Raw genomic sequence first — 231,811 nt, forward strand, 5'->3', positions numbered from 1 at the left:
TGACCGGCGGGGGGGGGGGGAGGGCGAGCGAGGAGCGCGCGCCAGGGCCCGGCGGCGGCGGGGGGGGGGGAGGGCGGGGGGGGGGGGGGGTTGGGGTGGGCGCGAGACGGCGGCGGCGGCGGCCACGTGACCGGGGAGCCCGCGGGCGGGGCGGGGCGCGCGGCGCCGAGCGCGCGCCGGCGGCGGGCGGTGGCCGGCGGGGTCACGTGGGCGGGGAGCGCGCGCGCGCGGCGCGGCGGGGGGAGGGAGGCGCGGCCCGGGTCACGTGGTGCGGGCGGCCCCCCCCCCTCCCGGCCCCCCCCCCCCTCCCCTGTGAGGGGAGGGAGGGCAAAGATGGCGGCTGTGAGTTAGAAAGCGGCGGGCGGCGGGGCCGGCGGCGGAGACTTCCAGGAGCCCGCGGGTGGACCGAGTGCGACAGAGAGTAAGTCCCGCGCTGTTCTTTTGCCTGGCGCCGCGCCTATTTGGCCGCCTCTGGCCTCTCCCCGCGTTGTGGGGCCGCCCCGGGGGTTTCTTCCCCTCAGCTCCTCACCGGGGCCCGCGGCGGCGGCGCGGGGGTGTCCGAGGAGGACCCGTTGTGCTGGGAGCGGCTCCGCGTCTCCCTCGGTCCCTCAGCCCCGCAAGGCTGCGCGGCCGCCCCCGCAGGGGTCCCGGTGGGCCGGGGGCGGCGCGGCGGGCGGGGTAGGCGCCGCCGCCGCCGCCCCGGCGGAGCCCCGGTTGTCCCGCGAACTTCGTGCCCGGGGGCGTGCGGGGGCGGGCGGCGGGGCCCCCCGGTTCTGGGGGGGAACGCTTCTCTAGCGGGGGCGGGCTCGGCGGTGGGTTTAGCCGCTTCCCCCCGCCGCATCCCTGCGCGGGCAGAGCCCCCGGCCCGGCCCGCGCCTTTGTGCGCTCTTTCCGCGGCTGGTGATTGTTGAGGTTTGAAATGGAGAAACGAGGCGGGGGGGGATGGGGGTGTTTGATTTATGGTGCCGGAGCGGCTCCGAAAGCCGCCGTGAGACGGAGCCCTCCCGCCCTTCCCCGGGCTCGCGGTGCTGTTGGAGGGATCTTTAAAGAGGTGAAGGTCTGGAAACAAAAAGTCGCGCATGGGACAGGATTACGCAGCCGATTCTGGCCCAACCCGGAAGTTTATGTCGGGAACACGTGCTGGTGGGAAGGCGGCGGGGCAGGAGCCGCCGACCCCCGTCTCTCCCGTCGCCTCCCCCGGGGGCTTCCCCGCCCTGCCGAGCCTGCTGGGGCCCCGCTGCTCCCGGGGAGTTGAACCGCGGCGACAGACACGGCCTCAAAGTCCAGGGACTCTTAACGAGCGCACCTCAAACAGAGGTTGCTAGGGTGAGTAATAGTTTAACGTAGAAATGCCCCTACAGTCTGATGGGGAAGAGGCCTTTTGGGTTTTTCTTCTGGGTTTTCTTTGGGGTCGTTTCTTTTATTATTTTTAGCTGACCAGGTTCCGCAGTGCATTTGAGAGTATAAATTAGAATTCTTGTGCTTTCTTTCAGGTACTCAAACACGTAGGCTGGTTCTACGTGTTTGATACCTGTTAAAGATGAGGCAGATTTTGTAAATGCTTAAAAATAAAACCCTTGAATTGATCTGTTAGGTAATTCCAGAGTGAGTAAAAAAAATTTTAGTGTGATCAAACGGCACAGTGTGAAGTTGGGAATTAACTCTGTGGTAGACTATTCGGCTTTAGACTACCAAGGTTGTGTCTGGATTAAAATTATTTTAAAACATACATTAATGTTTTGTAAGCTGCCCTCCCCCAAAATGAAAATCTGTAGTTGATGTTGTAAAGCAAGAATTGAAATTGTGTAACAGCGTGACATTTGAATTGGTATTCTGTATCTCCCTCACTGCCATGAGGTGTTACATTTGTATGCAATCTTAATATTTAGAAATAAAATGTGGGCAGTTTGTCTTTTTGTCCAGACTACTTCTTCGGTTTCAAAACTGGCTGAGAACTACTCTAAAAGCCAATGAAGCAGGTCATGGATATGGGTAATGGTGCTTTGAGACACCCCTGGAGCTGCCTCCCAGGCTAAAACTAAGGATCCTGGTGCTCACTTGTTCTTATTTCTTTGAGTTTTTACTTCTTAAAAACTTTCACTGCTGGCCAAATTACTAGATCTAGCTTTTTAGTATGAGAGCTGATTTTATGCCAAATCATTGCATTGTTAAGTCTTTTAATATTTTCAGAACTTCTGAATTTCACATTTGCAGACTGTGTAACATGGCAGTTGTAAATTCTGTAGAACAGTCATTAAAAAGCATTGAGGCAGAGTTGAAGCCCACAGTGCCCTGAAGTGTCCCTTGTGTCCTTGAAAGCTTTGAGGTTTGAGTGGTAACCAGCCTTGGAATAGTGGGATTTTTCCAGGATTGGAGTTAACTTACGGTTTTTGTGAGAACACCTTTGTACGTGTGAATGCAAAATTAACTGCTAGTCTTGAGGTTAAGGCATGGAAGGATGAGTGAGTTCATTAATTAGGGTTTTGCTCTTTGATTGGATAGTGACTTGGAGAGGACCAGAAGGGGTTGGGTTGGTTGAGGTGTTTTTTTTTTTTTTTTTTTTTACTGTTACCCAGGTTGCCTTCTGGAGACAAAAGCTGTGAAATGAGCAGAAACCACGTGGCTATCCAGAGAATCCTGTTGGGTGGGATGGGGCTCGGCAGCCCTTACACCTCTGCTCTGGGAGGCTGCAAAGGGAGATGTGAAGTTTTCAGGTCAATAATAACTCATGGTTTAGACAGGCAGAGAATTTGCAGGGCAAAGCTGTCTTGTCTCTACAACTCCAGTATTTGTGTGATATTATAAATGGTTTCCAGTACAGTTCAGGTGAGAGGTATTCCCCAAAAGGCAGTGGGAAACCTTTCCAGTAAAAGAAGAGAAGTTGCTGAATGCTGTTTGTGTCCCAGCCAGGCACTGACACCCAGGCCTGCAGCTGGGTGCACCACAGAGCCCAGGTGTCTGAAGGGCTTGGGAATAGCAGTGCCTGCTTGATTGTGATGTTTGGTTTGGACCAGCTTATGATACTGTAATTGATTATGGTTTTTAAATAAGCGTTTCAGGCATTTGGTGTTATAATGTGTAACTCCCAGACCTGAAAATCAAAAGGCTTTTCATTGTTTGGGATTCTACCATTATGTTTCTCAGGGGAAACAGAGCAGGTTGCTCGACATGTGTTTTAGAATTTTTGTTTCTTTTTTTTTTTGTTTTGTTTCTTTGTACCAAAGCTAAAATGGAAGGAGAGAGAGCCAGGTTGGCATGGATACATGACATGATATTAAACATGGCATTCTGGTTTTGTATCTTTAAATCAGGAATTATTTACATAATGTGCAGTGATCACATAACTGCCTCTTTATCAAAGTTTTAGCTATGTTCTTCATCAGGAGAGCACCTTACAGAAATGCTTGGTGTGTTTTGGTAGCCCTTCTTGAAATAGCAGCAGTTTGGTGTTTCTTAATACAAAGAAAGTAATTAAGATTACTACCATTGAAATTTCATAAATACATTTTTTGGTTTTATTTAATAGGCTGATTCTTGCTCAGTGACATTGGACTACCTCACTAAACATAGACAATGTTATCTGCAAGATTCTACATGCTCAAAACAGTTCTTTGAGTGATGAAATGCTCAGAGAACAGCTTGTAATATTCACAACTTTTTAATAAGTATTTTCTTTCGGAGATTTTGAAGATGTGGCAAACAGGTCCTTATATAGTATTGCCAAGGCTGAGCTGCAGAGCTTGATAAAGTCACTTTGACTTGTGTTAGCTGTGGAGCCTCCTACCTTGCAAGATTATGGAGCTGGTTCAGCCTGATAATGTTTTAAGCTTAACCAGCATGTGCTATAGAAAATAAAGTAAGTTATCACAATGCAGCTTATCCTGTGTTTTTTTCTTCTTCATATAATTTCCTTGCTAAATTAAAATGAGGAGGGTGGGCAGCATTGGTGCTTGGAAGTTGCACAAAGCCTAAAATTGGTGCGAAGTATTCAGTGGCTTCTAATGTAAAAATTCTAGAAGTTCAGAATTCCTTTTGTTCCAAACAATGCAGCTTTGTTCCTACTGTACAGAAACAAAATAAGTGAAACTAGTCAAACTTTCATTGTCCAAACTGACAGACAAACAATTGCTGTTGTTTTACTGAGCTTTTTGCTGGGTCGTGAGCAACCATGAATTTTTAAGACTTAAAATTTGGGATATCAGGAGAGAGGTGCAGCTGGGGGATTTCTTACATGAAAACAGCCTCACTAGAAAGAGTTGTTTCTAAACTGGAGATATTTACTCTGAAATTGTAGGAATTGCTTTGCTAGTTTCTATCACCAGTCATTTACTGAAACTTTGAAATAAGCAACTGCTATGAATAGTTTTTTTTCTGAACTCTGAAACTTACTTATTTAAAAAACATCATGTTTTTAAAGGTTAAACATATAGAGGTCAGTGGCATCGTGGAAATGTTAAACTGGACTTGAAACAGATGGAATGGGTTGTGACACCTTTGTAGGGTGGCTGGGGAAGATGTGTTTTTGTGGTGTTGGTGTGGGTTTTTCTTCTAGCTTTGGTTTTGCTTTGAGTCTCAACTTCATAGAAAGGCCTTTCATTCCTATAATGTGAGAGCAGACTAAGAGTTCTTCAGTCTTTTCATTTTCTCTTAGTTCTGTTAAGTGAAAATCCCCAAGCTTCTGCCTTTTTGTGCCTCTATTTAGTCCAGTCCCGTAGCTCTCAACCAAGTTTTAGTCATATCTTCATTAAGCAGTGGGGTGATCACAACTCCATACAGACTAAAGAATGACTTAACTGATGGTTTTTTAGTTGTACTTTTGAACATTTTAGTTTGTCCTTTGAGCAGAGGTGTTGCCCTGTGTGGAAGGGTGCTCATGCCTCTTTCCCAAATGGATATTGTGAAGTTATGATTTTAAAGTGATTTTGGAGCTGTTTTGATGGGGTGACCTGTGTTAATTCCCCTTCTGTAGAGAAATTCATCTTCAGTAGCTGCTCTCAAGTTCTGAACACCAAAAGTACTGATAAGCAAAAATTTAATCTGCAGACTTAAACCTTCCTCCCCTCACCTGTTTCTGGTTAGTAAACAATGCTGCAAGCTTCTAAGCTTGGATGTGATTGATGGTCCCTGTTAAGATTTTAGTCTGAAAATTTAGGATTTATCCTACCTGATTAATGTGTATATATAGTCTCCTTTTTTGAGAGAGGAAGCACAATCTTTCTGGATTTAAAGGTGAAACTAAAAACCAGGTCTTACCACTTTTGTTGACCCGTTCAGGATTCTGGGAGACGGGCTAGTGGGTGGTGACATCCTTTGAATGGTGCTGCCATTTCAATTAAATCTGCTAGATGTCTTAATACTTCTTGATATTTTCTGTACCTCATAGCAACAAACAAGACCATTCTGCCAATTTATTTGGTCACCTCAGATACCTTTAAGAAAGAGGAGTCTGGTTCTGACAAGCAAGTGGTGTTTGATGGGGCTGGGTGTAGTCAGCAGCAGTCCCACCAATTGTTTGTTGCTTTGATATTGTTTGGAGAATCTTTAAGTCTTTGATGCATTAAAATGTCTCTTCCCCTTGTGCCAGTACCTGGCACTTGTGGTGCCGCCATCTCAGTATGGATCCACAACCAAAAGGTTTCTCCCTGCTATTGCACAGACTAAAACTGGGAAGAGTAAGAACTAAGTGCCTGAGGCTTAGCTTATTACAAGAATTACCTGTTCTGCTAAATGTGCTGAGGAATATGTGTGACCAGGCAGCTGGATGTGGCTTAGCCGTGCATGTAGAAGGGATAAGCAAGGGAATGCTGTTTTGGAGTCTTGTGAATGAACATCTAAAATGCCAACAAATAATTTTGTCCTCTTACCTGCTTTAGAGTAGGTGTTTGGCTGCATTGGCTTTTGAGGTTTTAATTCCCAGTGGGTGTTAAGGGGTGTGGAGGGTGAGTGAAATTAAGGTCTGCTTGAGGTGTATTTCAGACTGTATAGGCAACAGCTCAAGTTCTGTGAAATAATTTAATTTTTTCTTAATACTAAGGCAGATGGGTTTCCTTCTTAAGCAAGTGAAATGTGTTATCTTCTCTCTTCATCTTTAAATATGGAGTATTTGGCTTTTTAATAAGTTTTTATGCTGTCTAGAATAGCTTTTTGAAATTAGTTTTGGTTGTCCTACACATAAAGGAGTCCGTGACCTGATGTTAGTGTCCTATTTAATAAGCAGTTACATATTTCAATAGTGGCACATATGTTCTCTCCACTATGCAAAACAAAATTTCTCCAGTGAATGAATGTGACCTAATGTAAGGGCAAGCAAGAAATTCAAGCTTTCCTTATAAGCTCTTTATCACTAACTTGTTACAAGATAAAGTAAATGAGTTTTAATTGTGCTTCCCTCGTGCAGTTGCTTCACCAACGAAGATGGATCATTAGCATAACATGGTCTCACCTTTTCTGCTCTTGGTATTTCTTGTAATGCTTGAAAGCGTAGTGCCTCAAAGACTAGAAAAGGTGTCTTAAGTTTATGGGTATGATAGCATTTTGTGTAGTAAACTCTTTAATTCTCTCTGCTTTTAAATGTGGTGGATATGTTGAAAAGCCTACAAATAAACAAAAGAACCAGAGCACATCTAGAAAGTGAAACTGTGTGTACAAGAGACTGCACTGTGAATGCCCTTAAATCCAGGAAATGAAGTTGTGTGTGGGCAAAAAATAAATCAGAATTCAATATACTTGTATTTACAGTTTCTTCTTTTTTTTTTTTTGTTTTGTTTTGTTTTGTTTTGTTTAGAGATGGTGGAGCCAGGACAAGATCTGTTGCTTGCTGCTTTGAGTGAGAGTGGAATCAGTCCAAATGATCTCTTTGATATTGACTCTCCAGACGTGGTTCTTGCAAATCCAGCACCAACTCCAGCTGTTCAGCAGGTTAAAACAAGAACATAGGGATTTGTTAGAGCTTGGGTTTGCTGGGATGGAGGGGTTAAAGGGAATAGTGTGCATGGCAAGTGGTTGAAGCATGTGGAGTTTTCTTAAGTTTCTTGCTTCATAGTACTGAGATTGGAAAATGGCTTGTGAATTAATTTTAAACTTCCATACAAAAAAATCAATGTTAAACACTTGAGATCTGTACAGACAGAAATATGCTTAATTCTGGACATGACATGGGGACATAATGTCAGGTATCCATGGAGAGCTCTCATGTCATTGGGGTCTAGCTGCTCTGCAATAAAATGCACAAAAACTGTAATGAAATACCATGTTTAAGCTCCCTGATGGCCTTCACTCTGCCAGAGTGTAGCCACTTCAGGCACAGACTGGGAACAAAAGCCTTAAGGTTTTATTCCTGCTGACTTGTTTGCTTTCTTCCCTCTGCAGTCAGTACCACTCAGTGCATTAGAGCTGGGCCTGGAGACTGAGGCTGCAGCTGCTGTGAAACAAGAACCAGAGACTGTCTCCACTCCAGCCTTATTAAATGTTCGGGTAAGAACTGAACTGCTGCTCCAGGATTTGGATGGGGAGGGGGCTTAACTTGGGCTGGGCACCAGGTGCCCACAAAGCTGCTCTGTCACTCCTCACCTCAGTTGCACAAAGGCTAAAAAGCCATGGTGAAAGGCTCATGGGTTGAGATGAGGACAGGGAGAGATCAGCAATTTGTCATGGGCAAACTAGACTCAACTCGAGGAAATTGATTCATTGCCAGTTAACAATGGAGGAGGAAAATGAGAAATAAGAACAAATCTAAAAATACCTTCTCCCCACTCCTTCCTTTGTCCTGGGCTCAACTTCACTCCTGGCATCCATGGTCCTCCAAGGGCTGCAGGGAAGTCCCTGCTCCAGCACCTGGGGCAACTCCTCCCTTTCCTTCACTGACCTTGGTGTCTGCAGGGGTTTCTCACATATTCTCACTCCTCCATCCCAGCTGCTGATGGTGTAACAGTTTTTGACTGTTGTTAAACAAATACCTTCTCACTGGCACTGCCAGTGACACTGACTGGCTGAGCTTTGGCCAGCAGTGGGTTGGACTGGCTTTATCAGATATGGGGGAAACTGTAGTGGACATATCTTGTACCTAGGTGATGAATTTTTAATTTTTTTTCTTTTCCTTACCTTAAAATAAAATCTAAAAAAACCCCTTCTGAAATATGTGCAGTCTATTGAGAGATACTTTTTGCTCAAACTGTTGCAGCACAAGATAATTACTCTGGCACCTTCAGCATGTTATTTAAACACATTTCTTACTTCAAGTGTCTTCCAAAAACTGGTGTATCCTGTGTGCTAACTGAAGTCTAATAGAGTTTGTTCTTTTTTTGACTGTTTTCTGAAAATTTCCCTGCTGCTTTGTTGCCAGCAACCACCATCCACCACAACCTTTGTGCTGAATCAAATAAATCAGCTTCCAACTCTGGGGACGACAATAGTGGTGACAAAAACGACGCCTGTCACGACCTCGAGGCAGACGATCACTGTAGCAAAGATCATCCAGACCAGCACAACCACTCGGCCCTCGGTGGCAGCACCAGCAGTTCGCAATGCCTTGACCACTGCACCTTCCAAGGACCAGATTCAGCTGAAAGATCTGCTCAAGAACAATAGTCTTAATGAACTCATGAAACTGAAGCCACCTCCTAATATTGCCCAACCAGTAGCAACAGCAGCGAGTGAGTTTTCTTTCTTTGTAATTACAGTATTTATTTAAATAGTGAAATAAAATGGATTTTCATTGATTAGTGTAATATCCTGGTAAAATGAAGTGGTTCAGGAAACCTGAAAAATTTCATTCTAACTGTAGTAGTGTTAGAATTCAGGGTGCAGTAGTATGAAATAACAGTTTAAAAATTAAACTCTTGATTTATGGCAAGGAATGAGGAAAATGACAGATTGCAGCTGGAAAACTGGTAAAATTATTTTGTGAACATTACTGAAGTCTATTAGCTATGTTACTGGAGTCTCCACCAGCTCCTGTTCTAGTGTATACTTGGAACTACAACAAACTAGTACAATTTTCTATTCAGCATCTTCCAAACTAGATTTGTAGCACATAAGGTGTTTGTGTGAATTGTCTCCTACAAAAGGAAAATCTGTCCCTTTGTTTCATTGGAGGCATCAGATCTATTGTTTAAGAAATTAAATCTTAAAAACTTGCTCTTTATTTTCATGTTACTGCTGAAATGCTGCAGTAAGTTAAATGCCACAAGTTCTTAGTTATCGCGCTTCAAATCTTCATTTTGTGATTCCTTCCTTGATATTTCCTTGTATGTTATTTCTAACATGTGGTCAACTTGTATAAGGAAAAAGTGTGTGAAATTAACTCAAGTTGTTCTGATTTTAGCATGAGGTTAAGAGACTAGTTCAGTTTGAAAATATCTTCAGTGCTGCTTTTTTTTTTTTTTTTAAGATATACAAGCATTTTCTGGATTTCTGTTATTTTCATTGTCTCTGAAACAAGCTTTGCTGATCTTATAGGTGTGGTTGGCATAACCTATTTTTCTGTATGCAGAGAGAGTGCAGTGCAGGAGCTGTCTGTTAGAACTGAAACAAAAAGCAGAATGTCCCTCCTGTGTCATTGCTTTCTCTTAGGGAGTGGTTGCCAAAACCCAAGTTGGGACATGAACTGAAGTTGGGGTAGGGAGTAAAGGAAGTGAGGGGGAGGGGAGAAAGCAGAAGGGGATAAGTCAGTCCTATTAAATCAAGTGAAAAGTCAGAGAAGCACTGAATAGGTGACACCAACACACAGTAACTGTTAGAGTGGCACAGCTGCAGAAAACAGTGCAATCTGTAGCTTCTGTGTAAAGTGAAAAGGAGACCTGCAACTTCTAGAACTGCATTCCTAATCTTCTTTGTGTTCCTGTGTCTCTGGATCTTTCTTTGTGTTTATTTTAAAAAATGACAAATAGTTGTAGAAAAGAGAAGCTCCTGAAAGGAAAATGGTCTTTTCATATAATTTAGGCAGCAGGAGTTCTAGATGGGAAAATATTAAGAAGTTAAATTATGCAATGCCTTTGAGGAAAACATGTATTTGTGCAAGTGCCCTAATTGTTTTTAGGGACAATTATGCTAAGTTTATTACATGCATTGATATGATGGAAGCTTGACAGCTGCTTTCAGTATTTTGCATCCATCCTTATGCAAATTATTTTAGTTGTGTACTGAGCCTTATTCCTAGTTCCTTGCAAATGTGACTGAAGACAGGAAGGTTAATAAATGGTCTTCTTAAAGGATCCTGTTACAAATTTGATCTTGAAGCATCATTGTGCTCCTGGATACTTTAAACTTCTGTTCCAGCTCGTTAATAGGGCAGCATGTTAATCTGAGTTGATGTTTGGAGGGAATTCTGTAAACCACAGCTTTTCTTTTGCAGCTGACCTAAGCAATGGTGCAGTGAAGAAGGAGGCTTCCACAAAAGAGGTAGCAAGAATATGGATAAATGACATTAAAATGAGAAGTTTTTCACCAACTGTGGTAAGTGGCACAAGCGATTCATTTGCCAAACCAATGTGTTGCTGGCCATAAACAGTTGTGACCAGTTCCAGAGTTACTCATACTTGTCTTGTGTGTGGTGGAACTGTCAAGTGCATCTGTTGTTCAAAAGGTCAGTTGCTCCACAAGATGAAACTTGGTTAGATGAGTGAAGTTAACAGCTGTGCTGAGCTTAGATAGTAAATGACAATTTCAAGAAATTACTGTCCTTCGCAGAAGCTGGTGTGGGCCAAGAAGGGTGTGGCTCTGATTAAAGGTGATAAGCATAGCATTTCCTCTGGGTTAAAACATTTTCTTTTAAAATCACTAGCAGTGAGGAAACTGAAAGACTTCCCCCTAGCATGGCTGTGCTTCTGGGCAGTTAAATGGAAGATCTAAATTGAATATCATTCAATTTTCTAAAGGTAATAAAATTACACTCTGATGCTGTAAACATTTGAGTTTTGGCATTTTCACTGATAGCTAGACTCAGGCAGATGCTTGGGAATAACTGTGCTCCTCAGTGACTGCCATACAGAAGGGGGTTTTCAGATCACTTCTTTTGTATTAAACATTAGTAGCTGTGGAAGATGTTTGATTTTTCATCTGTTGAGTGCTTTACAAATACTTACATATTTACATTGGTCAGGGTCCCAGTAAATGGGTAACTGTCAGGTTTCAGAGAATACTGGACAGAACTGACAATGATAAAGTTGTGAAATGGTGTCGTGAATACACAACTGCAGGAGACTCCAGGGGGGTACTTGAACATTGGGGCTGTCGTGTTTTCAAGGCAATTTTCTTTAAGTCATAGTCTGATTTTAATATGCAGTAAGAAGAATTTCTTTTTAATTCTGCTTATGTGAGTTTGGAGTGCTTGATCTCCTTGCAAAGAAGAGGAAGTTCCCTGACTTAGTGTCTTTAGAGGGTTGTTCAGAGTGTAAGCAATCTACATTTGTGTGTAGTTTCCCAGCAATTCACTGGTTTGTTCCCTACATGTGTTAAAACATTGAAGTGCAAGTTTGTCCTCATTTCCTTTCTCATGTTAATTTCCAGGAGATGGATTATTAGCAATGTGCTGTTTGACTAACACAAGTATTTCTCAATTCTAGAAAGTGCCAGCAGTAAAAGAAGAGGAGGAACCCGAAGAAGAAGATGAAGAAGAAATGGGCCATGCAGAGACCTATGCTGAATACATGCCAATAAAATGTATGACCTCATCTTCTGTTACATCCAAAGGCTGAATGTTTTGAGTTAATTTATTTACTCTTGTGTAGTTACTAACACAGAAAACAGATACTGTCTGGAGTTAACGGGACCTGAATACGTTGTGGGTTTTCCTAGGAAATCTATCTTCTGTAACACTTAGATTTGGAAGATAAGTGGATTTTTAAAAGAGGAATTCTTCAGTATCATTGAGCAGTATTTGTTTCACAGATATTACTGATGAACCAAAATCAGGCACTTTTTTACCTCTGTTAAAGATGCCTTGTGCCTCCGCAGAGGAAATTTTGTAAAGGAATTCAGTGCTCACTGCTACACTTAGGAATCTAGTTTGAGTCTTTTGGTGTGAAATCACCCTAAGTACATTCTTCCTGCATTGTTCCTGGCTGACTACTTAGAGCTGACTCTTGGTTGTTTTTGAGTGAATCTTTTACTGCTGTTAATTGCCATCTCCTCTCTTTTCTCTTTTCTTTGTTGTACCCATTGACAACAAGCTGTTACCTTGTTTGCTAAATACAGTGATCTACTGTAAAAGCAAGGCAAAATTTTGCAGGGAGTTTGTAGCTAAATGGTTAATTTTTATTGTTACTGATGAGATCTGTCAGCAATTAAATCATGTCTGTTCTAAATTTTTTCTCCTCTCATTCTGCTTAAAAATGGCACTATATAAATAGTGAGAAGAATATTGCTTTTGTGATTCTGGCATCCTGAGGCTGCTTTTGACCTTTTTGGGAAGACAAGTTTCAGACTGGTTTTTCTCAAACAAGTCAAGTACACAAATACTTTAATTTTCTGTAAAGTGAATTTTATCTAATCTCATAAAAATTGTAGGAAGGTGGTGAGAAGAGAAAGTTAAGATTGCAGTTATAAATTCAGATTAATGTCTTCCTTCATATGCAATGCAGTTTAACACTTGACAGATTGTTGCCATGAAACATACTCATTGTTGAGTTCAGCCTTTGCAATCACAATTGTAAGTTGTTTGGGCAAATATAATAACTTGTTCTGGAGCAGCAGAACTCTGTATTTTGTTTTCATCTTCTGCCTTTCTTCCCCTTCTTTTTCCACCAGTAAAAATTGGTCTACGTCATCCTGACCCAGTAGTGGAAACCAGCTCGTTATCCAGCGTGACTCCTCCTGATGTGTGGTACCAGACATCAATATCAGAGGAGACAATTGACAGTGGCTGGTTGTCAGCTTTGCAGCTCGAAGCAATCACTTATGCAGCCCAGGTATGCCAGACATCAGCACAGCTTAAAAGCTAACAGAGAATTTAAGAAGAAAAACTAAAATCTGACAAGTGCAGCTATGTCAGTTTTACAAGGAGATAAAATAATAAGAGCTTAAAGGTTTGAGTTGCATTAGAAGATGGCAGGTGAGCTTCAGCTCAGATAAATGTGAGGTAATACACCTAGGAAAATTTCCTCTAAACCACTTCCATGATGGTGATCTTTTAACTGTCTTAGAAGATGTTAGTCATTTTTATTTCTCTGAAGTAATTTAATGGCTGCAGTAGCAGCAGGCTGAGAAAGCCAGCCCTCTTTGACATCCTTGGGAGGGGAATACAGAACAGCACTGGGTGTTATTTTTGCTGCTGGGTTAAACTTCAGTGTGCCCATCCCAGATGTGTGTGCAGGCCTCTGTGTGCTGGGGAAGGAGGCAGTGGAGCTACAGGACAACTAAAATGGTCACAGGAGGGAAAAGTTACCTCATGAAAAGAGACTGACACAGCTGGGACACCTGGGGCTGGAGGGGAGAGAAAGCAATGGGAACGAAATCAGGGTTAAGATAATTAAGAAGTGAGTGATATCACGCAAAAGCAAAGCAGAGCTTGGTGACACTGACAGGAGATGAATTTTAAATGGGTAGATTCAGAATACTGCATTCCACAGGCTGTGGATGTCTGGGTCTTGCTGCTGCAAAAGGCTGTACAGGTGCCTATCAGTGGATTAGGAAAAGGCACAACATACTGGACAGATGTTTAGAGCAGTTCTGGGTGCTGAGGGAAGAAAGGGGAGAATGGATCACACAATGCAGTTAGGGTGCTGTGCTCTCCCTAAATAAAATTCCCTCTTCCTGCTTCCAGGAGTTTGCTTGGACCACTGGTCTCCTCCAATAGGATGTTTCTTATGTTTGCTCTTTTCTGACAATCCCCTGTGATGTGTTCTGGAGAATGAGTACAAGTTTTTTGTTCTTTCTCCTACAGCAACATGAAACATTCCTGCCCAATGGAGACAGAGCTGGATTCTTGATAGGTGATGGTGCTGGTGTAGGAAAAGGAAGGACCATAGCTGGAATAATCTATGAAAATTACTTGTTAGGCAGAAAAAGAGCAGTCTGGTAAGTGTGTCAGGATTTGTTAGAGCAGACACTCCAGTGACTCTATGACAAATTCAGGGTCCTCTGTCTTCTGACAAATGTTCTAGTAACTAACTGCCTTTTGACCTGCTGTAACTTAAAGAATGTGCTTTGTTTTGTATCTTCAGGTTTAGCGTGTCAAATGATCTGAAATACGATGCTGAAAGAGATTTGAGAGATATTGGAGCAAAAAACATATTGGTGCATTCATTAAACAAGGTGTGGAAACTTTTTACTATGTACAGTTGAGGCAAACCTTTAGGTACGCTTGTGTGACAAGTCGTGCATGTTGACTGTTTTAAGAGCAAGAATGTACTAATTTCAATAAATTTGCTGTCTAGGTCTTGCTTGACAGGCCTAAATCTTACAAAGAACCACACAGAGCCTTAAGTTAATCATGTAAATAGGCCCCTTGTAGGATTAAGTCTCGGCATGTGTGCTTTTTAAAAAAAAATTACACTTCAAGTCACTACTGACACTACTAGTAAAGTATTTTCTAGAAGTTGAAATATTCTTTAAATCTTTAAGGCTTTGTAGCATTTAAATTTTTTCCTTTCTCAGTGCACATTTTATATGTAATGCATTTTATGTGTAATACTTGAATAATGGACTTGCTCAGTGATTTATTAAAGCAGCAGTGGTCTGTGCAGTTATTTTTGGAGACACTGCCTCTGCTCTGGATTAGCTGCTTAAACTGTAAAGTGTGATTACTGGTTGAATTCACTGAACTTAAAAGTTTGGTTTAAGTTGGTATTTTTGCTTTGTGAATTCTTAATTTCCAAAACAAGGCTTTAGAAATCTTCATTTATGATAGCAGCTGTAAATACACTTGAGGTATTGGCTCTTAAAGAGATACATTGAAACTAAAGTCTCAATTGTATTTAAACTAAGGGAACCATGTAGCCAAAGAATGTGGCTGCTAAGCTTTTGAAACCTCAGATTTAGTCTTCCTTAAGTCTGTGTTTAAGTAAGGCCCTGTATAACCCCTTAGCACATTGCCATCAGCTGTGCCCTGATCATCGTGTGGGGTTATGGGTGGCTCCAAGTGTTCACAGCATCCCTTCATCATCTGGTAGGTGGGATTGAGGAGGAGTCTGTCTTGATTAATTTCTGTAATTTCTATTTATTGCAGTTCAAGTATGGGAAAATTTCATCCAAACATAATGGAAGTGTGAAGAAAGGTGTCATCTTTGCTACCTATTCTTCTCTTATTGGGGAAAGTCAGTCCGGTGGTAAATACAAAACCAGATTAAAGCAGCTTCTTCACTGGTGTGGTGAAGACTTTGATGGAGTTGTATCCTTTTTCTGGAATTAATTTGATTATAATGAAATTCCAATTTAAACTAGTATCTTTAAAGATTTTTAGGCATTCTTTATTTGTAATGGCAGTCAGTTGTGTGCATGGACTGACATTACACTTGCAGTTTTACAGACTTTGTGCCAAACATTGCCATCAACATGTTGCCACACAACTCTGGTACAAGAGTGAAGTTTCTGTTTTTTTCTATATAAAACCTATAAAATTAAACTATTATCCTTAAGAATGCTAAGTTTACACTGATATTTTTAATAGACATATTTAAATATATATTCGGAGTATCACCAGCATTTTCAAGAACTCAAGTGTGGCAATTTGCTGTCTAAATATTTTTCCAAGGTTTTTAGTTAAAATGACTAATGTCTTGAGTTTACAATTTCCACCTGTCCCCTATTGTAAGTAGTAGATTTTCTTGCCTTCTGTTCTAGCTCCTCATTCTGTACATTAATGGGACAAAGCTTTTCCTTAATTACGGTTCAGATCGTATTTGATGAATGTCATAAAGCAAAGAATCTGTGTCCTGTTGGTTCATCAAAACCAACAAAAACAGGTCTGGCTGTATTGGAACTTCAAAATAAACTTCCAAAAGCCAGGGTTGTTTATGCCAGTGCCACAGGTATGTACTGCTGGGTTTGTATTAAATGTTTCTGGATGGTTTTGCTGGCACTGGTACAGATTTATGTTTCTCTTTTTAGGTGCATCTGAGCCAAGAAACATGGCATATATGAACCGTCTTGGAATATGGGGTGAAGGAACTCCATTTAGGGAATTCAGTGATTTTATTCAGGCTGTTGAAAGAAGGTAAAATTTCAAAGACCTACAGCAGAATGCACAGGGTTGTAGCTGACTGTACTCCCCAGTTCCTTTTCTTTGCTCTCTAGTCCTTTGCAAGCATGTCCTGTCACACTAAGAACTCTGGCTTCTAAATCTAGCAAAAGTGTAATTTATCATGAGTGGTGAAAAATAAGATGTTTCCTTTGTTCACAGAAAATTTTGAGAGCTTTAAAAGCTTTTTGGGAAAAGAGGCCTCTCAAAAATGTGGGTGTTAGGAAAGCAAAATACTTTGCTGCTCCCCATGAAAACACCCTGTATTGTAGTGAGTATGCTCAGTGTAGTTAATGGCTCATTATTTGTAGAAGGCCTCTAATGTTTATGCATTCATCTTAGGCAATTTAACAGGAGGAAATCTTTTGCTTATTGGCATAAGAACCCAGTTCAGGGAAATTCTTTGTGCTGTAGCAAGGTACTTGGTGTTTCAGAACATACTAATAATACTAAATGTGAGAGGTCAGTAGAAAAGGCCGCTGCCACATTCTGTGGTGGGTGAGCATCTTGCTTTGCCTACTCAAAAAGAATTTTGTACACTTCACAATGCCACAATAGGGTTTAGAATGCATCTTGTTTACACACATGATGTGTGTAAAAAAACCACACGTGATGTGTGGTTTTTCTGGACTCTGCAAGTGTAGCCTCTCTTCATTACTGGGTGCATATCAAATAAGCAATAATGAAGTTACAGCCCCAAGCCTGTGAGTAGCAGGCAGCTGTTTTGCAGGTGACTTCTGTGCTCTCAAGGTGTGTTGCTGTTGAAGAGAATTGAAGTTACTTACTAATTAAATAATTTTCATATCAGCATAAATCTAAATAACTTAAAATGGTTTGTATTATTTCAAATCATCAGCAGTTTATAAAATTAGAATGCAAGAATTTGCTGATATTTGGACCAACTTTGTTATCCAGTTCAAATTTATAAGTTACTGTCTCCTAATCCATCTTAGGTCATTTGGGGAAAAAAGTAACTTGAATTTTATGTATACAAGGCGGGGATACAATTTTATGTAAAGACTAAATTTCAAATTATTTCGAAAACATATTCTTTCATATTTATAAGCTGTTTTTTTTCTAAAGTCCTCGGGGTTGTATTTTGAGGCATTTTTTTAACAGATCCTTGCTCTTGAAAATTCTAATATGGATTTAAATTGTTCCTTTATTTTAGAGGCGTTGGTGCCATGGAAATAGTTGCTATGGATATGAAGCTGAGAGGAATGTACATAGCCAGACAGTTGAGTTTTTCAGGTGTAACTTTCAAAATCGACGAAGTTCTGCTCTCACAGGAATATGTCAAAATGTACAATAAATCTGTGAAACTGGTAAGAATCCCTTTTGAAATTTGCTTTCTCTGTTAAGTTCCGAGAGGTTGAAGTTGGTTGAAATTTGAATGCTCCTTTTCTTGTTTAGTGGGTCAGTGCTCGAGAGAGGTTTCAGCAAGCGGCCGATCTCATCGATGCAGAGCAGCGCATGAAGAAGTCCATGTGGGGTCAGTTCTGGTCAGCTCACCAGAGGTTTTTCAAGTACCTTTGCATAGCCTCAAAGGTGAAGAGGGTGGTGCAGCTGGCTCGGGAAGAAATCAAGAATGGCAAAGTAAGTTGTTCAAGACTGATTTTTAAACATTTATTTAAATGTAAAGCTATTAGACTAATTCTTTTCGTATATAATACAAATATTTTCAGGCACAGTAGGAGCGTGCTTTTGTACTTCATGCTATCTAATGAGCAGAAATTGAGGTAAAATAAACCTACAGCTCAGTCATAGTGACAGTGTCTGGTATTCATTTGTCCTTCAGTGCGTTGTCATTGGCCTGCAGTCAACAGGAGAAGCAAGAACATTGGAAGCTTTGGAGGAAGGTGGTGGGGAACTGAATGACTTTGTTTCTACAGCAAAGTAAGACTGAATTTTGAAACTGTTCTTTACAAAACTAACTTTCATCCAGCTTAGTGTATGTATGTAGTCATTTGTCCTTCTGTGTGTCAAATGTGCATCAGTGCACAGAAGGTTGGGAATCCTTTAGTAGTGATGTTCTTTACTGAAGCTGCCTGTACCTAAAATCTGGCATCCCTGCTCAGGTGAGGCAGTGGCTATCTCCTGGTTCTCATGGCATTCCAAACTGATGTTTTCAGGTGTGAACAGCTCGTACTGATCTCTCAGTACTTCAAACTTGGGAGGACGGGGAGACCTGCCAAGTGTGTGCTGCATTTATACCAGAGCAAGTTACAGACCATGACTTCCCTCTTTGATCAGAGGGACCAGAGCCAATCCCAAGGCTGCCTTGCTGAAGATCTAAATCAATTAACTTAATTTTTTGACTTAAATTGAGCAATAAAAAAATGGCAGTAGCAATGCCACTTGTTACTGAAAACAAATTTAACAAGTTGTAACAGTGCTGTAAAAGAGATGTGTCCTACTTTTAAGAAGGTGACAAATAATAGAGAGTGCCCAACTGCACTCACAAGGAGTCATTCTTCAGGGAAGTCAAGCAAGCTGTTCAATGTTACAGGTTTGTACTTTAAATAAATGCAAATTCCACTGAGCAACCCTTTTTTCTTAAACAGAGGAGTATTCCAGTCTCTTATTGAGAAGCACTTTCCAGCTCCTGACAGGAAGAAGCTGTTCAGCTTGTTGGGAATTGACCTGACTGCTCAAAGTAATAACAACTCACCCCGAGACAGCCCTTGCAAGGAGAACAAAGTAAAGAAACGAAAAGGTAATGCTCAAGTTCCTACACAAATGGCAACTTCAGAGCTGCCTGAAAGTGAACTTTGTGTGGAGAAAAATGGGAATATCTGTACCATCATCCATGAAAGAGAATGTATTACAGATCTCTTAAGGCTGTTGTTAGAGGTTGCCATTAATAGATGTTATATTGCTGATAAGCAAAATATAAGCTGTAAATTTTAGTTACTTTTGCTCAAAATTGGGTTGATCTGCTATGGAACCATATCCCAAAATGTTTTGTCAGTGTCAGATCACTTCCTGATGTAGTCGCTCAAGTAACTTTTTTTATCTTGAGGCTCAATGAAGGGAAGCCTAATACCACCCCCTTCCCAAACTGATTATCTTAAAAGTAGGTGATCTTAAAAAGCTTGGGAAAGAGGTCTTGCTTAATACTTAGATTCTTTAAAATAGTTCTGTTTTCAAAAATTGCATGTTTTTCTAGTTTGTATGGTAAAACAGATCTCAACATGTGTAGACTTACAAGGTTAAACTAATTTCTCTCTCTTCTGGGATGATGGAATTAGGTGAAGAAATAAGCAGAGAAGCCAAAAAAGCCCGTAAAACAGGTGGCCTTGCAGGGAGCAGCTCTGATGAGAGTGAAAGTGAGTCTGATGCTTCAGACAATGAAGAAAGTGACAATGAGAGCTCCAAATTTTTGAGTTCTGGAGACGATGATGACTTCAACCCGTTCAGAGATGAATCCAGTGAAGATGATGAAGATGGTAAGACAGTCTAAGTGTTTCATCAAGAAAGTAGCTGTATTTGCAGAGTAAGCAGAAAATCTTCCCAAACATTCCAGGAGAGAAGTGTTTACTAAGCAGGTAGTTTAGTTCCAGTGAGACTACAATTAGTAGAATGTGAAACTTCAATTAGATTTTTGTACACTGGAATTCAGACTTTTGTAAGTCACTTTATGCAATGAGAATGTATTTGTTTCAAAGGGATGGATGGCTGCTTAGTAAATGTTTGAAAACTTTTATTTAACTTCAGATCCCTGGTTGATTAGAAAAGAGCATAAAAAAAATAAAGAAAAGAAAAAGAAGAAAAGCATAGACCCAGATTCTATTCAAAGTGCCTTACTAGCCTCTGGTCTGGGATCCAAACGACCCAGCTGCTTCACTTCCACTGTTGGAACCACCACTTCTAGTACCAACACGTCTGGTAAGAGCAACTTTCTTTGATGTTGATTCATTTCCTAGCAGTTAGGCAATAAAATTCTAAATCTCAAAGAGTCTTTCTTAACTTTCAGCAAACAGTAACACAAACAGCAGCTTTGTAACGAGTCAGGATGCTGTTGAAAGGGCCCAACAAATGAAAAAAGAACTGCTGGATAAACTGGAAAAGCTGGCTGAAGATCTTCCACCTAATACACTGGATGAGCTTATAGATGAACTGGGTGGTCCTGAAAACGTTGCAGAGGTAGGCTGGTGTTCACATATAGAAAAAAGTATGTTTTTGAAGAGGTCGTTTATCAGCTTTAGACAGTGATCTCGGGAATGAGAGCAGAGGTTACTCTGCCTCTGAATGAAAGAGGAATTTGAAGATTGTGTTAGAATACAGAAGGAGATCTGAGTGGGTGAACACATTATTTCTGAGGTTTGATAGTTTCTGGTTGGGTAAATCACACCAGTTTGTCTTTTGTTTTACTGTGGTCTGTTTCTCTGGCTGCAGTCAATTTGCTGCTGATGTGTATTAAACAGACAGGAGCTTTAGTTCATCCTCCAAGGCAGTGGAGATTAAGAACCTTTATGTATTGATGAAAAGACTGATAAATTAATCTCTCAATAACTGTCTCTATCAAGTAGCAGCATCAGTGTGATTTAAAAGACCCTGTTAAAATCAGTGGTAGCCTAAGCTGTCTGTTTAGCTTATTTTCTTAGTGCTGCTGGTAAATCCCTTATGAACAGTAGAATAATACAACGTCATTTCTACATAGATTTGCTCTGTCATATTCCACATAGCAGCTAGTAGTAGTTTTGCACTGAGAGTAAATACTGAGCATTTTAATGTGGGTACATGGATAAATAAATAATACTGCTTGGAGCTTTTGGTGCTGGGGTGGTTTTGGTATTGCCACCCTGAGCTTGTGTTCCCTTCCAAAGATGACAGGCCGCAAAGGCAGAGTGGTGAGCAATGACGATGGCAGCATCTCGTACGAGTCAAGGTCTGAACTCGATGTGCCCGTTGAAATCCTGAACATCACAGAAAAGCAGAGGTTCATGGATGGAGATAAGGTAATCTTTGAAGAGAGAGACTGTAGACAAATGTGCCAGATGCCATAGTAACTCTAAGCTTTTCACCAGTGACTGGCAGGTAGTGGAAGTACTAGGTAAGAAGTACTTTCACTTCAGTGCTGTTTTGTTTTTCAAATCAGTGTGTTTAAAGGTCAAGCTGTAGTTTGGGTGACCTCAGAGGCCTGTGTTTGGTGTGCACCCATGTGCCAAACTGAAAGCTGGCACCTTTAAGCTGGTTTTGTAAAACAGTATGTGTTTAAAAGGCAGATTTGTGATTCATATCTTTTGATTCATTGATCTGGGTCACTGTGCACCTCCTCTTCCAAGAGGAAATAATTAAATTGGGGAATGGGGAAGACCACTATATGAAAGCTTACAGTGAGGGGTGAAGGGAAAAGGTGGGACCTGTTAACCTTAACAAGGATTGAGAAGTCACACTAGGAGGAGTGGTGGCTTCTGCCCTTTATGTTGCACTCTGAAAGAAAATCCTGAGCTGAATAATGGTAGAATTGCATCTGATAAAAGTGGGGTGAGAAAGCCCTTCCCAGTGGTTCACTTGGGCCGTGCTGCCACAAGAGGGCAAATGGAGTAAATGTCACTGTGCATGGAACTTGTGTGGTCCCTTGTGACACTTGAAGGTAAAAACTCAGGTTCCTGTAAGTGATTTGTGCACAGTACAAACATTTACATTCTTTTAAGGCAAATGCAATCAGGCACTGGAATGGCTGGATCCTCTTCCTTGTACAGCATTAGCAGCAGCAGTTTGTCTTTTCTGTGGTTTGCTATTGGAGCAAGCCTGTGTCCCTCCCCTTTCCTTCTGAAGTACAGGCCAGTGTCAGGGAGACCTGCCCTCTGGGATGGTGAGTCTTTGTTTGCTCAGGGAATTGTTGTTGAAAAGTAAAGCAAAACCCCCTCCTTTCACTCAGAAAAGTTCATTAGCATTTCTAACTCTGATACAGAAAGCCACACCTTTGTTGCCCTCCCTCTGCCTGGTGAGTAACAGTGAAACCATTCTAGACCCATGTTTGGTAATAGTTGTAAAAGGAGAATTTTTGGTTTTGGAAAGTGAAGCTTGATCTTGGATTTATTGCTAACTGAGAGTTCTTTTGTCAATCATAGAACATTGCCATCATCTCAGAGGCTGCCAGCTCTGGTATCTCACTGCAAGCAGACCGCAGGGCCAAGAACCAGAGGCGGAGGGTTCACATGACCCTGGAGCTGCCGTGGAGCGCGGACAGAGCAATCCAGCAGTTTGGTAAATCACTCACTGTGTCCTTAGCCAGCAGACTCAGCAATAAGAACTGAACTTACTGCTAACGTGGAAAACCAGATGGAGTAGGCAACCTCCTAAGGACCCCTCCAGTCTCTGGTACCCATGAACAGAATCAGCTTTATCTGAGGTCATAGCTAATGCTCTTGAAAGCTTTGAAAGTAACCTTTTGGAGTTTCAGTCACATATGAAGTGTCTTTATAGAAGTTGCCACAATTTTTAGAGTATCTCTGTGTTACCTTCTGTTTGCTCTATTACAGCAGAAACTAATTTTAAGCAGGTTTAAGTTCTGCCCTTTTTCCTTGCTCTTCACAGTTTGTATTTTATTAAATTCTATTTCACTGAATATTTCTATCTAATATATGTGCTTCTACTTAATTATCCAGGAAGAACTCATAGATCCAACCAAGTGACTGCTCCAGAGTATGTGTTCCTCATTTCTGAACTGGCAGGAGAGCAAAGATTTGCATCTATAGTTGCAAAAAGACTGGAGAGTTTGGTAAGATGTTTCAAGAGGTCTGATCCTTCCTTTGAGAAAATGCAACTTAGATTTCTTCTTCTCAAAAGTTGTATTTAATGACAATGATGTGTCTTAACAGGGAGCCCTCACCCACGGGGACAGACGGGCCACAGAAACTCGAGACCTCAGCAGATTCAATTTTGACAACAAGGTGACAATTCTATTTCTGTTGGAGAACTCATGCTGTGGCACTTATTCCACAGATGACCTGTTGAGGAAGGTTCCTCTCCATCCCTTACCTTTAAGTGTATCACTTAATGATGGAAGGCCTCTTTCTGTAACCCATAATTCTGTTTGTGAAGCCATGTGGAACACATGTGTGTAAATCACTTTTCTGCTCTTGCAAACAATCAAAGTTTTAAGTAAATGGTGTGTGCTCTTTAAGCCACAATGAAAGATTAATTTGGCAGTTCTAATTAAAAATGAAGATTGGGCTGTTTTCAGTTATAAACTACACTACATAAAGGTGATAAACAATTCCCTTCACTGTCGCACAGAAAAGCTTTTCATTGTGAATTATAAATCCATGTGAAGCCATATGTGCCTGGGGCTGAGGCACAAACACTGGATGGCATTGACAGAGCAACTTTTTTTCTTACACAGTATGGCAGAAATGCTCTGGAGATTGTTATGAAATCCATTGTGAACTTGGATTCCCCAATGGTCTCACCTCCTCCTGATTTTCCTGGAGACTTCTTCAAAGGTAAGATAATTCAGTAGCTGTGATAGCTACCTTTTGATCCTTCTCCAGTACAAAGAAAATCAAAATACTATTAGAGCTGTAAAACATTGTTACAACTTAAAATAATCAGCTGAGACAGAGTAAATGCCCAGTGAGAGTCTGTGCACATTGCTTGAATGTTGAAGTTCACACATGAAACCAGATCTGTGAACTCTGTGTGAGGAATGTTCTGTATCTGCTTGGCCAGTGTGTTATAAAGATTTTTATCCTCATTTTCCCATTACCTGTTGGAACTGTTCTCATGCATGGTGCCATTGGTGCTTTCCCCTGCCTGGGCTTCCTGCGGGGACAGAAGGCAAAGCTGTGTCTTGCTTATTGATGTATTAGGCAGAAACTGCAAGTAATGAGAAGCGAGGGGTGTCAGAGGCTTTGGAATCGGATCCTATGGCTAAACAAGTGTTACTTCACTGGGTTATTTTTAGATGGCAAAGCAGCTATGATTTAACTTCTTTCTCTTTCCTAGATGTTCGTCAGGGATTGATTGGTGTAGGCTTGATAAATGTAGAAGACAGATCTGGAATCCTGACGCTTGACAAAGGTACTTGGGTGTTCAGAGTGTCTGTAGAATGTCCCTGGGAACATCTTATGTCATGACAGTGGATTCCCAGCAGCAGAACTGAACTTGTAGCTATCTAAAAAGTGACCTTTTTTGAAGAACTTCTGCATTTCTGAAAGAATGTATTTAAATAGTGTTTGTAAGAGTCTTTGAATACTGATTGAGGGCTTGTGGTTATCAGACTTCCTTAATACTTGTATTTCTTACTCTTTTTTAAGATTACAACAACATAGGGAAATTTCTGAATCGAATTCTTGGTATGGAAGTCCATCAGCAGAATGCTTTGTTCCAGTACTTCTCTGACACATTAAATGCAGTTATTCAAAATGCTAAAAAGAATGGAAGATATGACATGGGCATCTTAGGTGAGTAGATCATTTCACAGTGCTCTTGAACTTCAGTGAGAACAGAGCAACAGAATAAAACTGCTTTCCTTTTCAGATCTGGGCTCTGGGGATGAGAAAGTGAGGAAGGCAGATGTTAAGAAGTTTCTAACTCCTGGATATTCTACCTCTGGACATGTTGAGCTGTACACAGTAAGTTAATCCTCTGTCATCTCTGTAGGAACTAATGACATTTGTCAGTAAGTTTTTACAATGTGTTCAGTCCCCTCGTGTGTAACTGTTCTAAAATCTGTTCCCACTCAAATACCCCTGCACTGCTCTCTTGTAGATCAGTGTGGAGAGAGGAATGTCTTGGGATGAAGCAACAAAGATGTGGGCAGAACAGACAGGTCCAGATGATGGATTTTATTTATCACTACAGGTAAGATTCTTCTGTCTCTTGGATTATGTTCAGACGTTTTGGGGGCTAAACTGAAAAACTTGTTCAGTTTTGCAAAATACATTGAGTCTTACATTAAAAATCAAGGTTTTTTTAACACTGAGTATGAAATTCTTCCTTTTATCTCTTCAGGATATATTCTGATAGGAATAGGAGCCCAAATTAATAGCTCTTATTTAAACCTCCATCAGGAAATTGTGGTTTCACTGTGAGGTTAATGTGGATTACTGTGTTCTTGAGGTGTATTACTGTCCTTGGTTGTACTATTACACAATCCTATTACTCTGTAAAGAACACAGTATGGAAACACTTAAGCAGATACTTCCATCATGTATTAATTCATCAAGTTTTTGGTTTGTCTTTTGTTTTCCAGATAAGAAATAACAAGAAAACAGCAATTCTAGTAAAAGAAGTGAATCCTAAAAAGAGGCTTTTTTTGATATACAGACCAAATACTGGGAAACAACTCAAACTAGAAACATGTGCAGACCTGAAAAAGAAATATAAGAAGGTAACCATTAAAGTTATGGTTTTTAACTTAGAAAAGTTTGAAAATAATTATAAGGGCTTTATTTTTTTTTATATTTATGTATAATTTTGACAAGTCAAAAAGTAGGCTTCTTTCTCCAGAGCAGACTTATTTGGGTCTTTTTAAACAGGTCTACATGACTTTGGCATTCCTATATCCATTTCTGAATTTCTTTCTGAATATAAATTATCTGTGGTGTGGTAATAAAAAATGAGGTTCCTTCTGGTCTAGCAAGTGTTGAATTTGCAAGAACTTAAGGAAACTCTCATCAGGTGGATTATTGAAAAAGCTCTGAGGTTCTGCTGTGTTTAAGCATTTTGCTCGTCCTTTGGGATGGATAATTTGAAATTACTATAATGTAGGATGCTGTACCTCTCTACAGGATCCTGATGTTGGTGTTCCCTCCTTTCTCATGATAATGACCAAATTAGTTTTATTCTGTGTAAGTTTTGATGTGTTTTACGTCATTCCCACTTTGGATGACTCTTCCAGGTACCTTCTGAGGATGCTCTGCCACACTGGCTGGAGCAGTACAACTCCTCTGCAGACACCTGCACCCACGCCTACTGGTCAGTGTTTGTGCTTTAACTTCTGCTGTTTCACTTTGGACTGCTCTATCACTGCTTCTGTTCTTCTGTCCCTCCTGTAAAGTCTTGTGTTTCCTGTGTAAGGGAAATTCCCCCATGACCAGTCAAGTGACCCAACTTGTGAGTGACAACACTGAGCTTTGCACTTGCCCTAAAGTCCCAATACATGAGATGAATGTTGATGTATAAATTACACTCAGAGTGACTCAGGAGTAGCTTGTGCTTGAAGTGTCTTCCATCTGTTCTGTTTTTGTAGTCTGATAGTTCAAATGTTATTGGGGGGGAAATGTTTAGAGATGAGATGGATGTCACAAACAGCTGTTCCTCTGCTGCCTCCTGTGTGTCTGAACTCAGCTGATGGCTGAATTCCTGAGGAACTGCATAACTGGTAGAAGTTTCAGATTAATACTGGAGCTTCTGAAGTACCCTGATCAGATACCAGTGTCCTGTAACATACTCCAGCTCTCAGGTGACCTCAGTGATGGTATCTTTGACTCAGAGCTCTGTGTATTTTGTAGATGGGGGCTTAACTAGGCCAACATTTCCAAAGCTTTATCATTAAGGGAAGGACACTCTGTGCACAGGTATTGTGTGTGCAGCCCTTGCTCGACTCTGAGTGCACATTAAATAACGAGTCTCATTTTTAATGAAATTAGATACTTCAGTTTGCAGAATGGCTTTGAAAGCTTTCCTCTCTGCCTGCAGGAGAGGCAATTGCAAGAAGGCAGGCCTGGGGCTGGTCTGTGAGGTGGGGCTGCGCTGCAGAACCTACTACGTGCTGTGTGGCTCCGTGCTGAGCGTGTGGACAAAGGTGGAAGGAGTCCTGGCCTCCGTCAGTGGCACAAACGTCAAAATGCAAATCGTTCGCCTGAGGACAGAGGACGGGCAGAGGATCGTAGGTGGGTGCATGGGCTGCTCCTCTGCTGCACCTTGGAGCAGGGAGGGCTCTAACTGCTGAGTGGCTCTGTGTTGGCAGCCACGTGGCTGAGTTTGGATAGAGGTGTTTAAAAGAGAACAGGCTTGTCTGCTGTGGAGGGGCATAAGTGCAGCAATACAATATATTGAGGAGGTTAATGAAGGTAGGTTTATTTTTCAGCCAGGTTTTGGAACACTTAATCTCAGTTCTTTGGATTTACTGCAGCAAAAACATCATGCACAGCATGCTTCAGCTGAGGTTCTCTGACATCATAAAGGCTCTACTTTTTCCCCCACTTTTGGCAATGAATAATAGGCCTTTGAAATAATTTTCATGGTTTTAGAGCTACTGAAAGTGTGTGGAATGACTTGAAGATGATTGTTTCTTCACTAAACCTCATAGTGAAGTCTTCAAAACAGGGACCTCAGAAACCAAACTCTCCAAATGTTTTCTTAAATGTGGACTTCCTATGGATGTGCCAATATCATGGCAGCTCCTCTAGTACCAGTTTTCTAGGATGTTGGAAGTAGGTTTTTCAGTGTTTAAACTTCCATGGTGATGTAATGTCTAGGAGACTAGAAAAGCAAAAATAGCTGACTTCTCATGACAGCAGGTAACATGAGAATAAATTTTGTTGTCAGGCAAAATGAGAACTTCTTTCCTTTGCTTCACAACCTAAAGGATGTGAGGGACTGAGGAGCAGGACTTGTGGCTGTGCTGATTAGACCTGACATCAGAACAGTCATTATTGAATGTTGCATAAATTAAAGGGTGGAATCACCAGCCTGAGGTCTTAATGAACACAACTGATGGTGTTTTTATGAAACCATTGATGTGCTGCTGTTCTCAGGTTTGATCATTCCTGCAAATTGTGTGTCGCCCCTCGTGAACCTCCTGTCGACGTCCGACCAGTCGCAGCAGCTCGCAGTGCAGCAGCAGCAGATCTGGCAGCAGCACCACCCCCAGAGCATCACCAACCTCAACAACGCATAAGAGGACAAGCTACAGGTGTTGACTTTGGTGTTTGAGGAAAAGGCTGTAAAAGCATATCACTTGCATAAAAATCAGGGACAGATTCCAAAGAAATATAACTTTTTCAGTTCAGTTGTGTCTCAAATACTTTGGGAATAAAGAGATCTAAAAAGGTTGGTAGAACTGAAAGCCAGCAGCTGTTTATGGTGGTGCATCTGTCTTTCCTTATGCTCTCTGTAGTGCTTCCTGTTTGCTTTTACTTTTGGCCTTTTAAGCTACAAACCACAATTTGTTTGAAAATGCTTGAAAATCCCCAAGCAGGCTTTATTTTTATCTTGTCATACAGTGCTCAGGGTTTAACGCAGTGCATCGATGCCATTGCTGTGGGAGATCTCGAATGCATGTATTGAGTATATATATAGAAAATATATATTGGGTTTTTCTCTTCAATTTGAGTTTATAAAAGCATGAAACCTAGAGGTTGCACATCATGCATTCAGGTTCCTTCCCAGTTTCTGTTTGACAGTGCATGTCTTTGGAAACGGGCATGGACAGCATAAACACACGAGACAGGAATTCAGAGAGAAACACAATCTTAGTTGTACAGCATTGGTTATTGCATTTTTATAGTGTTTATACCCAGGTGTTGCATTTTTTTCTGGTTCTCTCCTGGGAGTTATATATTTGAGTCTACAACATGTTCTTTTTTGTGATAAACATCTTAAATTAAAATTAGTTCATTTTTAATGTATTAATGGTATTCCTAATGTGTACTGCAAAGATGGCTGGATGCCTGTTTTCCTTAAATTGAAGCATTTCCTTAATCTGAGGTGGTTATGGAAACTTAAGTGCAAATTCACTTCCATCTTGCATACAATCTTATATTTTTTACTTCATTAACATAATTTAATTTGTCACTTTTAAGATGAAACCTTACTTGAGCTGTAAATTAGAGAATGGGAAACACTTGAGGGTTCCGCTGTATGTGCTGTTTCTGTTATGTTTAATATGTTGTAAGACATTGTAGAGTTTATCTGGAGCTGTTTAAAAGAAATTGTAATGTACAAATGTGAATAGTCACTTATCTATAATATGGGTAAGTTTTGTTTTGCCTATAATAGTAGATGTTTATAAGAAAGTGAAGGACAATGTTTGTCATTTCTTGCTTGCACAGGTTGCACTATTGAAAAATTGAGATTGTATAAACCTGTCCAAAAAACTACAAGATAATGATCTTGTAGATGTCAAATAAAAGTTATTGTACTAACAAGAAGTGGAGTCTTGTTTAGGCAATCACCATATTCCAAAAAAACTAACAAGTCTGTACAATTGGAATTCGACAGGACTTGGCATGTTCCAGGCTGCTCTAACCAGGCTTCTGTCTTGCAGCCCAAATCTCGGCTGAACTCGCTAATGAGGCAAGAACTAAACTCTGTCTAAACCTCCGTGTGTATTTTAAGGAAGGCTCAGTTCCAGAGCAGGATGGCTGCAGGTGTGGCAACTCTGAAGCACTTGGTGAGCCACTCAAGGGTCAGAAAGAGTGGGGCTGAAGAAGGGGGTTCCCTTATGGAATTATTGCTCCTGAGGCTCAGTTAATGCTCCCTGTGCCAGTAGCTCAGTGTGGTCACAGAGCAAAGGACGTTTGCCCAATTCCCTCAGCCCCAGCCTGAAGTGGTCAGGAGGGATGAATCCCCTGCTCATGCTTGGGATAACTGGAAATGCAGATCTGGAATAAATCCTGCTGCACCTCTGTAAATACCTGGGATGCAGGTGCTCGGTGTTGGGGGACCTTCAGTCTGCTGGGAGCGAGGGAGGGGAGCTGAGCACTGTCACAGCACTGGGAGCTGATGATGCCCTGCCAAACTCTAGAGCACAGCGTGTGGGGGAGGCTGTTCCTGTGTTCTGTACCCACCAGGGGATGTATTTGGCACCCATTCCAGGAGCAGGGCTGGGATTTTGAGGAGTGTGTTGACAGATTACTACTGCAGCAGACAGCGAACCAAACTGCCAGGCTGTGTGTGGCTCTTGCTTAATTGTTACTTGCTGTAGAAACTTCTGCCATCTGAGATGATGACATAACATTTTAGGTCTTGATCCTCAGTAAAATAGTTCTGGAAGTGGTAGATTCACAATTAGTGATTTTTTTTTTTAATATAATTATTTAAATACACTCAGTTCCTAAGTGCTCTTCTCAGCCTGGTGTGCTCACTTTGATTGTTGGGATGAGCAAATCTGATATTCCCTGTATTGATGAGCAAACAGTGCTATTTTGCTTCAACCTTTTAAACTTCCCATGGACTTGTGTTCCCTGGAGGGGAAAAAAGCTGACAGTACTTCCAAGATCCATAAGAACTGTTCCTGTTCCAGAAACCCATTCTTCTACTTGCTCTTCTTTGCCTGCTCCCTGCTCCTTGCAGCATCACTGCCTTGGCTTTGCCAACCACTTACTAACACAGCTGCAACCACGGCTCTGGACTGTTGTAACATCTTGAAAATTAACATTAAAAAAAGAAAAAAAAAGAAAAGAAAACTGCATTCAAGCCACAGCAGTATTTTCTCTCTTGAAAATTCCTACTTGGTGCTTGGGGTGTGGATTTTGGCATTTGTTCCCTGCATGAGCTGCTGATAAAGCTTGGGGAGAAAGGGAATATAAATTACCCTGGATGGGGTAAGAACAGTGAGTGGTGTCCCTTTGCAGCACTGCCTGTGAGACTGACATCCTCCTGAGGAGGAAAAAAAGACCAATTATTAAATCATAAATTACCAGGCCAGGCAAGGGTGGTCTCTGTATTTTCCTGCTTGTGGGATATTGATCTGCTGTGTGCAAAATGAAATACAAAATGCTTTGTACATCTGAAATGGATATAAAACCTATGAAGGACAGAGGGCTCTGGTAAAAGGGACAATGCCACGTGCAAAATGGCAGCATCTTCTGTACTGTGTGGATTTTGGAATTGTGCTGCAGAAGGGGAAGGTACATATTTGAGTTGATTTGGGAACTGAAAACCCAAATTTTTGGTCCTTTTTTTTCTAACTGTCCCTTGACAGCAACTAAGTTGTGACTTGTTAACTAGTTTCACAATTAAGATATGTCTGGCATGATAAATGCAATTGTAACCCCCTCAAAACCTCCTTGCACTGCAAGTATTCCACTTTTTCCAGTGGCTGTGTGGTTCATTGGGAGCACGCTCCTCTTGTAAGGACTTAAAAGTTCCCCAAAGATGCAAGTTCTCTGTTCCATGTGTAGTATTTTCTTTGTAAATGGAGAAATCTCTGCAACCTGTAAACGCTTGTTCAAGTGAATTATCAAGGGGTTTTGTATTTTTCTTCTGTGTTTGGAATAACTTCACTCGGCTCCCAGCGCAGTCTGTACATAAATAGAGCCTGTTTGTATATAGAGGTGTTAAAGGCTACTGAACTATTGAATGTAAATAACTCTCGTTTTCCTCTGTGGTTTTTTCCTTCTTGACCTTCCCAAGATGTATTCCTATTTTCTCAGCCTGCCACATGGGCAGCTTGTGTGTACTTTGAAATATATATAGAGCATATATAAACCTTCCAGGGTGTGTGTGTGCATTGTAGATGTTGTGTTGTCATCTCTTTTTTTTTTTTTTTCAAAACTTTGTTGTCTGTCTCCCATGATCCTTTTGATGCTCTGTGGGTTTATTCTACATTTTCAGTGTAAAATGCAAAAATGCATTATTCCCTTAAGAGAAATGGACCCAATGTCTTTCAGTGATGCACGTTCACTTTGTAGTGCCTGCATCACAGAAAAAAATATTTGAGTTTTCATGCAGATTGTTTCCTTCAGTCTTTTCAGTATTTCAGAACTTGAATTTTAATCTTAGAAAAGTTTATATTTTCTTCCACCTATTGGTATCCCCAGGTGTGCATTCAGTGAACTCCAAAAATCAGAGTTCTAGAATTAAGTTCTAACATATCAAAGTCTATTACTGCCTTTCTATGAAATGTTAACTGTCTTTAAAGTGCTCTAGAATGGCAGTGATTGAGAGCAGAAAAGATGTGTCTATTGTAGCATTTTCCTGGGAGAATTTTGAGCTTCCTGTCATGTCTAAATGTGCAAAATGAACATAACAAAACTTTCTTACCTTGGGAAAAAAACAGTGCAGGTTTTTAACTGCCAGGTAAAAATAATATATTTCTATCGAAGTTGGAGATGAATAAGAAATCCCATTAATTGTTTGTCTCTTACTTATCTCTTGAGCTTCCAGCAGCTGTCCCGTGGGTTTGGCCCTTCCCCAGCTGCAGGGAAGGACTGTGGCCGTGCAGTTGTTCCCTGAATTCAGTGGTTTGCCAAGTCTGAGCCAGGGCGAGAAGTGTGCAGCTGCAAATAGCAACAAAACACTTCTGGTAGTTCCTGTGGTCCCCGTGAGCTTTAAACGGGGAACGCTGAGGACTGAAGGGGGGTGGTGATGCCCGTGCCGGCAGCTGCAGCCTCTGGTTCCGCGGCGGGGCTGGAGAGGGACGGCGCTGGCAGGAGGAACAAAGTAACGCAAGCACAGCCGAGCCGAGCCCGGCGAGAGCTGGGGAACCTCGGGGCTGCCGCTTCCCGGGGAGCAGCGTCGGCCCCAGGTGCTGCTTCGGTTGTGGAATGAGTTTGAAAAGCAGCAACTCCCTTCTTGAGGAGAAAAACAGGGAAGAAAAGGCTGTGAGGTGCTGTTTCTCTGCCCCACTTACAACAGCTGCAGGCAGGTTGCCCCTAAAAGCTTCTGCTGAATAGAGCGAGATGTGAAAACCTGCAGAGAACTTCCTGGATCTGATGTGCTTCGCTGTTTCTTTATTGGCCCAAAATAATTTTTGAGTGAAAGGGATTTGAGGCACCTCTAAGATTCAAGAATAGGAACTGGACAGGGTTAAGCTGAGGCCAAAACTCGTGGAAGAAATGCCTGCTGTGTCCTGAACCAATATCCAGGATTCTGTGAACCTGGCACCCTGTGTGTGAAGGATGCTGAGATGTCTGGGTGGAAGCTCAAAGTAAAGCATTTGGTGCACTTAAAACAGGCAGCTGGACCAAAATACAGGAGTATGTTCAGATTTAAGTGATGTCCTGCAGTGTCAATACCTGAACCAGCGTGGGTTACACTTTATTTTGTAAGACCTGACTTTGGTTGGTGTCTCTGAACTTAGCTGTGCTTAGGGCATCACTTCAGTGACAGGGGCCTCTGTGGAGGAGTAGTTTTCCTACACTTAATTTGCACTGGAAAGGATAAAGAGACATTTCTGCTGCCATTTCTGATGCCAGATATATATTTATGTCTCTTCTTTCTGTCTTGGAGAAGATAACCAGGAAAATGCCAGCTTCCTTGCAGTCACAGAATTGCATTTTTATTTGCCAAGTAATTTGATTTATTTTTCAGTCATTGACATATTGAGTTTTGTTGGAGGTAGGTGTTCACTGCCTCGGCACCCCAGCCCTGCAGTAACTCACTGCACAAAGGATACACTGATTTTTTTGAGTAGGGCTTTGCTATTAGTGCTTGTTCAGTCTCCACCTTTAATGGTCCAAGGTGACAGAACCCCAAAGCCACGTAGGATTTCAGCTGAGCTGTGTGAGGTGTTTTTATTGCCTGCCCTAATGGGAACCTTTGCCAAGCTGAAAGCCTCCATCCTGCAGCCTGGGCTTGTGCTGTGTCCCAAATGTCCCCAGAGCAGCAGGACTTGGAGTGCCTGGCAGTAAAACATCAGCAGCATTTAGAAAGATTTATACCCCCAAAGATGACATGATGGACTCTGTACTCAGTTCTTTCTTTTTTGGTGAAAAAAAAAAAAAAGTTAAATAAACTGATTGCTACTTCGGGATTTTTTTTCTTTTAATTTTCTGTTCTGGAGCTTGCCCACAGAGATGCGGGAACGCCTTTCAGCAACACATCTACATCCATTAAACACACTCATTGTCACACCATTTTAGGACCCCTCAGACTAGCAGAAGTCATGTTCTAGTGATCCAAGCAGCTTTTCTTTCAATCCACTCGAATCCTGGCACTTAACCTGGTTAATGTCACTGGTAAATCAAACTGGTTTTATTGGTAGTTAAGAGCAGACTCACAATGTTCTCAAAGTGCTAATTGTGTTAGGCTTAAAAAAGAGAGGAGGGTTTATAAAAACTATATCAAGATTGGAAAATATCAATTTCATATTTTATGCATATTTTATGCAAAGTATGAAAATAGTTTTCCTTTATCTAAAGAGTTAGTCTGGGGTAAACAGACTAATCTTAGTTTTGTACATCATTTAACATTGACTTTTATTCTCATTTTCCCCAAATATGGAAAAATGATGATGCCAAGATCTCAGCAATAAATGAAGATGCCCAAACCTCAGAATTTAATTATTCATTTTCACAAAGCAGTAGACTTTGTTCTGTACATAAGGGAGAAATTTCTTAAGAGAGGTTTTGGTTGGCTCCTTTCCAGCATGTAAATAATACACCTTAAAAATGCCAGCGAGGCAGCTCGGGAGCTGACAGTCTCTTCCTTTGGAAGTCCAGATCTGGCTTGTGTGTTCCTTCCACGTTTATAAAGTGGGAGAACCGACTTTGCCTGCTAAATGCACAGTGAATTGCAGGGCATGAAGCAGAGCTCTGTACTGGCTTAGCCAGAGTGAGTTAAATCATAAACCAGAGTGCAAGTGATTGAATCCCTCCTGGGTAAGGTCTCCCCTGAAGTTACCTGGAGGGAATACAAACGTGGAGCAATGGAACGATTGTGACGATCTGAGCCTGCACAATTCCCAGCGTCGCCTCTCCGTGTGGGAATCCTGGGCTTTGGGACAGGGCAGAGCTGCTCCGTGCAGGCAGCCCTTGGGATCGGGACCTTCCTGGTGACAGCTCCTGCCTGCTTTAGTGAGGGCCCCCCAGTTCTGCTGCCCCCAGCTCAGGCTGCTGAGCCACACGCATCCCCCCGGCCCTTTGCTGCTCCCCGGGGTGGGCTGGAGCACAGCCCTGGTTTCCTCCCCTCCCTCTGTCAAGAGAAAAGCCCACGAGCTCCTGGAGAGGATGCCAGGGCTTGGCCTGGCCTCCTGCAGCCCCTCTGGGGCCTCGGGCTCTGCCTTGGGCCCGTGGCTCCGCCGCGGTGTTTGATCGCTGGCAGGGCTCGGCCTCGCACTGCACTGTTTAAATTCCCGACCGAGCCATCGCCCGTCACCGGCGTCTGCCAGGGCTGTAAATCCTTCACATCCGGGATTGTCGCTCCCTTTCTGTGCGCACAGAGCACGGGGGACAGCGAGGCGGCTGCCAGGCTGCAGCATCTGCTGGGGCAGCTGCCTCGGCTCCGTGGGGAGCACCCTCAGCGTGTGCCCTCCAAAAGGTCTGGGGAGGACCCCATGGCCTCCCCTTTTTGCTTTTGTAGAGGGAAGAAGGGCTTTTCAGGCAGTGTGCCAGGGCAGGAGGCTGCTGTGGCTCTTCAGGTAGATGTTCAGGCAGAGTTTGATCGTTTGGCTCGCTAAAAATACTTTGTGTTTAGCATCATCCTGTCCCACTGCCTCCGCCGGGAGAGGGGATTTGCACTGCACGACTCTGCACCCACATTCTCACAGGGCTGGGCACACAGGCTTCACACCACTGGTCCTCACACACAGACACCAGTTTGGCAAGAGATTTCAGGGCTCTCCCTTCTGCTCTGAGCAGCGTCCTGGGGCAGGAGCTCAGCACACGTGTTAGACTCATCCTGGCAAAAGCTGTGTCTGGGCCGTGGGCTGGTGAGGGAAGGAAGTGCTGTGCCCGGCAGTGCCAGCCGAGGGCTGTGTGGCACCGCGGGGCCGCCCGTGCCACACGCGGCACTCAGACTGGGCTGTCCTGTCACCGTGATTCACCTCCTGCTTTTCCTCCTTCCCCCTTCACCCTGCTCTTGTCTCCCCCGCCAACTCTGAGTTGTTGTGAAGCTCCACATTCCTTTCCTCACAGTCATTTCCATTTTCCAACCCTGGGCTTTGCTTTCACTCTCTCCTCCACTTCCTCTGCTCAAATGACCAGTAACAAAACAATTAGGGATGCTCCCATCAGGCTGCACAGTTGGTGCTACAAGGAGGCTCTGAGGGACAGAGGTGTTTGTGCTTTTGATTGTCTGTTTCAGGCATATGACACTGGTCAGGTGATGCTTGCTTTGCACTCAGGAGGTTTTCTGTGGGGCTTAACCCCATTGCGTCCCTTCAAACTGTGATTTGACCCTGCAGCTCTCACAGGTGCCACGTGGATGATTATTTCACCTGGACAGGGTGTGTGACACCAGCCTGCCTCCAGGAATCACTCCAGGCGAGCCAACACTCAGCTTTGCTGCTGTGGATTCCGGCGCTGCCAGACGCAGAGCAGGTTCAGGAGCTTTCCCAGACAGGGCTGGGATGAAAGCAAGTCTCGGAGCCTCCTCTGCCCCAGCCAAAGGGTGGGGTATTCCCTGCCCCGGGCCCACAGCAGCGCGGGGAGGGAGACAGAGGCAGGGCCGAGCCGCAGCCCGGCAGTGCCAGCTCACTCCTTGGCACAGCCTTCAAGGGCTCAGGAGTGGGAGGGAAGCGGGAGTCCAGCCCACAGGGCAAGAAGGGAGAGTCCTTCCAGGCAAACTGAAGGAATCGAGCAGGGTGGAGCACTCGTTTGTCTGGAAAGATGATGCAGAGAAGCTCTGTAATGTGGGGATAAAGTGATATTCCATCCCTGCAAGCAACAGCAAGGAAGGAGGAGCCCCTTGGCCCAAGCCCCACCATCAGCCCGGTTGCCTGTGCCCTGTGCCCAGCAGGGCAGGGAGAGCTCTCTCCTCTCCTCTCCTCTCCTCTCCTCTCCTCTCCTCTCCTCTCCTCTCCTCTCCTCTCCTCTCCTCTCCTCTCCTCTCCTCTCCTCTCCTCTCCTCTCCTCTCCTCTCCTCTCCTCTCCTCTCCTCTCCTCTCCTCTCCTCTCCTCTCCTCTCCTCTCCTCTCCTCTCCTCTCCTCTCCTCTCCTCTCCTCTCCTCTCCTCTCCTCTCCTCTCCTCTCCTCTCCTCTCCTCTCGCTGAGGGGGCTCTGTAGTTTTATTTGCCAGTACTTACCAAGCAAAACGAAGCAGTTTCATTTCTACTCTAATACTTCTTTGCTGGTTTTCATTGGAATCTGGGCTGGTTTTGATATTGGTGCCTGGTGCTTGTTTGCCTGGCAAACTGCAAAGAGGAAAACTTTCATTAGAGAGATTCCAGGCCTGTGCTTTTGTGGCTGCGGGCTTGGAAACTTCTCATTCCTCCTCCGTGGTCCTCCAGGGAGACCTCCAGCCAGAGCAGGAGAGAGCAGGCTCTCTACTCCCGCTGTCTCAGAGGTAAACCCAGAGCACCATCAAGGCCTCTTTATCTTAAACATTTCCAGCCCCTTCCGACAGCTTTACAGGTGCTATTTGCCTTTTCTCCTGCTGGTACCCGACACCTCGGAGGCAGAGCGTCCCCCTCGGAGATGGAACGGGCCTGGAATCGGCTCCGCAGCCCATAGGGGCAGCACCCGTGCGGCGATGCGGAGCAGCTGTCTGCCTGGCAGGGCTGCTCCGCTTGGCAGCCAGACAAAGGACTCAGGAGTAGGAGGAAAACAAGGCTGGGAGGGAAAGTCGCTCCAGATAATACGGCATCTGGCCCTGGGAGGAACCATCTCGAAGTGGGGAGCAGGGCTAGACTGGGAAGAAGTTTGCCAGGGAGGATTTAAGGGGGAAAGCCTGTCCGGAATAGGAATCCACCTGAAATTGGGTTTCCACCTGAAATGGTTGCAAGGATTTCCTGGGGCCTGGCTCTGGCTGCTGCTGCAGCACTCCAGCGTTGGACACTGCACCACAGCCCGCCTTGCAGACAGTCTCAGAGGGCTCTTTCCCCCGGAGGGGAGCAATGCAGAGCTTCCAGGGGGATTTTGAGGTGTAAGAAGGCAACAGGGTGGAGCTGGGGAACGTGTATTTTTATTCAGGATTAGGTTGGTTTTGTGCATTTTGGTGAGGATGGGGCCGCAGGCAGCAAATATCAGCCAGAAAAGGCAGATCACAGAGGAGGGACACCAAGGGCTGTCAGCTTTCTCTTGGGAACAAAAAAAGCACGAGGGAAACTTCGTAGCATCAGCAGGAAGCAGTTGTGGGGAACAGAGACAGGAATGGAAGGAGCTGTAGCAAAGTGATAAGAAAGGAACAACATTGATGCCAAAAAAAGCATAAAATGCACAATTTTCCCTCTGTGCCAAGGTCCCAGACTGCCCCAGGGGCGCGCTGGGTGTCCTGGGGAAGGAAGGGTTCTGCACCAGGAGCTGCTGGCTCATTACAACCCCAGTGAGAAAGGTACTCAGCTCTGCAAAGCATCTTTGAAAATGCTGTTTGTTAAAGCTGACACTCACTTGCCTCTATCACTCTGCTTTCCACAGAGGTTCAACCTTGCTTTCACTCAAGACTTAAAAAGCTTAATTTTCAGTCTAGGCTTACCAGAGGCTTTTCATTTTGGTTGATCATGTTAGCTGTAGCACCAGATCAGTTTGGAGACTCAAAGATTAAATTGGTGCTCAACAACTTGAAGGTGCATCTGTGGTTATCTTATGTACGAAGCTGGATCACCAGAAATGTGGGGATAAGCATTTGATTATAAACTCCCTCTAGGAAAAGGAACAAACTTCCCACTTCTTTCCCCTTGCTGCTACATGGGGCTCTGTGGTGGGTAAAGGACAGTTAGAATATCCCCAAGTCACTCAATTCGTTAAGCCTGACAACAATTAATTACATTAAAATTAATGCGCAAATGTAATGTTTTACACAGGTCAAAGACATGCCAGGCAAAAAGAGGGTCTTACTGTGCCACCTTTAATTATTCTCATTGTTGATTTAACCCAAGGTGATAAGGAACAAGCCTCGTTTGTGCTCCTCATTTGCAGGTCGCCATGAGTGTTACAGCATAGCTCTGTGATGACTATTTCGTTTTGTTTCCAGATAAAAGGGGACAAACAAGTTTGTTCCACAGCATGGCCCAAGGCCCCTGGCTCTGTGGCAGAGCTGCCAGCACCTTCCAGCATCCCACTTTGCATGTGTATTCCTTACACCCTCGCCGAGGGCCATGGCACCGACCCACAGAGCTTTGGAAAGGCAAAACCTCCTTCAAATCAGTCACAGCTCTGGCTAAGCAGGGGCTGGAGGCAAACTCTGTGGAAACATTGGCTGCTCAGTATTCCCAGTGGTTTGGGAGGAGCAGAGGTGAGGAAGTCAAAGCAGGAGAGGGAACAGAGAAAATACCAAGAGAAGAAAGGGGAGGGGGACAGAGTGAATGTTGCAGATATTACACAACTCAGAAGAGGCAGCTGTACCTGGAAAATACATCATCAGTGCTTCTTGTAGTGACTGAAGAGACACACAGTCCTGTCCATCCTCCCTTGCTGGAAAACAGCAGTTCACACTTTATTTTTAAGTTACATCGTAGCGTGCAGAAAGCTTGCAAATGTCACCTGTGTGACAAAATGGCTCTGCTGTGTTTCCTGCTCTGTGACTTGGCCACTTGGTGATGAAGAGCTGCTTTTGCTGTCAGTGAACACGGCCGAGCCATCAGGCTGCAGAGCAGGGACCTGCAGCTTGCTGCACACAGCCTGGGAGCTGGAGCTGCCACACTCGAGGCACTGCTTGCATGTGCAGAGCACAACTCCGGCGGTGCAGCCCAGCTTGGGACATCAAACAAGGTGAAACCGCAGGCAGCCCCTCCAAGGGAGCTCGACTCTGTGGTCACCCCGCTGAACAGCCAGCCCAGGGCCCGAGCACAACGGTGGTTTTGTTCTTGTGGCCACACCTGGTTCAGAACAACTGCAGTGAACCCTCAGAGCACACGGCAGATGGGAAGAACTTGCAGGTACTTCCTACCCTGCAGTGAATGCCAAAAAAGAAATGAGTAAAGTAATATTAAATAGAGTCTGAGGCCAAGCAGTAAGTTCGTCCTTTATCAGGGTCTCGTGTCTTGTGCCACCACTGCTACCTGTGCCCAGGAAACTGCAGAGCAAACATCAGATACCCAGATCTGACACTGCTGGGCTGCTGCTTGCAGGACAAACGATGCTGTCCTACAAGCCTGACCATCTCATCAAGCCTGGCCCTCACACCTTGCTCCAAAGCTCACAGTGCCTTGCGCTGAAGGAAGAATAATCTTTACAGGACTTTTTCCATATCCCCTGCCTCCCCCTTGGAATATTGCATATTTTGAAGCTGTCTTTATAAAACTCAGGCAAAACACAGGGGATCTTGTTCTTCACGGTGCTGCTCTGAGCACAGTTTTGTAGAGTTGGTGCAAAGCCGTGAAAAACACGGCAAGCTCGGAGTGCTCCCATTTCTCACTCACTTGGTGTGACTGTAAACAACCACACGATGGAAAATCCCGGAGCGGTGTGCAGGACTTTGCTGGCCTTCCAGGATTCAACAGAAAGGCTGTTATTTACAAATCTGGAAGAGAAGCTTTAGGTTTGCAGAGTTCTCAGTCACACGGTGAGGGTTTACCAGCGCAGTCTTTCAGGGCTCTAAGAAGAATTACACAGTTGTAATCACAAGCACCAGTGTGAAACTACTGTCACTGAGTGTGTAATTCTGTGCCTGGGGCTCTCAGGGCCCCTCTCTAATAGACCAGAGCATGGATCAGTTGTAAGGACAGTCAGTGTCGGTCTGGAATTTGCCAGGATCGCTGGAGTCCAGCACTTGGTCTGGAAATAAAAAACAATGGTGTTTCATCTGGTACCAGTCAGAATTTTCAGATGTTTCTTTCGTGCAGTGCACAGTCAGAAGGGCGTGAGCCGGGGGCTCAAAGGCTGCTCCTCTTTTCCCATTCTCCCTCAATTCTCCTTTATGCAGAGGAAATCATCTGATTGCTCCGTGACTGTTTCCGTGTCTCCGTGATGGAGGTGTTACCTGCTTCCCTCTGCAGGGCCGTCCACTCTGGGCCTGAGTCAGAGTCACTGACAAGGAATGTGCCCCCGATTTCCAAAAAGCACCATCAGGCTCTCCGTGTTTGCTGTCACTGGCATTAAGAGCAGTATGAAGCCATGGATAGATAGTAAGTAGCACATGCAATAAAACTATCAGATCTCAGAGTGGCTGCTGGTAAAATATACACGGGGGTCTGATGTGGGGGGTCTCAGGCTGAGCTGTGCACCTAAGGAGAGATTGTCCAGATCCCAAGCAGTTTCGTTGGGATAAATCTGTAGTAATTGAACAATTTTTTGAGTGTATTTGATATTAATTGACAGAAGGAGCAAACCCGAATATCTTGTAGTGAAAAGGATGAGTTCTGATGGCAGACGCTTGCTGGAAAGCTTCATCGTTTAACCTGATTATTTTTAAAATTTTGGTGGGGAAGTTTTACTGCTGCTTGCAAGCAGAAAATGTGCCAATTGTCAACGAGATCCATGTTTTTTTTAGTCCCTCAGAAGCTGCAATCCACATTAACCTTCCACCTTCAAGCAGAGAGAACTAGTGGTTTGGGAAAAAAAAAAAAAAAAAGGGAATAAAAAAGGGCAGTTTTTTTCTTGGCGGCATCTAGGGGGGTGGGTGAGAGGGGAAAAAAAAAAAATCTTTTATTTTAAAATTATCAACAGGTATTTTCCGTCGAGGTTGGCGGGGGGATGAGCGCGGGGTGAACGCCCGGTCTGAGGTGAGGGGGAGGCGGGAAGGCGGCGGCGCGCGGGCCGCCCTGAGGGACGCCCGGGGCTGACAGGGGCCGCCGCCCGCCGCGGGCACAGCCCCGGCCAAACCCGCAACTTGTGCCAAAACTTTCCGAAGTTAATTAAAACAGCCCCCCCCACCCCACCCCTCGTCGCCGCGCCACCGCCGGGCTCCGCGCCGCCGCCGCCCGCCCGCCCCGCTCCCTGCCGGCGGTCCCTGAGGGGAGCTCCATTGTCTGTGAGGGGATGGCCGCGCACCCCCGCCGCGCCCCCGCCCGCCGCGCCCCCGCCCTCCGCGCCGCCGTGCGCGGGGCGCCGGGCGGCCGCGGCGGGTGGCTGCCGGCTCTCCCCCAAAGTTTTTGGATCCGCGTCTCCTCATGATGTATGGATGATATATTGCATTGTGGGTGTCAATATAACTGACGGCCATATTTGCCGGTGCTGCTACTGCTGTAAACAACCCAAAGTGTCTGGGAGACGCGGAGACGCTTCGCTGAATTTCAGGACGCTTCTCCTCCTCCCGCTGGCCATGTCTCTGGGAATGTCTTACAAGCCCAACTTGAACGCCCACATCCCCGGGACTCCCCTCAACCCGGGTAAGTCCGAGGCGGCAACTGGGTGGCAAGTTTGGGAGGCGAGCGGCGGGTGCCGCACCGGCACCTGGGGGAAGCCCCGGACTCGAGTTTGTGCCCAGTCCGGTATGGCGGGGCAGCGGCTCCGCGCCGCCATTACCCGCGCCCGCCCGCCCGCCCGCCGGCCGGCGCCGCCAGCCCCGCTCCGCGCCGCCCCCGCGCCGGGCACCGCGCCCGCCCGGCCCCGCGCCGCCGCCGCCGCCGCTCCGGGGCTCCGGCCGCCGGGTTTCCTCCATGCTCGGCTCCCCGGGGCGGCTGATTGATCTGGATCAGGAATATTCCGGCGGCGCCTCAGCGAGGACCGCTGCTGGCGGGACGCCGCAAGTGCGGCCGCTCGCCCCGCGCCTCGCCTCGCCTCACGCCTCCTCCGGCGGCGGGGCCGCCCCGGGCCGCGCTCCGCGGGCCGGAGGGGAGCCCCGGAGCCCGGACCTCCGCCGGCGGAGGCACCGCCGGCGCCTCGGGGCGACCCTCGGTCAGCGCTCCCCCGTCGGAGTCTCCCCCGCATCCCGAGCGGAGGAGCCCTCTCCGCTCGCTGGAGACTTTTTGGGGATGGGGGGGGAGGCACACAGGGATTGCACTATTTCTTAAAAAAACTCCTGTTTAAAAATCACTCCTCGGCCTTAGATTTGTACAGGAGTCCTTCCAACTTTCCTCTTTAAAAAGTTTCCTTGACAGCGTTAACTTTTTGCCTTTTTTTTTTTTCTTCTTTCTTAAACTACGTTCCCCCGTTTTTCTCTTCCCGGTTTCCGAAGGCATCAGCCGGCGGGTTTTTGCCGGTGCTGTGGTGCTGCTGTACATCGGCTCTCCGTGTGTGAATCGGTGCAGCCTGAACAAAGCCGCAGCAGCAATTGCTTCGCTGTGGGATATTTGGAGGGGATCTCGCTAATCTGTGCTCGTCGGCTCCTATTAAACCGCACCAAAATGGAGAAGTTGGTTCTGACTTAAAAAAATCCTATTCGTCTCCCATGCCCGCAGCCCAGCCTGCAGGACTGGCATCAGATAGCCACAAATCAGGCTGATTATTTTTTTTTTTTTCCCTGAGAAAAAGTTTTGGAGTTGGGTTTAGGAGGGAGGGAAATGTGCCTGGGTGATTTTTACAGCACCGTTAGTGGTTGTGATCTTGGGAAGCTGAGGAGCCAAAGGGATCTCCGGGATGCATCTCTATTCTAGCTACCAGGAGAGCAGCAATCGTATTTTACTGCAAGGACTCGTCACCAGCTGGTGGATGAGCCGAGGTGGCTGTGCCACCTCGATCCTGCATGGAGCTGAGCTCGGTGGGGCTGCGAGGGTGCAAAGGCTCGGGGAGCCGGGGTCGTGTGTGGGGAGCACCGTGGGGCTCGAGTGCTGCTCTGCGGAAGGGTCAGGGAGCAGGGGATGTGCCGAGGATTTCTGACAAAAAGCAGAAGTGTCACCGGAGGGGGAAAAAAAAAAAATTAAAAAAGAAACAAAGCAAAGCCCAGCAAGGGAAACCGTTCTCCTGCCGGCTCCCACGAGAACCTGTGCCTTGCTCTCCGGAACAGCCGTAAAATTGCAGGGAAAACAAAGGTGGTATTTTGCGATGGTGGGTGAGGGGTGGGGATTAGGTCATGCAGTGGAGGGGATCCGAGTCTGGCTGCTCTGCGAGCAGGGACTGCAGAATCCCGGCTCAGACATGCCGCGCACAATGCGAGCCGAGCGGTGAAGTTTCTGTCTCCAGCCCTCTCGCTGCCGTGTCTGTGCTTTCCAACGCTCCGGCTGCGATCAGGGCTTCGGATTCTTTCATGCAGTTTTATCTTCCCCTTCTCTCCCACCCTCCTTTTCCCCTTGTATCGGCAAGTTAGCAGCAGTTTGCTGTCATGCTGGAACTATTCTTGTCTAAGTTGTCCTCTCTTCTGAGTTCGGATCATCCTCAACACCCCCAGAATCTTTTCAATGAAAGAACGTCCTCCTCTGAATCCAAAATGGGCTCTCTCTTCCCTCCCTGTCTTCTGCCATTATCCTCACGCACCAGCTCTTCCTCTAGCTAGTGGTATTGCCAGCACCGTGGCCTAAGGCCAAGGGACTTAGACAAAGCAGTCCTTGCAGTTGCACATATCGCATTCACAGTGATATGACTGCAAATGGCCCCCTCCTTTCTGGAGCTTAATTCTGATTTGGAGGAGATTGCTTCTCTATTGTGCCTAAATTAAATGCCCCCCAGCCAAGAGGATAAATCCTAGGTTTTCTTCCAAAACTGGGGTGAAGGACCCCCCCCCCCCCCCCGCCCCCGTCCTGCAGAGGAGAGGAAAACAGGAAATCTGTCCCTTTTGGCCTGAAATCAGCCCTGCAGAAACCTCTCTATATGAATGCTGAATATTTTGGTCTCGGCCGACGGAGGGCTCTGGGCAGCTGTGGATCTCACAGGGATTTTCCTCTGGGAGGTAATGCTGCTTCCCTGCAGTGCAGGGCTTCTGGTGCAGGAGTATTTGGGAAGGCAGTGTCGACTCAGCTCTTGGAGCCGCGTCCTTGCTGCAGAGCAAACTCCTCTCAAGTTGAGGCTGAGAGTAGCCACTCTGCAAAATTATACTTAAACTGCACATCAGTGAGATGAAGCAGTTGTGGTTGGTGGGTGCCTGGGCTCTGTTCTTGCATGGGAGCATGTTTTGGGAATCCAATCCTGGACTGAAGTCCAGAGGGAGAGGAGCTGGATGTGGGGGAGGAAATACAGGGAGGAAACCTCCGTGGGTTGTCGGCAGATCTGGGGATAACTGTGGGTGAGGAAAATGCAGCTGCTCCACAAGTGACTCAGGATGCTGGAAGCATCTGGGTGCTGACTCCTCTGCCTTACACCAGGCTGAGGGAAGGAGAATGTGTTGTCACAGCAGAATTCAGTGCCTGTTCCTCTTCCCCGTTGCCCAGGTCAGTGCTGACACTTGGCCCAGGGTGGCTGCAATCAGGCTTGCAGTGTTTTGTCCAAATTTTGTCCAAAGTCACCTTCCTGTGAGTGCCTGTGCTCAGGGAATTGGGTTCCTGCATGGACTACCCCAGGCTTTCAATTCCAAGCTGCCTGTGCTTGGGGAGCCCCATTTAATCTCCTGCACCAGCACCTTCCCTGCCCGGGCTGTAAATGAGCTCTATTAGGGACCTGCAGTGGCTCTACCTTCCCAGCCTCACCTGACCCTGCAGTGTCCCAGGGGAACCTCTGTTACCTTTTCTAACAACCTTGTTTTGATTTGTTTGTCTTCTCTTGCTTATCCTACTGATTCCTGGGAAGCACTGTTTCCTCCTCATCTGTCTTGTGTTTCATCTTGTTTGACTGTGTCTCCGTAAGGGACCAGCTGCTGAGCTGAGGTGAAGTAGAGCATCTCCATTGACTTAAGCCGAACTTGACACTTGCACCAGCTGTGAATGGGTCTGTAGTTTGTTTTTCACCATGTTTCCATGTGTTTTTCTGGCTCAGTGGATATTCACCATCATTCCTATTTTGTTTAGACTAAGCACAGGTCAGAGAAAATGTGTTTCAAGATACAGAAGCTAGCAGAAACAGTTTGGGATTTTCCTTTACTTTCATTCTCATTCTTGCGGAAATGTCAGGTTTTGAGACGAAGTCCTGTTCATGTAACAAAGCTTAAAAACTGTCATCTGTAGGGTCTGGAAACACCAATTCCAGATGACAGTGACAAGGGAAGGAGCTGTGTCTTGGCTCCATGTGAACAAGTGGTGGCCTGTACAACAAGTGCTGCTGTAGCTGAGGACCAAAGGTGCACTCAGTGCACCTGCCACACCTCGCAGCAACCACAAGTTTCTTGTGAAAAGTGCAAATTCTCACTGGGAGGTGAAATGAAAACCATTTCCCTCTCTGGGGCTGTAGCTGGCAGCTGGAGAGACCAGTTCCATTCAGCCCTGAGAAACGATACCAGCACACGAGGCTGGCCCTTATGTTCTCAGCACTGCAGTGCAGACTTGCTCGAGCACATGGCTTGCTTGTCGCCCTTTACAGAGACAGCTTCTGTTTGATATTGTTGACCATATTGAGAGGTTGTTTTTGGAGTGGGAGTACTGAAAAGAATACTCTTTGTAGGCAGAACAGAGGGCAAAGTGTTTGTGCCTTAGCAGGGGGGATAATTTCTAGGAAACATGCTCCCCTCTCCAATTCAGACTGAAATTTGCGGGATCCCTGATCTCTTGAAGTCCATGTGAAGTTAAGTACGATGCAAAAAGAAGCTCTCTAGACATGTTTCAGAATTAGCAGTTTTCAAGTGGACTTGTTTGGGCATTTAGAAAACGGGCATTTTTGGCTTTGCCTACCTGAGGGTTTTGCTTGAGAGCAGTTTTCACAATGTGGTTTTCACAGTCAGCGAATCTCCATGGTCCCCACCCAGCACCTTGGTTTTGCTGCAGAGTGGTTTGGGTTCATGCTAACTGGATTCCTGTTGGATAAAAGTGGCCCAAAAGCTCTTCTCCAGTTGTGCAACACGGGTGCTCCATCCCTTGCAATGGGAACACAGGGATCCAAACCAAAGATGGCACAGCTTTGAACTATACTCTCCTAGTCTGGGGGACCAGATTAAAATCTAACCTTAAGTCATACCCCCTCAGGCCAACTACATGTGGTGTACACATACCAAATGCTTTAATCTCTTGCTCTGTTCCTTGTGGTGCCAAATAACTTGCTAGTGTAGGAATAGCTTAAGCAAGAAAAGAAGAATGGTGGGGAGTCAAGGGACTGGCTTTAGTTTTTCTGATAAAGAAAGAGACAGGAGGGCAGGAAGAGGAGACATAAACCATGACCGTTATCCACGTGGAAAGATTAAATAGCACAAGAGTACTAGAGGAAAGGCCCAGAGTGTGACAGATCAAAAGAGCAAGGCCTCTGGCTGTTACAATAAAGAATGTCCTAGTTCTTGAGAACATATTTATGTGTCTGTGCACTGCGTTTTTTTTTTTTTAAAGGAAATAGTTTTATTCAAAGAAAGGTCTGTTCCTTCCACAAGGGCTGTTCAAGGGAGAAATAGTGGGTGAAAATACAATTTTCACAGCCAGTGCTATAAGGAATGGTTTGTGCAAATGAGAACAGGGTCCATTATTTTAAATTTAAAAAATTATGGGAAGGTTGGGGGGAGTGGGGGCTCTGTTTGAGCTCTGGGTTGGCAACTGCTGTTAGAATTCAGTGTGTGGCTTGGCTGTGCCGTGGATCTACTCGTGTAGACATGCATGTGGTGTCCCATGGATGGCAAGGAGTTCTTACTGGACTCAAACCAAAGTGTGTAGAGGGCTAAGGAATAAAATATTCTTGTAGTCAGCCAAAACACTACAGCTGTGTTCAGCTACTTGCTGCAGAAATAGCTGTGCTGGGTGAAGCTGTTACCTCTCCCCTGGTGCTCGAGGATGCCTCATGGTGAGTGTTGTCAAAGCAGCTTCAGGAGCATTTCTCATGTTGCCTAATTTAGGACAGAAGAATTTATATCCTCTCAGTACCAGCCTCGTTGTCTGGTACCCCATATGGTCAGGACTCCATGAGGAGGTCCTGCAGGGTGTGGCAGAGGCAGTAACCTCCAGCAGTGGGCTCTGGAGAGGTGGTGACCACGAGCCACTGAAATGGCAACAGCCTTGATGCTTCCAGCAGCCTCGGCTTGAAGGGTCTGTGAAACAGAGGGAGAACTGTTGAGATTCCACAGACTGCACCACGTACCTTGGATAAAGTCCAGGCTACAGGTACCTCCTCTTACACGCTCCTGTGTTCATATGTGGAAAGAGTCTGTAAAATTGGCTTTATAGGACCTTACAAAGTACAGGGCAGAAGAGAAACACACATCCAGTGGGTTTGGGAAGCACACATCCAGTGGGTTTGGGAAGCACACATCCAGTGGGATTGGGAAGCACACATCCAGTGGGTTTGGGAAGCACACATCCAGTGGGATTGGGAAGCACACATCCAGTGGCATTGGGAAGCACACATCCAGTGGGATTGGCCCTTGGCTTGTCTAAGTCAGTTCTACACGAGTAACTCATTGAGTTGTGTGACTGTTCCTGGTTTTCCTTTGCTGCCTGTGGAATAGGGAGTAGCTGAGCTGTGTAGATGCCTTGGAATCTGCCAAAGTGGATCAGGTGAGTGTACCCAAGTGTTCCTGCTCCTGCTGCTTCCTTCAGGGTGCTCAGCAAGCTGCCTTCCCTGTTATTTTTCCAGCAAGCAGCAGTAATAGAATTAAGAATTAAAACTTGAAGTAGCAAATTGGTCATCATTGCTCAGCCTTGGAGCTGAAGGGATCCCTACAAACCTATCAGGAATTAATGAGAACGTTCCTGGTCAGCAGGAGTTTAGGCAAACAAAGATTGATTTGAGATCCTTTGTCTCTCAGGGTGTTAATTTGGGCTGAGAGAGACTGCTGGAAGGAAGAGATTTTGATACCAAAATCTCATTTCTGTTTGCTGTAACCCCCCCCCCCCCCAATTAATAAAGATTAATATTAATTAACAAGGAAATCACTATATTTTTGTGAGGAAAAATGCTTGTGGCAGTCTTTTGCTGGAATACAGAAATAAAAGACATTGTTTGCATTAGAATAAGTGGGGATCTACAAGGTTTTGTGTACTTTTAATTGGGAAAGTGAAGGGAGGAAAGTGCGTGTATTAATTTAGGTTTTAAACAGCAGCAAGCATTAAGACAATTTGGGATGTGATACAGGGTGCCACTGAAATTCAGTACCAAGCACACTCCCTTTTCGATTCTGTCAGTTCTTAACTGTCTCCATTGTCATTTTAACGTTGGAGAGAGCAAGCCTCAATTTAGATCCCCCCTCCTTTTTTCTCTCTAGTGAATACCTAATCATCACACCGATTTTTGACTGGGTATTGACTGTGAGACTTCCTGGCCTAATTTCTAACTATAATAGCAATATCTGGTGGTTTTTTTTTTTTTTTTAATCCAAGATACACAGACTGTTCAGACATGCAGATGAATTTTGGGTTAATTGAGTAATAGTCATGCAAGACCCAGGGCTTCTCCCTGAGATTAACATATAAAGTGATAGGTCAAAAAGCTTGTTGCCCTGTGAGATACTAATACCCCCCCCACTCCCCCAGTTAATTTCATTTTCACGATCGCATCTTTTAAAATTGAGGTGAAGCCAAGGATTTTTCTTTTTTTCCCCCCCTCCAGCTGAGTTTGACTGGCACAACTTCTGACATGGATGTATGGAGGCTGGTACCGCGGCCAAGCCAAATCCCTTCCTTTGTTCTCCGGGCCTGCTGCTGCTGCTGATAAAGTGGTCGGCGCATGGCATTATGTCTTATTACATTTTTGATGCAGACTGCAAAGAAACGGGTAAACTCACCATGGTTACCACGCTCTGTCACTTGGCAGGGCCCGGCGCACTCAGCGATGGCCTCTAGTGTCTGCAGCGCGGCTCTGCAGCGCCCCGGCCGCGCTGCTCCGCGCATCCCGCCCGCCTCTCCGCCTCCTCCAGCTCCCTGCTCGCTTTTGTCCCTCCGTGTTGCCGAGTCGCAGCTGGGGTCAAGCTCCCGTGGCTGTTTCCGCGCCTGTGAAACTTTTCTTGGTCGGCGGATGCGGATCCAACTCTCTGCTTTGTCTCGGAGAGTTTGTCTCTCCTATCTAGGCGTACCCCGCTGTGTTATCTCCTGCAGACCGAGTGCATGTCATTGCTTAAATCAACAGAATGTGAAACAATCACTGAATTGTCTGTGCTGTGATATATCACAGAATATGCTGAGTTGGAAGGGACCCATCAGAACCATCGTGTCCAACACCCAGGACTTCCTGAGACTCACAGCATGTCCCTGAGAGCATTATCCAAACACTTCCCAAACCCAGGCTTAGTGCTGTGACCTATTCCTTGGGGAGCCTGTTCCAATGCCCACCATCTCCTGATATCCCTAACCAATATGTTTTCATCAATCCATACGGGATCAATAAGTTGCTCTAGGTTTTGGATGGGCTGCAGCTCAGTTTTGCTCAGGTGGAGCAGGATTCTCGAGCCTGGTCGTGGGAATCCCTGCCTTATTCACATCCAGTTTGGAGCTCCCAGCTCTTGGATGTGACTGCTTGCAACAACAGTTGTTCAGAGACAAGTCCTTGCAGGATGGGTCTTTTGTTTTATTGTACATGAGGAAAAATCACTTAAGCCTTTCTCTGCTTAATTGAGGTAATTAAACCTTCTTACCTTGCAGCACAAGGGGCTCATTAATGTTTTTGAAGCATTTTGAAGTCCTTGGAAAAAAGATGCGGTTTGCTGTTGTGTCATGTTTAATAATTGTTGAAATTCAGTCATCTAGACTTGAAGTACTGAATTTCACATGGAGAAATCTTACACTTGTGTGTGTATTTTGAGCTGATAATGTGAAGAACTAATTGAGGGAATAGCTGACAACTGTGCTGTTCCTACAGTGCCCTACGGGTGTGTTGTTTTTTTTGGGGGGGGTTTAGTAGGCTTAAGCAAAAACCTCAGTGATGAAACTGCAGGTTGTAAAGACATAAAATTTAGCAGCTTTGTTAAAGACAAAGAGAAACCTTGCTTTTTTAAGGTGACCCAGTGACCAGCCCAATTTTGGGATTTCACATCTGGTTAACTAGTGAAAATTAAGAACATGCTCTCTTCTCGTAATGAATGATATCCTGTGATAACTCTGAAGTGGAAAGAGACTTCCCATCTGAGGACAAGAATCTGCCCCACTATGTTCAGCAGAGCTTTTTACAGAGTAACTGCTGGCCCTTTCTTTTTGTAGAGAGGGGAAAATAGGAATGAAGTAATTTGCAACTTTAAAACAAAGCTAGAGATTTACATAGTTCTGAGCCCTAGTGACTTTTAGCATCAGTTTAATTTAGATTTAAATGAAGGCTGGTAAATGAGATCTGTTCCTCATATGAAAGACGGTTGGGAATTTTCAGCAAAGGAGTTTGTAAGGGGGGAGATATTTCCAGACAGCAGGCAGTCTGTGTCTGTGCCTACAGGCAAAGACAGCAGCATCCATGGATGCAAGGGCACTTGAGTGAAGAAGTTCAGTGGTGTGATGCTCCCTGGCTCCCAAGTGCATAGCCAGCAGGTTTTTTAGCACACTTGTGAAGTAGGCAGTATAATTAAGCCCCTTAAAAAAAATCGAACTGTTGTTTCTCAAACCTAAATTCTTACCATTGTGGGACAAGGAGGAGAGAGTGTTTTGATTGCTCGTTTCTGGAGCAGTTTGTCAGTGATGACATTAGAGTCTGTTTCTGGAGCTTGTAACTGACTCAAAACTCATTAGATGTGAATATAATCTTTTATAACTTTAGAAAAAGTAACCATAACACAAAGTGATGTTGTTTTCCCTTTGATCTACTTATACAGCACAATTTGACTGGCTAAAAATGTTTGATATCACACAAAGAGGAATAATGGTAGCACTCCTCGCCTCCCATGTCACACAATGAGCAGCAGATCTGATATACCTCAACTGACTGTTCCCTAGGAATAGTTTTGGCATTGGCTGAAAATAGTACTGAGGGTAACTTGCTTTGACCATGTGATGACACTTTGAGTTGCAAAATTACTTTCAGATAACTTGCACTGAAAAAGTAAAAATAGCATGGCACATTAGACTCATCTGTGTGGAATGTATATATGCAAAAATAGGGCTCCTTAATACTTACAGTTTGTCTAGGCAGCACAACCTGTCATGCTACACACTGCTTCACTTTTAGGCAAACAATTTGCACTGGTAATGCTGCAGGCTGTGCTATTTCCAAGTGTTCATCAAACATGAGAGAAGCATTAATTCAGCCATTCTCTTCCTAGCAGTGACGCTCAGAAATGTCATTAGTGACCTTAGACAAAGGTGAGAGGTCACAGCTTTAGGAACAAGTGATTAAAATGTGTCCCAATGTAACAGACTAATTAATCTTTAGGCAATAACAGGTTTTTTTCTCTCCCTTTTCTCTCTGCAGCTGGGGGTGTTCACTCTCCCTCCACAAGTATGGCAACATCGGCACAATACAGACAGCTCATAAACGACTACGGCCCCCCATCTCTAGGCTATACACAAGGGATGCAGGTACAGCTCTGCTTCTTTTCCTTTAATCAGATCACTGACCCTACATTTGCATAGTAGCAGGGATTGTGGCCTGTAATCTGAGGTGTTCCTCCCTCCCACCAAGGTCTGAAATCAAACCCAAATGGCAGACTGCTTCCTCGCACATGTCTGGGGATCAAATTAGGCTAAGCTGAGTGCTGAGTGAGGTTGGTTCCTAATTAACTGCTAGTCCTGTCCTGTCTGAGTCAGAGAAATGTCTTGAATTATGTTCTGTAAGAGCACTTACATATTTTAAAGTTATTTGTTAAAAGCCCAATATTTTTATTCAGTTTTATCTTCTCAGTCTCCCTGCCTGGTGAACTTCTCCATAAAATATACACTGAAACACTGAAAAACCAGATACAGGGTTAAGTAAGCAGTTCCAGGTTTGCTGGTTTTGCAGGACTGTTTTAACTTTGCTTCACCCAAAGTCCAAGGCTTGCAGCTGCATCCTCACAATTGATCCCAGTTTTTGAAGGACATGTAGCATTGTGTAAAACTGTAGCAGCAATTAAAAAAAATCATGTTTATGTAATAATAATGAAATTTTGTTCTTTTAAAAAGTGACTTACAGGGCTGTCTCTAGTCTTCTATAAACATCCACTTGCTGTTTCTTGTAATTGTTTTGTTTTTGCAGTATTTGACTGAGATTAATCTACTTTCACCTATAGGGCACCAGCAGCAGTCAAGTACCACAGAGCAAATATGCAGAACTTCTAGCTATCATAGAAGAATTAGGAAAAGAGATTAGACCTACATATGCTGGGAGTAAGAGTGCGATGGAGAGGCTAAAAAGAGGTAACTTTAAAACTTATTTAAAAAAAAAAAATCATTTCCCATCCACTTTGTGCACTGACTACTTGTATACACTTAATGACAACTGTTTCCTTTGAAAAGAGACAACTTGAGCTCCTCCTGAAAGTGGGAGTATTAACCAACAACTGAAACCTTGGGATGCTCTGTCTGAGCAGTATTTGATAGATAAACAGTGACAAAAGTGTCTCATGTGCATATGGGGAGTTTCAGTTAACAATTCAAATTAAAATAATTCTTATTGTACAACCTTTCATGGATACATTCTTTCAGCCTCCTGGTGATTTTCTTGCCCTTTCAATTCCCTTTTCTCCCCACTCCCCAAAATCCACAGCCAAGCATTGTTTGCATCTCATACACATCACCCATCTACTTGGCCCAGGAATCTTCATTGAAGTGCACTTTGACTAAAGAAATACAACACTGTTTTAGTTCTCACTGAAGCTGGTGGAGAAAAGAGCTACAAAAAAAAAAACAAACCAAAAAACAAAAAGGTGTTAGGGAAGGCTGTTCAGGCTGAGATGTCAAACATGAACACAACTCTGTGCAGAGGAGAGTGGGGCTGCTTAGGCTCTGTTACCTCCTGTCAAGTGCATGTCATTAAAAGTCCACTAGAAAGGGACAGAGCAGCTTTTAGGGCTGGCTGATGAGTGTCTCCAGCTTTGCTTTGTCAGCTAAAAGGGGTAATAAAGCCCTTTCCTTGCAGTGTAAAAGAAACCCCTGCATGTCCCACTGCTGACATCAGCCTGACATTGTCCTCTGCAGGGGACGTGCAGGGATATTTCTGAAGGAGCAGTGGGACATTCCACTGCTCCAGCTCCTGAAATGACCCTGAAAGGCCACAGACAACAGTTGTGCTGGCAGTTCTCTCCTTCTCTAGCATGACATGCTTACTTTTTCCTCCTTTCCTGTGGTCCTTGTGATGAGATTGGCTCATGCATTCAACCCGGAATGGGAATGTTATTGTAACAGACTAAGTTCAGCACCTTGCAAATCCCCCTTACACTTACCCGAGACTACAAAGCTGTATTTAAGGCTCAGGCATTATGGAAGAGTAATATATCTGCCATGACATGCAATAAAATGACTAGTAGCTGTTCTGGGAAAGGATGCAATAAAGTCTGCTGATGAGTGGTAAGTGGAATCTGGCCCAGCTAAAATCAATGTTGCTGGAGTCTCTCTTTATTGCATTGCCTGAGTCAGTATTAATAGATCATGAATGGCAACAGGCTAATGGGGACAGCTTGAGAGAGACTGAGAGAGATGCAGATGTTCTCTGGACTGGAGGGTTTAGTTCAGTGAGGAAAAAGTTGCTTTGCTGCCTCTTGCAACAAGGTAGGTTTAAGATACAATGCTGCCACTGTGACTTGCCAGTGTTGCACAAAATCCTGAATAAATACTTTTTGCTGCCATCTTTTGGTCACAAAGGTACCTCTTTTTCCATTTTGAGAGCTTGATGGCTGAAGGAGCATGTGCAAATGTGAGAGAAGTGATTGAGGGTGACACGTGACTGCTGCCTCCATGGCCATGGAGGTTATCCCTGAATAAAGTCCCTGTGCCCAGCTCTCCTGCTGACCTCTAAAACTGGCCAAATTCCCAGTGTTCTACATTATTCAGAGTAGTTCTGCTGCATGAACCGGGCATCCTGCCACCAGATCCAGGTCTAACACACTGCTTTGAGTTCATGTTTCTGCATCCCACAGCTGCAGCTTTCCTCCTCTGAGGCACTTTAACCCTCTGCAAAGACTCATCAAGTCCTCCCAGGTCAGTAGGCTGCTGCTGTGATCTGGGCTAGCAGCCTTCTAGAAACAGAAGCCATTATCTCTAGAGATTAACCCCCATCTCTTGCCTTACTGCCCTTTCTCTACCTTGTTAAGGAGCATGATGAGCAGAGAAATCACCTTCTGTCTTGCCTAGTCAGCAAAATATAAACCTTTGTTGTGGAAAAATCTGCCCACCTCTCATTTTAACATCTGTCTCAAGCTCTGTTCTTTCAGTAGCTCTGTGAGCGTGAATCTACATTTAGTTCCAGGATTATGAACCAAGGTCCAGATTGCTGGAACTCAAGGCAACAGGACTTGTAGTGGAAAATTCCACATTATATCTGTCAGATGAGAGCAGCGTGTAAAGTGGTGATGATTTACACTGGGAGCTGAGCCAGTGTTAGGAGGTAACTTTCTGCACACACCATAAAAAAGAAAAAAAATCTCTTGTTTTTACATGAGACACAACTTGTCTTTGAACACTATTATGATGGCTTGGATTTTGATGCATTCTACCAGAGGAGAACTATCCCAAGGCATTAAGAGCTTGCTAAATTGACTCCCCAAGTAATTTTGTAATTTGTTACACTCCACTAGCAAAATAACTCACTGGTAGGTAAGATTTTTTTTTCCCCCCTTAAATCTTTGATTTTAAGGAGGCCCACACTGCACATTAAGATCTACCTGCCACTGCAGACTTACAGATTTTACTGTGTTCTGACTCCTGGTTTAGTCCCTTTTCAGTTTATAATGCAAGTTTGGGAAGGCAGACTTGTTTAGTGGCAGCTGATGTTTGGGGAGCAAGGGCTGTCCCCCTTTGCTGAGGCCTTCTGTGGTAGCCTTGGCAACTGGGGACAGAAATACATAAACCTTTCTGTGGACTGTCACTGCAAGTGTGGCCTGAATGGGATGATTTAAAACATGTCCAACTCTTTTGCAGGCATTATCCATGCTAGAGGATTAGTTCGGGAATGCCTGGCCGAGACGGAACGAAACGCGAGATCCTAGCCCAGTGGTTCAGCTGCAAGGTTCTCCATCTCCTCATGAAGAAAAAGTAACACTTATTCTTTTTGACTCTTGAAACATTCAGACAAACTCCTTGATTTTGAATGTTTTACCGTTCTTGTTTTGCCCTTGCAAAAATGTACAGTTAAAATGAAAAAAAAAACCCCAAGGATTTTTCAACTTACTGAGGGTTTGAATTTTCTAAAGACATTAAAACTCCCTAAAATGTTTCTAAAATATGGAAACTGAAGTGCATGCAGAGGAATGCTCTTTCTCTCCCAGGCTATATTTCAGTTCTCTTCTTATCCAGCCACAGCCTCATTCTGTTTTTTTTTTTTTTCCTTTGACTATGTTCACTTATCCCCAAAACGTCAATCTTTCAAAGTTTGACATAAGCTCTAAGGATTTTTTTTAATAAATGCAGAATAGCATGCTGTACCTAGTAGTCTGCTAAGTCACAATTTGTCATACAGCATAGACCCTGCTTAGAAATAACCTTCCCCTTCTCTTATTTTTCCTTTTTTTGTTCACTTTGCATAAACATTTGCATGACTGTTAGTGCTTTGAAGTCCACTTAAAGTGCATGAGCTATATGGAAAATAGGGAAACCTATTAAATAATAACAAGGTCCTGGAAAGCTAATTTCTACATTAAGGCTGGAGATTTCAGTTTAAAGTTTGCAAAAAAAAAAAAAAAAAGAAAGAAAAAGGAACATTCTGGATAAATTACTAAAACTGTTATTTGCATCTTTGTATGTATTTATTACTTGACGTAATAAAGCTTATTTTCATTAACAGTTTGTATTAAAACTATGTACAGTCACTTTAATCAGATTCATACTCCAGGAGCAAGAACTGTCAACAGATAAAAATTTAACCTTCATGCAGGAGTTTAGGAAAGGACAAGGGAAGGGGCCTGCAGATTGCTGGAGCACTCCATCCATGGCACAGGGTTCAGCTGTGGGACAAGGAGGTGAAGTTCTAGAAGTCTCTGTTGCCTTCAAAATCCATACTCTGGCTTTGGGTCTTTGTTGAAGGCCAAAATATGGTGGCAGCTGGTGAGGGTGCTGTCCAAAAATGAAAGAGAAGTTCTGGTTAAGCTGCTGGAATTGTTAACAGGATAAAACCAGGAAAAATGTATTTCAGGAGTGGCTTCAGAGGGATGGTGACAAAGGAATCACAGCTGCATTTGTTCCTATAAAATGGGAAACTGTCAAAAAGAGAGAAGGTACCAACATGGCCAAGCTGAACTGCAGCACAGCATAAACATAATAAACAACTCTAACTAATTAATTCACAGCTTGGATGAACTGGACTCTGTTGCCTTGGGAGGCAGCTTCCAACACAGGTAATTTTTTTATCTGTAATGACTCGGTTTTACCTCTAAACTGGAGAGCCATGAGTGACCATCCCTGACCTGCAGGAGGGCCCTCCCTGTGCCCCAGCGCTCAGCACCACTGCAGGTAAGATCTGGAAAGCTGCTGGTTAAACTTTATTCAGAGCTGAGTAGGACAGAGCATTTGTTCAACTGATGGATCTGAACCAGTGACTGGTGTCTCTTCCAGCAGCAGCTCAGTTCACTCCATCACAACCTGGTCACAGTTTGTAAAGGATTTATGTCACTGAAGGCACTGCCTGAGGAAGGATGGGAAGTGAGAACCTTTTAGTGCTGTCCTCATGTGCTGGAGCTCCCAGGAAGCAGCCCAAGGTGTCATCTGCACAGAAGGAAATCTATTGATTTTTTTTTGGTCTGTGCTAACAATGGTGGAAAGCTTATGGCTCCTCTTTAACAAGGATTCCTTTATCTCCTGGACCTGGCAGAAAAACTGATTGCTGAATGTGATTAATGAGATGATGGCAGGGAGAAGCAGGAGTACATGAGTGCTTTTATCTCCTCAGCTCTACAGGAACAGCAGGTCAGCACTGGAGTTTCAGCTGTGCTTATGAAGCCCTGCATCATTTGTTAGTTAGAAACCTGTTTGGGTCTAATGACAAACAATTCTCTTACCCTGCTAGGGCAAGGCAATATTTCACACGTTTATTCCTTATCCAATTGTTGCATCTCTTTAAAAAGCTTTTTCCTTTCTAGGTTTTCCTTTGCTCTTCTTTTTTTCTCCTGCTTTTGCTTCTCTGATGCTTTCTTCTCTTTAAAAACATCACTGTCTTCGCCTTTGTAGAAAAGGTCAACTTTTTCCTGCAGGATTTCTCTGGCAATCTTTCGGTTCTTCTCCACTGATCTTGTCTGATGACACTGAAGAAATACAAAGGACATTTTTACTGAAACTTTAACCTGTTTATTCTTCAGCTTTCCCTTTCAGTCTATACATTCCTACCATTAGAGTAAAGAAAATCCCCTCCTCCCCAAGCCAAGAGCATCCTCCCACCAATAACAGCTGCCACTTTTAAATCCAGTTGATAATGCAATATTTTAATAATTATTTGCTACTGTAACTCATCAGACTGGCTTTTGCATTAATCTTTAATGCTTCCCATCTTACCCTGGAAAGCTGCTTGAGTTTAACTTAACTGTGTCTTCCCCTTGTGACAGGAAGCAAAGATTAATTTCAAGGTATTAATCCAAAAGAAGTAGGTAAGAGAAATGCTTAAAAAGGATCTGCAGAGTGATCAACTTGCTAAGGAAGAGATTGTAACTCACATGAGGGACGGGAATGTGACAGCTACACTGAAGATTAATTTAACTGCAAACTACAAAACTGTAACTGGGTGGCAAAGCCAGGAAAAACAGCTCTGACCCCAAGTTTATTTATCTGCTGACAGCCAAGACTGTTTCTTGCTGAGAATCTTTACAATATAAATAACATAAATATAAATATAAATATAAATATAAATATAAATATAAATATAAATATACTTTTCCTCCATGCCACCTGCACTGTGATTATGCTTTATTCTGAAAGGAGACTTGGAAGTCCTGATGCAATCTGTGACTCAATAAAATAAAACACAATTACCTTCACTACAATCCCAGATGGAATATGCTTCAGGACAACACAGTTGTTTGTCTTATTTGTGGCTTGACCTCCTGGGCCATCACCTCTTACAAACTGTTCTTCTAAATCTGCCTCACTTAGTTCAAGGAGATTCAAAGAGTTCCTTTTTCTTGCTGCCTGAAGCAGGGGGACGCTGGGCAGAGAGAGCTGCTGCTTCCTCAGAACCCACCGTGTCCATGATGGTGTTTGCACCCCTCTCAGTAAGAATGCAAAATGAAATAAACCTGGAGCATTCATACAGAAACCAGGACAAGGCTTCTCTGGAACGAAACCTGGAATGGAATGGGAGAGAGGAGTTTATCATGAGAATCCTTGTTTTAAGATGAGCTGCTTTAGCTGCACATATTGAGCAGTATTTCAATATTCAGATTTATTTTCAAGGTTATCTGAACTGGTTTCATTTGCCTTGAAATATTTATCATGCTGAATAGAATTTTGGTTCTCAATATAATTATGTTTCTTTAAGTATTTTGAAAGGGATCTGGAAAACAGTAAATAGAAGAATACTCCTACCAACACTGGGAAAATACTAAACATATAAAAAGAAAAAAAAACCAAAACAACAGTGGGAAAAGAGATTATTTCAGTCTTGCAGTCTGACCTCTACAGTCTCACCGGGAACCTGATTTTTCCCAGGTCAAGGAATTAACAAGATTATTAACAAAGGCACAAAGATATGCCTGGAAGTGTGCATTTTCCTCATGGATAATGAGGAATGTCAGCTCCTACTCCTGTCTAGTGTCAGTCTTCACATCAGGTAAGCAATTAAAACACTACATGCTGTTATGCTTGAAATGCTTTATTTGACTCAGAAGAAAATACTTCAGTGTGTGAAGAAGTGCCATAAACAGAAAATTTGAACATAACTCTCGAAATTAAAAAATAATTAAAAGAATACTTTTATGAGCAGCTGCTACAGAAGTTAGTAACATTTTAAAATGAAGAATACAGGCAGAAAAACGAGCAGCACTTCCGGCTGGTTCTGAACGAGCCTTTATTTAACGGGTTTCATCCAGCTCTACCCGCTTACAGAACCCTTTTTGAAACCAGGACTGAAAACTCTTGATAAGGTTAAAAAAAAATCACCATCCCTCTCATCCTATTCCCGCTGCTGGACACGACTGAAGCAGGAGTAAACACAGAAGATACCGGAGAACTGACTCCATTTCCCTCAGCGCTGCGCCCCGCCGCGGCCACCCCGGCTGGCGGCAGCGCTGCGGGCTGGGGTCAGGCCCGGAGCGCGGCTCCCAGCGGGGCGGGGCGGCCCCGGGGAAGCCGAGAACCGAACCAGGCCCGGCCCGGGGAAGCCGAGAGCCGAACCAGGCCCGGCCCCGGGGAAGCCGAGAACCGAACCGGGCCCGACCCCTCCGGCCCCGCTCGGCCCCCGCTCACCTCCGCCGGCCCTCCCGCACCGCGCAAGCGCGCGGTGGGGAGGGCGGTTCCACGCGGCTGATTGGCATGTGGGACAGCCAATCGCTACGCGAGGGAGGGGCGGGGATTGCGCTCGCCCCTCCAATCGGTTCTCTCGGGGAACGGCGCCGCGGCGCGCGCCAATCCCCTGGCGGCGGCGCGCGGGCTCTGCCGCGCAGCGAATCAGCGCGGGAGGCGCGCGCTCGAGGCGGCCAATCACGGGGCCGCGCTCAGCGCGGAGCGCCCTCTACGCCGTCCCCGCGTTCGAAACTCCCGGCCGCCACTCGCCGGGCGGGCGGCGCAGGGCCGCGCCTGTTCGTCGCCTCACGGCCGCGGGAGGAAGGCGGCTGCCGGGCGCCGTGGGCTCCCAGCGATGCGGGTATGAACCGAGCGGGCCGCGCTTGGCCGGGTCCCCGCGCCCGGAGCCGCGAGGCCGCCCCCGGCGCGCCGCCCCTTTCCCCGCAGAGTGGCGGGCGCTGCAGCCAATCGGAGGCGGCGGCGCTGTCAACATCGCGGAGCGCGAGGAGCGGCCGCCCAATGAGAGCGCGGGGGCGGGGCTTGCGCGGGGCGGGGCGGCGGAGCCGCTGAGGGGGGCGCTGGTGAAGGGACGGGGCCCTGGAGGGGCCGCGCCGGGTGAGGGGCGACCTGTGAGGGGCCGGGGGCACAGCGCGGGCAGCGCGGCGCTGGCGAGCGGACGGGACGCACGCGGAGCCGGGCAGGGGGTTACGGACTGACGGGAGGGCGGCCCCGAGGGCGCGGACGTGGCGAGAGGGGTCCCTGCGGGGGTTGAGCCCTCGGGGCCCGGGCGGCTCCTGAGGGCGCCGCAGCCCCGCGACTCGTTGTGCCTTCTGGGGGTCCCTCAAGGTCCGTGGGGAGGTGGGGGCCTGGCGGCGGCGGGGACCGAGGCGCCCTGTCACCGCTCCGGTGTCTGCGAGGGATCGGAAGGAATCGGGTCTGGCTCAGGGAGCGCTGCAGAAGCTCACGGGCTGTGTGTGTGCGCCGGCGATGGTACCGAAATCAGCGCCGGTATTTCTGAGTTAAAAACACCTCGCAGGTTGTTTTTTTTTTTTCCGTGCCCCTTCCTGCAGCTGCGTGGCCGTACAAGGACCGTGCTGTGCTGTGGGATCGATGGATGGCAGCGCTCCCGCAGCGCAGTTACAGCTCGCTGATATTTTTTTTTCTTATCGAGACTTCTGATGAGGTTATGAAACGAGCCTGTGTCACAGCTAAGTCCCTCCCATTTGCTGTGCTGCTGAGATAGGCCACCCATGATTATTCCACCCTGGGCATTCGGGGGTGGCTGATGCAGCCCCCATCCCTTGCTCCAGTGACACTCCCAGCCTCAGCTTGAGCTGTCAGCTTAGCAGCCTGAAAACTGCCAAGTTTTGCAGACTTCTGACCTCTAGGAAAAGAAGAAAGCCATGTTTTTTTTTCTTCTTTTCTTTATCCCACGAAGCTCTGCCAGAGGGGCGTGTGTGTCTGTGATAACTTCCTCCCAATTCTGGCATTTTCAGCCCTACCCAGAGGAGATAGTGAGTGAGTACCCAAAAAACATTTCTGCTAAAGCCAAGCAGACTCCAGTAAAACAGGGGAAAGTAGGGCTGTTGTCCATTAATTTCCTTCTGGTGAAAATACTTTATACTTCTGAAAGAATTAGGGATATATCTCCAAGAATTTGCAAATAATGAAAACTTGAATCTCTAAAACCCATATGCCCTGTAAGGAGGGCTGTGCTTTGGTGGTGTTGTGCTTCTTTAAGGCAGCAGGAATTTGTTCTCCAGCATTATCAGACTACCAAGATGATATTTCTTAGTGTCTCTTTTTACTCTCCATCCATGAAATGATCATAAGGTTTTTCTTCAGTGTTAGAACACAGGATGAATTCACCAGGGTGTACAACATGCTGAAATAAGCCCTATGTAAGAACTGGTTAATTAATTATTTCAAGGGTTTTCTTAGTGAAAGTATGCAAACTGGAACAATATTTTAATCTCTTTATGGCCAGTCTGCTTTGAGTGCTGTAAGACTGTGGCCCAAGTATTGTGTATTTATTTATTTATGATGCTTTCAGTTACCCAGCTGCTGTTTTCAACCACTGTGGGAGTCCTGTTTGACTCCTTTTTTTTTTTTTTTTTGTTATTTTATTAATTGGTCAGAAATGTAGCTCAATTTCAAAGCTTTCTGATTTAATGTTACATAATAACAATGAAACAAGGGATCTGTGAAAAAAGTAAGCCAAATATTACACACAGAAATGGCAGAATTGGTCGACCCCAGTCTAACTCAGCTAGTCTCAGTTTTATTATTTTTGGTGAGTGTGTTTCTTCCACTGAAGGTTCAGATCCTCAATCACATCTAAATACATTGATAATAGGAGACTTCACACCTTGCACGTGGTCTGTGGAGCCCCAGATTTAAGAAAAGCCACCAATGAGAGCCCAGCAGCAGGGTTTTACCTGGAATGTTTTGCATTCAGCCATCCTTTCCAGCCCACTCTGGACGTGTTGGGAATCCCTGGGCTTGTGGCACAGGAGAAGGGAGGGAGCCTGGTTGTGGAATATTTGCACTTTCTGGGGTGGTTTGGCTGAAACAACTGTCTCTTCAGTTCCAATTCTATTTCTTCACACAAGAAAGTAAATTTTTTTTTTTAAAGAAAGAGAGTGATGCTTATTTCTCTCTGTTTTCAGGGTAATGTCATACCTGGCATTAAGATATGGAAAACAGCCATGTGGTGAATTCTGTGCAAGAAACCCCTTTGTCCTCTGCAGATTCTGATGTCAGAAACACCCACAGCTCTGTCTGCAACTTGAATTCTAACAGGTAAAGTGCTGAAGGAATCACTAACAAATACTTCTATTATTTTGGTTCTGCTTAGTTAGCATGCCTTCACAGTAATACTGCATTAAGGTGAAATTTTTATTTCAACACGATGAGAGTCCTAAACTGAGTGGATAATTCTCTTCTGGCAGTCTGGCATGTGTAGTGTATTCTTTGGGCCACTGTGTTGCACACCTGACACAATAAATAATTGAACTGTTTTCCCTCGTGTTTCTCTAGAAGTCCTTCATCCAATCCCAGTGGAGTTTCTGGTTACTCAGGGAATACCAGGTCCTCATTAAAGCCTGGCTCTGTTGAGCTGCTTGCCTCCTTTATGCAAGATATCCAGAACATTGGACATGCTAACTCAGAAATTGTGAGGAACTGTGAGGTATTTGATATTAAGTTTATTTCTAAGAAGTGGTGTTAATGTATATGCTTTGCATTTTGGAAGACCAATCTAATGATACAATTCAGCAGCAAGATCTGTGTTTATCCTTAATTATGGGACAGATCCTTTTCTAATAAATGAACTAAATAAATTAGATCCTTATAAATAAATAAACAAATTGGATTTTACTACAGTTTTATCTTAGTGTTTTACAATAATTTGTTTTTATATCTTTGTGTTATATAATAGAATGATATTATATTAACAATATATATTATAATGTAATATAGATCTGAACATTTTTTCCCAAAGTTATAATAAAGGTAGCAAGTTTTTGATCTGAAAAATTTAAACTATTAAACCTGTATCACATCAAACTGGTCTGAAAGGATCCTAGAAATTAGAAGGGCTTTTTTATAAAAATGGTTCTGTTTTGCTTGACTTATTTATATAATCCATTTGTAAACATGTGTAGGGGATGAGTTTGTTTCCAAATTTAAACCAATGCAAAAATAATGATGTGGTTTCAATGAACTGATTCTCCCACATACTTTTTGGAAAATTCTTTGTCCTTTTGTATTTTAAATTTTATCATTATTTTTAGTTATCATAAGGAGCAAAACCTTTCATAGGGTTTTGCACACCGTGGGCTTGTTCTTGCAGATTTTTGAGCTTCCTGGCTGGGATCCATCCAAGTGTGTGTTGACAGATGCTTAATTTGGGTTCTCTTTAACACCTCCAGGAACAGAATATTGATGTCTGTGTCCTGTGCTTCAAGCACCAGGCTCCATAAACGTTAGCATAAAATAATTTTTAATCATCAGATTTTGCCATGTTTCAGGAATGCTGTATATTTGATTCTTTAAAAAATTATCTCTTCATTTTCATGACATAATTATGCATCATGGCCTTTAGCTGGATTGCTGAGGGGAGGAGTTTCTTACTGAAGTGGATGGACAGAAGGGTGTTTAATTCTCAATTTTAGAATTGCCTATAATTAATGGAACTGGAATCAAACTTTCCAGAATTTGGCTGTTCTTTGCTGGCAGCTGTTCCTTCTTTTAGTTTCCATTGATTGGCACGGTGGGGGCTGAATGTACTGTGGGGTGGGCAACCACAGTGCTCTTACTCAACTCTGGATTATGTCAACACCCAAGGATAGGATTGCACAGCTATTTGTAGCCAGAGAAAAAGGTAAGAGGTGCAATATTTCTGTGCTTTAATTATTTCACTTTGTGATTTAATAGACAAGGTGGCTACAGCTACTGAGACTGGTAGAAAAACAATGCCAGGAACAAATAAATGCCCAGCAAGAGCAGTTCCACCATCAAATCCAAGTAAGTAATGACTGCTCATGGAGCTAGATAAGGCTGAATGATTTTTTTTTTTCTCCCTCCAACCCCACGCTCCTCCAAAACAATGCAGAGAGGCAGTTAATGGAAGTGGATGACTGGAGTGCTGCTTAAAGGATGCATATTTGAGACAGCCTTGGCTAATTACAAAGTAACTGTTTAGGAACCATTTCAGGAGTGATTTGTGGATTATTTGTTTTCAGTTATTTTGTTTTCACAAACATTTGGTTCAGCATGCTGACGTGATAATGGGATTTTGTAGGTACAAGGTTTTTATTAATTGTTAGACTGTATAATTTCTAATTTTGAGACAATATAACTTTCTTTTAATTAAAATAATGTTAGACAACTTATCATCCCCTCATCCAGAGAGTATATAGCCCAGGAAAACCATCACTGTAATAGCTGAACACCTATTTCACCTTCAGTTGAAGTTTCCTCTCTAAGAATGAAAAATAACCCATGTGATGGTTCATATTTTTGCTGAACCCCATTTATCCATTAGAACAGAAGCAATGTGTATATATATAACAGACAGTAATATTATAAATATATAATGCTTAATATCTTCATCATTTTGGTTGCTGTTTTTCCCTTCCCTTTCCTGATGCCCTCCACACTAGTAGTAATCAGCAGTTCCTGAACTGAATTACCAAGAGGTACTGTCCTTTTATCCTATCTCCTGTTTCTCCTGCCCCACCTTCCCCCCCTCCTTCCCATCTTGTTATTTTCCTGTTTCCTTACCCTTGTTTTTCCTTCCTCTTACTGTAGTGGTTTGATTCACTTGTTGCTGATCACAGTCTTTACTAATCCATTGTGTTGGCTTTGCTGGTTTTTGTCTTTTTTTAATAGGAAAGGCTACCTCTGGAAGAGCTGGGGCTTTCTCACTGCATGGGGTTGCCACACTAAATACAAAATCAACAGCTAGAACTGAGCTATTTTATGCATTAAATAAATAGATGGGGCTATTCCAAACTTACACTGGTGTGCCAGTGACCTAGTGAAAACACTGAAACACAGGCAACTCAACACAATCTAGTGAGAGTAATAAAAAGGCACAAAAAATAATAATAATCTGCTTTTTGTGGTAGAAAATTAAGGTGCTGGATCAGCACTGACATGACTCTGAGATAAGGTTTCCATGCTGGGTTTCAAGACCAGCTGGATAAAAATCTCCACCCATGTGAGAATAGGGATAAAAAACCCTTGAGTTCCTTTTGGAGTCAGTGGGGTCAGCCCTTGGCTTATGTGATCTATAGAGTAAAAGATAACTCTGCCAGGGACAAGCTCTGACCAGCTATGGATCACTCCAAGATCAGACTTTATCAAAGAGATTTTAAAACCAAAATTACAATCCCAAAACTGTAGAAAGCACATCTTATTTCCCCCTTTTTTTTTTTTTTTAATCTGTTGCAGTTATTTGTGACTATGCAAAAAAGAAGTAAAAATGCAATTTAATTGGAATAGGAGCCTTTCACTTTTCCTGCACAGGGTATTAATGACAAAGGCTAAATGTCAGCAGTGAATCTGATCTTCTTTCCCCCTACTCCAGTTCTGTTCTTTCCCTTCTGTTCTCCCTTCCCTACCTTCCTGACAGTTGAATTAAAATACAAATGATTGCTGCAGTCATGACTGAAATCATTAGCAGAACACAAAACTTTGTAGTGGAAGGAAACTTCATCCCAAGTTTTTTGTTTGTTTGTTATTTTTGGCAGGGAAAGGCTGAACTGAAATTCAGTTTGTTCCATTGCAAAGTAATCAAAAGTCTGAGGCTTGATCCTGACTAGCATTACATGTAGGTTCCTCTGAAATTAAGTCTTCTTTTTTATTTCTTACTTTGAGAGAATAAATCATTTTTGTTCAATTTGTGCTCTCCAGTTGCTATTCACATGTGAGTAATGTACTGTAGTTCTGTGAAAAAACATGAGTTTCACGTTCTTAAAATTATTGCAAGTTGTTTTCTTCTTTCTTTCCTGAGGGAATTAGTTTGAAATATATTCTTGAAAACAATTCTATGCTCTGTGCTGTCATGTGCAAGAGTTGTGTGCTCCTGCAGTTCAGTATTCTCCCTTGAACTCTGCAGAAGTGCTGGCCACAGGCACAAATGTGAAATCTCTTCACAGCCCTTGGCAAAAGCATTCATTATTTCTCAGAGTATTCCCAGTGCACAACTGCAAAACATAGAACTTCAAAAATTACTTACCTAATATAAGTCTTGTAGACTAAAGAGTAAGTGACCTGTTAAATCTAGTGATCCAGTTTTGGGTTTGCTCCACTCCATCAGACACCAAAACAATCAAAAGGTAGAACTCTGTACCCTGTGAACCTAAGAGATAATATCCAAATTGGGTTTTTTAAAGTTGAGTTTTATGTAATAATCTTGCAGAGGTACATTATTCCTATTCTCATGATAGAGTAATGGTTAATTCTTCCATCAAAGCATCCTTGCAATCTTTAAAAATGTGTATCCAATTGAAAAAGTGTTTCAGACCTAAATTTAGCCAAACACCTGGATAGTTTGTATTTCTTTAGCTGGTTGGTAGGTAACTATAGTTCTGAGGGCAATTAGTGAATACATTCATGCATGTTTTTTACATGAATAAATGACTACTGAGACTCGTAATTCACTGCATGGAATTAAGGATTGTTCCCATGGACATTTTACTGTTATTTTTACTGTTTTATTTATATTTACTGTTATGCACAGTATGTATTTATCTACTTTATGCATGAGATGTCTGCACATGAAAACTTGGAGTTGTGTGGAATAAATACTCTAAATCTCCCACTAATAACACGAATGGAAGATGCATCTAAACCAGGAATGTGATTGCTGGCAGGATCTGATGGGAATTGTGCCTTTTCCCCCCCGTGCAGCTGATTCAGGATGAGATAAAGCAGCTGGTGAGGTTGCAGAGCAGCAGCTGGGCCAGGAGCCGGGCTGTGCCCTCCCAGCTGACCGACGCCTTCCCCTCCCTGCCGAGCCCCATGGGGATGTGCTCGGGGCCGTTTGAGGAGCAGGAGAGCCTCGTGAGCCAGCTGAGATCCAGCGAAGGGGAAAGCCAGCCCGAGGCCTCGGAGGTGCAGCAGGAATGTGCGGGCAGCGAGGCCTCCATGAACAGCGGCTACGGCTCCCTCTCCACCTCGGAGCTGAGCCCGGCCCAGCCCGGCCCCAGCGCGGGGCAAACGCCCCCCGGGGCGGGGCCGCACGGTGATGCGGGCAGCGTTCGGCATAAAAGAGAACTTTCAGCAAAGGAACCAGAGGAAAAGCCTTCATCGGGAAGGAGTGATGTTTTAGTTTTTCCCACTGGGTTGGAACATAAAGCTGATGAAGATCATCAGCATGGGAAAAAACCCAGGTAAGTGATAAACTTCCCAAATACGGTAATTTATTATAGACAATCCCCATTCAGTGAGAGCTGGTGGCCACTGGGGACATGTCTGAGTTGAATGGAACCTCTGGATGTTCTGCTGCTTGATAGATAAACGTATTTATTTAGTCTGATGTTTCTGGGTGATGCAGGTCTGCATCTCCAGTTGTAGATATATTTAGGGGAGATACCTTAAGGTGTATGTGTGTGTTTCTTACCATCTAGTAAATCTTTAACATCATGGGCACAAAAGTTGAAACAAACCCAACCAAAAAGAGTAACTGCAGATGAAGTATGTGTGAAATCTATGCAAGAAAATGAGAGAGTGAAGAGATTACCACTTGAGAATGTAAGTCTCTTTTTATTTCATTATGTTTTTCTAATGCTATTCTTGTAACTGGTATTTTTTCAGAGTTACAGCATGTTCTCATTCAGCATATACTTTCATATTTTAAGCATTTGAGTTCCCATTCACGTATTTAAAGTTCATGTGGGCAAAGTTTACTTCTTAGATCATTCCATACTTAGGCACAGAGCTATTTTGGTTTATTTTATTCATTACCTAATTTTTGTCTTAACACCTCCCTGAGTGGCACGTGTTCTCTCCTTGTGGAGATAATGGCCACACTCTCAGCTGAGGCTTCAGGTCATGGTAATTTATTGTACCCTGTAATTTTTGAAGGATCTTTGATTTCAGCTGGTGATGCCTCTTCTGGCACACAGGATTCTTTGTGTGTTGAGGCATTAACAACTTTGCTCAGGACAGAAGCACAGGCACATGTCTTAGGAAATACCAGTTTAATTATGTGGTTTAGCTTAGTTCCACTTTTGGCTATGCTTACCCTCAATATAAATTCTGTAGGTTTGGATCATGCTGTGTAATTGTAGTTAATCTCTTTGCTTAAAAAGACTAATAACATTTACATGCAATTTTTAAACATTATACCCTTGGTTTTTTTTTCCTTTCCTTGTGATTTTCCTTCTGAATTTGTTTTTCCACTGTAATTTTAGACAAACCTTACTGATGCTGCTTTGCCATCATACACTTTTTACCTCAATCAACCCAAGGAAAGTCCAAATTCCGTAGTGTCAGAAGCTTCAGGTATAGTTAATTTCTTCTGCTTAAATTCCCTTTCTTTTAAATTCTTATTTTTAAAACTCTTACTGGACTGCATCTCCAATAACTTCAGGGAAGTGAGGAGGATTTAAGCACTGACAAGCTTTGCTATGGCATTAATTCTGCTTCTTGCTCCTGTTTTCAAGCTGATGGCAGCTCCTGTGTATTGCTGCTGGCAGATGTAGGACACGTAGCAGTTGGGATTTTTTTCCAAATTTCTCAGCATTTCAAAGCTTAACTTTCATTTTAAACTGTTTCATAATGTAATTACTGTTAATATCATGGTAGGATATGAAATATTATCATCAATGGTGTGGTAATTACTGGAGTTCATAGTAATAGAGGCAGAATTCCTTTAAGCCAAGGGCATGATTCAATAATTGTGTAAATAGACAAGAACAGAATAATGCAATGTGTAATGTGGTGATTCTTTAATTTTGGGGGGAGGATTGGTTTTTTTTGTGTTTTCATAAGGTTTGGCTTTGTTGTTTTGGGGGTGTGTGAGAGGGGTGATTGGTGGTAGATTTGCATGGGTTTGGGGGTTGTGGTTATTGTTTGTTTTTTTTTTTTTATCAAAGCCAGACAACTAATTCACATATTTTGATCATAACAGGGTGGATTCATTTCAGTAACAAACAGGGGCACAGAGATGCAGCCCTGCAAACTGTGTATAATTATTGCTTCTTCACAAGGCACTGAGAGAGGGACACATTTAAGAAATTGAAGTGGGATTGAGGCTGTGTCTGTTCCTCTTGTGCCATCCCTCTTAGTCCTGGTAGTTTGTCTTTGCATGCTGCAGAGTGCTGCACAAAGTGAAGAGTTTGTAATATCAGGTGGCTGCCTGGGATTATTCCTTGGGTGGTACCAGTTTTAAATGCTATCCTGGAGTCATTAGAAATGTAAGCTCATGGTAAATGAGGATTTGCCCCTTGAACACCAAATCTGTGTGTTTTAACTGATTTATAGCTTCTGTTGCTGGTGCTGTATGATGTGAGAATGATTATGTTGCCTGTGCTTTGCATTGAGGTTTTTCTAACTCCTGGCCTGGTAACGAATGCTCTAATGACATCCTTAAGCACCAAATGCAAATAACTAATATACCATTCATGTTACTGACAAAATAACATTTTACTAATGGGTTTTGGATCCCTGTTCTATAGCTGCCAGCTTAAAATCCATAGAATTAATTTTCTTTTTGTATTTTTTCTCATTAGGACTTTCATACTGGAAGTTAGATGAAAAGGAGATGTATCACACTTTACCAGAGAATTTCAGAAGTGAGTTGCCTGATGTTTTCTCCACAAAAGTATCACCAGTTCAGGTAAACTTTGTACATGTTTAAAAGTTGTTATGTAGTTGCTTTCTGTCTTTGCTGTTTTGCTGTGATGGAGAGAACTCTTTTGTTATCTTGGTCTCTCATAGCCTGGCTCTTCATTATTCCTGCACCCCACTAACCTCACTTGGAGTTCACTGACCTTTTGTCATTCAAAAGAAGCTGTGTATATGAGATGAGAAGTGGCTAACTGATATGTTAAAGGTGTATGTGCCTTGTTAAAAACCCTTTTTTAACTTGAATAAAGCTGCGTGTTCTGAGCTGCTTTATTATCTTAACCCACCCCAGAACTTGCTTATCTCTATTGGGGTGGAGGATTGTGTTCAGAAAAAGTAATGTAGCAATTTTGCCTGTTGAAGTTGTCTTCTGCTGATGAAAGGAAGTTGTCATCACTGAAGGATATTTATCACAAAAGACAAAGGGAAAACAAGCAGATGCCAGACCAGAGTTTTATGCCTTCTTCCCAGCCAAGTCACCCACCAGAGGTAACATTCATTTCTTTACTTCACGTATCAGTTGAGGATGTGTTGGGCTGGTTTCACACGGCTTGGCCCCTGCTGCCACCTCCAGTGTTATGCTGGAACAGCAGTTTGAGCAGCTTGGGAAAGGATCCAGCTTGGAGGAACCTCTAAGAACAGCCTGAGCAGAGAAGCACCTTTGCTGCACAACCTTGAGGATGCCGCAGGGACGGATCTGCTGCTGCTGGGGCTGCAGCTGCTGAGCTGCACCTGGAACTGCAGTGCCAGGGTTTTCCCACAAGACAAGTTCGTTCCACCCATGGAACAGATCAGGCACAGGTTGTGGAAATGATTCTTTCTCATATCTATTTTTTATATAGCTCTCAGTCCTGTACATAACCCAGTAATGGTGGCTGCTGTGTGACTGTATTGTTTAGGTAATTGATGAAGTGCTTTTGTAACCCTGCAAGGTTATTGTTTCAACACACAGACAGAGGTTGCATAACTGAAATTTCAGAGGTTTTCTACAAAGCTACAGGTCTTGGATATGTCCTTTATTAATGGAAATGTAGAAACTCAAGTTGCACTTACTGGGAATGTGTATTGTCATTTCAGTGTTGTGGGTGCCTTCATTTTATTTGTCACTTCCAAATGGTTGTAATAATATTCAATATAATACCTGCAGTATGTTGTATGGTTTACTGATGCCTTTGGATAAATTTTGTTCTTGTAAATGGAGTTAAATCACAATTTTTTTAGCACTGTAACTTATTTCCTAGATCTTGACGTTGGACCCAACCCTGCATATGAAGCCAGGCCAGCAGAACCAGGGACTCTGTTTTTTCAGGACTCCTGCAGACTCTACTCCCTTTTCTCCAGACTCTATGGCAGAGCCTGGATTTCCAAGTCATTGTGACACAGACTCTTTTTCACAGACAAGTCATTCATCTCAGTTAGATGATTCTCCAACACACCCTGCCAGCAGCAGAGCTGTGTACTTGGACCTGTGGAGAAATCATCCATTCCAGAGTGAAAACAAGGCCAGCTCTCCCTTCCCAGTGGCATACAGGGATGCTGACAATGATAATTCTGTCAACACTGAGGAGGAAGAAACACTGACTCTAACTCCATCTTCTGTCACTCAGTGTGCTGACAGCAGTTTGCCAGATTACAGCCTTTCAGTGACATCTCTTGAAGATCCTGTGGTAATGTCAAAGTAAGTAACTTTTTTAAAAGGCAAAAATTTGGTACTTTCATGAAAGGAATGAAACAGTAGTAGTCAGCCAAACAAAACATGTGAGTTCTCTTGGTCGTGTCTCTTTATACATAAAGATAAAAATACATCCTTCCCTCATAGGCTGTGTGAGGGAGTTCATTTAGGCAGAGAAATTCACATTTCTGTGGAAGGGGTTATTTTCCTCTATAGAATCAAATGCAGAGAGAAGCACAGAATTTACTGTGCTTAGGAAAAATAAATATCCTCCATTCACTGTTGAAGCCCTGATTTGCACTGGACAAGCAGACAGGGCATATATTCCATGTATGAGGGCTTGTAAAAAAGTAAAGCTTTATATTGTGTTTGTATATATTATTTGTATATAATAATCATAATATCTACCTCTATTAACGTGAAGACTGCCTTAGATGACAAAGCTGTCTTTGCTTTAGGTTGAATGCAAATAGTTTTGTAAGAGACATTTATATGTTGAGTTCATTATGTGCAAGTGAATCCAGCAGTGCATGGTCATGTGGATGGCTGGAATTTTTAAAATTTTTATATTGACAATAGGATTAGGCAGAACCTGAGGGAAAAACACGCTCGACACATCGCTGATTTACGAGCTTACTATGACTCTGAGATCCAGAGCTTAAAACAGCAGCTGGAGTCAAGCCATAGAACTCCTGCATCTGAGGACCTGAAGAAAATTAATCAAAGCCTTGCTGACAGGTGCTGTTTGTCCTTCTTGTCTTTCTCTTTACGTGGTGCTCTTTATATTTTAAAGACTGAGTATCCTTATTTGGAATATCTTGAACAGTTTATGTCCCTCTTCAGTTCTGAAGATTTCATGCATCTATGATACTAATATTTCTCTGGTAAATATAAATTTTGCATTATTTAATGCAGTTGCTGTGTTGTGGCTGCCCCATCCCTGGTTAAGGGGTTGGACAGGGCCTTGAGCTGTCTCATCTTGTGGAAGATGTTCCTGCTGTTGACAGAGGGGTTGGAGCTGGATGAGCTTTAAGGTCCCTTCCAACTCTAACTATTCCATGTTTCCTGGAGATCAGTTCACTACTGTTAGACAGTAAATGTGGTGTCTGGGCCACAGTTCTTGTTTGAGCTGTTTTTTTTCTGGAGCCAGTGCAAGCTTTTCTCAGGAATGGCTGGCAGGCAGAGGTACTCTGAGCAATTTGTAGTGGAATGATTTGTGTTGGAAGATTGTGCTTTCCTGTCATGCTGGTGAACATCACCCTGCTGTACCTTCCATGTCACAGCCACAGGTGACACAGGACCAGTCCTGAGTTCACTGGTGCCTTTACCCTGGAGTCTGTGTGCCCCAGCTGTGCATTCCATTATCTACAGCTTGTTTTGCTGTACAGAGAATACTGGTGTGGTTTCTCTATAATTATTGCCAGTTAAAACACATGCTGCAAATTTAGACAGCTGAAATACTGCACAAAATTTGTGTATTCCCAGTTTCCTTCTCATCCCAGGCCACGACAGCCCTTCTGAGCAGAGACACTGCTGGGGCTGAAAAATGTGGGAGGAGATCACAGGCTGGGCACCAAAATTTGTGGGGATGCTTGAGGAAGGAAAAAAGGCTATAAAATGCAGGTTTATTATTTGAAAATTTCAAGAGATTGGTGTAATCTCTGTGTTCTAAGTAGGTGTGACCAGTTAGATTCAGCTCTGAATGAAGCAAGTGCTCACATAAAAGCCCTTGAGAATAAGAATAATCTCCTAGAAAAGCAAGTGGTAAGTATGTGTTCTTAAATCAAGTTGCTTTTTAAATAAAAGGGTAAAAGAATGAACTTTTTCATTAATAAGCTGATCAGTGTTTCCATACTTATCTCTTTTTAACCTTTTAACCTTTGCCTTAATATATAACATCAGCCCACATGTTACACAGTGACTTTCCTACCTGACTTTCCTAGGATTCCCTACTTGAATCATCATCACTTTTGCTTGTGAACTTTTTTCCAGCTTAGCAGGGATCAAACAAAGTCTAAGAGTGAAATACTGTGTTGTGTTTATCACATTCCACTTTAAATTTTCTTTATTTATTCATTTTGTTTTGATTGCTTTCTTACAAGATCTGTGATAAAAGAAATCTCACTTACGCTGGGGAAAAAATACTCTCTTTAGGTATATTTGTTGTTTTTCTAGCTGGGCCAGACCTGTTTGCTTGTGCATAAATTAACTCATAGTTGCATTAATTATTAGTCAAATTAATTAATTATTAGTCAATTAATTATTATTAGTGAAAAACCAGGACACTTTGTCATGACAGTTGAACTTTGTCATCAGAGTTAGACACCTGCAGGGACGAATTCCACCTTCTTCTGACATTTTTCTATGCTGGGAAGTAAGTCAATCGAATGGATTGGAGGCCTCACCTCTAGATATTTAAAATCTTATAAAATATATACATTTTTGGTGGGTTTAGTCTTCATTTTCCTTCTTTCCAAGTCAAAGAAACGAGCAAAAATCTTGTTTAGTTCATGTACAGGTGTACCCTTGTTTTCTGTGCGGGCGCTTTTAAGAGAATTCATTGAAATAAAAATAACCTTAGAACTAAATAATCTGCCAGGGAATAAGAATGTTTCGGACATTTTTAAAAGATCTTTTCTGTCCTCCAGGCAGATTGGAGGGAGCGTTTTTATGCCATCAGTGACAGTTCCAAAGCCCTGCAGGAGCGGCTCGAGGAAATGCGCGCGACCCACAAGGAGAAGGACAACACCATCAGCCGCCTGAAATCCAGGCTCAGGGAGATGGAGGAGGCTTTTGAGAAGGCTTACAAGTTATCTGACAATAAAAACACCAGGCTCCAGGAAGAAAACAAAATGTTTCAAAATGTGAGTAAGAAAATGGATGATGGTGTTGGCAGGGGTACGTCAGCAAGTCCCAGGTGTGAAAAATACTCTGAGTTTACAACTGGGAAGCTTTAAGGCACAACAAGAAAACAGAAATTCCTCAGCTGACTCCTTACTAGGCTGGGTGTTGGAGGCCACTAAAAGATGTGGACCTAAAAGATACTTAAAAGCAATAATTTAAGGCAGCAAGTGTATATTTGATGTGGTAACCCTTGCAATAGTCTGTCTTGAGAATTTTATTACTCTAAGTTGAAGATATTACATGAAATTATTTTAGAAAGGAAATTTTCCTCTCTTAAGGTTGTTGGAGGTGGATTAAACTTTTCATACCTCATCCCAACTTGCTAAAACTGTTCATTGTGTATGATTTTAGTCTGAATCTAAGGAATTGCTCCTCTGATTCTTTAGGAAGAGCTTTATGGAATGTTTAAATGGACTGGCAGCATGGGTAGTAGCTGAAAGAGCTACTTCATGCTTAAACTTATTTTTTACAATTGAAATTTCAAAAGACAAAGTTACTTTTAAAGTCACTGAGGAATTTTACTGATTCCTTCATTCAGTTTCTTTAGAGACAAATGATTTAAAAATCAGAAATACATTCTATAAGTAGCTCCATCTCCTCTTGTCCTGTCTATAACTTTTTGTTCCAATTAGAAGATGATAAGAAGAACTTACAAAATGTACTTTAATAGTATTTATTATCCCCTGTAGTGCTCCTGCATGTGTTAGCCAGGCTGTTGAGATGATTTTACAGCAGCCAACAAAACTGTTAATTGACTGTGGTCTCACTGTGGGTTGGTGTTCTTTTGTTTTGTTTCAGCTTTTAGGAGAATACGAATCCCTTGGAAAAGAACATGAAAGAGTAAAGGTAGGCACACAGTGGATAATTAAAAACCCAAACATGCAAACTTTGTGATAATATTCCATGGAATTAGCTGAATTAACTCAAATGTTCTGAAAAAGCTCAAACAGAAAGATCTGTATTTATCTTTACTGATAACTTCCTTCTTCAGAGTCCTGGAGGGAAAAGGATGGAAACTGGAATCTGTTATTTTCCAGTCACAGGCAGCAAAAATACTGCAAAGTCAAAGCTGAAGAAATTTAATGGACCCTTAGAACTAGGAAGGTGTAATTGATGTGTTGTTTTCAAGACTGATGTGGAGTTACTTGGGTTTTATTTAATGCATTTCTGTAGTTTTTGGGCTTTTTACATTTTTCTTTGTGTCCTCGTAGGATACCTTAAATACGACTGAAAACAAATTGCTTGATGCAAACACAGAGATTTCTGATTTGAAAAGGTAACTGTGAAACTTACTATTGTTTTAATAATATGAAATACAAACTGTGGTCTAAATGTCTACTCCCAGAGTGTGGGGGCTGTAGATCTTTCAAATTTAATCACATTCTATGAAGCAATTTCATGTTGCTTCACGCTACTGGTACAAACTAAAAATCTCATTAATTTAGGATATGCAATGTTTTTTCTACTTCCTCTGCTTCCACAGCAGTGTCTTCCGGTCCTGTCTTTCTGGCCAGATTACCTGATTTATTTAACTTCAAATTCAAATACATATTTATATCCATATTTAGATAGAGATTCATAGACAGAAATGCAGCAGTTGCTCTTGTTCTCCTGCTTCAACCAGAATATCTGAATAAAAATGAGCAAAACTCTTTAGAAATAAGATGTTTCTTTTATGCTATTTAAATCATCTCCTCATGCATCTTTTTAAGGACAATTTTAAAACTTGAAGCTCAGCTCAAGCAGGTGGAACATGAAAATGCACTGAAACTTCGCCATATAAGTGAAAATCGTTTAAGAACCTCTTGTGCCAAGTAAGTGAACATTCAAACATGAAAACAATGTGTTTTAGAATAGCTTTTAACATGTTTTGGCTAAAAATGGATCAAGATGAGGTCAGTCCATGGGCTGAACTGGATTAAATACATGTGATGTAATCCAGAGATTGGATGTGCCAAGAAATTATTAAACCCAACTGAATACTCTGGCTAATGTATCTCTGACTTGGCCAGCTGTCCCTGCTCCTCCCAGATGTTTGCTAGGTCTCAGCTGAATTCCCATACTCCACAAAGATCTTGGGAATACAGTCTGCTCCAGTTAGGCATTGGAGGTTTTCCTTGTGTGTCATTGGTTTGAAAGGCTGATTCCTGCTTCGTGTGGTTCTAAATATAGTTTGTACAGGTAACCTGAGAGTAGAGGGGAGGTTCAGTTAGAATGAACACTCTGCTTTGAATTGGGAATTTATGTTAAAAGAAATTCAAGTTGATCTGTGCTCTGGTTTTGTTTGTTTGAGGTTTTTTTTTTTTTTTTTTTTTTTTACATTTTAAAGGCCTGAAAAGCTTTGTCCCCCTCTGGTTTTTATTACTCAGTTATAGCCTGTTCAGTGTCTCTCCCATTTCAGCCCTGATGCTGTGGAGCCCAAAATGACAATTAATGTGATTTGGGGATGTCCATTTGGATGTATTGAACAGGAGTGTCTTGGGGAGATTTCAATTTTGATGATTACAAAGATAGAAATAATTTATGTATTATTATTATATTAAAGGGACAAATTTCTGTTTAGGGCTCTTTTAATATTTATGAACCAGACTCCTCAACAATGAACAGAAAAAAGGAAGGCCTGGACATGGCAGACCATGTTCATCTGGGAGGGGGGGATGTAAGAGCCAGTATGGATTTAGAATTTAATCTGTCCCTAACTGATCCCAGAGGCTCAAGGAAAGCCTCATTCCAATTGAATGCCCAGCAGGATAGATTTACAGAATAGTGCCTATAGTTCATAGCTTGGGTAAACAAGACCCATTTTTCCTAATTATCTGCTTTCCAGTGTATAGAAATTGCATTTTTCTTTTGATATCTCAAGATTATGATCCACTAATTGATGCTTATTAGTTGATATTTATCACTCTTGTGTTATCAATGCTGGCTTTTTCTTGTTTTTTTTTTTTCTTTTTTTATTTTTCTAATAATTGTTGTCCAAAGGAAAGCTGGGATCAGATGCTCTGAACTACTGCAGTAATCTCCACCAAATGTTTTCATTTAATTAGTTGAGAGCTACTTGCAACCCAAACCTGGGTCTGAGTAAGCAGCATTAAATTACAGGAAGATCTTTGTGGGGCTCTGCATTCTGAGCATATTGTATAATTTAGACTGAAACCTCAACATATGGCTTTTTTTCCCCCCTAAATATTCTATTTTTACCTTACAAGCATGTTTTAAAAAGCAGTTACTTTTCCCATAGTATTTACAAGTTTATTGTATATTTGTTTCTGCTCACTAGAATAAATCACAAACAAACATAAACAAACAAACATAACACCCCCCCCTCCAAACTCCAAACCCTTTAATAATTTTGAAGCTTTTTATTCCCACAGCAAGTTGGGAACTCCTGATGTCAGCAGGCGAAAGTGGTTGATACCAGGAGCTGAATATTCCATTTTCACTGGGCAGCCTTTGGAGGGCCAGGAAAGCCCCAAAGACAACAGGCTGGAAGAAACCTATATTCCTTCTAGGTGAGTTGGTTTCTGAAATCTGAACTAAACTAAAATCTGAACTAAATTTCTCCATGTTTTTGTTTATTCTGTCCATGTTTGGGTATATGAAATAAAATAAAAAACTTGATCTTCTTTTTTTTTTTTCTTTCCACCACCTCACATTATTCAAGGCACCATTCTCCTCCCGAGAAAGACTCCTCACAGGAAGACTCTTCAACAAACACAATAGAAAAGACAGAAAATGAGATGTCAGAAGCACCAATTATAAAAGCTTTTAAAGAACTTGAAGAAGGAAAAATTCTTAAAGATTGGGGTACACAGACAGAAAAAGAAGATGCACCAGCTAGTAACTCTTATTTTTATATTCCTGAATGTGTCTTTACTGGCTTTTCTTTGTTTGCATGTCTTTTGGCTTTGGTATTCTCAGCATTCAAGTCCATCAGGCTTCAGTGATGGGATAAAAACAGTTTTGGCATGCAAACTTGTGGGGTTCCCCAAAGAAAATTCAAAGTTAATTATCTTAGTGATTTGTTTAGAATAGGGGGAATGCAGAGGTTGTTGTTAGGTCTCAAGCTGAAGACTACTTAATGTCCCCTTTTCTAAGAATATCTCAGTATTTATAAACAGTTAATGGAGTCCTAACAAAGCTCTGGCTGCTGTTCATCCATTTGAGTTTCCATGGTTTGTATGGGAATGGAATTGAGGAAGTGGGACTGCCCTGAGCTGTTGTAAGAATGCTGATTTAGAGAAAACGCTGAGTCTTTCTTAAAATCTTGTATTCTGGGCCTCAGGCAGGTCCTTCAGCCTTTCCCAAAAGATGCTTTTGTCCTGATTTCCACTGTTTCTCTATCAAACAGTGTTACTCAGCATAATTTCTCCCTCACACACTGCAAAGATCCCTTTTCTTGAGTTAAACTGTTCTGTGAGTAGGAAGAGAGCACAAATAACATTGATGTGAGGGACAAAAAGCTCAGTTCAGGGGAATATTTGTGAACTCTTGTGTTGAAGAAGACTGATTAATATAAGAACTCTTTTTTTTTTCTTTTAATTAGAACCATCAACTCGACGTCAGACTGTGGGGTTTGTTGAAACCTCTTTGGTTGCAAACCGATCTCCAGAGAAAGGGAGAGACCAGCACAGACCCAAACGGTTCAGCTCCCCCTGTGGCCAGAGGTCATCGTCCCTTCCTCCTGCAAACAGGAAATCCAACACTCCCAGTCAGTGCTCTTCTCAGCTTGGCTTTGTGTCACTCAAAAAGCAGAATCAAATCATGAAAGGCTGCTCTAGGAGATGGAAAAATAGAGACAGGGTTTCTGCATTGTGCTTGGCAGTCTGAAAAAAAATCATGTCTGTAATCACAGAATATGTGAGAGTTCTAAGTTTATTTTTCCATGTTGTGGTGCACTTCTCATCTAATTTAGATAAACATGTAGACAGCTTTGAAGAGCATTCTCTTAAGCTGTAAGCACATGAGTGGGAGGTACTGCACTGGGGAGTTTGAGGTAGATAAACATACTTTGTCTTTTGCAGCAAGGAGAGAGATAATGTTGGCACCAGTGTCTGTGACATACAGCCCAAAACGATCTCCAAAGGAAAACCTCTCTCCTGGGTTTAGCCATTTGCTCAGCAGAAATGAAAACACAGTGACAAGGTATGAGTCTGGTGGATACAGTTGTGTTCTGATCATTTTTAGAGCAGCAGGATGTTTATCCAGGCTTAATGCTGCTCTTTCTTGTTTATTAAATGTCCTCAGAAATGAGTCGTGAAGATTCCTGAATATAAAGCTAAGTTGTGCTTTTTAAAATCTGGCCAGGAAAATCTAGAATGATTGAACAGGATTTAGAAGACTTACTCTTCTTCTTCTAAAAAAAATATTGTTTATTCAGCCTAAAGGTGAAATAGTAGAAAATAATGTATTGCTTGATACATGACTTCTGACAAATAATTGCTGTGTGCTTCCTGCTCTTGTAGATTTGATATACTTCTAGATGACCTGGAAACTGGTGCTACTTCTACTTTACAGCACAATAATCCAAGGAAAAGGCTCCAGTTTCACTCACTAGATGATATAGAAGGTAATTTATCAAAGTGGAGGGAAACTTTATATTTTTGTACCACAGTTCTTTCCACAGTTGTAGTAGCTGCTTAACTAGAAAACTGACTCTTTACTCTGTGAAGTCCAACTTTTAAAAATCCTCTAAATCTTGCCTTATTCCTGTAGACAGAGAAATCCTGTTCATGCAGTATTTTATTTTTATGCATATGTGTGTGTGTGTGTGCTCAAACACAGTGGAACAAGAAAAATAATTAAATTGAGGAAGAAGGGAAATACATTTCCCTGTGCTTAACTCAGTTATCCAATGCATATCTTAGTGGAGTCTATATTAAGATGTACACACTGAGTCATAGTAATAAAATTCTATTACTAAACATTGCATTATGGACAGCAAAGAGTAACTAATAAAACCAGTTGTTTCAGATTTTCTGGAAGGATTGATCTTTTCTCCCTTCTGTAATCCTTGTCACAAATGTTCTGCATTCTGGTTTTATCCATGTTTAGACTGGTGTTTGCATGACAACCACTCATCCTGGTGGTATTTAGAAATGTACCAGTAAAAGTAATTCCTAATTAGTACAACACAGGAATCTGGTTGTTAACAAAAAAATATGCTGTGTTTCAAAGATCCCTTGAAAGATGACCCATACAAATGTTTTGCATTCCTTTGGGAAGCTGTTCAGGGCAAGGACTGAGGCTTTGCTTGTCCCTCTCCTCAGTTCGTGCACTGCCAAAACCACACTGCTCGTGCTGTCATTGGTTTCTTTTTCTGTCCTGTGTAACAATTTCCCAGATAATTACAAAAGAAATACAAAGACAATCCTGTTCTGTTGATAGGAAGGCAGCATTCAGGTGTCAGACACAGCTCCTGCACTGAATCTGTCAGTAATGGAATGAAGAAAGCAGCAGCTTGGGAGGAGAGGAGCCAGAGATACGAGGCAGTGCAATCACCTTGTGAGGAAGACTTCAAGTACACAGCAAGGATTACAACTCTGGCTGAAACAGAGAGGCTTTTTGATGAGCTGACTCATGAAAAGCAACAGGCAAAGATTATTTTTGTTTTCAAGTTGTGACAAATCGTAATTGTGCTATGAGAGGTGAGGTATGGAGCCCTTTATCCATGGAATACATGGCTGAAATTCACCCACAGCTTCAGTGCCACGTCAGGAATGTGCCAGTATCCTTCCCTGCTCTACTTGCAGTCCTTCCCTGTCCCTAAATTCATTAAAGGAGAGTCACTGTAACAAACACAGTGTGGATGGGGGCTGGCACAGTGTTGTGGTGTTCAAGAACAAAACTCTCCATGTGTCTGTAATCCATACACCTCACCTCTCCTTCTGTAAGAGGAGTTAGGAGGGCTCATATTGGCTCTTGAAACTAATTTACAGCTGAAGTGTTTTCTGTTATTAGATTGAGGCTGCACTGAGCCGAATCCCTTGTTCTGGTGGAAGAATGACCTTGCAAGCAAGACTAAATCAGGTGAAAAAGCTTCTCTGTATTAGTGTTCTCTTTTGTTCTTCCACAATTGAGAATACATAATGTAGAGGAAAGATCCTCTGGGTAGTAAGTGTGATTGCTGTGGGAATTTTTTATGGGTTTTTATGTTAGGGTTTTTATATTGTTTAATATCTTCTCTTTTTTGTACATGGGATGCATTTTGCCAAATTACTGTAAGAATAGTCTGTTCTTGTGCTAAAAACTGAGAGGGAGATAAAGGCAATGCATTAACAAAATGCAGTGACTATGAAATAGATCCCTGAAGCTGCAGAGAGGATGTTGTGCTGCAGGAGGAATTGAAAAGTTTAGGTTTTGTTTGGTTGGGTATTGTCTCCTTGAAAGTACAAAGTAAGAAGGTAAAAATAGCTGGTTTAAGTGGAATACAGGGAAGTGCTTTCTGTGGAAAACTCCAAGACTCTTTTAATAAAAACAAGTCTCAAAATTGTCTTTTAGAGGTCTCTGCAAAGCCTTCAACTTCAGCATTTCCTAAATTGTAATCCCAGGGTGTGTTATCAATTTATCAGTTTGAAATTAAAAGTGCATTCCAGTAAATCAATCCTGCCACTTACTACAGTGATCATCTGTTTTCTAAATATGCCTAATATTCCTAAATATGCCTAATGTTCCTAATTATCAGCCTGTCCTAATTCTTGTCAGCTTTCTCTCATGGAGTTTTGTAAGTCACGTGTTAAAAAAGCCAACAAACACATAAAAATAACATGGCAGGTTTGTAGGTCTGGCTCTGGTTTTTGGGTGGTAACAATGCACCTAAGGCCTCAAAAAAGATACCAGGAATATAGGAAGGATAGCAGTTCCCTAATTTTAGAAGGATCATTGGATTTCGTGATATATTATTAATGCTTTTTGTTCTTTCTTTTAACTCTTCCTTTTAGGAAGCCCTGGAAGATCGTTTGGAAAGAATTAACAGAGATTTGGGGTTAATACGAATGACTCTGAAAAGATTTCATGTTTTAAGAACCTCTGCAAATCTCTGACATTCTCTCTTGACTGCAAATATACTTCTTTTTTTTTGCACTAATATATAACGATGCACTCAGTAAATGCAAATTATTTTGTATTTTTATAAACCCTGAAAAGTAGTTTTGCAACCATGTTACCCTTTGCAAACAGCAATATTTTGTACTTCAAACAGCCACCTCTATTTTAAACGTATTTTGTTACACCTGAGAAATCAATGTTTATCCTGTATTGTAATATTTTTAGAAATATCAATTATTTTTAAATAGTGATATTCAATTTATAATAAGAAACTAAAAGGCAGCTTGTTTTCAGAAAAAAATGGTAGTGTTAGCCTTTTGCACTTGGTTTTCCTCCACCATTTTATAAATATTTATGGTGTGATGTAAATATTAGCCAAGAGGAGATTTTGGACTTTAATACAAAAAGCAACGTGAGTTACCTGTGTTCAAGAGAACCACTGTTCTGTGGTAAATGCTCTTCATTTAAACCTTTAACATGGATGTTTCTCATGGGCACAGAACTGTGAGCAATACTTGCACTGTGGCTGGCTGGGGCAGGAAAATCCTTCTCTGATGGACCTGATGCCTCCCAGTGAGGGGTGTTTTGATACTGTGAGTGCCAGGATTCACCTGGCAGCAGCCTCCTGCCTCCCAGTGAACAACTCAGCTCCAGCTGACACTCCAGGACTGGAATTCCTTACCTGAAGTCACTGGTTCCCTGTGCCAGGCTGGGTTTCGTGCCAGTGTTCTGTTCCTGTACATTTCATGTGTTTGTGGACATAAACGAATTTTTCTTGGTGGAAAAAAAATACATATTTGCCAGTTGACATATTGTTGCATTACTGTCCAACGTTGATATTTTGGTTTGTATTTTAATATTAAATAAATGTTTAATTAGATTCTTTCCTCCTGCCCAAGTACAGTAATAGGCTCTGGGATATTACATCACTGATAATGTAGGTTTTAATCATATTGTGTGTTTCAAATTCTGTCCTTGTTCAAGATGTTTAGCCACCAATGATGTGATTACAGGGCCAGAATAGCTGTCATAAAGGAAGCTTGAGAAGGTCTGATTCTAAAATTAGAGTGCTGTGGTTCAAGATACTTGATGAAGAATTGCCCAAGCCGTGCATGGTCTTTTCAGAAATTCTGTAGTTTTTGCAACCCCTTCTACCCTGTGGGTACTTCCAGTGATAGATCAGAGCTGGGGAGAAGTCAAGGATGGGAGTTTTCTCCTTTACTCTAAAATGCAGAAATTGGGGGTGAATGCTTGGAGAGGACTTGCTCCAATGTATTTCCAGTGTCCACAAAGAGATGTACAATTCTGATGGCATTCCATGTTCTCACTGGTAATTTTTACTTAGATGGGGTGGAAGGTGGGGGGAAAGAAAAAAAGAATCTTTACTTCCCTGCTTAGCTCTATTCAGCTGCAGTTTCCCCACTATTTTGTTATTAACAGGTGCAATTTTAAAGCATTCTTCAGAAATATCAGTCAGCCAGCAGGATTTTTCCAAGGAATCCATCACAGGAAAAATTCATGAGTCCAGTAATGGTCTTGTTTTCTTTCATCAGTGCTACAGCAAAACCAAAGAATTTTCCTGACAGACATTAGAGGCAAGTAGGTAAATCAGCTCAGCTCTTTCACTGCCTCTCCTTGTAACCTCCCTTCATCTCCACTTCATTCTCTCCAGCACTATTCATATTCATGGACTCTTTTTTATTACATCCAGAAAACTGAATTGTGAGTCAGAATTTATTTTTTAATCAAAAGTCCTCCTCCATCTGTTGGAGCTCTTTAGGTTATTTCTGTTCTATTAGAACCCTGAAGGGGGGGAAAAAAAAGTGTTGCTTTTAGTAAACTTCTAGGCCAACCTTCTCGAATATCTGTGTGACCTGTTCAGTGTGGTGCCTTTGGCCTGATTCATCAGAGGGGCAGCGGCTCTGCAGTTCCAGATTAAATCAGTGGGAGGCCTGAATGCTCGGTGCTCCTGAAAATCAGACCCGAAGCACCAAAAACTGGGACACAGGCAGCGTTCACCGTGTGCTGGCCCTGCCCTTTGCTGGACGTTGTCCTTTTGTTTTTAATCCCCTTAACGTGAGAAAATTGCCTTGTTCTCTCTTTGAGGACACATAAGGATTTCCAGATAACCAGAGAGGCTTTTGCTTCCTCTCTGGAGGACTTTAGTCATCTTCCTCTGGTGTTCTCACCTGACACCTCCCAGCTATGTTGGCATTTATCGCCTTTCCAGATCTACAAGGTCCTGCCTGGAGCCCCAGGCTCTCCTCTGCCTCAGTCTGCCCTTGCAAGACACTCCCATGCATAGTTTTCTCTATGATAATAAACATTTCAAGTCCTCCAGCTCTGAGATTTTAACTTCGGAAAATAAAATTTCTGTTCACATCTCTAGAAAGAAAAATTTAAAAGTTGTAGCTTGGATAGGTTTAGGCATAATCTGCCTTGCACAAAGCTGAAACGTGGACAACAACTTAGTGTGGAAATGCAGGGAGCAGTTACAAAACAAACTGCGAGTGCTTGCCTTTGCAGAGAGGGAAAAAGGGCTGGGATGATGCATCCTGAACGAAAAACAACCGCAGGAAATTAACAAAGGTTTAAAAAGGGCACGGTAAATTTCATCGCAGGCTCTTTTCCTGAGCTTTCTCCATAAAACGATCGCTGAACTTTTTGAGATTTCTATTTTTTCCCCCACTAAGCTTTGCAGAGAGCAAAGCCCGAGGAGTCTCCAGCGCTGCTCTGGGGGCAGGTGAGGGCACGGCGCGGGCTGGGGCTCGGTAAGCGCCGTTACCCTCGCTGCGGGCACCGCTACCGGCAGCGAGCGGGCGAACGAGCCCGGCGCGGGGCGGCGAGCGGAGGAAGGCGGTACCAGCCCGGGGATCCCCCTTCTTTCCCCGTTTTTCCCCCGTTTTTCCCCGCTCTTTCCCCGCTCCTCCCGCGCCTTCCCCGCACGGCGGGGCGGTCCCGCTGCCCCGCGCTCCTCACCGCGGCCGCCAGGCGGCGCCCCCGCCCCGCCCGCTCGGCTGAGGGAGCGCGGAGCGGCGCGGGGAAGGAAGTGGCGGCTCCCGGTGCTGCCGGTGCGCGGGGCTCGGCTCGCTCGGCGGGCGGATAAATCCGCGCGGCCGCCGTGCCACGGCAGGGCAGGGGCAGTGCCGGCGCGGGGCTCTTCGCCTTCCCCGCTCCCTCCTTCCCCCGCAGCTGCGGCGGCCTGCCCGCCTCGCCTCCCCCCGCCTCCGCCGTCCCCGCGCCGCGGCAGCGCCGGCGGGCGAGGAGCTGCCCGCGCCCGGCCCGCCCGCGCCGGGGATTATGCCAGCGGCGCGCGGGCATGCCGGCAGGCAGCGACCCGTAGGCAACGGCAGCCGCCGAGCCGCGGCGGCATCGGCAGCAGCAGCAGCAGCAGCGGGAGCCGCGGCCGCCGCGCCGGGAGCAGCCGGTGCGTGGCGGGGGGCGCTGAGGGCGGGCGGGGGGCGGCGGGGCGAGCACCGACACCTGGCGGCCCCCGGGCCGGCACGGCTGTGCCTCGGCGTGGGGCGGGAACCGCGGCGGGCCCGAGGGGAGCTGAGCTGGGGTGGCCGGGCCCGCGGAGCGGCTGCGGCTCCGCGGAGGGGCCGGTGCGGCGCGGGGGCCCCTCCCGGGACCGCGGAACGGCCCCCGCGGGCCGCGGCGGGTCCCGGCCGGCACCTGGAGGCTGGCGCGGCCTGAGCGGGGCCGGGCTGTCCGTCCTTCTCCGGGATGCGGCGGTAAAAGTTTCCCGATGGAGCAGTCGGTGACCGGGAGGGCCCCGCGGCCATGGCAGCGCCCGGCACCGCACGCCGGGGACGCGGGACCGCAGCCCCGCGCTGCCGGGGTCCGGCGTGTGGCACAGCCGGTGCCGGGCTCTCGCCGCGCCCGCAGGTCGCGGGCGGCAGACACCGCCCCGTGCCCGCGGGGACAGCCGGGACGGGCGGGCGGACGGACGGACGGACGGACGGAGCACTCTCCGCGCCGGGTCGCGGCACCCCGAGCGTTCGGGGCGGTCATGGCTCGGGGCCGGAGCCAGCCCCCGGGAGAGCTCCGTCCTGGCCCCCTTCCTCGGGTACCGCATCTCCGAGCCTTGAATTTCACCGAATTCGGCTCTGGCAGAGGCCCCCGGTGGAGGTTTTGCCGTGCGGTGGCCTAGGAGCCCCTCGGACGGGGCCTGGCCGTGGGGAGGCAGTGAAGGGGCTGCCCGGGGGTGCCTCCCATCCCTGTGGGAGAAGAGGGTGAGACCTGCAGCAGCCTCAAAGAATAAATGCCGGTGACTGATTACAGCTGAGGGACAGCCCCGTGAGATTTCGGGGCTCGAGACTCCCCTGTGGCAGGGCACTGCTGGGCGGTGACTGGGAGCTGGCCGTGCTCCTCAGGCGGTGCTTTTCCTTGTGGGAGTGGGAGGATGAGATTCTTCCCTTTGGAAAGAGCAGGAATGCCCATTCCTTAGCTGGATGATGGGCTGCAAGAGGAGATTCTTTTTGCTGGGCCCGGCATTCCTTTCTCCTGGCCTCCCCACCCCTTGACAGAAGGGGTCCTGCCTTGTGCTCCCGAACAACCCTGGGCTCCACATCCTGGAGCGTGCTGCTGCTCCGTGGCTACAGCGTGAACAGCTCCAGCTTTTTGCCCAGCTGTGGGAGGATTAAATCCCTTCCTTCACATCCTCCCCAGCCTCTCCTGCTCCACGGAAGAAGCAGAAGCACAGAGTGCACTGAGGTGCTCAGCCCGGGGCTGGGAGCGTCATTCAGGGAGCCCCTCAGAGGAGCGCCCTGCTCAGTCAGCTACACAAGTCAGTCCTGTCACATTTCACTTCTAAATGCCACGACTGAGGTGAAGTTTATTTAAACTGTGTATTTAAGCAAAAAAAAAAAAAAAAAGTTTCTTCATGTGTTGGTACCTGCTCTAAAGTGAGCTTCCATCTTCTTTGTGCTCTGTGTGTCTGGAAGCTGCTAAGTGGAAATTTGATGTCAGGAAGCTCTTCAGTCTTTGAAGACAGAATCTGTGAGTGCTCAGCTCCGAACAGGAAAGTGACAATAGATCAGTCTTTGTGGACATCAGGGCTTGAATAGGCGGATGTTTGAGTGCATGTGAGAATATCAGTGGCTGTAGGACTCCTTCTCCCCCGATGGCACCGATTCCTGTTCCGTGCCCACATCTTTTTGCTCGTGCTGTATTTTTATCGCCTGGTTTATTTTTGTCATGACTGCTTTGTGCTCTGGGTAACACAAGACGACTTGACTGCCTTACAGAGTTCAGCACTGGCTTCTGGGCGAGGGGTTTTCCCCCACCCACTGTTGAACAGGAGACTGCTGTTTGTAGGGCAGCCCTTTTCCCTCTTTTCCTGTGGCAGACCTCGTGCCTCCGATGGATCTCTGAGTGCCTGGTTATTGTGACAGGTAACCAGCTGCTTGTTGTGGCCGCGGGCTGCTCGGTAATTGAAACGTCTCCTCGGGATATACAGAGTAAAGGATGGCCAGGCATGAAAGCACTGTTGCAGCCTTGTCCTGGCTTGTTGTTTGTCTCAGGATTTCTGCTTTGTGGTTCCTTGCAGTGTGTTCTGGTTGTGGCAGCATCTCTGAGAGGGGAAGAAATGAGCAGCCGGGGCTGGGAACGCAGCTTGTGCTGCTTTTGATGGAGCAGACCTCTGGTAGGCTGCTGGGCTTCATTAATCATATTTAAGTTTCTGTCACTAACTTTTAATTAAAAGCATAGTTGATACCACTTTAATGAACGTACAGATGTTAGCCATCTTCATGCATAAAAATGCTTTTTAATTCCCTTACTATTCCCTTTATGGCCCTTAGATGCTTTTGTTGCCATCTAAACCGTGTACAGTAGCAGCTGTTTATCTTCTTAATAAAACTTTTTCTTGCATGTGTGTTCGGGAGACAGTAATGGTTTGAGTAAACAATTCCCTGGTATCCTTTAACAAAATTTTTTTTAAGAACTTGGCAGAAAGGGTCAGAAGTGGTGCCTAAATAGTGAACTCCAAGGCTGTTGCTGACTATACCCCTGAGCCTAATGGAAGTCCTCTGAAATTGTTGGCTGTTCTCAGGCTTATGTGAGGTGATGAAGAAAATAAGAAGCCCTCAGTGTATGACTTTTGATTCTGAAGAGCTTCATGAGGATCTTTTCCCCAAATGACAACTTCTTATTAAAATATCTTTTCTATTTTGGGTTTGCTGCTGATGGTGTGTGTCAATGCTTTGTCGCTTGTTGTGCATCTAACAGCCTGAGCATTTATTGTGATTTACCATCTGGCATGTGGGAGTTTTATCTAACTTCTCATTTTACTTGACAGCAACCAGTTTGGAAAGACCTTGTCCTGATTTTTTTCCCCCCCCAATAGAAATTATCAAAACTTAAAACTGACAGTGGGGCTAAAAGGTTTTGAATTTAAATAATTACTCTCTTTTTATTCACAAATTGTTACTGCTTCTGTGAGCTGACCATAGAGAGAAGCAGCACATCCTTCAAGTGAGCTAATTTAAAGAAGGTTTCCCCCAGTTAGTCCTAAGGAGCATTTATCTCCCCTCTGCATTCAAATAAAACTCTTGTCATTCAGTTGCTGTCTTGGCAGCCTGAGTGGAAGGCTTCGGAAAATGGCAAGTGAAAGCTGATGCTTGCTCCTGAGTACAGTTTGACTCATGCCTTTCATGCATATTCACCATAATGTCCTGTTCCAGGACAAGCAGGATCCCTCGAGAAACGTTTCTTCTTTTAAGGTGTTTTTCTTTTAGGCTTCCTCTTATTAGAGAGTCAAATAAGAGGAGAGGCTAGAACAGGCATCGATGTGTTGCTTTGCTTTATTTCTATTTTCTTAGAAGGAAAAAGCAACCCATGGTTTTCTTAGTAGCCAGTTTCTCTAAATGGTGAAGATGCCTTCTCATTTAATTTTAAAACTGGCTGACGTAGGGTGTGATGCAATTAATATTTCTGTTTATCTCCCCAAATTGGTAAAATATGCCTAAATTTAATTTTGAGCCCAAAAGCATCTTATAAACAAAAATGTTCTGTAGTTTTCAGTGTGAATGGAAATAGAATAATTAATGGGGGAGAGAGGAGGGAGTAAATAAACCACTTTTTATTTATAACTTTATTTCCTGGGTGTTGGAGGAAATCCAAGTGCCACAAGATTGTACTGGGGCAGAGTCTGTCTGAGCTCACCCACGAACTGAAAGGGAATGTGGCTTCTCTAATTGTGGTGTCCATGCCAAGAGTCCTAGGAAAATTTAAATGAACAAAGTAACGGATGATATTTGGATGTTCTTAATGTAGGAAGAAACAATTTAGCCTGGTGCTGGCCCAGATCTTGTCACTACAGAGAATTCTAATCAGCACGATGCCAAGTCAATAGACAGAGCTCCTGAAGTCAGGCCTGTGCATTTTCCATAGGAAAGAGGGTTTGCTGGTGTGACTGGATGGTGGTTTCAATTTTTCCTTTTAATTGAACTAATATTTCTCAGATGCTCACAGCGAAAAGCTTCAGTAAATCCCACTGGAGAATTTAGAAACCAGTTGGAAAAAGGTATCTTTCATTTTGAAGGAGGGAAGGGGAGGTGCAGGGGACCTCCTGAGGGACGGCACGATCTGGAGACAGAGCTGCTTCCCCTTCCTGCAGCTCTTCCTGAGCGTGTGACACAGGGTCAGGCTTCAGAGGGGAGAAGAAATAAGAGGTTGCTCAGGCAAGTGGAGTTTTTGGGCAAATCTGGGTGCAGAGAAGAAGTCCAGCTGGCACAGGGCTAAAACCTGCCCTGGGGAGCTTGGCCACACCTGAGGAGGTGCTGGCTTTGCAGGGAGAGGCCATCCAGGAGGGAAAGCAGCACCTTCCTGCCTCTGGGCGTCCCTGTGCCAGGGGTGGTGAGGAGGATGAGCAGGACCCTTGGGTTTGGTGGCTGAGTCAGTGCAGGGTGGGGACCTGGCAGTCCCGGGGTCATTGTCCTGGGGTCATTGTCCCGGGGTCATTGTCCCAGCAGCCTCAGACCTGGCACCAGGCAGGGACACACATGCCAGAGCCCTGAGTGTGCCCAGGGTGCCACCTGGGCAGGGACAAAGCACACACCTGGCTGAGGAAGGAGTGCTGATAGGAGCAGGGGCACCCACGGCAGAGTCTCGGTCTCCCAACAGCAGCACGGGCTGATTTTGGCTTCTCCTGATCCAGGTAGTGGCTGAGAACTTCAAATTAGATTTTTTTTTTTTTTCTGGCTTTAAGCAGCCTCCAGAAAATCTTGCTCAGACAGATTTGAAGACCTACAACATCCAGAAGTCTGTACCCCTGTGGACCTCACGTTGTTTTCCTGCAAAAATAACCCAAGCCTGTGTACTGAGTACTTTGGATAGTGAGGACTCTGCACAGCTTTTACAGTCGTGGCTTTGTGTGTTTGGACAGCTGAGATTGGTGAGTGCTGAGATGTGGGCACAAACCTCAAAACTCTCCTTGACAGGGAAACAGGTGGGATTAGGTGAATTGGAGGGAGTCCCTTGATGTGATGAGGAAAAGTGATTTGCCCCTCATGGCTTTCTTTGAACAGCTCAGTCTCCAGTTGGAGACCAGATACTGGGATTTCTACTCAGGGGTTTTCCACCAGTTTCTGTGGTCTCATCATGGTGGGGGGAAGAAATTGAGATCCAGAAAACCCAGTAGTGGAACAGAGGTGGTTTGCTGTGAGCTGGTGAGGACTTGGTGAAGAAAATAGTGAATGAACTGCTGAACGATTTGTAATTCACCATTGGGCAGGGATTCCTGTAGTGGACAGGGAAGCTAACTCTCATTTGTTTGGATTGCTGGCACTTACATAACGATCAGGGAGCTTTGGGATACTAATTCAGGCTTAACCCTCAGAGCAGTGACCCGGGAAGGCATTTTAATGGTGTGATAACCAATTTGGAGGGTGGGAGTGTGTAATCACATCAGCACGCTGAGGTATCTGGGCACTGCAGGGGCGAGGCCGCCTTATCTCGGACTCTAAAGAAGTTTGGAATTTGCATGACTTAACTCTGGATGTGGAGAGGGGCCTTAATTCCATTATGTGCTTTAGAAGGTTACGGGAGGATTTCAGGGTTTTTTGGTACAGCCAGCAGTTTAGCTTCAGCTGTGTTTTGTACAGGTGTTCATAAGGAGTTTGGTTTGGATCATTTTGTGTCTCTTTTCAGATGATTTGGGTTGGAGTCAGAGTTATCCATAAAACAACCTGGAGGGCTGTGGGCATTTCTGAAGAGGTAAAAAAAATAATGGGCTGCCATCAACTACTACATATTTGGAAGGAAGAGCAAAACAATTTCACATATGCATTTGTATATAAACGTGGTGTAATTATGTTTTGTATACATCAGAGGACAATTCATTGGGAATAATTTCACTTCTAATTTGTTTCAAGATCAATACCCAAACTGAATTAAACTTCTAAAGGTACAAACATGGTAGAATCACTTTCTCTATGTGGGTGGCTTACCTATTTTAATGTTGCCTTTTTAAAAAAAAAAAAAAAAGAAGGAAATAGAGATTCTATATTTATCATATGAGATGAAATTGAAATCTAAATATTTACATCTTTTCACTGGATCTGGGGTTGAGCACCAGCTGTAGGCGTTGCCAAGCTGTTTAAGTTGTCTCCTTCACAGAGCAGGTTGATTTCTCCAGGGTGGTGGAGAGATGGAGCCTCGTGTTTCTGGCTCTTATTTTCTAGCCCATCTGCATCTGGAAATCCTTCTCTCTGTGGGCTCTGTGACCCGGCCTCACGTTCAGAGGGTGTTCCAGCCTAAACATGCTGAAGCTCGACATGTGTTGTCTCCACTAGAATGCAGAGTAAACTGCAAGCTGTGAAACTGGAGGGGGAGTCTGGGACACGAGGATGTAAATAATTTGAGATATTTGGTGGAAAAGAGCAGGAGGGGGAGGAAGGCCTCTCGCTTGATTTTCCTCTGCCATCCCATTGCCTCAGTAACGTTCTCTGTGCTCTTCACAAGCAAAGGTGGAGGATCACTTCTGTCTTAAAGAAGGGTAAACCAGGAGCAGACATAGGAAATGTTGCAGGCACAATTCAGCAGAAGAGACACTAAAATCCCTGAGATTTCTGTCTCTGGTTTTGTTTTGCTTTCCTTGTTTCCCTGTTAATTTGTTGAGCAGGCTTGACATGGGGCTTTCAGGCTTCTGATCCACCACAGTGAACTGATGGAGAACACATAGCCTGTTTTGTTCTCCCTCTCTTGTTTTTAAGGATCATTTATCTAGACTCATGGGACTTTTTGTTTGTCTAACCTGTCTCTGGCTTGTAAAACATTGTTCCTTGTGTTAACTTCAACAAATGGTAAACATCTTCCATCAAATATCCTCAGAAATGTGTTTAGCCTGGGCACAACTGTTTCTGTTGAGACTAGAACAATTTAAAAATTGTTTTTAAATTGCTCTCTTTTGCTTACATTTAATACCTATAAATAAGTTTTTCAGAAGGGCACCTTCATCTAGCACACTGCCACTGTGAGAAAAAAAAAGAGCATATTTGGACAAGCCTACTTGAAGGATTAAACTTCTGTGTGTTGCCCTGGCTTCCCAGTTTTCATTTATCCTTTTGTTTAGAGCAGGGAGAGATAGTTTGACTTGCCTTGGGTATCTTTAGGTCAGATCTTCTGCATCATGTCTGCCAAACATCTGGGCAGAGAGGATGGAGAGGAAAGAGCTTTCTGTCCTGCCTGTTCCTTTGTACAGGTGCCCCAGCAGCAAGAGGAGTTTGACATGAAGGGGAGATTTATTTCACTGTCTAATGGAGCATCTGTATTATCAAAGGCAGATATGTCAGAGTACTTTCCCCCTCCCTGCTCTGTCTTTTGTTGTCTGAATGTCATTTTGCTGATAGAACTTGTGTTGTATTCCTTGTTATCAAAGTAGAACTGAAAAAAAAAAAAAGAAAGAGGTGATGCTTTGTTTTAAATGTTGTTACAAAAAGCATCAGCTAAACCATGTAGAGTGAGGATTTTAATTCCTGGTTTAAAGACTGAGTATAATTTGGCTTTCAGACCTCCCATTTTTCCTAAATCAAGTTTATGGTAGCAACAGCCATGAGTGTCAGCTTCTGATTATAAACAGATTTGGAGCCACTAAAAACCTCCTTGAAATCAGTTTGACAACTGTTTGAAAACCACCTTTTTAATATTCTCAGCAAGTTCCCTGCTGAGGTTTCTTGCAGCAGCCTTGTAGATCTTGTAGATGTTAGTCTTTCCTGCATATTTTATTTTAACTTGCTCATAAGCTTCCTAGGAGAATGCACATGGATAAGCTTTTCCAAGCTTTTTAAAAATTCATTTTTACATGGAAACCTGGGCTCAGTGAGATGAGAGTTGAGTGGAAACTGGTTGTGCTGTGCTGGGGAGTGCAGCACCTTGGTGCTCAGAGCACCTTGCAGGGAGGTGCTTTTTGCTTTTTTTGGTTTCCTTGAGGCTAAATCTCAATTTCTCCCTGCAGTTTCTGACTCCAGGTGGGTCTCTGGACCAGCAGAGGGGCGGAGGGTGCAGCAAATCCATCACCATGGGAGACACTGGGATGGGCTGGGGGGTCTCAGGGTGCACAGGCTCAGGTGGGAGAGGGGAAGGGAGGTTGGCTGGTGCTGGTTTTTATTCCTGCAGGCTGTGACACCCCCTGGTCTGAACCACCGGGCTCAGAAAACCTGAGCAGTTCCTCAGGGAGCATCACCCCAGGGATGCAGTGCTGTGTGCCCAGGGCTCTGCACTGCAGGGATCAAGAGATATTCCATCTGGAGGTGGGAAAAACAACCCTGGCAGCCTTTCTTCCTTCGAGGCTGGCAGCGGGAGCAGAGTCAGGGACATATTTCCATTTGACTCATCCCTTGTTGAGATGGTGACACCCTTGAGTCACATTAAAAACGAGACCTTGTAGCTGAATTGGCACATCACGGAGCAGGTGTTTGCTGGGGTTTTGGGGGTTTGTCCTTGTTTAGAAAATTATTTTCCCGTTCTCTGAGATGGGATGAAATTGATTAATGGTGTTGCTGATGTTCTGGTTTAAAAATAACAGGAAAACCTGATTCAGGTGGAATGCTGGAAGTTAACTGTCAAGGTAACCTGCTTGAAATAGTTGTAAAGGCCTAAAAAATAAAATAAAATAATAAAAAAGATGAGTGCCCAGTAGCCAGATGGTTGGAAGAGAACACCCCACGATCAATGAGGCAATATGTAAATATTTTCGATCATTACCACAGTACTGCTGTGTTGACATTGAAATTCAGAGTGTTATTCTGTGGGACTCCTCATTGATCAGCAGATGAGCTCTGATAAAACAGAGGATGAAAGCACAGTACTGAGCATTATTATGGATTGTGGATTTCATTGACAAGGACAGGCTTCCATCAAGGGCTAGGAATGGATTTCAGACACTCTTTAAGCACGGTGCTGAGCCACTGTTTTCCTTCCCTGGCTGTCAGCTACCAATTAAATGGTGTTTTATTTCTTGAGCTGCTTTATTTAAGGTGAAATACTGCATAATTGACTAATTTTTCTGTGCTAATTGCTACAGTTATATGGGAAGGGGCAAGGTGGAAGCTGACATAGAGTTCTCTGCTTGAAATAATCCTGGCTAGAAATGACTGGAAAACAATATCAATCAAACAGCTGAATTTTTTTTTTTTTTTTTTCAAAAAAGATCCTCCTCAAAGCTGGTTGTAGAGACCCTGTCTGGCTGAGTCACTTAGAAACCTTCACGGGGTGATGGCATTCTCATGAATAAAACATGAAGTGCTTTTGGCATACACATACACAGGTGCTGAACCCACCCAGAGGCTTTTTCTTTTTTTTTTTTCTTCTCATTAAAAAAAAAAAAATCCCGTTGGTTCTACTGCTCTCAGAGGGGAGTCTGAAGCTTCACACTAAATGGACTCTTTTGAAAGCTGCTTTTTAAGATCTGCCCACCCCAGAGAAATCCCAGCAGGGGCTGCTGGAGGTGGTTCCTGGGATCCCAGCCTGGAGGCAGGAGGGAGGTTTGGGAAGGTGATGTGTGTGGGGAGCAGGTTGCCACCTTTGTGTGATATTAAATGTGACTCTTCCCGTTTTACATAGACTGGTGTGAGGTTCCTAAAAGTCTTTTAAATGTGCATATGCAGTGTAGGGTTTGAGTTTTTTCTAATATTTTTTTCTTGCAGCTGATCAGAGCAATGGGTTGTAACATTTCCCGTTTCTTATAAGGGAATAAAGACTTTTAGGAAAGGCTTAATGACTTCTAAGGAAGGAGGGAGAGGGCTCTTGGCAAATGAAAAGCTCATTATAGCTACAGCAGGGTCCAGAGCCCAGGCAGCTTCTGGAAGCATTTTGCTGTTTGTTTTCCCTCCCTTTCCCTTGGGTCTGGCTGCTTACAGTGCAGCCAGGACCTTGTGCTCCTCTGGGAACGTAACCCCGGGGCACTTGGAGGGTCCAGATGCTACAAACATCAGAGAGGGAAAAATGGTCTCAGTGCCTTTCCAAGCTGCTTGTATTTTCCAGTTAACTGCTGCATTTCTCTTGCATGTTGATTAATTTCTTGGCACATCCTGGAGCCTGTTCCTTCAATTAGAGTTCTTCAGGATTTTGAATTTATTTCCCTGTGGTTTGTTGGTTTTTAGTTGCTCACTTGTATCCCCTTAGTGCTTTAGGGTGGCTGGTAGGAGAACAGAATTCACCTTTTCTGAGGATAAAGGGCCCTGGAGACTCTCTGTGGTCTGAAACTGATGCTCCCAAAGCATGGGCATGTGGTGTTTGACCACAGCTGACACTCGTAAGGGCTTAGAATTTATTAATGCAGATTGGGCTGAGCTAGACCAGCTGTGGTGATCATGAGGAGCAGTTGTGCTGGTTCATTTCTCCTTGCAAGGTGGTGCTGTCAGTGCCTCTGACTTTGCAGAAGCCTTTTTCTTGCCTGTGCTTGGCAGGGTCCCGAGGCCGGTGAGTTGTGGTTTGGAGTTGTCACCAGGTGTGTTTGTCCAGGTAATGGTGAGGAGGGAGCTCTGCCCATCCCAGCAGTATAAAGTGATTTAGTGGTGGCAGTGGTGCTGCCTCCTGGAAGGACTGGAAAGTGAAGTGCAGCGCATCAGTTCAGCAGAGAAGCCTTCAGAAGCCAGCAGAAAGCATCTTATAATTAATTAATCATCCTCCATGGAAAGGTAAATGCCACTTCTGTTAGTGCAATGTGGTGTTTTCAACATTGGTGCTAAAAACGAGCCATGTGGCACCTCTGCCTCTTTGCAAAAGATATTTACATGTGAATCTGTCTATTAATAGCTGTGGTCTGTTTTCCTGTGCCTCGGGTGCTGCTGAGCTGTCGTGCTGCTCCAGAACCAGAGGTGGTCTTTGGTTCGGTTCTGGGCTGCTCCAGTGCCCAGGTGCTTCCCTGAAAGCCTTTCGAGGAAGGGAGGAAGTTTGTAGAGTTCCTTTTTGCAAATCACCCATAATAAAAATGTTGTTGAAGCCTTTTGGGAGCTCTTGCATTAACTCACATTTCTGTGTTTTTGTTGCGTTGCTTTTTCCTGGTGGTTTGGAGAAATGTGCCCCTTGTTTAACAATTCTGAATCCTCCCACACTTCAGAAGTTTTATTTTAAAGCAGAAGCAATTTTAACTGTGTAGTTGATTTCCATTTAGCACAGAATGTTTCTGAAATGCAGACAGGGTTAATGATTATAGAAGAGGATGAAAACCTGACAATTTTTAAATTTAAATTTTGCCTTGGTAATCTGTTCTCACACCTAAAAATAAGTAAATTAAGAATAGCATCAGCGAGGCCTCTGCAAACTGCAGTGACTTTAAAAAGTGATGACTTGGGAATACAGTCAAGGTGAATTGTTTATGATTATTCCAGAAAACATGTTTCATAAATGTCATAATGTCCTAGGCTACATTAATTATCTATTACTTTTAGTGTTTGCTGCAGAGAAAAGGCCAGTGTTTCTGTTTTCCCAGAGGCAATACTTTCAGTTTCTCTTGTACAGAAATGTTTTTGCTTTTAATCACTTTTGATTGCAGTACCATTAACAAGTGCACAGAGAAAGTTTTTCTGTTTGGAACAATTGCTACAGACTTACTGTCACTGAAAATAAGAACTTTTGTCCTCCTTCCCTAATCTACAACACGGGAAAAAAACCCAACCCCAGAACAAAAAAGAATTAAGGAGGTAGGAAGATTGGTTTTTCTGAACTGGAGGAGGCTTTGTGGCTGCCCTTCCAGATTTGCAGGTACCCACCCTGGGGGGCTTTGAGATTGGCCTCACCCAAACTCTGAAACCCTTTGAAGCCCTGTGTCCAGGCCCTGCTAATTCTGAGAACTGTTCCCTGCTCAGCAAAGCCAGACAGAGAGAGCAGGGCCCTGCTCTGACTCAATTTTTTACAATTTATTTGCCAAAGCGCGGGTTGTAGTGGCTGGTTCTTTTGGGAGATGGTGGCTGGCATATCCAGCACCTACAGAGATTGTCTTGCTTGTGGAAAATGGGGAAACAATGGATATGGACAAATCCCAGTGTGCTTGAGGAATGAATTATTGTATAACCTGTAAAAATTGGTAAGGCTCAATCAGACTGGATGTGTATTGAGTTAAAAACTACATAGCTGTACTGAATCCTTTTGAAAGAGGAAGGTAATGTGAGGATTCTTGTTTACTTGCAAATCATAATGGTAGAATGGCTAAAAGGACTAATGAAATACTTGCTTTTATTAAAAGGCATTTAAAATTCAAAGGCAAAGCAAGATTAAAATGTTGTATTTAAATATATTTCCATCATACAGATTTGAATAGTTGCTTTAGAGGGAATGTCCTTTGGGCTTTGCATCATTGTATTGTATATAACAGTAGGGGAAGAAACACTTTACATTTCCTTTTAAGAAAAGAATTTTTACTTAAAACATTCATTAATAATTTAATGGGTTCATTCTGCCCCAAAGTACACACACAGCATACTGGCACAGGTATCAAATCATCAAATATTTTTTCTTCAGTTATAAAGAGGATGTAATTTTAAAAGTAGTGGTGATTTTCAGTGTTTGTTTTGTTATGAGCCTGAAGAATTAATTGTATTTATCTTCTGGTCTTGACTGTGTTAATGTTGGCAGCAAGATCAATAATCAATGAAAGGAAAGAAAACTTAAGATTCAGTTTCAGATAAATTCAGATCAGATCTTAAACCACAGGGACACAGACTGGACCTGTGGTTTCCAGTTCTGACACATCCAATCTAAAAGATGCATCATGGAAGGTTTTGAGATAGGTTAAGCAACTTGATGCCGAACACTTTCAACATTATTATTGTTATTATTATTATTACTAATATTAATATTATTACCACCCAGCCTGGGAAAGCAGAAATGCCATTTGGGCTCTATGTGCCTGGCTCAGCTGTGAATCAGCAAATGACGTTAATAAGCATTTGTGGACTAAATATATTTTTAAGCTGTCTGGCTGCTTGCTCCTGGTGAGATTTCTGAGATTAATGGTCCCGAAACGTTACTTGCATTTGCTCTTCCTCCAGGATGAATCTGACCTGTGCAAGCACTATTATATTCTTTAAATTGCTGTGCTAGAAGTTACACGAGTGAAGATCAGTTACTGCGGTTTTTTAAGCTGTTGGCAAGACATAAATTTATGTTAACTGAAGCAGTGTTTGCAGCTAAAGGTATTGATGGTTTTCCCAAACATTTCAGGTTCTTTAGGGGAGGGAACAGAGTGTATTGATGTTTTATTTATTTTTGTGTAACGCTTTGGTAGCAGGTGCTGTTGTTGAGGCTCGGATCCAAGTCCCATTCGAGGAGATGTGCTTTTATTTGTGTGGTTGTAGACCCAGATTTGCATGTTCCAGTGCAAAACACAGCCCCTGCTGCTGGGAAGGAGGACGGGGAAGGACAACTGTGCCCTTCATGACCTGAAGGGGAAAGGGATATTTCTGCTGATGGGCAGTTCAGTGAGATAGAGGCAGTTTTAATGTGAGCATGTGGGAACAACAACGTTCCCTGCTCCATCACCCTGTTAGACCAGTGCTGTGAGAGCCCTGGCTCTGATCTGGCTGCTAGTTGGAGAAAAAAGACATTAAAAAAGACCTAAACGAACCTGGATATACCTGGGGAGATCATCAGTAGAGAGGGGAGTGGAGAGCACATGCGTGTGCCCTGAAGTGCAACCCAGATGCTTTAAAAGCAGCATTGAAACCATATTTTAAAAAAACCCAGCATTAAAACCAGTTTGCAGTGGTTGGAGGTAAAGATGAGACTGCCCAAAGGAATCTCTTAGAAAGGCACTGGGGCTGCTTGGAACGTTGAGTAAAGAAATAACTTGCTCTGCAGGCAGCGTTACAGGTTCCTTCTGCCCTCAGCCCTCCTGACAAAAATCAGCCTTGGGGGAGAGCAGGTGGCTGCAATAGGGGTGTAAATGGGGTGCCTGGGCTTTCCCAACCTGGGTTTGCCCTCCTGGGTGCTGCTGGTTCGCCAGCCCTGTCTTTATTCCCTGTTGGAGCTGCTGTCTCCTTGCTCCTCCAGTTGTGGAAGGATTTGTGGGATTACAAGGGCAGCTCCAGCTCTGCTTCCACCCTCAAACGTGGGATCCTGCCCAGGCTCTGGGGGCTCCCTGGAAGACCCTGTGATGTGCTGGGTTTGTCTGTGGTGTCTCTTCTGTGGAAGTCACTGAGCTCCGAGTTTACAAGGGAGATGCTTTGAGGAGAAGTGTTGTACAGAGAGGGAGCACGTGAGAGTGGTCAGTGCAACGCATGTGTTTTTTCTTCTCTCTTTTTTTCCCTTCTTAATTTCCATGAGTTAGAGATGACGATGACTCATGGTTTGGAACACACTTTAAATCCCTGAGGTGCTCATTGCCGCCTACTATCACGTATTGAATTTCTGACATACCGGAGGGATGTCTGCAGAGAAACTCTGATGTGCAATTATAAAATGTTGTAGCTTTATGTTGTTTGCATAAGAGCCATTAGCATGGTGTAACTGGAAAAATAATGCAGCTTTATTCTTGCTCTTGATTTCCCATGGGCATGGCAGTTCAGCAACTGTGTTCTGTCTTTTTCTAGGATGTTGACACATGTGGACCAACACTGACATCCTTTTTCAGCAATGCTGTTTTTGTTCCCTCCTGCATTCAGAATCATCTAGAGAGATTTTTTGCAGAAGGTAGGTTCTGACATTTTCAGCTGGATGGCTGTTCTTTTTCTTCTGGGTTAGAAAAAAAACATTTAGGTGTTACTAGGGAGAATGGTAATTTATCTGAGGGATACTAACTTGCTGTTGGTGAGAGGAGATTAACCTTAGTTTGGGTTCCACTTGAATAAGTGCTTGGGGAAAATGTGGTAAAATGGAGGCTGGAGAATGGCTGCAGAAGCTCTTTGAGAAGAGCTTGGCAGTCAGAGGACATGGTTGGCTTAAATTGCATAGATGTGTGCATTGGTAATAAACTTATTTTGAAAGAAAGCTCACACTCTTTGCCTTTTTCTGTTTAGTCAGCATCCTTTTCTCCTTAAAATATTTCAAATAAATAAATTAAAAGGGAGAATGGCTGCACAGGATATGCAATTCATATAATTTTAAATTTAAATCTTGGGTGTGTGTTTTTCTCAAAAAAAAAAATCTTAACCTTGTTGATTTTATTTTATTTGTATTGAAATAAACAGTAGTACAGCCTCATTTACTACCATCAAATTGTAGTTTCTGCCTTTCTTTGTCCTCTGAACTCTAAATTTGTTTTACATGAGATGCAGAACTTTCCAATAAACAGTGTGGAAGGGGAAGCAGTTACCCGTGGTGGCTTTTAACAAGGAAAAGTGAAGAGATGGTGTTTTTATGAATGTGTGTACCTGCTACTCCCTTATGCTGTAACCTTTGCAGCGTTGCTTGGGGGTTCACTCTGTGTGTCCAGCTCCATCCAAACCTCTTGTGTGAATTCTGGAAATGTATCTTGTAGTGTGAACTCTCACTACAAAATTAGTGGCTGGAGTTTTTTGGTAGACAGGGTGTCAGCCTTTAGCCTGATTGCACAGTTCTGCATCATCTTATTTTCCTCCAGTACATTGCTCAGCACATAAGTGTTTTTTTCCCTTTTATCAGAAATGGTCTTTTTGACTTCACCAAGTGTTTCTTTGGGGCGATACTAAAACTTAACAATAGTCAGGTTTTGCTTCAAGAGCAACAAATTGCTGAGAGGAAGAGAAGGAATAAATGAGTTTGGATCTGAGACTGTTCACTTAGCAGACTGAAATATGTTTTCAGTCTCTCTGGGTTTCTACCTCAGGGTCACAGCAGTTACACTGAGACTGCAGTGACACCAGCTCTGTATTAACATGCAATATCTTTATCAGAAATTGTTGAAAACTAGGGGTGATTTGAATACCTTAATTGGCTCCCAGTGAATTCATTGCCATTCTTCAGGTCGATTTCCTTCCTGAAGCCTCTCTTTGGGATTAGCAGAGCTCAGTGCCAGGCTGGCTAGGCTGCTCCCAGTGCTGTGTCTTGTCCCTCTGTGGAATACCTGATTTCCTCAGGAGAGAGCCCGGCAGCTCCTGCCTGCCCACTGCAGTTCCAAAGGAGCTGTGGCCAGGTCTCTCTGGGATCAAAAGCTGCCAGCAGCAGCTTTAACAGAGGAGTTTATTCTCAGAGAGGCATTAATTGCCATGTAAGTTTGTGCTGCTGTGCTGAGGAGGAACATCTGTATCCCGAGAGCTTTGCCTCCTGTTTTAGGTCACACACTCCCCCACGGGCTGTTGTAGAGGGAGCATTTTTCTCTGAATTAGCCGTAACAGCAGAGAAGAAATGCAATCCTTGGCAGAGCTTAGGGTTTGCTTTGCCCCAAGGCTGGGGCTCCATTCATTTAGCTTTCCTGAAGGATTTTACAGGCCTGATCAAGTGCCCAAGTGGTCATTAATTCTCTGGGTAGGTGAGGGGAAATTGCCTCCAGAACGGTGTTCACAGGAAAATGAATCCCTGCTCTTGCATCACCAGAGAGGAGTAATGTCTGTGAGTTGGCAGGTAGGGAATGTAGGGAGAGCAATGGGTTTTAAACCTTGTCAGGGAATGCAGTGCTCATGGAGACAAAATGTCCAGGAGTCCAGTGCTCATGTCCAGGAAAATGCTGTAAGCACTGGGTAACTTCCCCCTCTGTTCTGCCAGCATTGCTGTGCAGCCCTTTGTTTTTCCAAACCTGAAGGCTTTCAATCCAAACTGCTGGACAGAATGAGAATGCTGGGAGAATGCTCCTCTGCAAATCATCCATTTTGCATAGAACTATTTCAAAATCTAGGGAAGTGTCCTCAATCCCTGCTGTGAGCAGAGCCTGAGGGACGCGTGTGCAGACGTGAGCTGTGCATGCTGCTGATGTTGGGAGCTGGCAGGCAGCCAGGGGGGAATGCAGTGTGATGAGGAGATGGAGGGTGTTGATACAGGATGGGGAGGGACCTGCTGCTCTGTCCCTCAGCATCCTCACTTCCAGCTGTCCTGGGCACTCTGCTGCCTTTTTGTGCTTCCACTGCTCCTGTGGCTGCAAAAGCCTGGATGGGGATGAGTGTTCTCTGTCTGTAAGAAGAGGCAGGAGGATAATAAGAGGGGAAGGTAGATGAGGTTGAATCCAAGGGTGCCTGAGAAGATGTGAGGCAGGCTGGGGACAGGGGACTTGTGCCCTGGGGAAGTGATGTCCCCTCTAAGCAATTTGTAACACCACTGAAGGAATATGTTGTGTCCTGTCAAAAGGAAGCACAGCTTTGCTTTGCAGTTGCCTCCTTCTGTTGTCCTTCCAACACTCCCTGCCTTGCCTGCAGCACCTGTCCCTGTGCCATGCTGGGCTGTGATTTTCCACCCCTGGCTGTGTGATGTGACCAGCTTTTCTCCTTCCAGAGCCTTATGTCCTTTTATATGGACACAAAATGGGCCTGAACCTTATTTTTCTGCACCTTGTACTTACCAGGGGACTTAGTGTGGCATCCATGACATGAGAATCAAACCCCTTGATAGGGGTGAGTTTGTGGAGATGAAATGCAGAGAAATCTGTCTTCATGTTGGATCCTTCATCAACTGGATTGAAAAACTCACTGTTAAAGAGTTAGATCACTGCAGAGAGCTGGGTGATGGCTGCTTTTGTACTGCCAAGGAAAGAAACCCTGATTGGCAGCATAATGGAGCAGCACAATTGTGACATTCCCCTGTCTCAGTGTGTAAAGGTTGGCTTGTTACTGTGCCAGGCTGGGAGAAGGGGGAGCTGCTGAGAGGTGAGGAAAAGAGAATGGGATCTTGTAAAGGTGGGAGAGAGTTACAGGTCAACCCATTTAGACCTGCCAGGACACAGATGTTTGCAAAGGTACAGCAGGATCCCTTTTCAAAATGAAGGGATATACAGAGTCTCCTGTATAATCTGGCACTATGAAATTTCTCATGGAAACAGGGGTGAGTTTTTCTTTTGGTGGTTTTCCTCCTTTTACAATAGAAACACAAGACACAAGGAACTGTTTGGACATATGTCTTTAACTGAGAGGAAAGGGCTGTGATGCTGCTGTGGTTGTAACCACAAACTAACTGACAGTTTCCTGCTGCAAGTAACTTTCTACAGATCTAAACCTCCTTCATTTGTGTTTGTTTTTCTGTGCTGTTTAAATATCTGAAGAAGATTCTGTTGCTGCTAGGCTTCTATTTTTTGACAAAGTCTTTGTTATAATTCTGGGGGATGGTGGCATGAAGAGAGCTCATTACAGCACTGATACAAACTTAGGTGGAGTCCAAAAAGTTTCTTTATTTTACAGTCTGGTTTAATGTAGAAGTGAAGAAGGAATGCCATTGAATCAGACTGGTTTTGCAGTTACAGTTGCATGTACAAAGCTCTGTTTATTTCTGAGGAGAAAAGATGTCATCATGTGGACCTGCCTGTGTGGCTGAGATGCTTCATCCAGTATTTCCCTGGCATCATTACTGGCTTCTAATTCTCCTACCTCCTTCTCACCCTTCTCCCCTGTGATGTGTTAAATATCACAGCTGCAGAAATGAGGGCACGTTTTTTCCCTGCTGTTCCCATTCCAGCTGGAAAACTTGGACAGAACCTTCCCTTGTGGTTTGTGATACTGTAAATAAAGGCTTGGGAGGTCACACGTTTTCCATCTCAAGTTATTTTGATTCCCGAGCTGGAATGGGAGAGGAGGAGGGAGGAGAGGAATAAAAATAAAAACAAAAACAAAACCTCAAACTGTTGTAGCTTATTGTGGGAAAAAGAGCTCATTAATGCAAAGGGGAAGCAATTGGAAAAAAGGCCTTTGCAGAGGGGACTTAGTCTTTGACTGAAGCTGCAACTTGGATAATTAGGGTCAAAGATTTCAAAGGAATCTTCTGTAAAGCTTTGAAATAAAAGTTACCTACAAAGCAGAGGCCCCATCCACCAGCTCCTGTGATCTGGGGCTGTTGCTGGGCAGTTGCTCTCTGCCTTAAAAGGCACCTCAGCCTGACTCCCTATAGGTGTGTGGGTGAGTAATTTTACCTGTGTCCCTCTGAACATGGTTACTCATACTCTTAAATGTCAGTTAAGTGGGCTTTAAGTGTGGAGTTGAGAAATTGTGGTTGTAGGTCTCGCTGGCTGCGGTCGGGTGAGCCGGAGTCGCGTTGGCAGCCGGGCAGTGCCCCGTGGACTGGGGCGTGGGGGGTGGGAAACCTGTTTGCACATTTTATCAGCATTAGTGGTGCAGTTCAGCCTTCTGAAAAATCCCACAGAATCGTGGCTGGTACTGCTGCTGTTCACAGCTGGTGTCCCACATCTGCAGGCTTGGGCTCCTCAGCTGTGTCCCTTCTCGTGCTGGTGTTTGAGGCTGTGTGTACTCACAGAAAACACCGCTTAGGCTTAACCTTAGCGTATTTTTCTCTCTTGGTATTTGTATAATTGTGTTTTGGATTGAGTAAGAAACGAGCTCAGGACAAGGTCCACTGGGCTTTCCTACTTGGTGGTGATATGCTGGGTGTGATGAATGTTGGCTTAGAGAGGAGACACTAACACTTACTGGCAACTGTGTCGCTCACTTTTAGTGGAGTTCTGAAGAGACCTTTTCCTGGTAATGATTTTTTCTGTTGGCTTTTTTATCAAAACAGGATACAAAATGTGAATATAATTTGTCACTGTAGAACTCACATTGTACCTTGACACTGCAGAAGTATTTCTTTTTCCATAAACTGTTATATTTATGATGTACAGCAGGAACAAAAGAGGAACATTCCACATCTAGATGTTAATCTCTGCACCGGGTAGTCTTTTGATTCAATAACTTTTCTTCCTTGATCTTCTTTTCCCGTTTTTTTTTCTTTAATAGGCACAGGACATATGGACATAAAAAATAATGGCCCAATTTCACCCCTGCTGTAGCTCATTGACGTCATTAAAGCTACAGCAGGGATGACTTGGCCCAGATTCTTTAAAAATAAGACCTGATGAACAACCTCTCCTGGAAAAGCTCTTTGGAGAAGGTTGTCCTGAGCACAGCATAGAGCAGATGCGATGCAACTCACCCTGACATTCGATACCATTCTCCTTGATGCCTTCCAGTGAGATGCTGGGCCCTTCCTGGAGGGGACAGAAGGCTGCAGATGTGTTCCAGATATGCTTTTACCATGTCTTAATAGTGTGATGGAAAGGGGCAATTAATGGAGTGAGAGAAGGGCACTTAGGGCAGAGGCAGGCCTGGGTGGAAACCTCACTTGCTTGGAAGCTGTCTGTGCCTGAGGACTGGGCTTGGCACATGGCGAGGCAGAAGATGGAAATGTAGAATTATCTGTGAAAATCTGTTGCTCTGAGCAGGTTTTAGGAAGATTGTTTAAATGTGTTTTCTATTTTTGTACTTTTTCCTTGCATCCTCTGTGATGTCTGGGTCAGTGCCACACAAGGATCAGCCATCTGAATGTGGCAGTTCCTGGCATAAAGGAGCACTGCAAGGTTCAGTATCTCAGGGTAGATCTAAAGTGCAGCTGCTTTTTCAGGGCATATTTCCCTCCTTAGAACTGGGCATAGAAATAGAAATTCTAGGTATTGTAGATCAAAAAAGGCAACATGGATCATGGCAAAGATAGCAGATATTACCTTAAGTGCTGAGTCTGAATTAAGCTGAAAAACGAGCTTTGAGATCTGAACACACTGAATTCAGAAAGGTGAAGATGTGAAAGGTTTTCAAGAGCTGTTGACTACTTTCTGTTTACTAAAATAGTGGTGACGATTCGTAGCTGGTGACTCCGGAAATCTTCACACTAACGTACAAAGTGAGTGTTTTACTCACTGGTATTTATAACTGCAGGAAGAAACACCCTTTAGAGAGCAGTGAGAGCCCCAAAGCTGTATCTGAGGTGGGTGAATGCCTGATCACTTTTTGTACAGCCACTATTCATTGCCCACGGTATCTTTAATTTAACTGAATCCTTGGTGGTTATAACTGTGCCTGGCCAAGCCAGGTTCTCTTGCAGTGAGTCCAAGAAATCAGATAGTTCTTTTTCCAATGCCAGACTCTTCTGGTCCATTGAATATAACTGCAAGAACACATAGTTCCCAAGGAGGAAAATGCTTACTGTGTTTTTGGTGACAGCTGAAGCTAACTTGGGGGAGGGCAAGATGGAGCAAATGGCACTTGTCTGCTTATGAGAGCATGTTCGTTTTAAGGGAATTTGAGTTGGAAAGTTTTTGCGGCGAAAAGCCAGAATAGTGACATTGACTAGTATAAATAGTGAAGGGAGAATTAAATCTTTAAAATATATTCAGTCCTTTGATTAGTCATCCAAAACTCTGCTGGTAAAGCAGTGAAAGAAATCTGGGCTTAACCTGATAAATGTCCTTCTAATGGTGGAAAAAGTCAGAAAACCCAAGAATTTAATTCATGATATCCAGAGAGGTCGTGAAGCAGCTGGCAGCAGAGTGCTAAGGAAGAGTATTAATCCTAGAGGAAACAGGAGGAAAAGGTAACTGAAAACTCTGCAGCCTTAAGGACTTTTGGAAGTAAAAAATACTTGTTGTAATGCAGGTAAAGGTGATTAGCTTATTTTATTGCATAGAATACACCCTTGTCTGATTAAACTATCTTGCTTTGAAGTTCTCTTTTGTTGAATTGTCTTCTTCATCCATTTCAAGCTCCCCTATGTCATTGTGGGTGGACCTGTTCAGGATCTAACCCTGCTTTTACTGAGGTTAAAAGCAAAATTTGATGGGTGTGAAAAGAACCTGCCCTGGGACTTGAAGTGAACCCCCACCATCTCTCTCTAACCAGACTGATGAACAGCATGGATTGAATATTTATGCCAGTTCCAATAAAACCTTGATGATTGCAGAGAAGGGTTGAAGAGAGGATTCTACCTGAGAAAAAGAATATATGAAAATTTTAAATTGCATATCTTTGTGACTGACCTATAGCAGTTAATTTTCCAGAGCCAAGGCTACATTGTCATGAGTTTTAGCAGAGTAGAGAAATGATTAATTTCTGGGGCATACAGAGATCTTTCTTAATAATCAGAAGCGTGTCATCTGCTTGAAAATACAATTTTTCAGGAAGGAGGGGAGCTGTAAATGGGCAGCAGCTCGTTGTTATGGATGCAGCCAGACAGAGCACAGGCATCCCTGTGAACCAAGCCCGGCTCCCTCTCTGTGGCACTCGGGAAGTGATGAGCTACAGCCAAGTCTGGTCTCCCTCGGCGCGTGGATGTCACGCTGCACACGTGTCCCCAGGCTGTAGGAGGTTATCAGGGAGATAACCTGGCTGAACCCCAGCCACATGTGATGGTATCTCAGCTTCACAGGCTCCAGTGGAAACTCCAGGAAATTCCAGTTCCTACTGAGGCAGCGTGTTGTGTGTGTTAATCCCTGTGCAGGGGCTGTGAGGGGAGAGAAGGATTCACCAGCACATGAACTGACAGACTCATGTGCCTGCTTTGTTTATGAAGAGTTACGAGTTGAAATCAATATGCAGAATATGCAGATCAGGAGTGTTCTGAGTACCTAAAGAAAATCCTTTGACTGTGGTTCCTGCATCATCCCAGCAGGATGGATTTTTTTTTTTTAATTAAAAAAATAGAAGGAAAAAGAAGGGGAGGCAAATAGGCAAATACCATCTGTATTTATTCAGATTAAAAAGGAGTGTGGAGATGGAGCTGTAGGGCGAAGGGGAACTGTTCAGTGCTGAAGCAGAACTTTCAATTTATTTGATGGGAAATTTTAATCTATTCTGGATGATTTAACTGCTAAGCTCTAGACTCACTTCAGCTCACCACCTGCTAAGTGCTTGGGTTCCACTGGGTACTCTAAAGTCCTGTAGAGGCCCATGAGGTTCAGCTCTATTCCTAAGAGCTCACAGAGGGTAGGAAAGAGTGAGGTAAAGGAAACTTTTTAAAAATACTGTTTGTGTTTATAAAAGAACAAAGAAAATAACCTTGAAATTAATTTGAGCTATCCCCTTGATCAATGACTACATTGTCCACTAATTCTTTTGTATATATAGCTAGAAAGCAGCCTACCAATAAAAGTTCTCTTCGTTTCTTACTATTTTGAGGTTTATTTTGATGGATTATGTTTCTAGGTAACAGTTGAAGGTTATTTCTGGGAAATGCTGCCAGAGTGTTTATTAACATGTGACTAGACCCAGGTAGAGTCCCTTGAGAAAATCTGGCTCTTCTGTGCACTCTCAGCGAGGGGCAGTGGCTGTGCTGGAGGGTGAGAGTCCTCCCCGTTCCCTGCCCACGCTGGGCCTGGAAATAACTCTGTCAATAGTAGAAATGTCACAGCAGGAATGACTCGCTGGATGTGCCCAATCCCATTTATCTAAATGAGCTGTGATCCTGGATTTAACATGCTGTTTCATAGTTGAGATAAGAGTCACATGAATTAGATTATTGTTGGGAAAAAAATAGAGGGGTTCTGATATAAATACTTTTGTGGGAAGTTTGGAGAGCATTAGCAGGTCTTTTTACTTTTATGAACAGCAGTGGTCAAAGCAGTTTCCTGCGAGAGATGCTTTCCACATGATAGGAACTCTAGTCATTAAAAAAGCATGAATTGGATTAAGAAGTGTAGGGTTATTTTAATTTGCCTTTGAGTCTTCAGATGTCAGTGCAAGCTTTAATCAGCAGCTGTGCCACTGAGGAACCCCCTTGTGAAATGGAAAGGGAGGATGTGGGCAGAGGTGCTCCTGGCTGAGTGGTTCAGGGGCTCCCCTGCATCCTGAAGGGTCCTGCCCAGCTGCTTCTCAGTTCTCCACAATTGCATGAGCCCTCATGACCCTTTTGTGGCCTTGTCAGCAACAGCCAAAGGTGTCCCTGTGGTTTGTGGAGCTGAGGGGCAGTTGTGTGGACAGTGGGGTGGGTACCCAATAGCACTCCTGCCCCAGTGTGAGCCTCCTGGGTAAGAACACGTGGCAGAGATAGTACAAGTCTTGTGACATCAACAGCTGGCAGCTGCTGTCTCCTGGGCAGTTGTCTGATGCCTTTCTTGTAGGTGAACTTCAAAATACTATTTCTTCTTCCTTCTGGGAACTCTCTCTGCATGTGAAACAAGCTCCTGGAGCCTTTTGTCTTTAGTTTCACGTCACCTTTATGGCCTGTGGTGCCCATTGCTTTGAGCACCTGGCTGTGTTCCCCGGGGTTCAGTGGGAGATACAGCAATGACAAATGTTAAAGGCTCAAATTCCTCTTTCTGTGTGTGCTTAATAGGCAAGACATCATCTGTGTTGTTTCAGAGGCAGTGGTGAGCAGTTCTCTCCTTCCCTGTGTTCTCAGGGCACGGATGCTCAGTTTTGGCCCAGTACCAGGGATTTTGTCATGAGGAGGCAGAAGCAGGAGGGCACGGAGGGTGTCCCTGCTCAAGGCCATGGTGGGTACAGCAGTGCTGAACTTCCAGTAACCCTGAGGGGAGGGACTGTCCCAGCACTGTGACTTTGCTGGGACATTCTTTATGCTCGTGTCTGAGTGGATGGCTGTGTTCTGCAGGTCATGATCAGGGAAAAGGCATATTCCCTGGACAGGGTGGCAGGAAGTGCACGAGGTGGGGCAGCAGGAAGCAGTTTTATGATCCTGAGCTCCTGTTGGTACAAAAGTTGCACTTGTTCTTATTTCTGCTCTGGCTCTGTGCTCTTGGCAAAGCTTGTGTTTAATTTTGTGGGATGTTCAGGGCAGTGCCTGCCATCTCTCTAGACAGCTGTACTCACTCCTCTTGTTATCACCATGGCTGTTCACTGGTGATAAAGGAGAAGCAGAAGAGGAACCAGGATCCTGATACTTGGGAACAGGGCAACACTTTCATTTGAATTGTCTCTTGTAGCAGACAGAGTCCAGGCACTGTCAGGATCTGCTTCCTTCAAGACCTGAAAAATACTTTTATTGACTACTCAAACTTTGAAATCATGATGGGACAAAGTAGCAAAACCACTGGAAAGCTTCCCTCCCCACATCTCAGTGCTGTCTTAATAGCTGCTTCTTATGAATCAAAATACCCCCTGTGCCATTCCCTTTCTTTTAATAGAAGCTTGCCTCTACTGCAAATAAATATATTAATTTAATATCACAGTTGCCTGAAATCAAGTGGCTCCAGTGTTGCCAAACCCATGTTGCTGGTAGCTCAGGGGGATATTCTGCCCAGCAGAGACACAGATGTGCTGCTGCTGCATTGTCTGTGCTGTGACCATCTGACATTGGCCTTCCTTTTGCATGAGAGCAGGATCTGGTAACTCATACTACCAACCTTTCATAATCCTCCCTGCCATGCTGATTTAAGGGACAGTGTCAATTCTCCATCTCCTTCCACCCATGCCATTACACACACCCTGACTGTTCCACTTACCAGCTTTCCTTGCCTCTGGAATCTGCCTCTTTTCCTTATCAATGCCTGGTATCAAAGTGGAGCTTGGGGGAGTGCAGGGTGCTTTTGCTGAGGTGTTACCTGGGCTATTCCCAGTCACCCTGAGCTGTGGGATGCTGCTTCCTGATGTCAAAGCACAGGAGTAACTCTGGCCAGGGGCTAAACTACGTTGAGCTTTCGGAGATTAAGCTGATTGCAGAGCTCTCATAAATAAATCTCTCTGTATTAATAAATTAATGCCTGCAATAGTTGCATTATTACAGTTCATGGAAGCTTTTAGAAAGAAAAAAATCCTGAATAAGCCATTTCTGCAGTCTCAGCTGGCTTTTAAAGATTGGTGTCATTAACTGAATTTTGGCTTTTGCTCTGGAATGGAGCCTGTGCTCTTCACTTGAGCATATGGTTAATGTACATGAAAGAGAATAGGAGGAGATAGTCTTTGGAGCTACTTGCGTGGCTTCTTTGGCCATCAGGTTACTGGGAAGAGTGGGCAGCCTTTCAGTGGGGCTGCCTCATGCTTGGGTCTTTGAGGTGTGAGGCTTTCCCCACTGAAGCCCATGTCATGGTTGTTGGTTGGCTGTAGAGACCTGGCTGCTTGTCTGCTGCTGACTCATTCTTCCTGCAAAATTTCTCTTAAAACCACAAAACGTGGTCTATATATTACAAGTAGCCTGATTATTCTTTCTGCAGGGAATGATACTTGTTGGGAATCTATCTTGCCTAATTCAGAGCATTGCAAATGTAATAATTAAGTGCTCCTTAATTTCCATACTCATTGGTGGGGAGATAATAGCTTCTTTTTTAAAACTGGGCTTTGCCTTTTGAAAATACTCTGACCAGTGTTACAAAGAAACTATATTGCAGCCCACCCTTAATAGCCACTGATTAGAGGGTCCTTTGTGAAGTGCTGTCTGTTTCTGACATAAATTAATTAAAATGGAACCAGCAAAATTCCTATGGAAACAAAACAGAAGTAAATTTAATACCAGATGAATGTGTGTTTTGGGCTATGAAAGTGATCATGAAACTCATTTCTTAACAGGACACTAGAAGAACAAACAAATCTACAGAGATGTGGCTGTAAGCCTCAGCTAGAAATGTATGTTTGTGGATATAATTAAATTTTAGTTAATAAGGTATTGTCCTCAGTCTTGGCAGAGAGCTGTACTTGGGCTGTGGCTACACGTCCAGAGCATTTTTACCAGATTAACTTCTCTGTGCAGCCTGGTCAGGAGCTCTCCAAGCACTTGCAGCTCTCCAGTGACTGCTCTGCATCTCAGCTCTGAGAGCACATGAGCCCTTTCCCATGGCCCCGGGTGGCTGTCCCTGTGCCTGGCCTGCTCTGGGGGAGGCAGGGGCAGTTGGAGAGATGGTCCTTCAGCAGCAGCCTGAGGAAGGGTGCAGTGTGTGAGGGTGATGCTTCCTGAGTCACTTTTTGCATTGCAAATCCCGTTTCGTAAGTAAGCCGCTTCCACCGATACCTTAAACGATTTATTGTCTCTCAGGGCTTTTCTTCACTCTGGAAAAAAAAAAAAAAAAGATCATCAGTGTCTTTGAAACCTGTGCTGAGCATTATATGATTAAGTCGTACTTTTGAAGTGACGGGTTTAGGCATATAATTTTCACGACCATCTTTGCTTTCAGTGGTCATAAATACTGGTTCCAGCTGTAATGAAGTGCTGTACTACTTACTATGTTCTTATCATTGTGTGTGTCTTTTGTTTAAATTACTAAATCACAGTGGCAATGGCCATAATAATGTGGTTGTTTTATGTCTTGGAACAGGGGAAAATAATTTTATTTAGTTGGAATAATGTAATTGTAACGTGCCTCTGGGTTAGAGTTAAAGGGGGAGGTGATGCAGGTGGCTGGCAAGGCAGGGCTGTTCTCTGGATGATTTTCTGCAGCAAATTCCACAGCCATGGAGTGGCAGCACATTTGTTTTTAATGGAACAACTTGTGAGCAAACACTGGGATGTTTATGGCGACAAGGAAAGCACTAGAAAAAGAGAGGCTATAAAATCCCACTGGTTAAGGGCAGCACATGGATAATTGGCTCAGTCAGGTGCATCTCGGGGGAGGGGGTGTGGATCTGAGATTGGTCTAAGCCATTACCGGCAAAACACTTGAGCTCTTTGCACCTCTGAAGGCTGGCTGTAGGGGAGGCAGCTCTGCCTGGGTGGTTTTGTGAGGCAAAGTGCCAGGGAAGGACTCGGAGATCTTCTGATGGAAACTGCTTTAGAGATAAAGTGTTTATTTCCCCTTTTGAAGGGAAAAGATGTGCGATGGTTTCTTGAATCAGGATGACTGCACCAATTCAGATCTAATTTGATAAATGAAGTATAAAGGCCCACTGAATGACCTTCTGTAAAATACAAGAGTGCCTGAACTATTTGTTCTCTAAATCTTGCTTCTCATCTCTGTATTTCCTGCTCATGCTGTTCATTAGTCTCCTGTGCCCTGTTGTTCGGGGGCTGATAATGGATAGGTGAGTGGTGATGCTGAAAACAAAGCTCCTGTATAAATAACCTGCTTTTCTTAGCATAAATTCTTGTGGGTATGGGGCACATACCCACACACCTTTTTTTTGTGTTTGTAGCTAGTCCCTGACCTGTATTAGTGCTCCTTAGGTAGCCCCTCGAAGTCCAGTTGATTGAGGCATCTCTTCCCCCGGTGAAAGCTTGCACTGCTGTGGCTGCACACGGACTGTGGTTTCTTTCCAAATGAATCATGAGAGTTTTAGAAGCTGTAAAACTTCTCTGGAGAGCTTAAGGGTGTGACCAGCTTACAAGCGTGGGTGCTTTTTTTTTTTTTTTTTTCTTTTTCTGGTTCAGGGCTGAATATATCCTCAATACCTGCTTGATAGTTTAGGTTGCCAGCAGGATTTGCTTTTCCTTCAGATGGGATGCAGCACAATCCCAGACTTTTGTGGCTGCTTTCAAAGCTCTGCTGGGACTCCCTTGGGGACTTGGTGTAGGGAGTGATAAAACACTGTAGGTTCCTCCAGCCAGCGTAAACCTTTTATGAGCAATAAGCTTGTGCATTTGGAGGACAAAATTGTTCATTTATCTGGTTGGGCTTTGCTTAAGGTAAATGTGTCTTTTTGCCTTCTACAGGCCTGGGGAGGCAGATTTGACCAGTCCAGCTTAGTCCAAACCACTTCTCCCAAGCTGTTTGTTCTCCTGTCATTCCGTAGGTGGTGGAAGAGCCCTGCAGAGGGGACTGTGGGTTGGCAGAGCTCCTTCCCTTGGGCTCATCCCTTGACCTGCTGGGCTCTTCTGGCAGGGGAGTGACAGCTGGGAGGTCTGGGATGTACTCTGCCACTGCCTGGACTTGGAACGTGTGAGCGGCCCTGGGGAGAGCTGGCACATCCACGCTTGGCTCTGGCATCTGGGCTGGGGAAATCTGGAAACCAAGGGTATGTTTGCAGTAGAAGGAGCTCTGGGGAGGGGGGCTGTAGGAGCATTTCTTGCACAGTGTCCTGCAGGGCTCATCCCAAGTTCCTGCAGCTTGGTCTCTCTGCTCTGACTTAGCCTTGGCTGCCCCAAAGAGAGACTTTCTCCAGAGCAGGGCACTGGCCAAGAAATCTGGAGCTGGCAGTGATATGGAGCTGGCAGAGGACAAACCAAGCTGGTAGGAACTGTCAGGAGCTCTGGGAAATGGAGGGGAATATTTTTTTCCCCCTTTCTCAGGCATATGCCAAGGGTAGGTGGTTCAGAAGGGGAATACCTGGCACATTATGATGCCAACTTACCCAGCTGCCTTAACAGGATACTTTTGCCAGGAACCTTTGGACCTATTCTTCTTGGTGTAAACAAAATCAAATAAAATACTTGTTACTATAAATAAAATTAGTATGATTACCTGGAGTCTCTGGAGGCACCTCACACGGTCAGCATTTGTTCCTTTCTGCCTCTGCCAGCAATTACTGGAGAAAGAGGGAACCGTCAGTGTGCACAGGCATCGGGCAGGCAGCATGGAGGCTCATAATAACTTTCTTCTATGATAAAGGAGATATTTTTATAGTCTGAATTTTTTATTTTACTTTCCCCCTAGTGGGAGAGAATTACTGGTGATGATAGTTGGTATAGCAGCTCCTGTTGGGAAGCAGTGAATGGAGGAAGGATTGATTGAAGGGAATGTGTTGCGAATTCCTTTCTAACGCACGTTTTTTTCTTTCCCCTTTATTTGAAGAGGTTGTTTATAACTAAGAGACCGTTAGCGCCCAGGAGGTAATTTTGTTGTAGCAGTACCTTATTGAATGAAAGCTTGGTAGTCTGTTTCTGGATGGAAGCCTTGGGAGCAGCTCCTGTGTAATGCTGTACCTAAGATTTTTTTTTTCATTTCTCCTTTTTTCTACTTTAAATTGCGGTTGGTGCTGTTCCTTCCCATGTAGTTGAATGAACAGCTTTGTGAAGTACATGTCAGCATTTGAATTATGCTTTTCATTTACTGTAGCCAGTTCCAGGCCTCTCCTTTCACCCCCAGGGTTTCTAGAAGGTTTCTTGACAAATCTCCTTTTTCACCCCCAGCAGCCCAGAGACAAAAACCCAGGAGCTCTTTTGTGTGCTGCTTGGCTGCTTTGCCTGGCTTGCTGATGCTGTTAGAGAAATTCTGTGATTTTTGCAAAGGATACTAAAATTAGGGTGTGGCAGAACTGTGCTCAGACGAGTCCTGCTCAGGTTACTGCTCTGCCTCTGCTGAGGAGCAGTCAGAACTCATCAGTGTAAAACCTTCTACACCAAGGGAGTAAACAAGGGATGCTGAGCACTCAGCATCTCTTGTTGTGTAAAGTGGGGTTTGTTGCTTTTGGCTTGAATACTGACCTCATACTTACAATCCTATGTCTAAAGCACCTGCCAGTCATTCCCCACGGTAGCAGTTAAGAGATAAGAGAGAGAAGTGTATGGCAAAGATTGAGGATCATTGTAGGAGCTGTGTTCCTGTTTGGTTTAAAATAATCTTTCATGTGATCAAAGAAAGGGTGATGTGTTCCTAATTATCTCCACTGTAAAATCTTTTGAGCTGTTGCTGCAGGATGTCTAATCCAGAAACCTCTTTTGGTGATAAAAATGGTGAGGGAGGGTCATGTGTATTTTGCATCTTGCCCCTTTTACCCTCCCTTTCGTTAAAGCATTTGGGATGGCATACACTGAGCTACCCAGGTGCAGAGGATATTACAGATTTCCATGTTGCAAGCCCTAATTTTAGCTTCTCTCTGCAGGGTTCATGCCAATATTCACCCACTTGCATTTGCACTTTGGGTAGCGCTCATTACACGGTGTGAGCTTCGCACATGTGCCACTCCTCCAGCAGTGGGGATTTGTGTTCCCTCAGCCAAACAGAGGGGTCTGCGTGGGGCAGGGGCAGGTGGGAGGCAGCTCACAGCTGGGGATGTGTCCCTGCAGAGCACTGGGCTCGCTGCAGCCTGTTGGAGCCAATTGGATGGGAGCAAGGGGGAAAAGAGCTCTGCAATTCCTTTCTGCTCTTCAGTGAAGTGGAGAAATGGCTCTGCGTTGAACGTTGTGCACTTTGACTGTGGAAGGACTCCCAGTCCAATTTGTCATGGCAGAGACTTGATACGAGTCCAAATGTACTTGACAATAGTCTCTCTGCTGTCAAAATCTCTCCTTCTCCTGTGATAAAAACACAGCTCCAAGAAACACTCCTCTCCTTCCTTCCTGTGGCTCTTAAGAAAGACTCTGCATCCCAGAGCTGCTCTGGGAGGAAGTTTTTTCCTGCATTCAAAGCACTTACCCGTTTCCCATTAAAAAGATTTGACAGAGCAGTGCATTCAAAACAAGATAGCCACGGAGAATTTGGATTTATGCTTTCTTTAATTGGCCCACATAAGATTTTATTTACTGATAGTGTCCAAAGGGAGCTGTCAAAACATTGCAGAAAGAGTGAATGTGTCCATTGTGGTAATGTGCCTTTGATAAATGCATTATGGCATAGTTATGAAGTCAGGAAGAAGCCTTAATTACTGTTATGAAGCCATTAGAGTCTAAAGCAGCAATTTCAGCTCTTGTTGCAATTGTGTTTTATATTTCTTCATTGAAGACTTCTGCACCAAAAAAAAAAGTGCTTGTTTTAGAAGGTAATTTATGCCTTTTATTTCCTTTGCCTTTTTAAAATGGTGCAGAAGTGACTGTGATAGCAGTGAGCTCCACAGATTCACATAAATAAAAAAATCCCACAACCTTTGTGCAGAGCACGTACGGGGAATTCATGCAGGGAAGTGATGCTGTATGACCTGCTGATTGTTTTTTCTGTTACCCATAGGGCATAAGAAATGACTGAGCTTGATTCTCCCATGACAAGGGAAAAAAAAAAATAGAGGGAGAGAAGGAAGGATTAGTCTCCAGGAATCTCATGCAAATATTCCTCTAGGGTGTGAGGGAAGGAGAAAGACAGGTCTTGGAAACTTCTTATTAATGAAAATAGCTTTGAGAGATCAGTCAGTGTTATAATAACCTGCAGATGGGGTCAGCAAATTGTCTGTCCCTGGAAGCCTCTGTTTTCCACATCATCTGTTCCAGCACAGCCAGAATCTCACTTGGATCTCCCCTGACAGCCACCACAAAACAAATTGTTTGGAGCTGACTCTTCTACCAAAAATGTGTGCAAAAAAAAAAAAAAAAAGAGCTTTGTTTTCAGATGTTTATGATCTTTAAATGTTTTAAGTTATTCAGCAAGAGGCTGTTTAATGTTCACTCCCCTGCTTTTGGTGCTTTGTACATGTTCTTTGACTCTTGTGTAGCACATTAGTTATAGCAGATGTTAATTTAATGGCATGAGCTCTGTTGCCCTTCAGCATAGAAGCATCTTAATTTCAAAAACGAAACTGATCAACGGGGTTGTAAATCAAAGGTTAACAGGCATAGCAACACTAAGGCATTGTTTGCTTGCTTGTTAAACTGATAGTGAGCTGCTTTCTTAAATTGAATATTTCTTTAGCAACAGGAAGGCTCAGTACAAGTTGTACTGTTATGAGAAAGGAGGAATGAACGTTACTTAGTGTTTTTCCAAAGCTGATTGCTTAAAACAATTGCAGGTGCAACACGGTAGTGCTGATGGTTTTTACAGCAGCTGTGGGAAGCAGCTGTGGGTGCCTCCAGCCACTCCATGCTAGCTCTGAACTGGCTCTCACTTGGCCTCAGTCTGGGCTCTGACTTCTGGCTGTTTCTTGGAATAGATTGCCCAGAGAAGCTGTGGCTGCCCCATCCCTGGAAGTTTCTGTATTCTAGAGAGCAGTGAGGATCTTTGCTCATAAGCTTTGGTTGGAAAGCAGCAGTTAAAAGAGCCCTGCCCAAGAACAGGAATATCCTCGGTGCACCGAATCTCCCAGGGCAGGCAGGATGGGGGCCTCCACATCCAGCCTTGTGGGGAGTCTTGGGTCATGTTGTTCATGCTCAGCCTGGGATTCAGCCCCTTCAGGTGACACTCAAAAGATGTCACAGATGTCAAGAATGTCTGCTCAACGTGTTGGACCAGTTTTTAACTTTTCCCGAGTGTGTTTATCTTTGCTGTCCAGGGTGGTTTGTGAGGGCTCTGCCCTTGGGATGGTTTTCTGGCTTGATTCAGTTACAAATAATTAAAAAAAAGCAGCAAAAGCCCTCCCAAACTCACCCCCAGCCCCCTCTACCCCAACACTTAACTATTCCAAGGCTGTGTGGTTTTCCTCTCCCTGTGCTTTCAGCATGCTGTGCTGGGGAAGGTGATGATGGTAAATATCACCACCTTGTTTCCAAAAGCTGTTGGGTAGGATCTCTCACTGCAGCATCTGAAGCATTACTGGAAATATGCAGAACTGTTACAACAACATCTCTGCATAATTTTTCTTTTCCAAAAGTCTTTCCCTTCCCTTAATTTTGGGTGGAAGACACTAATCAGAGAGTTTCAGGTGGCAGCAAATGTTCCAAGCTCCTGAATCATGTGGCAGAGAGCGAGAGCTGAGATGTTCCCCTTCCCTCTGGATAGCAACATTAATTCTCAGAGTGCACTGGTAGTGCTGCTGCAGTTATCATCATACCTGTGTATTTTCAAACTGAAGGTGCTTGCAGTTATGATGTTTGTCCTGACTGACTGTTGTTAGAGGTGTTCTGGAATTTTGGTTGACTTCTTCAAGTCTGGCACACAGCATAAAAATTCTCTGTGTGCCTCATCTCTGTAGAGTGACAACACTGCAGATTAAACCTAAGTATTACTACTCCCAAGGAGATAAGCTAAATATTTTTTCCTCTCCAGAGTACTCTACACTGTATAGCTTTACAATTAAAATGGATGTATCTTTACCTACTTAATCTAATACCTATTATTTCCTATTTGTTTCAAATTTGAGTAGATTGGGGAAGTTCATGCTTCAGAGGTCTAATTTAAATGAATTTGTTCACAGCTGTAAGCTTGTATATGTTTTAGGTAATGTGAAGCTCAAAAGAAACACTGGAAGAGTCCAGAGAAATTTAACCAGATGATTCCTCTGCTCTCCAGGCACAGTTCTGTTGGGTTGTCATTGTTCCAGTCAGTTTTGCCAACCTCCAGCACAGCCCTTCCACAACTGTGCATGTATTTATTTATTCAGAGCATCTGGTGCAAATGTCTAACTTGCAGCCTGGTGCTGTTTGACCATTTTGTAGTTTGTTAAAATGTTCCCCAAAAGGTTCCTGGCATTACTGCAGCTGCTTAGTCTGCATTTCCACTGACAGAGGCTGCCCAGCTTGTCCCTGGCCCAGTGGGGGGATTTAACCAGTTCACCTCTGTCCCTTGCAGAGTTCCCTGGGAAATCTTTCACCCCAGCTATACAAACACACACACACAAACACACACATCAGTAGATGTTGAAACCAACCATTCATTCATCTTCAGGCGTTTGGGGCAAATGCCGCCAGAAAATGGCACAGAGGACAAAAAGTAAATTTGCCTTCTAAAATCCTTTCAGCTATTAACTATTACAGATATAATTAGAAACACAGGCAGGGATTATTATCCTATAAATGCCTTTCTAGTCTGTTCTGCTTTTGTAACCTTTTTTTTTTTTTCATCTGTCATCCTGCCTCGCTGCGTTGTTTCTCCTTGCAGCCTGGCGTCTCCACCATCGTGTCCCACTGCTGCTCAGTGCTTTGCACTGACTCTGTTTGCTTTTTCCCTCTATCTACGTCAGAGCTGTCGTCGCTTGGCTCTGCACTGGTGTTCTCCTGAAGCCACCATCACTCAAACAAATAGGTGGTTCTTATTGCTGCAGGAAAATGAAGAGCTCCTCTCTGCAATCACTCTCTCCCCAGGCTGCACATCTTCTGCCTTTGCCACTTGGTCAATAAGGACTTTTGGTGTTTTTTGTTTTGGTTTGTTTCTAAAGTGCCTCAGAAAGTCGAAGTTTTGTGTAAATTGGTCCCTGCAGGTGCTGGCGTGGGAGTCAGAATGGATCCCTTGGAGCAGGGATGCAAGTCCAGGCTGGAAAACCTCCAGGAGCTGCCTGGACATGGTGGGAAGGAAAGCCATGGCTTTCCTGTAAGAACATGCCACAGTCTGCCCAAACCAGACACCTGAGAGCTCCTGAGTGGGCAGAGGATGTGCTTCAGCCCCTGGAAGTGCACCTGAGCTCAGGTGGCCGAGCCCTTCCCTGCCTGCACACCGTGGTGTCCTGGGGTGCTGGAGAACCTGGGTGAGGAATCATCTGAGGTGGTGTGAGGGCACTGGCCTGAAAAACCCTTGCTAGGAACCACACAGCTTTTCCTCCCACAGGTGATCACCTCAGGCAGGACCTCTGGAGCGTGGTTTTGTCTGTTCACTTCCATGTGTCTGTGTCAGTGAGAGCTGAGGGTGCTCGGCAGGACTGGGATCCAAGGTACATGGGCTGGGGCACCCACCAAGCAGTGCCAGCACCTTGTAAAACAAACAACCCCCCCTAAAATCCCCCCTAAAATCCACGCTCATCGTTTCCCAGACACAGCAGAGATGCTCAGCCCTGCCCACAGGGAGATCAATGGTGTGTTTGGACTCCCTGTTGCTTTCCGTGGAGGTGAGCGTGTTTATGTTATTTAAGGAGTTGGTACATAATCAGTCTTAAAATTAACTGCCTGCCTGTTGACTTGTCACCCTGTGAATGAAAACACATTGCTTGTAATTTGTTTGACATTATTCCGTCCTGTTGTCAGGCTTCTAATTACATTTAGAACATAACCCAGATGTCTGTCTGTCTCCTGTCTCTTTTTTCTTTAAATTATCATAATTATTATTGTTATTTATCTTTTTTATTGTCAAACATGAAAGGAAGTATTTCTCAGAAGTGATGGAAGTCTGTTTGTTCCTCTCTGTTTCCAGGAGATTAGTAGGTGGTTGCAGGCTTATCTCTTAAAACTGCTCCTTTTAAAAGAAGGTGTCACTTTGGGCATCCAAAATTGCTGATCCCTTGTGACTTTGGACTGACCTCCTGTGTGCTTTAGGGGTATTGAAATATTTTTCTATTTAAATGAAAGTAGGTAGAAGGTACAGCTTTTTAAATACGATCACATTCCCCACCTTATTTATTTTTAAAGAAGAGATAAATTGCTTGTGCTTTTAGAAGTTTAAAATATTAATGTATTTAAATATAACAGTGAAAGAGAGGCGAGGCAGAAGGGGTTGCCCTTTCAAAATGTGCACAAGTGAGCAGTCTTTTATGGAAGCCATTGGATAAGCCTGTCATGCTCCTTGCCAACAGTGGCTTTGGATGATTAGCAAAGGAAACTCAAGCTGCTCACTGTGAGGTTTTATTGCTCCAGCCCTATCCTGTAGCCTGAATTTTCCTCAGACCTCAAGATTTTAAGCACCAGAACCACAATTTTTCTATAGAATACTGGATCACCAATGTGACCAAGCCCAGTTTTCCAAAAGCATTAAGTCACTTAAACATCAAAGGGCTGCTACTTCCTTAATGGGACTTCTGAATACTTTACCTCTGTTCCTACTTGGAGAAAACTGTTCCCCACTGAACAAGCTCCATTCCCCTTGTGGTGGATCTTTTTAAGCAAATTTAAGTTTGCAAAGCAACAGGAGTTTGTGGTAACTGTTTTTAGTGATTAGAAACTTGACTCTTGGTCCCTGCTGACTTGGGTTTTTGGTATTATTGATCACCAGCTATCCTAGCTCTGAGCTGTGGAGGGTTACTATTATACTTAGACACTTGTTTTCTTAGGCATAAGAGTCAGATCTGGCTAGTTCCAGCAGGAGACAGATTTTTCTGTTCTGCAAAATCTTGTTCAAACAGAGCTCGTGGTAGGGGAGAAGGTGAAAGTGTATGAAAGACACAGTGGGCTGCCATAAGACCGAAAAACTGGGAAGAAAGAATAAAGGAAATGAAGCAAGTGTTCAATACAAGTGTGAGCCTTAGGCACAGAGACTGCAAATTATTAGTACAAATACATCCCTGATTTTTCCCTCTGCATCCCAGCCAGTGGGATCTTAATGAAGGACAAACTATGGAAACAAATTCTCTGAACCACTTGTGCCTCAGCTTAAGACGAGCCGTGTTCTGTGTTGCCTGGGTTGCTCCAGGTCGCTGTGCTGGTGCTTTTTGATCCACTGCTGTTGTTCTGTGGGGTCTGGGCATCTGTCAGTCCTGCCACCTGTGGAGAGGGCTCCTGGCTCTGCTGCCAAAGGTCATTTGAGTCTGTAAAACTGCAGGGACAGAATGTAAACCTTGGTGGTTTTTTGTGATGGAAGAGCCGCTTCCCCAGAGGGACAGAACTGATGGGCAGTGTTGAGCTTGGCTGAAATGCTGCTGGAGTTTACAGCTGGGAGAGAGGCTGGAGAGAGGGGGATGTTGTCACTTGAAGTTCCTCTCTAATCCCTTCTTGCTTTTGTTGGCAGCCAGCAGTTAAAGGGAGGAAAAGGCATTTCTGGCAGTGGGCATCTGGGCCCAAGCCTGGCTGCCACCTCAGTTGGCCTCAGCCACCTCTGAAGATCTTGGTCCTTACAGGAGCTGAGAAACAAGAATGAATTGGTGACTCACCAGCACTATAATGTCAGAAATGCTAGTTTTATTTTGCTGTTCCTGCATGTTCTTCAACTTGTAACTATTTTATGCAGTTTTTTAGCCTGAAGAGAGGCTCTTGTGTCCATGTACAGCAGAGGATGAAAATGCAGAGTGAGTGCTTTTGGAAGAAAAGTCTCTTTGGTGCAGTGGGATGTTGCAGGTGGATGGATGGCTTGGCTTTCACCAATATGAGGGGGATTGGCAGAGCTTGGTTTTAGTCCAGGTGGTTGGTGGAGCAAAAAAAGCGTTTCTGTAAAGGTCTGGTGTTCAGTTTTCTCTCTTGTTTTTTCTCCTGAAGCAGCACAAAAGAGAACTGTGTTAACCACCTGCATTTGAGATCAGGAAAGCTCTGTCCACGTGTGTTTTCACAGGTTGAGGCTTTAAGTGACAAATAATTCTTAGGTTGAGGAGGGGGAAAAATCCTTGGAACAGCAATGAAGCTATGTCAGTTTTGGGAAGGGGGAAAAAAAGATCTTCACAGAAGAGGAAAAATATGCTAATTTATAGTTCAGCTAATGAAGCAAGAAGTTAAGAGGATATAACAACATAGATTTCTTGTGTTGTCTTTGTATTTATTAGTTGCTGTGTTCACTGAGTGTAGTTTCCAGGGGTATGGCTTTTCTTTCTCTTCAATTATGAGAAGTTATCTTAATAAATTAAGGGATTTATTAGCAGGAGCTATGTGTTTTCCAGCCTTCGGCCAGGCCCAGCTCTTGAGGATGCATGAATCATCTCACGGTTCTCTTTGAGCACAGAGCAAAATGGGCTTTGCTCCTGGGTGTGAGCATGTCACACAGATCCCTCCTCAGCTGTGGGGACTCTGTTCTGTCCCTTTTGACAATGTGCTCAGTGTCTAAACTGTATGGATTGCGTGAATTCTCTTGATTTGTTGGGTTTTTTTTCCTAGTTTGACATTCCTTCTCCTTTTAGCTATTCTTTCTTGTTGTTCCACAGTAAGCTTGGATATTAATCATATGGTATTCAACCTCTCCCACTGTGACAATAACAGCTGCTTGATCATTTTTTTGTAAGAATTTTACCTTTACAACTGCAGCCTTCAAAAAAAAAAAAAAATCAACCAAAAATACCCCAAAGAATCCAACCTATGAAAAACCCAGTAAGGCTTTGAAGAAATGTCAGTGTCATTTAAATATGTAATACACAGACTCAGCTTTCTCTCTGTACCTGCTGTCTAATTTCCCTTCTCTCAATAGCTCTGACTAATCCTGGGATCTTTCCCTGTAGGAGCTCTGCTATTTATGAATAGAGCAAGTCCTATCTGTAGAGTCATGAGTGCTTGGAGTAGTGGAGCACTCAGATTAACAATGTGCATAAATAGAGAGCTGAAGGACCAAATCCTCAGAATAACAATTGGGAGGAGATGACCCTGTGGAATATGTGATTGAAGGAAACAGCTTTCCTTTGGTTGCTGGCCCCCCTGAGGGTGAGGGTGTGTTTCTGTTGTGGGACTTGCCATGAAGAATCAAGTTCAGCATCCAGAGGTGATGACTGCAAATTCTGCTGGTCCTAACAGGGTAGTTTTTTTGAAATGGTGCTGAGGGCATCTGCAACAGAAACAATGATTTTTCCTCTTACTGCAGCCCTCCTGTGTGTGTTCACATCACACTTCCTGTTCCCCTCTATCCCTGAGCTATAAAGGAGAAAACAAGAGTGCTGTTAACCTGTGTAGTGCTCCTCTGGAAATGGAGAGCTGCCTCTCCATCCTCACCAGGAGCAGAGAACAAAGCTGCACCTGCATGCTTTCCTGACAAAGGCTTCAAGTGCTTTCCAGCCCTTCAGTGGATAAAATCCTTGGAGCACAATGCTGCTGCTTATTTAATTACTGTTACTACCTAGTGCGTTTAGGGCAGCAGTTTAAGTGTAATTGGCATAAGGGATTTGCTAAACTCATCATTACTCGTTCTGCTTGTAACCATTTCTGTGTCTCCTTGGCCCTTCTTGGGGAAAATAATCCATGTAAAACATCTCACAAGAAGGGCTAGAGAGGGCCTGCTGAGGCCAGGGCAATTCAAAGTATGTGGAGGCAATATTGATGCTCATTTTCTGCTGGGTGTCTGGAGCTCCTGTTAGCATAAAAGATTTGATACACTGATTTCAGTGCAGAATAAGCATAAAGTGCCCTTAGCTGTGTTTCCAGGAGGCAGCTGACACACGGACCTTATCTCTGTAACATTTCAGCAATGATAAGGCATCTGTAGCTCTTTCCATGACACAGTTTAGTAAACCCAGCAGCAGCCCTTTGCCTGACTCGCAGAGAAGATGTGGAGCTGCTTTTTGAATTGGCTGCACAAAGTGGTGTGTAATGAGCACTCTAAAATCGGGTCATTTATCTGTTAAGTGTGAAGTCTGATTTCAGTCTCGTTGGGCTCTGGCTGCTCTGGTTCAGTCTTCCTTGGTCATCCCTGCACAAGGATCTGCTTCACAGCAAGGATAGAGACCAGGACGTGTCACTTTTTGGTTCTCCCTTTGCGCATCTCTTGTGTAGGTAGTGGGAGAAATGTGCTCCTGATGTGCTCAGGGACAGGGTGCTGCCAAGGAAATTCAAGCCTGACTGGGAGCACTGGTGGCTCAACTTGGTCTTGGGCAGGTGGGGCTGTTCTGTGTGTGGTGATCACACTGCAGTAAAGATCAGTATCTCTTCATGATATTTCTGGGACTGTCACGAACTGGTGCAGCTCCATTATTAATGTTGACCTTTTCCCTGCCCGATGAGACATCCATCTGCAGCATCCACTGCAGAGGCTGAGGAGAGCAGCATCCTGATACCTGCTGTCAAAAACAGTCTCTTTTCCCCTCGTTGTGAACCATCTCTTGTGATGTTTTCCACATGGCAGCCCCAAGTATGTAAAGACGTGTGTGTTTTCTGTGAACACAGCTGCTGCTCTTGACCCATCTGCCAGGAATTCTGCTCTTCAGACACAGCTTGCTTCCTCCTGGTGTCTGTCTCCCTGTTCTATCAGAAACAAACATTTTAACACAGCTTTGCCTAATGCAAAAGAATAACACACTCTCCTTTTAAGGGCATGGTTCAGAGAATGAATGAATGCAAGGATGGGCCGAATCTCCTGTCAAATGGATGGTTTAGTTTGGACAGCTGTATAAAGTATTTGTCGCTGTGGAAAACTCTTCTTACACACTGCATAAAAATTCCCTAAGCGAGTGTGTCTGGGCAATGCCAAACCTGGTTAGTGTAGAGTGAAGCTTCTTGGGAGTCTCAGTCCTACCTGCACAAAAGAAAACAGAGTCCATGCTCCATCTTTAATTGAGTTGAGTTTTGCTCTGTTACACGAGCTTTCTCAATATTGGGACTGGAGAAAAACCAGCAATTTGTTTTGCTATTGTAAGGAGGGAACAAAGCAAAAATATTAAAAACCCCTTGAACACAAACCAAACTTAAGGGCAAGCTGCTTTTAAAACATTTGCCTCCCACCTCTGCTAAAAAGGGCACGTAACTGAATTATGGAGGGCCTGGATCATGCACTCGGGACTCTTTCCACACCATGGTCATGGTGCTGCCAAGGGCGTGCTCACGAGATGTCCTCTAATCCAGTTAGAAGTGCTCTTCCAGGAACCGTATCATTATGGAGTTGGAAATTCTGGAAACTGGGTGGATGCAGTAGTACAGGAGAGCTGCTGCGCTCTTCTCCTCTTTGTGCTAAAAATGTCTCTGGAACAAGCCCTGTCCTGCTCTGGCTCTGCTCCTGCTGGCTGGGCACAGCGGCCTCCGAAGGGCTGCTCTCCCCTCCTGGTGCCCTGGCTCTGGCTCCAGGCAGTGGCAAGGGCTCTGCAGAGCTGCATGAAGCCTCCTCTGTCCTGCTGTGCCTCTCTTCCCTTCGGGACCACCTCACTGATGAAGTGATTGGTTTTTTTTTTCACCATCACGATGGGCCCTCCTGATCTTTTCATCCCAGAGGTTAAATTTTTGATGTAAACAGGTCTGCTTTGGTCCATAGGTCACATTGCCTGTGCCTGGCTCTTAACCAGCAGAGCATCTGATGGAGGCTGGGCTTTCTGCCTGACAGGGCTGTGATTTGATGGGAAATAGCGACAGGCACAGGAGGAAAATCAGCTGCAGCCTTTGGGCTCTCTTTGCTGTTAGGTGTTTTTGTTTGTTTGTGTTTGCTTGTTTGTTTTACTGTGCTATGCCCTGGCCAGTCTGCTTGGCCACCCCTGACATTTGGTAAGTTGTGCTCTTACGAAGTGGAGCATGTTTGAAACTGGAGCAGCAGCTTCTGAAATCCCTCCCGTGCTGCAGTTCTTCCTGTGAAGGACCAGGATGGGCAGTGACTCCAGAGGAGCAGCCTTCATCCCTTACAAGAGATTCCTCACTGTGAGGTCTCTGCAATATGATGTTGGATGTGATGCTGCCGTGTCCAGAAGACATCTGGGCCTTTTTATTGTAATCATGTTTGTGCATTCAGACCAATTTTGATGGTTATGAAGGTTCAAAAAAATCCCAGAGATCTTAATAAGCTAATTCAGTAACTGTTTGTGGCTTTTGTTGTTCCTCTTTGTTGTGAGGACAGAACTGGTTCATGCTGATGAGTGCTGCATGAAAATTATATTATTAGTAATTACTGGTAATTTCTTGTCTGCAAGCTTCAGGTTTGTGGGAGCACTTGAATCCATTTGCTTCTGTATTCCCTCTGCCTTGGCTGTAGCGTCTCACAGTACCTCAAGACACTTGAGCAGTTCCCTTTCCTCCATGGCAACTTCTCACACCAGTTCTGGGTGGCAGAAGCAGTTCCCTCTCTGTCCTGGCGTGGATTTTCTGTCCAGTCAGGGCATCAGTGAAGTGCTGAGGCTTCCCCCAAGCGAAGGGAGCAGCTCCAGCCCTCGCTCCTGAGGGATGGCAGTGCAGGATAATGGCTCAGGGATGAGGGGGAAGGCAAAGGACCAGAATGTGCTTCTGCATTTCCCCCTTAAAATTGTAATTTTATTTTAAGTGTGCTGTGGTAACACTGTGGTTTCTGTCAGCTGGCAAAGTGAAGGATTAGTCATAGAGGTTTGTTTTGTTTTCTTCTAGGGAAGCTGGCAGAAAGGTAGAAAGAAAAAAAAATGTACCATTAAACAAAAATCCCTGGGAAAAACAACAATCCTAAACCACCAGCTTTTCAAAGAAAATGACAGTATTTCTGTATTTGCTCTTTATGGGGAGCATCACCTGGCTATAGTGTCTCAAGTCCCTCTTTTAGATTTACATTAGGGATATTCCTGATTTTTGAGTTGTGCATGGAAACATGCATTGGAGGCAATTGTACCTGGGTTAGCTAAGGAAATGGGAATAAACGTAAGTACTGCTTCATTCTCCAGTTTGAGAGTTACCTTTACTCCTTGTGCCAAATACTGAATTTTTTCTTCAAAGATCATCACTGGAATAGAAACATTTTTATCCTTCCCTCATCCTGAGATTAATAGAGAAGGACTTCTTAAAAGCTGTAGCTTCTGTTTTGATTTGGTTTCCAACATCCTAATTACTTCTACTTCCAGCCATGCCTCTGTATCTGCTTTCCTTTCATCTTCCTGACTCTGAGTGGAAGTAGCCTTAGAGCAGAAGAGAAAGAACTCTTGGCTGTAGGTGAGATAAGCAGCGTTTGCAGAGGAGGAGGGCCCTGGCTGGCACCTTTCACAGGACCTGCAGCCTGGGAACACTCGGGAATGCTTGGGAACGCAGCGGAGGTGGGGCAGCCACAGGGTCACCTCAGACAGCTCTGGCAAGGGCTGGTGCTTTGAGATTTGCCTGGGAATAAATAGTAAGTAAACCCTGAATATACTTGGAGAGGCAGTTCCTGCAGATGTTCCAAGCTTTTGTGAAAGGAGCAAGCAGGAAAAGCAGGGGGGCTCGTACCTTTTTTTTTTTTTCTTTTTTATTTTTTTTTTCTCCTAAGCTGTGCTAAGTTTATCCACATCTTCAACCTGTTTGTTTTGGATACCCAGCTATTCTTAATAAACACCTGATTCCTTACTGCTTGGAGATACTGATGGGGTGGGGGCTCTGGGGTATATGCCTATGGCTCCTGTGTCCAGGCAACAAGGTGGCAGCAACTTTGATTCCTTTTGTCAGCATCTCTTCATGACTTTTTGCTCAGGAAGGTCAGTAAAGCTAAAGAGCAAATAACTTGTTTCCCAAGCAATGGGCTCGCAGTGCAGGTTGAGTTTATATTTGTAGCTTTGTTTTGAATTTTGTTGTTATTGGCTGAAGAAATGCTTGTGCTCTTCTGGTGCTCTGTGAACTCAGCTGCTGTGGTGCCCTTCAGTGCCTCTGGATTCGGAGTGGGAGGAATGCTTGTTATTTTGTGTGATGGAAGGGCCTGGCTGTTTTCAGACTCTGAGATATGTAAAACCTTCAAATGCCAAAATATTGGCAGGGTGACGCTTAAACTTTCCTCTTGACCAGATGAGTAATGGGAGATTTACTCTGATTTGTAAAATAATAATTTCTCACTGGTTATTTTCGTGTAACCACTGATGGGGTGTTTTTATGAATTGATTCTCTTGCTTCCCCCTCCTCCCCCTGGGGAGAGATCTTTAGCAGCACATGGAAAATGTGACTGACCCACAAAGGTCAGATTCAGTCTACCCTTCTGCTTTTCTTATCCTGCTTGTCAGACAATGCAACTTACTTGCTTTATCTCCTGTCCAGATCTGTTTTCTTTCCTGTATATCTAATTTTTTTCCTATGTGTGAATTTTAAATAGAATTTCTATAAAATATGGTGGCAGTAGAGCTGTTCCCTGAACGTAATTTACTGTGCTTTATGGCTTCTGCTGATCTTTTTTTAGTTTCTTGCTAAGGATGATATTGATTGGAGTACAGCATTTTTATGCAGCTGAAGGGAAAGGTTATGCTATTACAGATTATATATATTTTTAAAGACTGTCTTAGAGTAATAGACACATACAGGCAGTGGCTACCAAAACTCATTATTATTAAGTAGCTGTAAAACCTCTAACAAGATAAAGTGTTTAATGTATTGACTGGTTAGTGTCTTTAGCCCTGCCTTTGATGGCGTGGTAGGTAGAGTATATATTTAGAAACTAATTCCAGAAAAAAAACCATCTGTCAGACTAAAGTATTTCTCAAGACCCAAAAAACAATCTTGTTTTTTATTTTTCTTAAGCAGAGAATCATGTGCTCTGCATGAAAGATGCTGGTGGTAAAGCTTTGGGGAAAAAACAGGGCCAATGGGTTTGTAATATCCCAGCCATCCCAGGAGAGGGAGATTCACGTGGCATTCCTGCTAGGATGGAGAACTTGGATGAGCAGAAGAGTGTTGGTGTCCAGATTCACTTCCAAACCTCCTGGATTTGGCCTTGGCTTTTATTTCTGGCTTTGCTAGTAGAGTTTGGGGGTGTGCAGTCAAGTGAGCTTAGCCCCAGGCACGCTGTGGATGTTATTCCTCTGTCTGGAAGGGGTTTGGAGATGCATCAGGCATCTCAGAGAATGATTCAGTTTGTAACAACCACCCTCCTTCCGTGCATGTTTGAGCCTCTCCTGCTGGAGCTGCCTTGCTTCTGCCAAGCACTGGAATAAGACCGGTTCTCCTGAGTGTGAGCAGAGCGATTTAAAAGCCATTGCTAAGCATTCCTGTCTTTTTCTTCCCATTTCTTCTTTTTCTCTTTCCCTTTTTGATGTCACAAAAAACACTTGTCGAGAGTAGGGAAGTGTGTGATAGAACATTTAACTTTTTAACTTTTTTTTTTTTCCTCTGAAAGTGGCCAATTAGCACATTAGCTGAACTTGTGTGCTCTTGGTAGTAATACGGCGATTTTTTCTTGGATTATTTTTTCGTACAGGGATGTGTATATGACTGAAAGAATTGCTTCTCTTGCACATCCCAATATTTATTTGCTTAACTGGTCCTGCTGATGAGGAAAATGTACATTCTGAAAGGCTTTACACTCTCTAAGGAAAAGTTAAGGAAGTTCCTTTATTTGTAGTGACACTTAACTGCAAGAACTGGCCCATCAGTAACAGGAAAAAAGTTGCTTCTAATACCCAACAGCTTTGTCCTCTGAAATACCAGTACTGGGAATGCGTGGTTATTCCCATCAGGCAGGCTGAGTAATCTGAAAAAAAACCCTTTATTGGCATCAGTTGGCTGTTACCTGTGTTAGCCCTGAGTGCCTGAGCTGCTGAAGAGCTGTGGAGGAACTTGCACATGCAGATTTTTTCACCAGAATTACAGATTTCACCATGTGTGTTTTATCTTGTCAGTTTTTTTTGAGGCTTTTCTCTTTTCCCTCCGTGGTTTCTATGGGAATGTCACGAGTTTGGGTGGTGTGTGTAACTCTCCCAAATGCAGCACAGTCTGTCTCTGTATTGCTTAACTTTTGCAGATTTTTTTTTTTTTGGTGCTCATTTTGTGGTGCAGGACAGGAGCAGAGGATGTTTGACATTTAACTGGGGGTGCCAGTTACAGATTTCTCGACCCTCTGGAGGTGACACAAGTCAAAAAACTGCACAAACCATTGTTTCCATGCAAGTTTGAGGATAGACCTTTACCATCCCCAGTCCCCTGGGGTGTGATGCAAGCTGGGAGCCATCCCAGAGCTGAAAGTTGGTTTGGGGAATGAAGGAGAAGAGGGATTTCTGTGGCTGATCCCAAGAAGGGCACTACTGAGTGAAAGGTTTGTCTCTACCACCTTTTTCAGAGGAACTGGTATGTGCTAAAACATCTGAGGGAACTGGGAGTGTTCCTAGCCCTGGGCACAGCGCTCCATGCATTTAAAAATAAAAACTGCTGACATTTCTTTCAGCTGTCCTTAGTGTGAATCAAAGCACTCTGGTTTCCAGTATTTCTCAGCACTGACAACACCAGGCTGGGCAGCAGAGATATTTTAGCCCTGCACAGGATTAGTGGTGTCTTAGGGAGGAAAATGAGGCACCTTGTGTTCCAGCAAATGAGCAATTTACTGTTCACTGAAAAAAGTCTGGTGCTGCCTGGTGGATGGGTCTGTGTTGTACAAGGCTTTTGATGTGGAAATGCTGTCAGTCACCTGCAAGCTGAAGAGCTGGAAGAGGGTTGTACTTGCTGGTAACTTTGTGCTCATTTGCTGCACTGGCTCAGGGAGCTTCTTCCAAAGAGTGTTCAGTGCAGGTTGTGTGAGTGTCTTTGGGTGTAAGGACTGAACTCCAAAGGTATAAAGGAATTTAGTTACTAATCTCCTTCCCCTTTTAGGACGTGATAACCTAAGCTTCGGTCCTAGGGCACCCCAAACCCTAAACAAGGGGTTCAGGTGGGATTTTTGGAGACAGTTGCCTGCAGTGCAAATACCACACTTTGCTGATTTCTCTGGTTTTAAAACCTCTTTATGTTCCATAGCTTTCTGCCTGGGCATCCCCTTGCCCTTCTCTGGCAGCATTTCTGCAGGAAGAGGTGGTGGGCCACTCAGGGTGAAAGATGCAACAGGAACACAGTAAATAATTCCCTTTGTCCTTGTCCTGGGATCACCCCTTGTGCTGCACCCAGAGCGTGTTGGTTTCAGTGGGGAGAGTGGAGGAGTCTCTCCCAGGAGGGTTTTTGTAGCCAATCACCAGAGCACTCCTAGGGAACATTGCTGGAGGTGTGGATAGCACTGGAGGTATTAATGCAGGCTTTTACCACATCATCTTAGCAAACCATTTTCTCCAATAAACGTGACAAGCTGACATGGGGCTTCCAGAGGAATTTGTCCCTGAATCCTGGAGGAGCTCAGCACTGGGAAGTGTTAGGGAGGCTGACACTGCTGTCTTGGAAATCTTGGAGGTGATTGCCAGGGAGAGGAATATGAGAAAATTACTTCCTTCTCCTTCAGATGTGTGCAATTTGTAACTGTTTGGCTAATCTGATTATCTCATCTTGCCTGGGATGACAAATGGGACAGATAGCTGTGCTCTGCTCAGTTGGGTTCTTTTGTGCTAAAGGAGCACATGACCTTATTTTGAAAGAGTAAACTCCTGCAGGAATAAATAATGTAGAGAAAAACGCTGCTTTCTCTACTTTCCCCTGTGACAGGCTTCAGAAACTTGTCCATTATTCTGTAAAACAGTGTAGTTATAATCTGTCTGTCAGCATGGAACTGGAAAATATTTTCAGCTCAAAATAACCTCCACCAAGAAAATAGCTTCCATGTGATCCCCTATTCAGAGGAAAGCTACTGGACTTTAGTCCTAAATAAAGATTCCAACCAACTTCGGTGCTTTAAAGAGCAGTAGTGGTTGTCCTAAATTTGACGTTACCAAGTCCACTCTCCAGCACAGCCCTTTGCTTTGGTCAAGTCAACAGAGCAAGTTTCACATTGGCTTCTCTTTGTTGCTGGTGCTTTCAGTTGCTCCGAGAGTGGCTTCAGTAGTGTGAAATGCAAGGAAAATTTTCCAAAATGTAATTATTGAGCCATCACTTAGTTGGCAAGTCATTTTCAAAGCTTGCCATTGTCCTTTTGTCCTCTTTTATCATCGCTGGGAAAAAATGCATTAACCTGTGCTTGAGAAGGCAATGATTTGCTTGGGTTTTGATGCAGTCAGACCTATTTATTTTGTCAGCAGGAGATGCTGCTAATGTATTTAGCAGTAAATCATCCTGAAGCCAGGGCTCTGAACAGCTCTTGCTCGTGTTCCTTCTCCTGATGGGGCTGTGGGGATGATGTTGCTGAATGTGCAGAAGAGAATGGCCGTTCTTCTTTCTCTTCTAATTTCAGAGATCAACAGGGATCAACTGCATTGCGTTTTTAGAAGCAACAGTTCTCATTAGTTTGGAACTTGGAAGTTTTCTCTCTCATTAGCTAATTAGGACTATTATACTCTATTGTCATTATTGTCACTCGGTATTTTTTAGCATCAAGGGTGAAAAGTGACTGTATAAAATGAAACTCATCAACGAGGCTCCCTGAGCCTGTTGTGAGTCACCCTCACTGATTTTAGTGACAAAAATAAATCTTCTATTACAACTGTTGACTCCTGCAAGCCCTGCAGTTACTCATTGCAGGAGCTGGAGCTGGTTTTTGCCTTGGGAAGAGCCACTGTCACCAACACATGGCCAGGGAGGTTTCTCACCCACGGGTGGCTCCTGTCAGCCAGGCTCTTTTCTCTCCACCTCTAGCCTAGGATTAATTGTTAAGCTTTTACTACCTCTTGGATGGTTTTGCACTTTATCAATTTTATTTAAAATGCTGAAGCTGAATAATGCTGTCCTGAGGAAGGAGGGGCAGCTGGTTCTTGGCAAAAGCTTGTGTTTTAGCGGGAGAACAGAGAGGATAAGCTCCTGGATTTACATAATTATTGATACCTTCTATTTTTTCTTTTAAACTAGAAACACAAATTGCACACCTGAGCAGCTGAGATAATCTTCTGGCAGTGGTCTGTGTAATTAAAAAAAATTGTTAGCAGCTTCTCACTAAAAGTATGGATTGTTAGTGCTGCCATTGCTTATCCTTTGTTTTTCTTCCTTGTAATTATCGTGACTGGTATTTTTGGGGTAGCTTTGAAGCTTGTCTATTTTCTCCCAAGTTGGCTAAAAATGCTGGTCTCACGTGACATGATAAATATTCTCTTGGAAACTAATGCTGTATATATCCTGAACTTCCTATTCTGCTGTCTGGATTCATTCCTGAAAATTGCAGGAGCTGGAGGAAAGGTGTCCCTTTTTATTGAAGCCTGGGCATGTGGCTCTTAATGGTCTTAAGAATAGCTTGAATGGTCTCTGCAGATAAATCTTAGACTGGAATGTTTTTGTTTGCTTTAGCTTTTGGGTGGTATTAGCCTTAGCTGTAACCTCTTTCAGTTTCTGTTATTTAATAAGGACTTCCTGGAGCTCTGATCCTGCAGTGCAATCCATGCAGAATTTGGCTGTGGCTGCAGCAGCGAGGCTGACACAGAGCCCGGGGCTGCTGCTGTGCTGCTCTGCTGTGCAGCTTCTCCACTCAGTGCTCCAACTTTCCACTGGAATCGTAGGGCTCCTCTCATTGATTTTATTGAGCTGTAGGTTACCCTTACAGGAGCTTTACTGTGTCTCTTTGACACCGGAGTGCACGTTTCTCAGAGGTGTTGAGAACTGCACATTGCTCCTGCCCAGCCCTAGGACTTGTCCCTGCTGTCCCTGTCTGAGCTCCCTCCTGCTTCTGGCCGGGCCTGTGGAGCCTCAGCACTGGCTGAACACCCACCCAGAAGGAGGCATCTGCTTTGGTGTTACACATGATGACAATGCTTAACCCAAAAACTCAAGGTTCCAGTGGGAACCTTTTGGTAAAATTACTGTATGTCCTCTTTTCAATGACACATTCCAATTCCAAGCAGGCTGTGAGGTGCTGGTGGGTAATCCTTGGGTGGAAAAGGTTTCATTTGTGAGCTCTTCCAGACAAGGTGCAGCTCATGGATGAGCCTTTGGCGTGCATTTGGGCAGCATTGTTCAGGTTGATCCCAAGGTTGATCTTGCAGGAGTTGGGGTCTGTGCTGTCACTGCTGGCATTGCTGGGAATGCTGCTTCCAAACACCCTCTGGAACCCGTGAAGGACCAAGGCCCTGTTTGTGATATTGATTTCTGGACTTTGCTGTCATTCAGGATTTTCACTTACTGACAGAAGCAAAATAAAAGCAAATCTGCAGAAGAGCAGAAATGGAACTTTTAGGCTAATGAAGCTGTTTTGTGTCTGACAAATGGGTGGCCAATCTGCTGGAGAAGGGGGAGGGCTGACTTTTAATGAGAAGTTATTACATGTTGAATAGCTGTTAAATTGCTGTATTAATAAAGTGGACAATCCTCTCTAGCTTGTCTCCTTAAAGTATTCTTTTAATTGAGAACCTCCTTTAATCCATTCTTTTAAAAATTAATTAACATTTTGAAAAAAATTTCTTTGACTGTGGTGGCCTGGTTCAGATTAAATTGGGGTTATGTCATGACTGCTTCCTTATGTACTTTAGCTGTAATTTATGGACTCAGTGGATAACACTAACTTTGTAAGAGCTTAACACTTCTAAGAACAAGACTAATGGGCTGATTTTTTTGGTCACAGTTCTTTGAATTGGCAGCAAACAGAAGAATAAAAATGAGATGACAAAACAGGATTTGGTTGCCTGGAGTGAGAACTTTGATATTATTTTCAGTTTCAGCTCCTCATTGTTTTGATTGTGAGCCAGCATTTGCAGTGAATTTTGGATTCAACTATCCAAATTTGAATGTCCCTCTGATATTGCACTTCTTGTAGACTGCAGGCAGCTTTTTTTGCACAGACTAATTGTCCTTCATGCCATGTGTGATCAAGCTGAAATGTTGAAGTCCTTTGGCTCCTCTGTTACACTTCACGGATATCCCAAGCCCTCCAGCTTTGGGTGGTTTTGAGTTCCCACCTGCCAGTTCTGGGGTTTTTGAGAGGGTGTCCCTCAGGACCAGCAGACACGTGTGCTCTGGACGTGGCCGTCTAAGAAAGCCCAGCTCCAGAATCAGGTCAGTGTTTACAAAGCAGATTTATGTCAGATATAAATACAGCTGTAATGCCCTTTAGCAAAGGGCATGTGGGGCTGTGCAGCGCTCCTGCAATCCGAGAGCTGACAGGGCTGGGTCAGCCAGGATGGAGAAATTCCCAAGGTGTGAAACCACTGACCAAGCCACGGCAGGAGCTGGGAAGGCGGGACAGGGAACTGCACCACTCGGTCAGAGCCATCCCTGAAACCTGAACCGAGGGCTTTGGACACCTTGTGCTCCGTGCTTTGCTTCCTCAGCTGCTGTCAGGCTGGAACAAGGTTTCCATCCAATGGTGCATCTCATGAAAAGGAAGATTTTGTGCCTGAACCCTTAGTAAGCTTGCTTTTGTAAGACTGTCTTGTATGGGACACTTCAAAAAAGAACAGCCCCAAAACAATTTGGATATTTGTTGGGGAACAAAGGAGAAGTGTATTTGAATGGGTCTTGGGGGTCACGAAAAAGATTTTGTTACTTTTGTTTTAATTTACATTAAATTGCTTTCTTTTGACCCACATGTGCAGTATGACACGTTGTTGCAGGACACCCTGATGGACTTGTGAAGCTGAATTTGTAGTTGGGGAGGCAGTTGAAATCCTATTTAATTTGAGGAATAAAACCACACATGAGTCCTCAAGGAACAGAAGAATTCCACCCTTGGGAAAGCTCTCTGCTTGCTTTGTCAGGCTGAAACCACAGTATGTGCTCTATGGCTGTTAAATGCTTTGATACATCCAGAAATTTTCTGTAGAAAAGAGAATTGTTTCCTGAAGAGCTTTCTGAGTGAAGCCAGACGTTGATTTTCTGAAACCAGTGGCAGTGGAAGGGCTGTGGGAGGGGTTCAGCAAAATGGGTCAGAATTCAGGGCCAAAGGATTTACTTCAAAATTTTGTCTTGTGAATTTGACAGCTGAAATGTGAGTTTGGTTTGTGATGCCCAAGATATTGATGCAAAAGTTGGGTTCAGAGCACCACTTAATTACATCTGAGAATATTTTCCCAAGCAAGGATGATTTGCATGGGGTTCTGGGGATACTGTAAGTGAGGCTTTGAGCATCTTTTGGTCTTGAGTAGTTTCTTTCCTTGTCTTTCTGCAAGAGGGAGGGTGAGTGGTTGTGGCCATGCTGGTCTGAGTGTCACAGGCTGCCTGGGCAGCTCTGCCAGTCTTCATTCAAGTTACTGCATTGACCAAACCTGCATCTACCAGGATTTCAACAAAACAGAAAAGTTCTTAAGGCTCCCATGTGCTTTCCAGCAGGAAAAGGGCTTGTCTAGGGGTGGCAGGAGTTGGGGTGACATGTGTGCTGAGAACCTCTGGGCTCTTGGGGAAATTTGATATTTTCAAGAATTTTGTTTTCTGCAGAAATTGCTGATATCTTGAAAGGCAGTCGGTAAGAAGAAAAAAAATTCTTCATGTTTTTTTCTTGCAGAATTGTGCCAGTTATCAGGAAAATTGAATTTGCTTGAGCTATTCCACTCCCTCCTCTCTTTATAAAAAACTATTTTCTGGAAAAAGTTGGATCCAATCTTGAATCTGCTCTGTCACCAATTCTCTCTTAGATATTGGACCAGATGATAATTTTTTTCCCTATGGCTCAATTTCCCTGCAAATGAGGGATAATGATGGTTGTCCCTGAGGCCAGGGCAGAACTTTAATGTATCCCTCAAGCACTGGGAGCTGCTGCAAGGAGCACAGCTGGGCCCCAGCCAGGCACTCCTGCTCCTGTGGCTCTGCTCTGGGTGGGTGACTCAGAGAATGTTGTTTCCTCTTTTCTTGCCAGTACCTGCATTTGTCTCCTTAGGTACCACTCCTGTCCTTGGCTTGGGTGAATTAATTTTTTTTTTTTTTAAGTCCTGGGTTCAGTTTCCAGTTTCAGCTCTATTTTAAATGATCATGGTGTGTCCTTTGGGTTGAATATTTTATGGAGTGGGCAGAGTAGGGAAGGAGTATGTTGGGTTTTCCTGGAGGAGGTGAGAACTGGGGATGTGGATAACACCTGGCAGTACCCCGGGGTCTCTGCTACCTGAACTGGCCATTGCAGCCTGGTTTGGAAGCACATGCAGAGCTCCTGGGTGTTGTGGAGGTGCAGCTGTGGCTCCAGGGCAGCAGCTGGATCTGGGGCAAAGCCAAGGCTCTGGTGCCATCAGCAGCTCCCCAGAGAGGAACCTGGAGCTGCCTGGCTGGGACTGTCCAAGCGACTGACAAAGCTTTGTCCTTCAGAGCTCTCAAAGAGGAGTGAGGGACAGAAGTGACCCAGCAATTTGTTACCCAGACTAAAGAAGAAACAGAACTGGTCTGGCACTTTCAGCCTCCTCTGTCTCAGCTGGCGTAAGTGCTCAGCTGGAAACACCCTGGAAGCCTCTAAATGGTGTGGGTGGTATTTAGAGGCTGGGTGTTCCATGTTGTGGTTTGCATTAAGGATGATTTGCAAAAGCAGTAAGATGTGATGTTTTTAAAATGCACCATCACTTCGTATGTGGGATGTGGAATGGTAGAAGGGAACAAAAAACACCAGCCCAAAATGTGCTGACTAATGAACTGAAAGTGGTTATTGATTAGCTGTGCGCTTTCATTACCCTGCTGCAGTCCAAGAGCAGCGAGCGATTCTTTTTTCTTTATTAAAAAAAAAAAGAAAAAAAAAAAAAACTTTCAAAGGCACTTATGAAATATTTAGTGTAATTATTTCCAAGATCAAAACTCCAAAGAAATTACCCAGCCACAGAAACCTTGTTAATGTGTTGGTGTTATGGATGAAAGATGCAACAGAGATATTAAACATTTACTGCTCTTGTGCAAAATGGCCCTGTACTTTCCACCTCGATTGCACCATTATTCATCAGCCTTCACTGCTGTGTCTGTCTTGCTCCCCATGTAAGAATTTTAGGTGTCATTACAAGTTTCTTCTGATGGAGTGGGACTTATTTTCTTTATCCCCATTTTGCCTTTAGGCAAGGCAAGTCTCAGCCTAATGAAACCACTGTGAAGTATTAGAGTGCTCTAACACTGCCTTTGCAATGGTACAATGTTTTCCTCCATGAAATAATCTTTTAAAACCAGTTTTGAATGCTCATTTCCTGTTCCACATGATATTTGCATAAGTGAGGGAATAAAATGTTTTTTCCATCAGGACTGTAACTACTGAAAAAGGGAAGTAGCTGTTGATGACCCTTTTCAGTTTGAATGGGGAGTTACTGAGGAAGCAATCCACAGTCTGTCCAATGTTGACTCAAATCCCAAAACTGCGTTTTTGTGTCTCAAAAGCAGGTTTAGTGGATCTGCAAGTGTTTGGAGATAAAAATTCAAATTAACATTGAGAAATAGCCTGAAATGGGCTGTAGGTTGGAAAAGATGAGCATAAAGACTCATGAATAAATAAGCTGTGAAGTGGGGACTGAGTGGTGTGGTTGCCATTCCAGGGGAGATGGGGTATGGCTGTAATGGGTTTGGGACTGAGTGGTTTTCACGTGCCTTGTGCAGTGGTGTGGGAACAAGAGTCACAGGGAATACATAAAGCTTTGGACTTCAGCCTCCCTGCTCTCAATTTCTTACTTTCATGCTTGGTGACTGGTGAGATGAAAGAATGGGAGTTTTCATTACTTTCTGCTCGTGATGTTTTAATAGAAAACTGTGATTTCCAGTGCAGCAGCTGATGGAGAGAAAGAGAACAGGGGTGGTGTGGACATGGACATTAAGAGCCTGGATGGATTTGTGGCTGGGTTTTCACTCCTTAATGCAAATGAAGCCTTGACCAGCTGGTGGGAACTGCACCAAGCTCCCTTGTGTTCCCTCTCCTGACTTCTGTCAGGAAGAGGGATTGTAGCACCAGGAGCTGTAAAGTGTAAATGCAATAACCTCCCAGGGAGGCTACCTGGGAAATGAGATATGTTTATTTTGTTTTTAAACTTGGCCTGCCTCCCGTCTCCCTGCCACTGCTGCCCACAGTGTGCAGGCTTCTGCATGCCAGTGGCCCTTCAGACTAATGGATGTGCCACCAACCAAAGAAAAATCCTATCCATGCTGTTTGCCTGTGGCATTCCATGGATTTTTCTTTACACTAGTTTAATGAGCTGCCAGCAATTTTCAGTCTGTTTTCACCCAACACGCTGTACTTGCCACACTGTCAGTGCTGCTTTTATTTTTGTTTCTCTCTGTGTGTATATATATGTATGTCTCTATATAAAATATATATATTACACATTTATATTTATATATTTGTGTGTGTAATGTTGGCCTGTTTTCAGTGGATAATGCTCAGTCTTGGACTAAGAGGAACCCCATTAAAAGCAGGATCTGCCCAGTTCCTTTGGCTCACCGGGCTCTGCAGCCTGGCCACAGGACACTGGGGTTTGTGGCTGCTCTCCTCATGCAGACTACTTGGAAACATTTAAACTTTAATGTCAGCGTTCTTTTTAATATTCAACTTTATCCCCAGTATCAGCAAAAGGATTAGAGGCTGGTTTGTCTTTCCCTCTGAACTCATCTGTGGCTCGAGTGTGCTTATTAGTTCTTTTAATGGCTTCTTTATTAGTTTGTTATTGCATAACCTCCAGGCACGGCAGGACTTGAAATGTTAATTTTCCAACCAAAGTTCAGCTGATGGACTTCACCTGATCCCCCCGGAGTCCGTGTGTGCATGGGGAGGGCTGGCTGGCCTTGCACCACACCATCACTTACAAAGCAGAAGGAAGGGAGTCAATTTTTCCTCGCCCAGATGTTGAAGGGGTAATAGGAATGGAAAGTACAAAAAGCCAGCACAACATCCGAGAATGTTTAAGCAGAAAAGGTGGTGGGTGTTGTGGACACTTTGCTGTGGCGTTATTTTCCCCCCTCCCCTTCTCCTCACGTTGCTTCGAGCCAGTATTTGGCTGCCCAGTGAACTATAACAAGATTTAATAGCTCCAGTGTCACTATATTGCATTTGGACTGCTTCCATCCTTCAGCTGTAATAAACGTCTACTTTACAATGAGCTCTTAAATTCTATAAGTGACGTCAAATTGTACCTAATAATGGAAAAAAGATCAAGTACTGTAAATGGGACTTGTTTGCCCTGTCTTACCAAGCAGTGTTTGTCCTCAGCCCCTCACTGTGCTGCTGCTTTCGAGCGCTCTGGAGCTTGCCCTACACCTGGGAAAGCTGATTTCCACAAATCTTGTGTTTTCCGTGTGCCCTGGCTGTGTTGCAGGCAGTGGCCAGCCCCATGGGGAGCTCCAGCTGCTCCAGCACTGGCAGGACAGCTGCAGTTGTGCAGTGAGGGCGCTTGTTTGTTAGCTGCTGATTCACTGTCTGATGGGATCTAAGCTCAGTCGAGGAACTCGGATGTGCAAACATCTGCATGGCAGTTTTTGTCTCTGAAGATGTGACAGATGAGATGGGGGATTAGGGTGAACGACCCCGCCGAGAGTCACACACTGACACAGTGGCCTTGGAGCCGAGAGCGTGTGAACTGTGCACTTTTAAGGAGCTTTAACTTTTGATCAGTTTTTCTTTTTTTTCCCCCAGGCCTGATGAGTTTTTAAATCTGCTTAGCTGTCAGTGAGCAGGTACGGCCCACACTATGAAAACTGAAAACTGCTGATTTTCAAAGGCTCGTTCTGTCTCTTCAGTTTAGTGCACATGTGTGTGAGAGAGAGACAGTTTTGAGAGTAGTGATGAGTGGTTTGTGGCCACAAAGCTACTAAATAGAAATGTTGAGGCTTTTTAACCTTCCAATGTAGATATGGATTGAAACAGTCCCACTGGAGAGATAGATCACTTTGGTGGGGTTGGGCAAGAGGGGGGGAGAAGGGAATGGTAAAATATGAGCACTTATTATTCACCTCCTTGGAAAAGCCTCATTAATTGTGTTTTCCCCTGACCTTTACAGAGTAGTGATCAGTCATGAGAGATTCATGGTGACACTTACACTCCAGTCTAGAGTGTGCTGAGCACTCACAAACCAAGAAGTTCCTCTCTGTCCTGTGTCCTTCCCATGGAGCTGGCAGTGGGATGTGGGCAGGACAATTGCCAGGCTGTGCTGGTCCCTGTGGTGGATCTTGAGCTGTGTGTGCCACAGCTCCTGGGGAGGGTTGGGCAGGCAAGGCTGGCGAGTGAGGGCTGAGCAAGGTTTGACAACCAGGCTCTGTAGATACTCATGGAAAGCTTCTGAGAGGCAGGGACACTGTGGACAAGCAGGACCTGAGTGACAGGGAATGGTCTTTGCAGCAGTGCCACTCTGGACAGATAAAGCTGAGCAAGACTGCTCTGGGCCAGGAGGGAGACTGCCGCATTAATCAAGGTGTGAGCGCCGAGGCTGCCTTTGAAAACTGCTGACTTGGGCCCTGGGATTCTGTTTCCTATTTATGCTGCAGCTTCTAAAGGCATAAATAAATCCAAGCACAGTAAGTATGCAGTGCTTCCATGGGCGAGCACTGTGTCCTCCCCCAGGGAGCTCTGCAGGAGAGGGAAGGTGGCTGGGCTGCTAAGCCTGGTGTTGCTTCCCAAAGTCCAAGTGTTTGATCCACTTGGGATCAGTGCTGACATCTCTCTGATATCACTTTCTTCAAGGAAGCATCTTCTTGGGGGGATAAAGGTGATGTAGAGAGCCTAAGGAAGGTCTTTAGGGAGGTAGGTGAGGTCTTCAGGTAATGCCGCCGCTCATCCTTTTGCTGTTACAGGTTTGGCTTAGTCTTCTTACAGTTGTTTCTGTTAATAATTTTAAATTTCTTGATGATGTGAAAATATTGCAAGGAAAAATGTTCAACAGCTGAGTCAAGGCTATCAATCCTTAGCTCATGAGTGTGCTCTTTCATAGAGGAGACTTTTCTCAGCTTCTACAGAGAGCACAGCCCTGAGCAGGCAGTGGGTGACTTGAACCTGAGACCTGGGGCTGGGACCTGCTTCTGCTATCAGCTGCTGTGTGACCCTCCATGGTGGGTTTTCCTTTTAACTTTATAATGGCATAAAATGAACCTCCTGTGTGAGGCTGGAAAAAGCTCATTATAGCTGCTCTCTGTTGGAAAAGGGATGCAGCAGCCATGGCCTGAGGTGGGTTCCTGCTGCTGGGGGGCGTTGCTCACTGCAGCCCTGAAAAGCCTCTGCTCAGCAGCCTGAGCATGGAAAAAATGAGCTGGTCAAAATTTATCATGAGGTGACAGCTGGCAAGAGTCATAGCAGCTCTTTTGTAGCCTGCACCCACAGCGTGAGTGGTTCTCCTGTGTGTGAACCCCTCGAGGAGCTGCCATTTCTGCTGTCACACTCAGCTTCCATCTCCTCAGGGCCAGCCTGGGAAGCCTGACTTGGATTTGGCCTCCAGCATTCCAGTAGCAGAGTGTAACCACCCTTCACACACTGAACTTACTCCTTAATTACGAGCTGTCAGTTGTTATCAGCCCTTTGCTACCTCCTTTAGTACCAGGGAGGCTGCCCAGATACTCCCGAAGTGAACCCAGTTCATGAGTTAAATGGAGAGATTCTGCTGGGTCTCTCTGTTCAGCTTCTGCAGATCCCGATAATCCTCCCCTGATTTTAAAGCACGGGCATTTTTTTTAGGGGGTTTGTTGTTGTGAGGGAGACTGTTAAAATTGGAAGTAAATGCAGCAGGCTGTGCATGAGCCTTCAGACAGCCTGGAGCAACGGCTCAGAGGTGGACCTGACTCATCTCAGCAGGATATTGACTCTGCAGCATAATTATGATGCTTTGAGAACCTGATTTTAAAATAATTGAGGTATAAAATTATGCGCCTGGCTCTCACAGTTACTACAGCTCCGGGTATAAATTGAATAAGGGGCTGTGCAAATGTGCCACTTGGCTATAGCAGGAGCAGCAGCGAGTCTGGAAATGTCCTGCGTCACCGCTGCTCGCCTCTTGCTGGGAAACCAGCTGCAGGCTGAGGTTTGCAAACAGCCTCTGGATCTTCCAGTTGTGCAGTCACAGGGGTTTGGCAAATCCATGGAAAATCTAGCTTGGTGTAGCCAAAATCCACTGGTGAAAAAAAAAAATCCCTGGCTGTTTGCTAATCCCAGCACGTGGAGCAGCTCAAACACCTCTGGCTGCTTCCAGCAATGGGCTGGGTGCAGACAGTGCTGTGGACACAGCTGGGGTTTTGACACCTGCTCTCCAGAGCTGTGTGGTGGCTCCTCTGCTTCCAGAAGAGCTTTTCCCTCTCTCCCATCATTTCTGCAGACAAACTTCTGTGTTTTGTTTGGATAATACAATGAGTGGTCTTTGATTCTCTATGAAATCCCAGGATTTTGGAGGGAGGCCACTGTCCTCAGTGAGTTGTCTGAAAGGGCCATTTTGTCACCTCTGTCCCACCTGGAATGGTGTTCCCCCTGATCTGAATTTGGTGAAATCCCATGGTTTTATTTCATGGTTTGATACCTGGGCTCCACTGTTCTTGAAAGGGTAAGAACAGGTTATTTTCAACTCAATAATTTACTTTTTTTTGCTAGTCTGGCTAAAAACCAGGCAGAGAAGTCAGGTTTGTTCTCTTTGTGCCTCCTTCAGTGTCAGGCTGCTGATCCCAGGTGCCTTTCCCTTGGTTTGAGGTTGGGGTTTGCTCCGTGGTGTTGCCCAGTTGTTTCCAGGGCTGTTTTCTACCCAGCTTTCAGGGGCTGGCTGCAGTAGCTGGAGTGGGTCACTTCCAATGGGCACACAATCAGGGTCTGCTGCTGCCTGCAGGCCTGTGGGCTGAGCCCAAATGCTGCCTTTTAATCACTGAGCACAGGGAAGGAGAAACCTGAAGGAGGGTTCATGCTGAACCCTCAGCTCCCATAAAAACTGAGCAGGAAGCTGGAGCAGGAGCCAGTGCTGTGACCAGACAGGCTCCACATGCCAAGGCTGCTGCTGTGCCTGCTTGGGACCAAAATGTTGGGATTTTTAGTCTGTAATAAAATAAACCCTCTTGGGTCTCAGCCATCTGAATTATTACCTGACTGGCACTTCATTATAAACACATTTTTTCCATGTTGATACTGGTTTCTTGCCATTTTACTGCCTTTTAGGTTCTATTTTTTTGTTTTATTCATCTCTTCCAATCAATAGAAATATCCTGCGTTTAGCAAGCAGCAAGGACAGATATGACTGATGTCCTTATGATGGAGCAGAATCACTTCCAGAGCATTTGGGGAACAAGGGGAGAAGCTTTTAAATCTAATTTTCAAAGCTCTCTAAAACACACCAAACTGCTCAAGATGTGTAGCTGAGTCTCCCACAGCCATTAGCTCCAAGAGTTGGGATCCTGGAGTTACACCATTGCAGATCTGGTCCTTGAGATCCATCCTGAGGTGGTAACTGTTGTTCCTTGCCATGACACTAATTAAAAACCACTTAATGAGATTACCTTCACCTGTTCTGGAGGATTAGTTTGATGAAGGAAATCCTGTATATGCATGTGGATGCACACACTTCTGTGCAGAGCTCAGCAGTGTAGGCAAGCAGAGTTTTCCCAGAATTATTCTCTACAGGCTTTGCCATAGCACAGACATTTTTATCCTCCCCTCCACAGGCACAGATTGCTCTGACAGCAATAAAATGCGGCAAAGAATTGAATTTGGAAATAAATTGTTCAGATGATGCAGCACCAGACGGATCACTATTGCAGAAGAGTCGGTCCGGGGTGGATTTGCTTTAGTGCCAGGCTGGAAATGTGGCAGTCACAGGGGAGGCGAGCTGGGGGCACCATGGCATGGGGCTGGGTGTCCCCTGGGGTGATGTCCCCTGGGCAGTGTCCCCTAGGGTGGTGTCCCTGGGCAGTGTCCCCTAGGGTGGTGTCCCTGGGCAGTGTCCCCTAGGGTGGTGTCCCTGGGCAGTGTCCCCGCGTGTGCTCAGCACTGGGGCAGCTCTGGCAGAGACGTCGCAGTAAACCTGGGTTATAAACACTGAATGTTGTCCCTGGTTGCTCTGTGACCATGGGCATGCGTTTGAGGCTCTCTAAACCTCGTAAAAGGTTGGTGAAGTGTTGTGCAAACACCGACTGGCACTAAGGGCTGTTGATAGCCGTGCGGTTTCCTGATTCCCACACCGTGGTTTAATCCACAAGATAAATTGGTTGGGTTTATTCTGTTGGGTGTTTTCACCAGTCACAGGACTTGGGGTTGGTTTGGCTCCAGCAGCTCTCTCTGAAGACATCCAATGAGCAGGCACAGCAGAAAGGTGGATTTTGGTGACAAGAAGGAGCCAAGTGAATGGTTTGTGTGCTGTGAGAGCCATCACCTGATCCTGCCCAGGCTGACTTGAGCTGATAACTGACTTTGCTTCTTGTGTCCTCTTCTCCTCACCAGTCATCTTTTATTTCCCCCTTCCTTACATAAAGTTATTGTCTTTATCCACAGTCCCTAGGGGGGTATTAAAGGTATTTGAGAAGTTCCTGCTTTGACCTGTGGTGTAGTGAATGCTGTATTCCCTGAATTCTTAACTAGAATTCTGTTACAGTGCCTTGAGGTGGGGTACAACGGGATTTTTTTCTGTTGCAGTTTGATCTTTGACTGTATTCTCATGCAGTGGGAGTGTAAAAATGAGCCTGACATTGACAGAAGTGACAGGAGGATCTTGCCAGCAGACTCTTTTGGAGGTGCAAAAAGAAAGGGTCCTACCAAGACTATAATTCAGAATAAAGCAGGGAAGAAAATACATTTCTGCTGTCTTTATTCTTAGAATCCAAAGGTCTTTCTTCATCGTACTGTTACTGAGGGCTGAGGAACTTGAATTATTGCCCTTTCTTGCTGCTAAATGAATTGGAGAGGATAAAACCTGATGCTTTTGAGAGGATGCATCTCTGGTGTGTTGCTGACACTGGAGACTCTGGGCAGTAGCAGATCTGCCTATTCATTTGGAGCTTTTGTCACATCTCTTCTGTGGAGATGCTGTTGCATATGAAAGTCTGATTGATCTTATGGCAAAGGTCAGGAGAGCTTTGATGGTATCCCCTGAAGCAAATCAAAATTCTTCTGAAAGATTCTGTTCAATTTGATATCAAAGGTCTGGTAGCACTCCAGGGATTCTTCTCTCTGCTATTATGCTTATAGCTATTACAAAAATTAATGTTTGCTTGTTGTTGGAGGTTTTTTTTTTCCCCTAAATAGGATGTTCTGCCATAAGAATGGAAAATAACCACTTCTCTCTTTCCTCCCTCCTCCTTTCTGTCTGTTTCAGAGATCCTCGATGCATTTCCTTGCCATTATTTAAGGAGCCTTTACTAAAAGCTTTTGGATTGTGTTTCTGAGCAGACAAGAGATTTCTGTATCCAAAATGCTCATAAAGGAATATCGCATTCCTCTTCCGATGAGCGTGGAAGAATATCGCATCGCCCAGCTCTACATGATCCAGGTCAGGAACATTCTGCTCCCTGCAGGGCTCTGGGGGCTCTCTGGGGGGGTGGGGGAAAATTCCTGCAGGATTGGAAGTTTTAAATTTGGGTTTTGCTGTTTGCTTATAAAGGAGTAGCGGGGAAAGTGACACAAACTTCGATTTCTGAGTTGCTTCCTCTTCTGCTTAAATTGGAGAACTCTGTCTGACCTGCTGGGGAAACAAGAACATGTTCCTGTGGAAACACTCAGCCCAAGTGTGTGGGTACCTACTGGAAAGGGAACAAGCTGTAGGGCATAAACAGGCTCTGCTTCCCAGCTGGGTGGTGGTTACTGGTTGTGCCAATTCCAGTTGCAAACCAAATTCTGTTCTTTTCTTGGGAAGCAACAGTCTAATATAAACTTGAGAGGGTAAACCAAAGGCATAATTTGGAATTAAGGGAGGGGGAAAAAAGGAAATGTAATCTGTGTTCATGTACCACAATGAAACAGATACTAATCAGTTTAGGCCTAAAATGTAGATTATTTTTAATAGGCTTCTGAATACTGATGGGAATTTTTGCAGAATTCCCTGTCTGCAGTAAAGCAGTTAATTAAAATGTTGGGTTTTTGTAACTGAAGTCCTCTGTGCCCATAGTCTCACAATGTTTGAAATCCAACCAGGAGCAGTTATAAAAGGAAATGAAACTGAAGTGTTATTTCATTGTCCCACACTTTAAATAAAATGTAATTTTGCTCATCCACACATCTAATATTGAGCTTGCAGGAGAACTCTGCTTTCTGAAGCAGTGCTAGAAAAATCTGCTTTGGTTTAAAACCTAAAATAAGGGAGAAAAGCAAACCCTCCAAACCAAAGCAAAAGCACAACCCCCATTTCTCTCCTGGCCACCCAGCTGTGTTCCCTAAGGATTCATGCACTTGGGCTTGACTGTTAAAAGAATGCATGGTGTGTGTATATATAATGGTAATAATGGTCAAATTCCATTTTCTGACACAAATGTGTCATCTATGTGTATTTAACCTAAATCTTGGCATAAACAGGTAAACATTTTCCTTAGGTGGCTTCATTTTTCTGTACCTTTTCCTGATGCTGTAGCTGCTTTGAATATTGGTGTAATTGTTTTGTTAACAACTTTGTCTTCCTAATTTGTCTCAGCTGCTTTGCATGAAGAGCTGGTGGATGGCAGCAGAGTATTATCTGTGCAGAACTTGTCAGTGAGCAGCAGAGCGTAGGGGAGAGTGATCTGATTAGGAAGGAGGAGCCCACCTGATTAAACAGAGGATGAATCCTTAATTGGGGAGTGTCTGTGGGGCCTCCTGGGAATTCTGGAGGACTTGGTCAGGGAGGTGGATTTGCTTTTTGATCTCAGAAGTTAAATTGCTGGTTTTAATTTTCTTAATGCAGGACATTGGGTTCTGCTTTGTTACTTAACAGAGATTTTGGCCATATCTTAACGTCAGAAGCACACAAGAAGCCATAAGGGTTTCATGCAAGGGGAAGTTCACCAGCTTGAGGAACTACGTCTCCAAATTGCCATCCAGCCCTGCTTTAATTTTCTACTGCATTGCCAGGCAGCAGAGTAAGGTTTCCTCTTAGCTCAGGTGTCAAATCAGGTTTCTGGTCTCCCTCCATTCTCTTGGAGCAGGGGGCTAAGCTGGAAACACTTCATGGAGCCCAAGGTCTGGGGGAGCTGGAGGAGTGCATGACAAGCAGAGGACTTTGCTGTGTTACTTGTACAAGTAGCACAAGAGGAGAAGTTAGCTGTGCTTTTCCTTGAGAGTACTAGTTTCAACTCAAGTTTGAGATAAAGAAAAAGCAATAACAAAACAAAGACCGCTTAGGGTAGGGTTCATAGTCTGGTAGTGATTTGCTTCAATTATTCCTGCATTAGTGGAAAGATTCCTGCTGGCTTCAGTGTGAGTTTTTCCTAGACCAGGATATCAAATGTTTTCTCCAGTTTGATTTAAAAGTGGAGGTTTTGTCTTTGAGACAGGCAGTGGGGAAGGAGCAGTGGGGAGCGTGACTCTGTCCTTGTCAGAGAATGAGAAAGTGCTTCATGTCTATCCTCTTACTTTTCCTCTGGAACACCTGAAGAGGCCACAGGAGAAGTTCTGTGTGTTGATCCCCCTTATGAGAACAAGCTGAGATATCTGTGCAAAGCAGCAGTGAAGAGGCATTTCTGAGAAATCTGTGGCTAAAATGCAGAACAGAATGTTTTGAAGTAGTTCCTGGGAAGAGGAACGATTCTTAAAGGCAAAAGGTTAATTTCTAAGACATTTGTCGTGTACGGAGTGGTGGCGTTACTGCTGGTGGCACCAGGCAGCCTGCTCCTGTGAGAAGCACTTCTCCAGCAGTGGGAAAGGCGATGTCACAATTGTTCCTCAAGGCTTTTAGGGAGCCTCAAGCATGTACCTGAAGTTGATCACTTGTTTCCTTCGAGCTCATGAGTGAAAATTCCCATTAAATTCCAAACCAGTTGGTACAAAGCTGCCTTTTTTTTTTTTTTTTTAATCTTTTTGCCTAGATATACATTTTCCTAGATTTCAGCATTGTCCAAATGGAAGTTTTGCAGAAGGCCCTTTTCCCCTGAGCCCTGTGGTGGAAGTGATGCCTCAAAGTCATGTGGGCAGGATGTTCAGACTCAAGCTGTAGTACTGTCATCACTTTTCAAAGCCATTTCCATATAGATTTTTTGCTCTGCAGTGGAAGGATCAATCATCTGTTTTCATGAGAGAACAATCCCTTCTCGTTCATAGAAGTCTCATCAAAACTTTCCACCAGATTTGATGTAAGCAGCATCATGCCCAAATAGCAAAGGATCCTTCCATTAAATGGGAACAGGCTGTACTCGTATTTGCTGTGTTTACTGCATGGGAGAATTAAAATTGTGCAGTATATAATCCACATCTCTCTTGCTTCTCTGCGCCACTGGGCAGGCGAGACGTGCAATAAATCATTGTGTGCATGCCTGTGTTGCTCTGTAATTCCTCTTATAACTACAAGTTCTCCAGGCTGGTGTATAAAGCTGTGAAAACTGAGATGAGTGGCCTGCTGCTTTGCTTTTTAGTGGTTTTCTTCAATTTGAGGTGAGAGAGCAAAAAGTCTCCTAAGTTGCTTTCTGCTGGCTTCTGAAATATTATCTACAGTCAGTGGTTTCAGTACTTTAAGTAGCACTTAAATTCTTCCTTAAATAAGTTAATTTTACATTACAGCAAGGACTTAATGTACCCTCGACTTGCTTGAAGCCTAGCAGATCTGAATTGTTTTTCTCTATTAAATTTCAGACTTTCAATATCCTTCCAAGGGAAACCTCTCACGCAGCATTGTCAGCGTCTCCAGGCTGGGAACCCTTGCTCCATCCAGAGCAGTTGGGTTTAGCTTTTCCATAGGCACAAGATCTTTTTGCATCATTGATGAGGTTTTGTCTCTTTTGAGGTCCAAATTAAAACATACTCATTTTTTTATATGAACTAAGAAGCAGCAATCTTCCTTCCTGCTGTGACCTGGTTTTATTCTGGTGCATAAAACAGGCAAAATATTACAAAACAGTAAAATTACTCTTTATACCTCTGTTAATGTAACTTTTCCCTGAAATCTGTGTGCACATTTAAAAGCCAGTCGTGCTTCCAAGGGCGAGGGTTTCTCAATGAACTCAGCCTGGAATTGAGTTGTCCATGGGACTGGGAGTGGTTTGATCTGGGGAAGCTGCAGGCTGCTGTCCTAAAGTAAGGAGAGAGGAGGACCTGGAGATGAGCACTGGAATGAGTTCTGTGAAACACAAACCATTCATGGAGGGAACAGTTGTAACCATCTGTACGGATTTGTTTCTTCCTGCAGAAGTTTTGAGCCAAGGACTCTGACCTGGATGTCTTCTCAGACTCTGCACATCACATCCGAGGTGTGTGTGCTATTTCAGTCTCTGCGAGGTGAATCCTGTTGGGCACAAAGGGATCTGTGTTACACATTAGAGAGATCTTATTAAAGGGTCTCTTAATTCTTCCCCTCCTGAATCCTGCATATTTTGGTCTCAGCAGCAATCCTTTCCTGGAACACTGGCATCCTTTCCTTGTGTGTTCAGGCAACCTTCCTTTCTGTACACCTCCTCCTCCTCACCCCAGAAACAATGCACACATTAACGTAAAGTCTCTGTTTCATAAAAGCTTGAAATATGAGCCCTGAATGCATTTGTTAGGATGTTATTAGCCAAAGGTCAGTCCTTTTATCATCTTAATAACGTTCATTACTGTGCTTCCATATGCCATGAGATTCCAAGAGACCGCTGCCCTTCTGACCCTTTCATAAGACAAGAGAATTCCTCTTGTTATTAAAACTTATTTTTGTATCAGTGTGCACAGCTTTCTTGTCTGTTGTAAATAACTCTTGTCTTCATTTTGTCTACACAGATTTCTCTGGGTATTTGTGACCTTCCTCCAAAGATAGTGTGCTTTAAAAATATTCTTCTGCTGGACCTAGTGATTACCTTTTGAGGATAAAACTTATTTTAAGATGCAGCGTCATCCTTTTGAGTTAATAGCTTTAATACTTTGTCATTCGTCACTTCGAGGGTCCATGACTGGGAAAGGCCTCTGGCCCTGTTTGAGGCACTGCATGGAAGATAACCCATCTGCTCAGCACTGCCTGCTGAACTCAGGCAGAATCCTGGGAATTGAGGGCTTCTCTCATGTTTTAACATGAGCTTCTTCTCTACCATCCTCCAGGGCTTTGCATTTATTGCCTTCCCTGAAAAATCAAAGTGTGTTTCCAAGCATCTCCTGTCCTGACTGCTGATGGAGTATCCTGAGTCACTTTCCTCCTTTCTGGAGGATTATGGTTTGTCCATCATCTCAGTTTCCAGACACCTGCACTGTCCTATTTTTCCCCTTCATTTCCCTGTAGCTCTCAGGAAGCACCTTTGAGGACAGACTTAAAACTCTGCTTGTGCTGGTGGTAATTCTTGAGGCCCTGTCGTGATACCCAGGTGCAAAAGTTGTGTCCCTTAAACCCTCAGCTCCGCTTGGCAGTTGCCAGCAGGCTCAGCAGATGGTGAAGGATTGATTGAGTGGAGGAAAGCAAACTAACCCTTCATCTCTGGACACTGAAAAGTGGATGGCTGATTATTTTTGTTCTGCATGCAGATGCCTTGGCCATCTGCACAGACAGACATGTATGCTTCAGTTTTAAAGCAGGTGATGCTGCTGACAGCTCCAGGGACCCTGGAAGGCTCACAAGTCTAAAAGCAAAGCCTGGTTTGAAGCTTTTCCCCTGATTTCTGTGCTGCAGCGTTAAAACCTGTGGCTTCTGTATTCTCTCTTTTTCCTCTGGTTTTCATAACCTTTTCTTTGTTATTTTGAGGATTTGCATCCTTCCGGAGGAGGAGAGTAAGGCACTTGCAGATGTTTAGTTTTGAGGATAAGGGTGGTACAGTTATGTTTGGTGGTACCACTCTTGGGGTCTCATTTGCACCCATACAGGTTATCGTTTGGGAAAACATACAGAAGGGGCAAACACCTTTTCTACATTTATTTTTTTCTTGTTTTGTAGTCATTATCCTTGAATTCTTACATTGTCCAGGATTCCATATCATGTTCCAAAATAGATTGATTTTAGGGTAGTGAACTTGATGTTGCCTTGACAGTTCATGTGCTCTCTTGCTCTTAACAAAGGTGAATGAAGCTGAGATAATGTTATAACACAAACAATTTTGAACTTCAGATTTGCACTGATTTTAATACAGGACACAGCACTGCCAATCCTACTGAACTGGCTGTCAAAAACCCTTTATCCTTTTTTTTTTTTTTTTTTTTTTTTTTATTCTTATGAAAGAAGGACAAAAATATTGACTAGGATTAGGTTCTCCCTTTTTCAAATACCTGAAGGCAAGTAATGAATTAAGTATTAGGAAGACTATGGGGATTTCTTTAAGCCAGTCCTGTGGTATTTTAGCACACAGCTCATTGTTAGTGAACAATTGCATTGGGTTCCTGAAGTATCAGGGATGTAGTCAGAGGATTAGACTTGATCCAGAACAGCCCAAGTTGAAATTTTGTCTCTGACTCACAATATGGTAATGGGCAACTTGCTCTGCCTCCCTTTAAACCAGGGACAGTAATTGTCACAGACAGTGTCTGTGGAATAGTTAATGCAATGAAAAATCAGTTTAAAGACACAGAAGGAAATACTTAGAGTAGATGAAATACTGAGCTGGTAGTCTAGTAGACATTTTGAAAGATGAGGCATGTGGGGTAAACAAGTTTGAGGTATCTCCATAATAAAGTGATCCCTAATTCATGTGCCTCTGGCACATCCAGCCCTGACTCTAAAGGACTATGACTGGGTGTCTTTGTAAGGCAAAGTGATTAATGAGTGGCCATGAGAAAGGTTCTCTTAATGCTGTAAATTTTTTATGACTCTGCACAATTGATTGTCCCCAAAATATCCTGGTTTTGTACAAGCAGCTCATTAATATCGAGCCCTGATTCTAAATAATGCAGTGCCTACAACACTCGTACAAAGTGATGCTGTGCATGTTTCTGCTCCACCTTGACGCTCATAGCCTGGCCTGCCTTCAGCTTTTAAGGCTTTTTTTACAGAAAATGTGTATTCCATTGCAAGCAAAGCAGCCAGCAGTGCTGGTGCTGATGGTGCTGCAGAGGCAGTGCAGGTAACGTGCCCATGCCTGGGTGAGAGAGGTCCCTTCCTCAGGGCCTTCTGCACGCCCAGCTTTGCTTGTGCAGCTCTACACGTGCCTCTCTGTGCCACAAAGACCCTTCTTGGTCTCCTTGTGTGCTGGATGTCCCCTTGGCAGCATTGAGGGTGGTTACAGGCCTGTCTGGTAGTCCAAATTCTTGCTTAGTAAACTTGAGGGAAGATTCCCCCCCATAAAATCCCTGCCACAGGCAGGAGTGATCAGGTGGCATCTCCCTGCAGAGCTGGGAAGGACCCAAAAGGGAACCCTCCTGGAAGTTGCAGCTGATCAGTGCTGGATTGGGAAAAGGGTAACTACTTCATGGTTACTAACAGAGGGTAACTACTTCATGGTTACTATCAGAATTATGTGCAGCTGGTGAGGCATCAGTGTTTGGGGACAGGGCAGTGCCTGGCTGGAATGAAGCACTGCATATTGCCGAGCCCATTGATCAAACCTGCAAGGGGGTGTTTAAAACAGCTGCTCTTTTGCCTTTATTAATGAAGCTGTTGATGAGGAACAGATTTCTTTCCCCTCTCCCCAGGGTTTCAGGTCATTCCCATGTATTTGGAGCAGTGAGGCTCAAAGTGCTATTGTCAAGCCTTGTGTTCTGATCATTATCTTGTTGACTCAAACTAACCTTCCTTCCCGAAATAAGTATTGACATGGCCCTTTATGTTGTTTTTTTTTTTTTTTATAGCACTAATTGGATTAAAGTAATTGTCACATGTGAAGGATACATGTTAGAGCACAAAGGGCACAGGGGAGGCTCAGCTGTGGGCACCATGGTTACTGGTGACATCACTGGTTTGCTCTTCCCAGCAAGGATTCAGTGCAGCTGAAGCCTGAGTGAGGATGGCCCAAATTGGGGGATTGCTGATGCAGCCCCTCCTGTTGCCATGGAAACACAGGACACAGTTTAAAGTTGCCTGCATGCATAACATGATGCTCATGGTGTAAACAAAATCAGGGTCCTGTGGTGCCCACAGCTTCTGGAAGGGCAGGAATGGTGTTATGGGCAGAGTGGGGAATCCTGTTGTGGTTGGACTTGTTTTGACTTTACTGTGCACAATGAGGCAGAGTGAGCCTTGTTTTGAGGGACAAGAGCAAAACTCACAAGTCCCTTGCTGTCCTGAGCAGTTTTGTGGTTGAGGGACTGTCCAACTTGATGTCATTTTTTCTGATTGGAGCTTACAAAGTGCAGGCTCAAAAGTTCTGTTAAAACCATCCCTGGGATAACAGGATTCCATTAAGATTGTTCTCAACAATCTTAAGAGAAGCTTCCCGGTTTGAGGACTGTTCTGCTATATTTTGTTAAAGGTCTCTACTCCAGCCCAGCAAAGAGCACTGTCACAAAATGGTTAGGGTGCTGAAATGGAGATTCAAAGATCTGGGTACTGGATGTAGCCCTGCCAGCAGCTCTGTGTCTTCAGGTTACTTTCTTCAAAATGGTGCTCTTTTGTTGATTCCATGGTCTTTAATGTGAGGGGACTCAGCTGTTCTGACTGGGCACAAAAGCCTCTGACAGCCAGAAGTTGTGTGTGCTGTTGTACTTCAGCACTCTCCTGCATAAGTAACAGTAGGGGTGATTTTTATTTTTAATTTAGCTCCTGAAACTTCCTGTTTGCTGTTAGAACATTGTGCATTGATAAAATTATGTTGGTTTAGATGTTCTGCATCTTGGCTTCTCTAAGAGTGGAATAGCTCCATCTCCTCTGCTCCCTTCTTTCACTTGGAACAAAGCTTTTTGCTCAGGTATTGCCCTGCTTATGGTGATATGATTTTAATTGGGTGTTTCAGGTCTTTACAACTTTTCTTTTCTTTATATGTGTGTGTCAAAGTATGAAACTGTGGTACTTTTAGGATAACCCAGCATTTTGTTTTCATAGGTGGGTTTTGGTTACCTGCAGTAAATAATGACCATGAACGGGGCCTGGTCTATCAGGTAACTGCATCAGCAGGCAGAAGGTTGCTGGTGGTGAAAGCAGATTGCTGGTAATGAATTAGGTGTCAGCTCAAATGCTCCTGAAGGAGTGGTTAACAGAAGCCAGAGCTGAGTCATTCCGCAGCACAGGCGGCTGGAGGCAGAGCGGATAGCCCTGAGCAGGCACACCCTCCCTGGGCATGAGACCCGTGTGCAGCAGTCCTGTGCTGGGAAAACCCGTTCAGAATAAACCAAGCATTCCTTCCAGGACCTTTTGGTGTTTCCCAGTGCGTCCATCATTGGCTTTCTGGTGTTTGGTGCTGTTTGATTCCAGTAGTTATGGCTGGAATGTGCTGTCGTATTTTGTGCTGGTTTGTTTGTGGTGTTTGACTGCTGGTACTGCCACAATAAGCCAAATTACATGGCTGAGACTAACAGGCTGCTTTTCTCATAACCTCTCCCAGCTTTTCTATTAAAGTTTACAACCTGCAAGGTCCCAGCCACAGTGGCACTGGTACCTCCTCAGTACCTGGTGCCTGCAGCTGGGAGTGAGGATGGCTGGTGGGCAGCTGCTGGAGCATAGCAAGGAAGGCTCTTGGTGGTGGGAAGAAGACACCACTTTGGAAAATCAATTTTAAGAGTGAAATATCCCTCAGCCTAAATAATGTTCAACTGGAGATAGTTGGGAATATTTTTCCCTCAATGGAAGAGATTGAAAGAGTTTATTCCTCTCCCCCGGCCTAAATTTTGTTTATACCTTGGGTGCCTTTGCGCTTCCTTTCTAGAACAGAACAGGTCTGGTTGGTGAAAACAGGGCTTAAGAGCTCTCCAATGATGACAGGAGTCATCTTCCTGAGCAGCTTCAGGCATTTTTGTGGTCTGATGGATTGTATGAGGCACTTCATGCTTTCTCTGGTTCCCAAAGGAAGGGTCTGTTTCTGGGGACTTAATTGGTGTTTGTGGTAGCCTTAGCATCCAAAACAATAAAAAAATAGTAATTGGTCATAAAGAATGTTTTCTCAGCCTCCCTTGCCACAACAATATGAGCAAGTATGTTAGCAGGGTCCTCTGGGGATATTTGCTGTCATGTTCTTGTTCTGTGGTTACAGAGATGTCTTTGCTGTCCTTGTTAACTGAAACCATCAGCAAGCTGGAAACTTCTCATATCCCTATCTGTGTCTAAGTGGGCTAAAAAAACCCTGAGAGTTCAGTGTTATTTTAATGCATTCTCCCAGAAGAGTTTTGTCCAGACTTATCAAAATACCCCCTTTCCAAATGGGAGCTGGAGGAAAAAAACACCCCCAAAAAAATCTTCTGGTTATTGTTTCCATTCAATGATTTGTGTCTTCTGTACCCATGGATGATAGGTCTGTCAAGCATGGTGCTGTCAGTCTTCATAATTGGAGTAATCTCAGATCAGAACTCTCGTGGGTCCTGTGTGACTGCACTGCTGAAGGGAAGTAAGAACAACATCAGGAAGCTAAAGCATCCCAACCTTTTGTAAGCACTGTCTCACTTACTTAGATTGAGAGCTTGTACTGTGAACAATAATCAGTGGTAAACAAGGTGAGAGTGTAGTTATAATCTATTTTTGAAAGCTAGAACATGCCCGGATCACCCATTATCACCATGCTGCCTACCCTGTCCTTACTGTTCTCTGCAGGACCATTGCAGTGCTCAGTGTAGTTACAATAAAAACAGACACCTTGAGGAGAAGCTAAACCAGCTGAGCTCTTTGCAGTGCTGCTGTTGGCTTTGCAGAGCTTCTCTGCTTGTAGACCTGAGGCTGTGAGCAGCCTGGGCTGGATTCCAGGGCAGGAACACAAGGAAGACTCTGGATTAGATTAATATTCTTCTTGGTGTTCTGAGTTGGTTGATGGGGCTGTTTTTCTTTAATTCCCTAAAAGCAAAACATTACAAGGCAATCTTAATTTACACAGCCTGACCTGTGTATGTCTCCAGCTGATCCAATAAGCCACATCCTTAACTGTTTGATCCAGCATTATGCATTCCTGCTCTAGGAATGCTGTTCCTTCAGCTGTGCTGAGACTCCTTGGGCTGTGAAGGTTTCTGTTGCCATCAACCATCATTCCTTTATGGAACTGTGTCCCACTAGAAAAACAAATTGCATTGAGTCACCTGGTTCTGTTCACCTGGGCCAGGTCATTTGCTGGACTAAGGCTTTGCACAAAAGGTTTGCTCTGGCTGGGAGACACATTTCTAAATGGGAAAGGAGATGGGAGATCTGAGAACTGATGAACCTGCCTGTGGAAGGCTCTGTTTACAGCTGTTTGTCTGCTGTTGAGAAGGGCAGATGATAAATGGGTTAGGCTGGCCCAGTGGTTCAGTGATATTCATGGGAATTATTCATCTGTGATTGTTGTGCTGAGGTCATGCGCTGTGTCCCATGCTATGCTGCTGTGCCAAGAGATTTATTTTAATAGAAGCCTTTAAGTAACTGGCATTCTTGCTAATCATGGTGCATCTGCTTTCTCTGGGTTCCCTGTTATGAGTAATTTAATGCTATTACTTTAGCTAGAAGGGATCTGTGTCACCATCTGTCCTGAAAAGCTATTGATGGGGCTGTGGGGAACATGGAGTGTCATCAGCAGGAGAGAGGGGCTTGGAAAGGGATGACTGGATTTCCTAATGTAATACAATATAAGATGGTTTACTGTGATTATGGTTAGTTAACCTGCATATAAAGGCTGTCAGCTACTCTTTGATTTTGCTGGGGACCATTCCTCAGGTATTTATAGAGGGGGAAGATGCTGTGTCAGTACTAAGTAGCAATGACCCAGGTAATCTGCTAAATAAAGTCTCTACTTCTCTCCGAGCCTGAAACCTCTGAGACTGACCCTCAAGTGCCTGCACATCACCTCCAGCAGTTATTCCTTGGACAGGGCCTGCCACACACTTCTCAAGCCAAATGTTTTCCTGATTGAGGGTTATTTTTTAATTGTTGTTTACAGACCACTTCCTTGTGACAAGCCCTCTCCAGGCTGTAGCCCAGGCACAGTAGGCATGAAGAGGCTGCATGGCTGCAGAGCAAATTGCTCTTCACTCCCACAAGTGCTTCACTTTCACAGCACCACTTATGCCCAGAGTACCATCCTGCTCTCTCAAGTGCATGTGGCTAAAGTCTTTATTTTTATTATATGAGAAACGTATTTTCTCTTTGTCTTTCTGATTGGTCAGTAACTGCTCTGTTCACCATCTCTCCTGACTCTTGGCCCTTCCTTACTTCACTGCAGCTCGTTGTCTTCTCAACCAGCCAGCTGCTAAGTGAGAGAGCCTGGAGGGCTGGGAAGCAGCTTTGTGTGGGTTTATCCTGGGGAGTTTCTCTTTGATCATACTATCCTTCCCAGCACAGTGTGCTGTGTTATGAGTATAAATTTGGCCTGACTCAAAAGTTCTGGCTCTAAAGATAGTTTGGGATATAATCTTTAATTTTTTTTTTTTTTTTTTTTTTTGTCAGCAGAGCTACAGCTCTTATTTCACATTCATCTGAGAAAATGGTTTTATCATATCTTACGTAGATAAGTGACAAGTAGGAGGGATGTGAAGGGGCAAAATTTGCTTAGGGTTTGTAACTGGGTGACAAAGGCTGTGGGCTGCAGTTGGTCCTCTGCAAAGGCTGGAGGAGGAAGCACACCCTGCTCCCAGAATAGGGTTTGCAGTCTGCTGCAGCTGCATAGAAGTGAATAAAATAACCACAATTCAGAAGTAGGACGTGAACTGACTTCCACCAAGAGTCTCAGTGAACTTGGTTTTTCCTTCCTGCCTTCTCTCCCAGTGAGCTGGGACAATGACACTGTGTCACCCTCGCCTCTCCCACCATCCGAGCGTCACCAGTTCCAGGTTGGCTGGAGAAGCTGCTGATGGAATTATTCATGTACAGCAAAAATTGGCCAGTTGTGGGTTCTTCAGGGTTCCAGCTGTAGGGTGAGAATCAGGCAGCTCATCTCCATGCAGAGAAGTTTTTGCTAAAACTGGCTGAATGGGGAAAAGTGAAATGAGGAATGGCAGTGTTAGTGAGTAAAACCCCTCAGTGGATTTTGGTCCCAAATGAGGTCTTGCAGAATTGCCTGGAATTGCTGTAACTGTGCAATGTTAGAAGGGAGTTTTGAATAACTTGGCATGAAGAAAACCCATCTTCCCTCTGCTTACAATTTCTATGTGCTTCTGCCATATAATAAAACTCTAAATCTCTGTAATTTTTATCAACTGTTCAGAGCAGATGCTGTGCAGTTATTCTGTCTGACACTTCCACTGTGCTGGCTGGGTTACTGCCTTTTCTGAGACCTTTGAATTAACCAGATTTTGGGGTCATCAAGATTATTTAATGTTATTGGCATAAATATTTGGACAGGACTTGGTCAGTGCTTATATAAGAACTGAAAGACAGTAGTTTGTTAGAAGAGGATGTGTGCTTTAATGAACTGCCAGCTGAGTGTTAGAAATAAACTGTAACAAAACACTTTTCTGTTTTTCTGTTTTTTTTTTTTTTTTCTATTGCAGTTTGTGGGGCAGGAAAAAAGTGATTATTTAGATTGTCAGTTATTTAGGTTTGTCACTTATGGCTATTTAAATTTAAAATCACTGGAGAGGTCTTTATAAACAGGGCTATTTACTTCTAAGCAGCTCTGTTGGCTTAACATCCTGTCCTCAAAAGATAAGAAGTTGATCTCTTGCATCTTATTAATAATTTTCTGTTAAACCATGTTATCCTTTGAATTGTTTGTATGCCAAAAATGAGGAGTTGTTATTGTGTTACATTTCACAGTTGATTCTTGGTATAAAATTCCTTTTTTGCCCCCTTAATTTCCAAAGTACTGCGCTTTCAAATACAAACAATAATCTCAAAATGCTAACAGAATGAATCTGTTGTTTGGAAATGATGAAGGTTATACATCATCCAATCTGCTGAAATGTGTGAGAAATTAATAAATATTTGCTTTGCCTCTAGCTCATCTTAGAAGCACTGAAATTAGTATTTTTTTATTGAGGGAATTTTTGCCAGGTTTTCACTGAAGGACAGTCCTACAAATAAGCCAAAATGCGGAGGCTGCCAGGGGGTGCAGTGATCATTCTGGCAAACTTGGGTTGTTTCTTCTAAATATCTTAATTAGCAGAGCTAAGTCTCCAAGCTGTTCTTGGAGAGCTGCTGCTGGGCCAGATCACATGCAACAAACCCTCAAATCCTGTGGGAGTAGGTCACAGAAAAATCTTTATCACTGTGATCACGGAATCACTGAGGTGGGAAAGGACCTCTGAGATCATCAGTCCAACCTGTGAGCGATTCCCAGCTTGCCAACAGAGCACTGAGTGCCACATGCAGTCATTTCTTGAGCACTTCCAGGGGTGGGGGCTCCAATGCCTGACCCCTTTCCAGTGAAGAAATTTTTCCTGGTGTCCAGCCTGAGGTGCTGCTGCAGCAGGAGCGTGTGAGATTCTTCACACCGACACGTCACCACGGGGCTGTGCCAGGTTGGACAAACTCCCCTTGGCTGTGTCCCCTTTGCTGGTGCTAAAGGGTTTTGTGCTGTTGGGTGGCTCAGAGCTGGAGCCAAGGGTTGGGGTGTGATGTGTGACCTGCTCCAGGAACAGGAGTTGAGGTGTCATTACATCTCCATTCAAACTGAGCATCCAAATGGAAATTGGCATGGGCTCCTGAATAAATCTCTTTGTTGGCCAGGTGAATCTCTAAATTTTGCTTTTATAATGTCTAGGTTTGGTAATCTTAGTGCTGGGGTGCTGCTACAGCTCTGCTGTGCTCAAAAGGAGTCCTAGAAACCATCCCCAGTGTCCAGGTGCTTTGAGAGCCAGGTCTTTGTAGATGCCCTGGAAAATGAACATTTTTGTGATGCATTTGTGATCTATTTTCCCTTTCAGAAAAAGAGCAGAGAGGAGACATGTGGGGAAGGCAGTGGAGTGGAGATCCTGGAGAACAGGCCCTACGTGGATGGCCCGGGGGGCAGTGGGCAGTACACACACAAGGTTTACCACATCGGGATGCACATCCCCAGCTGGTTCCGCTCCATCCTGCCCAAGGCAGCTCTGCGCGTCGAGGAGGAGTCCTGGAATGCTTATCCTTACACAAGGACAAGGTAAATCTGGGCAAAAATGTCCACGGCTGTTTACTGTCGGAGTCCAGGACATCCCTCTGGCTGCCCTGGCTGTCTCCAGACCCTGGCAGGGGGCTCAGAGACCTTGGCACAAAGTCAAAAACACCTGTGGCTTCGATTCTAGCCCGTGGGAGAGGCTGCCAACTCTGTATGAGGAATTACAGCCACAAGGGTTTGAGCAATGTAATAGGTGAATTGACAACAGGGTGGAAAAGTAGAATTTTGGGGTTTTTAGAATGTGATTCAGGGGTACAAGATGGAGGGATTTGGGCGTGTCCTGGCCTTCTTCTCCTTCTCCTTGCCCTCCATGTCTTGCTGTGCTGGTGACACTTTTCTGTTGGTTTCAGGTAGAGATTCACTGTCTGACACAGGTGATGGGCATTGGCACAGATCTGTAAACACACACACGTAGTTTTGAGTACAAAATGTGGGAGCTGCCCGAGGCTCGGGGCAGACTGCCATGGCTTCTGTACTGGACAGACCTGGGCAGGTCAGAGAGAGAATGTTCTAGATAAGGAAAAATAAACAACCTTGAAAACTCGACCTCACACATTCCAGCCCTCTTCTTAGGCTGTGCAGGCTGGGGAACAGGGACTTTTATGATTTTGGGGTCATTCCAAGCAAAGCTGACCCCCCCAGTTTCCCTGTGTTAAAGACAGGGCTTGATGTCACTCTCTGGCAGTGGCATTTCCCTCTCCAGTAACATCCTTCAGAGCAACTGGGGTCAAGTCCTAAAATTCCTGTGCAGTGCTCGGTCTCAGGAGTTTGCCTGGGCTGACTGCACACCTGCCTGAGAATTTGTGGCTCCTTGCTGTAAAATGTGGAGCTGTTTTGTCTGGCTTGGGCAATCATGAATGGTTTCTATTTGTATCTGCTTAACATTGCAGATCTCTGCACGCTTGGGGAGGTTATAAATGTGCACAGTGCTGGGACAGATGTCATGCTGAATCCTGTCAGGGAAGACAGGATGCATTTGTACAGGGGAAAGAAAAATCTTAATAAATAAATAAATAATCACAGCACTTTTTTCCTGAGAGCTGTCATTTAACTAGAAAATAACAAACCTACATCCTATGGTTTTCACCCTGAGGAGGGAAGAGAGCCAGAGGCTCTGTGGAGCCCTCTGGGACCTCCTTGTTTCATCTGATTTTGTCAGGGAGGACTTCACACACCCTGGAAAAAAATAACCTTTGTGCCAGTTACTCCATTTTAGAGCATTTGCTCTTTTTCAGATTTACAAATCTGATTTTCCTGACATCTTGCACAATAAAAAGGCTTTAATGGGTATTTTGACTTTTATGAAAAATCTGGAAAAATTTTCTGGTTCTGTTTTAGCTGGTCTCTGCAAGTAACATCAATCCTCGGAAGGTGGGGAAGCTGTGTGTGCATATGGGCTGTTGCCAGTGACTGAATATAATGGAGCTGCCTGACTTTTAAGTGATTAAAGTTCACTTCCAGTCAGTTTTTATCTCTTCTCTTGAAATGCCTATGAGTCAATCAGTTGGCTAGGAAACCTGTGCAGCACAGAACTAGTTTGTATTTTATTCTGCCATAGGTTCCAGGCAGGAGCTTTGCTTTTCTCCTTGCACAGGTGCATTTCCTGGGTGTCCTTGTATCAGTATCCATGTCACAGCTTTTTAATGTAGTGGGCCCAAAATTTATCTCCTTGCTGAAAGCTGGTGAGCTCCTGTCTTAAGAAGTTATTAAAGAACAACCTCTAGTTGGTATTTTAAGCATATCTGAAGGAGAACATGAGTGAAGGCTGGCTGGGTTTTGAGGCTGATTTACTCTAAGCTGTGTTGTTCTGGCTCCCAGGTACACGTGTCCTTTTGTGGAGAAGTTCTCTATTGATATTGAGACCTACTACAAAACTGACCCAGGAGACCATAACAACGTGTTCAACCTTTCTGCTGCAGAAAAAAGACAAACCATTTTAGGTAAATAGCCTTCTTCCTCTACTTTTCCCTGGTTTTGTCTTTTTCTTTTTTTTTTTTTCTTGGTGTGTCCATCTGCCTGTCCATTCTCCCTAAACACACACCTGCACTCTGTCAGTGTCACTGCAGGTGGGGTTACATCAAGGAGGGTGAGGATACCAGAATTCGCTTCTAGGCTTGATGTAAAATCCCATGGAAATAATCTGAATGCCCCATCTGTAAATTTAAATTGATGCTTTTCCATCTTATTTATGCAGCTCCCAAGAGGAGTAAGACATCTAATGAATTTGGGGGTAATAAGTAGAAATAACCATAGAAGAGGAAAAAGTAGCTGTATAATTGTGAAAATATAGCTGTTTATTTGTGTTGCTCCTTCATGTATATGAAAATTATTCCTGTCTGCACTTTTGAAGCATGAAGTTGCATTTAATTTTTGTTCCCTCTCCTTTTAGTCCTGCCCTCATGTACATTAACACTCACTTCACAGCTGCCTTTAGAAGATTGAGTTAACGTAAGGAATTAATGAGAAAAGGCAAAAGAATTTCAAAAAAGTACTTTTGTACTTCATCTGTCCTCATTGCCTGTCTGACCAGGCTTTCACTGCTGAGCAGGCTCGAGTCCCACCAGTGCACTGAGAGGTGTCACAGAGCTGTCACTTCTGGGGAAGTGTGATCCTGCCCTTGAATCCAAACTTCAGATGCTTCTGCTGAGCTCTGGGGGTTGCAAGCCTTTAAAATATGTTAATTCACTCCACTCCTGCTGCAGCTTCTACTTCTCCATTGTTGGATTGTTAATTAGGACTTTAGTTAAACTTTCTGCTTTCCACAGTACATCTGGTCTAACAGTGGCAGATGAGGAGTTCCCAGTCCCCTGCTCTGATGGACCCAAAGATGAGATGTTCCGTGGGCAATGTCTGTTCCATAGCAGGGCAGGAACAGTGTTTAACTGTCTTGGCTGAGACAGCTGCAGCACTGAGTGATATTAGAAAAGCTGGAAGGTGGAATGTGCAACAGATCTGTGTGGAGCTGGAAAGACAGAGTGTGCAGAGCTGCCAGAGTGCTGTGGATCTGCAGTTACTGTGGGCAGAAACATCTATTTTGGAGCAAAGCCTCTGTTTGCTGGAACTGTGTGTGCTCGTTCCTCTGGCAGAGCTGATCTCTGCCCAGCAGCAGTGTATAAACAATTTAAATATCAGTTGTTTAAGTGTAAGTAAAAAGAAACTAAATTGCTGTAATGCTTCTGGTACTTACTACAACAGAAATAACTCATGAAAAATGATGTTTTCATGTTTTGCTCAGGCAAAGGAAAGGTCTAACTGTTTCTGTTCTCTTTCTATAGATCCTATTGATATTGTTAAAGATCCTATCCCTCCCCACGAATACAAAGCTGAGGAGGATCCAAAGCTGTATAAATCAGTGAAGACTAAAAGAGGACCCCTCTCAGAAGATTGGATTCAAGAGTACAAGAACAACCCAGGGAAATACCCCATCATGTGTGCATATAAACTGTGTAAAGTGGAGTTCAGATACTGGGGGATGCAGTCGAAAATCGAGCGCTTTATCCACGATGTTGGTGAGCATTTATGGTCTTGCAGAGTTCACTCCTTATTGTTTGCACTGAATTGAAACATGAAGGTGAGGCATGTGCAATGCATCACATTCCAGGGCACGTCTGTGAAGAGACTCTCAGATCTGGTGGCTCTGTGGGTCAGCTCACAAAAAATCCTGTTATTCTGTCACTTATAATTGTGGTGTGTACAAATCCAAACCATGTGTGCCCACTGAAAAGGTTTCAAGTCCTGTGTAGGCAACATCTTGCATTCTCCTTTTTAAAATTTATTTTTTAAGATAAACTTGCCAGATCATTTTTAAACTCTGCCAGTCTTCTTTATTGTGAGCAAAATCCGTCCTGAAGGGCTGCCTAAAGAAATAAGCTTCACTTCAGTGTCCTGAGTGGTTCCAGAAAACCAGTCCCTGGAGCATCCCTAGTTTCTACCTGCCTTGTGACAGGGCTGGTGGGTCTCTGTGTGGCTCTGAGTTGTGAGTAAATGTCCTCCTTTGATGGGTGCATCATTGTTAGGTCAGGGCTTTTAAGGAGGAATTGGATGTGTCTGGGAGTAACTAAGTGGAGACAGTACAGGTGGTGGCAGTGCTGGCAGTAATTTGTTCTTTGCAGAAAATCTATAAAACACCTGATACAGTTTCTGAGGCTTACCACAAATGATGGGATCTATGGCCAAGTGGAAAACCTAAATAGTGTTTTAAAGGAGCATTCCCATTTGAAAGGGTAGAGGTCTGGCTGTCCTCTGGCAAAGAAAATGCCAAAAAAAAGGATGTGTAGAGGATGCTACCACCTTCCTGTGCACTGAAAATCCTTCTGCATGGCCTCTACAACTCTGCTTTTGATGTACAAGTCTTCATGAAGTGCCTGATTTTAGCATAAGTCATTTTCAAGCTCTTTGCAGTCACACTGTGCTCCTGAGAGCTAATGTGAAAAACACTGATAGAGCAGTGGAGAATAGTGTGCACCTCTCTGAATGCTCACAGACTGTTTTCTTACAGCTCCTTTGCTTTTCTCTGGGCAGGGATGGAGGCTTTTCCTGCTGTAGGCTGTGTTACAAGTGCCTCTCTGCACTGAACTCCCTTGGCGTTTTGGTGACACAGGTTAATTTAGTGTATGCTGGAAAACACGGGGGCAGAAAAACAACTCCATTGTATCTGTTAAATGAAAAAGGAGCATGTGACTCTTCCAGTTCAGAGGTGTTTGGCATAGATTAACTGTGGTCCCTTAGAAATATTGCTTTTGTATTCCCTGAAAGATTGCCTGCCATTTCCCTCTTGATTGAGGCTTTGCACAGAGCAGAGCCAGCTCATTGTCTGCCTTTCAAAAGCTTTTCCAGCCTGTTATAAAGATGGCAAATAGTGTTTTTCAAAGTGGTTAAGATGCATGAAATCAGGGAAGTCTTTTAGGCAAGATGAAGTAGAGTGAGTGAAAAGTGAGAGTAAAAGCTTGGGGTATCTGCAGGAGCTGTGTGGCCTCCCCCTGCCCTGGGATAGCTCTGGGGAAGCCATGAGTGGGCAAAGTGCCACAGCATTTGTACCAAAGCCAGCAATGCATGAGGATGTTTTAAGTTGGAAAGATGTGATTACAACAGGACTGACCAGGCTTAGGTGCAGATCCTCGTGTGGGGCTTTCAGCTGGTGGCCAAAAGCAGATGGAGACCTTTGTGCCTTGTGCACCTGATGGTGAGCCAAGTTCCCAGGAGCCAGAGTTGTTGTGGTGGGTCAGCCCCTTCTTCCTTGGCATTTTCTTCCTGGTTCCTCCATTCCCAACTCCAGCAACTTTATTTCTTGGGGAATTAGCCCACCCTGTGCAGGGTCAGCAAGCCAGCAAGGAAACAAACAGCAAGATCCAAACTCTGCCCAATGAGGAGCAATGCTTAGTGGAACAAATTAGAGAATGGGTTGAAAAAAAGAGCAGGTGTGAGGTAAATGATGGATGGCTTGTGCAATGTGGAAGGGCTGCTGAGCACAGAGGGAGGAACTCTGGGGGACGGTGTTGAAACGTTCTCACTCGTACTGAGTGCAGCAGCCATTCTTTCCCATGACTAATTGGACAGTTACTCAGTGCTTTGACAGCCTGAGACACAGACTAAAATTGTGATTGTGGGCTATTAGTCTGCTTGGCTGTAATATTTGTATGCTTTTTTACTCCTTTCCCATAGATTTTAAGTTTAATTGGACTGGCACTGCATAATGTTCTGCTCCCACTTGCTTCCTAATGGTGCATGTGGGCTCTGAGTCCTTTGTTGTTAAACAAGTGTGTTGACTGTGTATGGGTTATTAATTATATACTGTGGCAAAGTGTGTTCCATTCCAGTAACTGGAGCTTTGTCTGAGCCACTGTGTCCTGGGCTAAATATGCCCAAATTGCTGCACAGTGGTGGAGTGGTTTTTGGAAAGCTCTTTTGCCCAACTTTGGCTTCACAGAAGCACTCAAATGACTCAGTTCATCCACTGCCCACTGGATCCCAAAGGTAGAGTTTTGTCTTTCCAAGGGGAGGCAGGTTGCAGTTGGCATGATGTGGATGTGACCACAGGCTTTTCTTTGTGAGGGTTCTGAGCAAGGCAGGACGGGGAAGCAAACAGGTGTGACTGCAGGTGGCCTTTGGCTGGAAAGTACTGGCAAGGTTATGGGATCTCTTGGGACATGGACAATCAGGGATCCCGTATTTGCTGTCAGGAAATTGTGACAGTGCATTATGAAATTATTTGTGAGGTTGCTTCTGGGTACAAAGGCAATGGGTATCTGAACAGTTGCTTTATTTGGATAATGGGGGCGTTAGGGGCAGAATTTGTTGGTGGGTTTTGTTATTTATTTCTGTTGAGATCTTACCACATTTACTATTTTAATTTCACGTTGAAAAACAAGCCCAGAATTACAGACCAAAGCTTTTTAAATTCACATGAAGCCACCTTTCTGTCCTGGCTTGTCTAATGGTCATTTAAGCTTTCTTTTGTATGATGGAGTCCAACACCACAAATCATTTAGGAGTCAGCACCTCAAGGATTCAACCAGCCTCTGAGTTGTTGAGGTGCTGAGCTGGAAATCAAATGATTTAAATGTTTGCACCCTACTCAGCTCTTCACAGATGATCTTTCTGCACAGCACAGTGGGAAATGTTACAATAATTAAATCAACACATGATGACGGGTGCTCTGAACTCAGCCTGCACATTTGTGCATGTGTGGTGTTATTGCTTGTTTGCTTTTTTAAACAAAGCATTGCACTCTGGAGAAACGATAGTCTACTTAATGACTGATAACCAGCTGGTAGCTGCATCCTTGTCAAAAAACCTCTTCCCATTTTTTCTGCCTGACTTCAGTGAGGTGTCTGATGAGGCTGTAGGGTTTTCCTCTGATTCTGAGTAAGAAGGCTCAGATAAGCTTGGGGCATGTTGGTGGAGGGGGAAAACCTGCTGGCAAGGCAAACTTCCAACTGTGCTGCAGCTGGGGCAGTGTATGACAGGGACTTCTGAGGCTGAGTAGGACACATTTACACCTTCTCTCCTTCCAGGGAGAAAAAGGAAAGCCAGCTGGGCAACAGATTCCCTCAGCACTCTTCTGATGGGCATCTGCTCCAAAGAGAGTTTTTCCCAATTACTCTCTTTCCTGAGCCTGGTGTCTCCCCTCCTTTTCACTTTCCAATAAAAAACTTGTTTTTCTCTAAGATTTTGATACAAAAAATGCTTTGAGACTTGTTGTTTTTTGTTTTTTTTTTTTTTTTTTTTTTTTCCATTGCACAGGGAGAGCAGCAGTGTCTGGACAGGTGAGTCATTTGTAGCTGGATCCTGACTCCCTGTAGCTGTGTGGGACACTTGTTGTGTTCCCTGGGTCTCTGCAGGGAGCTTGCAGGCTGGGCAGGAATTCAGTGCCCACTGCTGTGCACAGAGGAGCCCCTCAAGTTCTCTTCCCTAGCACTGAAGCCTTTTCTGCAAGCCATGACTTTTATTTTTCCATTTCTTTTGTACCTGCACAGCCTCATTCTCCCCCAGGTTTTCTCCTCGTGTTTAAGAAAGAGAAATGCAGCACTGCTGGCACGTCCCAGGTGAAGGCCAAATGCTGGGAAAGTAATCTGTTTTTTGGACTTCTTAACTAACCTGCAGGGGTAGAGGCACAGCAGCTCTGAAGCCCTGTGGTGCCATCCTATTTTCAAAGGAACAAAGCTTTAAGGAAGGGTGGTTTAGGATGTCTAATCAAAGGGATGTGAGCAGGGCACATGGGGAGGTCTGTGGGTTGGCAGGAAGCAGTGCAGGTGATGTTTGAGATCTAAGAAGGCAGAGAGGAACTTCAAGAGACTTTCTTTTACCCCCAAGTGGTTTTCATGTTCCCTGTGAGGTTAATCCATTACAACACAGATACGTGGTCGGTGGCATCTGTGCCTCTACACAGAGAATTTCTGAGGAGTTGGGCCACTGATACATCAAGGCTGGATTTCAGGAGCAGGAGTGGAGCCTGCTGAGCCCTTGAAGGGGGCAAGCTGTGGGATAAGAGCAACATTCACTTCTGTGTCTGATCACAGTCTGTTTTCAAGGTGTTCCAAGCAAGGTGGAATTGGACACCGTGGGTGTGGAAGTCCAAAGCGTGGTGGGGACAGCAAGAGAAATGTTTTCTTGGCTTACAGTGTGGGTGTGATGCAAATTTAATCTCGGTTTTTAAGCTCTGCTGGTTGTCAATCATAACGGGAGGTGAAGAGGCTAAAACATTCTCCTGTAGTTCTGCAAAAAGTAATCTGGCAGGGGAAATAACTCTGAATCTCAACTCAGGTCGAACAGAATTAAGGTGCTGAAGGCTGTCATTCTGCCCCCAGAAGGTCACACTCTGCTGGCTCAAACTTGCCTCTCCCTTCTGAAAGTCTGTCAGCAAAATACATCAAATATTGATAGATTTAATCTTGCTGTGTAAATGAAGTTCAGGTTGAGCTGGTCCGTGGCATTAGCTGCTGATCTCAGTGGCCATTTCCTCTTGGCAGCCTGGCTTGGGATGACTGGTGGCGTTGAGGACTGACCAAAGAGCAGAACAGAAATAAAGTGCTCAGATCTGGAAGGAGCTAAACATAGAAAAACATGCTTTTTTTGTGTTTAAGAAAACAAACAAACTAACAAAAAAGTGATTGCTGAAAACAAACTGGATCTTTAGGGTGTGACAGTGGTGGGATCTAAGGTTTTCTGTACAGCAGGGAAGCTCGTGTTGCTGGCAGCACCTTGGAAACCCTGCACGTGGTGGGACCACCCCCCTTTGGCCACGCTCCTGGAGATGGAGAGTGGCTTTTGAGGGCTGTCTTACCTCATGGTGGTGCTTAGAGAGCTCAATCTGCAGCTCCCAAAACCTAAATGATTCTAATGTAGCCTATTGATTGCTCTCTTAATCCCACTGACAGCAAATCCCACTGATGCTTTTGGCTTGTCCTTCAACCTATCTCTGCCTCAGTTTCCTAGTAATTAAAGAGGGGGCAATATTAATTGATTGTTTATTATCAGAAAAACTCCTGAGGATCAGTTAGTCAGTATTTACAGAAGCTTTAAAAGCATCATTACTGCTGTGTGATCCTATCAGAAATGAATAGCAGTTTGGAGTTTTGACCTGTTGTGAGCTTTTAAGGAATAATATTGGTGAAAATCCTGAGTGACTTTTATGTTTTAAAAGTCTTGGGGATGTGATGATGTTAGTGAGTGAGTCTAAGTCTTGGGGAGAGTATCTGTTGCCTGGTCAGGTGCCTTGTGTGTTGATACTGAGGCTGCTCTTCCTTTCAGATATGTGATACATTGAAATATTTTAAATTGGCTTTACCCACTCCATTTTTCTCTTGCAGCAGAAGACAGATGGTATCTGCAAAATAAAGCATCTTTATTCCCTCCTTTACTTTGCTTTCTATCCCATTATCTCAGAAGCTCCCATTTGTGATGCTGTTTCACTGATACATAGAAACCAGGTGCAGAAAACGGGTTTCCAAGGACAGGAATGTGGGATGTGCTTCTGTAATGTAACAGCTGGGGAGGGCTGTGGAGCATCCATCAAGGAATGACTTGAAACTCTCCAGGATTAAAAACAAAAATCAGTAGCTTTTTTCTTTTTTCTATTTTCTTTTTTCTTTTTTTAATTACTTGGTAGTATACTTCACTTTGAAGAAGGGTCCAAATGTTACAACTTCTGTAACTTCAGGGATTTGAAACTGTGGTCTGTGTGTGGCTCCTCCTTGGTGGAGCAGCCAAAGTCTTCCATCCAAAATGAGGAAATCCCTTTCCAAGATAAAAGCAGTGAGAGAGGACTGGCTGATTCCAGTGATTTCAGGTTGATTAGGAAGAACTGAGGAGATAAAGTAGGTGAAGTGCCCAGGTTGCCGCCCTGACCGTGTGAAGGTCCTGCAGTGCAGCACTGCGGGTTGGGTGTCGCTGTAACGTCCCTGCCGTGGTGTTGAGAGGCTCTGGCAGGGGAACACGTTGGTTGCTGGAGTTTGTGGCTCCGGTGACGGGGACGTTTTGGCTTTGCAGGCCTGCGGAAGGTCATGGTCCGGGCCCATCGCCAGGCCTGGTGCTGGCAGGACGAGTGGTACGGGCTCACCATTGAGGACATCCGGCAGCTGGAGAAGGAGGCCCAGCTGATGCTGGCCCAGAAGATGGCCCAGTTCTGCGGTGAGACTGACCCGGAGCAGCACGGTGTGAAGGACGCTCCTGGGGAGAAGGACGTGGAGCCCAGCACGGGGTCACCTGCAGACACTGAGGACGCCTCTGCGAACAGCGACGCGGCCTCCGGCAGGTCGCTCACCAAGCAATGGTCCACCTCCTCCAAGTCCTCACGGTCCTCAAAGAGAGGAGGTAAGATGCTGCCAGTGACTTGCTCTTCTGAACTCATGGAGGTTGGGCTTTTGGGGAGATGGATCATGTCTCCTTGTGACAAGTGCCTTTGGGATAATGTGTATTAGTCCTATGAGTCCTGTTAGCTCAGAGGCCTTCTTCGCTGGTGCTGCAGGCTCAGTCTTTTCAGGTGACCTGTTTTGCGTTTGGGAAGGTTTCTAGTCATCCCATAACTGTGACTCAGAGTCACGTGGCAGAGTTGCCAATGTCAAAAACACAGAATCTGTAAAAACACTGTAGAGAAGCAGGCAGGAGCTGGCTGGCAGCACTGGGGCTCAAAAGACAGCCAGCAGCACAGTCCTTGTTACTCAGGAGCCACTGGTGGCTTTCTAAGGCCCTTCCATGGTGTTCCCTTCTGGATATCTGCTTATCCTTGATAGCTGTGTCACAGCAGGTACCTGTGCTCCTTGGCCAGGGTTCTGTGGCACCATGTGCCTGTCATTTCAGGAGGGGTGTTTGGCTCCGTGGGGCTGCACACAGTGAAACGTCTCGTCAGCTACTGGGGAGATTAGGGCAGGAACCCCCAAAGGTGCGTGGGGGCTGCTGCCTTCCCCTGGTAATGATGTGCAGTAGCTGTTTGGAGACAAAACCTCACCCTGAGATTAGGTGGGATTGTACATTCCCTTTGAAACACCATTCAAGGAAGCTTTCAGGATTTTGATGTTAAAGCTTTGCTGTGGATACCCTGTAAGGACTCAGCTTTGAGGCTTGGATTTTGTTACTCACCTCTGCCTTGGGATTCACCTCGTTTTGCTGTATTTCCCTTCTTTGGACCCTTCTGTACCAAGGGGTGACTCCTCTTTGTGAGTTACAGCCACAAGGTTCAAGCCCTCGGCATTCCCTCTCTGATTAGCCAAGTGCTGCTGGTAGCAGGGAAATAGCAGCTCTCACTGCAAGAGGGGAAAAAAATCAGGAAAACCCCAAGGGGCAGGATTTCTTCCAGTGATGGTGGAAGGGAACATCTGGATGAGTGAACCTTCTCCATCTATCATAAGCACCAAATATCAGGAGCTGAGTCTCCATTTTTATTTCCCACTCCATCACTGATTTCATCACAGGGTGAATGAGAGAGGAGCAGTAGCTTTACCTTGCGATGACTCACTCGAGTGAGCCCCAGGGAAGAACCTACCAGATGCTTCATAAATCGCTGCATAAAGATAAAAATACTGGCTACTTTGCCTGCATCAGGACTTTATATTGATGTACCCATCTCCCATTATGCTCTGTGCACAAACCCCCTCTTCCACTGCTGACATGTTCGCTGGGAGCTGGAGTTTTCAGACCTCTCAGGTTTTCACTGGGAGTAAAGCATGGTTTTCTTTTCAACTGCAGAATGTCTCAGCTTTTACAAGGAAAAGTAATGAAAGAAATTAATTGTGATGTGCTGGGAAGTACGTCACACAGATATTTTAATCCTCCTTCATGCTGGCAGCACATTACCATATGGAAGCAAGGAGGGCTGTCGCGACGCACCGCCACCTCCAGATGAAAAAAAATGCCTTTTCTCCAAAAGATTTCCCTTTTCTCCACCACCCAAGTGAGATCTCTGCTGATGGCAGGACCCTTGATGCCCTCCCCTATGTTATTAGGTGCTCTATTTTTAGCAGCTATTATGTGAGTGCCTTGACGTCACTCCGGCGTGAATTAGCTCTGCTCCGCCACCTCCCCGCTGGCTGCTCCCAGGGTGCTGGGAGGGTGGGCAGAGGGGTGCTGGGGGCTGCTGAGCTGCAATGACATCACTCTGCACAGGGTCTCCGTCCTTAGTAGAAGAATTTGACTTATACATTCAACTCTGTTGGAACAATAGCATGAAACGGCTCGTGCGGCTGTCACAGTAACCGGAGCCTTTCAGGCTCTTGTACATGCTGAAGGAGAACTTGTCAGTCTCCTCAGGTTTTTGCTGGGTTAGGTGGCTGCTGTGAGTGCTTTGTGTGTGCTCTGTGTGACAGGCACCAGGGGACAAACCCTCTCTCCCATCGTTCTCTGGACAGCGCTCCCTTCAGCAGGCGGCTGTTTCTGAGACAACTTCAGCCGACAAGTGCTCAGGCTGGATGGTTGCTAAATTATATCTGGAAAAAAGAAAAGAAGAAGCCATAATGTGTTTATATTTAGCTCAGAGAGCTCTGGAGGCAAAAGTGAAAGGGAGTAGGTAGGTGTGGGAACAGGAGGGCAAACAGCACTACAAGGACTTTGGGGTTTCTCCTTGCTCTGTCAGGACCGCCACTCCAAAAGCTTCCTTTGAAGTAGTCGGACAGCATGTTGTTTAAATCATTCAAGTTTAAAGTTTAAACAGATCTCTAATCCAATTTGTGTGGAAGCAATTTCCTTCCAGAAAACAGATTATTCCTCTCCAGGCTGCTCTGCTGAGCTACCCACCCGAAAGTTAGCGAAGCAGAGGCATGGCTTGTGTGCTGATGAGAGGCACGGAGAGAGCTTCCAATCAGCCTGCTTCCTTCCTAATTGCAAACTTTAAAACCCAGCTGATTTTGCACGTCCTACTAACAATTATAAATAGCTGCCATTCAAAATAGCAGAAGAGTGATCCAAGCAGCTTTGCTTTAATGTAGCATCTTGCTGGCAGGTTCTACCAACAGTAAACAAACAGGATCTGTAAAGCAGTACACTGACATCACACCAGCATCATCGGGGTTTTGTGTTTTTTAATATTGCAGCAGTGAATTTTCTTGGAGAACACATGATTCTTCCTCCAGCAAAGATCATGTTGGGAACTCTCCGTCTTGTCGATGGGGCGTTTTGCATAAAGCTTTTTTGTTTTTTCCAGCAAGTCCCTCGCGCCATAGTATCTCCGAGTGGAGGATGCAGAGCATTGCCAGGGATTCAGATGACAGCTCAGATGATGAATTCTTTGATGCACATGGTATGTGGAGCCTAAATCACCATCGTTTCTTCCCTGAAATGGTGGGGTAAGAGAACGGAAAGCATGAAGGGCGGGGGGTGAGCAGGGAAGGAAGCGAGACTTTTTTGCTTTGAAGTCTTTTCCTTTCTAACCATGACGTGCAGCTTCTTCCAGCATCACCCAGCAGATTCTTACATTAATGCAGCACCATTTCAGGTGCAGTCTGAGCTGTTTGAGGGGATCTTGAACAGTCTTAGCCCTAGGGGGCTGTATTTTATTTGGTGCAAACGAGTGTGCATGAAAGCCAGCAGTACTAACTGGGCTGTGGGTGTGTCCTAATGATTCACTGTGACTGATTATTTTTCTAATTTGTTTTTTAATCAGTAAGAGGTATGTTTAATTGTCTTGTCTGGGCCTGAAGAGACCCAAATTTGCCTTTATTAAGTCCTCATTCTCTCATTCCAAGAAATACAACAGCGAATGCAGCAAGGTGCTTCAGGTGCCAAAATTAATCAGTGTTGATTCCAGAATTCTCAAATTAATTTTGATTATCTGCATTAAGAGAACACTGTTATATTTTTTTTTTCTTCTGTGCATGTGTGTGTGAAGAAGCTTTGTTCCACTGCATTCATTTTATATATTGTGCTTAATGCAAATTTAAGCCTGAAGGGCTCCATCTCTACTGACAACAGATGGACTCTCCTCCTGGCTGGTCTGATGGAAGTGAGGGGTGCAGTATTTGCTAATGAAGTTGGGAAATGCAGTTGTTAAAAGATGACACCCCAGTTTTCGCAAAAATCAGAATTTTGCTGGTGCTCAGCTGAAGTTCAACCTCCAAAAATTGATAGTATCGTGTTCCAGAAGAGTTCTGCCATGAGTATTTAGGCATGGATCTCAAAGTGTGGGGTAGAAAGGGGTGTGTTGTTGTGGTGAGCTGCACAGCAGCAGCTGAAATGGCTGGGACATGTGTAAATTGGGATAAATGTGTGTCTCCTGCCAGGAAGGGGAAGGGCCAACTTAGTTTAAGTATCACTATTTATTAACTTATGTAGCATTTACAACAAATATGTGAGGGATTTATTGGAGCAGTATAAGGGAAGAGGAGTGAGTCATCCAAACAGCACCGTGGCTATCCACACGCTTTTTGCCTTTTTAATTACTCAGTAATAAAACTGAGATGGAGACAGCTCTGCCTGGGATCCAGAGCCCAGGGAATCCCTGGCATGTCCCTAACAGGCCTGGGAAGGGGAATTAACAAAAATGAGCCTTGTGCACCTCTGTTGCAATACTCGTAGGAGGTTGCTAAGAGTAAAAGCAGCTGCTCTCCTGCGAGTCTCTGTGTATGCACAGTTTGTCCTCTGCGGTCGGCACGGTTGGGTTGAAAAGTCTGCTTAAATCTGGTGGGATTTTGGCTCACGAGCCAAAGCCTTGGCGTGTGTGTGTGCAGCTGAACAGAGCCCCATCCCCAGGAGGGATCTCTTGGTGCCCCTTGGCCTGCAGAGACTGCGGGTCTGTGAGCAGGGATGAGGCTCCGCTCGCAGCTCATCCTGCCCGAGTCGGTACCATGGGAACTGGCAGGGCTCAGGATGTGAGTCAACAGCCAGCAGAGTTCCTCACAAGTGCTTCCCATCCACACACACACACGTTTCCTCACAGTGCAGTGGGCGTAACCTGAGCCCGAGAAGATTCCTTGTCTCCAGCTTCCCACTCACCCCCATTCACTGGTAAAGATAGTGACAAATACAGTAATATCGAGTATCTATCCTGTAATAAATGCTAATAATGGGAGTAATATCCCATTCAGGGATCACTTGAGCAGCAGTAAGGGCTGTAATTAGACCTCTCAAGGAATTAAGTTTAATATTTAGATTAAGTTGCTGGAGGAGCTTAGAGTGCAATCGTCCTCTTAATTCTCTGCCAGCACGTGTGTTACAGGCCTGTGCTTTCCACTTGCTCTGGACAGGCAGCTCCAGACTCCTGTGTGCAGGGAAATTGGGGTTTACTCAAGTTCTTTCCATGGCTGAAAAAGGAAATGGCATGCTGGTACAAAATTTCCAGGTTGCTCTCTTTTTATGGTCAAAGTTGAAATACAAACTCCTAAAAATAATCAGGCTTTGCTTGGATCTTCACCTAGTGCCCTTCATACATTTTTTTTCTTAAGCCATTGCTCAGATTTGCTGAAAAGATTAATATATTTCATAACCTTATTGCGGAATTCTTCCAGCTAATTATTTTCTTAGTAACTGTACAGCAATAAGAAAGGGAAATCCTAGTCTGGGACTCTGAAGATTACAGCTTTTAGATCTTCAAGATATCTGTAATTACTGCTGTTATTACGTTTGTAACTCTTTATTAAATTTACAAGCCCAAAATTTTCAGGAAAGACATACTAAGCACAGAGGTATAAATAAATTAGAAAGCACTTAACCATCATAGCAGCAAAAGATGCATCCTCAATGGAAGAAAAAGGCAGAGAGAGAGAAAAGAGAGGTCCCCTTCATATGTCTCTTTCTTTTAATTACACTTCTAAGAACATTATATTTTTGGGACCCTTATTCTTTGTTGGCTATAGTTGAACTCAGCCAGGGGATTTGGAAGATACTGAGATAGGCAGGAAAAGGCAGATCCATGTGTGTCTCATCTCCTGAGGAAATCAGCCTGGGGAGTTCACATTCCCTTTATTGCTTCTGCCTTTTTATCTGTTTGGTCCTGTGAGCAGCAGTGATCCTTGTCCCTATCCCACAGCTCTCAAACAGGGCTGGGAGGATCCCAGTGGGAATCCTTGCTTTGTCCTCTCCTGTGCTGGAGCATTCTGGCTGCTTTTGGCACCATCAGAGAGCATGACAAGGCAAAGGCCAAACGTGGTACCATTAAAAATCCAGATTACTTCTTTCCATGTTTTAGGAGTTTTGTTTGTTTAAATCATGCAACTGAAACATTTTGTTTACTTTTCAAAAGGCGCTTTGATTTCTATATAACAAAAACTGATAAAGTATATGGTTTATTTTGACTTAAGCTATCCAAGTGTGTATAAATTGCACAGAGCTGTGGGTTTTATTTAGAATTCTGGATTTTTCTCTTTTCTGTATACATATTTTTGTGTTTGTGACTCTCAAAAAATCTGTTTTTTAAAGAGGACTTGTCTGACAACGAGGAAATGTTCCCGAAAGAAATAACCAAATGGAGTTCCAACGATCTGATGGATAAAATTGAAACCCCCGAATGCGATGATGTCCAGGGTAATTCTTTTCCAAGTACAAACTGCATGTGCTATTTTACAGTATTTCCAGGCAATTGTCACAGCCTCATTGTGAACAAGGTAAAACTTGTTATCCTCATCTCACAAAGGGAGAAGCCGAGACAGAGCATAAAAATGACTGCCCAGTGCTGCTGGAAAAGATTTGCTCAGTGGGAACTGGGATAGCTTTTGATTCTCTTTTATTTTCCACATTGGTTCGGCTCCTTTGTGTGACAGCCAGGATTCTCTCATATAATGATGAAATATCCCAGCTCTGTCTCAAATGCCTTGAATTTCTCCTGGCTCTTCTTTCCTTTTGCTCTGTCCTTTGTTCCTGACTGTATCTGCCTCAGTTTTATTTTCTGCTCATCATTATGAAATGGTGAAAGGAAGCTGTAGCTCCTCAGCCAGAGCGATTCACGGTGGAAGGTGACACTCAGGCTTTTTCTACAAAGTCAGTCTGTGTAGGCACAGATGTAGGAATACATCAGATCTCTACTCCCCAGCGTAGTTCAAGCAATTCCTTTTATTTTCCCACAAACCAATCATTTCTGACAGTCGTGCAGGGATTTCCCATTGTTGCCATCCTTAATAAAGCAGCAGTACCAGATCTCTGTAATGAGAGAAGAGCTCACTAATGTCCTCAGCTCTTACCCAGGTTAGGAGAAATTGCTGGAAAATAAATGACCCAGCAGTGCCCAGGCTTCTCAGGTGGAAGGAGGCAGGAAGGAGGGAGAGGATGATTTGATGAAATAATGAAGGAGATGTGAGGCATTGGAACAAGCAGTGTGTCTTTATGGAAGAATGTCTTTGCCAAAGAGCACCTGGCAGTGCTGACATTTTACACCTCTGTGCTTCCAGGTGACTTGTACCAGGAGACATCAGCAGAGTACCACGTTGGCTCCAGCGTGGAGAGGCTCAGCATCATCGAGGTGAGTGCTTTGGCTTCTTGTAGAGAGATCCTTTGCTGCTGGAATGTCTCTGTGTGGGATAAATGGGTCCCTTTGCTGTGAGCAGTGTCTTGTCTCCATGTGCTGCTGAGCCCCTGTAACACCTGTGTGTGTCCTTCTGTAATTCCGATTTAAGGGATTTTTCACCCATCTTTGGAACATCATATGGAAAATGCTGTGTAGTTTGCAGGCAGCATCAGGTATCTAGCTGGAAAAAAACTGGCAATCCTGTGGGGATCAGAGCAGCTCAAGGGCAGAGCTATCCTGCAATGCCAGATGAGCAAGCGTGGGTGTGGGAGTGGGAGAACACGTTCCTGCAGCACCAAGGTGCAAAGGACAGCACTCAGCTGTAGCCCACAGCATGGAGCTGCTCAGAGTCATGTTTGGAATCCAGTTATAGCACAGCCTGTGTCAGTACTCTGGGCAAAATAATAAATAAATAACACCACACTGAGCCAGCCCAGCTTTCTGCAGTTCAGAGTCCTGGTCAGGCACCCCAGGCTGGCTGTTCTCATCCTGCCCTTCAGCAGCTGCCTGTCTGTGCTGCAGAGGTGGTGCAGCTGCTTTGCAGAGTGCCTGCATTGTGTCTGAGTGGTCCATCAAAGATCATGAGTTTTGGAATTGCTGTCTGTGCCAGGCTCTAAGTTTATGGTGGTTTGGCTTTTCCATAATAGACCGAGAGTCCAAGGGTCAGGAGGAGAATGGGTGGCTGGGAGGGGAACAGCTCTGGCCACCTCAAAATAAGCAAGTCACAGCCCTAAGATTTCTCTTGGAGCTCAAGATGGTGTGGGAACCTAGTCTTCCTCAGAGGGCTGTGCAAACTCAACCCCCTCCTGTTTCTGCCTTCATTTTAGAAAAAGAACAGACTTCAAAGCAAGATGAAAAAGACAGTTATTTGTAGTTGTTCACAAGCTGTCTGCTAAAACAGTATGAAATTCCTGTGCCACCAATTGCAATGATTTTCAGGTTAAAAGCTTCCCTCACTTGAAGGTGGTTCAGGATTTAGGTGTTTTAAGAGGCTCCAGATCTTACAAGGAAGTTCTAAATAGTTACCTCCACCCTTAAAGTGATCAACAGTTCCCCACTTCCTTCAGAGCAGAGGGTAATGAACTGAAAGGTGCCTCCAAATCACTGCTGATAAACTTCTGCATGACCTGAGCTTGGTGACTCATGTTGTTCTCCAAATGAACACTTAAAATCCTTGTCAGGAAGCAGAAGAGGTGCTGAGACGCTTTGAGGGCTCCTCCTGTGCCTCCACCCGGGGAAAGGTTCACTGTGCAGGTGCTAAAACCGGAGTCAGAGAAGGTTTGAAGAGCAGGCATGAATACAGTGGAATGGTGCTAAATAATTCAAGGCCACTCTTATGCAGGAGGTCTGGAAAAATCGTTATTACAGCCTTGGATGAGAATTTTAATACTTCTGGTGGGCTGTGTAGTAAGACAAGCTTTAACATTATCTGGCAAAAATGTGATCTAGTTGTTAGGCTGCTAATGTGTGCCTGGGCATGCTTTCCTCCCACCAGCAGGTCTGTCAGGGACTCAATCACTGCTCAAAGGACAACAGGTGACTGAAGATGCTAGAATTAGAACAATTTGCCAAATGGAAAACACTGCTGCCCTCCCTCCTTTCCTTACCCCCTCTCACTGGCAGCAGGGAGTTGCTCAGGCTGTTCTCAGATGTTGTCTCTGCTAGCACAGGGGTCAGGTACAGAAGGGTTTGCACAGATCTCAGAGGTGTGGGATGGAGGATTTGAGTCCATGTGGGAGCTGTAAACACTGAAAGCCCTGGTAGCACACAGATATTAAAAATATTTACTGCTCTGTTGTGTTACACTATGTGCACATGGATGCTCTTGTACCTGCCTGGGGCATCAGGATTTGGCTTATCTGGCAGGGCATTAATGATAAGGATACAATGCCCTCCTTCCCCCAAATTACAGCCTGTCTGTTTAGGCAAGGAATTGGGTCAACACAATAAGCAAATCACCTGGACAGCCAAATTAAAATCTCTCTCTGTGTTCATGCAGCAGTCTCCCAGCCACATGCTGGCCATTCCTTGGGTTATGGGGTCATCAACTTTTTTCTTTTCAGTTCCTCTCTTGCAACAGTTTAAGCAAATCTGAAGTCTTATTTATAACTTCTGTGTTAGGCAAACATGCAATGACTGATCTTCCCACAACCTCTCAGTAACTTGCCACTTGCTGACCTGTTTGATCTCATTTCTTAATTTTGCTGAATGTGTTTCACTGCCAACTGCTTCACCCATCTCTTATTTCTGTATTTTTCCACCCTAATATACACAAGGATGTCTTCACTGCTGCCATGTTTTACCTGGATACAATTTTATGCGGGTTTTTTTTTTTACTTTCAGCATTCCTTCTGTTTCTGACAAGTCACACTGAGGCTGTGCGTGCATTTGTGCATGCACAAGTGTAGGCTAAGAGACCTGGAAGGAGGACTCAGGTTTTTAGCATTGTATTGTGGTGTATCTAATGGCCTTTGCCATAAATTAATTTGCCATAAATTAAGCACAAGTCCCACCCCTTTGAAAAATGAGCGTTTCTGTGTGCTCTCTTCCATCCCCACCTAGGATGAATCAGTGCAGCCATTAATGCAGCCAAGTAAAATCCATGTCCTCCTCTTGGTCCTCCATGGAGGGAACATCCTGGACTCAGGAAGTGGGGACCAGAGCTCCAAGCAAGGGGATGTCAACACCATCACGACCGTGTTTGACACGGTGATGAGGGTGCATTACCCAGCTGCTCTGGGACACATTGCCATCAAACTTGTCCCTTGCCCAGCCATCTGCTCCGAAGCATTTTCCCTGGTGTCCAGGTAAGCTGATGCTGTTTTGTCATGGGGTGGGGTTTTTGGGGGGCTTATTTTGTTTTATTTGTTTCCCTGAGATGTTCTGCATGTAGCACTGGGAGCTCTGACCATGCTTTGAGAATGCATTTATTAATGTAGCAGCCAGGCATTCAATCTCGATTTCATACTTAGCTGCAGTGAATACAGTAATCGTGCAGCACGAGCTCTGGGATTGATTTATTCTAATTAATCCAATAAATACTAAGGATTTAATTCCTTGTCTGGAGGTTGTTCTGTCAGTGTAAGTATGTTGTCCTTGAAGATTTACGTTTGATGGGAGGGAAAGATTTATTACGCTCTCAGCCATTCACAGAGGACTAAATGGCCTTTCTGTCTTGAGGCTCTTTTTTATGAACCACAACACTTGACTGTACTGCCTGCAAGTTGTTTTCCCCATATTCCCACTGTCTCTTGCCTTCTGCAGCCTCAGCCCATACAGTTATGACGAGGGCTGCCTGTCCAACAGCCAGGATCACATTCCTCTCGCTGCGCTCCCCCTGCTCGCCACGTCCTCCCCGCAGTACCAAGAAGCCGTGGCCACTGTCATTGTCAGAGCCAACCAGGCCTACAGTGAGTTCATCAAATCCCAGGAGGGCACCTCCTTCAATGGCCAGGTGAGCCAGGGGCTGCTCAGGCCACAGCCAGAGGAAGAACAAGTGAAGCAATTTCCTTCTGAAACTCTCTTTGCCGTAAATCTCTCAGGAGGGATGGAAATATGACAGTGCTGGGCTGCAATAAGGAAGTGTTGTGCTTTCCATTTCTTTCTTTCTGAGAGGGAGAGATTATTGCTTGGATGCTGTCCTGAGCCTTTGGGATTCGAAGGAAAGCTTGAGTTTGTGTTCAGAAATGAAGCTCCAAAGCTGTGAAGTTAATCAGGTTTCAGTGTGACACACCTTGCCTGAGCAGGAATGTTGCCTTTGTTACTAAACATGGTCTTGTCCCCATTGCAAACCAAGGCTGTTTAAGCATTCCTGGCTTTAAAGGACCTTCAGCAGCTCGTGCTGGAGCTGTTGCACCCATGGGTTTATTTTTTGAGACTGTGCAGCTGCTGCACCCCATAAAGAGCACAACTGAGCCTCACACCTCTGAGCAAAGTGACTCCCCAGCCCCACGAGGGCAGAGAAATTAGAGGAGCTGTCACACTGCACTGCTGTCATGTGGTTTATCCACCCTGAGCTTCTTCCCAGACAGCCCTCTCCTTCCCAGGGATCTTGGTGCTTTACTCTGCCTGTCTGCTCATACCCTTGGAGGCAGAACACTGCCATCCCCTTGGGATACAAATGGGCAGAAGCTTCCCTGAGGTAGCACAGGCAGCTGGCAAGGGGGATCCAACTTGGTTTCTGCAGTTAGCACCAGGATCAGGGCTCTGTATTGCTGTCCTGTTGCTCCAGTTGGCTGGTGGGGGCAGCCAGGACAGCTGAGCTGTGTGAGAGGATGGGGGTCTGCAGGCAGTGATGGATTTCACTGGCTGAGCAGTTCTACTGGTGAAGACACTGGGCATCCTGTCTCTCCAGCTTCTCCAGCTGTAATCCAGCGCTCTCTCCAACTGTTAGTTCTGAAGTCAAGGGGCTTTTTTGTAAAATTTCCTTTTTATTCCCCCTCCCGTGCTTCTGTTTCCTGTCTCAGGTCTGCTTGGTAGGGGACTGTGTTGGAGGGATCCTGGGATTTGATGCCTTATGCTACAGCAACCAGACGGTGTCCGAGAGCCAGAACAGCAGTCGGCGAGGGAGCGTCGTGAGCGTCCAGGTAATGCTGGCTCCCACTTCCTCCACAGACCCTGGTTTTAGTGAAGATCTCCTCAAACAGCAAACACTCTGTTCCTTATCAGTGGCAGACATGTCTGAAGGTGCATATGGGTGTCAGTTTGGGTGTGTTTGCTCTGAACAGGGATGTTTCACCCTCTGGTGTGAAGCATCACCCACACTTTAGAGAGTGATTGAGCCTGAGATTCTGTACTGGCCTCAACTGGATCTTGGGGTAAATGGGGAAAGGAGGATGGGAGGGAGGTGTTACAATGTGGGTGTATTCTTAATTCAGCTAAACCCATACATTTCAAATCCCAGGATACCGACCTTCTGTCTCCTGGAATAACGGTGAACAACAGCCACTGTTCCAGTGGCTCTAATCTGGAAGCCAGCAGACACCTCAGCAGGAGCAACATTGATATTCCTCGTAGCAATGGAGAAGATCCAAAGAAGCAGCTGCCACGAAAAAGGAGTGATTCATCCACCTATGAACTGGACACAATAAAGCAGCATCAAGCCTTTCTTTCAAGGTAAGATTTAAGATTTGGAAGGAACAGATCCAGCAGTGTCCTGGAGCTGAGGTTTCTGTATCTGTGGAATCTGAGTCTTGCTTTGTCATCCTGTGATAAGCAAGGTGTAGGAAAACAATTTAGATTAGAGGGTTATCGATTTCAGCGTGTTGTATATGCAAAAAAAAATAAAATTAACAGCTTTCTTGCTGAGTGGCACTGAGAGAATCCAGCTTCTCTACTGCATCAGTGGTGCAATGGCAAGAAGCCCTTTGAGCTGTTGTGTGACAGCCAAGGCAGTCAGGAGCTGCTGCTCTGCTGTGCTCCAAGTGTGGGATGGAGGTCAGAAGCAAATGGAGAAATTGTGTAAGGGAACCCAGCATTGTATTAATTTTAAAGCATCTCTGAAACCTGATTTTGAGTTATTCTGTGCCCTGCCAGGGCTGCTTCTTTGCACCAAGGACATGTTTCAAATTTGTTAGTCACTGTTGAAGCCCCCAGTATCACATTTTTAAGCTTTTTCAAATGGACATTCAGAAATGTGTCTGTTCACATAACCCATGGAATTTTCACAGCAGTCTGCCCATGGCCACTGGTCATTCAGGGATTATTTCTGTAAACCCAGAGGATTTTTCTGACTGAATCTTCTTCTTCAGCCTCTGGAAACGGACAGCCCAGAGCTTTTTCTCCTGCAGACCTGGAGGAACTGCAGTAAATATGCTCTTAATCCCACTTCTCTCTCAGGAATTGGGGAGCAGTGTCCCCCACAGCAAACCCCATTATCTGCATTGCAGCTGCAGCCAAGGCTGTTCCTCTTGCCCTGTGCTGAGCTGAAGGCTTCCCCTGCATTTCTCCCTCTCTATCACTACTTGGAGTCATTGTTTTAGCACAGGGATCTGTGTTGTCCTGCCATGTCAGGGCCCTTTGGTGAGTGATTTATGGAGAGAGAAGGTATCGAAGTGAATGTTGTTGGTGCACAGAGATAGGATATTCAGAAAGACAGCTGCATTTACAAAATCCACAGTGAGGTTCTTGGCTATTTCCAGCAGGTTAATAAAAGGCAGTTCATGCCTCCTCAAAACAGTCTCCTGTATTACAGGGAAAATATGAGTTGTGCAAAAATGTGCTGATTTTCTTCCTTGTTATTGACCTCAGGGGCACAGACTCAGTTAAGGAAATCAGGCTGGAATCTTCATGCATTTTTACACCTATTTTAGAGTAAGTGCTGGGCCTGATACGGATAATGGATTGTTCATTTTGTTGTTCCAAATAGCTTTCTGCTGCTCCTTCCTGAAGGGCTCTGCCTGCACCCAACATGCAGCACTTGTGGGTCCCTGGCAAGAGCTGTTGGGATTCAGTGGGGTGACAGATCGGTGCATCTTTACTTCTTAAGAGTTTTATGTGTTCTTAAACCTCCCTTTAGACCTTGGGCTAAAAATTAGTCTCTTCCCAGAACTCAAGACCAGGATTCCCTCAGGGAAAGGGGCAGGTTGAAGCTGCAGTAGGAGTTCTCTCTGCATGTCTCTCACTCAGCTCTGTGGTGCAGGGGAGGCTGGGGAGCAGGGATTCTCTTCATCCCTGGTACAGGAGAGGCTGGGAAGCAGGGATTCACTCATCCCTGGTACAGGAGAGGCTGGGGAGCAGGGATTCTCCCCATCCCTGGTGCAGGGGAGGCTGGGAAGCAGGGATTCACTCATCCCCTCCTGCATGTCAGCAGGACGTCGCTCCCACACCCATCCCTGGACCTTGTTCTCCCAGCCAGCACCAGCAGAATGCCCACTGGCCTCTGCCATCAAGGAATGATTTTTCCCATGCAAAAACCAAGCCCTGGTGTGACGTGGCTTCGAGCAGGAGGTTGGCAGAACAGAGCCAAGTTTTCCTCCAGGGCTCGGCAGACGGGCAGCCTGGCACACAGGGACCTTTCTGTCCGTGCCCACTGCAGATCTCAGCCTGTGCCAAAGACACTCATTTTTATTCATGTATCAGACCTACCCACTTCTCTGGGATAATGCCCAGCAAGCCAGAGCAGCATCTGGAGATTACAATCACACATTTATTTTTAAATTCAGTCCTTCTGCACAACTACATTATTTCTGGCTGTGCCGTACTTGTATTATTGTAAATGAGTTGATTTGCTTCAGAAATCCATAAGTTCCTGTTTAATTAATGCACACAGTACATCTGCTGCTCTTTAAAGGGAGAACAGGGCACTGCAGGTTGCTTGGAGCATGACTGATCCAGAGTTCCCCTTGGCTCTCATTTCTTTTGATTGCTGAAAAGACGATACCAAGTTCCCGGCAGAAGGAGTGAAGATGCCCAAATTGTTCTGTGCTGTGCCTGCTCTGCTTCTTCCCTTCCCCACGAAGAGATGCTGAGGGAAGCTGTGTGGAATACACCAAACACCCCTGCACCCATCCTGCCACGGGGATAGCTTTTCCTCTGGAGCCTTTGTTGGAATCCCGTCGCTGTCACCCTGCCTCCAGCGAAAGTGAGCGTCTTCTAAATGACTTTGCATTCCTCACACGCAGCAAACTCGCTGCGTTGCATCTTGTTAGCTAAAGCAGTTGTAGCTCCACCAAAGGTGGCTTGTTCTCAGAGCTGTTTCAGGGCTGTGCAGCTCGGCTCTCTGATCTCAGGCAGCCTCGTCTGCATCACAGAAACAGGAACAGGCTCGTTTGAGCTGTCACTGCTGTAACCTCCCGTTCCTCCCGTTTTTTGACACCACTGTTTTGACTCCCTGTGATGTGTGTGTGTCTGGCATAAGTAACTTATCATTGCCTGCCTGGGAACCGGGAGAGCAGAGCCGTGCATGTGCGTGTGTGCAGCTCCAGAGGGAACACGACGGCGCAGCAGGAGCAGGCGGAGGTTCGGCATCCTCTGGGAACGGCGTTCAGCACAGGAGCTGTCTCTGGGATTATTCCTTAGGAAAGCAAAGTCTGCCTGAAACCCGGTTTTCTTCCCCAGAAATGTGAGCATTTGCAGCTGCTCCTGGGCTGTGGCTGTGTCTGAGGGGTCTGTGAGCAACTGCTCTGTGCTGAGGATGGTGGGAACAGCCCTGTTTTGGGACCACAGCAGTGCTGGGCTGTCACTGTCCTCAGAAGTAGCCTTGATGAGCTGGAGCTGCTGCACATGAGGATGTGACAAATACTGGTCACCACCTGGGGTTTTGTTTTGGGGCCACAGAGCTGGCAGGAGACTGTTGGATCTGCATCATTCCCAACTCCAGGCCAGTAAACCCTTTATCCAACCCATCTCTTATGGTATCCATTTCTCCTACATGTTTTATAGAACCTGTTCTGATGCTTTTTTAAGTGTTTGCAAACACCCTCTTAAGGCACTGCTGGTACTGCCTTCAACTCTCTGCTTCTGATTATAATGAGATAACCCACTACAGCTGCCACTGGAATCTGCACAACCTGGACAGCAAAGGAATATGCAGCTTCGTGCTTTTGAGTGGGAACAGAAGCATCTCAGAAAGCCTTTTGTCAACCAGGTTATCAGTGTTACACATCTGTCATTTCATTTTCCCAGATTTAGACTGCAAAGAAGCAACTCTTCCTAACATGGGGGTGGATTCCCAGGATTTTCACCTAAGCAGTCCTGCTGCTTCTTCTTCAGTGTCCAAGGAAAATGTGAATTTAAATCTCTGTGTTAAACCTGTGCATTGCCCAGCCTGCACAGCACAGAGGTGGAATTTTGCAAACAGATTTGACACCTGAAAGAGGGAGGAAAAGCTGGACATGTTCTTTATAGTAACAGCAACCATGGTTTTGACTCCTTAAAGAAAAAACATTTTGAGGAGATGGTGTGCAAATGAACTCACCTGAAGCTTGGATTTTTACATTTAAATGATGCCAGTGTAGTGGGGTCACTGTGGGTTGATTAGCACAGTTCCTTCATTGAAGAGATAGAAATTATATCCACTGTCAATCACTAATCCAGGCTTTAATTATGAAAACACAGTAAGAATATAATTGAGACTTTATTTTCTGTTCTTGTCCCAGTTTACACTCCAGTGTCCTGAGAAACGACCCCACATCCAGGCGATCCAGCAGCTCCACGATGCTGGATGGAGGAAATATTGGGAAGTTTGACTTTGAGATCACCGACTTCTTCCTCTTTGGTTCTCCCTTGGGTCTGGTGCTTGCGCTGCGGAAAACTGTAATTCCAGCTCTTGACAGTAAGTCCTGGTGCAGACTGCTCCCTTGGCGGGTGGTGTAAGCACCTCCTGCTGCGCTTGCAGGAGTCTGGTTAAACCCAAACATTTCTGTATCACGTTTATTGCACCGTAAAGAAGCAGATCTCCCTGTGCTCTGTGCACCACCGATTACAGCATTTCCCAACGTGAAAAGCGCTGGGCAATTCTTGAGTCTGTAAACTTGGAAATAAATTGTTTCAGCTGACTAAACTAGGAGATGAGAGAGATGATAAATCTTTTGCAGTTTTGTAACCTGGCACTTGTCCTTTTTAGATACAGATATCTACAATATTCTTATAAGCGATATTTTGATACTTGAGGGATTTTTTTTCTTTTGTCTTTTTAGTCTTTCAGCTCAGACCAGCTTGTCAGCAGGTCTATAACCTGTTCCACCCTGCAGACCCATCTGCTTCACGCCTCGAGCCTCTTTTGGAGAGGAAGTTTTACCTTTTGCCCCCCTTCAATATTCCCCGGTACCAGAGGTTCCCGCTGGGCGATGGCAACTCTGCTGTTTTGGGTGAGTCCCTCTGGATCCACAGTAGCTGTTAAAGGGTTACAGCCACATGGCACATGAAGTTATCAACACAATTAGAAATGGTGAGGAGGAGAACTGGCCCTGTAGCGTTAGATTGTTCCTGATTTACCAGAAAAGGAATTTTCTTCCAGTGAAATCAGTGCCTTGTGTCCTGTGTGTGCCCTCTGTTTGTCACACAAGGGCCTCCAGCTGCTGAGGGTCATGAGGTGGTGACCTCTCTGTAAAGGTTTCTGTTTTACACCCAGAATGGTGCTGGTGATTGAGAGTGAATGAAACACAATTGAGTTGGCAGAATTTAGGACTTGGAGGGAGCAGAGTCTACAGTGAGATGATGAGATGATTTACTTGATTGCATTCCATTTGTCTGATATTTGAATCGTGCAGGACTAAATGAAGAAGACTGTGTAACTAGAGCTGGATAATTCTGGTGATCCTCTGCATCATTTTAATGTTGAAAATCCAAAGAAGTGGCCTTCTCTATGTATCAGTGTCTCCAAGTATTGTAATTGCTCAGTCTAGAGGCTTGATTTGTTAGATGGGCACAAACTAAACCCCATGTTTAATGAAGTGAATAAAATGCTTTCTGCAGGCCCCACTCACTTGTCAAATTTAGCCAAGATCTTGCTGCAACACTTTTTAAAAATGGATCCACCCACAGCTGCGTTTGTACCCAGGCCAGTTACAACAGCTCAGGGAATCTATAGCAACTTGAAGAGCAATTTGCTTTTTGGGTGTATTCTAGGTATCAGCTGCAAGGGGCTTTTTACTAAAAAAAAAAAAAAATGCAGCTAAACTTCTTACCTTCTTTCTCTTAAACACATTCCAGAGCCCCTGTTGTCACTGAACCCAGAGGTAGAGGCCCCATTGACACTAAACCTGTGTTCTGGTTATCATTGTGGACAGCAGCAGGAATATTAGAGCCTCCCTGGACCTTGAGTTGGCTGTGTTTGGAGAGACACTTGCTATGCAGTGAAGTTCAACAGCAATTAGCTCTCCTATGAGAAGGGCAGAGTGATTGCAAAACCTCCAGGTCTGAGCCTTGTTAATTTAAGAGATGCTGCTCTGCCTTGATGAATAAAACTGACAAAAACCAGCTTTAAATTCTCTTTTTCCTGTAAGACAAAGCCTCTTCATTTGCTTATCAGAAAGTAACAGGCCATTCCTTTCCATTAGAGTCCACATTGTGATGGACACGTTACCCAGAAGGACTAACCATGATTCACCAAGCTGCTCCTGAAGTTAGTGTTCACTGGAGGGCACTCCAGAAAAGTTAATTGCTGCTATAATAAGCTGTATGTTTTGCTGATCACGTAAAATTCAGGTGCTCAGTTATAATTGGTTTTGAACAAAACCTTGTGTAACACTGCTTGTGCGCATCTCCTCATGCAGGTAGCTTTTTTGGGAGTCCACCATTCAGAAAGCCTCTCAGGCTGTTTTTTCCCCCCATTTTCCCGTCTGTACTAAATGCTGGTCCCTGTTTCATTTCAACTTGCAGAGTAAAATCAAACTCACATCCCTGCTTACTCCTGTGCTTTTGCACTGTGTAGGCTGTGAGTCTGATTCTTCCCTTACAGCATATTTTTCCACTCACAGTAAAAAAGATTTCTCTGGATCTGCTGTGTATTTATGGATTTGGCTCAGAAGGGGGTGAAGATGCCTCCCTTTTGTTGTTGAAATGCCATCATTGTGTTCTCCTCTGCTCCCAGTTAATCTCTGATGTTGGTCTGTTTGGAAATCACCCATTTTGTTTCTTTTACTCTATTTGAAGGTTGTCTGTTCATTGAAGACTCATAATTAAGTGCTGGGGTGTAACTGTTTGTATGTTTAACACTTTGTGGCCGCATGTCTGTTGTTCTTTGTCCTTTTGTTATGTTTTTTTTTTTCCCCATCTGCTTCTAGTTGAGACAATCCAGAACAATCCCATCCTCCTCATGGAAAGTAGCCCTCTGGGTGCTCTCCAGCACCAGGACAGCTTCATGGAAACAAGTATCCCCGTTCCCGTACTGAATTGGCAAGATGTTTCCAATAAAAGTGCTGGTTGTGCTGAGTGTGTGTAATCTACACTTTTGTATTGTCTGTGGTGTTGGGTTCTTGGGGTCCTTTTTTGGAGATCACACTGTTGCCTCCTGGAGTTGAAATCTCTGTGCTGTGTCTCAGGCTGTGCCACACAAAATCACCACTGGGGATCACACCTGGCTCTGGGAGAGCCACTGAGGAAAAGGGGCTTGGGGTTATAAACTCTGTCCCATTCAGGTGTAGATGCTGGAGGGGAGCTGCTGCCATGCACGGACTGGTTTGCTCTGTGCTGCTGGAAAGAGCAGAGACAATCTGCTGAGACAATCCCTGCTGGCCCTGCTCGTGTGGTGCTCACCAAGGCCAGGAGCCCTTGGGGAAAGGGTGTCCTGCAGTGTGCAGCTCCCCAGCAGCCACGAATCACCGTGCCCAGAACTCCAGTTGATGTCCATGTCACACCAGATTTTGTCCCTTTGAGTATTTCTTGTTTGGACACTCGTGGCTCTGCTGAGCACAGCACTGAGTCTTTCAGACCCCAGCGTGGCTCTGCGTGTTGGTTATTTAAATTAATTTCTTGTCTCCCGCCTTAAAAGCAAAGTTTGCCTTTGTTTTGCCTTATTTTCCATCATCAGTGCTGCATGGCCTCATTTATTCTGATTGTGGCTGATGCTACATCTGCAATTTTGATGAGATTTGCCTTTTTTCTGTTTTTTTTCTTCCCCACGTGTCTCACTTGCCCGTTCTCGTTCCTTTCTCGGTGTTTTGCATTGAGAGCTGGGTTCTGCTGCCCTGTTTGTCTTTAACAAGCTGACCCTCACTGTCCCTGAGCAGTTTGGGCTCTTATGTGGTCATACAGGATGGCAACATCGCCGAGTTTTCCCCGTGGTCTCTCCTCTGTCTCCTGGAGGTGGAGAGGATTTTTAGGTGTGCAGTTGCCATGTTGCCTGTGCTGTGAGGGTCTGTGGTAAAGCAGAGGGAAAGGATCTGGTGCTATTAATTAATCACTTTGGAGGTCCCTGGTGAAATGCCATTTCACTGTGAGCTGATGCTGCCTGTGGTCAGGACAGAGCTTGTCGTAGCATCCCTTGCCCATGGCAGGGGATTGGGATTAGATGGTCTTCAAGGTCCCTTCCAACCCAAACCGTTACAGGATTCTGTGATTCTCTGCTTTTTACATTGTGGGTCAAGAGCACAATGTGTCCAAGCAGTTCTTGATGTGAGTTGCTGAATCCCAATTCAGCCACTGGACTGCAGGAGATTTCCAAAATCAGCAAAACTTGTGGACAGCAGAAATCTGTTGCTCTTGATCTCAGGGTAGTGACTGCAGAGTGCCCAGCACTGACCAGTGACTCCACTGTGAGCAGGGCCTGGCCTGTGCTGAGCAGCTGCCTGACTTTTCTGTGGTTTTTAATATTTTTGTTTTTATTGACCTGTATGTATTTTTGATGGCTTTCAGTATTTCCTGCTTTGGTGCAATAGCTCAGTCTCCAAATAGCACATACCAAATTCTGTCTTTCAGGTACCCCAAGGACTTACCTGAGAGGATGGCTCAGGGCTGTTCCCTTATAAGAACATTGATAAATGAGTCCAAAACTGAAAGAGCACAGCACCAAAATGAGTATTAAAGATTCATAGGTAGGCCAAAACAAAAAAAAGTGATTTGGCTTCCCATTTCCACTCCCCTGGAAGTGCAGTTAAACCTTGGGCCGTGGCATGGGTTGTGCCCTGTGGTTCCAGCAGCAGCAGGTGCTTTGCTGGGAGGGTGCTCAGGGCACTGCTCCAGCCAGGCTCCTCTTCCTCACTCTGGTCCAGTGGCCCTGAGTCAGCCCTGAGTCACAGGACAAAGTGCAGTAGACAAGGGCACCTCTGTCCTCACCGAGTGACAGAGGAACAGCTCATCTTGATAAAGGTCTTGCTGCTGCTGGACCTCCTGGCTTCCCTCTGGGCTTGCCTGGAAAACCTCCCCGTGGCTCTCAGGACCTGAGCTGTGGCTGGGGATGCACCTCTGGGGTGCAGGAGGCTTCCCATGGCTCCTGTTAGGAACACCTGGCTGCAGGTGCTGGGGTCTGGCTGTGGCAGCATCTGTGACATCCTACCCTGGTCACCACACTCCCCAAGAAAGCCCCTTTGGTTTCAGAATTGCTGCACAAGAGACATGATGCAGGGAATACACAAATTCAGGAAATATGCTGTTAGCTTTGTGGGTTTTTTTCTGCGAGTCAGGTCTCAGGATTTTCTTTGGAAGTTGCTGTCACTGCAGCTTTGGTGTGGAGGAAGCTTTTCTGAGTGGGATGTAATGCATAAAACAGGTTTTTCTCCACGTTTCCCACCCTGCCTTTTCCTGACCTTTGTTTTTCTCAGAAACTGCCCTTTCTCAGGGACAGAGGGTGTGTAGCTTGGGGAAAGGGAGAAGCACAAGAGCACCCTGAGTGGGCAGGAGCAGGGGAGCACTGTCAGGTGGCTCCTTGTCCCCTCAGAGCAGACTCCTGCCACCAATGCAGGCAGTGTGAACTGAACGGTTCAGCAATGCTGAAACAGCTCAGGCTTTAACAGGAGTGGGAATTGTTCCTCTGGTGGCACCAGGATGGGGCTGAAGGGCTGCTGAGGTTGGGTGCTTTTGCTGCAAACTCATTATATTCCAAAATCCCTGGTCAGCCCAGGAAAACAAGATTGGCTAAAAAAAGACCAGGCCTGAAAGCTCACTGTTTCTTTCTTTATTCACTTTCTGGGTTCTCAAAAAGGAGTTGAAGTTCAAGCAGAGCTAAGTGAAGATGAACTGGTGGAGTCAAAGCTGTGACCACCCCAGGCAGGCCCCTTTGGGCCCAGCCTTTTCTCCTGTAGCACTCTTGAACTTGTCTTCTTAATTCGAGCCACAGGTGCTTTAGGTTAAAGCAGAGGAAGAAGTTCAGGTTTCTCTGGTGGTCAGACCTGAATCTGGCATTATTCCTGACACAGACAAAGCCAAACCTCACATCTGAGGAGACTCAGGGAAGGTGATGATCATCACCTGTGTTGGGGCACCCGTTTGGTGACACAAGAGCAGGGGCACAGGAGCATCTCATAGGAAAGAGAATGGAGAGGGAGGGGTGATCAGAGAAGAGAGGGTTGTTCCAGGTCCCCCAGCAAAGGGAATGAGACCCTTTACCCTTGAGACCTTTGTGGGGTTCAGTGCAGCTCCTGTTTTCCACTTGGATTGCCTCTTCTTGCTCGTGCTGGTGCTTTGTAGAGTCAGAAAACAGCGCTGGCCTGGTGGGACTGGCTGGGTTGTGGATCCTGCTCACAGCCTTGACAGCCAGCAGCTCGAGGCAAGGTGGAAAGAGGGGGAAAGTGCTGGGAAAGTGATGCTGCTAAGGGCCTTTCAGGCACAACGTGGGCTCTGTGTGCAGCTCATCAGCAGGTCAGGCTCCCGCTAAGGCTCAGATCTCACAGTCCACAAAGCTTTTACACAGAGCAGCTTGTGGCCTGATTTTCCCTGCAGAGAACAGAACTCTTTTACTGACACTTAGCCACACATTTTCTGCTTCATACGTTCCCTCTCCCTCGGCTGCAGCAGGATTTGTGTAGGCACAGACGCTGCTGCTGCAAGCTGAGGGATTGGAGGGAGAAAATCAGTAGCCCCAAGCAAAAAAAAGATTGATATTAAAATAAACCAGTTGCTAAAACAACGCCCCGTGTCAGCCGTGTGCCGGGATTAAATCCAGGGATAACCAAACAGGCTGGAATAGGTGGAGGGTGTTGATGTGTGGGAGTAATGTGCTCACATTCCTTGTGATATCTCCTGCCTGATACCTGGGAATAAATTCAGGTGCTGCTCCTCAAGTGCAGCAGAGATGGGCAACCTTAAAACCATAATGAATTGCTTTGCTTTTGCATGTTACTGCCACGCTGGTGCTGCCTGCTGTGAGCACCCAGTGCTGGCATTACAAACCTCTGCCCTGCAGGAGCTTGGGATATCCCACTTAATTTGGCCTCATAGCATCCACAGAGGGGTGGGTGCTGTTAGCACTGTTCAGAGACAAAACTGAAATGCAGAGATTTTAGCGTGACTTTCAGCATCTCTCGTTTTGCCCCTCCTGAGTGTTCGAGGTCCTTTTCCCTCCCATCCGTATGTAAGGTCCATGTGAGCATGGTTTTAAACCCTCCTTTCTGTATTTATGTACTGAGGGGTTCAGCCTAACTTGGTAAACCTCAGGTTGGGTTTTAAGAATCCAGACCTGCGTGTTGTACCAAAAAAGCTCTGTTTTCATAGAGCCTGGGTACTCCCTGATCTGCTGACTCTGATGGGAGATACAAGTGCTCAGCACCAGACTCCCTTCAGTAGCCCTTTCTCCAGATTAATGAGTGTTGGCTGTGTCCTTCAGCAGTAAAATACAAGTCCAAATTTAGTCCCTGCCAGGCATGAAGATGTTTTCTTGATTTTTGCTTTTTAATAATGCTTCCATCTTGGAGACATTCATTTAAATTTAAATATCTCAAGAAAACAAATACCTCTTTCTAAGGTTGTTTTTTTTTGTTTCCCTTACCCTTGGTTATCTTGTCTCGATGTGAATGTATAAAATTGTGTATATTCACATCTGTATGTATGACACATGCTTGTTATTGCTGCTTGAATAAGTCTGCCTGGGTTTTTCTTTGGATCTGGTTTTTGAGCTACTTACTTTGCTTCTCCCAATCAAAGACTGCTCCTCCAGCCACATGTCTCTGCCTGCTGTGCTGTTTGCTTTCTTTTCTAACCAGAGCTCCAATGAAATGTGGGGTGTTTCTGTTCCATTCCAATCAGCTCTGAAAGGTTTTTGCACCTACCAGCTTTGTTTGCCTCCTTCCTCTCCCCCGAGTTCATCTTGCCCAGCCTCTGTCTGTTGGTCTAATATTTTGATTTCCCTGTTTCAACTTTGTAGCAGATGTTGTTCAGTCTCATGGTGCCGTCTTCATGGAAAACGCGTCCCTGTCCACCCCCATTTCAGCCCCTCAGTTCAGGGGCTTCCGGAGAGCCAGTGAGATCAGCATTGCCAGCCAGGTCTCAGGAATGGCAGACAGTTACACTGCTTCCAACATAGCCAACAGTAAGTGTTGCACCCCTCCGAGGCTCTGCTCTCAGAGCACGCTCCGGGCCGAGCAGCTTCTGTCCGTCCGTCTGTCCGGGGGGTGCTTCCCATTCATAACCAAAAGCTTGGAACTGGTTCTGCCCCAGTCAGTGCCGTGCGTTACCACATCCCCTGCAAGAACAGGTGATGTGTTTGATGGCCACGCAGGGCTGTTATGCATGTTGGACCTTGCTGGTGATGAATTGTTAAAGAAAAGATGACAACTGTGACTCTGAGCACCGTTTGGCTGCTGTGTGTGGTGAGGGTTAATCCAGAGGGATGTTTCTGTGCTGCCATGGTAAGTCGTGCAGAACTGGTCGGGATCAGCACTCGAGACCAGATGGGTAATGCAGGATGTGGCTTGATGCAGATCCCTCAAATGTGGCCCACAAAAACAGGGATGAGTAAGCCCCTCTGTAACGCTGGAAGGCAAGGACAGGTTGGTTCAGAACAGAACATTTATTACTTTGCATTAGAAATTCAGCTCTTCTGCAGCCCGCAGGGCAGCTCCCAGTCAGTTATGACCCATTTCCCAGAGCTGAATGAGGAGTAAAAGGGATTTTTTATTTATTATTTTTCCCATGACCTGTATAACTTCCTAACTAATACAGTGGAGAAGAGCAGACTTTGTTAAGTGGAGAAGAACAGACTGTATTAATTGCTCAGCCCCTTCTTTGTTTCAGCTCAGGTATGAGATGAATGCTGTGTCCTTGTGGACCTCTGGTAACTCAGACCAAAAAAAGGCTGAAAACTCAAAAAAAAACCCAAAAAAAACCCAAAAAAACAAAACAAAACCTAAAAAACCATGCATATGAGGAAATTTTCAGCCCAAACTCTATTCCCAGAAGGTCTCAAAAATTTAGAGATACATTCCTGGCGCGGGTAGTGAATTACTCACTCCATCATTAATTGCTAATAATGCTCCTGGAGGCAGGTATGAGTTGTTGAAGGTCTGTGGGCGCTGCTCAGGGGCTGCTGTAACCTCCTGCCCTGTTTGAGGCAACACTCAGCAGCAGAACTAAAACACCTTCTCTGACAAACGAGGTTTTCCTGCTCAAGGTGTGTCCCAGAACCAACACCGCGCTCCCCGCGCGCGTCCTTTTACTTGTGCTGACATCCTGCCAAGCACTGCTAAGTAGGAATCTGCTTGGGAAGCAGCTCCTGGGGGAGAAGGTGTTTGTTTTGTGCTGCTTCCCCACCCACGGGGAGCTGCTGGGCTGGCACACAGTGGTGGTTCATGGGGAGGTGTTTTTGCCGGGGTGATGCCCCCGAGGCCGGCGTGTCCCACAGAGAGATCTTGTCCCGAGCTGCAGCAGGGTTGGGTCACACAACACTCACCTCTGCTTTCCCCACGCTCTCCCTCATTGTGCAGCTTCTGCTTTGTGTAATTTATTCCTCCACACAGCCATCAAAGCCTATTCCTGAGATCAGGGAGGAAGTCTTCCCTCGACTCCGAGTGTCCCCCGAGCTCCGGCTCTGCCTTTGCTGCTCTTGCTCTCAGCCTTGTGGTGTGGTGGTAACGTGGAGCCGTGGCACTGAGGGCTGGATGTGATCCCTGCTTATCCCCAGGGAGAGCTGGAGGAAGGTCGGAGGGGCACTGCAAGACCACGGCTCCCTCCCAGGAGCCTCCCTAGGGGAGCAGCTCCCCTGGTACCGTGGGTTTGTGGAGGATGAAATCAGTGTGTGCCGTAATAATAAGTGATTTCTGCTTTTTTTTTTTTTTTAATATTTTATTTTTCCTTTTAGAAACCAAACAACACCTTAATCATTGTAGGGGGTTTAGCCTTCTATCCCAACTTGCCCTCCCTCACAAATCCCCTACCCAAACCTCGTTCAGGAGGCGTAGGCAGCATAAACACGAAATCCCTGCCAAGGGAAGGAAGCTCAAAGGGCCACGGAGCCGGGCTGCAGGCTGTGCTCTTCGGATACCAGACCTGGACATCAAGACAGGTATTCTGGAGAGATCCACTCCTGTTGGCCTCCTCTCTCATCTGGTAGTCACAGAACTTCACAACAAATCTCTGCGCTTCACTGAGGCACTTGCAGTTTCTGATTACATCTTAACAAGCATTTCTGTCACTTTGCCCTGAAGATCCATCATTACACCACTAACAACTTGGCAGCAGCAGGAGTTCTTCTGGGCAGTGCTGAGGGGACAACGCTTCTGCCTCCACCGCTGTCTTTTGAGCATGGAAGAGTCAGTCCTGTCTGCTTCCTGTAAAGAATCTGAAATTACCCAAGCTGGGGACTTGCATGAGAAATGAAAGTTGGGACATGACCAGGAGCTGTCAGTGTGGAAGGCAGGGGAACCAGAAGTGGCTGCAAGGAGGTGCCTGTGAGCTCTGGAAAAGCCACATTGATCTGTCAAACCTTGCTCCTCCTTCCCATGGCTCTTCAGAAAAGCAGGGACTATCAGGGTGAGGGTGGGCTGGCACCAGGCACAGCCAGGGCTGGGCTGTGGGGATGTGCTGAATCCACATCCCTCTGCATTTGCTCTGGTGGGAGCTCTGTGCAGGTCTCTGGAAGGAGCTGGTGGATCCATCTTTTCAAAAGTTCAGCATCTGTGCTCATCATCAGCCAGATTTCCCTTTGCAGAGGGGTGTGTTGGATTGTACCTTAAACCTGGCAGCTTTCCTGGAAGTCCTTAAAAAGGGAACATTGTCACAGAGACAAACCAAGCTTGAGGAAGCCCTTGTTAAAGCCCCAGCTTGCATCCTGCATGCAAACACAAACAAAATTCTTCTGCTGCTCTCTTGATCTCCATCTTTTCTTTCCTTGGCTGCTTTTCCGGGCAGGAGTGCCCAGGCGTTGAGGACTCCTTGCTGCTGGAAAGCAGCCCATGGCTTTGGGTTCTGAGGTTTTGGACTGAGACATGCTAATTTCCAGGGATTGGATGTGTGTGGGCAGAGCTTAGGGCAGTTGAGGTGTCCCGGGGTGAAGGGTGGCTGTCAGACACCTGCCTGCGAGCTGTTGGCTCCCCAAGGGAGAAACTTGTCTGTTTTGTTTGTATCCCTGCCCCCCACTAAATCCCAGTGTATTTTTCAGTCCCCCATGCAATGAAGTCCCAATACTCCCAGGTATTTTCTTGTTCACCACAGAGGCTGTGCCCCTGGGAAGGCTGGGCTGCACATCTCCGATGCCCAGGAGGGCAGTAAGAATTTGTTGGGGACTACCAGTCCTGTCAGCACGTGCCATATTCCCTGCCTTGTGGTGCCTTGTAGCATCCTGTGGATTCCCAGGATTCAGTCCTCTTTAGTGTGGCCAATACCTGGATGCAGTTCCCTGGTGAAAGCTAAAGGAGTTGGAAGCAGGGCCGGAGACGGGCAGAGCACACCCGCCCATCCTTCCTCCCACAGCTCCAGGGAGATGCGTTGCTGTCTTTATGTTTTGGCTTGTTGCACAGGAGTCTTGAGCCCCTTCCCTGGGGTCTGGACTAACAGCCAGTTAACCTGCCCTCCAGTGCCTTCCTCTTTGCTTAAACAAGGGAGAGCTCACTGCTGATGGCCGAGTGTTCCTCCCTTGGTGCGAGCAAACACCGAGCCCTGGGTCGCTTGTTCCCCCAGAGCAGCGGGAGCAGCCTCCTGGCATACCTGGAGCAAGGAGCCAGAGCCCTGAAACCCCTTCTGTGAACCCCCTTTGTCTGAAGGAGTGTTTTGCTTCTGTAGTTGCTGCCAAGTGGTGGGGAACCAAACGGATCGACTACGCCCTGTACTGCCCCGACGCCCTCACGGCTTTCCCGACGGTGGCTCTGCCTCACCTCTTCCACGCCAGCTACTGGGAGTCCACGGACGTTGTCTCCTTCCTGCTCAGACAGGTACAGTCATCCCCTCTCCCTCATCTCCCTTGGGCTGAAAAATGCTTAGGGCTTTGTTTTTTCCAGTGCACCTTCCATAAGACTTGTTGATGCATAGAGGTGAAAAAATACCCTTTGCTCCTGCAGATCCATTTTCTTCCCATCTTTTTTTTTTTCCTCACCTGTGGTGTTGGTGCAGCTGCACACACACAGACTTCATGGATGTGCTGTCACACCTGTTTGGTTTGGGGCTGGGTTTATCATCAGAGCAGGTTGCAGATGGGCTCACTGGGGATCCATGGAGAGAGCCCAGGGCAGTTTCCTATCACATCCATAGTGGCAAAGGTCAGTGTTACTTGTTTCTTGAAGTGATCTGTGTGCCAGGTCAGATCTCAAGCCTGAAACTGAAACTTCTCAAAGGACAATTAAAACCAGCACCAGATACAATAAAACCAAAGGGGAAGTTTTATATGAATTCAACGTGAATTGATAGGCAGAATGCAGTTCTCCATTTTGCCTTTCTAAGTTATTGTTGTCTCCTCTAGGAATTCATTGGGATTTAGTCCTTGTTCCTGCAGCACAAAACAGTTCTAGGGCCAGGGGAATGGGGATTGCTGGTGTCTGGAATCTGACACTTCAGATTTTATCAACCTATATTTGGCCTAAAATTCAAATTTACTGTCTAAAATGTGGTTTTCCCTAAAAGAAATACTTTCCCTTCCATTCCTTGGGGATGAGGGGGAGTTATTTGCCTTAAAAAATGTAAACTCCCCAGAGAATGGCACTTAGAGCATGGAGCTGGAAAAAAACAAAACTCAGAGCAACTCTGTGGTTTGTGTTGCCCACTTCGGTGCCGGGTTTGCTTTGTGTTAGCTCAGCTGTTAAATCCTCCCTGTTCTCCTCCAGCCTCCTCTGCTGCAGCTCTCAGTTATTTATGATTCTGTTGGCAAACTTTCTTTCAGTGCTATCTTCCAAATAGTGTGAGAACCATTAGCAGCAGTGGTGGCAGTGCTGATAATCCAGTGAGACCCTTCTCTTCCCAGGCTGTGTCCAGGCTCTGCCTGCACATTCCTGGCTGGATGGTCTCACATCCAGCCCAGCCTAACAGGACAGGAAAGAAGAGAGAACTCTCATTGTGCACGAGGGGGAACAGTCATGACAGTCTCATACACAAAATGTTCCACTTGGGAAATAGTCAGTTATTCAGGTTTCAGCCCAAACCTGGGTCTGTAGCACTGTGTGGTGTTTCAAACCTTGTGCCTTGGGTACCTGGAGGTACCTCTCCATCCATTCTGCTGGTGGCTTGCCCAGTGCCTGTCTCTGTTCACTCCTCTTTGCCTTGAGACCAGGGGTTTTTCTCATCTTTTGTCTTCTCACTGTCCTTCACCAGCACCACACAACTGCTTCCCCTAATAAGGACTTGTTTCTAATGGCCTTTGAAAGTCATCTCTGGACAAAATGTAAAAAGAAGCTGTTGAATAGTTTTAGTCTCCAAAGATTAAATCTTGTTAAAACAAGCCCAGATAGGATTCAAAATACATTCCTGATTTAAATAATTTTCAGTAAAATTTGTTCTTTTGTTTACATTGGATTTCCATGAGCTCCCACCCCAACAAGCTCATCCTCCCTGGGGTCCTTTTTCCATTTCCCTGGATGAAAACCAGCTTCAGCTCTGCAAAGAGAGCTGGCCCGTGTCAGCCAAACTCAGCTGGAGAGCTGCTGACCTCACAGAACATGTTCAGGACTTGTAAAAGAGCCCACATTTAGGAGGTTTCTTAATTTTTTGGTCACTAAGGACTACTGGCGGTTTTGGCGTTCTGTGTGCAGGGTCACCTCCCAGTCCCGCAGTGCTGTGAGTCTTTGAGGTGTCTCCCAGCCTTTGGGTGTTTATTCTTCCTTTTCCATTCTAGAGGTTAAGAGCAACCTAGGTGGGAGTTAACCCTCCTCTCTCCATGTTCCTGCCTCCCATCCCTGTCCATGCCCTGGTGACAGGCAGGAATTGCCCCACAGAACTGGCTGGTTGGCAGTGATGTCCCACCAGCACAAAGTCCTGGAGTTCTGTCAGCCAGGATGGACAGACAGCCTGGGCTCTGCCTCACATGCAGCCAAGCCAGACCCCTGTGTGCCTCCACGGGGGTCAGATCAGTGAGAGGAGCAAAAGCCACGGGACAAGAGTTGGGAATTTCAGTAGGAATTAGAAATGAGCTGAAGGAACGGCGTCTGTCGGCAGGCAGCCAGTCAGAGCAGCTGCTGCTGGATCTGTTGGAATGGGGAAGGCTGGTGTTCCCTTGCAGACCGTGGGAAGGGACTAATGAATCCCTGGAGGAAGGGCAGGTATCTTAGTGCAGAGCTCATCCTGCTGTGTTTGAGTCAGTTTTGTACCTCCTGACAATCCAAAAAGCCTGCATCCCAGCCAGGATTAAGTCAGCGCTGGCCACAGGCTTTGCCAGTGCAGAAAAGGCCACTTGCCCTGTCCAACCTGCAAGCTGACAAGCCAAACGCCCAGCAGCAAACTCAGGGGCCTCTCTCCAGGCACTGCCCTTCCTCACTGCAGGCTCAGGAGATGCACAACAGCCAGGCAGGAGGAGAGGGCTGATGCCTTGGTGGGATCTGTCCTCCTGCAGGTGATGAGACACGAGAACTCGAGTGTTTTGGAGCTGGATGGGAAGGAGGTGTCTGTCTTCACCCCCTCCAAGCCCCGTGAGAAGTGGCTCCGCAAGAGGACGAACGTGAAGCTCCGGGTAAGGGGCGTTGTGGGGCTGCACAAGCTGCTCTGATTTGGGCTGCACAAACTGTTCTGAGGGCGTGGCACAGACAGAGGGTTGTGTTGCACTGCTGGGCTGTTTTAATGGTTATATCCTACCTGGGTGCCTGTAAAAGAGCAGTGCTGAAGATGTGTGTCAGCAAGGTCTCCTCTTAGCCTTGAGTCTGTTAAAGACAGGAAGCGTTGGCTGTGTATCAGGGAACAAGTCAGAATGGAACATCTTTCACAGTCCAATAATACCAGTTCTCAGCTCAGTAAATGCCCTTTGCTCCCAGTAAAGTCTCCAGTTTGTGAGAGGGCAATTCGGTGCTAGAACTGAAACAACATCAGCAGATTTCTCTGGCAGCTGTGTGTATTTCCTCTTAATTCCAAAGTGTGAGAGTTAATAGAGAGTATCAGGATTGCACGTACAACCTGCCATGGAAATTGCCTCTCCAGCACTCCAATCCACCCATCGGTTCAGGGCACGGAGCCTCACCTCTGCCACAGGTCAAATTCTTTCCCAGAGCTGAGGGTAGAGTGGAGGGAGGGGAATGGCACAGAGAAACCCATGCTCCAATTTGTCCAGTTATGTTTGACATTTCCCTGTGAGGTTATCCATTGCTGCAAACTGTTTATTTCTTTTTTTTTTTTCCTCCTCCCCTCTTGCCTTGTGCAGAACGTCACAGCCAACCACAGGATCAACGACACCATTGCTAACGAGGATGGGCCCCAGACCTTAACTGGGAGGTTCATGTATGGTCCATTAGACATGGTCACCCTCACAGGAGAGAAGGTACCCTGTGTGCTGGGGGGTTGTCACCATGTGGTGACAACTGTGGGACAGAGGTCGTGCTGGTCAGTGCTCCCTTGGTCCCTGCTGCGTTTGCTGCACTTGGGTCCTGGCCTGGTTCTCCTGCTCAGACTCGTGGGTGCCTCCCACCAGGAAGAGCATTTGTCACAGAGGTCTCACCACCGAGGCAGGTTTCATTCCAGCCCCTGCTGTTTGGGTGCTGCCCAGCTCAGATCCGTGAAGTGCAGAGGGTGGGAGCAGGACCGACCTTGCTGTCACCCAAAGGGGCTCGGGTGGGATGTCCCTGTGCCCGGCCTGTCCTGCTGGGGGTGACACAGCCTCGCTGTCCCCAGGTGGACATCCACATCATGACCCAGCCACCGTCAGGGGAGTGGGTGTACTTTGACACGGAGATCAGCAACAGCAGTGGCAGGATTTCCTACGTGATCCCCGAGGAGCGGCGCCTGGGCATCGGCGTCTACCCCGTCAAGATGGTGGTCAGGTGAGGGGCCTGGGGCTTGCAGGAAGAGCAGAGAGGAATTGGATGGCTGTAGAACATGGTCCCTCCTGTTGCTGGGTGGGTTCAGAGCCTGGTTTGCCAGCAACACAGGCAAAGCCATTTGTACTCTGCAGCTGCAAGGGGAAAATGCACATTTTATTCTGGCTCCTGCATCACCACCAGCACGGGAATTGAGCTCCCGCTGCAGGAGCAGGTCTTCTGCACCACAGGGCCTCGTGGCCATCTGCAAAACTGCACGACTGAGCATATTTTAAAGATCATAAACTTGTCCTTGAGGGACAGGAATTTGTACTCGTGATGATTCACAGCCCAGGGGCTCCAGCTCAGCTCCACTGCTGGTGTTGGGCTCTGGGAGGGGGAGGAAGGGAGCATCTTCTTGGTGGTGAACCCAGCAATGTTTTTCTGGGGGTAACTTTTGAGTCTCTGCTGCCAAGGAGTGCTAATCCACCCTCACTTGAACACAGAGACCCTCACACAGTGCCTGCTCCTGCTCTAACCAAGTGTGGCATCACTGTTGGAGCCTTTGGGTCAGATGTGGGAGCTGCTTCGGGCTGGTGGTGCTCCGCAGGTCCTGGTGATGCCTTATGGATATTTTGATGCCTCTAAACACCTGCCTCCCTTCCCTCAGGGGTGACCACACGTTTGCTGACAGCTACATCACGGTGCTGCCCAAGGGGACGGAGTTTGTGGTGTTCAGCATCGACGGCTCCTTCGCAGCCAGCGTGTCCATCATGGGCAGCGACCCCAAAGTCCGCGCCGGGGCCGTGGACGTTGTAAGGTCAGGGCAGGGCCTGGGGCAGCTGATCTGACACCGGCCTCGCTCTGCAACTCGTTGACTCGTGGCTTTCCTTCCAGGCACTGGCAAGACCTCGGCTACCTCATTATCTATGTCACGGGCCGCCCTGACATGCAGAAGCAGAGGGTGGTGGCGTGGTTAGCACAGCACAACTTCCCCCACGGGATCGTGTCCTTCTGCGATGGGCTGGTTCACGACCCGCTGCGGCACAAGGCCAACTTCCTGAAATCCCTCATCACCGACGTAAGCCTGCCTCTGCTGAAGCAGGATCGCGGCACGGGTTTCGATTGCTCCTCGTCCAACCGCCACTGTCAGCACCAGTCTCCTGGCAGCAATGTGACCTGCAGTGGAAGATTAATCTGTTCATTTTATTTTCATTCCTTTATTGCTCTACAAAAGTGTCTATGCTGTTAAATTGTGTTGCCTCTGCTCTGCACTGCTCCATTTCATCACTGCTCCTCAAACCCCTAATGGAACAGAGGCAGCAGAGCCTCCCTTCCCCCACCACATGCACTTTTTTCACCTGCTTGTTGTTTTTTTGGCTGCCTGTGGTGGAGACTGAGAGGGGACGGAGCTGCTGCAGAAATGGCTTTGCTGGTAGAGATCTTCCAGGCCTTTGACCCTTGGGAGGTCCTGATATTGCTCAGCCCAGAGCCTCAGGGAAGCTCCAGATAGAACAAAGTTTTTTGTGTCTGGCAGGTAAAGGAGCTGCCAGTGTCCCAAGCACTTGCCCTGCCTTGATTAGCAGGAAAAGCCTGTCCTTAACTTTCTTAGGCTTCCTTTTTGGCCTGAGTGTCAGTGGAGGGATCAGCTGGCCCTCAGTCGCTCTCTGGTCCTCCACAAGTTTGGGACCAGGGTCAGAAATTCTTTTTCCATCTCCCTGATCTCTGGTTCTGGGCTCAAAGCTGGCCAGTGTGTGGTGGCACCAATGTCCACACCTCCCCTGCCAGCCCCTGCTCCAGCCCACTACAGAAGGGGTTGTCCAGGAGCTGCTCTCTGCTTGGAGTAGAGGCAAAGAGATAACCCTGAAAAGCAGCAGGTTTTGCTGCCTATCCCTTCTCCCTCTGCCCAGCAGGTAACAGCAGCTCGGCTGTGGAGGGGAACATTCTGGCTAATGATTCCTGCACAGGCTTGCAGCTCCTCTCCCCCAGTGACAGCAGGGAAGTGTGCAGCATCCTGGCCCCCTGCAGACCTCGAGGGAAGGCCGTGGATCAGCAAGTGGAGATCTGTTCTTGTATTGCTGTCACTCCTCTTGTCACGGCCTGTAAACATCCCCAGCTCTGTTAATTAGCTCTTCCCTGGGTGGTTCATTATCCAGCTGGGAACTTGCATTAGTTCCAGTGACCTGAGATTCCCACAAATGCTATTGGAAAACCCAAAGCCCAGCCTGCTGAGCAGCACGGGGTGCCAGTGTGTTCTGACCCTGTGCTGCTTTCTGTCCCCCAGCTGCACATGAGGATCCACGCAGCGTATGGATCCACCAAGGACATCTCCGTGTACAGCTCCATCAGCCTCCCGCCCACGCACATCTACATCGTTGGCCGACCCACCAAGAAGCTGCAGAGCCAGTGTCAGGTAGGAGCCAACTTGGCTGAGCCCTGAGGTGCTGCCAAGGGCTTCCCATGGGAGGGAGGTGGGAATTTGGTCATCACAAGTCTGGTGACTGAGCTAGTGTTGGCCAGCAGGGCGGGAGCTGTCCAGGTAGCAGGGCCACATAATGGGTCCGAGCAGTTCCGTGGCTGGTCACCCCAGAGAACCTGGCGGAGTGAACATCTCTGGCTGCCAGTGGCTCTCAGGGAAACGTGTCCCACCCCTCTAACGCCTGCCCTCGCCCCGCAGTTCATCACGGAGGGCTACGCAGCCCACCTGGCCCAGCTGGAGTACAACCACCGCGCGCGCCCCGCCAAGAACACCACGCGCATGGCGCTGCGCAAGGGCAGCTTCGGGCTGCCCAGCCAGGCCGAGTTCCTGCGCAAGAGGAACCACCTCCTGCGCACCATCTCCTCCCAGCCCGCGGCCGGCGGCGCCGGCCACCGGCCCGAGCGCACCCAGAGCCAGTCGGACAGCGACAAGGACAGGGACAGGGAGCGCAGCCAGAGGAGCATGAGCATCGCCACGGGCTGCTGGGGCCGCAGCGCCGCGTCCCGGCTGGAGTCTGGCCTCTTGGGGCAGAAGTAGCCGGGCCAGAGCCAGGATTGTCGGCTGCAGCCACCAGAGGAGAAAATAAAAGGAAAGAGGGACGAGGCCAGTGTTTCGGGCTGGAAGGGTAAATATGGTGCTACTCTAATAAACACGGTGTTCTGGGAAGAGAGGGGATGTTTCCCACACAGAACGTGCAGGCCTTGCAGCGGAAGCGTCAGGTTTGTGCAGCGTGAGCCCGAGGAGCAGCTGGAAATCGGGGGGAAGTCTCCAGATCAGGACGGCGCTCTCTCCTGCCTCCTTCTCTCATCCAGGGTCAGTGACTGTAAATAGGTGCCTCCTCGCCTTGTTAGCCATCGCTCCCACACGGTGACCGAGTGCTGTCCTCAGAGCCACAGGAACAGGGCACGAGGCTGGGGGAGCTTGTTCTGGGCTGTCCCGGGAGTCAGATGGGGGCTCTGGGGTTGGGTAACGCGCCGCTCCCCCGGCCTCAGCGAGGGATTTGTCCTGGGCTGTGCCAGGCAGAGCGACCGAGAGCTTTTCCTGGACACAGAGCTCCAGGTGCAGCCACTTTCTCGGGGAGCTGGTGCAGTGCAAAGCTGAAGCTGCATCGAGGCCGTTGGCAGAGGCAGAATGTCGGCAGACTCGTGCCCAAGACAGCGGGGTCGTTATTGTTATTACTGTTATTTTTTAAACAGATCTTTTAGAAGCCGATGGAATTTATTGTGTTGACCTATTAAAAGAGGAATACAAGCTATTTTGTTTGAGCTGTTACAAACCTCAGACACTTAATTGCTGTTGAAGTCTCCAAATAGTCTCGCTATGTATTAATTCCAACAAGTAACCACCATATATTTGGAAGCAGCTGAAGGCACTCAGCAGCTGGATTGCATTGCAGTTCTTCTCATCCAAATGCAGGGTCTGACTCTCTCAACGTCCACCTCTGAGACCTTTTTTCTTCCCAGGTTCTCTCCAAGTTCAGTAGCAGCTTTCATGGGAACTAGACTTGCTTCTTTTACCTATAGTTACTGAACTGTAAAACCTCATTGTTTTTTGCACTGATGATTTTTAGAATGGAAACCTGTTACCATCTCATGTAGCTACACCAGTGTTTGTAGTGCATGACAATGAAATATTGCTAAGCCAGGGTGTGTGTGGATATCTATACCTATATGCACACACACACACACACACACACATATATATATATATGTATATATTTAAAAAAAAAAACAACAAGCAATCTGTGCAGAAGTTTTTCCAGCAGTAAGGAGACTGTAAGGAAGTGTGCCAACAACGTCAGGCAACCTTAAGAAAAGGCCATATCTTAATTTTTCTGGTGTGTTTCTCAGTGGATGTGCCTGAGGCACGGGGTTTGTGCTGCTGCAGTGAGCCGGTGGGCGTGTGGCAGAGGGCTGGCACCCCGGTGACACCCAGACAAGGACAGAGAACAGTGCCTGGAGCCAGGGCTGGCCAGAAAGCCCCTCAGTCCTGTCCCTCCCGGGGCCAGCAAAGGTTCCCTCCTTGCACACACCTCCCGGGGCGGGGGGTCATCCACACAGGGGGTTCCACGGTGCCCATTCACAGACTCCAGCTGGCCTCTTCACGTGGAGATTTTCTAGTCCTACCGAGCTCCCTGACTGTGTGTAACCCCGCTTTCCCCACCACACTCTCCTGTCTTTATATCACTTTCTACTTACGAGGATCTTATTTATAACAGAGAATTTTTTAGACTGGCTGCTTCATTTTCTTACCAGTTTCAATAAGAACGGTGCAGGACGGCCGCACTGAGATACACAGCACTGTGAACGCTGCTCTGCTCACTGCCTCTGGGCCACGGTAGACAAATCCAACTCATCCAGCTCATGTGCTCGTGGTGTGGAGGGTCCAGGCCGAGGCAGAGCAGGGACAGTGCGGAGCTGCCGCCGGCATCAGAGCCCCTGGAGCGCTCAGACCCAACTGCAAAACGTTTAACCACTTCTCTTTGGTAATTGTCCAAGTACAGAATGTACCTGATGACTTTTTGTTACCAGAAACTGACTTCCCTTTCTGCTGACTCAGCTTGGCTCTCTCTGAATGTACATCCAGAGCTTTTACTGGGTTTGAAAACAATGTGAATTTGTCCCAGCTTTTTGCTAGCCAAATGTTCTATCAAGCAGATGCCATCTGAGTAGGAAGCCAAGCCACAATCCATCCTGTGAAGTCACCAAACCACATCACTAAATAATTTCTTCAAATTTGGATATGGCCTTTGCAAAATTCACCTTTCCTCCAAGTCCAGAACCAAGGCACGACCTGTACATTTTCCAGTTGATGAGATGTTCACATTTTCTTATGTGTAGATAGTGTAAAACAGAGGCGAATGTAAATGTTCAACATAAAAAAGTGGATATATAAAATTGAAAGTTATTTATTTATGTAGAGGAAAAAAAATGTCTGGAGGGACTGGAACCTTCAGGGTTTATTAATATTTTAAAAATGTAGCTTTTTGTTTCAGGCATTATGTACAAAGCAATTATTTTATGGACCAAGTTTAATGTAACTGTCAATGAATGCAGAAGTGCAATATGATACTCACCCTCTCCATCACTTCATGTTTTAAACAGCTCCTAACAGTTAGCCTGACAATCACAGCACCTCTGTCCTCATCCTTTGTTGAGCTTCTTGAACCTTGCCCAGGTCCTTCCCCTGGCCCCCCATCCGTTGCCATCGTACGGATCCAACGTGGAGAAGCAATTGTAGAGCAGGACCTTTATTGCTGCAATAATACCCTGGGAGGTGGGTGTAGTTACCAGGAAATAATGCCAGTAAGTTTTTCTTCACCAACTCAGTCCATCCCCGTCTCCATCGCTCAATCCTCAGCCGCCCCCATCTGGCACTCATCCCTCTGAAGCAGAGATCAACACTCACAGAACAATAGCAATAGTTTAACTCTGTGTTTATAACCTGTTTGTCCCGAGCTGTTTTGGAGAGCAATGCATGTGACCCGACGCCTTTCCACGTGTATGGAAGAGGATCCGTTTGGACGTGGTGAGGCAAAGATGAATGTATATTCCATCCTTACTAAAGGGGCACTGTCAGGGTAAAGACCTAATTTATCCTTGTTACGAGTAACTTGTTTGCTTTGAAAGGAGAGAATGGGAAGTTTCTTGTCCTCCTCCCTCGGCCGTTGTCTGGGCCGCCCTCGGTGACAGCGCGCGTCCTGTTCTGCACATCAGCACAACACAGCCTCGGGCTTTGGGGTTGCTTTTCCGTTTCCGTGGGAATCAAACTCTGCTGCGGAGCTCAGATTTTTTATGAAAAGCAGCTTTTTATATTACTGCACCCTTAGGCCGGACTTTCTACCTGACGCTGTCCCTTTAAAGTCTTTTAAAAAACCAGTGAGAGGAGCCCGTGCATTCCCTCCCGAGTCATTTTCCTGGGTTTGCTCAGATCACTCAGTCAGATGAGGCGAAATCCTAATACCAAAAACCGTTTACAGTGTCGGGGGCGCGAGCCCAGAGCAGAAATCAGCCAAAGGGTCACCACCACCCTCCCAGCAGCCGCCGTGCTTGCTGTAGCAGCCCCTTCTTCAGGTATCGCCACTGTTTGCTGCATTTCCTATTAGTTCTAGAAGCCTTACGGTCCCCTCCCTCTGCCTGTTGATACCTTCGACTGTCAGTTTTATATTCCAACAATGTTAGTTATATTTTATTTATAAAAAATTGCTCTAGGGGTACCAGCTGTGCGTGGGGAACCAGCGGGGGGATGCCCGAGGGCGCCGGGTACGCCCCGCGTGTGCCGTGCCGATGACTCGCGTGTGTGTGGCAAACCTTCTGTACAACTTCCTTCTCCTCCTTGCTGTTAGTGCATCGTTCCAATGCCTGGTGTGCTTTGTGTACAGTACCATTGTGAGTTACACAGATTAAAGAAATGGGAAGGCTCCTCTCCGTCTGCTTTTTTTTGGGGGTGGGGGAATACTCTAGAAATGGACAAGTCATCAAATGTGAGCACGTGCCAGTTTAATGGGGTTACAGCCATGAACAGAATGAGGAAAGCCTCTGTGGAGATCAGTCCTGCACGACCCATTTGTCCTTTAACCCATTTCTCCTTTTCTTTTTTACAGTTTATAGATTTATGGACTTTCCAGCAAGGGAAAAGGCTGCAGTGTTTGCTTCACGGCAGCCCTGGGCCCTGAGAAGCCCAGAGCCCCAGCGCTGCCCAGAGCCTGTGCTGTGGGGAAGGGACACGAGTTGCATGCAGGAGCAGAGAGCAAGGCAAAGCCACCTCTCCACAAAGCACACCTGCACAGATGCCAGTGCAGTGTGCCAGGTCAGTGCTCCCCTACCCGAGGAGGTGAAGCTGCAGGAAGGCTGGGAGAAGCCCCAGGGCACAGTGGAGGGTGGCACTCAGAGGTGCAGAGGAGCTGCAGCCTGAGCAGAGCCACAGCCACTCCTCTCTGAGCAGGGCCAGTGAGTGCAAGGGGCCTGTGAGCCAGATCCAGCAGGGAAAGGGCCATGGGCAACCCCTGAAGGGAAGAAGTGGCAGCCAGCTGCGTGTTTGTGGCCTTGGTGCACACCCTGTCCTGGCCACAACATTGGCTCCTGCCCCCCAAAGCCCAGAGCACCTTGAGGTGCTCAGCACCCTCGAGCCTGTCCCCTGGGCGCTGCTGAGCTCCTCCAGAATGCAGAGGAGCATCGGGGCAAATGGCTCAGGTACATTACAGCCACACTGGCCTGAGCTGGGACAGGGAGGGGAGAAGCTGTTTTCTGGGAGATGAGCCACTAAAGTCACTCTCCTTCCCAGTCAGTAACTTACAGAGCAGCTGGAAAGGGCCCCTGGGGAACATCTTGACACGGTGCTGTCTGCGTGGTCCAGAGGCTCCCCTGGGCTGGCAGGGGCAGCAGGACGGGCTCCTGGGCTGGCTGGTGCCTGCCCTCACTGCAGCATCCCCGTCCTCAGCTGGAAGGCCAGCCCGTCCCCACGCGTGGCTTGCTGCAAGGGACACACAGCACTCCCTGCCCAGGGCTGCAGGACCACCAGCACCACCCCGGGGGCCCTGGCAGTGCTGCCAGGGCTCAGCTTGTCCCCAGGGTGGAAGCACAACCCCCCTGGGTGCAGCAGCTCCCTGGCTGTGCCCAGCCACCCCGTGCAGCTCATGCTGGTGGCCAGTTCCCACTACCTTGTTAATCTCCTTGTGTCTCTCCTTGCTGACGATTTCTTCCAGGACTTCCCCGTCCCCCTTAATGAGCCTGCAAGACAAGCACAGGCCCAGGAGCCATGAGGGTACTGGCAAGTTCCTGCAGCTGCAAAGGTGCTGACCCCCACCCCGAGGGCACCTGCTGTGCCCCAGCTCCCCCAGACCCAGGAGCAGGTGCTGGGCTGCTGCACCTCCAGGCAAGGCCAGTGCTGACCCACCCCTGACATTGTGTTTTGTGACTTTGTTTTTGTATCAAGCTTAAACAGCGCAGCAGGCTTTGCCATTGCTCCCACGGGATTAATGTCACCACACTGCAGCAAGGCCAGGAGTGCTCCCCTGAGAACTGAGGGCCAGCTGGCTCTGCCCCAGGCTGTGGGCACTGCCTGCTGTGTGCAGTCAGTCACACTGGCACAGCAAAACACTCCTAAGAAAAGCATCCCCTGTCACCCTACAATCCACAGGGCCTGAACCCATGCAAAAACCTCTTCTTTTTTTTCATAGAATTCAGGTGTGGTCCTGACTGCCCCAGGAAACTGCAAAGCCATTCAGAAACAGGAGCCAGTTTAGGCCTGAAATGCAGCCAGGCCGGGGAATATCTTGCTGAGCAAATTCCAAGCAGTGTTGGAGGCGGCTCACACCTCCAGACATGAACAGAAATTTAATTGTCTTCATTATGTGCCTTACAGGGAACCGACCTTTGTTCCACACCTCCCTGAGCCCTGCAGGCTGCCTTCTATTTTAAGACTGGACTTGTCATACCCAATTCTCTTCAGCATGACGTTTTCTGCTTGCTGAGAAGATGCAGTTTATTAAAAACTGGGTCATTTCTATTTGGCAGTCAAATGAACTTGGGTTTGATCGCTGTCTGTAACCCCACAGGGCACATGCTCCTCATTCCCACCTGGGTGTTAACCAGGGCCCAGGGCTTTGGAGCTGAAAGGTAACTGGATGCAGCAGTGGGATACTGGGACACAGCCCAGTGTCCCTGGTGTGGAGCCCCAGCACAATTCAATGATTTGGTGTCATTGTGTCACTTTCTGGGTAAGTCACACCAGGCCTGATGAGGGGGGACATGTGAGGGGTTGGCTCAGGCCTTTGCTGCTGAAGGAAGCAGTGCCATGGACAGGCATCCTGCAGGCCTGCAGCCCACTCAGCATGGATGGGAATGGAGAACCCATCTCCCTTTTCCCCAGGTCATACCTGGTTCTCCCCGTTTCGGGATCCACCACTCTCCTTATGACGCTCTGCCTCGCGTCCCACTCCTCCTTTGTCATTGGCTTCATGGCCTGGATCCGGGATTTCTGCTCATCTGTCAGAACTGGAGCGCAGTGCTCAGTCAGAGCTGTGCTCCAGGAGAGGGCACAGCACCAGGGCTTCAGCCCACAGACAACATTCCACACCCGATTCCCGGCGGTGCTCGGGGTCTAGTGACAAACCTCTCAAAGAAAGGGATGTGTCACATCCCAAAGGCAGGACCAGCTTTGCCAGGATTTACTGCTTTGTCCTTCCTTTTGGCCTCTTTGTTCCCCACTCACAGCTATAAACCACATCCCAACACTTAACAAATCAGTCTCTGAGTGTGGCTCAAAGGTGGGCACCGTACACAGGAGGGAGGGGAGCCTGGGGCTCCTCCCTGTACCCAGCCCTGCTTCCCTCAGACACCCCTCATGGAAAGGGACCAGCCCAGGCTCCAGCAGGAGGGAAAGAGCTTCGTTACCTGGCCCAGAGTCCACCACTGATTCCTTCTGCCACTGCTCCAGCGAGGGGCCAGGCACCTCTTCTCCCTTGGCTTTCTCCTCTTTAGCCCTCTCCTTTGCCTTCTTTTTTGATTTCTTCTTTATTTTTTTCTTCTTCTTCTTCCTCTTCTTTTTGTCTTTCTGTTTCACTCGCTTCTTTTTGCTGTCTTGACTCTTCTTCGCTTTGGAGTCACTGTCACTGGAGTCATCAGAAGAGGAGCTAGAGGAAGAGGAAGATGAGGAAGAGCCGGTGGACAAAGATGTACCAGAGGAAGAGGTACTGGCCTTCCTCTTCTTTTTGTCCTTTCCGTCCTTTTTCTTTTCTGCAATACACAAGAAGAGGGTGAGTGGAGCAGCCCTGGCCCTGCAGCAGCAGAGATGTTGGTTTATCCCCCTCCCATCCTGGTTTTTTTCCTGCCTGGAATTCCCCTCTGTGCCCACGTTCAACCCAGGATGCTCTGTGGTCCCAGCCAGGTCAGCTCATGGAGGGGCTGAGGGCTCTGCACTTGTCAGAACGGGACCAAAGTGGGCACAAAGTGCAGGACAAGGTGACAGACACCAACTAGAACCAGTGACCCTCTTCTCTCCCCTGGGCCCTCTCTGTGCACCTGCCCCAGGGAAATGTGGTGAAAGCACAGGCTCAGGGGCCTTCCCCACCTTCCCTGGCTGCTGCCAAGCTCGAGGTGTGTCCGTGAGAGCCAGAGATCCTCTTCCTCAGTGGAGAGCTGCTGCCCTGCTGCGAGTCCTTGCTGCTCTTCCTCCTTTTCTTCTCCTTCCTCTCCTGCCTGCTCCGAGAATCGCTTTTGCTCCTGCTCCGCGACCGCTTCCGAGAGCGGCTGTGGGCCATGGCAGCTCCTGGGGGAAGGGGTCACATCAGGGAGCCAACCCTGCCCAGCAGCCCCAAAACCCTTCTCTCCAGTCTGAGCCACCAGCCCTGGCAATGCTGCTCCTGTCAAAGTCCCTCCCTGCTCTGCACAGCCACGGCCTCGGGCAGTTCCACCAGCCCCCAACAGGGAGCCCTGGGCAGGGAGCTGGCACAGGGACAGCCCTCAGCTGCCTCACACAACTGTCCCCAGGCGGGTTTTCCACCAGGAAAACCTTCCAGCGCGTTTTCCCTGCGCTCCTGCTGTTTGTCCCTGGAGGGTGGGGCTGTGTCAGCAGCAGGGCCGTGCCCGGGGTCACTCCAGGCGAGCCAGCAGAAGCTGTGGCACAGACGGGCACGGGCAGGGGGTGAGGGACAGCGCAGCACGGCCAGCACAGAACGTCCTCCCCGAGTCAACCGCCCCGGCACTTCAAATGCTGAGAGCAGGCACCAGCCAAGGGGAAGAATGAGTTGTTAATATTCCAATTTACTCTTAGAAAACAGATGATGCATTGAGCTGTTACCCCTCTCCATCAGCCCCAGGGATGCCGGCGGCCCCAGGCCACTGTGAGCCATGCTCTCATTAATTTAAAAAACAAACTGGCACCGTGGGCAGAGCAGGAGCTGGGAAACGCTTTCTCACAGCCACCTTCCAACCAGCACATTTAATGAATTGTTTGTTTACCACCTCAACATTCCCAGGCAGCAATTTGGATTTGCTCCCAAGCAAATCAGACCTTTGATTGATTTCCACAGGGAAATTTCAATCAGAAAAAAAAAAAAAAAAAAACCAGAACCAATCACAACCGTTACAGGCATGCAGGGAAGGATGAGAGGATGAGTCCTCCACGCACACACACCCAGCAGCCGCCCCTTGCACCAGGGCCTTGCTGGGGACAGCGTTAGGGGCTTGGATCTTTCCATTCTGGCTGTGGCAGCAGGAAAAAAAACCTGTAACACATTGTAATACACCCACAGCAGCAGGATCAACGATCCGGAGCTGGGCTCAGACAGCAGCATCCCAGTGACCAGTCCCAAATCCGCCCCAGCAGCATCCCAGGCTGGCTGTGCCCCAAGCCGGGCTCTCACAGCGACTCCTCCTGCCCAGCCAGCTCTGCCCAGGCCCGGCCAGGCGGCTGCAGGGGCTGCCCCGCGCTCACCCCGGCACGGGGAGCCTGCGGCACGCAAGGTGCCCTGTCCCTTTAAGAGCTCAACACGAGGTGCTCTGGCCCTTTAAGAGCTCGGCATGAGGTGCGCTGGCCCTTTAAGAGCTCAACACGAGGTGCGCTATCCCTTTAAGAGCTCGGCATGAGGTGCGCTGTCCCTTTAAGAGCTCAACACGAGGTGCTCTGTCCCTTTAAGAGCTCAGCACGAGGTGAGCTGGCCCTTTAAGAGCTCGGCATGAGGTGCTCTGGCCCTTTAAGAGCTCGGCATGAGGTGCACTGTCCCTTTAAGAGCTCAGTACGAGGTGCGCTGGCCCTTTAAGAGCTCGGCATGAGGTGCACTGTCCCTTTAAGAGCTCCGCGGGCGCGTTCTGCGCGCGCGGCTCCAGGCGCGGCCCCTTTAAGTGCGCAGCTCTTTATGCGCCCCCCCGGCCCCGGGGCCGCCGCAGCGCTCGGGCCTGTGCCCCCCTGGCCCGCCCTTCTCCGGTGTCCTCAGGCGGCCCGGCCCGGCCCCGCCGCAGGTACGAGGAGCGGGAGGGAGCGGGGACTCACCGGGCCGGGTCCCGCCGCCCCGAGCGGGGCTCCCGCCGCCGGGGCCGCGCTGGCCGCCTCCCGCCTCTGTCCGCCGCGCGCGGGGCCGGGCGGCAGCCGGGCCGCGATCTTTGGTTCCGGGGGCCGCCTCGCCCGGGGCGCAGCTCAGTTTTTGGGGTGGATTCGAGCAGATTGGGAGCGCTCACGTCCGCCAGTGAACGAGGTAAAGGCTTCGAGAGTGCGTTTCTTGGTAGCGACTCCTCGCTCAGATACAACCGCCGCTTTCCTTCCCCCGGTGTAATTTTAATGAGCTTTGCTAATGAGCAGCTCATCAGCGCCCTGTGCTAATGGCAGCCCCGGCCAAAATCCAGCGGGGCCGCTGGGAGAGCCCCCAAAAACACCTTTTGTGCGAGCTGCACCCGCTCGCCTTCATCCCTGCACCAGCACCGATGTGACTGCCCTTGTGCTCTAACTGCTGCACTGAACGCATCAATGGAAAAGCCCCTCACAAACCCAGCAGCATCTATCGAATGTATTGAGTTAATTTTCCACTGAGAAATCAGACAATGTTTGGCCTCTTTAGTTTGTTTAGTAGGTGGAAGAGTCAGATGGAAGGAAGGAAGGAGGGGAAAGCACTGGACCCTTCTAATCCATCAGTTCCTGGGGGATCTTGGGGCCAAATTAAGAAGCCCCAGGCCTTGTCTGCTGCTGCATCCAGGTTGGCAGAGTTATTTTATATTTTCATTTGCTCACGTAACTTAAGCAAAGGGAGCTAAATGTACATCTTGTCCTCCTCTGGGAAGTTCTGCTGTGCTGCAGGTGGCTCACAGAGCTCTGGCTCTGCTTAATAAGGTTCACAAAAACTTTGAAAGGGAAGTTTCTGCTTCCAAGAAGCCTTGGGAGATCTCTCAGCCACCCTGGGGGATCAGTGTTGCTCCTGGTGGATTTTTCTGAGCCTGGGTTAGACAAACATCCAGTGATGGTAATTCACTATGAATCACCTGGATCTCATTCCTGAGCAGATCCTTCCTGGCCACTCAGCAACACAAAGCTCTTCCCCTCCCCTGGCAGGAGGCCCTAAGAACAGCAGAGAAATGTTTTATTGCCCCATTCTTCCCCGTTTCCAGCGGGACCTGGGGTGCTGCTGTTGGCAGAGAGGCCAAGGAGCTTTGGGTGTTTTCCTTGTGCACTTGGAAATACTGACAGGGCTCCTGCAGAGGATCAGAGTTGGGGTTTCTGTGCCTTACAGAGTCCTCCAGCCCCAGCCTGAGCCCTCAGGAGCTGAGTTCCAGCTCTTCCAGCTGGATCCCTGGCAGGGCTGGCTCTGCATCCCTTCCCAAGGCGAGAGCTGTTCCTTGCAGGACTCGTGTGCCCCGCAGAGCCCGCGAGTGCAGCCTGCGAGGTCAGAAAGGAGCTCCGGGCAGCTCGGCGTGGGGAAATCCCGCCCATCCCTGCTACCCCAGGGCACACACATCCACGGGCTCCTCCCGCGGGGGCTCTGTGAAGCCGTCCCCGAAGCCCTCGGCCTCCACCAGCTCGGGTTTCCTGTGGCACATGGGGCACAGCTGGTTCCTGACGGCCGATGACCTCATCCACACGATGAGGTTCCAGCGCTCCCCGGAGGCGATGGGCAGGGCCCCGTGGATCTGCCCCCCTCGGTGCAGCAGCCCCCGGCCCCCCACGTGCTCCACCTCGATGTACTTGGGCACGGGGGTGGGATCCTGGAACAAAGGCAGGGGGGATTGGCTGTCACACCGTTGAATCCCTCAAATGGTTGAAATTTGTCACCTCTTACCCCACAGCACCCAGGGAGCAACATGGAGAGGGCAAACCCTCATTCCCAGTGCCAAGTTCAGAGGGAATTTAGAGAGATTCAAGGAAAAAACACCCACATTAAAAAAAAAAACAAAAAAACAAACATTTCACAGCTGCATGGGAGTTCTACCCCTCTCTTGCCCTAAAAACAGGTGCTAGAGATTTAGGCTGAAGTCACATCTGGAATAAATCTCTCTCTCAGCACCTCCCTGCTCACAGTTTCAGATGGAGAAAGAGGGGATGGTTTGTTTCACTCCAGTTTCTACTGTGAAGCTGCATCTGTCCTCTCTTTAAAATAGTGAATATAGGTATTGGATATGGGAACATTGCAGCAAAAGAGGCTCCTGTATGACCAAGCCATGCAGAAAATGGGGAAGGGACAGAGCAGGTTCGACTGTCAGAAGTGAAGAAGTGTTTTGTAGAACAGAGTGGATGCCTTGAAGCTGAGGGGTGAGGAGGGAGAGGCGAGTGGGACGTGCTCAGTACCTGGTTGAAATCCCCGAAGTACAAGTTTCCTTCTGTGAATTCTTTTCCCAGGGAAACGTTCAAGGTGACTTCAGCGTTGTCGTAGTGAGAGCTCAGGTCCAGGTCCTCGTGCAGGGAGTACTTGACCACAAAAGCTTTGTGGCTGTCCAGGCAGGCCCCGCCCAGCTCCGGGTACAGCAGGGCCGTGATGGGCAGGAGCCGCTCCCGCAGCGGCGTCAGGAAAGGCTCGTCCATGCCCAGCTCGTTCAGCAAAACCTGTGCCGAGGACAGCAGGGGGGGAGCAGCTCAGCAGCCTCGTCTGCTGCTGCTCCTCCTCAGAGCTCCGTCCTCCTCCAGCCCTGCTGCTGGCTCACATCACTTTGGAGCAAAGGCTCCAGCTCCAGGGAAAAGGAAGGAGGATCAAGGTGGAGAGGGATGGGGGAAAACACAGAGTAATAAAATTAAAAGGTGAGTGTTGTTTAAAAACTGTCTCTGATTTAAATTTGGAGGAAAAGGTGCTCTTTTCTCTGAGATATCAACTCCCTCCCCTTCCCCTGCATTCCCACTTTCTTTTGTCCCTGTAACATGCCCTCAACTCTGTGAACTCAGAGTGTGAAATGAGAGCCACCTTGGACTGGAGGGAAGTGAGGAGGTGAGCACAGTGAGCGCTGCCCCTAAGGAAGCACAAGGAGCGAGTCCTACCCCGTAGTTGTTCATGGTGTTGGGCCTGCCTTTAGGCATATCCGACTGCTCAAAGTTCTCCAGCTCATCCACCAAGGCCTGGCAGAAGTGCTCTGTGAACACTGGGAGTCGATAGATCCTCTTATCTGTCAGGACAGGGGGGACAGAGTTTGCTGGGGAGATTCCCAGTGTTCCTGGCTGCCTGTCCAGCTGCACTGTGCTGGTGGCAGTGAGAGCACACACCCACAGCTCCACTTTGTGCTGGGACCATTTCCTGGATCAGGTCCAAGGTGTATTTGTTGTTTCTCGTGCTGGTCCCACATTTCCAGAGCAGAAGGCTGTGTCTGGAACTGGTGCCCTGGATAAATCCAGGAGCTCTGCACTCAGACATTCCTGTCCTTTGCCTTGAGGAAAGGAGGCAGCTCTGCCTCTTCCCCTCTGCATCTTGACAGCTTTTCTGGTAGGCAGGGAGCTTCACAGCTGCCTCCAGGGAAGCTGAAAACCCGGCTCTCTTTCAAACACTGAATCTAGACTGAAGCTGTTTCAGCCCAGACTAACCCACAGGAACTGCCTGCAATGGGAAAGCACCTGGGGAGGGAAAACCAAGCTCCCTGGGCTCCCAGTGCTCCCTCAGCAGGCTCCCTGGTGAGGTGTGGTACAACCAAAAGCCCAGCCCTGCTGCAGCTGGAGCCTCTGGTGAGACATCAGCAGGCTGGGATGGGAAAGCAGAAAACAGCCTCTGATCCAGAGCAGAACTGCTGCCTCTCCAGAGACCCTCCTGAGGCAGGAGTAACATCCTGTGTGCCTCAGCTTGTGTCCCAGCAGAGCTGTTCCACACAGGGCTTGGGAACAGCTGTCACCAGGGAGATCTGTGTGACTGAGGTGTTGTTTTCTTTACCTGAGAAGGACTCGAGGTAGCTCAGGAGGCCTTGGAGATCAGCACCTGGAGATGTGCAGAACCTCTCGATTTCCAGAAACTCTGGGGCCAGGAAGGAATCCTGGTGTCAAGGGAAGGATGGGAAAACCACACAGAAACACAATCAGCCTGCACAGCCCGAGAGGGAAATGGACTCCCAGGGACATACCCAGTCCCTAGGGAGCAAGGCTGAGTCACACTCGGGTAATTCCACGGCAGGAAATGCAGAATGGCACTGGTGCTTTACCTGGTGGGGCAGGGAAGTTGCTGCTTGCTTTAGTTCATGGTCTTTTTAGGAGTAACTGGCCAGATTTATCACAGACATGACAGAAAAGAGCCTTTCCTGGCTGGAACACCAGGAATCCTGCCTGGAGAGCACACTGTGCTGCCGTGTTTTTAAAGTTTTAAATCCAGTTTTCATATGCTACACCTGTGTTTTAATTCAGTGCAGCTTTAGCACTGTGCAGTCCCGAGGAGAGGGGAAAATAAACTGCAAAAAATAAAACTCTCAGGTGATTTTTTTCTGGGTGCAAAAGAGATTCCAAACCTTGTGTGTACCTGCAGAGTGTACACCTCTGGGTGTTTTGGTTTGTAGCACTTGGAGATGATGGCTCTGCGTTCCGCTGACTGATGGGTTAACTGTTTTCTTCTCTGCACTTCTGCCTCAACCTGCAGGTAAACAACAGAGCACATTGTCAGAAATCAGTGAGTAAAACAGCTCCAGGGATCTGCTCATTGTTTTAAAGCAGCTGTTTTTGTTTGGGGGCACCTCTGGGAAGACAGAGTGTTTGCTTTGTTTTTCTGTGGTCAAGACAAGTCCAGCAAACATCTGGAAAGCCAAATTGCCTGAGAGGAGCTGATGTTCCCTTTACACGTGGCTTAAAAAGTGACTGAGGACTTTTCTGTGGAAGTGTCAAGAGGAGCTGGGAGGTCTCAGTCCTTTCAGGCATTCTGACACCTCCTATATATATATATTTTTTTTTTTTTTTTCTGACAATAAAATAAAGACATTTGCTGGGAGTGAGACAAGTCCTGTCATGAAGGGATTACTGCTAAGAGTGGTGGAGACAGGCTAAGCTGCCCTTTCAGAGCAAACAGCTGATCCAGGCAGCTCCTCCCCTTTATTTCCCCCTCATGAGATTCATTTGTAGCAGTCCTCACTGAGGGGTGAGTGAGCAGCCATTCCCTGGGACCAAGCAGCTCCTGTGTTCATTCCCTTTCCTCAGTGTCAGGTCCTGAAGGTCTTGGGAACCAAGCAGACAAATCAAACAGATTTCTCAGCTTGCTTCCTCTTCCCCTCCCTCCCAGCCCCAAGGTCCCTGGGCACCAGGTCACAGGGCAGGGATCTGTAACCCAGCACTGCCTAAAAAACCAATATCAAGTTCTAAGTGGGAAATTTGGTCTGGAATTGCTGCTGGACAGGGAGAGCTGTGCCCTCCCCCAGCCAGGGACAGCCACTGTCATCTGCTTCCTGCCAGCACTGAGTCACTCCTTTTTATTATTATTATTATTAAAATTACATTTGTTTATGTAATTTTTAAGTCTCCTTTATGATGTTTATATTGACACAGCAAACCTTGTATGCAAGTCTGAGCAGATCTGCAGAGAGCCCAGGTGATTAAAAAGTGCTTAGGACCAAGGTGATTATAAATTACAGCCAAAGTTAGGATCTTGTTTTATAAATTCTGTATGGCATTGCTCGTTGTGCTCCATTGATTCTGCCTGGGGAAATCCTGTGCTGTTCTACTCATAAATTCTCTGCTGTATGAATCATAATATCCAGTTAATAAAGCTTTAATTAACAGTATGATTTACAGGCACCATCATTCCGCCAAGAATTCCTAAAAGAACCTGTCTGTCCCCTTAGTGTCAGGTGACATTGGAGCTGGTGAGTGACTGATCCCTGTCCCTGGCCTGGAAAGAAGCAGGGATTCCGTGATAAAGGGTGAATTCCTGCAGGATCCCATCTCGGGGCTGCCTTTAAAAACGATTGGCACAAGAAGGGACAAGGAAAGACAAACCAGGGCACTGTGAGCCAGCGGGGTAAATCCAAGCAGGGAGCGGCTCAGAGGCCGCTGGGATGTGTTGACTGACAGGATTTAATTGCGGGGTGTCGGCTGAATAAACTCCTCGCTGATGGGCGCCCGCGGGGAATTCTTCCCTGGGGACTCCGCCCGGCACCGGGCTGGATCGGGACGCGGTGCCGGGAGCTGCGCCCCGGCTCTGGGGGGCTCCAGCGAGCCCCAAACCCCCTCGGGGACCGACCCCCGGCGTGTGGAAGCGCCGGTGCTGAGGGGATCCCTGAGGGGCCAGGGCTGCTCCAGCCCCGGGACCGGCTCAGGAGGGAGCGGGAGCTGCCGCAGAGCGCCCGGAGCGGCACCGGGATGGGCACCGGGATGGGCACCGGGATGGAGCAGCGCTGCTGGCACCGCCGGGGCTGCTCAGCCTGGGCGGGAGAAGCTTTGCGGTGACCTCAGTGTGGCCCTGCAGAGCCTCAAGGGGCCGACAAAAAAAAAGCCACGGAGAGAGACAATTCCCAAGGGCTGGAGTGACAGGACACGGGGAATGGCTTCACACTGGCAGAGGGCAGGGGGGGGATGGCATTTTGGGGGAAAAATTCCTCCCTGTGAGGGAGGTGAAGCCCCGGCACAGGGTGCCCAGAGCAGCTGTGGCTGTCCCATCCCTGGCAGTGCCCAAGGCCAGGCTGGCCACTGGCGCTTGGAGCAGCCTGGGACAGCGGCAGGTGAGTTGTAATGTCCCTCCGAACCCAGCCCGGTGCCCCGGTGGCCCTGAGGGGCTCCCGCCGCTCACCTCCCTCAGCACGTCCCGGAACTGCTCCTCGCTCCGGCAGCCGCGCTCCCGCAGCGCCTGCAACACACGGGCCCGTCACCGCCGCGGCCGCCGCCGCGGCCCGCTCCCCCCGGCCCCGCCCGCCCCCGCGCTACCCGGCCGTGGTCCCGGCGGAGCTGCGGCCCGTCCCGGTACCGCACGTGCAGCCCGAACCGCCCCACGAAGATGTTGTCGGTGAAAAAGCAGGCGCACCCGCGGAACGGCCGGCCCGCGGACATGTTTCCTGCCGGGGAAGGCGTCTCGGTCCTGCCCTCAAAGGGCTCCGCTTCCGTCCGCGGGAGGGAGCATCGGCAAATTCCCAGCCGGGGCGAAAACGGAAAGCGGCGGAACGCGCCCGGTTCTCCCCGGTTTTACGCTTGTTGTTCTTGCCACCTCCGTGACGCCACCGCGGCCCGGCCCCGCAGCGCGGCCGCTGCCCCGCAGCCCTCACGGCCGGGCCGGTCCGCCCGCAGCGGCAGCGGCCGCCGAAGGTTCTTTGCAGACGGTCCCTGAGCGCCCCTGGCGGGGGCGCGCACGGGCGGCGGGGGCGCGCACGGGCGGCGGGGACGCGCACGGGCGGCGGGGTCAGCGCGGCCCCGGCCCGGCCATGGACGCGGCGCTGCCGGAGGCCGAGCGGGAGGTGGTGGTGGCGGCCGAGCCCTGCGGCCACGGCAGCAAGTTCGAGGACATCTACCGGCTGCTGGCCGAGGGCTGCTTCCCGCCCAGCTTCTGCTCCATCAAGAGGAAGAACCTCAAGCGCTACGCCCAGAAGTTCGTCGTGGACGGTGGGGACCGGGGGGCGGCGCGGCGGTGCCGGGCTGCCCTGGGCCGCGGCCCGCCCCGGGGGCAGCCTGTGGGGGGAAGGCGGCGGGTGCCGGTCCCGCAGACACGGGGGGGGATGTGGCGGAGCCTCGGCGCGGGGAGGGGATGCGGCTCCTGGGCAGCGGCATCGCCGCCGCTCCCCGGCCGGCCCCGTGCCCCGGCACCGCTTCGGCGGGTCGTGGCACCCCGCTGCTCCGCGGCTGCCCCGTGGCGACCACGGCGGCTTTGTTGTGGCGGAGGATTTCACACAGTCCCGGCTGCAGAAAAGCTCCGTGGGCGTGCGTAGGGGTGATTCCAGTTTAGCAGCTTCTGCAGGGGCAGCAGGAGCTCCCAAGGCAGCGCGGCCCCCGGGGCTGTGTCTCAGCTGGGTTTCCCGGTGTGGAAAAGGACCCGTTTTCTGGAGGCGAGCAGCTGTGAGAGGGCGTTGTTGCAGACAAACCTCTGGCATCCGCAGGCGGCTGCCTCTACTACGTGGGACCCAAGAAGGAGGAGAAGCGCGAGGTGATCGTGGATCCCGAGCGGAGGCGTCAGGTCTTCCTGGAAAGCCATTTCACCGAAATCGGGAACCACCTGGGCCAGAAGAAGACCGTGCACCGCATCCAGAGCCGCTACTACTGGCTGGGCATCGTGAAGGATGTTGTGGACTGGGTAAGTGGAGAGCAGTGACCGTGTCCGTGACACCGGTGCTGGCAGCAGTCCCCAGGCAGCAGCCACAGGAACGCTGGTGCAGGGATGATGTCATTCCCTGTGCATGTGCTGAGAAACCACAAACTTGAGTTGTTCTGCAGGTGAATCTTGGAACGTCCCGAGGCAGCTGGATGTCTTCCCCTGAGCCTCCTCAGCCTCCTTGTGCGGGGCAGTTTTGGTCAGCGTGGCAATGTGGGATTGTTTCAGACAAGTTGTTGAGTCTGGCTTTGGGCAGTTTGGATTCTTTCCAGAGCTGCCCAGTTCCCTAAACTATGGCAAGAGGAGGATCTTGGTGTCTGCTCAGCTGCTTTGCCTCGCCTGTTTCATTGCTGGCAGTTCCCTGCAGCAGGACTCTGCAGCACTGTGGTTTAAGGAGTGTGCTTGCATTGCGTGGTCTGAGCTCCTCCAGCGTCCTAGGGCTGAGGATTTCTCTAACCAGCAGTAGGAGGTCAAAATACAACAAAAATTTGCCTGGAAACAGGGTGAGAAATAGCTTAGCTGTAGGCCACGTTGAGAAATTTGGTTATTGTGTCAGAGAAGGCTGTCAGGTGAGCCTTGTGAAAGGTGAGATGCGTCAGCCTGTTGTGTTTTGCCCTCTTTTTTCCCTGTGCCTCCTTGTTTTAGTGGGAGAAAGGAAAGTGCTCAGCCCTGCCGTGTGTCTCACTGTGCAGTGTGAGTCTGACAGGATCCGTCAGCACGTTCCCAAGTCCTTTGATCCCTCCTTTTTCTCTCCAGATCAAGATGTGTGAAACGTGCCAGAACGCGGAGCACAACAAGAGCGTGACGCGGAAAGCCAGGCCCGTCAGGGTGGAATCCCCCTGGGAAGTGCTGGGATTAGACATCCACGGTGAGTGAGTGTCTCAAGTGGCTCTTGGGGCTCCTCCCTCCAGCCGGGAGCGTGGCAGACCCGCTGCCACACGCACCGAGGGAAAGCTGCCGCTGCTTCCCAGGAGGTGCCAAGGAGGCCACAGCAGCCGCCCAGGCTGCAACCTGATCCCTGGGCTTGGCTCGGCTCCCTCTGCACACACAGTGAGAGCTGTGGGCGGGCCTTCTTCCCCAGAACTGAAGCTCCCACGGGTGTATTTTTGCTGACCAAGGTCACCGAAAATGTTCTGGCCGAATGACATTGCAGAAGAGAGTCGTGGTCACTTCTGCAGCGGCTGGGTTTCTCACTTTGCCCATCAGTCACGTCGATTTTTTTTTTTTTTTTTTTGTGTCTGTTTATGCAGGGCCTTTTCCCGAGACAAGCCAGAGCAACACACACGTCCTGCTTGTGACTGACTACTTCACCAAGTGGGTGGAGGCTGCTCCTCTGCAGAAGAAAGATCCCTTCTCCGTGGCTAAAGCCCTGGCTGCTGTTTTTTACAGGTGGGCTCCTCTGCTGTTGGTTATATTGCACCCCTGCAGTGCGATGGGGAGCGCTGGGGTGTGTTGCAAAAACACCTGGTGTCCTCAGGATGTTTTCCTATGAGAGCAGGAACTCTCCCTCCTACAGGAGAGACCATGCAGTGGCTCTCAGTTGCTCTTTACAAACTCTTTGGGAAGAGCTTGTTATCCTCCTGTTACGGGCTGAGAAGAAAGAGGCAGAAATGTTTCTCTGAGTAGCCCGAGGCCAGGGGAGCTGTGTCCCAGTTCTCTGCAGAAGCTTTAAAGCCATTCCCAGATTTCTCCTAGAAAGTGTTTGTGCCACCATGTGACATTGTCCTTGTGGAAAACAGTGTGGGGCCAGTGGAGATTTGAATTCAGAGCAAGAAGCTGCTCTCATTTCTCCTGCTGCCTCATCATTCAAAAGCAAACAGGTGTGGCTGGTTTGGAGCAGAGGGACCAGCAGACCTCTCTCTGCTTTTGGGGAGGCCACAGCAGCCTCATTAGCACCAGCTCCACTGGAGAGTCCTGTCCCCTTCCTATCCCATTTGCACCCATAAAGATGGAATTCCTTGGGCTCTGCCTCAGCTGATGGAGTAAATCCAGTTGTATGTCCTCTTCTTGCCCAGGTTTGGTGCCTCCAAGAACATTTACACCAGTCAGAGCTGGGACTTCTGCGAGGAGGTAGGTCTGGTGTGGAGTGGTTCAGGGGGAAGCAACGTGACCTTCAGCAGGGTTTTTGGACAGTGTGACCTTCAGCAGGCAGCAGGTCCTGAAGGCAGAGTTGTGATGTGCTGTGTGGTGGGGTGAGGTGCTGATGCTGCCATATCCCTGCCCCTGTTGGGAGTGGGAGCTGATTTGCCACTGCTTTCACCTTGGCAGCAATTTAAGGTTGTGGATCAGTGGTGCAAGTCCTCTCTGCTCAGAAGGAGAGACATTGTGCACGAAATTCCAGCCCTACCCTGGGATTAACCCAGCTTCCCAGTGCTGTGGAGAGCTTCAAGCACGGGAGCTGTCATTGCAAAACATTTTCCCTGGCTCTGATTTTTCTGGGGAGCGTTTTCTGCTGCACCTCTGCTGGCACAGGGGGGGACAGTGCCTGTCCTGGCACAGGGGGGGACAGTGCCTTGGAAGCTGCTGTGGGGCTGACACGCCGTGATCTCCGTGTCGTCCCAGGTCAGCCGGCACCTGTGCGAGCGCTGGAACATCTCGCAGCTCCTCACGCCCACAGACCCCACAGACCCTCCCAGCCCTGGTGACCGCAGTGCTGAGGTGCTCAGGGCCTCCATCTGCAGCGTGGTGAACGAGAAGCCCAGCGAGTGGGACGCACACCTGGACCCCGTCCTCTTCGAGTTCCGCACCTCGGTCAACTCCGCCACCAAGTACAGCCCCTTCTTCCTCATGTTCAACAGATACGTGTGCCTGTCCTCAGAGGTAACTGCCCGGCCCAGGGGAGCCTTGCAGGAGCTTTGTCGCTGCCATAGTTGCAGAGTAACACCCGAATCTGTGCCTTGCAGGTGGATTTTGTCAAAGACTCTAAAGAGCAGGGGCCTGGCTCCGGTAAGGCCGACAGCCTCCCGCCGTTCACAGCCACGGTGCAGGAGCAGCAGAACGTGGTGAAGGAGATTGTAAGTCTTGTGGTGCCTTGAAATCGTTTTGCAGCTAAGTCCAAGCCTGGCCTGAGAGGAGAGCTGGCACCTCAGTGTGTGCCAAGGCAGCAGGAGCAGAGCTGGACCCTCTGGGCCAGCACCACAGAGGAGCTGCTGGTGGTGCTGCTCAGAGGTGGGTGATGAAATACAAGGGACTGACTTGCCCCATCAGGCTAATGAGAGCTGTGTCCCAGCCTGCCCAGCTCCCTGCCTTGTAATCTGCATCCCAAATCAGCCAAGGGAGTCCCTCCTTAGGCAGGGGCAAGAAGCCTTCAGGGAGATGCTGTGTAACTACAAGGGTTTAAAGTAGCCCTGCTCCTAAATGTGAGGATGTTTGGGCTACCATGAGGAGTAGTGGCCCAGTGAGCCAGGAGATGGGCTTCAGGAGCAAAGTCAGCATGCAGCTCCTGACTGTCCCTGACATGCTGGGTGACCTTGAGCAGCTCATTTTGTCTTTCTAGTCCTTGGTTCCCTCACTTGAAAAATGACCTCAGTGTCCCCTGTGAAGTGGTTGGTGAGCTGCGTGCCAAAAAATCACAGACAAGACTCAAGTGCTTTGTTTGCTCAGCCATTTCTCACACTCAGTCAGGGTTGTGTGGTTCTCTCTGATCTCACCTGGACTGTGGCTGTTCTTGCCAGGGAACGACAGGAGGAATATGGGACAGGAGGGAGGAGGGGCTGGGAGCTGGATATGTAGGATCTATTCCCTTTGGCAGCTCAGGCTCGCTAGCTCAGCTCCCCCTTTGTGACATGGAGCTGCACATTGTGGCACGGGGCAGAGAGAGCTCTGTCCTGTCCCTAAGGGAGCCTCTGCTGTTGGCATCACCGGCTCTCTCCTGCATCCGGGCAGGGGTTGGGGCTGTAATTAACAGGAGGTGATAAAGCCTCCCTGGGCTTTGTGGCACTCCAGCCTAGATCCCCTTCTGCCCTCTACTGATGGAGCACTGACAGCTCTGAGTATGGCTGGCCGTGGAGTTGCAGTTTCACATTGCAAGGTCCTCTGCTGGTTTGGGGTGGTGAGAACAAGGCTGGGAAGTCCCTGCCGAGTCCCTCCCTTGCCCGAGGTGCATCCAGCTTTGACACTGCCAGCTCTCACTCACTCTCAGCCTGTCTTACGAGGAGAGACCGTGGGAGCTGGGCCTGCTCAGTCGGGGGAAGACTGAGAGGGGATCTCATCAACCCATAGAAATATCTCTGAGGGGTGTCAGTTGATTGTGCCAGGCTCTTCTCGGTGGTGCCCAGTGACAGGATGAAGAGGAATGCCCATAAACTAAACCACAAGAAGCTCTACCTCAACAAGAGGAAGAGCTTCTTTCCATTAAGTGCGGCAGAGCACTGGAACTGCCCAGGGAGGCCGTGGATCCTCCCTCTGTGGAGACGTTCCAAACACACCTGGACGTGTTCCTGTGTCACCTGCTCCAGGTGACCCTGCCTGGGCATGGGGTTGGCCTGGATGATCTCCAGAGGTCCCTTCCTGGGATTCCCTAAGCTTGTGTCAGAGCTGAGCTGATTGCTGGGTGACACCTCGAAGCCCAGCCCCTCCGTTCTCCTGACAGGTGATCTCCAACATGACCACGGCCTGCAAGCGGGAGCGGAAGGGCGTGAAAAGGAAAACTCGGGGCCTGCCCTCTCTGGCCTTCAAGGTGGAAGACAACGTGTTTGGGGGCAGCACTGCCAGCTCCCTGAAGAAGCTGAAGAAGGGCCAGTTTGTGTCGTTCCAGATTGAGACAGTGCTGCCCCCTGAGCAGAGCATGGCCGGCGGGAAGAAACCCAGTTAACCCTGGGGCGTGCCGGGGGTCCTGCAGCGCCAGGGACAGCACGGACTGTCCCCAAGGTTTGTGGCCCGGCTGCGTGGGAGTGCAGGGTGCAGACGTGCCTGCTCTGTCCTGGGAGAAAGGAAGGGGAAGGCTCAGACAAGGGGGTCTGTTCAGTCCCTTCCTGGTCCGGGTTTGCCCTTGGATCATCCCTCGGACCGAGGGAGGTGGCACCGTCCTCGTTTAGGTTTGGCAGGGAGGGACTCGGTCCTGCCAAAAAGCTCCACCTTGACCGTGGCTTGGAAGTTGCCCATTGGGTGCAGACCAAAGCCTGGGAGTGATCTGGGTGCAGATGGAAGAGAAGCAGAAACCAGACCCGGCTTAGCCACGGACAATGTTTCCTGCAGCTTAAAAGTGTCCCTGCTGTGAGCCTGAGCCAGGAATAGTCACTCCAGGTCTGACTGTGTTCCTGGTGGATGTGGGAAAGGCTTGAAGTGAGAGGTTTTTTTTTGGTTTTTAATGTTTTGTGTTTAAGCACTTATTTAACAGAAATAAAATCAACAACAGAATGTGGTATTTTTGGTTTTGGTTATCCAGGCAGAGAAAAATGAATTTGTAACGTCACTATTCTGTTCTCTCCAGAAATGGTGCAAACTCCAGGAAT

At 46.0% G+C, this 231,811-nt stretch overlaps 7 protein-coding genes and 1 long non-coding RNA gene across 22 annotated transcripts; 5 read left to right on the forward strand and 3 right to left on the reverse strand.

Moving 5' to 3' along the window:
* The first annotated feature begins 311 nt into the window (after positions 1–311).
* On the forward strand, positions 312–31,569 carry SBNO1 (strawberry notch homolog 1). Of its 4 annotated transcripts, XM_053993501.1 has the most exons (33): positions 874–1,326; positions 2,577–2,714; positions 6,785–6,918; positions 7,369–7,473; positions 8,342–8,651; positions 10,352–10,452; positions 11,562–11,658; positions 12,745–12,905; positions 13,880–14,013; positions 14,160–14,250; positions 15,164–15,325; positions 15,830–15,965; positions 16,045–16,150; positions 17,346–17,499; positions 17,588–17,770; positions 17,973–18,070; positions 18,739–18,890; positions 19,426–19,623; positions 19,892–20,062; positions 20,151–20,320; positions 21,004–21,135; positions 22,255–22,390; positions 22,792–22,904; positions 23,005–23,076; positions 23,529–23,628; positions 24,131–24,205; positions 24,442–24,588; positions 24,665–24,759; positions 24,896–24,988; positions 25,380–25,517; positions 26,028–26,104; positions 26,828–27,021; positions 27,889–31,569. In XM_053993501.1, the coding sequence occupies exons 3-33, from the start codon at positions 6,787–6,789 to the stop codon at positions 28,029–28,031; spliced, it is 4,176 nt and encodes a 1,391-aa protein (XP_053849476.1). In that variant the 5' UTR covers positions 874–1,326; positions 2,577–2,714; positions 6,785–6,786; the 3' UTR covers positions 28,032–31,569. The 4 variants fall into 4 exon arrangements, with proteins under 4 accessions (XP_053849472.1, XP_053849476.1, XP_053849473.1 ...); XM_053993497.1 differs by lacking the exons at positions 874–1,326; positions 2,577–2,714 and adding an exon at positions 312–421; XM_053993498.1 differs by lacking the exon at positions 2,577–2,714.
* A 10,346-nt stretch (positions 31,570–41,915) lies between these two features.
* On the forward strand, positions 41,916–56,566 carry CDK2AP1 (cyclin dependent kinase 2 associated protein 1). Of its 2 annotated transcripts, none has more exons than XM_053994116.1 (4): positions 41,916–42,221; positions 52,153–52,259; positions 52,949–53,075; positions 55,794–56,566. In XM_053994116.1, exons 1-4 carry the CDS (start codon positions 42,014–42,016, stop codon positions 55,859–55,861), a joined length of 510 nt encoding a protein of 169 aa, XP_053850091.1. In that variant the 5' UTR covers positions 41,916–42,013; the 3' UTR covers positions 55,862–56,566. The 2 variants fall into 2 exon arrangements, with proteins under 2 accessions (XP_053850091.1, XP_053850092.1); XM_053994117.1 differs by lacking the exon at positions 41,916–42,221 and adding an exon at positions 44,563–44,656.
* A 13-nt stretch (positions 56,567–56,579) lies between these two features.
* On the reverse strand, positions 56,580–60,308 carry MTRFR (mitochondrial translation release factor in rescue). Of its 2 annotated transcripts, none has more exons than XM_053994119.1 (4): positions 60,261–60,308; positions 58,830–59,140; positions 57,866–58,108; positions 56,580–56,924 (listed from the first exon to the last, which is right to left on the reverse strand). In XM_053994119.1, exons 2-3 carry the CDS (start codon positions 59,103–59,105, stop codon positions 57,896–57,898), a joined length of 489 nt encoding a protein of 162 aa, XP_053850094.1. In that variant the 5' UTR covers positions 59,106–59,140; positions 60,261–60,308; the 3' UTR covers positions 56,580–56,924; positions 57,866–57,895. The 2 variants fall into 2 exon arrangements, with proteins under 2 accessions (XP_053850094.1, XP_053850093.1); XM_053994118.1 differs by lacking the exon at positions 60,261–60,308 and adding an exon at positions 59,955–60,196.
* Positions 60,309–61,792: 1,484 nt separating this feature from the next.
* Positions 61,793–70,206, forward strand: MPHOSPH9 (M-phase phosphoprotein 9). The gene is made up of 8 exons (XM_053993853.1): positions 61,793–61,814; positions 62,966–63,098; positions 63,336–63,486; positions 64,734–64,823; positions 67,716–68,197; positions 68,435–68,558; positions 69,221–69,311; positions 69,940–70,206. Exons 2-8 carry the CDS (start codon positions 62,992–62,994, stop codon positions 70,023–70,025), a joined length of 1,131 nt encoding a protein of 376 aa, XP_053849828.1. The 5' UTR covers positions 61,793–61,814; positions 62,966–62,991; the 3' UTR covers positions 70,026–70,206.
* A 16,373-nt stretch (positions 70,207–86,579) lies between these two features.
* On the forward strand, positions 86,580–212,617 carry PITPNM2 (phosphatidylinositol transfer protein membrane associated 2). Of its 9 annotated transcripts, XM_053993844.1 has the most exons (28): positions 86,626–86,704; positions 91,493–91,675; positions 101,310–101,409; positions 148,677–148,850; positions 163,334–163,548; positions 165,382–165,503; positions 166,839–167,072; positions 173,551–173,874; positions 176,696–176,791; positions 179,905–180,009; positions 180,870–180,940; positions 183,548–183,792; positions 184,250–184,439; positions 185,452–185,571; positions 185,889–186,100; positions 190,084–190,259; positions 190,624–190,794; positions 192,712–192,861; positions 197,724–197,888; positions 199,656–199,859; positions 201,575–201,723; positions 204,327–204,443; positions 205,125–205,241; positions 205,592–205,740; positions 206,387–206,536; positions 206,614–206,797; positions 208,001–208,129; positions 208,394–212,617. In XM_053993844.1, the coding sequence occupies exons 4-28, from the start codon at positions 148,773–148,775 to the stop codon at positions 208,730–208,732; spliced, it is 4,212 nt and encodes a 1,403-aa protein (XP_053849819.1). In that variant the 5' UTR covers positions 86,626–86,704; positions 91,493–91,675; positions 101,310–101,409; positions 148,677–148,772; the 3' UTR covers positions 208,733–212,617. The 9 variants fall into 9 exon arrangements, with proteins under 9 accessions (XP_053849820.1, XP_053849824.1, XP_053849818.1 ...); XM_053993843.1 differs by lacking the exon at positions 91,493–91,675 and having other exon boundaries at positions 86,596–86,704; XM_053993846.1 differs by lacking the exon at positions 91,493–91,675 and having other exon boundaries at positions 86,596–86,704; positions 197,727–197,888.
* A 60-nt stretch (positions 212,618–212,677) lies between these two features.
* ARL6IP4 (ADP ribosylation factor like GTPase 6 interacting protein 4) lies at positions 212,678–218,270 on the reverse strand. The gene is made up of 6 exons (XM_053993856.1): positions 218,186–218,270; positions 216,266–216,463; positions 215,590–215,931; positions 215,073–215,190; positions 213,855–213,924; positions 212,678–213,667 (listed from the first exon to the last, which is right to left on the reverse strand). Exons 2-6 carry the CDS (start codon positions 216,453–216,455, stop codon positions 213,611–213,613), a joined length of 777 nt encoding a protein of 258 aa, XP_053849831.1. The 5' UTR covers positions 216,456–216,463; positions 218,186–218,270; the 3' UTR covers positions 212,678–213,610.
* LOC128816322 (uncharacterized) lies at positions 212,915–214,719 on the forward strand. The gene is made up of 2 exons (XR_008439857.1): positions 212,915–213,004; positions 213,900–214,719. It is a non-coding gene; the product is annotated as an uncharacterized LOC128816322 (long non-coding RNA).
* A 976-nt stretch (positions 218,271–219,246) lies between the features above and the next one.
* OGFOD2 (2-oxoglutarate and iron dependent oxygenase domain containing 2) lies at positions 219,247–225,301 on the reverse strand. 2 transcript variants are annotated; one of them, XM_053993855.1, is made up of 7 exons: positions 224,987–225,288; positions 224,853–224,909; positions 222,600–222,710; positions 222,024–222,123; positions 221,147–221,271; positions 220,466–220,720; positions 219,247–219,885 (listed from the first exon to the last, which is right to left on the reverse strand). In XM_053993855.1, the coding sequence occupies exons 1-7, from the start codon at positions 225,107–225,109 to the stop codon at positions 219,619–219,621; spliced, it is 1,038 nt and encodes a 345-aa protein (XP_053849830.1). In that variant the 5' UTR covers positions 225,110–225,288; the 3' UTR covers positions 219,247–219,618. The 2 variants fall into 2 exon arrangements, with proteins under 2 accessions (XP_053849830.1, XP_053849829.1); XM_053993854.1 differs by lacking the exon at positions 219,247–219,885 and having other exon boundaries at positions 220,098–220,720; positions 224,987–225,301.
* Positions 225,302–231,811: the final 6,510 nt, after the last annotated feature.

Source organism: Vidua macroura, chromosome 18 (genome assembly GCF_024509145.1).
Source record: "Vidua macroura isolate BioBank_ID:100142 chromosome 18, ASM2450914v1, whole genome shotgun sequence".
In the NCBI taxonomy this organism is placed as follows: Eukaryota; Metazoa; Chordata; class Aves; order Passeriformes; family Viduidae; genus Vidua; species Vidua macroura.

Coding starts and splice junctions, on each gene's coding strand:
- SBNO1 (XM_053993497.1), top strand. CDS start 6,787: ATGGTGGAGCCAGGACAAGATCTGTTGCTTGCTGCTTTGAGTGAGAGT. Junction 8,652..10,351: donor ACCAGTAGCAACAGCAGCGA/GTGAGTTTTCTT, acceptor TTTCTTTTGCAG/CTGACCTAAGCAATGGTGCA. Junction 27,022..27,888: donor GGACGGGCAGAGGATCGTAG/GTGGGTGCATGG, acceptor TGCTGTTCTCAG/GTTTGATCATTCCTGCAAAT.
- CDK2AP1 (XM_053994116.1), top strand. CDS start 42,014: ATGATATATTGCATTGTGGGTGTCAATATAACTGACGGCCATATTTGC. Junction 42,222..52,152: donor CGGGACTCCCCTCAACCCGG/GTAAGTCCGAGG, acceptor TTCTCTCTGCAG/CTGGGGGTGTTCACTCTCCC. Junction 53,076..55,793: donor GATGGAGAGGCTAAAAAGAG/GTAACTTTAAAA, acceptor ACTCTTTTGCAG/GCATTATCCATGCTAGAGGA.
- MTRFR (XM_053994119.1), bottom strand. CDS start 59,105: ATGAATGCTCCAGGTTTATTTCATTTTGCATTCTTACTGAGAGGGGTG. Junction 58,109..58,829: donor CATCTGGGATTGTAGTGAAG/GTAATTGTGTTT, acceptor GTATTTCTTCAG/TGTCATCAGACAAGATCAGT.
- MPHOSPH9 (XM_053993853.1), top strand. CDS start 62,992: ATGGAAAACAGCCATGTGGTGAATTCTGTGCAAGAAACCCCTTTGTCC. Junction 68,198..68,434: donor CAGCATGGGAAAAAACCCAG/GTAAGTGATAAA, acceptor CTTACCATCTAG/TAAATCTTTAACATCATGGG. Junction 68,559..69,220: donor AGAGATTACCACTTGAGAAT/GTAAGTCTCTTT, acceptor CTGTAATTTTAG/ACAAACCTTACTGATGCTGC.
- PITPNM2 (XM_053993845.1), top strand. CDS start 148,773: ATGCTCATAAAGGAATATCGCATTCCTCTTCCGATGAGCGTGGAAGAA. Junction 176,792..179,904: donor TGAATTCTTTGATGCACATG/GTATGTGGAGCC, acceptor TGTTTTTTAAAG/AGGACTTGTCTGACAACGAG. Junction 201,724..204,326: donor TCTCCTTCCTGCTCAGACAG/GTACAGTCATCC, acceptor GTCCTCCTGCAG/GTGATGAGACACGAGAACTC.
- ARL6IP4 (XM_053993856.1), bottom strand. CDS start 216,455: ATGGCCCACAGCCGCTCTCGGAAGCGGTCGCGGAGCAGGAGCAAAAGC. Junction 215,191..215,589: donor AGTGGTGGACTCTGGGCCAG/GTAACGAAGCTC, acceptor ACTGCGCTCCAG/TTCTGACAGATGAGCAGAAA. Junction 213,668..213,854: donor GACACAAGGAGATTAACAAG/GTAGTGGGAACT, acceptor TGTCCCTTGCAG/CAAGCCACGCGTGGGGACGG.
- OGFOD2 (XM_053993854.1), bottom strand. CDS start 225,109: ATGTCCGCGGGCCGGCCGTTCCGCGGGTGCGCCTGCTTTTTCACCGAC. Junction 222,711..224,852: donor TCCGGGACGTGCTGAGGGAG/GTGAGCGGCGGG, acceptor GTTTACCTGCAG/GTTGAGGCAGAAGTGCAGAG. Junction 221,272..222,023: donor CTACCTCGAGTCCTTCTCAG/GTAAAGAAAACA, acceptor CTGTCCTGACAG/ATAAGAGGATCTATCGACTC.